The sequence below is a fragment of the Salvelinus namaycush genome, chromosome 9 (assembly GCF_016432855.1).
Source record: "Salvelinus namaycush isolate Seneca chromosome 9, SaNama_1.0, whole genome shotgun sequence".
NCBI lineage: Eukaryota > Metazoa > Chordata > Actinopteri > Salmoniformes > Salmonidae > Salvelinus > Salvelinus namaycush.
The window spans coordinates 12378925-12667282 of record NC_052315.1 but is presented as its reverse complement, the minus strand read 5'-3'; the positions used below and the strand labels follow the sequence as shown (position 1 = coordinate 12667282).

The following is a 288358-nucleotide window of genomic DNA, read 5'->3' as shown; positions in this document are numbered from 1 at the left end:
TTCCGAATGCACTATAAATTAACCCATCCCAACAATAAAGTACAATAGATGAGAGCCTAAAGGTAATGCTGCCTTTGCAGACTGTGATAGACGCACATCTGAAGTCAAAATGGTCTAATGAGTTTTGTGTACAACATGTTGGAAGGCAGTTCCTCTGTGATACTCAGTTGGACTAACAAACATAGCCTACCTTCTCTCCAGAGAAACCTCAAGTAGAGTCTATACAGTAAGGCAGTCTGGGATTGAATGCTTATTTTCCATCATCTCACAGAATAGAGCACTGAATTAGGCCATGAAAGGGATAACGAGAATCATGTTATACTTGTCAGTCATTCAAAATGGTAAGTCAATTTCACAATAACAATCTCAAAATGGTTAAACATCATAGGAAACATTATTTTGAAATAACCAGATTGAGTGTTTGTTGGTTGTGATCCGCAAGGCATTTAAACGCTTTACTGTCGGATACAGTACCCTACAACCATTTAGTAATTGTGACACTATGTCTCTGTGGAAGTTCAGTAGGCATATTATTAAAACATTATGAAATGTAATGCATTTTTTAAACAGAATTGATTACGGGTTGTTTCTAGACCGGGCCACTGTCTTTAGGCCTATATGACTTGCCTTCTTTGACATTCTGTTATGACTTCTACAGGTCTACGTTTGGGAGAATCCCTGGGTGTATCACTGAAGAGCTTATCAGTGAAAGTGGGGGAGGATGCCATTCTGGACTGCCTTCTGTCCAGTAACTGTAGGTTGGCCACTGTAAGCTGTTACAAGCAGAGTCCAGGAGAGAGGATTGAGATAGTACTGAGCTACCCCCTGACCATCACCTCCCATCTGCTCTACGGTCAAGGCTTCCATCCCAACATGTTCACTGTCCAGACCAACGATAGCAGCCCATTTCACCAGCAGCAGTTAGTGATCCATGGATCTAAAGAGAATGACATGGCAGTTTATTACTGTGGACCTACAGAAGGACTTGAGAGAAACAACAACTGATTTGTAGAGATGAATGTAAGGTATACTATGTAATAACATTGTACTGTATCTACAGATGTAGGATCTTAATTTGATAACTCTTTTGTTGCTGAGTATTTTCCTGCATAGCAGGAAATGCAAACTTCTAGTTTATTCAATGTTTAAAAAGGCTTCTAAGGCTTGTAATTTCCACTTTAACATTTCTGACTGATTTGCCGTAAAAAAAATAATTGTCAACCCCTACCAAAAATATCCATTAATTACGATCCACATAATAATTCAAATTTCCAGTTGCTGCAGGATTATTTTCCTGTTGTAGCAAACTGGCTCAAATTAAAATCCTGCATCTGTATAAGGTACTCTGTAATTGCCTTCCAAAGCAACTCCTAATAAACTCTCAGGTTGATGTTGTTGTTTTGTTATTGCCATGTTCTGAGAGTGAATATTTCTCGTGGGTTGACTAACAGTATAATGGCAAAAGGAGAAGTAAAGTTAAGCCGCTTGTGGTTTACCACAGACAATCCTCATTGTCAGAATCCCCCCAAATACTCCAGAGTGGGCAGAACTGGAGAAGTCGTACATGAGTCTACATTTGTTTCAGACACAACCACGCGTGCCAGTCCTTCTTGTTTTTCTATCCTCCTACAAACTGAATAAGTGATCTACTTGTTTTGAGCCTGCGATAGAAGGGGACAACACGTGCCTTGGGAAAAAACTCATGTTCCACCCAGATAGTTTTTCACAACATTTCCTCTTTGCACCGGTGTCGAGACCAACTTAGTTGTGAGAAAGTCTGTATCTTTAGAGGAGATAGCAATATGACTGTATCATTTATTGATATTCTCCTAATTAGTGATTAACTGACGGTTTTTAGCAGGATTGGGCTAAATGCTCAAATAAAAACCTGAGGTGAAGAACTATCATTCCCTGCAGTAGAAGTCCATGTGAGAGGAGAGAGCTGTATGATACTAGGAGGACAAGACACCAATAATCTCAAGGGACTCACAGCAGTTGGGCTTTTCTCCTCTCTAGAGCACCAACTGAAACAGACAGAATGAACAGAGCACGAGGACGGTGTTTCACTTTACTACTACTACTGGGGTAACTTTCAGCTCAACTTTCAATCCAGATTGCATTGTAGGTACTATGTGGACTTTTGCAAAAGTTCTGATGATAATTATGGTCATATTTTTCCTCAGGTGTGTACATGGGAGCAAGTCTCCTCAAAGGGAGGTGGTATTCAGTAGAGGGATCCAACTCTTTGTTGAAGGTAAGCTAGAATTAAATCCCTTTTGCATGAATAAAAAGGCTAATTGTTATGTACACATTCCCCCACAACGCAGGCCACAATTGGGTCATTCCACCAATTCGGTGCCTTTTGAGAAGTGTTCAAAAAAATGTTTGATTTCAAGTAATTTTAACATTCTGTCATAAAGAGCCACTCAAATCAATTGTCACATGCTTTGCAGACAACAGGTGTAGACTAACAGTGAAATGCTTACTTATGGGTCCATGTCCAACAATGCAGAGTTAAAGCTAAGATAAAACATTTAATAACAAATTGAAAAAGCGACACAAGGAATAAATATACAGTGATTAACAAATAACAGTGAGTAAAAAATAACATGGCTAAATACAGGAAGTAGAAAATACCATGGCTATGTATAGGGAGTAGAAAATAACATGTCTATCTACATACAGGGAGTAGAAAATAACATGGCCGTATACAGGAAGTAGAAAATAACACGGTTATATATATACAGGAAGTAGAAAATAACATGGCTACATGCAGGGAGTAGAAAATAACATGGCTATATATAGAGAGGAGAAAATAACATGGCTATCTATACAGGGAGTGGAAAATAACATGGCTGTCTATAGGAGTAGAAAATATAATGGCTCTATATAGGAAGTAGAAAATAACATGGCTATCTATATACAGGGTGTAAAAAAGCAGCATGGCTGTATACAGGAAGTAAAAAATAGCATGGCTATGTACAGGAAGTAGAAAATAGCATGGTTACATACAGGGAGTAGAAAATAACATGGCTATATACAGGGAGTACCAGTACCGAGTCGATGTGCAGGGGTACGAGGTAATTGAGGTAGCTATATACTGTACATATAGGTAGAGGTAAAGTGACTAGGCAACAGCACTTGTTCATTTTCATAAATGACTATAGTAAGTGCCAATAAAACTCGACAGCTTGAAGTCCTAGACTCTGGACATAATTTACCTCTGGTTAGTTCAGCCATTCCTATGGGGGCAATTCATGGGGAAAGTGCCTACAAAAATACGCCATTACTATTGCTCTCTATTAAGTGCCAAATAAAGTAACAACGTTAACTGTAACACGGTTGAGGATTTCATCTGAAATCAGCCATAAATCCCCTTGTACAGGTGGGATTGAAAGCTTGTTGTGTGAAACAGGGAGTGGCAATTGCATGCAAGCTTTACCATCAAAAATGTTTTTGTTAAAAAATGTCTAGCCCATCCATCTATGGGTAACAGGGTTGATGTGTTCTGCTCGACCCGCTCAGTTTTCCCCCACAACACCAGACAATTGCCAAAAAAGAGCAGAACCAGCTCACTAGCTTTTACACTATGATTGGAAAATTAGATGTTCAAAGTTTCTTATGAAAAAGGAATAGTTAAGGGAATAGTTTCACCATATTAAAACAAGAGTTCAGTTCACGTAACCGGGATGACCTTAAAATGAGGGATGGATGTAAATTAATCATAACAATAAATAAATTCTAATCTTCAGATATGGCTTTGTCAAAGCAATATAATAACTAGGAAACTTGGAGAAATTTTGGGGTGAAGTGGGTTAAAATATTCCAAGGTTACACAGGGTTGATGCTGAGTTTTGAAACTTTAGCAAATATTTATTCATATTGAAAATCTGATTTATTTATTTACTTAATTTACTATAATTTTAAGGACAGACGGAGGAGAAGAGAAGCAAGTACAGGGAGGGAACATTTAATAAAAACACAGACATGAAACAGAACACAGCGTCTGGACAGGGGAAACGTAAACGACAATAATGCTGACACAGGGAACCAACTGAGGAATAGACAGATATAGAGGGGCAATCAACAAATTTGAAGGAGTCCAGGTGAGTCCAATGAGCACTGATGATGGTGACAGGTGTGCATAATGAAGGGAAGCCTGGCGCCCTTGAGCGCCAGAGAGGGGGAGCGGGAGCAGGTGTGACAGTACCCCCCCCCCCTCTAGGGGTGCCAGCCGGCGTCCCAACTGGGCGAGCCTGACGGGCCGGCCGAGGCATGGGCGCTGGACTAGCCGACTGAGGCGTAGAAGCCCGACGAGCCGGCTGATGCATGGAAGGCGACGGGCCGGGTGAGCCGTGAAAGCCTGACGAACCGGCTGAGGCGTGGGAGCCCGACTAGCCGGCTGGGGCATGACGTGGGATGGACTGCCGAGCCAACCGAGGCAAGAAAACCTCTTGAGCCAGCTAAGGCGTGGAAGCCCGACGAGCTAGCTGAGGCATCCCCGGTTCCATCGGCGACGGCACACGGACCCGATGTTACCAACAAAAACAAAAAACAAAGACTCCCTGATGCCTCCAATAGTGGTGTCGGACACGGACAGCGTCTGGACACGGGAAAAGTAAACTACAATAATGCTGACACGGGGAACACAACTGAGGAACAGACAGATATAGAGGGGCAATCAACAAAATGAAGGAGTCCAGGTGAGTCCAATGAGCGCTGATGCGCGTAATGATGGTGACAGGTGTGCGTAATGAAGGGCAGCATGGCGCCCTCGAGCGCCAGAGAGGGGGAGTGGGAGCAAGCATGATAATAATATAACAGGCTTTAAAATTCAATATTGGTGCACAATTTCTACTTAAAATATCAAAAGGACACAAAAGGCTCTCATTTCGTGGAACGACCCAATTGTCTGTATTTCAATAACATTTGTTCAAGAGATATACTGTAGTAGTTCCAAATGTTTCTAAACGTCTTTGGTTCCAACACCTTTCACCCCGAGAGCTTCATGCATGTTGATGTTCTTTCTCTCCTCAGGTTTGAACCCTTCTAATCCCTCTGTGCTAATCCTCTCCTCATTTGGGCGCAACCCTGGTGCCTCACCTACACTGGTGTGTGTACTCAGTGGTTTAAAAACACGTCATTTGGTGGACATCATTTGGTGGATCAACGACACAGTGGTAACCCCTGAGAACAATGCTATTTGGAGTTCCAGGGGAAGCGATGGCACGTACACAACTACCGGACTGTGGACTATGTCTGGAAAGGACTGGAATCCCTATAGTAACTATGAGTGTGGAACCAGACATGAAGGAAAGCATTATAGAAATGGTACACAGCCCTCGCTTTGCATGGATTTTACTTGATTACAAATATTTGTTAACCTATCAAAAAGTATCTGTACTTTACAGCCTCCTTAGCAGTTCATGTACAATCTTTACTATTATTAAAGTATTAATGTCATGATGTTTCTTGAGTATTTTAGTGAAAGATTATCTTTCTGGTTGCCATTACCATATGTTGACACTAGAGGACGCTCACTGCCTGCAGTTGGAGGGGTTGTAGTGTTTGTGTTGAGTGATGGTAAAGTTCATATGCATGGCATCTCTGTTTCACATACTCACTGATTTCAACTGAGACAATGTTGCTCTTGTTCCTGGATGTATCTCTCAACAACAAGCTGTTATAGAAATGGTATAAAAAAGCTGCACTTCTTAATCATACCGTATGCACAAAGCTGAATACTCTTTAGTTTATGTTCCAAACAACAATTGTGTTTCTGTCAGCCCTCCTCTAAACATATTTTTGCATCATTTATAAGTTCATAATATCATCAATAAAATATAAAAAGAATGAACTAATCTGCATTGTACTTTCACATACAAACTCACAACCACTTCTTTATTTTGTCCTGGTCATGCGTTTGCTTATATTCTTGGGGCCACTGGTTGCTGTCTGATTCCTGTGAAGAATTAACCATAACACCCCAATTGCCATTATCAGCCAATGACCTTGCTGTTGGAGCTCAGCTAACTGCTTGCTGTGTCAGTAAATTCAGCAGATTTGGGCCACTTGTTGAAGAAACCTTGGAGATATGAGGATTTTCTGAATGGGAGATAGGATGGGAAAGCGTGTATGTCGCGTGTCGTGTGTGTCTGTGAGATGTTTACAGTTTGAAAGGCAACGTGTTTTGGCAGAACAGTCTTAGGAAAAAAAAGTTATATCTAGAACCTTAAAGGGTTCTTCGGCTGTCCCCATAGGATAACTCTTTGAAAAACCCTTTTTGGTTCCAGGTAGAAGAACCCTTTTGGGTTCCATAAAGAAACATTTTTACAGAGGGTTCTACATGGAACCCAAAATGGTTCTACCTTGAACCAAAAAAGGTTAATCTATAGGGACAATGAAGAACCCTTTTGGAACCCTTTTTTCTAATAGTGAAGAACCCTTTTGGAACCCATTTTTCTAAGAGTGTATGTACCCCGTCCGATTCATCTCACTGCCAAGTCTGCTGGTTTCAAAATAACTTGAACGTGACCACTGCTTGGGGTACTATCATGGAAAATGAACTCCATACTCACTGGGCACAGACGTCAACTCAATGTCTATTCCATGTTGGTTCAACCTTATTTCATTGAAATGACGTGGTGACAACATTGATGCAACCAGTGTGTGCCAAGTGGGTATCTGACTCCAAGTTAGTAAATTCTAATTGCAAATCTATGGCACGCATTTTCAAGATATAGCATGACGAGCATGGAGAGACAAGTCATTGAGTGATCGACAGTACCAGTCAAAAGTTTGGACACACCTACTCATTCAAGGGTTTTTCTTAATTTTTTACCTTGTGGAATAATAGTAAAGATATCAAAACTATGAAATAACACATATGGAATCATGTAGTAACCAAAAAACTGTTCCAGAAATCAAAATATATTTGAGATTCTTCAAAGTAGCCACCCTTTGCCTTGATGACAGCTTTGCACACTATTGGCATTCTCTCAACCAGCTACACCTTGACTGCTTTTCCAACAGTCTTGAAGGAGTTCCCACATATGCTGAGCACTTGTTGGCTGCTTTTCTTTCACTCTGCGGTCCAACTCATCCCTAACCATCTCAATTGGGTTGAGGCCAGGTCATCTGATGCAGCACTCCATCACTCTCCTTTTTGGTCAAATAGCCCTTACACAGCCTGGAGGTGTGTTGGGTCATTGTCCTGTTGAAAAACAAATCATAGTCCCACTAAGTGCAAGATGGGATGGCGTATCTTTGCAGAATGCTGTGGTAGCCATGCCGGTTAAGTGTGCCTTGAATTTTAAATAAATCACAGACAGTGTCACCAGCAAAGCACCCCCACACAATCACACTTCCTCCTCCATGCTTCACGGTGGGAACCACACATGCGGAGATCATCCGTTCTTCTACTCTGCATCTCACATAAACACGGCGCTTGGAAACAAAAATCTCAAATTTGGACTCATCAGACCAAAAGAGATTTCCACCGGTCTAATGTCTATTGCTCGTGTTTCTTGACCCAAGCAAGTCTCTTCTTCCTATTGGTGTCCTTTAGTAGTGGTTTCTTAGCAGCAATTCGACCATGAAGGCCTGATTCACTCAGTCTCCTCTGCACATTTGATGTTGAGATGTGTCTGTTACTTGAACTATGTGAAGCATTTATTTGGGCTGCAATTTCCGAGGCTTGTAACTCTAATTAACTTGTCTTCTGCAGTAGAGCTAACTCTGGGTCTTCCTTTCCTGTGGCGGTCCTCATGAGAGACAGTTTCATCATAGCGCTTGATGGTTTTTGTGACTGCACTTGAAGAAACTTTCAAAGTTCTTGACATTTTCCAGATTGACTGTCCTTTGTGTCTTAAAGTAATGATGGACTGTCGTTTCTCTTTGTGTATTTGAGCTGTTCTGGCCATAATATGGACTTGGTATTTTACCAAATAGTGCTTTCTTCTGTATAAAACCCCTACCTTCTCACAACACTACTGATTGGCTCAAACGCATTAAGGAGGATGTTATGGAACAGGGGAACCCAAGAGCAGACGAGGAAACTGGGATGAAGTAACCAAGGTATTAATTGAAACACAGGGGGAAGATGGAGTGCAGGCCAGGGGAAGCTTGGGTGGACTGCTGGAAACCAGGTGCGGAGGCTGAGGCTGGAGCGAGAGGGATTGGGACAGGGAAAGCAGGTCCGGAGGGGAATCCAAGGGAGTAGTAGAGTGGGGAATCCAGGACAGAGTAGCAGGATGACGAGATGTGGAACTGGAGACAGGGACCAGATTCAGAGCAAACGGAACTGTAGCGGAGAGGAAAACAGCGTCAGGCATCCGCCCACACAATCACACACAGAGAGAGAGAGAGAGGGAGAGGGAGAGAGAGAGAGAGAGAGAGTACTGGGGGAGGGGCGGCAGGTCAAGGAGACACAGGATGAGCAGTAGAGGGCGTGGCAGGAGTAGATGTAACAAAGGAAAGAAATTCCACTATTTAACTTTTAACAAGGCACACTTGTTAATTGAAATGCATTCCAGGTCACTAACTCATGAAGCTGGTTGAGAGAATGCCAAGAGTATGCAAAGCTGCCGTCAAGGCAAAGGGTGGCTACTTTGAAGAATCTGAAATATAACATATATTTTGATTTGTTTAACAGTAATAGTAAAAATAAAGAAAAATCCTAGAATGAGTCGGTGTGTCCAAACTTTTGACTGGTACTGTACTTGTGAAACATGTTGTTGCCCCCATGGATTGATCTCAGATTTGTATTTTACCTCCTAATGGTCTCGGTAAGGATACAGGGGTAATCTGATCCTAGATCTGCACATGGGACCAACCTGCATCTCTATAAGGACACCAGCGAATAAACAGTGTGCGTCACTGCATTTGGGCTGTTCTAGGGAAGAGGTCAGGAAGCATAGCCATTCATTTTGGTTTCTCTGACTAAGCAAGAAGTACCTTTGTGCTCAGCCCTCACTGATTGGCTGTGGTGATGAGAGACATGTACTGCATGGCTATTGGAGTTGTAGATAGAGAGGGGGAGGGGGGATAGGGGGAGGGATGGAGGGAGGGAACAGGGAGCTATGCCGACTATTTAGCCATGTGACATTGCAGTCTTTTACCATTGCCTCCTCACCGTACTCACACACACACACATGCTCAGCAGTCACACACACAAACACACACACAGGCTCTCTCCCTATCCCAAGACTTGCCAGCCCTATTGGAGGCAATGGCATTTTCACTATGGATGGAGTGGGTTGGCCAGTGGCCTTGTTAACCTGAAGTGCTGAGAGGATGAAAACCAGGAGATGATCTGGATGAAGCGGTTGCTTGGGGAGAAAATAGAAACAAAGGCCTCATTAAAGGATTTCAAATGTTGAAGAATTAGTTGGGTGGTGGTTTGACTAGATGTTTGTCGGCAGCTGTGACATTAATGTTCTGAAATTTCAAGCAAAACTTTGAGAGGATGAATACGCTTTTTCTGATGAAAGTTCCAGACAAAGTACAGTAGTTTGTTAAATAGCCCCTAAACCCCTAGCAACCTTATAACCCCCACTGAAGATAGGGACATATTCCCTTTCATAGCTTTAGATTATACGGTACAAACTCAGGCGTGTGTACATGAATAATGAGTAGAATGAATGAGTAGTGAGACATGCTTAGGGGTGGGTTCTTAGTCCCCTCCTGTACTCCCTGTTCACCCACGACTGGATGGCCACGCACGACTCCAATACCATCCCCCCCGGAGGGTGAAGTCTGGGACCAAAAGGCTCCTGAACAGCTTCTAAGCCATTAGACTTCTGAACAGTTAATCAAATGGTTACCTGGACTATTTACATTGACCCCGTTCTTTTGTACTGATTCTCTTGCATTGGCTTTATGTACACTCACCGGACACTACTCCAACATACGACACTGACACTCCAACACACACACACACACACGCTCCATATGCTCACACACATAAAACCCACACATACATGCATATTGACGCCACACACTCACACAGACACACTTTCACACTATTTCACACTCTTCACATACACCGATGCTACTCTGTTTATTGTCTATCCTGATTTGCCTAGTCACTTTTACCCCTTCCTACATGTACATATTACCTCAATTACCTCGTACCCCTACACATTGACTCGGTACCGGTACTTATTGTATATAGCCTCGTTGTTGTTATTTTATTGTGTTACTATTTCCTTTTTTGTGCAAATTTTTCATACTTTTTAACTCTGCAATGTTAGGAAAGGGCTCACAAGAAAGCATTTTACGGTAAAGTCTACACCTGTTGTATTTGGCATATGTGACAAATACATTTGATTTGATTTGCTGCAACTAAACATGTCAATATTTGACTGCTGACACTGGTTATTATCAGTACCCCTCAATAACAACAGTTGTCTGACGCAACTGGCCTGGCTGCCTGCAGGTCTGCTCTACCGGTTGGGCCCTGAGTGTTCGACAGCTGAACCCTGTCTGTCTGAAGCTGCAGACATGTTGTTCAGCTGCAGAAATAGTCCTGCCAGAGAAGAGGAATGTAGTAAACAGATACAAGTCATGTTTTAATCCTTAAAGTCTGTATAATTGGAATGAGTTTGCACTACAAAGTCTGTCAGCAAAGGAGAGAGGGGAGATGTTAGTTAGGACTATATAAACCCAGTTTTGGAGCTAGTTTATGCTCTATAACGTCTTGGCCTCAATTCAGTGAATCACCCTTTTGTTTTTTGGGACCAATTTATATTTTTCTTTTTACCCTTTAGGAGGTTAGAAGCTGACAATTGTTCAGTCTGTCCAATCTCCCCCAACTCCCCACTCCCCACCTCCACCACCCAACCCCAAGTATTTCAACAGCAGACAAGCAGGAAAGGTATTCTTTGTACAAAAACATGAAATAAATACATTTTCCATGCAAAACGGAGGAACTTGGCTGAATTGTGTAACATTGTGTAACTGAGCTGAGGCCACTTCACTGACAATGTTCCCTCTAGTCTAAACTGCCGCCCAGAAGAAATACCACGCCACGCAGAGACGCGTGATTGAACTTCACTGAGTTCACCCCATTTAATTTGCACTATATAGATCAATGTTTTTTCTGTGATCGAATCAACATTATATCAGCCCCTTTTCAATGCAACAAACCAAAACAAATCTATCTTTGCAAGATTTAGTCTATGATGAGCCAGAGCGCAGCAGAGTATAATTATATTGGCGGGGGTAGCCCATGAGCGGTCTTTCAATCACCCACGAGCGAATGCGCTTTTCAGATCAGTTCATATCAGAGTGCAGAACCGCGTGTATGCACATTTGTTGATATTCTTTGCTAGTTCGCGAGTTATTAGCCCAGTTATAGCTAAATATAGGTCAGCAATGGGGAGTTTCTGATTCATACAACAACACAAAACATGTATTCAGGTAAAAAGCTTATGTCTTAATTAAAATCAAATGTTATTTGCCACATGTGCCGAATACAATCATACAGTGAAATGCTTACTTACAAGCCCTTAACCAACAATGCAGTTTTAAGAAAAATACCTAAAAAAATAAGAAATATTAGTAACAAATAATTAAAGAGCAGGGGGTATTGGTATGGAGTCAATGTGCAGCACCAGTTAGTCAAGGTAGTTGAGGTAATATGTACATGTAGGTAGAGTTATTATAGTGACTATGCATAGATAATAAACAGAGAGTAGCAGCAGCGCAAAAGAGTTTGGGTAGCCATTTGATTAGATGTTCAGGAGTCTTATGGCTTGGGGGTAGAAGCTGTTTAGAAGCCTAGGACCAAGACTTGAAAAGAAGTTTAGGACCTAGACTTGGCGCTCCGGTACCGCTTGCCAAGCAGTAACAAAGAGAACAGTCTATGACTAGGGTGGCTGGAGTCTTTGACAATTTTTAGGGCATTCCTCTGACACCGCCTGGTATAGAGGTCATGGATGGCAGGAAGCTTGGCCCCAGTGATGTACTGGGCCGTACGCATTACACTTTGTAGTGCCTTGCGGTCCGAGGCCGAGCAGTTGCCATACCAGGCAGTGATGCAACCAGTCAGGATGCTCTCGATGGTGCAGCTGTAGAATATTTTGAGGATTTGAGGACCCATGCCAAATATTTTCAGTCTCCTGAGGGGAATAGGTTTTGTCGTACCCTCTTCACGACTGTCTTGGTGTGCTTGGACCATGTTTGTTTGTTGGTGATGTGGACACCAAGGAACTTGAAACTCTCACCATAATGATGGTGTTGGAGTCGTGTTTGGCCACACAGTCGTATTGTGTCATTGGCAAACTAAATGGGTAGTGTTGTATTTTGAGACAGGCTTGAATATGCAAATAAGCAAATAGGCAGAGCCTACATTGTCTAATTATCTTTAAGGTAATAATAGTACATTTTATTTTGTAAAGTGGTTTCTTGCATCATACACCACAATACAATGCAATTTACAGTCGCCTATTTGGCCAATGGTGTTACAGACCAAGTAAAAAATAATAAATTTATGTCAAGCCCTTCATAATTTAATAACGTTTTAAAAGTTTAATGCAATGTAGGCCTACATTGAACACCACAAATAGGCTACTGTAGGCTATATCATAGAAATCAAAAGCTATTTCTATGTGAAAATGTTATGGGATTTGGTCCATTAATTTCGTTGGTAGGCCTACATTATTTTCAAATAGCCACAATAGCCTATTGGCTACTGTCTAAAACTGTAAGGGTACAGCCTCAGTGTTCACTGTATACGAGCGCCTGAAGTTGCACAAAATTCTCACAATGCTCAAGTTTCCGCTCACAAGACCTAACATTTGCTCATCACAGAAGACTGAACTACACAGAAGACTGAACTATAACAAAACCGTTTCACATAAACACCAGATTTTCATTGGTAAAAATAAAAGAAAGTTATTAATTATGAAATTTTGAAAAATATTAATAACATTCCACCCATGAGACCACTAGAGGGTGCTTTGGTCATGTGACTGCAGGAGAGGGCTACTAACCCCAAAAGTAAAAAAATACAGAAAATAAGTTTAATTTAAACAGGATCATTATGAGATGATTCTAAGCCATTATAGGGGTGTGAACGTGTTTATGACGTGTTCATTAAGTCTTATTATGTGTTATAATAAGTATAATTATAATAAGTATCCTAAAACACTATAAACATTGAATATAGTCTGAGCGGAAGATTGATGCTTTCAGTTTAGGCCTGACATTAGCCAAAGTGGCATATATGCCACTAACCACATGTGAAGTGTCGACATTTGCATAGTTTGCAATTCTTACTTGGGAAGGCAAGTGTGATATATATGTGCATCACACAGGTCATCGGAGCTACTTTGGATTTTTTGTTGTTGTTGTTGTTGCTCAAGACATGTATAATCACCACGAGACCCTATCTATAAGACCCCAAATGACGCATGAAACATGAAGAGGGGGCAATATCAATATTTACATTCTAGGAGAGTTCTACTCTAGGAGAGCACATTCCTTTTATTGGTCATCTCACGTTAATTTCACAACAGTACAAAGTCATTTATTTGTTTTGGACAATAAGGGATGCTAGTCAAACTGGCTATAATTGCTCTAAAGTAGTAGTTTTTCCGAGGCGTCGGTCTGAAAAGCCCTTAATCCCTCCCAGACTAGGGAGGATGTGCAGCTTCAGGGTTTTCATCTAGAACTCCTGTCCTCTCTGCAAACAACCCCAGAAGCCCTGTGTGTGTGAAGCCTTACCGCTGCTGTCGGTGTCGAACCACCGACAGAGAGTAGTCTAGAGAGTTGTGAGCCTGAGTGGGTGTTGGCTTGCTCTCTCTCTCTCTCTCTCGCTCTCTCTCTTTCGCTCTCTCCCTTCATCCCTCTCTCACAAGACAGAATGGTGACTAATGCTGGCGGCAAGCAGGCCGTTATTTGCATGTCTGTGAAGGGAAAGGGGAAAACAGGAACTGGTCTGAACCAGCGCGCGCCGACTCTCAGGGGAAGTCCAACCCACTCATCTCTCTCTCTCTCTCTCTCTCTCTCTCTCTCTCTCTCTCTCTCTCTCTCTCTCTCTCTCTCTCTGTCTCTCTCTCTCTCTCTCACTCTCTCTCTCTCTCTCTCTCTCTCTCTCTCTCTCTCTCTCTCTCTCTCTCTCTCTCTCTCTCTCTCTCTCTCTCTCTCTCTCTCTCTCTGTCTCTCTCTCTGTCTCTCTTTCTGACTCAGACGAGGACTGGCTGAACTTTTCCTCAAGCACCCCGTCACATTCTGTCTCCTGTAAAAGGACCCGGGTACACATTCCTGAGAAGTGGAAGAGGACCCATCCTCCATCTTCTCCCAAGGCAGTTCAATGATGATGAAAATGCGTGCATGGGGATCGGTGCACCACAGGGCGTCCATGACAGGTGTTTTCACCACAGTTACATAAGGCGGTGAGGAGGTGTCATGGGCATGTCATATGTATTGATTGTCAAAAGGCATGCATACTTTTATTTTAATTTTATTTATTTCACCTTTATTTAACCAGGTAGGCTAGTTGAGAACAAGTTCTCATTTGCAACTGCGACCTGGCCAAGATAAAGCATAGCAATTCGACACATACAACAACACAGTTACACATGGAATAAACAAAACATACTGTCAATAATACAGTAGAAAAATAAGTCTATATACAATGTGAGCAAATGAGGTGAGATAAGGGAGGTAAAGGCAAAAAAAAGGCCATGGTGGCGAGGTAAATACAATATAGCAAGTAAAACACTGGAATGGTAGATTTGCAGTGGAAGAATGTGGAAAGTAGAAATATAAATAATGGGGTGCAAAGGAGCAAAAGAAATAAATAAATATAGTAGCACCTTGAGGTTGAGGTGCACCCATGACCAGCTCTGAAACCAGATTGCATAGCGGAGAAGGTACGGTGGGATTCGAAATGGTTGGTAATCTGTTTGTTAACTTGGCTTTCGAAGACCTTAGAAAGACAGGGTAGGACAGATTTAGGTCTGTAGCAGTTTGGGTCTATAGAGTAGCACAGAAGCACAAGCATTTTGCTACACTTGCATTAACATCTGCTAACCATGTGTATGTGACAAATAAAATTTGATTTGATTTGAGGTAGTTGTTTGGGCTAAATTATAGATAGGCTATGTACAGGTGCAGTACTATGTGAGCTGCTCTGACAGCTGGTGCTTAAAGCTAGTGAGGGAGATAAGTGTTTCCAGCTTCAGAGATTTTTGCAGTTCGTTCCAGTCATTGGCAGCAGAGAACTGGAAGGAAAGACGACCAAAGGAGGAATTGGCTTTGGGGGTGACCAGTGAGATATACCTGCTGGAGCGCGTGCTACGAGTGTGTGCTGCTATGGTGACCAGTGAGCTGAGAGAAGGCGGGGCTTTACCTAGCAGAGACTTGTAGATAACCTGTAGCCAGTGGGTTTGGCGACGAGTATGAAGCGAGGGCCAACCAACGAGAGCGTACAGGTCGCAATGGTGGGTAGTGTATGGGGCTTTGGTGACAAAACGGATGGCACTGTGATAGACTGCATCCAGTTTGTTGAGTAGAGTGTTGGAGGCTATTTTATAGATGACATCACCGAAGTCGAGGATCGGTAGGATGGTCAGTTTTACGAGGGTATGTTTGGCAGCATGAGTGAAGGATGCTTTGTTGCGATATAGGAAGCCGATTCTAGATTTAATTTTGGATTGGAGATGCTTAATGTGAGTCTGGAAGGAGAGTTTACAGTCTAACCAGACACCTAGGTATTTGTAGTTGTCCACGTATTCTAAGTCAGAGCGGTCCAGAGTAGTGATGCTGGACGGGCGAGCAGGTGCGGGCAGTGATCGGTTGAATAGCATGCATTTAGTTTTACTTGCGTTTAAGAGCAGTTGGAGGCCATGGAAGGAGAGTTGTATGGCATTGAAGCTCATCTGGAGGTTAGTTAACACAGTGTCCAAAGAAGGGCCAGAAGTATACAGAATGGTCGTCTGCGTAGAGGTGTATCAGAGAATCACCAGCAGCAAGAGCAACATCATTGATGTATACAGAAAAGAGAGTCGGCCCGAGGATTGAACCCTGTGGCACCCCCATAGAGACTGCCAGAGGTCCGGACAACAGGTCCTCCGATTTGACACACTGAACTCTATCAGAGAAGTAGTTAGTAAACCAGGCGAGGCAATCATTTGAGAAACCAAGGCTGTCGAGTCTGCCAATAAGAATGTGGTGATTGAGTCGAAAGCCTTGGCCAGGTCGATGAATACGGCTCCGCAGTAATGTCTCTTATCGATGGCGGTTATGATGTCGGTTAGGACCTTGAGCGTGGCTGGCTTTTTTGAGTACATGACATGAGTACATATCTACACATATCTACGCTGAGAAGAACCATATGTACTGGGTAGTGGATACACCCCATATGGGTCAGGGCACTGGCGTACCCGCCCTCCCCCTCCATGCAGCCGCAAGGTGGGGCCCACAGTCTCTGGGGGGGAATGTGTAGAATAGCAGGAAATTAGCTTTAACATGCTAAATTCTCTTAGCCTCATTGGAAAATGTGTAGAATAGCATGAGATTAGCTATACAATTGCACATTTTTCTCTGCCCAATGGCAATATGTGTAGAATTGCAGGATATTAGCTATAAAACTGCACATTTTTCTCTTTGTCCATGGCAAAATGTGTAGAACAGTTAGCTGTTTCCCTATAGAAAAAAATATATATATATATAAACTCAGCAAACAAAGAAATGTCCTCTCACTGTCAACTGTGTTTATTTTCAGCAAACTTAACATGTGTAAATATTTGTATGAACATAACAAGATTCAACAAGTGAGACATGAACTGAACAGGTTCCACAGACATGTGACTAAAATAAACTGATTAATGTGTCCCTGAAAAAAGGGGGGATCAAAATCAAAAGTAACAATCAGTATCTGGTGTGGCCACCAGCTGCATTACATACAGCAGTGCATCTCCTCCTCATGGACTGCACCAGATTTGCCAGTTCTTGCAGTGAGATGTTACCCCACTCTTCCACCAAGGCACCTGCAAGTTCCCGGACATTTCTGGGGGGAATGGCTCTAGCCCTCACCCTCCGATCCAACAGGTCCCAGACATGCTCAATGGGATTGAGATCCGGGCTCTTCGCTGGCTATGACAGAACACTGACATTCCTATCTTGCAGGAAATCACGCACAGAATGAGCAGTATGGCTGGTGCCATTGTCATGCTGGAGGGTCATGTCAGGATGAGCCTGCAGGAAGGGTACCACATGAGGGAGGAGGATGTCTTCCCTGTAACGCACAGCGTTGAGATTGCCTGCAATGAGAACAAGCTCAGTCCGATGATGCTGTGACATACCGCCCCAGACCATGACGGACCCTCCACTTCCAAATCGATCCCACTCCAGAGTACAGGCCTCGGTGTAACGCTCATTCCTTCGACGATAAACGCGAATCGGACCATCACCCCTGGTGAGACAAAACCGTAACTCGTCAGTGAAGAGCACTTTTTGCCAGTTCTGTCTGGTCCAGCGACGGTGGGTTTGTACCCATAGGCGACTTTGTTGCCAGTGATGTCTGGTGAGGACCTGCCTTACAACAGGCCTACAAGCCCTCAGTCCAGCCTCTCTCAGCCTATTGCGGACAGTCTGAGCACTGATGGAGGGATTGTGCGTTCCTGGTGTAACTCGTACAGCTGTTGTTGTCATCCTGTACCTGTCCCGCAGGGGTGATGTTCGGATGTACCGATCCTGTGCAGGTGTTGTTACACGGGTCTGCCAATGCGAGGACGATCAGCGGTCCGTCTTGTCTCCCTGTAGCACTGTCTTAGGCGTCTCACAGTACGGACATTGCAATTTATTGCCCTGGCCACATCTGTAGTCCTCATGCCTCTCTGCAGCATGCCTAAGGCTTGATCACGCAGATGAGCAGGGACCCTGGGCATCTTTCTTTTGGTGTTTTCCAGAGTCAGTAGAAAGGCCTCTTTAGTGTCCTAAGTTTTCATAACTGTGACCTTAATTGCCTACCGTCTGTAAGCTGTTAGTGTCTTAACGACCGTTCCACAGGTGCATGTACATTAATTGTTTATGGTTCATTGAACAAGCATGGGAAACAGTGTTTAAACCCTTTACAATGAAGATCTGTAAAGTTATTTGGATTTTTATGAATTATCTTTGAAAGACAGGGTCCTGAAAAAGGGACGTTTCTTTTTTTGCTGAGTTTATGTTCTGAACAAAAATATAAATGCAACATGCAGCAATTTCAAAGATTTTACTGTTACAGTTCATAGAAGGAAATCAGTCAATAGAATTAAATTCATTAGGCCCTAATCTATGGATTTCACATGAATGGGAAGGGACACAGCCATCCACTGGGATCTGACCGTTTCCGCATGTGATGGCTGAGGGAAAGGTGTCGTGTGTGTGTATGTATGTCTGCCTTTTTTATTACCCACTGGGGAGCCAGGCCCAGCCAATTGGAATTAGTTTTTCACCATAAAAGGGCTTTATTACAGACAGAAATACTCCTCAGCACTTTACGTGTTCAGTGTGTATATATATATATACAGTATATATATATATATATACAAATTGGAGGGGGGGCTTGCTCAGACCTTGCGGGGGGGGGGGGGCCAGCAAACTGCGGTACACGACTGGGGTGAGGGGGTTTAAACATCCGCCCATGACTGCTCATGATGTGGCTTCATTTGGTTTGGGAGTCATCTGCCGGCTATTTAGGGCCCATTTACGCTTAAGATCTATATCAGGACATCATGATCATCAGCACAGATATCACACTTGTCCAGTCCGGCAAATTGATTTCTCATCCTGACCATCTATGCATGTGTGGAGGGACTTCTCCTTTGGCCAGCTAGGATATGACACTAAATTATTTATTTCTGTCATACTGTATTTTGAAGGAAATAGGAGGAAAGGAAAAAATGAATAAGAGTTAGAACATCAATAGAGAAATTATTTGACATAGCATCAGAATAAATTACACTCAAATCAAAAGTTTACAGCCCATTACTGCCTAACACGCAATGACAGCAAGGTTGACGTTATGAAACCCATAGTCAGACTGAATAGAATCAGATGAAGTATCTATCTGCAAGTCAGGGGACAGGGTCAGGCTGGTGCAAGCTGCTTCACACTACAGACAGTCAGGCTACAGACACCCTCTACAGACACCCATCTCAGACAGTCATGCTACAAACATCCACTACAGACAGGCATGCACAGACACCAACTACAGACAGTCACGCTACAGACACCCACTACAGACAGTCATGCTACAGACAACCACTACAGACAGTCATGCTACAGGCAACCACTACAGACAGTCAAGCTACAGACACCCACTACAGACAGTCATGCTACAGACAACCACTACAGACAGGCATGCTACAGACAACCACTACAGACAGTCAAGCTACAGACACCCACTACAGAGAGTCACGCTACAGACACCCACCACAGACAGTCAGACTACAGACACCCACTACAGACAGACACCCACTACAGACAGTCACGCTACAGACACCCACTACAGACAGTCACGTTACATACACCCACTACAGACAGTCACGCTACAGACACACACTACAGACAGTCACGCTACAGACACCCACTACAGACAGTCACGCTACAGACACCCACTACAGACAGTCACGTTACATACACCCACTACAGACAGTCACGCTACATACAACCACTACAGACAGTCAAGCTACAGACACCCACTACAGACAGTTACGCTACAGACCCCCACCTGAAGTATGTGACATAGGCTTTGAAAAAGCACATGTGAATAGGCTACCAGTGTGGCAAGTGCCGCTGACTGCTGGTAAGCTTTCTTGACTTGGATATTCATTTTTGCCTACACTTGGCTAACCTTTGTTTAACCAGCTAAACAGCTGTTCTTAGCGTAGATGTGTTTAGAGTTACCTAGCTAATAGGTTATGTTAGCGTTTACACTTCCTCTTCCAATTATAATGTGGGGAGATCAAAATAATGAAAAACTATCTACCAAATCAATTGATTTTAAAATGTTGACTACTGTTCCGCCATTATCGTTCACCATCATACGATAAGACAAGACAGCACATTTTTTGCTAACGTATGATGGGTTCCCTGGGTCGCCGGTTTGCCTGAGAGGGGGTCCCTGTGCAAGAAAAGGTTGACAACCCCTGCACTAGGACCTTCATCAGGTCATTTAAACAATAAATTACCAGTCTGTAAATAGCTATACACCCGCTTGTGTCAACACATGCATGTAGATTTATGTACATCTGCATGTGGGTATTCTATGGAATAGAATACCCACATGCATGAATACCCACACCCACATAGTCTTGATAGAGAAGGCAAAGCTGTCTTACAAGGTAATGATAGCACAGTGGTGGAGGGGGGTAGAACACGTTGTATGCTACTTCTGTTTCTGGTTTATATGGCTGAAGGATCCAGGTTAAACGTTGTAATTGGATTTAGAATTAGGCCACTGGAGGAGGCTGTGTTAGGGGAGAGGTTACGACCTTTGCTCTCACCTCATAACTCAGGCGAAAGCTTCACCGTGGTGAGGGGCATTCATTACCCCACTGCACTGTGGGATAGACCCCAGTCCGGAGCCTCCACTCCATGCTGATTCAGAGTTTTTATAACCCGTGACCAAAGAGCCGTAAACTGCCAGTGTCACGAATTCCCCTGCAGAGCATGTTCCTCGTTGCACCAGGGACTGCCTTTAAGGGAACACAACACACGAAAATCTGATTTGGTGTGTTGTGATTTGGTGTTCGGACAGTGAAGGACGGCTACAGGTTTCACTTTCGGCCACTATAACTGTGTTCCCTTTTTGGTTTGAGACAGAAGACATAGGGGACACACTGTAACTGAGGATGTTCAAAATGTAGCATAGATTCCCAAAACAAACTCTCATGATCACGTAAGCTTCACTTATCATACATACAGTAGAATAGCATTTACCAAGAACATCCATTTCGACCAGTTTGAAGTGGATAAAATGAAATTCAAGCAAAACAGCATGGACTCTTCCTTTATCTCTAAAGTCTTTCCCAGCAAAGCAAAAACACAGAAAAACAATAGAGTATCCCTCCTTGCTGCTCCTTACAATGCTCTCTCCCAGCAAAACACACTAACTTCCAACAGGAGTCCCCAAACGACAGCAGGCACTATTTGAGCTGAACAGCTGTGTTAGTGACCATCCCCACCCCCCTCCTCGGTGGGGACCCTTCTCTCACAAGCTCCCCATTCACAGACCTCAAGACAATCCCACGTGCAAACACAGAGAGGGGAGTGACTGCCCTGGCAGACCAAACCATCCAAAGGTCCTCCACACTGTTTAACCCAGTCACAGCGGTAGAACTGGCTCCTGTTCAGTGGCATGCGTCTGACTGTTTTCTGATGTCTGACTGGTGTGTCTTCAAAGTACACAAATGACTGGGTCTGTTGTATATGCTGCCTCTGTGAGGCACTGTGTAGAGATGTGTTTGCCGAAGACTATTTGTATAGAGAGGTGGCACATATTCTGTGATTTGACACAGCACAGACTGGATCTTCTTTATGGGATATATCTTCATTGATTTGGACAAAGGATCTGATATAAAAAGCCTCTTGTTCACTCAACCATCTCATTGTTGTACATTGGAAGGGGCTCAAAACAAATACAGGAATATGTCAAAAGTCATACAAAAATTGGTTTGTGTACAACATTTAATTATGGTGTATTGAGTAACACTCTGGTTGTCCAATTCCTAGAATTTACTGTTGTTCTGCAAAACCAGACAAACTAATTAATTTGAGGGAACTCCAATATGTGAGAAACTACACTGAGTGTATAAAACAATATGAACACCTGCTCTTTCCATGACATAGACTGACCAGGTGAATCCAGTTGAAAGCTATGATCCCTTATTGATGTCACTCGTTAAATCCACTTCAATCGGTGTAGATGAAGGGGAGGAGACAAGTTAAAGAAGGATTTTAAAGCCTTTAGACAATTGAGACATGGATTGTGTATGTGTGCCATTCAGAGGGTGAATGGGCAAGGCAAACTATTTAAGTGTCTTTGAACAGGGTATGGCAGTAGGTGCCAGGCTCAGAACTGCAACGCTGCTGGGTTTTTCACACTCAACAGTGTGTATCAACAATGGTCCACCACCCAAAGGACATCCAGCCAACACAACTTTGTGAAGCACAACTTTGTGAAGCATTGGAGTCAACATGGACCAGCATCCCTGTGGAACGCATTTGACACCTTGTAGAGTCCATGCCCCAAAAAATAAGGCTGTTCTGAAGCGCAAAAGGGTGAGTGTTCTTAATATTTTGTACACTTGGTGTATTTATATAGGACAGCTTGTGTCTGTCTGTCTGTCTGTCTGTCTGTCTGTCTGTCTGTCTGTCTGTCTGTCTGTCTGTCTGTCTGTCTGTCTGTCTGTCTGTCTGTCTGTCTGTCTGTCTGTCTGTCTGTCTGCCTGCCTGCCTGCCTGCCTGCCTGCCTGCCTGCCTGCCTGCCTGCCTGCCTGCCTGCCTGCCTGCCTGCCTGCCTGCCTGCCTGCCTGTGGGACAGTGGGTTCCTCCATGCCGTGACACAGAAGAGTTCCCTACAGTACGGACACAGAGTACTCTGACACACACACACACACACACAGACACACACACACAGGCACACATACCGGCACACACACACCTGGTGCAGCTGTCAATGCTAGAGCCGAGTCCCTGCATCTTGTCTGACACGCAAATCGCAGACAAGGCGCTAAGTAACCCCGCCGCCACCCTTGCGCTAACCTCGCAACCTTGCCGTGGCACAGGGCCAGCTGAAAGCAGCTCAAACCGGAGTGAGCCAGTGCTGTGTAACACCGCCCACTCCACTGCCACCACCAACACCACCACCCTCCCCTTCTCTCAACAACCATGATGCACACAAACCCACATGCTTCCACTTCCTTCTCTCTCTCCTTCTCTGTTTGTGCTTTTGGCTTTCTTACCACAGGGATGGGTACAGGCATGCAAATTCTACTTTCAAGGTTCATTAGTTGTATCTATGGGATACACATGGTATACAACGTCCATCGAAATGCTTACTTGCAGGTTTCTTCTCGACAATGCAACAACAATAAGACATAATAAAAAATAAGAATAGGAACAAAGTAAATGGCTCAGTAGAATAGAATAAACATTTTAGCATAAGTATAATACAGGAAGGCATAATTTATATTCCAATATGTACACGTGTTTTGGGGATTGGGAGGCAATGTTTAAATTGTGCAGTATTTAGCAATCATAATGAGAGTCCAGTTGAAGTGTTAAGCAGTCAGCTTGTAGATAGAAACTGTAGAAACTGTTGGTGTCAAACCTCATGCTCCAATAATGTCTGCCCGACAGTAAGGGAGTGAACATCTTGTGGCTGGGGTGTGTGGGATCCTTCATGATGATGCGGGCCTTCCTCAGGCACTGTCCTGGATGGGTAGAAGCCCGGTCCAACCAGTCAGAACGCTCTCAGCGGTGCAGCGGTAGTATTTGGAGAGGACCCGTGGTGGCATGCCGACATTCTTCAGCCGCTTTAGGAAGTAGAGATGCTGTTGCGCCCTCTTGACAAGAGTGGTGGTGTTGTTGGTCCATGACAAGTCCTCAGTGATGTGGACGCAGAGGAACTTAAAACTGCTGACTCTGTCTACTGCAGTCCCGTTGATGTGGATCAGGGCATGTTCCCTCCTCTGCTTCCTGAAGTTAACATCCAACTCCTTTGTTTTGCTGACGTTGAGGAAGAGGTTGTTGTCTTGACACCACAATGCCAGCTCACTTACCTTCTCCCTATAGGATGACTCATCATTGTTGGTTATCAGGCCTACAACCTCGTATAAGGGCACAGGATGCAGACACGGGAGGCAGATGGTTCGAGTCTCTGATATTTATTATGATCCAAGGGGCAGGCAAGAGAATGGTTGTGGACAGGCAAAATATAATAAACTAGGTCAGAGTCCAGGAGGTACAGAGTGGCAGGCAGGCTTGAGGTCAGGGCAGGCAGTATGGTCAGGCAGGCAGGTTCAGAGTCAAGGCAGGCAAGGGTCAAAACCGGGAGGACTAGCAAAACAGAGATAAGGAAAAAGCAGGAGCATGGAAAAACACGCTGGTTGACTTGACAAGACAAGACAAGACAAACTGGCAACAGACAAACAGGGAACACAGGAATAAGTACCCAGGGACTAATGGGGAAAACAGGTGACACCTGAAGGTGGGTGGAGACAATCACAAAGGCAGGGGAAACAGATCAGGGCGTGACATCGCGGGGTCGTCAGAAAACTTGATGATGGAGTTGGTGTCGTGCAAAGCGACACTGTCGTGGGTGAACAGGGAGTACAGTGGGCCCCTGTGTTAAGAGTCAGTGTGGAGGAGGTGTTGTTGGCCATCCTTAGAGCCGTGGTCTGACCATCAGGAAGTCCAGGATCCAGTTGCAGAGGGTGGTGTCCAGACCCAGGGTCTGAGATTGGTATTGAGCTTGGAGGGAACAATATTATTGAATTCTGAATTGTAGCCAATGAACAGCATTCTCACACAGGTGTTCCTCTTGTCCAGATGTGTTACGGCCTCGTGAATATCGATGGAAATGGCATCTTCCATGGATCTGTTGGAGAATTAGGCAAATTGGAGTGGGTCCAATGTGAATGGCATGCTGGCCTTGATGTGGGCCATTACCAACCTCTCGAAACACTTCATGATGCCTGGGGTGAGTGCGACGGATGATAGTTATTTGGGCATGTCACCATGTTTTCTTAGGCACTGGGATGATGGTGATCTGTCTCTTTAAAGTAGGTGGGGACTACAGCAAGGGACTGGGACAGGGACAGGTTGAAGATTTGTGAGTATTCTCTCTTTTTAGAGTTTTTAGAGTTTTCCTCAGAGAGCAAAAGCAATTGGTCATCCAGAGCAGCGAGAGACTTCCTGGATGGCTCAGAATTGTCTGCCCCCCCACACACTTGTTTTTGTGCATCGCTTGGGAGAAACCATGACGTTTGACCTTAGAGGCAGAAGTTTACATGGGTCTTTCCTGTTATTGGAAATGTGTTAGTAGTGTGGTGTGGGTAACTTCCCATAAGATGGCTCAACTCACTCACCAGTCATTTGAGGACTCAACTCTGTTTTGTGTTTCATATGTGAATGGAGGATTATTTTCCAAAACAAACACAAAGACACGTAAACATGCAATTCTTCCTCCAATGGTACATTTGCACAATATTTAGCTTATGCATCCTCTCCTGAAAAGGATAAGTTTGTTTTGATGTGTTTATGTCCCAGCTTGGATAAACATTGATGAAAAACACTTGCTCATGCTGTTTTTCTGTTAGTGATTTTCAGGCATTGCCTCGCTCTGATTTTCACTGCAGCTCCAGCAGGTCTCAGTGGTATTGGAGCCCGGACCTGCTTTCAATCAGTTCCACAGTTGGAATGACTGGAAAGTGACCCTCATAATCGTTTCCCAGAACACAGAAAAGTTCATCGTGCTGGGATAGCAAGGCTAAGGAGTGTACATGGAACACATGAAAATACACATCCCTGCATGTACAGTACATGTCCTGTACGTCTTGTCCACAGACACCATGTGTACAGTCTAAGGCACTGCAACTCAGTGCAAGAGGCGTCACTACAGTCCCTGGTTCGTATACATGCTGTATCACATCCGGCCATGATTAGGAGGCCCAGTGTCGTCCAGGTTTGGCCGGGGTAGGCCGTCATTGTAAATAAGAATTTGTTCTTAACTGACTTGCCTAGTTAAATAAAGGTTAAATAAAAAATAAAAAAATGTGCACGTGCACGTGCACTTGTCAAACACACAACTTCTAACCAAAAACCAATGTCAGTTAAAGTAGTTTAGTATAAACGTTTTTATTTAATGAAATTCATACCTTTTGATTGGATCAGTGGAAGAAGATGGGAAACGTTTTCAGTAAAAAATTATGTTGATTTCCTAAATACTTCATCAGTCAACTGTTGTAAAGCCACAGCAAACAGACTACTGAAGAGGTGGATATGACACTGCAAGGGATTTTGTGTTTTGACTTTGCATGCAGTATGCCCGCCGTTTTTACAGGGACAGGTTGAAAATGTCAGAGAAGACACCAAGACGCTTTGTGAGTATTCACTCTTTTTAGAGTTTTCCTCAGAAAGTTTTCCTCAGTTTGCAATTGAAGTCATAATTTTCCTTCTGGGGTTTTTTGGGAATGCTGTGGTCATCTGGATCTCTGAGGGCAAGAGGAGGAAGCCAGTCACCTCCACCTAGTTTCTGAGTCTTTACATTGTTTCATGTCATTGATTTACGATTGGGGATGACTGGTTTATAGAAGTTGACGATTTTATTAACTTCCTATTCCTGTTTAACAGCATCTTTCTCTTGGTTGGTCATCATCAGTGCTGATTGCTGTTTGTCCATCATGTTTCCTATGTGGACATCGCACCCTAAGGAAGGCCTCTAATGGTCATTCTTGCCTGTGTCCCCCCTTCCAGGGCCGTAGCCAGGGTCTGAGTTTTAATGAGGTTTAGGGGGATTTCGGGTGGAAATGTTAAGAAAGTTGAAGCTCATCACCATCACATCTCCTCCTCCATGCTTCATGTTGGGAACCACACATGTGGAGATCATCCGTTCACCCACTCTTCGTCTCACAAAGACATGGCGGTTGCAACCAAAAATTGCAAATTTGGACTCATCAGACCAAAGGACAGATTTCCACCGGTCTAATGTCCATAGCTCGTGTTTCTTGACCCAAGCAAGTCTCTTCTTCTTATTGGTGTCCTTTAGTAGTGGTTTCTTTGCAGCAATTCAACCACGAAGGCCTGATTCACGCAGTCTCCTCTGAACAGTTGATGTTGAAATGTGTCTGTTACTTGAACTCTGTGAAGCATTTATTTGGGCTGCAAATATAGTCTGGTAACTCTAATGAACTTATCCTCTGCAGCAGAGGTAACTCTGGGTCTTCCTTTCCTGTCACCTCATGAGTGCCCGTTTCATCATAGAGCTTGATGGTTTTTGCAACTGCACTTGAAGAAACTTTAAAAGTTCTTCAAATGTTCATGTCTTAAAGTAATTATGGACTGTCATTTCTCTTTGCTTATTTGAGCTGTTCTTGCCATAATATACCACCCTTACCTTGTCACAACACAACTGATTGGCTCAAACTGTCATACGCATTAAGAAGGAAAGAAATTCCACAAATTAACTTTTAACAAGGCACACCTGTTAATTGAAATGCATTCCAGGTGACTACCTCATGCAGCTGTTTGAGAGAATGCCAAGAGTGTGCAAAGCTGTCATCAAGGCAAAGGGTGACTACTTTGAAGAATGTCAAATATAACATATATTTTGATTTGTTTAACACTTTTTTGGTTACTACATGATTCCATATGTCTTATTTCATAGTGTTGATGTCTTCACTATTATTCTACAATGTAGAAAATAGTAAAAAATAAAGATAAAGTAGGTGTGTTCAAACTTTTGACTGGAACTGTATATAATTTATACGGTATGTTCCCATCCATCCTATGACTGAAAGGGAAACAAAGTGGGAAAGGTCTATTTTTTTATCATAGTTCGTCCTTCACATGAGTCCAACTCTAAAAGACACAGGAAAACACTTTTCCCTTTTCACAGAGTGTGTGTGCGTTTTTGTATTTATTAGGGATCCTGATGCCAAGGCAGCAGCTACTCTTCCTGGGGTTCAAACACATTAATTAAGGCACTTACATCACACATATAACAAAAGATAAAACAGTACATCATATAACATTATTACACCACTACATATCTACAAAACAAAATATATAATAGGACTGTACAACCATATTAAAATGTACGAGTGTGTAGAGTGCTTGTGCTAACAAGTGTGTTTATGTGTGTGTCTGTACCTGCTTGTGTGTCTCTTCACAGTACCCGCTGTTCCATAAGGTGGATTTATTTCTGTTTTTTTCATCTGATTCTACTGCTTGCATCAGTTACCTGATGTGGAATAGAGTTCCATGTAGTCATGGCTCTATGTAGTACTGTGCGACTCCCATAGTCTGTTCTGGACTTGGGGATTGTGAAGAGACCTCTGGTGGCATGTATTGTGCTGTGGTGGAAAAAGTACACAATTGTCATACTTGAGTAAAAATAAAGATACCTTAATTGAAAATTACTCAAGTAAAAGTGAAAGTCACCCAGTAAAATACTACTTGAGTAAAAGTCTAAAAGTATTTGGTTTTAAATATACATAAGTATAAAAAGTAAATGTAATTGCTAAAATATACTTAAGTATCAAAAGTAAAAGAATAATACAAAATTCCTTATATTATGCAAACCTGACGCCACCATTTTCTTGTTTTTGTTAATAACGGATAACCAGGGGCACACTCCAACACTCAGACATCATTTAAAAACAAAGCATGTGTGTTTAGTGAGTCCGTCAGATCAGAAGCAGTAGGGATGACAAGGGATGTTCTCTTGATAAGTTTGTGAATTGGACAATTTTCCTGTCCTGCTAAGCATTCAAAATGTACAGTGCCTTGCAAAATGATTCACCCCCCTTGGCGCTTTTCCAATTTTGTTGCATTACAAACTGTAATTTAAATAGATTTTTATTTGGATTTCATGTAATGGACATACACAAAATAGTCCAAATTGGTGAAGTGAAATGAAAAAAATTACTTGTTTCAAAGAATTCTACAAAAAATTCAGCGGAAAAGTGGTGCGTGCATATGTATTCACCCCCTTTGCTATGAAGCCCCTAAATAAGATCTGGTGCAACCAATTACCTTCAGAAGTCACATAAATAATTAAATAAAGTCCACCTGTGTGCAATCTAAGTGTCACATGATCTGTCACATGATCTCAGTATATATTCACCTGTTCTGAAAGGCTCCAGATTCTGCAACACCACTAAGCAAGGGGCACCACCAAGCAAGGGGCACCACCAAGCAAGCGGCACCATGAAGACCAAGGAGCTCTCCAAACAGGTCAGGAACAAAGTTGTGGAGAAGTACAGATCAGGGTTGGTTTATAAAAAAATATCAGAAACTTTGAACATCCCACGGAGCACCATTAAATCCATTATTAAAAAATGGAAAGAATATGGCACCACAACAAACCTGCCAAGAGAGGGCCGCCCACCAAAACTCACGGACCAGGCAAGGAGGGCATTAATCAGAGAGGCAACAAAGGGACCAAAGATAACCCTGAAGGAGCTGCAAAGCTCCACAGCGGAGATTGGAGTATCTGTCAATTAAGCCGTACACTCCACAGAGCTGGGCTTTACGGAAGAGTGTCCAGAAAAAAGACATTGCTTAAAGAAAAAATAAGCAAACATGTTTGGTGTTTGCCAAAAGGCATGTGGGAGACTCCGCAAGCATATGGAAGAAGGGACTCTGGACAGATGAGACTACAATTGAGCTTTTTGGCCATCAAGGAAAACGTTATGTCTGGCACAAACCCAACAACTCTCATCACCCCGAGAACACCATGTTTTTCATCGGCAGGGACTGGGAAACTGGTCAGAATTGAAGGAATGATGGATGGCGCTAAATACAGGAAAATTCTTGAGGGAAACCTGTTTCAGTCTTCCAGAGATTTGAGACTGGGACAGAGGTTCACCTTCCAGCAGGGCAAGGACCCTAAGCATACTGCTAAACCAACACTCGAGTGGTTTAAGGGGAAACATTTAAATGTCTTGGAATGGCCTAGTCAAAGCCTAGACCTCAATCCAATTGAGAATCTGTGGTATGACTTAAAGATTGATTTACACCAGCAGGAACCCATCCAACTTGAAGGAGCTGGAGCAGGTTTGCCTTGGAGAATGGGCAAAAATCCCAGTGGCTAGATGTGCCAAGCTTATAGAGACATATCCCAAGAGACTTGCAGCTGTAATTGCTGCAAAAGGTGGCTTTACAAAGTATTGACTTTTGGGGGGTGAATAGTTATGCACGCTCCAGTTTTTTTGTCTTATTTCTTGTTTATTTCACAATAAAAAAATACTTTGCATCTTCAAAGTGGTAGGCATGTTGTGTAAATCAAATGATACAAGTCCCTCTTTGTGCCACCTGACCACACAACTGAACAGTAGTACAGGTGCGAAAAAACTAGGGCCTGTAGGACCTGCCTTGTTGATAGTGTTGTTAAGAAGGCAGAGCAGTGCTTTATTATTGGCAGACTTCTCCCCATCTTAGCTACTGTTGTATCAACATGTTTTGACCATGACAGGTTACAATCCAGGGTTACTCCAAGCAGTTTAGTCACATCAACTTACTCAATTTCCACATTATTCATTACAATATTTGGTTGTGGTTTAGGGTTTAGTGAATGATTTGTCCCAAATACAATGCTTTTAGTTTTTGAAATATTTAGAACTAACTTATTACTTGCCACCCATTCAGAAACTAACTGCAGCTCTTTGTTAAGTGTTGCAGTAATTTAACTTGCTGTTGTTGCTGACATTTATAGTGTTGAGTCATCTACATACATAGATACACTGGCTTTACTCAAAGGCATGTCATTAGTAAAGATTGAAAAAAGTAAGGGGCCTAGACAACAGCCCTGGGGAATTCCTGATTCTACCTGGATTATGTTGGAGAAAGTTCCATTGAAGAACACCCTCTGTGTTCTGTTACATAGGTCACTCATTGCCCACAATAGAGCAGGGGGTGTAAAGCCATAACACATACGTTTTTCCAGCAGCAGACAATGATCTATAATGTCAAAAGCCGCACTGAAGTCTAACAGAACAGCCCCAACAATTATTTTATCATCAATTTCTCTCAGCCAATCATTAGTAATTTGTGTAAGGGCTGTGCTTGTTGAATGCCATTCCCTATAATCGTGCTGAGTCTGTTGTGAATTTGTTTACTGTAAAATAGCATTGTATCTGGTCAAACACCATTTTTTCAAAATGTTTATTAAAGCAGATGAAATCACATTTTATTTGTCACATGCTCCAAATACAACAGGTGTAGTACCTTATGTGAAATGCTTACTTACAAGCCCTTAACCAACAATGCAGTTCAAGAAAGAGTTAAGAAATACAAAAGAAACTAAAGTAAAAAATAGTCAAATAAAAAAGAACAATAATGAGTTTATATACAGGGGGTACCGGTACCGAGTCAGTGTGCGGGGCTACAGGTTAGTCAAGTTATTTTGTACATGTACTGTAGGTAGGGATAATTGACTATGCATAGCCAGCAGCATACCACCCTGTATCCCACTGTTGGTTTTCTTCTGAAGCTAAGCAGGGTTGGTCCTGGTCAGTCCCTGGATGGGAGACCAGGTGGTGTTGGAGGGCCAGTAGGAAGCACCCTTTCCTCATGTCTTTTAAAAAATTAAAAAATATATATCCCAATCCCCCAGGGCAGTGATAAGGGACATTGCTCTGTGTAGGGTGTTGTCTTTTGGATGGGATGTTAAACAGGTGTATTGACTCTCTGTGGTCACAAAAGATCCCATGGCACTTATCGTAAGAGTAGGTGTGTTAACCCTGGTGTCCTGGCTAAATTCCCAATCTGGCCTTCATACCATCATGGCCACTTAATCTTCTCCAGTTTACAATTGGCTCATTGATCCCTCCTCTCTCCTGTAACTATTCCCCAGGTCGTTGCTGTAAATGAGAATGTGTTCTCAGTCAACTTACCTGGTTAAATAAATAGATAATAAACAACGAGAAGCAGCAATGTAAAAACAAAGGGAGCAGAGAGAACAGTCTGTGATAGCAGAGAGAACAGTCTGTGACTGGAGTCTTTGCCAATTTTTGGGGCCTTCCTCTGACACCGCCTAGTGTATAGGTCCTGGATGGTAGGAAGCTTGGCCCCAGTGATGTACTGGGCCGTACACACTACCCTCTGAAGGGCCTCATGGTCAGATGACGAGCAGTTGCCATACCAGGCGGTGATGCAACCGGTCAGGATGGTCTTGATGGATCTGGGGACCCATGCCAAATCTTTTCAGTCTCCTGAGGGGGGAAAGGTGTTGTCGTGCCCTCTTGGTGTGTTTGGACCATGGGGGCACGTTTGTTGTTGATGTGGACACCAAGGACCTGCACCACTACAGCCCCGTCGATGTTAATGGGGGCCTGTTCGGCCAGCCTTTTCCTGTTGTCCACGATCAGGTCCTTTGTCTTGCTCACATTGAGGGAGAGGTTGTTTTCCTGGCACCACACTGCCAGGTCTCTGACCTCCTCCCTATAGGCTGTCTCATCATTGTCAGTGATCAGCCCTACCACTGTTGTATCGTCAGCAAACTTAATGATGGTGTTGGAGTCGTGTTTGGCCACGCAGTCGTGGGTGAACGGGGAGCACCCCTGAGGGGTTGTTGAGGGTCAGCATGGCAGATGTGTTGTTTCCTACCCTTACCACAAGGGGTCGGCCCCTCAGGAAGTCCAGGATCAAATTGCAGAGGGAGGTGTTTAGTCCCAGGGTCCTTAGCTTATTGATGAGCTTTGAGGGCACTGTGGTGTTGAACGCTGAGCTGTAGTCAATGAATAGCATTCTCACATAGGTGTTCCTTTTGTCCAGGTGGGAAAGGGCAGTGTGGAGTGCAATAGAGATTGCATCATCTGTGGATCTGTTGGGGCCTAGGGTTTCTGGGATAATGGTGTTGATGTGAGCCAGGACCAGCCTTTCAAGGCACTTCATGGCTACAGGCGTGAGTGCTACGGGTCGGTAGTCATTTAGGCAGGTTACCTTAGTGTTCCTGGGCACAGGCACTATGGTGGTCTGCTTAAAACATATTGGTATTACAGACTCGAACAGGGAGAGGTTGAAAATGTTAGTAAAGACACTTGCCAGTTGGTCACCGCATGCTTGCAGTACACGTCCTGGTAATCCGTCTGGCCCTGCGGCCTTGTGAATGTTGACCTGTTTAAAGGTCTTACTCCTGGAACAGCTGGTGCTCTCATGCATGCTTCAGTGCCATTTGCCTCGAAGCGAGCATATTAGTAGTTTAGCTCATCTGGTAGGCTCGTGTCACTGGGCAGCTCTCGGCTGTGCTTCCCTTTGTAGTCTGTAATGGTTTGCAAGCCCTGCCACATCCGACGAGCATCAGAGTCGGTGTAGTACGATTCGATCTTAGTCCTGTATTGATGCTTTGCCTGTTTGATGGTTTGTCGCAGGGCATAGCGTAATTTCTTATAAGCTTCCGGGTTAGAGTCCCGCTCCTTGAAAGCGGCAGCTCTAGATGGTCTAGAGTTGTTTTCCCTCTGGTTGCACATCTGACATGCTGGTATAAATTTGGTCAAATAGATTTAAGTTTGCCTGCATTAAAGTCCCTGGCCACTAGGAGCGCCGCTTCTGGGTAAGGATTTTGTTGTTTGCTTACGGCCTTATACAGCTCGTTGAGTGTGGTCTTAGTGCCAACATTGGTTTGTGGTGGTAAATAGACAGCTACAAATAATATAGTTGAGAACTCTCTTGGTAGATAGTGTTGTCTACAGCTTAACATGAGGTACTCTACCTACGGCGAGCAATACCTTGAGACTTCTTTAATAATAGAAATCACGCACCAGCTTTTATTTACAAATAGACACACACCCCCGCCCCTCGTCTTACCAGTCGTAGCTTCTCTGTCCTGCCGATGCACGGAATACCCAGCCAGCTCTGTAGTATCCGTGTCGTCGTTAAGCCACAACTTGGTGAAACATAAGATATTACAGTTTTTAATGTACCGTTGGTAGGATAGTCTTAATCGTAGATCATCCATTTTATTTTTCAATGACTTCAGGTTTGCCAATAGTACAGATGGATGTGGAGGTTTACTCACTCGCCTACGAATTCTCAGAAGGCAGCCCGAGAAAGCAGTATATCCTTCGCGTCGGACTCGTTAAAGAAAAAATCTTCGTCCAGTTCGAGGTGAGTAATCGCTGTTCTGATGTCCAGAAGCTCATTTCTGTCATAGGAGATTGTAGCAGCAACGTTATATACAAAATAAGTAAAAAAAATAACTTCCAAACAACGCGAAAAAACAAACAAAATAGAACAGTTGGTTAGGAGCCCGTAAAACGGCAGCCATCCCCTCCGGCACCATTACTTTTGCTTCCTTCCAGGCCTGAGGGCACACACTTTCTAGTAGGCCTAGCTATCCTCCTCAGTAATTTTCCATTCAAGTTGTCATTGTAATTTTCCGGTGGCTTGTCATTGTTGATTGACAACAATATTTTTTTCACCTCTTCCATACTCAATATACGGAATTCAAAATTACAATACTTTTCTTTCATAATTTGGTCAGTTATACTTGGATGTTTAGTGTCGGCATTTGTTGCTGGCATGTCATGCCTAAGTTTGCTAATCTTGCCAATTAAAAAGTAATTCAAGTAGTTGGCAATATCAGTGGGTTTTGTGATGAATGAGCCATCTGATTCAATGAATGATGGAGCTGAGTTTGCCTTCTTGCCCAAAATTTCAGTTAAGGTTTTTGCTATCATTCTTTATATAATTTATCTTTGCTTCATAGTATAGTTTCTAGTGTGTGTGTGTGTGTGTGTGTGTGTGTGTGTGTGTGTGTGTGTGTGTGTGTGTGTGTGTGTGTGTGTGTGTGCGCACATGCGTAACGATGGGGTCAAGGGGAAGTTGTCAGTCCTCCCTTTCCTGACTGATTGCCAGTGTGGACAATTGTTTAGCTCCTCAAAACTGTTGCTGAGGGTGAACAAGCAGGCTAAGTGATTATTAGGGGAAATTATCTTAACTCCAGAAACTCCACCCTGTTCATTTTCCTTAGACATTGGCAAACACTGAACTCTCACCCAGTTACTGAGTTGTCCTCCAGTGTGCTATAAAGTTCATCATAGCGTCAAGTGCATGCCATCTACCATTGACCTGAATACTTCTATCCGCCCAGTGCTAGATTGATAATGGTGATTTTCATCTATCAAAATATCACCTACATTTCATATTACATTTACAATAGAGCACTCAAATATATATGATGGTAGAGTTATGGAGGAAACTGAAAATGTCTTATTTTAAGCAACAACAAAAAATGCTCCAATGTAAATATACTTTTTTCACAACTTGAATTCTTCAAATCATTTTCAGGTTTTGACTTCTCATCTGTGGAATGAATTGTGCTTCCCTTTCAATGTGTGATGTGGTTTAATCATTTGCTAAGGAAACTGGGTTTAACAGATTGTGCTGGTGTAAGAGACACTATTTTAAGACTTTATTAGTATTGGCATAGATCGAGGAGCGGTTGTATTCAGTCTGAGGGGGTGGGTTTATGATGTTCCCCACCCATCCCTGACAAGCACTTCTAAGCCATGTTGTTCACTCACCAGTGTCCTCGTAAACACCTGTTTAATAAGATGAACATTCTCAATGTTCAGTGTCCTCATAGTCTAATTAGTTGAACATTCACAATATGTTAAGTAACTAACTTTTTTCAGCTTCAGAAACATCATTTTAGACAGAATGATTTCTTCAATTTCAGGATGGGATGCATTATTGGACATAGGCATGGATCTACATCAGGGATGGGCAACTGGCGGCCCCTTTGTAGGCCCGCGGACCAATACAAAAAAATATAATAATAATACAAAATAATACAAATGGGGGAGGGGGAAATTCATTCGGGGTCTGAACTTACTGTTGAGAGTTAGAATAATAGAATACACAAGGTGCATTTTCGAAATGTGGTTGTGCATCAGCTGTCACTCAATTAACTCATGTCAGAAATTTAATCTAGCAGCCAGCTATCTACACTTGTAGTAAGCATGGTCAAATTACCGACCGGCCCCTCATGATAAGTTCAATTTTTTTGTGGTCCCCACCCCCATCAAAGTTGCCCATCCCTGATCTATATCAATAAAGCATCACTGATTGTGCCTCAGCCTGAGCCTGACGATGATGCCTGCAAGGTGAAAGACCACCCGGGGAAAGTTAACCACTTCCTCAGTCTTCCTCCTCCCAAAACCTTTTGGTGGATTTTTGTAAATGAAAAGTGGGGTCCACTTAATTGAGCAGTCATTTCAACTCATCAAAGTAATCAAATACTTAAAATGTCCACTTAAAGGGATAAGGCTAACATAGCATAGATTTTCTCAGTTGGCAGAATATAGGTGTTCTGAGAAATAATTTCCCTGTTGTTGTCTACTTCTAAAAGGCCCTAAACTAGGTCAGTTGTCACTCAACCACTGAACTGCTTCACACCATGTAGCAGCAACAGGTTAGTTTGGGGGAGTATGTCATCATTCACTGGGCCTTTTAAATTATTGTGGTTTTCAGTTTTAAAGCCCCATGATGTCACGCCAACACGCTCTACTTCAGCCTAAGATGAGATGTTGATAGAACAGGAAACTTCTTACTCTGCTCTGATTGGCTGGTGCAGGCTTTGTTCTCTCCTGAGCTGAGCCTGACAATAGCTGAGCCAATGGCAGCGGGCCGTGGGTGGGGCTTCTGTGGTGTTCTGACACAGAGAGCTGTTTCCTGTAAAACCACAAAGCCGCGCCTGTTGTTCCCAGTCACGTTGAGTGTTCTCAGAACATACAGTGCCTGCCCTCATGCTCACAGAGGTTTTGGTTTTGATTCCCTTTTGTTGTTGTCTCTAAACCTAAAACCAATTGACAATGGCTAACAATGTCTCTCTCTCTCTCTTATAGATTTTTCAGGGGGTGCTGCATCACCCTCAGCACCCCTACTTCCCATGGCTATGTCTCTTCACCTATTCAACATTTAGGAAGTGTGCATGTGCGAGTGTGTTCAAAAGAGCTGCCCTTGGAATGGCGATCCTTTGTTCCTACAGAGCTTGTCAAGTTGTGCGCTGGGGCAGCAAGGCCATCTGTCCGCCAGTCCATCCGGCCGTCCATCCGTCAGTCAGCCGCCCGGTCCCAGATAGACTCCTGATGTTGCCTTCACCGATACTGATGACAGGCAGATAAGCCACACAATGAGGCCTGTGTGAGTAAGGCATTCCAGAGCCCTCTGGCTCTAGGTGCACCATGCCCTCTCCCTACATAACCCCAGTCCTGGCTTTACCTGGCCTCTCTCTCACCAACCCTCCCTGATTATCTGATCCCAGACTCTATTGCTTATCTCCCCATGCCAGCTTCTGTTATCTGGACAGCGATAGGCGCTGCTGCGATAAACAACCAAATCTCTCTTTTTCCTTTCTCTCTGTGGCTCTGTCCTTGAGACCACCGTAACTAGTGGGGTGAGATAGTGTGTATGCAGCGTTGCACCATTATTTTGGTCAGATAACATCGGCTCATAATGATAAAGTGCTGCATGACTGTTGAGTCGGGTTTGTTATGCAATGGCATGAAAGCGGGGCTTTGTTTTCAGCGGGTTCTTGATATTATATTTTGGAAAGGTAATGGAGTGTGTCATAAAGAAATACTTTGACAAACGTCTAAGGATAACCCACCTATCATTTGTTTTCCACATTCTCTTAATGAATGATTGCCACCTCACAGCAATAAGTCCACATGATACCATTCAAGCATTATGCAGTCAACACAAGATTATAGACTGTACTGTACAAAATCAGCTTAATTTACCCATCCTTGTGTTTTGGATTTAGCCAGAGCCAACGCTCCAGCTTCATCTAGGCCTCTAGAACCCCTCCAGCCGCGTTTGTGGTATAGGGAAGAGAAGGGGAGAGGGGGATGGGGCAGTGGGGTGGGGTTATAGTGTCTCTACCTCTGTGCTGTCCTCAGAGGGACGTGGTGGCCCGGGGCGGACCGGAGACGAGCACACTGGAGAGCATGACGAACGTCAGCGTCTGTCTCTGGGCCAGTGCTGGGGCGACCTGACACTAAGACCGGGCCTTTGTTGCCCTGGTTTTGTTTCTAATCCCTGATAGGACCGGAACCAGATTTGAACCAAACTGGAACTGAAATTAAAGTATAATCTTCTTTTTGAATATACAGAGTGTGCAAAACTGTCACCAAGGCAAAGGGTGGCTGCTTTGAAGAATCTCAAATATAAAATATAGTTTGATTTGTTTAACTCTTTTTTGGTTACATCATGATTACATATGTGTTATTTCATAGTTTTGATGTCTTCACTATTATTCTACAATGTAGAAAATAGTGAAAATAAAGAAAAACCCTTGAATGAGTAGGTGTGTCCAAACTTTTGACTGGTACTGTATAAAACCACCTTGTATACATTACATGACAGTGTTGTATACAGACACTCAAACAGACAGCCAAACAGACAGCCAAACAGACAGCCAAACAGACAGCCAAACAGACAGCCAAACAGACAGCCATACAGACAGCTAAACAGACAGCCATACAGACAGCTAAACAGACAGCCATACAGACAGCCATACACAGCCATACAGACAGCTAAACAGACAGCCATACAGACAGCTGAACAGACAGCCATACAGACAGCCATACAGACAGCTAAACAGACAGCCATACAGACAGCCATACACAGCCATACAGACAGCCATACAGACAGCTAAACAGACAGCCATACAGACAGCTAAACATACAGACATACAGACAGCTAAACAGACAGCCATACAGATAGCCATACAGACAGATAAACAGACAGACATACAGACAGCTAAACAGACAGCCATACAGACAGCCATACAGACAGCTAAACAGACAGCCATACAGATAGCCATACAGACAGCTAAACAGACAGCCATACAGACAGCTAAACATACAGCCATACAGACAGCTAAACAGACAGCCATACAGATAGCCATACAGACAGCTAAACAGACAGCCATACAGACAGCCATACAGACAGCTAAACAGACAGCCATACAGACAGCTAAACAGACAGCCATACAGACAGCCATACAGACAGCTAAACAGACAGCCATACAGACAGCCATACACAGCCATACAGACAGCTAAACAAACAGCCATACAGACAGCTAAACAGACAGCCATACAGACAGCTAAACATACAGCCATACAGACAGCTAAACAGACAGCCATACAGACAGCCATACAGACAGCTAAACAGACAGCCATGAGGATATCATGCTCCCTCTTACACACACGTTTGTCTTATACTGCTTTGTTTCCAGTTATCTCCATGAGAACGTGACAGAAGCAGTGAAAGGTTTTGCCATGGAACTTGAGTAAACCGTAAACCCCACAACAAAGCTGATAGCAAATGCAACTATACTTTTGTTTTAGTTGGAAATGCCATAGGCTATATCATGTCATTTATTGGGTGTGTAGAGGACTATGGGAATAGAAGGGAAACTCCGGTGCATTTCACCTTATGTTGCAATAATAAGGTCATCTATTTATTCATGAGTCTAGCGAGCCACAGCCTGGATTCTGGGAAAAACCCATACCTGATTTGGCTGGCTGGTGATGGTAGCCTGACTGTTGTCTGTTAGGTTTGTCTCGTGTGCATTGGAATTATACCCAGAATCCCCTACCTTGTCAAGAGAAAGACAAACATGTCTGCATCCAGACAGAAAGACAGTATACTGGACTGTTGTCTGTTAGGTTTGTTTGAATGGGGACAAGGCTCAATGAACTGCCGAGCCAGTCTGTATAAAAATACATCTTAATCATCCATATCCTGAAATATAGGTTGTCAAAATACAGTAGGCTCTAACCCTCAGCAGTGTTCAACAAAGCTAGTATTTCAGTTTTTCTGATAGATGACTACTTTGTCACAAGCACTTGGGCTTTAACAACAAGCCACGTAGCCGTAAAAATGTGAAAAACAAACCTGACAGATTTCAGTTTCCTTTTAAAATTGAAGGTAAACAGAGTAGGGGGCGAGTAAGCAACATGATGGAGATTTGCAAAGGTCAATGCTCTTCAAGTTGGAGGGTCAGCAGAGGAGAGATAAATACCTGTTTTGTGACCAATCGCCACGAGACCAGCCTGTCACGTTCCTGACCTGTTTTCCCTTGTTTTGTATTTATTTAGTATGGTCAGGGCGTGAGTTGGGTGGGTTGTCGATGTGTGATTTTTATGTTGGGATTTTGTGTGTTCGGCCTGGTATGATTCTCAATCAGAGGCAGCTGTCAATCGTTGTCCCTGATTGAGAATCATACTTAGGCAGCCGGGGTTTCACGTGTGTTTTGTGGGTGTTTGTTTTCCGTGTCAGTGTTTGTACCACACGGGACTGTTTCGTTTGTTTAGTCTGATCCTGTTCGTGCGTTCTTCGTTATATGTAAGTTCACATGTTCAGGTCTGTTGACGTCGTTTGTTGTTTTATATAGTTTTTTCAGTGTTCTTCGTTTCGTCTTCTTTAAAAAATAAATCAAACATGTATTCTCCACAAGCTGCGTTTTGGTCCGATCCATGCTCCTCCTCAGACGAGGAGGAGAACAATCGTTACACAGCCAGACTTCCTCAGAACTAGCAGTCTGCTGTGAGCCAGAGGACAGAGATTTGGCATTCCTCCTCTGTCTCACCTCCTCTTCTGCCCGGTAACTGATTCTCCTAAATCACATCTTCCCTCTAAAATTGACAAAGTATACTTGTCGAGGGGGGTTCTTTTCCACCTATGCGTATGAATCAATACAGAGTTAAGATTTATGTTCCTTTACCCTTTCTGTTGTTTTGCTTTCGTATAAAATGTTGCCTTGCATTTTAAGGTCTATTTTCCCCTTTGCTCAGAGATCACTGACTGCTACATTAATTGCAGCTACACACAGCCTCATGTGCCTTTTATGTTCCAATAGCTTAAAAAACAGCCTGCCCCTGAAACAAACAGCTGACTTTGTATCTATCCCTGTAGGAGCTTTTGGCAAACCAGGCTGAAAATTCTTTAAACGTGACAAGATGGTCATTAAGTATACATACACCCTGCTAAGACTGATTAGGGAGAAGACAGGGAGTAGAGATGTCACTGATAGCCTTTGTTTTGGATCAACTGCCTTTGATGTTTTGTGTTATAAACTGAGCACCACGGCCTGGTCTTCTCCCAGTCAGTACGGTGTGGTGGAGAGTGGGGAATTGGGTTTTCACGGGTTGCATGTGATGAGCACACCACAATGACCTCAATAGTGAGAGGCTCCTGAGGGGCTTTTAAAAGCCTAATTTATACGAGCTGGGCTGTGGAGAGCTGGCTGTTTACAGCAGAGCCCTGGGCAGAGAGAGTGGGCAGAAACTCACAGCTGCCCACTCATTCACTCACTCACCCCCACGAGAAGCTCTCAGTGGTGCCCTAACGGAGTTCTAATACTAAGAACAACGCTAATACTAACTGGAATCTTGGATTATCCCCATCTGTGTGCTAAACTAGATACAAACCAACAGTAGAAAATGGAATCGTAGATGTTTTTAATGTTTTATTTCAGTCAATCTAAACTCGAAATAAGATGCAAGTTCTGCAAATGTGTTAAACTGTCTAGAGAGATAGAGATGAGTTGATGCCAAGTGATGCACGTATCTATGATAAAAGTGGAACATTAATAGTCTGGTTTATCAGTGATGTACAGTATGTGAACTTAGTGAACTGTAATTCTGTTGCCAGCTTGGTTTGACTCTTCCCACACTTCTGCCTGTGGACTGACTTCTCACTTATGTGTCATTCCTAGAGATGAGATCAGCAAACACCAATCATTTTAATGCTGGATGCATCATTGTAGCTATGATTGTGTCCAGGGCTTGGGAAAACAACCTGTTGTCTCAGCTGAAAACTAAATCTTTCCATTCCACGCTCAGTTGTTCTGGTTTACTTTCAAATTCTTTCAGGGCTAAAGAATATCTGCCCACCCCTCTATTTTCCTTTAATAATTTTCCTTTCGTCCCATGCTGAAAGCCAGCCAACATAACATATCACATATGGGCAGACTTAAAAGACAGTGTGTTGGGAAATATATAATCTGGGTTCAATTTCGTGCATATATTCTGTGTGATGAACATACGAGATCTTGAGACTCTACACTGATGTAACAGTCATAAAATTGTGTGTTCCTTAGAATATTTCTGTATTCACGCTATCCGCATCTGTCAACCATTTTGACCACTAGAAGTTGAAAGAACATCCTTTCTTCTTCTTCACTTTTACAATATGTCTTCCAACCCATGCCTTGGTTGCACATTTGGACAAAAGTGCTCAATTTCTCAAGTGCTCAAAGCTTGCTATTCTGTTCAGATGAACATTTAGCGGGTCCAAATGCTGTCAAGCATGATTACTTTTGGAGCTAGAGGAACTGACTTTGAACATTTGTCAAAATGTACCCTAAAATGTTATCCATGTCATGCACAGTGCATATAATCAAAACATGCCAGTAGGCCCTTGAAAAGAGGGGGGGGGGGGGGGGGGTGATGCACACTTCCTAAATGTTCAATAGGTGAAGAGACATAGCCACGGGAAGTAGGGGTGCTGAGGGTGCTGCAGCACCCCCTGAAAAATCTATAAATATTAATAAAATAAATAAAATCACAAAGGAGTGCACTGGGCCTTTACAACTCCTGTATTAGCGGACCATATAGCCATATATGCAGCTCAGGATATTTTTTTTATGTGAAGAGATATCATATTTAACTGCAATCTGAAATTGTAATTATCACTTATTATTATCCTTGTTATGATAGTTATGCTACCAAAGTTATCAGGACTGAGTGTTTCCCACAGGACTATATGACACAAGTTTTGATTATACTAGTATGGCAGCCTAATACAGCTTTACAACATGCTCTCTGAGTTAGATACAAGATCATGGTGCTGCTGTCACTTTCTGTTTCGTTTTGGAACTGTTTGTGATAAGGTGGAGGCATAGCACATATACACTTCCTCTAGCTGCCCCTCCACTTCCTGTAGCTGTCCCTATCAGAATCCAGAGGCTGTGTAAAAGTCAGAAGTACAGAACCAGTGGTTAAACCTGACCCTCCATCTGACTGAAACGTAATGGACAGAAACAAGTCTTTGTCCCGTCTGCTCACATGATAGGAGAGCCAATGGGAGTGAAGAGACACAGTCTGGTTTTGTGTTCATCCGGGTGAAAAATAGAAGCTGTGGTTTGAGATGAGACCACATTTTACCACAGGGTGTGTAGACTGATTTCTGAACTGTCTGAGGTGAAGCTCTCAGTTATTTTATCTCATAATCGACTGACTCTATTCTTCCACGGTGTCTCTGTTGAAAATTATGTCCTCAAGGAGTGAGGAGTAACTGAGGTAAAGTTAATGTGAAACCTAAGGATATTGTCAGCAAATACTTCTGTTGTATAATGTACTACACAGTTGTTTGAGATATGATGAAGAGTGAAATATAAAGGCCATCATTATCTTTAGGCTATATATCTGACATCTAAGCTATTTGTATCTAATGATGCTCCATTAATATGTAAGTAAAAATCAATTTTACACATAACAGGAGCAGACAAGCCATGATGATGGATCAACAGACAACCCATTGATCTGTGATTTACTGACCATGAGAGATTAGCTATGTCAGGGTAAACCGGCTGCACACTGTAGTAGCCATCCACAACTATGCCCTACTATTACCATACTGAACCATACACTCTTAGAAAAAAAGGTGCTATCTAGAACATGAAAGGGTTCTTCGGCTGTCCCCATAGGATAACCCTTTGAAGAACCCTTTTTGGTTCCAGGTATAACCCTTTTGGGATCAATGTAGAACCCTTTCCAAAAGGGTTCTACCTGGAACCAAAAAGGGTTCTCCTATGGGGACAACTGAAGAATCCTTTTGGAACCCTTTTTATAAAAGTGTAGGTGCTCTCTAAAGGCTTTGTATCTCATGTAAACAGTTTGGAAATGTTTAATTTTTTCAAGGGGTGAATCAGCATAATATTGCGGAAAGAATGTTGCTTCCATCAATGTAATTGTCTGCATCATTTCCAATCCCACATATATTTTGGGGGTAAATATATATAACCATACACGCATGCATACATATACACATATATACATACACATACCTATATAGACATTGTCATGCCCTGACCATAGTAAGCTGTTTTTTCTCTGTTGGTTGGGGCGTGATAGTGACTTGGGTGGGTCATCTAGGTGTTTTTTGTATTTCTATGGTGGCCTGATATGGTTCCCAATCAGAGGCAGCTGTTTATCGTTGTCTCTGATTGGGAATCATATTTAGGTAGCCATTTCCCCATTGGTATTCGTGGGATCTTGTCTACATTGAGTTGCCTGAGTGCACACCTGTAGCTTCACGTTTCGTTTATGCTTTATTGTTTTGGTGAGCTTCAGTTTATAAAAAAATATGTGGAACTCTATTCACGCTGTGCCTTGGTCGACTCATTTCAACGAGCGTGACAGACATACAGTATATCACAAATGTGAGTACACCCCTCACATTTTTGTAAATATTTGAGTATATCTTTTCATGTGACAACACTGAAGAAATGACACTTTGCTACAATGTAAAGTAGTGAGTGTACAGCTTGTATAACAGTGTAAATTTGCTGTCCCCTCAAAATAACTCAACACACAGCCATTAATGTCTAAACCGCTGGCAACAAAAGTGAGTACACCCCTAAGTGAAAATGTCCAAATTGGGCCCAATTAGCCATTTTCCCTCCCCGGTGTCATGTGACTCATTAGTGTTACAATGTCTCAGGTGTGAATGGGGAGCAGGTGTGTTAAATTTGTCATGTAAAATTTGCATTTTTTAGTGATCCAATACATAATATAGTACACTTATCATAATTTGGCTTTAATCCAGAGAGGATAGCAAAAGTATCTAGATCCTCTATGAGGCCGTGGAGAGACTCTAATTGTGGTTTTAAAAGAAAACATGAATCATCAGCGTACAATGACACCTTAGTTTTTAAGCCATGGATTTCTAATCCCTTAATATTATTGTTTGATCTAATCTTAACAGCTAACATTTCGATGGCAATAATAAATAGATATGCCGATAGTGGACAACCTTGTTTTACTCCTCTAGATAGTTTAATACTTTCTGAGATGTAGCCATTATTTACTATTTTACACCTAGCGTTACTATACATAACTTTAACCCATTTTATAAGAGATTCCCCAAAATTGAAATATTCTAGGCATTTATATATAAACTCCAGTCGTACTTTATCAAAAGCCTTTTCAAAATCAGCTATGAAAACCAGGCCTGGTGTCCCCGATATTTCAGTTTGGAACTTTGATGAGGAATGTGGTGAAGGAGAACTGCAGTGTTTTGATTGATGTGTAATATTATCTATCACTTTTGGATTTGATTTGTTCTCATGTATTGTAAATGTATGCTGATTTATTGTTCACAAGGAACCCTTGTAAATGAAACCCTGGTCTCAATAGGTTTCCCCTGGTTAAATAAAGTTTAAATATGACTGTAAGAGAGCCTGAGTCAGTTAAAGTCTCTGAGGTACCCAGCTGATCTAGTAGGATTTGGTGTAATGTACTTTGGCATATTTACGGCTGGACAGACAGAAAATGGTCCGAGGCGATTGTTGATCATTCTGCCTGTTTCCATAATCAAGAATGTATATTTTTTTTAATGAAGATTGATTAATCTTGGATTACAAATGTAGGCTATACATGGCAGAGTATGGCCTGTTTGACCTTTTTACATGGAGGTTGATTGAGAAATCATGTCCACGGAAACCCAATATCATTCGTTTTTATTAAAAATGAAATTCAATCCATCTGGGCCGGTGAATCCAGCTCAGAACAGATCTGTCTAAAGTATGTCTGGTCATTGTTTGCTAGCTGTGGTTAGAAAAATGGTAAACACTTTTCCTAATGTCCAATGAGAGTAAGTAGAGATTAGAACGTGTGAGTGAGAGGATCTGTTGCTGCGTCAGTCAGAGAGAGTTCAGATGGTGCAGCAGGCTCCAGTGCAGTGCATATCACTTATCAGCCCTGCACAGATAACACAGCTTCTTCCTGATGCATTTACAACCTCTCCTCCATCTAGTTTGTCAGAGGATAGTCAGTCTTATCATGTCAGCCAGTGAGTTCCCTTCTCAATAACTGAGTCCAGACCGTATTTCTAAAGAGATTTGAAATAGCACATGGTAAGGAAAATACAGCTGTTTGAGCTTATGTGAGAGACTATATGAGAGAAGGTGTGAGGGCTGGTGTGTGGAGTCTCTTGGGCCACAACATGTCTGTCAGCTGATGATAGAAAGGTCAGCGGTGAGTTGAACGATCATAGCATGTAGAGAACGCACTGACCCAGATATGCCCCTCCCCTTCCTCTTTAGTGCCCCCCCCCCCCCCCCCCCCCCAAAAAAAAAAACACACTCACCCCTACTCCCCCATTTGTCTGCCTCTCCCAAATGGAGATTGTGCACCTTTCATCATTTAGCCTAAGGTAGTGTTATTCGCTGGCATTTCTCCTTCTTCATTTAGCCTGAGGTTGTGTTATTCACCTGAGGTGGTGTTATTAGCCTGAGGTGGTGTTATTAGCCTGAGGTGGTGTTATTAGCCTGAGGTGGTGTTATTAGCCTGAGGTGGTGTTATTAGCCTGAGGTGGTGTTATTAGCCTGAGGGGGTGTTATTAGCCTGAGGGGGTGTTATTAGCCTGAGGGGGTGTTATTAGCCTGAGGGGGTGTTAATTAGCCTGAGGGGGTGTTATTAGCCTGAGGTGGTGTTATTAGAATGAGGTGGTGTTATTAGAATGAGGTGGTGTTATTATCCTGAGGTGGTGTTATTAGCCTGAGGGGGTGTTAATTAGCCTGAGGGGGTGTTATTAGCCTGAGGTGGTGTTATTAGAATGAGGTGGTGTTATTATCCTGAGGTGGTGTTATTATCCTGAGGTGGTGTTATTATCCTGAGGTGGTGTTATTATCCTGAGGTGGTGTTATTATCCTGAGGTGGTGTTATTATCCTGAGGTGGTGTTATTATCCTGAGGTGGTGTTATTATCCTGAGGTGGTGTTATTATCCTGAGGTGGTGCTATTAGCCTGACGTGGTGCTATTAGCCTGACGTGGTGTTATTATCCTGAGGTGGTGTTATTATCCTGAGGTGGTGTTATTATCCTGAGGTGGTGTTATTATCCTGAGGTGATGTTATTCACCTGAGGTGGTGTTATTCACCTGAGGTGGTGTTATTATCCTGAGGTGGTGTTATTATCCTGAGGTGGTGTTATTATCCTGAGGTGGTGTTATTATCCTGAGGTGGTGTTATTATCCTGAGGTGGTGTTATTAGCCTGAGGTGGTGTTATTAGCCTGAGGTGGTGTTATTAGCCTGAAGTGGTGTTATTAGCCTGAAGTGGTGTTATTAGCCTGACGTGGTGTTATTAGCCTGACGTGGTGTTATTAGCCTGACGTGGTGTTATATAATTTTGCAGTGTAACTGCAGTTAGAGTGCACTTACTGTGTCCAAAATACCACAGTTGACTGCAGTTACTGCACTTTTACTGCAGTTTCAAAACTGAAATATTTTTTGTAAGGGGGATCTAAATCTGAGGAGAAGCCCTCTCTGATAGCCTGAAACATCGGTCCCATGACTACTGTATCCTATAACCCCTCTCATCCAACTTCAACTCTGGCTTTTTCCATTCATACAGCCTGCTTGACCTCGCCCACGATCTTGTCAATTCTCTAAATCTTGTTGACATTGACAACAGCCTTGTTTGCACCGGGCTCTTCCCTCGGCTTGTCTTTGTTTACTTACCCATACAGACTGACGTCAGAGAGCGGGACAACCCTTCCTCCCCGGGGACTACAATAAAAGGATGAAGTTTCTGAGTTATAAAGGAGGAAACCCACAGACATGCTTTATTGACGGTTTTGTTCTCTTTCTCAGACAACGGCAAAAGAGAGTTCACCCCATACTGAACCTCGTGGGATACGCTAGTGACTCTGATTGTCAAAGATGATGTGACAGATCTTTCAGATTTTTCAGTGTCAGTGTGAGACAGCAGCAGACAGAGTGTGTGGTTCAATGGAATAGGTCAAATTACCGTTTTGATTCACATCTCCATTTAGCTTCATGTTCCTGTTTCTATTCGCAAATCCCTTTTCAGTTTCTTCTATGTCAATTCACTTGCCATTACACTTGAATTGAAATCCAGTCAAAGGACACAAGGACCAAGGCAGTGATGCTGTTACATTTATGCACAAGCAGTTACGTCAAACACATGTAAAGGCACTAATCAGTGGTTCTAAATTGAATCATATTAAAACTAAAACAATGGCAGGCAAGCTGATGAGACAAGTTAGTTTGACTTAAACGTAGGCTATTGCTCAATTGACGTGCTTTCCAGTGAAAAGGAACACCATGTCCCATGAAAACAAGGCAGAGGAAAACCACAACGTCAAACCATATCCTATTGTGTACTGCACCATAACATATTCTCAAATGTAATGTAGTTGAAATGTAAGTAAAGGGAATTTCTATTAGATTACAGGCATTTCAAAAGTATGCCTGTGTGGCCGATGTGAAATGGCTAGCTAGTTAGCGGTGGTGCGCGCTAATAGTGTTTCAATCGGTGACATCACTCGCTCTGAGACCTAGAAGTAGTTGTTCCCCTTGCTCTGCAAGGGCTGCGGCTTTTGTGGCGCGATGGGTAACGATGCTTCGTGAGTGACTGTGGTTGATGTGTGCAGAGGGTCCCTGGTTCGAGCCCAGGTTGGGGCGAGGAGAGGGACGGAAGCTATACTGTTACACCTGCGGTGATGAATACATCCTTTGACATTTGTTCTCAATTGCTGCATGTTGACATCAGCATACCATATATAGAATGAAACAAATTATGTCAAATAGAGCAAATTCACATCATAAATATATGCAGGGTCAAGCAAGCTGGCCTCCACCCAAGCAAATATAGGCCTGCCTAATGAATGATCAGTGGAGAATATCCATTCAAGCAAATATATTGAATGGTCAGTGCTACTATCACATACAGTTGTATGTCAGTGGATAAACATGCAATTGACCAAACAGCCTTGTGCTCTCATTATTGTGTCAGACTGGGGAGCCGATGTAATCTAATCCCTTGGGTGGCTGTGGCTGCCCTCCTGTGCAACAGACGCCTTGTTTGTGCCGGCCTCTGGATAAGCGATTCCATCTCTGACGTTGTGAGGTGTAGCGTTCCCCAGGGAAGCGGCTCAGGATTCCAACAGATGTTAGACCTGCACACTCAACCACAGTTAAATCACTAGAGTCTACTGTAGGCCATTTATGTAAAAGCACTGATATCCATTTACAATGTCATAATTACCATAATGAAAGACATCAACAGTCTCTTGGCATTCCAATTGGTTAAGTTTGACAATCAACAAAGCTCTTTAGACCTATCTGGACTATGCCTTGTTTTTCAGTGGGGTGTGGTGTTATTAACCCGGAGTTCTAAGCGAGTCAATATGGTATTATTAGACTATAAGAAATAGGATACTTGCCAAAACTCCAGTGTAAAAAATAATAATACAAAAAAAGGGTCATCAGACTTTCATTTTCAGCCAAGGCTCCAGTTGAAAAAAATATTTTGGGGTTCTTGTCATTCAGCTCAACACTCACAAAAAAAAATGTTTTGTCTTCGCTTGAAGCAATTAATTACAGCCATTCTAATTGAGTCCAGAATTGATGTCTGTCACACGTTGTTTTTGTAATTTTATTTTTAGTGTAACAATTTGATGCCGCTGTTAGAACTATGAGTTATGAGTGAACTGTCGACACCAAACATTCACATGTATCAATATGATAGCTTACCTGCCATTGTTTTAGTTTTCCAGCCTGAGAAAACTATGTGCTAATCTACCTTTCATTCGAAGAAAGTACATTCCTCTCTGCACTCCTTTCATGTGTTGGTCACATTATGTAGGTATAACTTCCCCTCTAGACCTGGCCTGCAGCCAGCCCGGGAAAAATAACACGGCCATGTGCATGCCTCACCGGCACACGGGAGGGAGGGAAAATCATTTGAATATGCCTTTGACGAATATAACATGAAGGGAATAAATTTGCACTATTTGGATGTGTCCGCTCTGCATCTTCACCCCACCAACTTCACGCTATGTTTGTGACTAAGCCTTAGCTCATTGACATGGCTACGATACATTGAAACATTGACTCAGAGTAGGCTTACAATTATATCATATTTCATTAATGACATAAGCATTGCAAAACCATCAAACAATGGCATTATGTAGCATGTAATGCTCTTATTCATATTCTTCAGCTGCTGTTAGAAATTAGAATTCATCATATGACATCGTCATTCTGTTTGGAGGCTGTGTGTGGACCTTTCAGTGTCATGCACACGAGCTGTGAACAAAGAGCACCGCAGTCACAGGAAACAATGAAAGACAGGGGCAATAAACAACAAGCCTAATCTGAGCCAAAGCACTCACATTTGTGGGGGGAGAGATTCCCCCCTCAAAATCCGCCAAGGGACGAGAGCAAATATTGGCATAAACAAGGGTCCTAAAGGTGGTCCAGAATGTTGTTTTTCTGTACCCCCAGGGAAAGTTCAACGAGTTGGGCACAGGACACAGCAACACTGCAGCTATAATGGACTGTTTTGGACACACCCTCCTCTGAAGTTACACTGATTTCCATGGGGGCTTGGTTTGCCCGCAAGCTGATCCCACCGTCGGTGGAGTCAACAAGGCACTCACACGCTCCACGCCCCTCATCCTCCAACGTCACGCCGCCTCTGCTGAGCAAAACCCGAGTGGCACCGCTGTCATACAGCATGATATCAAGAAGCTGCTAAAAACCTGTCTGGGCTGGCGGAGTATATGGAAGTCATGAATAGGGTTGCACAATTCCAGGAATTTTCAATACATTCCCTGGTTGTACTGAAATCCCAGTTGGATGATTCCCAGAATCAGAAGGAAATAAACAAGATATCCAGAATCCTCCAACCAGGATTTCTGGAAAACCAGGGAATTTATTGAAAGTTTCCGGATTTTTGGAATCCTAGTCATCAGTATGAGAGTAGTTAAGACAGCACTTCTCTACATTACAACATTCTATAGGCCTACCACTATTAATTTTTCTTGTTCCTCAACCTTGACTTACAGTAAAAGTATATTGAGCAAACATTGAGCAAATTAAAGGCTCGATATTATGATATTGTTGGTTCTCTATCTGGTGAATCTATAGTTCAATTGAAAGTCTTTCTACAACGTTTTCTCTTTGCTACAATACTGAATAAGTCTCCATTACTGCCTTATGTAAGTCTAATGCAGACATCTAGTCTGCTATGTACACTGAACAACATGTAAAGTGTTTAATGAGCTGAAATTAAAGATCCCACATATGTATGTATATATGTGTATATGTATGCATGTGTGTATGTATATGGATATATATATTTACCCAAAAAATATATGGGGGATTGGAAATGATGCAGACAATTACATTGATGGAAGCAACATTCTTTCTGTATATTTTTTTTTATAATAAAAAAAAAGATAATCCATCCACCTGACAGGTACGGCATATCAAGAAGCTGATTAAACAGCATGATCATTACACAGGTGCACCATGTGTTGTGTGACAAAACTGCACATTTTAGAGTGCCCTTTTATTGACCCCACCACAGAGCAATTGGCATGCTGACTGCAGGAATGTCCACCAGAGCTGTTGCCAGAGAATTTAATGTTAATTTCTCTACCATAAGTTGCCTCCAACATAATTTGGCAGTACGTCCAACCGGCCTCACAACCGCTGACCACGTGTATTGCGTTGTGTGGGCGAGCGGTTTGCTGATGTCAACGTTGTGAACAGAGTGCTCCATGGACAAGGAACACAATTGCATTTTATCGATGGAAATTTTAATGCACAGAGATACAGTGACGAGATCCCGAGGCACATTGTCGTGTCATTCATCCACCGCCATCACGTCATGTTTCAGCATGATAAATCACAGCCCCGTGTTGCAAGGATCTGTACACAATTCCTGGATGATAAAAATGTCCCAGGTCTTCCATGGCCTGCATGCTAACCAGACATGCCACCCTTTGAGCATATTTTGGATGCTCTGGATTGACGTGTACGACAGCTTGTTCCAGTTCCAAGACAATATCCAGTGACTTCACACAGCCATTGAAGAGGAGTGGGACAACATTCCACAAGCCACAATCAAAAGCCTGATCAACTCCATGCAAAAGAGATACTGACTGGTTTTCTGATCCACGCCCCTACCTTTTTTTAAGGTATTGTGTCATGTGAAATCGATAGATTAGGGCCTAATGAATGTATTTCAATCGACTGATTTCCTTATATGAACTGTAAAAAAATATGTGCATGTTGCGTTTATATTTTTGTTCAGTATATGTCAACCTGTGTGTGGTTACAATTGAGAACATCATTGCTACAACATACTGTCTTGGCACGTCTGCTGAACAGCCCCAGCGCCCTTTAAATAGAAAAGCCATTCACCTTTTTAAGACACAACCCATTGGGCACACACTGGTTGAATCAATGTTGTTTCCACCTCATTTCAATGACGTTGAACCAACGTGGGGTAGACGTTGAATTGACGTCTGTGCCCAGTGAGAATGCTTCTTTGTATCCAGTAGGTTGCATATTGCTCTGTTGCACGCAAGGCAAATTCTGAGATGCACACAGACACACATACACAAACACACAGACACAGATACACAAACACACAGACACAGACCAGATCCCCAAGTGTTGGGAAGGAATATCATGCTCTGTGGCTCGAGACAAAACATTTTGCTAACGCGGACAGTTCTATCTGCACACAGAGCCCGACATTCCCAACGAGATACAACGACAACAACAAAGGTGATGATATGTCTTCTAATGCCACTGTGGAGCTTCCAGAGCCAATTGTTTTGCAGCCTGGCACAGTATACCGTTCTGAGATGTTGTTGTGATCGCTTGGATACTAGCCATGAAAGTGTAAAAATACAAGAGGACGAGCAACTTCCTCCCGGCAACCTTGACAACCTGGCTTGGCGACGTCTTCTCTCGTGTGTACGTGTCAATTTGCTAAGTCTCCTGATTGTCCCTGTTGGCTACCTGTCTCGTTTAGAGCAGCTAGAGACAGAAGGAAAGTAATAACACTTATTTCTTTATTTTTTACTTTGTTTTGTTACTTTGTTTTGACGCTACAGCGTTGCAACCCAATGCTACATTGGATGCCCATAGGTTAGGTTAGGGAGTTCACCACAGGTGGGATGTACCAGCATTCAATAGATTTCTATTGGAAATTACCATGGAAAAGCAACCAGTTTTGGTGACAGTTCCACCACCTACAAGCATCCCAGTTGAACGCCAATGACTGTGGATGCCCTATTTCTCACACCTTACAACTATGCGTTCAAGTGAGATTATCACAATTTTACATGACCCAGGAAGACCCCTCCTCTGGCCTTGCATGGAGCTTCTAGGTTTTGGCCCAGAGGCACGGTGCCCACCCAATGCATGCTGCATAGGGATAGGGTCCTTTCTTATCAGTAAGAACATCAGGTTTAGCTCTGACATCACCCTCAGGAAGCCATCCACCACTGAGAGTCATCCTAACTGACTGTCAAAACAGACACTTCCCCATTCATTCTCAGTTCTTATGAAACCAACACTAATTCCTTTGCAGCATCATCATGTTCTAGTTTTCTTTGTTACATGTGACCGTGCATGTGACTCAGGGGCAGAGGCACAAGATTACCTTCTGGTCAGCCAGTAGTTCTGTAATGAACCCCCTGGCTGGATTTTTATAGGATGCTTTTAATGGGGGATACACAAGAGCATAAATCAATCTTAACTGGAGATGTTCATCTTGAGATTGTAGAAGCAGCCAAGAAGCACCACCACGCTCGTTTGGGAATAACTGGACCCGACTGGGTCACCTGAGTTATAGTGTCATATCGTAGGCTCACGCTAGGCCTGTTGCGGGCTAAAAGGTGTTGTTAATTTAGACCAGAACCTTGACCATGATGTTTGTTTGTCTGTCTGCTTGTCATTGATTTGTCGTTGATTTATGACAAACAAATCGGTACCAAAAACATCTGTGCGGCCCTCCGTTGAATTTCCGAAATCCCAATGTGGCCCTTCTCAGACAGACACCCAGTAAGAGGAGGCAATGCCCTGTTTGTGATATGTGCCATAACCACCTATTGCAATGTGTCAAGACATACTGTATATCAAATGTGTTTCCTTGTGTGCCAAGCTACCAAGCCAGGGCCTGCCCCCGGTAGGTTTGGTGAGAGATGGAAAGGTCTATTTTGGTCATGTTTTGAAACTGTTGGTAGTTTGAACTGACAGTTTTGTATGAATGTGTTATCCTCGATGGTCTGTCAAATCAATAATACCACCCTGGTATTCTGTTTCCTCGTTCACTACAGACAGCAGTGCCTACTAGGCCACAGACGTTTCCAGTGAAGGAGCTTATAATGCCTCTACCACACAGCCACCTCACTCACACAAGGCATTGGAGGTTTGGTCTCATAAACTAGTCCCAGATGGAGTTTTGATGAGATAAAAAAATGACATGGAATTAAGTCAGAAACACTGTAGCTTGTCATTGTTATCCTTCTATCCTGTTCTTGTATGTGTAAAACGTTTTGTAATGATTGTTTTCACTGCCTGCTGCCTCTGAGTAATAGAAGTGTTCTTTAGATGAACCATGCCGTGGGCAGTGCTGCCTGGGCACACATTCAAACAGCTATACATAATGTTCCAAAACAAGACAGTAGAATGTACCATAACAATATTTTTCAGGTTTCAGGTTACCTGAACCTTTCTGTTTGGTCACATAAATTAAATTCCCATTATGGTTCAAATATGTTTAAAAAGTGAAACTGTCAAATTTGGCATTGACTATGTCCACAGTCTTCTGACTGATGTGACTGAATGACTTTTCACCAGAATTCCCCTGCCCAGTCATGTTTCTTCAGTTTAGACCTAAACTGAACATGACACAATGCTTCACTCAAAGCATGTCGTAGAGTAGGTTTTGAAAAGGGTGCTTTTCCAGAAAACCTAGTGTATTATGCAGGTAATATCCTCTTCTTTGGGATGGTCTATTTGAGGAGAACAACATATATTCAATCTCTCTAGTCAATTCTAACCAATGCAACTTCCTGGGACATACACTACAAAAGTATGTGAACACGCCTTCAAATGAGTGGATTCGGCTATTTCAGCCACACCCATTGCTGAGAGGTGTATAAAACCGAGCACACAGCCATGCAATCTCTATTGACAAACATTGGCAGTAGAATGGCCCGTACTGAAGAGCTCAGTGACTTTCAACATGGCACCGTCATAGGATGCCCCCTTCCCAACAAGTCAGTTTTCTGCCCTGGTCAACTGTAAGAGCTGTTATTGTGAAGTGGAAACGTCTAGGAGCAACAACGGCTCAGCCGCAAAGCGATAGACCACACAAGCTCACAGAATGGGACTGCCAAGGGCTGAACCGCGTAGCGCACAAGAACTGTTCTTCGGGAGCTTCATGAAATGGGTTTCCATGGCCAAGCAGCCACACACAAGCCTAAGATCACCATGCGCAATTCCAAACGTTGGCTGGAATGACTGGGGCCACACTACATGCCCTCCAGGACACCTACAGCACCGATGTCACAGAAAGGCCAAAAATATCATCAAGGACATCAACCAACCGAGCCACGGCCTGTTGACCCCGCTATCATTCAGAAGGCGAGGTCAGTACAGGTGCATCAAAGCTGGGATCGAGAGACTGAAAAACAGCTTCTATCTCAAGGCCATCAGACTGTTAAATAGCCATCATTAGCCGGCTACTCAAGCCTGCACCTTGGAGGCTGAAACCCTATATACATAGAATTGTTAGATATTACTGCGCTGTTGGAGCTAGAAAAACAAGCATTTCGCTACACCCGCTAAATATGTGTATGTGACAAACAAAATATAATTTGATTTGTAAAGCTCACCGCCATTGGACTCTGGAACAATGGAATTCTTAACGCTACAGCATACAATGACAATATAGATGGTTGTGTACTTCCAACTTTTCCTGTTCCATCATGACAATGCCTCCATGCACAAAGCAAGGTCCATAAAGAAATGGTTTGTCAAAATCGGTGTGGAAGAACTTGACATAGCCCTGAGCTCAACCCATCAGACACCTTTGAGATTAATTGGAATGCAGACTGTGAGCCAGGACTAATCGCCAAACATCAGTGCCTGACCTCACTAATGTTCATGGCTGAATGGAAGCAAGTCCCTGCAGCAATGTTCCAACATCTAGCCGAAAGCCTTCCCAGAAGAGTGGAGGCTGTTATTGCAGCAAAAGGGGGGGGGGACCAACTCCATATTAATGCCATGATTGTAGAATGAAACAAGCAGGTGCCCATATACTTTTGGGCATGTAGTGTAGGAGACAAATTAAGATATGTTCAGCAAGCAACCGTGGGGACACACTGGTTTAATCAACGTCGTTTCCACATAATTTCAATAAAATGTTGTTAAACCAACGTGGAATAGACATCTGTGCCCAGTGGGAAGCTTCTCTTTCCTATTTGTCCTTCAAGATAGATGACCGCATGACACAGAGATCACAATTCCTTGACCGAAAACACAAAATACAAATATCTATTTCAGTGTTTTTATTAGAAAAGGGAATTACAAAAACTTTGGCAAGTTCTGTGAATCAACAACGGCATTTGTATAAAAAACATTCAATTTCAGGTGTGTGCTGCACTGCGCATGACACCTAAGCTGCATTGCTGACCTGAAGTCAGTTCTTTAGTGACATCTCCAACTTAAGGCTTAATGTAACGCTGAACAAACATTCTGCAGACATTTACAGACTGTTGGAAAACAAGGCATCTGGGTTGAATCAAACACATAGCTCTGATATTTCCTCCTTAGCCGTTTCTAAAGCTAATCATTTGAGCTTGCAGCAGCTACAAACACACTTTTCTTCCTCGTGTCACTGTTTCTAAATCAGTCCTAGACTCTATTTTCTGAGAAAGCGTTATGCCCAGGTTTGTGCTATAGAACTAGCTTTTACACAACACTAACTTTTCTCTTGAATTCTTCCACATGCAAAAAAACTAAACGGTTGAGTTTTCATCCATTACTGTCGTATTAACATTCAGAATACATTGAACATCCCCATACAGAGGACAGCTGCTTTATCAGAATCTCTCATGGAATCATTTCAGTACATTTTCAGATACTACAGGATTCGAGTTCCCTTTTGCATAGTATTACCCGGCTAAATGCCGAAACCTGCTGACTCAACTCCTCCTCACCAAACAGTCTCAGATAAGTGCTTACTTGAATAACAGTAGAATTATTCATCATGACTGAGTCATACTACATGTCACCAGGCAAGGGGGAGTTGGGTATTAAAAGATGAGTTACAGGTGCCTCAACACCAAGCCAGCTGATCATTTGCAGATGTTAACTGAAGATATACCATTGCATTCTTTGAGGCTTAGTTATCATCTGCAACTCGAACTCTCCCTCAAAAAAATCAAGTGATCCTCCCCCAATATTTCCCCAAACTCTGTAAAACACAAAACATTTATTGTGTGGGGGTTCATTGATTGGCAGGAGGGGTGACTCGATTTCGTCATCCTGAGCCAGAATCACTTGGGAGGACAGGAACCATGGGAGAAGTTATTTCCTTTTCTTGTTGAACGTAACATGCTCCCCTTTCTTTTTTAAAAAGGACTTCATCCACAAGCAGGTCCTGTCGCCTCCATCTTCTTTTCCAGCCTCTCAGTGGTACTCTAAGTCCCTTCGAACAACAGAAGCCACATCTTTGGACCGAGTTGCCAGTTTCGGAGAGTAATCCAGGGGAAGACAAATCTCTTCGCTCCGTATAATTAAATAGGGTCATCGTGTGACGCTCAAGTGGGGCTTATGGTTCAACACGTCATGCAGCGACGTCTCATGTTGAGGGGCTGAGGATTTGGGTCAATCTGCAGGAGCAAAACACAAAAGGTTTAAGATTCAATAAGTAGCCTAGCGGTTAAGAGCATTGGGCCAGTAACCGAAAGGTCGCTGGTTCAAATCCCCAAGCTGACGAGGGGGGAAAGAAAATTTAAAAATCTGTCGATGTGTCCTTGAGCAAGGCTAACTGCTTCTGTAAGTCGCTCCGGATAAGAGAGCTTGATAAATGACTAAAAATGTAAATTGAGTGATAGAAGTGTAGAGAGTTCAGTTAATCAAAGAAGTGCATCCCTATTGTCACGAGACTATTCCAAGGGGTGCTAGCTCACCTCGCAGTACACCGGAGGAGGTCGGAAGCGGAACTCCTGGACAAAGGCCCTGAGAGGGTGCTCCATAATCCCACTGAGGTCCTCCTCAGGATGGGGGGCTGTAATGTTCCGCTCAGCCTCCTCATCCGTCACCACAGAGCTGTAGTCAGGAGGAGCTGTGTGGGGAGGGAAAGAGGGTACAGATGAGTAAACAATTTTTCCTAAGGTAGGAGATTTTCAGGGGGACCTGGCATTGAGCTTTGGGGAACACTGCTAAGTCTTGTATTACAATGAGACTTACGCTCAGGCTGCTCGGGGATGGCCATGCGGAGCCATTCCAGGTTAACACTGTACTGGCTGCTGACGCTGGAGGTGCGGCTACCAAAGGGATGGAGGGGGATGGTGCCCATGACCAGGGGCAGCTCTAGGCACAGCTTGGAGGTCCCAGGAACATCCACACACACCTAGGTGGTGGAGAGGGGAGAAAGCTTTTAGAACTACAGTAACAGACACGTCAGTAGGGGTAAAACCACTACCGACTGATCTCTAATTAGCTTTTCATTATCAATCGGAGGCATATCCTCAACAAGGAAAATCTAATGAATATGAATGATGTACATTTCATTCTGTCTATTGCTTGAACTCACCCTGAGCATGTATTCCACTTTGATGATGCGGCACTGCAGGATGGAGGGCCCGACAGGAGGGATCTTGATGGCGCGGCCATGCCAGGTCTCCCTGCGCTGGGCGCCCACCACATCACCACTAAGCGTGGCCACCACGGCTTGCTTCTGCTTCATGGTGCCCCGGGCGATGAACGTCTGCGTCTGTGTGATGTAGGCCTTGGGCACCACAGAGCGTGAGGTGGCATTGTCAAACTCAGCAAATACAGGAATCACCTCACCTGGAAGATGAAGAATAGGTGAGGTGAGATTTGGTTCAGTTAAAATTAGTTATTTGCCTTAATGTTCCGTTTTCAGGGCCACTAGGATTAAAAGGTATGATTGGTTCTTACCTGGTGTGTAACCTTTACGATCGATCTTAGCGGTTATTGACACCTGTCCAAAATTGCGGTACCACACCCGTGCCATCTTGTCTTTAGTGCCAGCTTGGGGAGCCAATAAGGCTGGTGTGTTGATGTCAATGGGCTCGATGACTGTGAACTCCTTCTTAATCTTCCTCACTGTAGCCCAGGGCCTATGCAGCTTCACTTTCACCCAGTAGCGGATGCTGCCATGCTTGCCTTCGAAGGATGTCACCAGTGTCCTGTTGAAGCAAAAAAATAAAAAAATAAAAAATAAATAAACAGATTGTTTAGACATTAGTTGTTCTTTAATAAGATGCGAGGATTTCATAGGTCCAAATCAAATGCAAATTAACATTTGCCTCCAGCGTATCACTGTATAATAATTCCAAAACCATTAATTCCAGAAAGGGATACTTACTCTTCAGGCAACTGGAAACTAAATGGGAATTCATGTCTTCCAGCAGAGAGGAGGGTGTGCTCGCCATTATCTGAAGAAAAATGAATAAAATAAGCATTAATTATTTGAAACCACTTCTGATCCACATTGATTACTGAATGAGGGCCTTTTGCTTTCCAAAAGCAATGTACTAACTAAAATACATACAGGAGAAATCACTGAGTTTCTTTATTACAATGAACTGCAAATGCAGTTTTCCCTTTTCTTCTTAAACACAAGAGCACCATCACATGCCCTCTATACTGCTGGGTGCTCTTGAATGGGTATTTGCAGTCCCTTGTTTTTCTATATATTATAAAATGTAGGGCTGCATTGTCTGGGTTGGCGCCCCCCCTTGGGTTGTGCCGTGGCGGAGATCTTTGTGGGCTATACTCGGCCTTGTCTCAGGATGGTAAGTTGGTGGTTGAAGATATCCCTCTAGTGGTGTGGGGGCTGTGCTTTGGCAAAGTGGGTGGGGTTATATCCTGCCTGTTTGGCCCTGTCTGGGGGGTATCATCGGATGGGGCCACAGTGTCTCCTGACCCCTCCTGTCTCAGCCTCCAGTATTTATGCTGCAGTAGTTTACGTGTCGGGGGGCTAGGGTCAGTCTGTTATATCTGGAGTACTTCTCCTGTCTTATCCGGTGTCCTGTGTGAATTTAAATATGCTCTCTCTAATTTCTCTCTTTCTTTCTCTCTCTCGGAGGACCTGAGCCCTAGGACCATGCCTCAGGACTACCTGGCATGATGACTCCTTGCTGTCCCCAGTCCACCTGGCCGTGCTGCTGCTCCAGTTTCAACTGTTCTGCCTGCGGCTATGGAACCCTGACCTGTTCACCGGACGTGCTACCTGTCTCAGACCTGCTGTTTTCAACTCTCTAGAGACACCAGGAGCGGTAGAGATACTCTTAATGAGCGGCTATGAAAAGCCAACTGACATTTACTCCTGAGGTGCTGACTTGTTGCACCCTCGACAACTACTGCGATTATTATTATTTGACCATGCTGGTCATTTATGAACATTTGAACATCTTGGCCATGTTCTGTTATAATCTCCACCCGGCACAGCCAGAAGAGGAATGGCCACCCCTCATAGCCTGGTTCCTCTAGGTTTCTTCCTAGGTTTTGGCCTTTCTAGGGAGTTTTTCCTAGCCACCGTGCTTCTACACCTGCATTGCTTGCTGTCTGGGTTTTTAGGCTGGGTTTCTGTACAGCACTTTGAGATATCAGCTGATTTAAGAAAGGCTATATGAATAAATTTGATTTGCATTCAGACAGAGTAAACTCAGAGTGAATCCAAACTCAATCTAATATGCATAATACTGTCAAATCCTTTGACAGGGTCAAGTGCATTCAGTGGGGTAAAGTACTTTTACTTAAGTTTTTGGGGGTATCTGTACTTTACGATTTATATATTTTTTACTTCACTACATTCCTAAAGAAAATGTACTTTTTACTCCATACATTTTCCCTGACACCCAAAAGTACTAGATACATTTTGAATGCTTAGCAGGACAGGAAAAGGGTCCAATTCACACGCTTATTAAGAGAACATCCCTGGTCATCCCTACTGCCTCTGATCTGGCAGATTCACTAAATACAAATGCTTTGATAGTAAATGATGTCTGAGTGTTTAGTGACCATGGTTATCTGTAACTAGATTTTTTTTTTTATTATACAAAAAAATGTTTTTAAATTGTGCCATCTGGTTTGCTTAATATAAGGATCTTTTAAATGATTCGTACTTTTACTTTTGATACTTTGGAATATTTAAAACCAAATACTTCAAGACTGTTACTCAAGTAGTATTTTACTTGAGTCATTTTCTATTAAAAAGTTATCTTTACGTCTACTCAAGTATGAGCATTTTGTACTTTTTCCACCACTGAGTGCCACAATTATGTTTCTATGCTGCAAATTGAAACGTTAAAATAAAATTAATAAAATGTGTATATTTCACCTTTAATTAACCAGGTAGGCAGTTGAGAATTTACCATTGAGATCACCCAAATATGAAAAATATTACAGAATAACTAAGAAATAACAAAATACTTTCCCATGAGAGAAACCCTACACAAAACCCAGTTATGTACAATGAAAATACTTTTCTCGAGTAAAATTTGCCCAAGTGGTTTTGCCCATTGAGTTGCATAGCATGGAACACTTCATTGCTTTCATTCACCGATAGAGTGAATGACTAACCTGCTTGCAGAAGAACTTCTCTCCTGTTGAGATATTCCACTTCGTCGCTGTAGTTTTGAGTATAGGCAGTACTGGACCCAGCCGAACGAGACTCGGTCCAATGCACTTTCGCAAAACCTTCTGCGTGCAACTTCAACGACTGCACTTTACTTTCACCTGAAAGGTTCAAAACAACTTTTCCAGACACCACGTCCCCACTGCTGAAGACTGGATGGGAATCGATTTCTGGAGAGTCGAAGACGATGTACAACTTTTTCAATTTGTCGAAAATCATCGTGAGCGTTATTAGTTCCAAACAGTATACTTATGTTAAAATGTTATTGCTCCTTGTTCAAGTTGTCAAAGAACTCTGAAAGAATGTTTCGGTACTATCTTAATATTATTGTCGCTACACTTGCAAAACAAAACTGATTAAGTAGTCGCGGCCACAGCTCCCTGCACGATGTGGGCTGTCCTAATATATTATGTAAGGCCACATAGAGGGTAACGGGCTAATAAACATCTTCCCTGGGTGTGGAGCGCTCGAGTAAACGGGGAAAACCGTGCCTGGTGATTGATAGTTACAGGTTCTTAGACGAAAACAGGCTTACTGAGCATGCCCGAACGCTGCAAAGACCCTCCCATTTGACAAAATAGTTTCACATTGCATAATAGTACAAAAGGTATTTCAGCTTTTGCTCATGCCCATTTTTTGGTATTCTGTACATGTGGTCTATGCATTAATTTCTAGAAAGGGAACATGCACAACTTGCCAAATATATACATTTTAAAGTCTGTAAATGCCTATAATGAATTATATTGTCATTGTTATTATTCATTAATGCACTGCGTGTGTGCATTTTGCTGCACCTTTTATACCTGCTATAAACTGTGTATGTGACAAACATTTGATTTGATAATAACATTGATTTTTTTTGCCATTTCATATAGGATACCACTTCAAGAAACAGTAATAATAAGGGGAAAGTGCATGAAGATGAAAAGTACATTTTAAACAAATGTTTTATACACATACACAGAACATATATTGAAGAAGAATTAGTTACATGACCTCTAGATTGCAAAATCGGGTAACATCTTGTCCCAAAAAAACAGTTGTTTACCTTTGTTTCCTGAAAGCATGCGAGGGTTATATACTGCCACCTTGTGGTGTGAACATGACACATGCAACAGCAGGGTTTCCCAAACTCAGTCCTGGGGTCCCCCTGGGTGCACGTTTTGGTTCTTTCCCTAGGGCTACACAGCTGATTCAAATAATCAAAACGTGATGGTGAGTTGGTTATTTGAATCAGCTGTGTAATTCTAGGGCAAAAACCAAAACGTGCACCCAGGACCTGTACAGTACAACTTTATGATACCCTCCGCCTCCTGGTGGCTATATGAGATTTTTTTTAAGTGTCAGTCACGTAGGCCTCACTGTCTCTAATCAACTTCAGTCAGCTCTGACCATAGACTTCCTGTAGTGGCTGGGCAGATGAGATAAAAACACATACACAAGCATGATTTTGGATTTATACAGCCACGTAGTATCAAATAATCAATGGTATGCAGACAAACTAACAAGTTAATGCAGTGTAAATATTTGTGCTCAGATTGTACAGAAGGCCATAGCTACATGTTCAACAGTCTGGCTTGAATTTCTAAATATATGAAGGTGCACAAACAGCAGGACTTAATATTTAGCTAATTAAGCCAGAGTTTATTTAAGCTAAAAAAAAAGAACGTTTATTGCAATGAACACAGTATCCTTATCTATCAGACAACCAAAAACAGTTGTAGTATCAGTTCCAACATGAAGTTTCTCAAAACCAGACCAACCAAACTAAAGCATTGATCAAAGCTTGAAGGGAGCAAAACTATTTTGCAATTCCATCTGACCACAGGAAAAAAGGGTAAGTTTATATGATATATGAAATAAGATGTCCACAGAATGTTTGCCCCGGAAAGTTTTATTAGTCCTTTGAAGGTTATAAAATGGCCTAACCATAAAAAATACAATATTTTTTTCCTAATGAAATATCACTTCATACGCTATTTCCCAAAGGATTTAGCATGATTAAAGTTTACTTTTATACATGTCTGAACACTGAAGTCCCAGACTTCCAACTACAGTGTATTTGGAAAGTATTCAGACCCCTTGACCTTTTCCACTTTGTTACATTACAGCATCATTCTAAAATGGATTAAATGGTCCCCCCCAATAAATCTACAGACAATACCCCATAATAACAAAGCAAAAAAACAGATTTAGAAATTTTAGCAAATGTATAATTTTTTTTACTGAAATATCAAATTGACATAAGTATTCAGACCCTTTACTCAGTACTTTGTTGACGCACCTTTGGCAGAGATTACAGCCTCGAGTCTTCTTGGGTATGAAGCTACAAGCTTGGCACAGCTGTATTTGATGAGTTTCTCCCATTCTTCTCTGCAGATCCTCTCAAGCGCTGTCAGGCTAGATGGGGAGTGTCGCTGCACAGCTATTTTCAGGTCTCTCTAGAGATGTTCGAGCAGGTTCAAATTCAGGCTCTGGCTGGGCCACTCAAGGACATTCAGAGACTCATCCCGAAGCCACTCCTGTGTTGTCTTGTCTGTATGCGTCGGGTCTTTGCCCTGTTGGAAGGTGAACCACCTTCCCAGTCTGAGGTCCTGAGCGCTATGGTGCAGGTTTTCATCAAGTATCTCTCTGTACTTTGCTCCGTTCATCTTTCCCTCGATCCTGACTAGTCTCCCAGTCCATGGCGCTGAAAAACATTCCCACAGCATGATGATGCCACCACCATGCTTTTGAGAGTCCTTTAGGCAAGCTGCAAGCAGGTGGTCATGTGCCATTAAGAATGATGGAGGCCACTGTGTTCATGGGTACCTTCAATGCTGCAGATATTTTTTGGTACCCTTTTGCAGATCTGTGCCTCGACACAATCCTTTGTTGGAACTCTACGGACTATTCCTTCAAATCAAATTTTATTTGTCACATACGCTGAATACTTTACCGTGAAATGCTTACTTACAAGCCCTTAACCAACAATGCAGTTAAGAAAATATTTACTAAATAAAACTACATTTAAAAAAATGTAAAAAACAATAAAATAACAATAATGAGGCTATATACCGAGTCAATGTGTGGGGGGTACAGGTTAGTAGAGGTAATTTGTACATGTAGGTAAGGGTAAAGTGACTATGCATATATAATAAACAGCAAGTAGTGGCAGTGTAAAACCAAAAGGGGGAGGGTTGGGGTCAATGCAAATAGTCTGGGTGGCCATTAATTGTTCAGAAGTCTTATGGCTTGGAAGGGTAAAAGCTGTTAAGGAGCCTTTTGGTCCTAGTACCACTTGCCGTGCAGTAGCAGAGAGAACAGTCTATGACTTGGGTGACTGGAGTCTGACAATTGTTTGGGCCTTCCTCTGACACTGGCTAGTATATAGGTCCTGGACCTCATGGCATGGCTTTTGCTCTAACATGCACTGTCAACTGTGGGACCTTGTATAGACAAGTGTGTGCCTTTCCAAATCATATCCAATCAATTGAATTTACCACAGTTGTAGAAACATCAAGGATGATCAATATAGAAACAGGTTGCACCGGAGCTCAATTTCGAGTCTCATAGCAAAGGGTCTGAATACCTATGTAAATATGGTATTTTTTTATACATTTAAAAACATTTCTAAAAACCTGTTTTCACTTTGTCATTGAGGTATTGTGTGTAGATTAATAAGGATTTTTTTATTTAATCCATTTTAGCATAAGGCTAACAAAATGTGGAAAAGGGGAAGGGGTCTGAATACATTCCAAATGCACTGTATTAGTCAGGTAAAGGATTTTTAGGGGGTGTATTTCAACAGATTTCTGTAGAGGCTGTTTACCTAGCTGGGACTCCAGATACAATCTATAAGTTAATTGTTTTTCTATTCATGGAGATCTTCTTGATTTGAAATAACAAAACCTAATCAAAGTTAGTACTGTAGTAACTTACCTACGCATTAAATCTTGGAGTACTTTTGAAGGTTCTCTGGAATAACAAAAACCTTGCTTGACAAGTTTGCATGTAAAGAAATGAGGACTTAATTAATGTGCCGTATAGTGAAGACACAGGGTTGGGGGGTGTCCTGTCCCTCAAGCTCCCACGTGTTGTTTTCCCTGTTGCCTGAGAGACAGAGGCAGCATTTTTTTAAACCCCCAGCCCTTTTCAGACAAGCAACTGCCTCTGCCTCTTATTGGGCATCTCCACTCGCGCTTCCTTTTACGTAAGTTTATTCTTTCCAAAAGCACTATTCACAGTTGTCTATCAGTCATAATGAAAGAACATATAAAACCCCTAAATCAAGACTGTAAATTGCCATGACTTTCCAGTGACACGACTGATCTATTTAATTTACCCTGCAGTCTGATGTCCTACACTCAGAGAAAAAAAGGGGGGAAAAGTGCTATATAGAACCTACAAGGGTTTTTCAGCTGTCCCCATAGGAGAACCCTTTGAAGTACCCTTTTTGGTTCCAGGTAGAACCCTTTCCGAAGAACCCTTTTGGAACCCATTTTTCTAAGAGTAAATCCAATTCCTATAAGCATGTTGGTGCTACACGTGAGCTTCATTCACACACACAACCAAATTTTAAATATTAAGTTCATGCTGTAAAATATTTTCCAGAGTTTCGTGCCTCTAACAGGTGTGTATTTTTTTCGAGGGCCATAAGTAGGGCCTGTGTCTTTACTGTGTCCTACAGTAGACTTGGTGAAATCCAAGGTGCACTAGGCTACTTTTAGAGATAACTTTTTAAAACACGCAAACAATTAGTCCCATTCATTGGCTCAAAATTAAAAGGAAATCAATATATGCTACACCTTAGAAATAGTTTAACATTTTTGAGAAATAACAAAACAGTTGAACAATGACCAGAGTGCTTTTTCCATGAGAAGACTACTTACCTCGGATGAGATGTTGCCTCTTCCTGAAGTAACTGATCTTGGAGGTGTAGTCGTTGTAAACGGCATTCATGCCTCCACTGCGATTCTCAAGCCAGTGGGCAGTGGCAACCCCTCTTCCAAGGACCTTCATGGAATCCACTTTCGTATCCCTGTTGAGCTCCAAAACGACCTTTCCGGACAGTATCTCGCTGCTGGCATACACAGCATCGCCCGGCCCGTCGAACTCCAGCTTAAAACTTTTGATAGTATTGAAAGTCATTCCTTGGAGGGGAAAATAAAGATGTTTTACCACAACAAAATGTAACCTGAGACATAAATAACTGAAGGAGCCGTGCTGTTTGTCAATCACACGATTCTACAACTCAATATATATACACTAAATTAAATTACACTGTTTTAAAATAAAATATTTCACACCAGCAGATCAAAAGTCTGTCAAAGAATGCAAACCAAACCTACCTTAAAAAAAATGGGAGATGGTGAATTCGAGGTGCCAGGCTGACTGTTATATTTATATTGTACAATGTTCTACCACATAATATCGACGCACAGATACGACAGGTTCCGTTTACACGCCAATTAGAATAAAGCACATTTGAGTCACGTCGCCCACTCTTGTAGACCAGCGTGGACAGAAAGCGACGACTGCAGAGATATTAGAGAAAGGATGAGATAGGAATCCCATTGGCAATGGATGGAGTTACGAAAAATTCCTCATCAGCAGACTGTCGACCAACCGCGTTCACGTTGTCATGTTGCGTCACGCAGTTGATAAGTTCATCGTCACGCAACCCTTTCTCAAAGTCAGGGTATGAGTCGAGAAACCTGCCAATTTTCGTCAAAAGTACGTAATATCACGATTCCAATGCTATACGATATTAAAGAGAACAAGTTAATTATCTCACATATCGGATTGCAATGGTGTACTTCTTGTTGACGAAATTCATGCTTATGGTTTTTTTTTTAGCTAGAACCCAATTGACTTCCATTCACTCCATGAAGGAGAGCTCTTCTTGTCCCACAAATGCACCGCGCGCCCCATTGACGAAGCACGGGCAACGTACACAATGAGAGGTAAAACAATTCAAATGGAGTTTCCTATCTCCTCAAAAGTATCTGACTACTTTTTTCAGTACGTGCTTGAAATGTAATTGGTTTACGAGATGATTCGCTCATAGATTGCTGTCCAATCCTTCCCTCCCTCATACATGAGTGCACCATTTTATGTCTCATGTCTCCATACCTATGCAATACGCATCAACCGTATAAGAAAATAGATAATGCATTGGATGCATAAAATATCAATGCATGGAATAAATCAAATCAAATATTCATATTTAATAGGTTTAGGTATTAATTTATGAAAATATAGATTCAAATGGAAGAATATTCTCCCATATTCTATCGGATAGTATTTGGCCATTCCATAAAATGATTAAATAATCAGGGCTATCAGATTCACATAAATAAATCATGGGATCATATAACTATGAAATGTTTTAAAGAAATCTTACTGTACACACACAAACACCTCATTCCAATTTTAGAGGTCAATAATGGGTAGCATCAACATCACATGGATGAAAAGTGTTGTCAAACCAAGATTTAAATAAAACTGATGCTGAAATACAGATAGTCATAGACACACACACTATTGGATACACTACATCAATAACAGTGAAGGTGAACTAATTTAGCCTAATGTAGCCTATTACTTGTAGATTTTTCTGACTAGTGCAAAAAAGTTGCTATATAAATGTCCATCTTAAAAAATACATGTAAATTGATATCATCTGATATGTGTTGATGGATTAATGAACTTGGCTATGTTTCCCTTCATGATAACTGGGTCATTGTCCTTTCAGGTGTGTGAAATCAGGTTTGACATATTTACGTCTACCCACCAACTCACGGTTTTGCTCAACAAAGCAGCTGCCAAAACATGGCAATCAGCAGCTTGGGTTCAAGGTTATGTTGCTGTTTCGTCATTCTCCTATTTGTTTTTACACATATCATACTTAGTCAGGTGTAAAAAAGGGAGTAAATCCAATAACTAAATCTGTCATTGCCCAAACAGACACTAACCTTCACTAACCTCAGCAACACACTTATTGAATACCACATGTCTCATAATACCCATAAAACCTAGCGGTAAAACTCGGAAATGGTTCCAATCCTTTTTTCCACCATACATTTTTCTGTAGGGGATTTTAGAACTACTTCATATAAGGTCTGTGTTTCGTGTAGGCTTACCCTGGCGTGATGTTTTGATAACCGTGCAAATGTCTCTCAGACAAGATAACTTTTATCAATATATTCGCCTGTAATTACCCCCCCAAAATGAAATGCTAATTAGACGCTAATGTGGTTATCATTGGGGACTACACATCCTGTCGCAAGCTTTGACGTAATCACTCAAGGCCCAGGGTGGAAAAAAACTCAACATTTCTCCATGTGAACTCTCATCGACGAGTAGCAAGTAATCTAGCGAGTAGATATTATAGCCTTTTAAGTTTCTAGTTTGATATTGAAATTGTGTATTTCTCGTGTGTATTTTTGTTTAGCATTATTCCCTACAGGCGGTGACATGCTAGAGAAAGTGCCTAACATTAGCGGTCAGCGCTAACTAGCTAACATTAAATATCCCTGCCCTGGTGGACTAGCTAGCATGTCACCACTCGTGGGGTCTGGGGAAAAGTCTGACTACACGAACAATGAGCTAACGTAACTATTTAGCTAAACGTTAGATATATATCTCTGCCCTGGTGGGCCAATATTAACTAGCATGTCACCACGTTGAAAAGTGTGACTACACGGAAGGTGAACTAACGTTAACTAGCTGGCTAGCTAGCTCACAAAGGACTTGTGGGGCTCAATGTTTTCCCATGCAAAACCCTTTTAATACTCTTATGTTCATCCTTGAAAAATGCCATAAGGTCTGGAATAGACACCAAAGTCAACTGCTCTGCTAACTAGCTAGCTAAAGTGTAGTCAGGGCTCAGGTCTCTGATCGCACTGGTAAACGGTTGACAGTCGGCTAGAGATGGTGTGCAGGTGCTTCCTGCAGGAATTTGTAGTCTTGCTGGGGTCTTCTCTGTTGCTTTGTAGCATTTAAAAAAAAAATGTAAATGGAAGCGAATATATTGATCAAATTCAACTTGTCTGAGAGGGAATTACAGTTATCAAAACATCACAACAAGGTAAGCCTACACCAAACTAGGGCTGTTAAGGTAACCTTATTACTGCCACACCGGTTATGACAGTCAAATCCATATGACCATTTAGTCAGGGTAATTAGGGTTCTCCAAGCTCTGATGCTGCTGATGGTCATTAGTAGCCTATCAAAAAGCGAAGCTTTTATGTTTAGTGAGTCTGCCAGATCAGAGGAAGTAGGGATGACCAGGGATGTTCTCTTGATAAATGTGTGTGTATCATGACACAAGGCGAGACCCAGATGCAGACACAGGAGGCAGATGGTTGAAGTTTAAGATGTTTAATAATCTAAAAGGAGTAGGCAAGAGAATGGTCGTGGACAGGCAAACGGTCAAAACCAGTTCAGAGTCTAGGAGATACAGAGTGGCAGACAGGCTTGAGGTCAAGGCAGGCAGGTACAGAGTCCAGAAACAGGCAAGGGTCAAAACCGGGAGGACTAGAAAAAGGAGAATAGCAAAGGCAGGAGAACGGGAAAAACCGCTGGTTGACTTGGAAACATACAAGACGAACTTGCACAGAGAGACAGGAAACACAGGGATAAATACACTGTGGAAAACAAGCGACAGCTGGAGGGGTGGTGACAATAACAAGTGAAACAGATCATGGTGTGACAGATGTCCAAGATGTCTTTAGCAGGGACCCAGCACCTCTCCTCCGGGCCATAACCCTCCCAATCAACCAGGTACTGGAAACCCCTGCCCCGTGGTCGAACCCTCAGGAGGCTTCTCACTGTATACGCTGTCTGGCCATCGAGGACCCAGGGGGGAGAGATGGGCCTGGAAACAGAAGACAAAAGGACTGTGAGACACGGGCTTAATCTTAGACACATGGAAGGTAGGGTGAATACGGAGGGTACGGGGTAACACAAGACGGACAGCAGTGGAACTCAGGACTCTGGAGATGGGAAATGAAACAGGGAGACAGCTTGCGGGACTCTACCCGAAGGGGCAGATCCCAAGTGGAAAGCCATACCCTCTGCACAATGCGGTAGAGGGGAGCTGGGGTCCGGTGACGGTCTGCCTGTCCACGATACCTGGAGTTGGTCTTGAGAATAGCTGCCCTGGCTCTTCTCCAGGTACGTCGACAGCGGAGGACAAACATCTGGGCCGAGGGTACGCCGGACTGAGTTGGGGACAAACATCCAGTTAGCCGGGCCCTCTTCAGGTCCAGGCTGGGAGCGTTGTGCCCTGCGAACCAGGGTGTCAATACCCCAATCCACAGTGGCTGCTAGGCATATGGTAGGGAAAAGGGTCTCGGTGACCGAGGGTGTGGCAGAGGAACTGTATAGGCGAGAGAGAGCGTCAGGCTTCACATTTTTGGACCCTGGGCGGTAGGAAATGGTGAAGTTGAATCTGGTAAGCAGAGCCCCCTGGGCCTGCCTGGAGTTAAGGTGCTTGGCTGTACGGAGATATTCCAGATTTTTATGGTCGGTCCAGACCAGGGTGGCTGTTCTGCTCCTTCCAGCCAGTGCCTCCACTCTTCCAGCGCCATCTTGACCGCCAGGAGTTCTCGGTTGCCTACTTCTTAGTTCCTCTCTACAGAATTGAGACGATGGGACAGGAAGGCACAGGGATGAAGCTTTTGGTCCTGGGCAGATCGCTGGGACAGGATGGCCCCCACTCCAACATCAGATGCATCCACCTCAACCACAAATTGACGCGACGTGTCCGAATGGATGAGGATGGGTGCTGTTGTGAACCGATGCTTCAGGTCCACAAAGGCTTTGACAGCAGGAGACCATTTGAATGGTACTTTGAAAGAAGTGAGTGCCGAGAGGGGGGCTGCCAGGGTGCTGTAACCCCGAATGAAACGGCGGTAGACGTCTGCAAATCCTAGGAAACATTGCAACTGCACCCTGGACGTTGGGTTGAGGCCAATCCACCACTGCTTTCACCTTTCCAGGATCCATCTGGACATTACCCTCAGCAATGACATATCCCAGAAAAGCGATAGTAGAGCGGTGGAACGCACTTCTCGGCTTTCACGAACAGTTGGTTCTCCCGGAGGCGCTAGCAAAAGGGCAAAACCAGTTCAGAGTCCAGGAGGTACAGAGTGGCAGACAGGCTCGAGGTCAAGGCAGGCAGGTACAGAGTCCAGAAACAGGCAAGGGTCAAAACTGGGAAGACTTGAAAAGGAGAATAGCAAAGGCAGGAGAATGGGAAAACCGCTGGTTGACTTGGGAACATACAAGACGAACTGGCACAGAGAGACAGGAAACACAGGGATAAATACACTTGGGAAAACAAGCGACATCTGGAGAGGTGGAGACAATAACAAGAACAGGTGAACAGATCAGGGTGTGACAGCGTGAATTGGACCATTTTCCTGTCCTACTAAGCATTCAAAATGTTCCGAGTACTTTTGGGTGTCAGGGAAAATGTATGGAGTAAAAAGTACAGAATTTTATTTCGGAATGTAGTGAAGTAAAAGTAAACGTTGTCAAAAATATAAATAGTAAAGTACAGTTACCCCAAAAAACAACTTAAGTTCTACTTTAAAGTATTTTTACATAAGTATTTTACATCACTGGCTAAATGTGGACAGTTCTAACATCTTGTATTCTTCATACTATAAAATAGTTTAAATAATGCCACGGAATTCTAATGTCACGTTCCTGACCTTATTTTCCTTTGTTTAAACTTTGTTTAGTTGGTCAGGACGTGAGCTGGGTGGGTAGTCTATGTTATGTGTTTCTATGTTGGGTTAAATGTGTTGCCTGATATGGTTCTCAATTAGGGGCAGGTGTTTGACGTTTCCTCTGATTGAGAACCATATTAAGGTAGGCTGTTCTCACTGTTTGTTTGTGGGTGATTGTTCCTGTGTCTGTGTCTGTGTCTGTCGCACCACACGGGACTGTTTCGTTTTCGTTCGTTTGGTTAGTCTGTTCCTGTTCGTGCGTTCTTCGTGTTTTATTGTAAGTTCTCATGTTCAGGTCTGTCTACGTCGTTTTGTAATCTATTCTAGTGTTCTTCGTGTTTTCGTCTTGTCTTTAATAAATTCATTATGTCTGCATACAACGCTGCGTTTTGGTCCGATCCCTACTCCTCCTCTTCAGACGAAGAGGAGGAGAGAAACCGTTACATCTAAGCAGATCTTGTCTACTAAATGGACTAGTGTAGACCACAACCATATGGCATAGCCACATCAGGCCAAACATAACTCAGAGTATGCTATTCTGTTCTTCTGAAATAGACTACATTTTTTTCATATCATGTTTCTTTCGACAATGTCTAAAATAAATAATGGATTTATTGTGATGGTGTAGGCAATATTAGATTGATTTATTAGACTTTTTCAAAAGTAGATGTTCCAAAAGGTTTGCATCAGTGGCTTGTAGGCTATGCATGGAAGCCAGGAGATGCTTAACCTGTTTATGCTAATTACCGGGTCAACTACCATGAGACCGGCAGTTATTTGCTGACAATCACCGGCTGACAAAATTTCATTACCACCACAGCCCAACACCAAACACATACTTAGTTTGAAGTGTTTGTAAAATTCACAATGTGAAAAAGCGATTGTAACCATTTCTGTGTTTGACCCCTAGTTGTATGTGTGTTTGACCTACATTTTATGGGTATTATGACCCACTGTGCCTGATTATACTACAGTTATAAGGGGGTCATGACATGCTCAGTCTTACAATGTTTTATACATTTACCCTTACCAACAGCCACAGTTTCCAATGTAAACAAAGTAGAATTGTGAGTAACATTACATGGAATTAGAATAATTAGTGTGAGTAGTCCTATTAAGGTGAGTAGGCCTATTAGGGTGAGTAGGCCTATGGCAAAAGCAAAACACATTCTTCCTTTACCAATGCAAATTGAGAACCTCTGTTGAGGAATGTGATTGTTTTTCTTGAGGGTGCCTGTAGTATTGTATTTTCTATTCTCTGGTATTTTATATTTATATTTTGTAAAATATGTGAAATTGTGAAATGCAGGGCTCCCTTCCTCACGCCCTGACCTTAGTTATCTATGTTTTCTTTATTATTTTGGTTAGGTCAGGGTGTGACGAGGGTGGCTATGCTTGTTTTTGTATTGTCTAAGGTTTTTTGTATATCTAGGGGTTTTGGTATGTCTAGGTATATGTAGGTCTATGGTGGCCTGAATTGGTTCCCAATCAGAGGCAGCTGTTTATCGTAGTCTCTGATTGGGGATCATATTTAGGCTGCCATTTTCCCTTTTGGTTTTGTGGGTTCTTGTCTATGTGTAGTTGCCTGTTCAGCACTCATTTGTATAGCTTCACGGTTCGTTTTGTTCAGTGGTCATTCGTTTAAATAAATAGAATGTACGCATACCACGCTGCGCCTTGGTCTCCTCCTTACGACGGCCGTGACAGTCTCAATGGGACTCCCTGTGGAAATAAAGGTAACAATAAAAAATAAAAAATAAATGTACTCGCAGCAATCTGTAGCTGGCTTACCTTACATTATCCAGATGCCTTATACTGAGGCCCTGGTTTGTGTTTAACCACCTATATGCTAAAGTTAGTCTGACATACTGCTTCGACAGACACGTGTACAGACAGGGATCTACCTGTGCAGAGCACATGCCCCTTTGTGCTAACAGTCTCCAAAGTGCCCTTTTGGGTGGTGGTATAAATTCCCCCCCAATTGTTTTTTGTTTACATTTTTTGTCATTGTTGTTCGGATCCCACTGGCCGCATGTCTTCGTCAACTTCGCCACCCCACACCCCTTGCATTGGTTGCGCCTGTGATCTTCCATGTATGGACCTCGCGAGCCCGGTTGCGTCTTTTTTCCCCAAGTCTACCCTATAGAACCCCACAGTGGAGGTGTCATAATACTCATAAAATCTAGCGGTCAAATAGGGAAATGGTTCCAATAGTTTTCCACCATTCATTTTTCCCATAGGGGATTTTATAAACACTTAAAATAAGGGCTGTGTTTAGTGTAGATTTACCCTAGCGTGAAGTTTTGATAACCATGTAAATCTCATTCAAATATCGTGACCTATCAACACAGTATCCAGTAATTTTGAGCACCTGCCCCCTAAACAACCTGGTATCTGAGCATTATGTATTATTCTGTACATAAATTCAAGACACCCTATTTAGTATGACATCGTAAGTTTCATATGGTATGTATTAATTTGTGGATGTCCATCATCCATGTTACGGATTAGAATTTGTATTTATGTTACGAATTTGCAAAAACGTATGATATGTTACGAATTGTAGCTAGGTGGCTAACTTTAGCTAGCTCACTAACGTTAGCTAGGCTAGGGGTTAGGGTTAAGGTTAGGTGAGGGTTAGCTAAAATTGTTAGGGGAAGGGGAAGGGTTAGCTAACATGCTACGTAGTTGCAAAGTAGCTAAAAAGTAGTAAGTAGTTGTTAATTAGCTAAAATGCTAAAGTTGTCCATGATGGAATTCGAACACGCAACCTTTGGATGGCTAGATGTTTGCATTATACACCCACGTATCCACCCTCACCAACCACCCTCCTTTAATTTTCCCCTTAAGTATTCATCTGCCTTATGTAACCATACCAAAAGTAACATATCATACTGAATAGAGTGTCTCGGATTTACATAAAGAATAATATGAAATGCTCTGAGACCAGATTTCCCTGAAAGGACTGTGTAAGTCCCTGTGCTTTGATGTTTCATATTGGACCTGAGTGGGTTAATGTCTTTGTCTTATTGTGTCAGTGAAATGATCAGGCTTCTTGCACACTTCCTCTCGAGACATGCAAGTCACTTTGGGTGACGTCACAGCCAACACACCAAAAGATTAGCCCGGTCCCAGGTATAAGTACTGTGTATAGCCAACTCCTATTGTTGCTGTCATGCCTAAGACTTGTATGGTATGACAGATCTGGGAACAAGTTACCAAAATGTGACCCATGGGATTTTATTTCCACATTTATTGGATCATGTGTAGGCAGTCAAATGTACATGTTTAGTCAATAGAGGTAAGCAGTTGCTCCATATCACCAGGACATTTGCTCAATAAACAAACAAAGCATTGAATAAAGCATACATTTCAAGAGGAGTAGGCCTATCTCTTAAAATAAAGTTAGCAATTGTTTTGCACCAGAGCTTTTCCCTTGCATATCCCCAAAATGTCCCTTAAATATATAGAGTAAATGCTTTATTTGTGAAAGCGAGTTTTGATAAGGCAGCTCTTTGGTCTCTTTAGAAAGGCATGTGGCTAATGTGTTGTCTAGGTGGGTTGTCCGGGCAGGTCCTGGAGAGAGGCTTGAGCCCAAAAGCCTCCTTATGGGTTGTGGTGAAGTGTTGCTCATTGTAGGGAGCGGTGATGTGGCTGAATTTAATCTACAGACAGACAGTGAGAGAGAGAGAGAGAGAGAGAGGGGGGACACAGAGTGATAGAAAGGGAAAGGGAAGATTAAAAGACACTGGGATAGAACAACTTGCTGATTGGTGCACACAAAAGAGCTTGTGTGTGTACATGAACCAGTTTCTTGGTAACAACTGGTTCTCTGAGGACGTATTAGGTACTCTGAAATATTTGTATTGTTTGAGCACTGATAGCGGCAACAAATCTCCAGGCAGAATGTAAAAAAGATGACACATTACACATTATGCCATGTGTGTCTAGGGAACAAAGTGAAATGTGAACATAATAAGCCCGAAGAAAGGTCAGTTTCACCCTCAAAACTTGTTGGAAAAATGAATGAAATGTACATGTACATAATTAACAATACTGCCCTCTAGTGTTCATTTGTACAACCCTAATTGACTAGAAACTTTGCTGTTGTCTCTCATCAGTATTGGTTTTCAATTCCAATGGCACAGGAACTTCTGCACCAGTGAATAGTTTTTTTTACTTATTTAACCTTTATTTAACTAGGCAAGTCAGTTAAGAACAAATTCTTATTTACAATGACAGCCTACTCTGGCCAAACCCTAACCCTAGGCCAATTGTGTGCTGCCCTATGGGACTTCCAATCACGGCCGGTTGTGATACAGCCTGGAAACTAACCAGGGTCTGTAGTGACGCCTCTAACACTGAGATGCAGTGTCTTAGACCGTTGTGCCACTTGGCAGCTGACTATTACTTAAGTTATTTAACTACCTGTTGAAGTTGTTTTGGGCTAAGTCCCTGTCTCCTGGAGTTTAGTGGGAGGTAGTCCCTTTGAACAGTAGTCGAGGCTGTTCCAGGCTCTGGGGAGTATAACATAAATCTCATTGACAAAAAAAACTAAATTAATATGGAATGGAACCCAACTGACTGGGACATCTGAGAATGTTTTGGTTTCTCTCTCACCTTGGCCAGTCAGCACATGGCCAGAGGGATGGGTATGCGGCCTAGCTCGATTTATGTCCCTCTTGGGGTAGTCTTCCTGGGCTGCGGTGCTGTAGAACAGGCCTCCCAGACTGGGTCTGCCCAACTCCACATTGCTCCTGGTCCTCACGTTGGCTCCACTGAAATGCACCGGCCGCTCTCTGTGGTTCCGCTGCAGAGGGGAGGGAAATCCAACCAGGCTGATTAGGAAGACAGTAGCCAGAAATGCAAGTTGAAATAAAGGTTATGTTGGAATAATGAGGCTGCCCAATGTTGCAGGCCACTCCCATGCAAATACAAATTATTAATGTGGGAACACCCACAAAATATGAATGTTGGTTCAGCCTACTATCTTTTGCCCAAGAGTACATTTTACATCCTAGGTAGGAAGTGGGAGAACACAAGTAATGGAAAAGACATGGGAAATGCAAACAAGTACCGCAGGACAACAAGGCCGACATGTAATTAAACAATAATCACACCTACCATCGACTTATGTTTTAATTCCCGTAAAACCTGTGCTCTTTTGCATCATAACATTCCTGCATGGCAAGGTGCTATACGGATATCTTCGATACATTTAAAGGCCTGGAAGCCAGTGATACACTTTGCTCAAATCCGGCCTGTGATGGGTAAATTGGAGAATTTGGGTTTCACCTCAGAGAAGAAAAAGCTGTTGGTTGTGGCCATCCTCAGTCGGTTGCGCCCAGGATCAGTGTCCCCTCTGGGGACTGAGCTGAGAGTCTTGTTAATTTGCATCAGTAGAACAGGGCCTGGAAACAGGACCAATACAGGGAGTTAGCTAAGCAGGAGAATGAGAACACTGAAGCACATTCATAAGCTAAGCAATACATTTTTATGTCTAGTTGCAATCTAAAAGAAAAAATCCAATCCCGCAATTTGTTTTGCAATAGAATATATGAATACATTATATAAACAATAGTTAGCTGTTTTGAAGCAATTCAGTCAGAAAGATTGAAGTAAAAATAGATAATCAATAAAATCCATAGGGTTAACAGTGCAGTATGTTATATCATTGACGAACAGAGTATTAATTAATAACCTTGGCTTACACACCTGACTTGGCCTCGCGAAACGCGTCAGCCATTGTAGATGTCCATTTGTTTTCAGAGAAATCCCCAAGATTGATCTTCAAACGTTCCTTCACATTGACTGGACTGGGTCAGTGAAAGGTTGATATATTAGACAAATCATAAAAACATTGATTATTAGGATTTGGACAGGCATTTGCTTTTATAACAGGAAAACGTGGCACGTTTTCTAACTACAAGATGACGGAGGTGATGTGAATTTTGGCATGCATACAGTAAGTCACATACCTAGGATTGCCAGGGTGTCTAAAGGACACATCCTGGGTGGTTTCAGTTTCCAGAATCTTCTGTGGGTCTCCCATTGCCACTGATGAGTGGATTTGCTGAACCGGAGAAGGAAAAGTCAAGTACACCCTCAGCAAAATTTAATTAACATCTTATCAAAGGCCTTCTCAAAGACATGGTGTGGGTTTGTTGTGGCTTTGTACTCCGCAGGGATCAATAGTAAGTAAGATAATTATCAAAGGCCAGTTTAGCGCTCATAGCTAGTCTATTTAATGACCATTCATAGAAAATATTCACATGATTCCATTATTCACACACAGCTACTGTACAGAAAACACAGAATTTCCCAGTAGCCTAACTATTCCAGGATATCAATGTCAATCGATACCTTCTCCACAGGTTGAGGTGGGCTGTGCCATTGTCCCTGGAATGCATCGTTGTGGTGGGAGTCAAAGTGTTGGCCATCCCTGTCCCATTTAAAGGTGGGTTCTCGCCCTGAATCACAAAGGCATTGACAATGTCAAAATCCGACTCAAGGTTACACATTTACAAAAACAGAGCTACTCTTTTAAACATAGTCAGTGTAACGGTTCACTGAAGCAACACACCCGGCATAAAGGTTCATCCAAAACAAGTGTGTGCCCCCGTTCTGCAAAGCTTTATGCCAGGCTTCCATATGCCAGGCAGTGAATGACAAACATTGTAGATAGCATACATAGGCCTTACCTATTTCACTAATCCAAACAGAGAATGACATCACAGATATAGTATACATGCATCTACTTTTAGACAATAACCTAGATTTGAAAGAGCCACTGACCTAGGTGTTTGACCTTGGCCTTGACAATGTGCGACACATTGTATGGGGTGAATGAAGCTTTATGAGTGGTCATAGGAAGCTTCTCCTCCAGCTGTTTCTTCTTAATGGCCATGACTGGCCGGATGGGTTTGGTGTGGGTTGAGGCCAGGTGCTGAAAGCCCTCTGCCTGGGTGGTGAGGAAGTTGACCTGCCTGGGGTCTTTATGCATCTGGAAGTTGGTGCACAGCTTAGCCCAAGCTGGTGTGCGGCTGAGGGGGATCTGTGGGTGGTGGGGATATGACTTGACCGCTTCGGTCAGATACTCCTTGATCCGACGCAGGTCTTTGTGCTCAACCTGGGCAGGGATGGGGCGAGAGATGGCGAATCTCTTGGGAAGGGTGGCAAAGGAGTTGAAGTCCGTCTGGAAGGTGGTCTTAAATGCCTTGTCAAGGCCATCGCAACTGTCGCCGCCCCAAAATGGAATGTGTGAGGACTGAAGGAAGTCCTTTCCCATCAAGGGGGCTTGAATCAATGTGCTTACAGCCATAGCACTTCTTGGACTGTTATTACTTCTTCCTGTGTTGTCTTTTTCCTTACATCAATGTGCCTTTCCTGAAATGGTTCTCTCTTTTTTTAGAACTGTGGAAAGAAAATGCAGTGGTCTCACCATGGAAACCAAGATAACACAAGTAATGAAGATGTCACAATACAATGAGAACTGAGAGCAAAATTCCCCATTCTTTTCTTTATCATTCTATCTATTCTAGAAACTTTTGTGTGGATAATATGAATATCTGTCCTATGTAGCCAATTACATACATACCTTGACATGACCTATTCACCTATCACTGTACATGCACTATGACAGCCCTGAGTGACAAATTTGACATTTTCTGTTAATTAGGAATAAAATGAAGATCTGAATGAACGGAAATGACAATGAACAGGAATTAGAATGTTCGTTACCTGCTACTATGTGTTTATTTGTCTATAGCAAAGTGAAGCTTTAATCAGGCAATGAGAGTGACTTACCCATTCCAAAGTGAAGAGCATCACCTGAATAGTGGTAGCTGCACGTTTCCCTGCATCAAGTTTATTTTATGCATAATTTAGCATTTTGGTGGATAACCTTACAATATCAATTTGCCATGTCTCACGTTCACGTATAAACACTGTTTGCATGGCAATGCATGCAATTAGTAAGATTTTGTTTTTAAACTTATCACCATGGTGCCAAAATCACAAGCAAAGATTTGCTGGGGTAGAACCTTTAATAGTGTTAATGTTTCACTGTGGCATATTTTCAGCCATTACAGTGAACCTGTCCTCCCCATTTCTACCTTCACTGGTACATTCATGCATTTAGCCATAGGCTATCAATGGCAGTATTTGTAGCAGAAAATATACAAAACAGACATTGACGATAGATTGCTCTTATAAATACATCCTAAAATAATGCACACCTGAGACAGGTATGGTAATAGAAATGACCTCATCAGAACAGTTCACTCAGTCACACCAGCAGGTGGCAGTAAAATTCAATTATCTAAACGCCTGGTCCAAGTTAGTGATCGATTGTGTTCGTTTGAGAATACAATTGAGTAATTACAGTAGTATATTGCAACTTTCTATAATCTTAAATCTAATTTTGCAACTGTTAGTAGAGTCAGGATTGATGAAACAGATTTGTGCAAGAAAAAAAACTGGTGCGAAGCAGAGAAGGATATGATGTAATATAACTTCCGCCTTGTACAACCTCTTTTCGTTGAGGCTCAGCTATCAGCCGGGTGGGTGTATATATTTGTCCGTAACAATTTTTGCGAAATTGACTACAAGACGCATTTATTATGTAATAGAAATACACAAGTGTCCCTCCGCTAAAAGAAGTGTCTAAATATCCATTTGGTTATCATATGTGAGACGTGTAAAGTCTAAATATGAGTATTGAAATATAACGAGCTCCAGCATGTGGCAAAGAGGCCTTGCTGGAAGCAGCCGCTTGACCGCAGCTGTTGGCTAGTTAGTAAGATTGTTGGCCGCTCATTCTAAATGCCAATGGGATAGCTAACTATTCTTCAAAGACTTAATTCGTTTTTTTTTTTTTTTTTTGATGCGCCGGGGATTGGCTGACTTGGCTAGCTAACTAGTATGCTAAGTAGATAAAATAGATATGTATCTAGCTACTGCCATCAACTCGCACCATATTTTATCCCAACAGCCTGCCAAGATGCAGATCTTCGTGAAGACGTTGACGGGGAAAACAATCACCCTTGAGGTTGAGCCCAGCGATACTATTGAAAATGTCAAGGCTAAGATCCAGGATAAGGAAGGTATATAATATGGTTTTCTACGTTTCATTTTATCCGTAATATAGTATGACAAAATGGGCTGTTTTAAATACTTAGGGTAGGTGGCTTTTACACTGATACTAGGTGTGTGCTGTAGTGATTTCATTAAATCAATATGCTTTTTATTCTCAGGCATTCCTCCTGATCAGCAGCGTCTCATCTTCGCTGGCAAACAACTTGAGGATGGTCGCACCTTGTCAGACTACAACATCCAGAAAGGTATGGGATTACGAGTTGACAGTGGGCGCATGTAATACTGGTCATTATTTAAGAATCAGCCTTGTGTGAAAACATACCTGTGAACTTTGCATCATCTATCCACTATGATAATGTTCCCATCCAGAGTCCACCCTTCATCTTGTGCTGCGTCTTCGTGGAGGCATTATCGAGCCATCTTTGAGACAGCTGGCCCAGAAGTACAACTGTGACAAAATGATCTGCCGCAAGTAAGTAGAGCTGAGTACAGTTGCATTAATGGTGGTGAACTGTTTTTACAATTAAGGTTAAAGCCTAGCTTTACACTATTTTTAAGTTTCCCTTCTACAGTAAAAAAAACAACATTCATCCACATGATTGAGGTGACAAATGCAACATCTTTCAGAGCAACAGCAGTAATGTTGCTGTGTACAAAGGAAAACTATTTTTAGTAGACTGGATAGCGAGGAAGGAAAGTGCGCTAGGGCAGTGGCTTAGACCGCTGGACCAGTCTTGGCCATACATTTTGCACAGTTCTGAACTTGTTGCAGGTGCTACGCTCGCCTCCATCCTCGTGCTGTCAACTGCCGCAAGAAGAAGTGTGGACACACCAACAACCTGCGCCCCAAGAAGAAGCTGAAGTAAACAGTTGGCTTGGTGCTTTTTGTGGAACATAAGCACAACTGTTAAATAAACATACCAAAATGTACTTTGGCTGGCCTTATTTGTCTTGATAATCCAAAATAATTTGAATCCAGGCCCTTATCTTTAATCAGATCGAGCATTAACCAGCATCCACATTGCAGATGTTTGAGCTGCCATATCAGTGAGTGGCTCCTCTTGTGCGTCAAACCACTCCCCTATTATCCTTACTGCGTAAAGTTAAATGGCACTAGATAGTGTAGGCTCTATTGATGTCAGAACACTGATGGGCATAAATCCCTTGATCAAAATTAACATGCATCAGTCTAATTTGAGTGTTTGAACTTTAAATGCAGCTGCATGTGATTTTGTTGATAGTCAGGTCTGGTTTTGTTGCATCCAATGGCAGTGTCTGCAATAAGGTAACACGGAACCACTTGTGGATTTCAGCGGTGTAAAAGCCACTTTATGCTTGATCTGCAATGCAGTCCGGAAGGTGTGAAGAGCTTGTGGAGGCCAAATCGAGCTCCATTCTGCATCGCAGTGCGCCTCCCCAATTTTGTAACAATATGGAGGGCTCCATATAGCTCAGCATTGACAATGGTTGATGGGGGTGGTACATAACTTCCGTGACAACAAACATGGAGAACTTTGACAAAAGGCTATCGGAACAAGTTCATAAATAACATTTGTGATGCTTCATGTAGGGACTTAAAATTCCCAGGAGTTTGAACTCCTGGAAAGAGATTGGGGAGGTAATGGGGATAGATGCGGTAAAGAGATCAATGGAATGCACAGTGGGATAGGACACTGGATTGGCGCACATTCAACAAATCTAATCTAACAAAGTGGATATTTGTCATGTAACAGGCCTAGAATGTGGTTACTAAAATCACTGCAAACCATTTAGAAGTTGTCCTTTTCAGATTTAGAAAGACTGAGTGCTGAATGTTAACTCCCATTTGTATAAACTGGTAGCATACAGAAATCTAGTAGTCAAAAGTACAATTTTAAAGATTTTACTGAGTTACAGTTCATAAGGAAATCAGTCAGTTGAAATACTCATTAGGCCCTAATCTATGGATTTCACATAACTGGGAATACAGATACCAAAAAAAAAGAAAAGGCCATGGATTAGAAAGCCAGTCAGTATCTAGTGTAACCACCATTTGCCTCATGCAGCGTGACATCTTTTGCATAGAGTTGATCAGGCTGTTGTGGCCAGTGGAATGTTTTCTTACTCCTCTTTGACCGGACCTGGAACATGTCGTACAAATCGATCCAGAGCATCCCAAACATGCTCAATGAGTGACATGTCTGGTGAGTATGCAGGCCATGGAAGAACGGACATTTTCAGCAATTGTGTACAGATCCTTGAGGCATGGGGCCATGCATTATCGTGCGGAAACATGAAGTGATGGCTGCGGATTAATGGCGTGACAATGGGCCTCAGGATCAAGTCACGGTATCCCTGTGCATTTAAATCGCCATCGATAAAATGCAATTTTGTCAGTAGCTTATGGCTGCCCATACCAGAACCCCACCGCCACCATGGGTCGGTCATTCTGTTCACAATGTTGCCATCAGCAAATTTCTAGCCCACGCGACGCTGTCTGCCTGGTACAGTTGAAACCGGGATTCATCAGTCAAGAACACATGCTTCTCTAGCGTGACAGTGGCCATTGAAGGTGAGCATTTGCCCACTAATGTCGGTTACAATGCCGAACTGCAGTCCGGTCAAGACACTGGTGAGGACGACAAGCACGCAGATGAGCTTCCCTGAGACAGTATCTGACAGTTTGTGCAGACCCACAGTTTTATCAGCTGTCTGGGTGGCTGGTCCCCCTGGTGAACAAGCCTGTTATGGAGGTCCTGGGCTGAGGTGGTTACACGTGGTCTGTAGTTGTGAGACCGGTTGGACGTACTGCCAAATTCACTAAAACAACGTTGGAGGCGGCTTATGGTAGAGAAATTAACTTCTCTGGCAACAGCTCTGGTGGACATTCCTGCAGTCAGCATGCCAATTGCACGCTCCCTCCAAACTTGAGACATCTGTGGCATTGTGTTATGTGACCTTTTAAAACCCCTTAAGAGGCATTAGAAGACAAATGTATGTTACCGATTGAGCATCTATTTCTGGATAAATCAATGTTAGTTGACAGCCATATATGGAGGTAACATTTTACTTTATGGGTTGGTTACGTAGGCTTCTTCTAACCAATCGCTTTCTACTACATATAATATTATACAATTATATCTTTACATTAACTAGTCTATCAGAATTTCAGTCATTCCAATAAATATGGTATACCCCTTGATCTTCAATAATAGGACTTGGAAATATAGATTAGCCAAATTGTTTAACCTGAGCATAACCCCAAAACTAAGGATTTATTAGATTTGCACACACAATATAGACTTTTCTATTGTGTTGACTGTACGTTTGTTTATCCCATGTGTAACTCTGTGTTTGTGTCACACTGCTTTGCTCTATCTTGGCCAGGTCGCAGTTGTAAATGAGAACTTGTTCTCAACTGGCCTACCTGGTTGAATAAAGGTGAAGAGAAAAAAAATGCCAGCTCATGATTTTGTTGTCATGGATGACTGATTGGGGTATTGATAAGAGTTAAAAATAAATGCTGCGATCATGGAATGGCCTGCTTTGAGTACTACTGAAGTGCTATTTACATGTGAAAAATTAATACCATATGCTGGATTTGCTATAGGCCTATTGTTTACCTTTTTGTTGGTGACACTTTGATATCTTGATAATATGCAGATGTTTAAAGGGCAAATCTACAGATGAAACAATAACAAAACGGTCGCCTCGCCTCTGTTGGTAAAAAGCTGAGGGATGGGCCTGGAGAAATGTAACCACTCATAAATAATCAGAGCTATGGATGCAAGGACTGACCATCCATGATATCAAAATTATTGTTTTAACCATGTTATGAGGCTATACAGTGTTTGTTTACAAACAGCGAAAAACAAGTTTATAATTTGGGTTCTCATGCAGTGTGACTGTTGAACTAAGCTCGAGGCATTTATAAGTTATATTCTTCAAGAATCAATGGCTATACAGTACCAGTCAAAAGTTTGAACACTTACTCATTCAAGGGTTTTTCTTTATTTGTACTATTTTCTACATTGTAGAATAATAGTGAAGACATCAGAAACACATGAAATCATGTAGTAACCAAAAAGTGTTAAACAAATCCAAATATTTTATATTCTTCAAAGCAGCCACCCTTTGCCTTGATGACAGCTTTGCACACTCTTGGCATGATCTCATCCAGCTTCATGAGATAGTCACCTGGACTGCATTTCAATTAACAGATGTGCCTTGTTAAAAGTGAATGTGTTATTTCTTTCCTTCTTAATGCGTTTGAGCGAATCAGTTGTGTTGTGACAAGGTAGGGGTGGTATATAGAATATGTCCATATTATGGCAAGAACAGCTCACACTTAGGCTATTGTTTGTGTATTTTACACTATGTTGAGGTAAAAACCTGAGTATAATGCTTGTATGGATGTCAACCCCAATACATGTTAATTTCGTCATCAATCCGGTGGCTGTACAGCATTTAATGCGATGCGGCCTTTGCAGAAGTCAGAGCATTCATACTTCTTGTGCTTTGCAGAGCTGTTGTCAAGGAAGTGAGTATGTGTTTATACAGGATCTTCTGATGTGGCAGGGCTTGCAAACTATTATGGACTACAAAGGGAAGCACAGCCACGAGCTGCCCAGTGTCACGAGCATACCAGATGAGCTAAATGACTTCAATGCTCGCTTCGAGGAAAGTAACACTGAAGCATGCATGAGAGCATCAGCTGTTCTGGACAACTGTGTGATCACTGTCTCCGTAGCCAATGTGAGTAAGACCTTTAAACAGGTCAACATTCACAAGGCCGCAGGGTCAGACGGATTACCAGGACGTGTACTCCGAGCATGCGCTGACCAACTGGCTAGTGTCTTCACTGACATTTTCAACCTGTCCCTGACCGAGTCTGTAATACCAACATGTTTCGAGAAAACCAACAGTCTCTGTGCCCAAGAACACCAGAGTAACCTGCCTAAATGACTACCGACCTGTAGCACTCACATCTGGAGCCAGGAAGTGCTTTGAAAGACTGGTCATGGCTCATAACACCATTACCGCCTCAAAAGATCAGAAGATTATGCAATCTCTATTGCACTCCACACTGCCCTTTCCCACCTGGACAAAAGGAATACCTACGTGAGAATGCTATTCATTAACTACAGCTCAGCGTTCAACACCATAGTGCCCTCAAGCTCATCACTAAGCTAAAGACCCTTTGACTAAGCAACTGGATCCTGGACTTCCTGATGGGCCGCCCCCAGGTGGTAAGGGTAGATAACAACACATCTGCCACGCTGATCCTCAACACGGGGGCCACTCAGGGGTGCGTGCTCAGTCCTCTTCATGACTGCATGGCCAAGCATGACTCCAACACCATCAAGTTTGCCGACGACACAACAGTGGTAGGCCTGATCACCGACAACGATGAGACAGCCTATAGGGAAGAGGTGTGGTGCCAGGATAACAACCTCTCCCTCAACATGATCAAGACAAAGGAGATGATTGTGGACTACATGAAAAGGTGGACCGAGCACGCCCCCATTCTCATCGACGGGGCTGTAGTGGAGCAGGTTAAGAGCTTCAAGTTCCTTGGGGTCCACATCACTAAGGAACTATCATGGTCCAAACACATCAAGACAGTCATAAAGAGGGCACGACAAAGCCTATTCCCCCTCGGGAAACTGAAAAGATTTGGCATGGGTCCTCAGATCCTCAAAAAGTACAGCTGCACCATCAAGAGCATCCTGACTGGTTGCATCTCCGCCTAGTATGGTGTAACCGATGTGAAATGGCTAGCTAGTTAGCGGTGGTGCGTGCTAATAGCGTTTCAAATCGGTGACGTCACTCGCTTTGAGACCTTGAAGTAGTGGTTCCCCTTGCTCTGCAAGGGCCGCGGCTTTTGTGGAGCGATGGGTAACGATGCTTTGTGGGTGACTGTTGTTGTGTGCAGAGGGTCCCTGGTTCGCGCCCGGGTCGGGGCGAGGGGACAGACTAAAGTTATACTGTTACAATGGCAACTGCTCGGCCTCCAACCACAAGACACTACAGAGGGTAGTGTGTACGGCCCAGTACATAACTGGGGCCAGGCTTCCTGCCATCCAGGACCCCTATACCAGGCGGTGTCAGGAAGGCCCTAAAAATTGCCAAAGATTCCAGCCACCCTAGTCATAGACTGTTCTCTCTGCTACCGCATGGCAAGCGGTACCAGAGCGCCAAGTCTAGGTCTAAAAGGCTTCTTAACAGCTTCTACCCCCAAGCCATAAGACTCAGCTAATCAACATCTAATCAAATGGCTACACGGACTATTTGCATTGCCCCCCTCCATTATGTTATTGTTGCTCTTTAATTATTGTTGTTTTTATTTATTTTTTACTTCAGTTTATTTTAGTAAATACTTTAACACTTATTTGTAAGAAAGCATTTTACAAATATTTCACTGGATGTTTAAACGTGACGCATCCGCTTAGTTTCCACTCACTACCAGGCAGTGGGAGAAGATGGAACGAGATGAATTTTGGCCGACATTCTGCAAATGTTCTCATCGATTAAACATTTGATCTCAATACAGTTGTCTGTTCCCAAAACTAGACTCTGTTAAGAGTGGACTACGGTCTGTAGACTTTACCCTTTGTAAAATATTTTTTTTTTTATCGCGTTGTTTAGGAGTGCAAATGCGAATTGAGGTATTGCACACGCGCACTTGCAGATAATGCGAGAATGCACCAACAGGATCTCGCTAGCTCGTGCTTGTTCTGCCCACTATTGCTAATTTGTTCCCATTAGACCACAGCTTGTCGTTTCCATCTTGGTTTTGTTATAAAAAAATATTTGACTAAGCTATGCTAATGTCAATCTGATTAAATCTAGCCCAAAATGTTTTCTTGGGACAGTCTGTTGAATTGATGTTGACTAGAGAAACTTTTTGTTTACTCAAAATTCAGTCCTTCATCAGCGCATGGACAACTCCAAAAACAATTGATTAACAGACAAATCAAGGTACACTAGCATACATACTTGCATGAAACAATTCATGCAAAACAATCCATGCAAAGGAAACCAACAAGCTGACAAAAGCACAATGCTTTTGTGCTTGATGATCTTGAGTGCAGTAGACAGGATTTTTTATTAGAGATTGAAAAACAGGGCTCATGTTCAAAACTAAATGGAACATCTCTCCCAAATTACTGGCAAGTCAAATATTCAGACCCCTAAACTAAGGGGAATTCATAAAAAACAAATCTTTTAAATGACTGATGTGGCAGTCAGTGTTTGACTTGGACTGAAATAGGTTCTGGTACTCATTTTGGGTTCCGGTACTGTTTATATTTAGGTGCAGGAGCGCCACAATACTTTTGAGCTAATATTCTATAAGAGGTGCGGGAGCTCTAGCAGAAGAACATTTAGGTGCCGGTACTCAGCTCCGGTGTGCTCCTACCCAAGTCAAGCACTGGTGTCAGTTGATTATTTTCTCAAGATATCTGTAGTTCATTGTTAATTGGCTACTACAATCAATCAAATACATAGCATTGAAAAATAGAACCACATTTTTGCAAATGTTTAATGTTGAACTGTACACAAAGATTTTGGTTACACAATATTGTCAAATTCCACATAAAATAACTTCCATTTTCAATATTATAAACATGGGTTCCTCCTATGCTGAAAGTAAAGTAAAATCAGGCAAGTGTGTTGTTCAGTGTGATTAGTAAGGCCCTATTTTAATACTGGAAAAATGATTACTTTACTCCTTTGTGAAATTACAGGAAAATAAAACAAATATACACCAACTTCCACCTATCCAATAATGTTTTATGATTACTTCATGGGGGGGAAATGATAATTTTTACAGTATTTGAACACGCTCAAACACTGGATGAATTAAGAAATCAGTTTGCTGAGGTATTTTAAGTATTAGTGGTGGTCAAAAAAGCCCCATTTCCACTGGCCAAATTCAAGCTGAGTCAAGGGAAACTCGGGCTAGCGCAGCCCAGTTTCACAACTGGTGCCAGCCCGACTAGAATTCAGGCTGAACCCATTACTATGCAACCACCAGCTGATCACTGCTGGATGCTGACACCAAGTTTAGCTAGTCTGGGCTTGTTCCTGTTAGCTAGCACATGGAAAAGCAGTACTGCAGTAGTCAGACATGACACGAATTACCACCATATCTGTTTTTTTTGCACTACACTAAACTTTCATGAGAACAATCAGCCCTCAAACGCTAGCTAGCAAATCAGAGTTGAAACAAGCTAGCTAGAAACTTTAGCTGGCCAGGTCGTATTTAAAGCTACATTATATCAAACCTGACGTCTGGTTTGCTAGCTAGCTAATTGCCAATGCCATTGTAAGCGAGGTAGGAATTCAGCTAGCTAACGTTAGCCTGTTATGCTAGCGATGACACTAACCATTTAGCTAGCTAGCGTTAGGAAGCTAAATACAAGGCAGAGTCTGGCTGGTATGGTGTAACGTTAAATAATTCAAAACCTTGCTAGCATGGTGAGCATTAGTAAAATTATTCAACATCTTACTAAAGCTAGCAACATTAGCGAAGCCAGCTGCACAGTCATATATTGGCTACCTAGCAACATGGCATCATTTCGAATTTCTGGAGGCAGTGGAAACGCAATTCGAGCTAGACCCGTTGCCAATGGAAAACGGGGCTTAAATAACTTGTGAATATTAAGAGGATAAGAACACAACTACAGATCCTACGCTCAATTTTAATGACAGACGAATTCCATAGGCAATTCAAGTTATTTTAATTTTTTCATTATCTTAAATGTATTGTGCAGTCCAGTCAGTACAGAACGAGTGTGATACGTGGGTAAGAAAAGTAAGTGCATCTTTGGTACTGCATTTTCTATTGTTAAAAAACATTTTATGGCCACTGTTTTCTCCAGAAGGTTAGAGATGTGCTAGTAAAATGTAAAACGACCATGTTCCAAAAACGAAGAATATAGGCATCATGACGTACACAGAGCAGGTGAATCTTACCGATTATCCTCACATCAATTGTTCGATTAAAATTGATAGTAACACTTCTAGGTAGTCAATGTGCATTTGAAGCAAAATGAGAAACCACATTGTTCAACAGAATACAATTGCAGTTTGTATAAATTAACAAGAATATGCTTTGGTGATGCTACATTACCTACAGAGTACTTGCCAAAAAATACTATTGCTAATTCAACACCTTATTTGTACTTAATACCAAGAAAAAATGCCTCAAAGTCGAGGTCAGAAGAAAATCACCTGGTGTGCATCAGTGAAAGTTCAGATACCAAGTTAGCTATATATATTGAATCAAGTACAGGACATATTTACTAATAACACTACTTGTGCTTTTAATAAATCTATTTGTAAACGATTGCACATTGGATAATGCGCATAACTCACATTACTGTACTTGGCAAGGTTCTTTGCTGAGTTCATGCAGTTTTGGTGATAAGTCCTCTGCAGCTCATCATTCTGCAGTAACGTCTCTGTAGGATCACCAAATCATTATTAATGGCAACTGTTGATGTAATACAATACAGAAGACAATAGAAGTTAACTTATTAATCATTCATAATATTGACAAACGTAAACAATAATTAGGCACCTACATTTAAGTGCAACCCCAGATTCAATTCAACTACGTTTGAAGTTCAAGAACCTCTATAAAAGGAGGTTGACAGAAACATAACCTAACTACATTTACATGAAAATGGTGTAAAGGTCAACAGAACAACGTTTAAATAGAAAAACTGACCCTGTGGGTTATGCTCCCACCTAACAATATAACTGGTTCTTATGTACAGCTGCAACAGGTGAAGTCAAGGTGCTACTCTCATTCACTGCAGTTATGTGCTTAAGAAAACATTGTTCTGAAAGAGCTTAATTTTCCTTCCTTGTCCATCGCCCTCAAAACTTCTGTCATTGTGGTGCGCTATTTGCTGATGAGCTTGGCCAAGCTCTGTCGCAGGTCATTCAGGTCGTATATCTTGACTTCAAGGACGTCGACGACCCGCTGAACCTCACTCTCCGCCCGTTCCCGCTCCTCCAGAGTGGAAGCTAGAGTCTGCTCGGCGCTCTCCACCTGTTGCTCCAGTTCTGCGTTTCGTGTCTCCAGATCCTAGAAGGTCCACAAGTGACAGAGGACTACAGATCAATTCATGTTAAAATGGTCAATGTCATATCAATAGTTCCCCCCCCCCCCCCCCCCACACCCTGCTTTTTTGCATACCCTTTGAAAACTCAGAGCCCCTAAAGCGGTTGATAATCACTGGTGTTCAGTATTCACTAGTCTCTTTTATATTCACTAGTGTAGAGAAGCCAAAAATGCATGTTCTACCCCAATTCCCCAAACTCACCTGAAGTCTCTGAACAGCCTCTTCTCTCTCTTTCTCCAACTCATGGATATCTGATTTCCTGCTATGTAGATTGTGGATTATCTAAAAAAGAGACCACAAATACAGTAATCCTTTGTTTTTTTATTAGGATACCCATTAGCTGTTGAAAGCAGCAGCTACTCTTCCTGGGGTCCACAAAGGACTAGTGGTTAGAGCGTTGGGCCAGTAACCGAAAGATAGCTGGTTCAAATACCCAAGCCAACAAGGTGAAAAATCTGCTAATGTACCCTTGAGCAAGGCACTTAACCCTAGTTTGCTCCAGGGGTGCTGTAATACTATGGCTGCCCTTGTAAAACAACACCTTTCACTGCACCTATCTGGTCAGTGTGTGACAAAAAATAAACATCTAAATATATGTTCTCTCTGAACTCTATCAAATCAGTAAAAAAATTATCCACATATTTATTAATTTTTTTAAAAGAGATGTCAAATCATCTCTTGTGTAGCCTGGAAGATTGTCAAACTTTGGGACATCTTGCTGTTACTGAAATTTCCCCCATGGGCTCCAGTACAAAGTGACCTTGTATGAGTCATCCTTGCTGAAGTTTTGCTTCTTTAGACTGTAAAAGAATGTGGAGGTTTGAGATAGCACTACAATGCCACAAGGAAACGGATCCATTTAGATACAGTGCCTTCAGAAAGTATTCAACCACCTTGACTTTTTCAAAAGTTTGTTGTGTCATGTTCTTTCACACCGATCGACAAACCATTTCTGTATGGACCTCGCTTCGGGCACGGGGGCATTGTCATGCTGAAACAGGAAAGGGCCTTCCACAAACATTTGCCACAAAATTGGAAGCACAGAATCGTCAAGAATGAAGCGTGATTCATCACTCTAGAGAACGCGTCTCCACTGCTCCAGAGTCCAATGGCTTTGCACCACTCCAGCCGACGCTTGGCATTGCGCATGGTGATCTTAGGCTTGTGTGCAGCTGCTCAGCAATGGAAACCCATTTCATGAAGCTCCCGACAAACAGTTATTGTGCTGACGTTGCTTCCAGAGGCAGTTTGGAACGCAGTAGTGTGTTGCAACCGAGGACAGACAATTTTACGCGCTACGCGCTTCAGCACTCTGGGTTCCCATCCTGTGAGCTTGTGTGGTTTACCACTTTCCGGGTGAGCCGTTGTTGCTCCTAGATGTTTCCACTTCACAATAACAGCACTTACAGTTGACCGGGGCAGCTCTAGCAGGGCAGAAATTTGACTTGTTGGAAAGGTGGCATCCTATGACGGTGCCACGTTGAAAGTCACTGCGCTCTTCAGTAAGGCCATTCTAATGCCAATGTTTGTCTATGGAGATTGCATGGCGGTGTGCTTGATTTTATACACCTGCCAGCAACACGTGTGGCTGAAATAGCCCAAATCCACTAATTTGATGGTGTCCACATTCACTACATGGCCAAAAGTATGTTGAATAAACCAGGGAGGTTTTCCAATGCCTTGCAAAGAAGGGCACCTATTGGTAGATGGGTAAAAAAATAAAAAAAGACACTACATATCCCTTTAAGCAGGGTGAAATTATTAATTAGGCTTTGGATGGTGTATCAATACACCCAGTCAATACAAAGATACAGGCGTCATTCCTAACTTAGTTGCCGGAGTGGAGGGAAAACACTCAGGGATTTCACCATGAGGCCCATTGTAATTTTTTAACAGCTACAGAGTTTAATGGCTGTGATAGGAGAAACTTGCTAATGGATCAACAGCATGGTAGTTACTCCACAATACTAACCTAAATGACAGAGTGAAAAGAGGGAAGCCTGTACAGAATACAAATATTCCAAAACATGCATCCTGTTTGCATCAAGGCACAAAAGTAATATTGCAAAGAATGTGTCAAAGAGATTAACTTTTTTACCTGAATAAAAAGCATTATGTTTGGGGCAAATCCGACACATTACTGAGTACCATTCTTCATATTTTCAAGCATAGTGGTGGCTGCATCATGTTATGGGTATGCTTGTCATCAGCAAGGACGAGGGGATTTTTTTTAGGATAAATATAAATGAAATAGGGCTGAACATAGGCAAAATCTTAGAGGAAATTCCTGGTTCAGTCTGCTTTCCAACAAACACAGGGAGACAAATTCACCTTTCAGCAGGACAGTAACTTAAAACAAAAGACCAAATCTAAACTGTTCTTGAGTGGCCTAGTTACAGTTTTGACTTAAATTTTCTTGTAAATCTATGGCAAGACTTAAATTGTTGTCTAGCAACGATCAACAACCAACTTGACAGAGCTTGAAGATTAAAAAAAGGGGCAAATATTGTACAGTCCAGGTATGCAAAGCTCTTAGAGACTTACCCCAAAAGACTCACAGCTGTAATTGCTGCCAAATGTGTTTCTAACATGATTAAATCAAGATCAGGTTTTTATTTTTCATAAAGTTTTTTAAATTCTTCTTCCACTTTGACAGCGTATATATAGATCATCGACAAAAAAACAAACATTTAATGCAACAAAATGTGGAAAAGTCAACGGGGTTGAATACTTTCCAAAGGCACTGTAAATGTGATGCCCTATTTTCAGAATGTTTTGGGCGTTGTCATTACTCATAGCACTCTTGAGAAGTAGACCAAGTTTGTAGCTGCTCCAAAATAACTGTACTTTCTCAAAATCTAATAAATCAGATTGTTTGGATGACTGACAGGTTTTCCATAATACAGCTGGGATTCATTTAATCCATCCAATATAGATATACCTAAAGCAATTTCCTTTGAACAAGAGGTAGAATTTACAGTATGCAAAATACCTCTACCAAGGCTTTCTGCTTCCAGATGGGAAGTGCTTTAAAAAAAACTCAAGAACAACTAGTTTCTTTGGATTCTCAAGCAAAAACCTTTGTTTATACCTCACTAGTTTCTTTCAACGGCACTGTCTAGAGAGCCTAGAAGCCTGGCTCCTTGAGGCTAGCAGTACCTGGTTGCCTAGAAGAGGGTCAGAGCCCCAAGCCTTACCTCGTCTTTTGCTTTGAGCAAGGCTTCCAGCTCCTCCAATGACTGGGTCAGCTCATCCCTCGTCTCAGACCCACTGGGACCAGGCAGTCCACTCTGAGCCTCCAGCTCTGCCACCTGCAAACACACAACAACAGAGAGTGAGAGACGGAAGGAAAGGAAGAGAGAGAGAATAACACTAAATAAGGAGTTTTTCAATCCTAGTGTACATGCAATGACAATTCTAGTGTACATGCAATGGAACATCAGTTCCTCTCGGCGGTCAGCTATGACTTGTTAAAGGACCACAATAACACAGAATACATCACTATAGAGACATTTTACTAATTGCCAGAAGGGTTTTAAATTAAGGTTTGCAGATGTAGACATCAATTTGACCTACTTGTATGTGTTTAGCATAGAAATTGACTCAAAAGGTCTGAATTCCACATATACTCATGTGGTGAGTTATTGTGATTAAAAAGGAGGACAAACCATTTACCCCTTGAAGTCATAACTCCACAACCCCCCCCCCCCAATTATTTTCACTTTAACAGACAGGAACATGGTTAGAATCGTACAACAACAAACTGACTTGTTTAATGAAAACTGACTGGAATTTTCATGGGTTTGTGCTCAGCCTTCGCAATTACCATCTCTTAATTTGCATCTCCTCTGCATATTCATAATGGAACTTTAAGATTCCATATCATGCCATCCATCGGAGCTCAAGAATACTGCTGTAGGGGTATCTCGCGTTCCTATAGGACCCAACTCCATCCTATCAAATCCATGTGACAATAACTCAGAGGGAATGATGTTACTGCTTGCGCACAACTGCCCTCATACCACCGCTGACAATATAGAAAACAGACCTACTGATCAGATTTCTGAAACAACTATCAATTTGCCTTGCAGGAAAATTAATAGGAGCCTTTACCCACCTAGATAAGAGGAATACCTATGTAAGAGTGCTGTTCATTGACTACAGCTCAGCGTTCAACACCATTGTGCCCTCCAAGCTTGTCACCAAGCTTAGGACTCTGGGTCTGAACGTTGCCCACCCTCACCACCTGGGGTCGGCCCATCAGGAAGTCCAGGATCCAGGATCCCTCTGCAACTGGATCCTGGACTTCCTGATGGGCCGACCCCAGGTGGTGAGGGTGGGCAACGTCACCTCCGCCACGCTGACCCTCAACACAGGTGTTCCACAGGGGTGTGTTCTTAGTCCCCTCCTGTGCTCCCTGTTCACCCACAACTGTGTGGCCACGCACAACTCCTACACCATCAATAAGTTTGCTGATGATACAACGGTGGTAGGCCTGATCATCGGCGATGATGAGTCACCCTACAGGGAGGTCAGTGACATGGCAGTGTGGTGCCAGAACAACAACCTCCACCTCAACATCAGTAAGACCAAGGAGCTAATTGTGGACAACAGGAAACGGGAGGGGCAAGTACGCCCCCATCCACATTGACGGGCTGTAGTGGAGCAGGTCAATAGCTTCAAGTTCCTCGGTGTCCAAATTACTAAAGACTTAAAATGGTCCAAACACACGTGCATAGTCACGAAGAAGGCGTGACAGTGCCTCTTCCCCCTCAGGAGGTTGAAAAAGTTTGGCATGGGCCCTCAAATCCTCAAACAGTTCTACAGCTGTACCATTGAGAGCATTTTTACTGGCTGCATCAGTGCCTGTTATGGCAATAGCACCGCCCTCGATCGCATGACGCTACAGTTTGCCTTGCAGCATTGCCTTGCAGAGGCAGTTGCAGTGCGTTCGGTGTGGTGCTTTTGTTGGATTTATCGAATGTGTGTGTCAAACTGTATGCGTAGGCAGCTTGACAGAAATGGTGAATGTTGAACTTTTGTTGCATACATATCCAGATGATGCTGCGTACTATTTTGCGCAATAATGCTGTCGGTGTGTTCGAAGCATCACTAGGGCCAAGCTCCCTGCCATCCAGGACATCTATATCAGGCGGTGTGGTAGGAAGGCCCGGAAAATCGTTAAAAATATAAGGATAAGGTGGCAGGTACCAACCAGAATCAAACCACCCAAGCCATAGACTATTCTCTCTGCTTCTGCACGGAAAGCAGTACCGGTGAATCAAGTCTGGCACCAAACAGGCTCTTGAACAGCTTCTGATCCCAAGCAATAAGACTGATAACTAGCTAACAAAATAGCTACACAGACTGAGTTAACCTTGTATCTTTATTGACATTTTATTTTTTGCACTGTCTTTACGCACACTCCCTGGGCCCTACACACTCACTCCATCATCTGCTCACTCTCATACATTTATAATGACTCTACACTCACGCACACCCACTCACATACAAGCTGCTGCTACTCTGTTTATTTTATATCCTGTTGCCTAGTCACCTTACCCCTATACATACTATATCTACCTCCATCAATCCAGTATTCCTGTACATTGTAAATATGGTACTGGAACTGACCCTGTACATAGATAGTATGCTTACTTACTTATTGTGATCTTAATATTTATTGTGTGTTATTGCATTGTTGGGTTTTGAGTTTGCAAGAAAGGGATTTCACTGTACTTGTGCATGTGACATTGAAACAAGTAACAAATACAATATGGTAAAATGAGCAGAAAAGAGCTTGTATGGCCATTGTTAGCATTGTGAGAGAACCAACAGATGGGCTTTTAAAGCATTGTGTGCTCTACCATCTCTTGAGATCGTTTGTCTTTACAGAGGACGTACGCCTTCGCTCCTACCGCGTCTCAGCTACAGAAGTGCAAGGCAAGAGATGAGAGAGCAGGCTGGGGACCAGAGCATCCCTGCAGTGTCAGAGATAACCCCGAAAACAAATCACCAGAGCCCTCATTTAACAAAACTAGTCTACTGCTTCGAGAGCTTGGAGAGGAAAGAGCTTACTAGCCAATGGCTTCCATAGCCAATGGCTTCTCTGTTCTTCCTCTCTGGTGTTTTGTCTTTTCCTCCCTAACTAAGGCAAGGGAGAAGTAGGGTTTCCTGTCCTAAAACTGCCGTCCAGCCCTGCCAAGCCCTGGAGAAATGGTCTAATTCCAACCACCTGGTTGACTTTGTTACAAAAGGCGATAACCTTCACTTTGTTGGACTGAGATGGATGTTGTTCCCCTCAGTGCCTGGAGCTAAAATATGACTGTGGACAGCCATTTTTCCCAGGCAGATTTGTTTCTGTGGTACTTTAATCTGCCACATGAAAGAACCTCATTAAGCTTGACCAAGGGCACATTTCTATTTTTTGAATTAAATTATGCAAAACACATTTCACCCTCTAATTATCGAGCCACGTCAACAGTAATATCCCCGAAAGGAATAAACATTGTATCAAACCAGTGGTGTCCACAGCTCTGATAGGAAAAAATTGGATGCCACGGAATGAAGGGTACCGTAACAGTTTTTCTTGGGTTGGGTTCATTTCAATCCTGCCCACATGCCCAGAGCTGGCAGCACCCAAGTGATCATCAATTCACCCATAGTCAATTTGGTTTGACATTCGATATCCCTATGGGACTAGTTAGGGACCATCAGTAAATTACACAATGTGCATGGGACAATATTTTAAAATGTCAATACAAACTATAAATTGTAAATAAATAAAAATATATACAAATATTGAAAGCATTTCATGAAACTACTAAAAGTTGTGCAACATGAAAATATTGGCCCCTAACTAGCCTTAGAGATAGGCTATCTAATGTTAAACAAATTTTGCCATGGTCCCACACACCAGCCTGCTGAAGCTAATTGGTGAAAGAAGTTGGCTAGCATTAGCTAGCCTAGGCAACTCCAAGACCAGATGGGTACTATAAGCTTGTATCCTCATTGACCTTTTTATTTTTTGTCTCTATGCACACTCACAGGGCCCTACACACACACACTCACTCCATCATCTGCTCACTCACACAACATGCACATACATTTATACTGACGCTACAAACATGCACACCCACCCACTCACTCACATACAAGCTGCTGCTACTCTGTTTATCTTGTATCATGATGCCTAGTCACCTTACCCCTACTTATATCTCCCTCCATCACTCCAGTATCCCTGTCACCTTACCCCTATACATATCTACCTCCATCACTCCAGTATCCCTGTCACCTTACCCCTATACATATCTGCCTCCATCACTCCAGTATCCCTGCCACCTTACCCCTACTTATATATCCCTCCATCACTCCAGTATCCCTGCACATTGTAAATATGGTATTGGAACTGACCCTGTATATAGTATGCTTAGTTACTTGTTGTGTTCTTCATATTTCTTATTTTTCTAGTATTGCAATGTTATTGATTATTACATTGTTGGGTTTTGAGTTTGCAAGAAAAGCATTTCACTGTACTTGTGCATGTGACATTAAAACTTGAAGTTGATTTCCTTGGTCCTTTACTGTGATGTCTTACGAGATCAGCTTCAATATTGACGATTGTGGGCTCTATCAATCAATGTAATTTTTTACCATCATTTTTAATCCCCTTTATTTATTTTATCCCCCCCCCCCCCCCCCCCACCTGACATGTAGTTAAATAATTATACATACATTCCTAATTTCCTCTTTCTGCAAGAGTTGGATTTTCCCCCACAGTGGCCAAACCACCATTTGTTGTGATCTTAACTCCAATGAACCCATCTTTCCCAGAATAATGCCATTTTGTTATTTCCTTTTGCAATACATTCCTCCATTTTACTATGTCTTACGAGGGTCCTGAACCTCCCTATGTAAAATTTCTACTGATATTACCCTAAAAATAAATACATTACCCAAGAGTATAATGATATTTCCCGTTGACTGATCGTGGTTTTTCAGATCCCCTAACAATACAGTTTGCAGGTCCATCTGAACCCTGACATAATGACATAACAACCATTCAGGGACCAGACTCCAAAAGTGATTCACCGATGGACAGTACCAGAAAATATGTTCTATTGATTCTGTTTCCTTGTAGCAGAGTCTGCACAAGGCTGACTGTTCAATGCCCCATATATTGAACGTTCTTTTTGTAGCAAGTATTGGTTATAATAGCTTAAATTGAAAGGAACGGGTTGATGTGCAAATTGTTGTTTGATATTGTCTCTTCCAATTTTGTGGCAGAGCCACGATGAGTTGGATATAATTTTATATTGAGCATATGTAACAGTATAACTTTACGTCGTCCCCTCGCCCCGACACGGGCGCGAACCAGGGACCCTCTGCACACATCAACAACGGTCGCCCACGAAGCATCGTTACCCATCGCTCCACAAAGGCCACGGCCCTTGCAGAGCAAGGGGCAACACTACATCTAGGTTTCAGAGCAAGTGACGTAACTGATTGAAACGCTACTAGCGCGTACCCGCTAACTAGCTAGCCATTTCACATCCGTTACACATACACCTCCATACACTATTAGTTGCTTGTGTGACAATTATACTATCCTTGTTTACAATGTCCTTTATAAATATTATACCCTTCTAGTACATGTTTTTCTATCAGTACATTGGAGTTTAGCCAGTGGGCTGTAATATTAGATATCCCTTTTCTGGAGGATGAAATTGCATTTTTTTGCCGACTCTGTATGACTTTAAAAAAGGAGGATACTTTAAACATTGGCAATCTACCGAAAATGTAAAAGTTTTAAATCTGCAAAAAGGCAAAGAGCCCACTCTTAAACATAGGACGGGCCTCTCTTAGTCCCTCTTTCTGTGTGTCCGACAGTTTGCCATTTATATATGAGTAATTAAAGCATGATTGTAATGGATCTTTCAGTAGTTAATCAAAAGTTTGATACATCTCTATTGGAATGCCATTAAAACAAGGGGTTTCCCCCTTCTAGATCTGAAGGATTCGTTGCCATAGAAATGTAACTGGCTAAAAGATGAGCCACATTTGTGGTACCGGTTATCTCAGATTTGAGTTAGTTATCTTGTTAACTCCTCAAACTACATTCATAGCAGTTGCGGTCGGTACCGTTTAAGATTAGAGGACACTTTATGGAGGACCATCCTACCCAGTGAATAAAAAAATATATATATATTGTTTAAACGAAACAAAAAAAGTTTGCCTTTTTAGATAAAACTATACTAAATACACTGAGCATACCAAACATTAGGAACTCCTTCCTAATATTGAGTTGCGCACACCATCGCCTTTCTCTCTCTTTGAGTCAACATTTTACGCAGTGCTAGCTAGCTGTAGCTTATCCTTTCAGTACTAGATTAATTCTCTGATTCTTTGATTGGATTGACAACATGTCAGTTCATGCTGCAAGAGCTTGATAGGTTGGAGAATTGTTCCGGAAGTCGTCATAATTACTGTGTAAGTCTATGGAAAGGGGTGAGAACCGTGAGGCTCCTAGGTTTTGTATTGAAGTCAATGTACCCAGAGAAGAACGGAAAATAGCTGTCCTCCGGCTACACCATGGTGCTACCCTACAGAGTGCTGTTGAGGCTACTGTAGACCTTCATTGCAAAACAGTGTTTTAATCAGTTATTTGGTGGTGTGATTATATTTAGTATAGTTTTATCTAAAAAGGCAAACATATTTTCCACTATTTAAAAAAAAATTAACTGAGAAGGACACCCACATTAATCCCCCCAATCAGGAAATCTAGCCCCTTTAACTGCCACGGGACCACTGATCTTAAGTAGATCATCTGCTGTTGCTTTGAGATCTCTCTCATGGTCAGGATATCTCTCATGGTCAGGATCCTACTTCTAACACCAACGTGGCAAAGGGTTACCCATTCTTAAACCTAATAATCAACCATTATGCATCTAGATCTTTTGTAGCTGGGACGCAGACAGCCAGAATAGCAGTGGTCTGTCGCCATAGCACTTACCTGATCTCGGAGCCTCTCAGTCTCTTCCTGATACTCAGCCAGCTGTTTCTTCCACTCCACCACACCAGTGTTAGCCTCGTGAAGCGCCGCCACTAGCTTAGCGTTGCTATCCTGCAGGGTGAACAGCTCTGCCTCCAGGTTAATCTCACATATGGACCTGGTGGAAAAAAATCAGAAGATAAGTGTACCATGATTAGACAAATCAGGTCATATTCAGGTTTAAAGTATTGCTCACCAAGTGATATACAGAGCTATTCAGGGGCTTTAGCATGCCTGAATGTGGGACTATTAGATTCAACGGACAAGAGCTTTTAAATAACATGAGGGAGATGGGAAAGTTACACCAGTCTTCTAAGACCACCATCTATGGCCACAGGAAAAAACACCCTCCATACCGTTTCTAACCGCCTGCCAACTACCAACCAACTCACCATAGCAACAGGCACTAAAAAACATTCACTCATTACATGCAAGAAAACGACAAGGAGGGGCTGCCAGAGAACATGGGGTGTCAAATTGTGTTTTTGTGTGCTTGTGCGGGATGGAGGGCAGACTGGTGTCTGAAAGGCTCTGTGGTAGAGCCTCATTAATGACCTTGTTTTAAGTACACATGACTCAGCCTCATTCAGTAGTCAGTGGGATCCTGTCAGTGGGTTCAACCTCCCACTGACAACAACCTCCACAATAGGAGAAACCGTACCGGCTTGAGCCATGACTTGATTTAGCTAGTACATTTCCACAGCTAAAACACAGCCCATTCTGTACATCCTATATTGAAGTTATTATCTAATGGTTTGCTTAAAGCAGTAATGTGCTTTTCTCCTGCCATGCATGCTCCAGCAGCATGTGTGTGGAGTTCCAGCCACTTAGGCCTCATATACTGTATATATCCAATGTTCTTAAAAAGGCTTTGCATCTGCCATTGTGATCACATTTATGCTTTCGCATCACAAGTCACTGAACTTTAATCATCATTTGACACGTTAGCGCAAACGCTGCCCTAGAAATCAGATGGGGAATGCACACTATGCCTGGCGACACAATGTGATATCTGCTCAGTGACTCACTAGGCAACGCAACAGTTGCATGACAACACAAGACAGTGTGTTACAATAGGCTACATTAAAATGTTACATTTAATAAAATGTCACACTATGCCACATTCTGGCACCAGCTAATATGGGTTTAAAGGTGATTTGAAGACACCAATGTGACTTCACAGAGATAGTGGCACATTAATAACATTTGTAGAAATATAGTGTGTACAGTATTCTTTTCTCATTCATATACAAGACATGGGAAGTCTACAGTATATTTATTTTACCTTTATTTATCCAGGAAGTCAAATTGAGGTCAGAAGACCTCTTTCCCAAGGGGGACCTGGGGAAAATCTCAATTGCATACTCATGTCCTCTCTCCTGGGTTTTGAGAAGGAAGTGAGGAGAGAGGACACGAAGAGTATGCAATTGAGATTCTCCTCTGGCCATCGTATAGAATGAGTACGGTGGCACAATGGAAGTAGACCTGACTAAGAGCTGTTTGGATCTCATTGAGCCTTGTTCCATAACATTACCCTTCAGACAGCATCTTCTTGATGCGCTCCTTCTCTGACGTCAGCTGCTCCATGTCGGTGCTCTTGCTGCGGAACAGCTTGTCCTCGGGCCCATTGACAGTCAGCAGCGGCGGCGAGTGGCGGTCCTCTGACAGCTCCTGATGACATGACGGATGTGTCATCGAAATGGGTTACCTGTCAACTCCAATCCTACTGCATGTCCAACTCTTCTTTGTTGAAGCTGCTATTCTGAAGCTGACCACAAGTACTCTACATTATGAAGGGTAGGGGTGGCCAATCAGCCTCCTGGAGAGCTACTGGGAATGCAGGTTTTTGCTCAAGCCCTACCATCTAACACACCTGCTTCTACTAATCAGTGGCTCATTAAGACCCTGATTAGCTTAATCGGGTGTGTTACAGCAGGGCCAGAGAAAAAGCCAGTGTACCTCAGGAGGATCCTGTGTGACTCAGTTGGTAAAGCATGGCGCTTGCAATGCCAGTACTGTGAGTTCGATTCCCATGGGGGACTAGTACGAAAAAAACAGTATGAAAATGTATACACTCACTTCTGTAAGTCGCTCTGGATAAGAGCGTCCGCTAAATGACTCAAATGTAAATGTAAGGAGGGTTGGTCACCCCTGATACAGGGCATCACCGAGTTAACAGCCTAAGGATTGGTTTAGACAAACCAGGTCTCACTTGAATATGTTTTAAATAAAACTAACTGCTCTATTAAAGTAGTGAATGAACAAGTAATGTGTCCATCATGTGTCTTTCTGAACTAACACAGACAACACATAAATAAAGAGAGAGAGAGAGAGATCTCCCTATCTGGTAAATTGGTGCACCTGTTAGGGTAATTAAGAAGCCATAAATGCTTAAAATAAAGATGGAGCATATCCTAGTGTTCCCATTAAAATCTAATAATTTGTTGTGATCTGAAATGGGAGAGAAATGACTTAATGTATATTTGTCATAGCTACTTCCCTGCCAGTTGGGGTATGACTGGTTCTTAAATATGACAGATACAGGGTAGCTCAGCGTTTGTGATGTGAGCAGACATGTATTGTTCTTGAGGGACATTGAAACCTAACCCCTCTTGTTAGCACAATAAAATGACAGCAAGAAGATGAAAGGCTGTCGCTATACTGTACATTCAAACACCTCATCCAAACGACAGGGTGGCAGCAGAACTCCATCTGCCAAAATTAATTAGGTCATTCTCAGCCACCATATCCGTGGCACAGGTTCAAAGTTGAACAGCCAACCACGTGGAGCCACACAGCTGCTAAACGCCTTACTTTGTAGAGCATGGAGCAGCATATGGCTCTTTCCTTTTAAAGTGATTTAAATTCAAAGGAACATTCACTGAGTTACAATGATTCCTTTCATTTGCTTGCCAGTGTATATTGGAAGACAATTCTATGTACTGTACATGAACAAAGCAGTTTACATAAGGATTGCTTTGTTCTACTACAGATCTCACAATTTGCAACAGAAGAGCTAAATGTGATATGACTAAACAGACTGAGAAACTTCTAGCCTATTGTGAAGTTAGCTTTTTTTCTTGGTAGACCAGCTCTCATGTCTCATTTTGTGTTGGCAAAAATTAGCTATGGCTCAATTACACTCAAGTTTGTGAAACCATTTTCCTCCACATAGGCTGAGGAACAAAATCCAAACAGCTCCAAGCTCCCCCCAACAAAAAAACAGAGATAAATTGGTTCAAGTCCATCTCTCTCTGTTTTTTTCTCTGTGGCCAGATAGAAAACCAAACCTGCCCTCGACAAGTGCGGAGTGCCTCTGTGAGGCATTGCACCCCTACACTCAGAAAAGCTTGTATTATTAATTTGTCTCAGAGTTGGCCTGTCTGTATTCCCCCACAGTGTTCTATTTTTACGGCCTAGCCACTCTCTCGCTATCCTTACAGTATCCAGTATATGGATAACAAAATGCACAAGGCCAGCATTCAAACGGAGCTGGCGCTAGCTAGGTCCAGAAGAGAAGAGCAAGAAATCAAAGCTAAGACAAGTCCACACACCAAAGTATATGGCTAGGGAGCACAGGTCTCTAAATTATTCATACTGTGGATCATGTTTCGGTAATAATGGATTACGCATTTCCAATACTTTCCCCTCATCATTGACTAACGCAATTCAATTGGAGCAAGCGCAAACATAAGACAGTGATACATCCTTATTTTTAAAAAGGTCCAATGTTTTTATCTCAATACCAAATAACTTTTGGGTAACAATGAAGTACCTTACTGTATTGTTTTCAATTAAAATGTTCATTAAGAAACAAAAATAACTTCTTAGAAAATAGCAATTCTTCAGACAAGAATTTTGCTAGGACTGTCTGGGAGTGGTCTGAGTGGGGAGGGGAAGACTGAAAACGATCTGTTATTGGCAGAGAGGTTTGGAACCCTCTTTCTTATTGGTCTATTAACTAATGGTGATGTCACCAGGCAGGACAAAACTACATCCCACCACAACAGGCTGAAATTTCAGGCAGTATTTCCAGCTCTTAAACTAAAATGGCATTATCATAATTTTCACAATATCACATTATTATTCCAACCTCATAGTGTGAAATATAGCTATATAAAAACACAGGAAAATCACAGTTTCGACTTCACTAGAATTGTTTATTTTTAATGCTTTAAAAGCAGGATAGCTAATTAGGGTTGGTGTTCAAAGGATGATATCTCAAGTGGAATATTTTCCCTTTAACTGTACAGACAGATCATATTTGACCATGGGAATATATCCTTTCTTCTGTTTCCCTATGCTCTCCAAATCTGCCCTCACCATACTGTAACTGCATTATTGAGAACAATGGCTCATTGAAACACTTCGAGGTTTTCTAGGACAAGAGGCTCTGAACTCCCAAGTCCCATTGAAAATGCATCATGAAGTAGGCCATCTGGGGGACGTGATGGGGACAATGCCTTTGGAATAAAGAGCAGTGAGTGTGCTGTCTCTGTCTCTGTCAGTCGGCAGCAGATAGAAGAGCGGTGTAATAGACATGACACTCACCTGAGAGATCTGTGAGATCAGCAATCCCATGGTGCATCAGTGGCAGCGTGGCAGAAAGGGGGGGGGGGGGGGGGGGGGGTCAGAGAGTTGAGAAGAGAGAGATGTGTGTTTTCATGAACAGAGATTTTTTTTTTTTTAAATCTACCAATCAGCAATATTTCAGTGTAAAGCTTGGTTTGCTCCACTGCATACCATTTTATACAAATAAAAACAACAAAGATAGAGTTGCTGGTTATGCTTTATTTCAGTCTGCTATTCACTTGATATGTAAAATGGTAGTTACTTTATATACTGTGAGATTCCTTGAAATAAACACTGCTATATTTAAGCAATAAGGCCCGAGGGGTGTGGTAAAGTATATGGCCAATATACCACAGCTAAGGGCTGTTCTTAAAAATGTAGTATGCTTTCTCTTGCACACTCATCTTCTCCACATCTATCACCCCAGTGTTTAATTTGCCATGCTGTAATAATTTCGCCACTATGGCCTATTTATTGCCTCGCCCTCTTATCCTACCTCATTTGCACACACTGTATATAGACTTTCTCTATTGTATTACTGTATGTTTGTTTATTCCATGTTTATTCCATGTGACTGTATATTTGTTTATTCCATGTGTAACTGCGTTGTTTGTGTCGCACTGCTTTGCTTTATCTTGGCCAGGTCGCAGTTGTAAATGAGAACTTGTTCTCAACTAGCCTACCTGGTTAAATTAAAAAATTGGCAATTCCGCCACTTTTCAACCTAATATTCATTATCTCCAGCACCAAACCAGTGTACATACAGTATGTGAAAACAGCGTGTTTCTATGATCTGTCATTAAAAAGATAAGCTCCAAGAAAATGCTTCTCTGTGACATCACAGGTTAGGATTAAAAATGTTTAAAAAAAAACAAACAGTGATTTTCTAAACCCGCCAATGAGATTCTAGCCAGAGGGATGGTATTTTCTTGCTTCCCACACTGTTTTTAAAATGTAACTTTTGATGATGTCATATGATAGACGTTTTTAACCTAATATTTCTTTCTACAAAATTTTGTAATGCGCCATTTTCACATACTGTACACTTCATGGCCAAAGTACGTGGTCACCTGCTCGTCGAACATATCATTCCAAAATATCAAATCAAATTTTATTGGTCACATACACATGGTTAGCAGATGTTAATGCGAGTGTAGCAAAATGCTTGTGCTTCTAGTTCCGACCGTGCAGTAATATATAACAAGTAATCTAACAATTTCACAACAACTACCTTATACACACAAGTGTAAAGGAATGAATAAGAATATGTACATATCAATACATGGATGAGCGATGGCCGAACGGCATAGGCAAGATGCAGTAGATAGAGTACAGTATATACATATGAGATGAGTAATGTAGTAATGAAGGGTATGTAATCATTATATAAAGTGGCAGTGTTTAAAAGGACTAGTGATACATTTATTACATCCAATTTTGTATTATTAAGTGGCTAGAGATTTGAGTCAGTATGTTGGCAGCAGCCACTCAATGTTAGTGATGGCTGCTTAACAGTCTGATGGCCTTGAGATAGAAGCTGTTTTTCAGTCTCTCGGTCCCAGCTTTGATGCACCTGATAGCGGGGTGAAAAGGCAGTGGCTCCTTGATGATCTTTTTGACCTTCCTGTGACATCGGGTGGTGTAGGTGTCCTGGAGTGCAGGTAGTTTGCCCCCGGTGATGCGTTGTGCTACCCTCTGGAGAGCCTTACGGTTGTGGGCGGAGCAGTTGCCGTACCAGGCAGGTGATACAGCCCGACAGGATGCTCTCGATTGTGCATCTGTAAAAGTTTGTGAGTGTTTCTGGTGACAAGCCAAATTTCTTCAGCCTCCTGAGGTTGAAGAGGCGCTGTTGTGCCTTCTTCACAACGCTGTCTGTGTGGGTGGACCAATTCAGTTTGTCCGTGATGTGTACACCGAGGAACTTAAAACTTTCCACCTTCTCCACTACTGTCCCGTCGATGTGGATAGGGGCCTGCTCCCTCTGCTATTTCCTGAAGTTCACGATCATCTCCTTTGTTTTGTTGACATTGAGTGTGAGATTATTTTCCTGACACCACACTCCGAGGGCCCCACCTCCACCCTGTAGGCCGTCTCGTCGTTGTTGGTAATCAAGCCTACCACTGTAGTGTCGTCTGCAAACTTGATGATTGAGTTGGAGGCGTGCATGGCCACGCAGTCATGGGTGAACAGGGAGTACAGGAGAGGGCTGAGAACGCACCCTTGTGGGTTCCCACTGTTGAGGATCAGCGGGGTGGAGATGTTTCCTACCCTCACCACCGTCAGAAAGTCCAGGACCCAGTTGCACAGGGCGGGGTCGAGACCCAGGGTCTCTCAAAGCACTTCATGATGGCGGAAGTGAGCGCTACGGGGCGATAGTCGTTTAGCTCAGTTACCTTAGGTTTCTTGAGAACAGGAACAAATAATGGCTAATAATATGGAGTTGGTCCCCCTTTGCTGCTATAACAGCCTCCATTCTTCTGGGAAGGCTTTCCCCTAGATGTTGGAACATTGCTACGGGGACTTGCTTCCATTCAGCCACAAGAGCATTAGTGAGGTCGGGCACGGATGTTGGGCAATTAGGCCTGGGTCGTAGTCGGCGTTCCAATTCATCCCACAGGTGTTCGATGGGGTTGAGGTCCTTCCACACCAATCTCGACAAAACCATTTCTGTTTCGCTTTGTGCACGGGGGCATTGTCCTGCTGAAACAGGAAAGGGCCTTCCCCAAACTGTTGCCACAAAGTTGGAACCACAGAATCCTCTAGAATGTCATTGAATGCTCTAGCGTTAAGATTTCCCTTCACTGGAATTGGAAGCCTGAGACCATTATTTATCCTCCACCAAACTTTACAGTTGTCCCGATTCATTCGGACAGGATATCGTTCTCCTGGCATCCACCAAACCCAGATTCGTCCGTCGGACTACCAGATGATGAAGTGTGATTCATCACTCCAGAGAACACGTTTCCACTGCTCCAGAGTCCAACGGCAGCGAACTTTACACCAGTCCAGCCGACGCTTGGCATTGCTCATGGTGATCTTAGGCTTATGTGCGGCTGCTTGGCCATGGAAACCCATTTCATGAAGGTCCCTGACGAACAGTTCTTGTCCTGATGTTGCTTCCAGAGGCAGTTTGGAACTCGGGAGTGAGTGTTGCAACCAAGGACAGACAATGTTTATGCGATACGCACTTCAGCACTCTGCAGTCCCGTTCTGTGAGCTTGCTTGTGTGGCCTACCACTTCGCGGCTGAGCCGTTGTTCCTCCTAAATGTTTCCACTTCACAATAACAGCACTTACAGTTGACCGGGGAAGCTGTAACAGGGCAGAATTTTGACGAACTGACATCCTATGACGGTGCCACGTTTGTGCCACATTAAAAGTCACTTAGCTCTTCGGTATGGACCATTCTACTGCCAATGTTTATCTATGGAGATTGCGTTGCTGTGTGCTCGATTTTATACACCTGTCAGCAATGCGTGTGGCTGAACTAGCCTAATCCACTGATTTGAAGAGGTGTCCACATACTTTTGGCCATGTAGACAACAGTATTGTGCTGGAGATAATGAAAATTAAGTTGATAAGTGGTGGAGTTGCCCTTTAAATGCCAGGATGTCATAATCAATTCGACTTCATTTAGTAGAATTCGCTGCACACTATTGAGGAAGAGACTCGTCTTTCGAGACCCACGTGTATTTGACAAACAGCTGATAAATCAGCTGAGGGGACACACTGTACCAAAATGAACGAATGGCAGGAATCAACACAATAACGTATTAAATGACACACTCTCAGTAGAATGAGCATAGTATGTTGATATTTTTTGCTTACGGCATTCTTTTTTATAGAACAGTACATTCTAAATAGTATGTAGTATGATTAGTACACAGTATGTAGTAGTAGTAGTAGTAGTAGTAGTAGTAGTAGGTAAAAACAGATTTCGGACACATCTATAAAGCTTTCATAGTTATGCCACAGACGTGACAGAACATCTGCCATAACCTTAATGACTGTCAAGTCAATTACCATCATCCTTTCATGATGTGGTAACATATTAGGACCGCCGTGTCCATGCTTAATGTTAGCAGATATTTCTATCATTAACGGGCACCACTTGTGTTTAATTCATAGAACACAAATCAATACACACTGTCTTATCTACAAATCAATGCAAGAGGTGCTGGAGTGGATTCATTCTGCCTCTGGCTAGTCAGCCATAGCCAGGCTCTGTGTGCGTATGGCTCAAAGTATAGGGATGAGTGCACTCTAGATGGAGGAGAGGAATGGGTCAGTGGACTGTACTGTACAAAGACATGCGCGGCACTCCAGACAGTTTCCTAGGTGACCCCATTGCAATTACATTAATCATTCCCACAGGAGCCAAAGGAATGTTCCTCCTGGTCACAAAGGACACAGGGGCATAGTTTGTGGAACTAATGTGATAAAACAGGGTGAAATCAGATCACATCCAAATAAGCACGGCTGTAAATAAGCACAGCTGTAAATAAGCACCGCTGTCAGACGTGCAGTTATAAAACGTGACCCGAGAATATCACAAACAGGTGTGGACCAGGAAAGCTATGAGGAAGAATGCATAATTTTTTCGGTTGTATTGTTGTAGTTATGTCACATTTATGAATACCCCTACAATGTCGTCTCTGGGCTATTTATTCTATACTGACCATTGTTTATAGCACATACAAATTATTTGTCAATAAAATACCTTTAAATCCCTTACACTCGTGGGAATTGGCCTATATGGATAGGGCTGAATTGAAATCTTTCTTACAGAAGACATATGGAAAGCATATACATAACCATGGTAGCAATTAAAAGGAAACCGTTTGGAGGTTATGGGAAAATTATTAGACTAAAGGTGAGAACACAACAATTCACCTGACAAGACTGAATGCAAACATTTTTTGTGCATTTTACATTTACTGTCCTTTTCGCAGCATTTGTTGATAACGAACTCTGGATACATTCAGTAACATGAGAAGAATATTCTTGGAAGATTTGGGGTATGTGCAACATAACACAAAAACGTGAGTGAGAGGTCTAGCTGGTGTTTCCAAGTGGCTACACACCTCTCCAAAGTCTGCACAGTTACTAAGTAATTTCAATGCACTTCTATGACTCAAAAGAGTGTCTTCAACTGTAAAGTGCTTTTTTTGTTGTCCTAGCTGTGCAGTTGAGGAACTAGAGCAAGCACACTTGTAGTTGTTTTGAACACTGCCCTACATCTCCACCTATACACCTTTACTCTATGTAAAAATGGCCCATTTTAAATCGCAATCTGTGTCACGTAGGTATAATTTGAAAGCTTGTTCTATTGCCAACATGACTAGCTAAATTATCAAATACGTTCTTATAGTGTTAGGCTTTCACAAGACAATTCAGAGAAGCAGATGGTCATTTTTCCACGCATAGAATGGAGTCATGAGTGCATTCAGATGGTCCGCGGCAAATATCCTTCACAATACAACAAGCATAGGCTCATTCTGTTCAGGACAACCCAGGGTATAACGCCATGTCATCTTGTAGCTGTACATCAAACATAGTGATCATAAAGGACTGTAGACAGTATGGACACAGCTTCCCGTTGACTAGTTCTTTTCTGATGGAAAAAAATGGCCTACTCTTGGCAGCTACTCATGTTCAATGGCTTCACACACACCCTCCCTGCTCTCATGAAATGCATGTTGCTACAACAACGAATAATCAAAATGGCCCTAACAAGTTTATCAAACAATGGATTCCAATTTGCTGAAATTAATTGGACGAGCGATTGAGTCAGGTCGGCTCTGTAACAATGCGCTGTATAACAATGTGATTTCCAAATGCAATTAGTTTGTATTTACATAGATTGCATGGTGTATAAATTGTATCTCCCACCCACACTAGCTCAAGCTGTCATTATTGATACAGCAAATCCCTCAAATGTTATCCAGTGATAATATATCCCATATTAATTCCCCATTCCCAAGAAACAAACACCATAGTTCCTTTCAGCACACAAGAAAATCTTTTGAGGAGTTGGAAATTATTTTGGAAGGTGTCCATTAATGAACTTAAAAGTTATTACACTCAAAATGATATCACCCAAAGGAGGCTATCTGGTCATTTCAACAGTTAGTGCCGTAGATATCCTAGAAAAAAATCCCTTTATATATGACTCCGCCCCTCTCACACTTCCCCATGAGGCGGCGGCATTACAGTCACTCCGTTTAAATTGAAACCAGCCCATTTCCGCCTACCATCCCCATTTTTCATGCATGAAATCCTTTAATAGGGTTAACCAAATGGGGAAATAATAGAATGGTCAGACAGAGCATCTATCTAATCCCAAGAGAATCCAATTTGTCTAAAATAGATAGTGTGTGAGTGTGTGTGTGTTAACATTCATTTGGTCCTGAGGGTAGCACTGCTAAGCCCTGTGCTTATCTGTCATGCCTCAGCAGTTAGTTTTAGAGGTCGACCGATTATGATTTTTTAACGCCGATACCGATTATTGGAGGACCAAAAAAGCCGATACCGATTAAATCGGCCGATTTAAAAAAAAAATGTATTTGTAATAATGACAATTACAACAATACTGAATGAACACTTATTTTGACTTAATATAATACATGAATAAAATCAATTTAGCCTCAAATAAAATGAAACATGTTCAATTTGGTTTAAATAATGAAAAAACAAAGTGTTGGAGAAGAAAGTAAAAGTGCAATATGTGCCATGTAAAAAAGCTAACGTTTAAGTTCCTTGCTCAGAACATATGAACGCTGGTGGTTCCTTTTAACATGAGTCTTCAATATTCCCAGGTAAGAAGTTTTAGGTTGTAGTTATTATAGGAATTATAGGACAATTTCTCTCTATACGATTTGTATTTCATATACCTTTGACTATTGGATGTTCTTATAGGCACTTTAGTATTGCCAGTGTAACAGTATAGCTTCTGTCCCTCTCCTCGCCCCTACCTGGGCTCGAACCAGGAACACATCGACAACAGCCACCCTCGAAGCAGCGTTACCCATCGCTCCACAAAAGCCGCAGAGCAAGGGGAACAACCACTCCAAGTCTCAGAGCGAGTGACGTTTGAAACGCTATTAGCGCACACCCCGCTAACTAGCTAGCCATTTCACATCAGTTACACCAGCCTAATCTCGGGAGTTGATAGGCTTGAAGTCATAAACAGCTCAATGCTTGAAGCACAGCGACGAGCTGCTGGCAAAACACACGAAAGTGCTGTTTGAATGAATGCTTACGAGCCTGCTGGTGTCTACCATCGCTCAGTCAGACTGCTCTATCAAATATCAAATCATAGACTTAGTTATAACATAATAACACACAGAAATACGAGCCTTAGGTCTTTAATATGGTCGAATCCGGAAACTATCATCTCGAAAACAAGACGTTTATTCTTTCAGTGAAACACGGAGCCGTTCCGTATTTTATCTAACGGGTGGCATCCATAAGTCTAAATATTCCTGTTACATTGCGTAATCAGGTGGTTAGAGCGTTGGACTAGTTAACTGTAAGGTTGCAAGATTGAATCCCCGAGCTGACAAGGTAAAAATCTGTCATTCTACCCCTGAACAAGGCAGTTAACCCACCGTTCCTAGGCCGTCATTGAAAATAAGAATGTGTTCTTAACTGACTTGCCTAGTTAAATAAAGGATAAATAAAGGTGTAAAAAAATATATATTAAAAATTAAATAAAATAAAAAAAAAATCGGCCAAATCGGTGTCCAAAAATACAGATTTCCGATTGTTATGAAAACTTGAAATCGGCCCTAATTAAATCGGCCATTCCGATTAATCGGTCGACCTCTAGTTAGTTTATGGGGCTAATTGAGCAGCTGCAGTTCCAGACCTCACCTGAGGGGCAGCGATATTTAGCGTAGGGTTGATCAGTTCAAATTTCTCCTGGAATTTCTCCCTGGCAAGACGTGCTGCCTCCTTCACTTCCTTGAACTGGTCTGAAAACTACAGATAAAAGGAAATAAAATTTGCAGAACGATTAGTCAACAAGTACATTAGAAATGTGTTCCTTTTGAATTTTCAACAAATCTAAAACATTGGCGGTGACTAACCTGCTGAAGCTGTTGCTCGGTGGCAAAGCCCAGTCCGTACACGGTGTTGGCACGGCTGTCAGCCCACTGGCCAAACTTCTGGGATGTTTTGGTGAATGTCATGTTGGGGGTGATGGTGCTATTGATGATGGCCTGTGATGTATGTCAGAGACCGAGGCATAAATCAACTGTTTATTTCTAATCAGCAAAGCAAAACTTCACCATCACTGTATGATTCTGCCACCTTGCCTGGGGCCTACTGATAAGGAATCCACAGAGAAAACAAAAACCATTACCAACAGATCAGACAAAGGCATTATTGTGCAAAATGCACTGAATTGCAGACGCATCAAAAGTTCAGTTTCCCTCTATAACCAGGTCAACCCTTTCAGTGAGCGAGAACATAAGACGTTTTGAATTCTCATTGAATATTCAAAGAAAAGACAGAAAGAATACATCCACTCGCTCCAGAATTGTCAGAAACCTTAGCAAAAGACTAATAATGTGGTTTTTCTCACTACCATTGAAGCATCCTTTGTAGGACAAGTTATCAGGGGGGGCATGGCTATAAATGTTACATGCTCATTAGTCAAAATCAGCCTAGCTACCATATAATGAGTGTGTGTGTGTGTGTGTGTGTGTGTGTGTGTGTGTGTGTGTGTGTGTGTGTGTGTGTGTGTGTGTGTGTGTGTTGGGAAGCAGCCACTGCCCCCAAGTCATCAAGTTCAATACCCTACCCCATCCTGTCAGTCTGCCCTGTATGGAGCTCATGTGCGCCCGGTTGTGTCTTTTACCCACTCTGTCATGTATGGATATTGCACGCGCCATGTATCCAAACATGCATGGCGAGAAGCGGTCACCGGTCGGTGGGTGTAGCAAGCTACTTGGTTTAAATATCAACAGCACTACTAGTGCCACAGCAGCATAACATTTGATTAACATCATCAATTTTCGGTCTTGTTGGCTGATGGCCTAAACACAGCAGCACTTCATTTATTTCCTTACAGAATCATAGCGGTGGGAATACATTTGTCAAAGTTATAGAATTACTGCCGTCTGTTCGAAAAGAAATGAAATAATTCAGAATAGGCTACTACATCATGAATAGGCCTATTATTTAGCCACAGAGGATCAATAGCTTCTTTAAAAAAATTGCCCAGCTGTGGATTGTTTGTAGACCAATAATAAAGGCACGTACAGCAAATCTGTCAGTGAACAGTATGAAGACAAAACAGGCCTTTCGCAATATTTCAAATACAATCGCAGGAAGGTTGGAAAATAAATGTCTCCTTCTGAAAAGACTCTTATTTGTCTGCTGTAGACTACCAAAATATTTTATCAATAGGCCTATTGAGCGAACATTGCTTTACAAAGTAAAACAAGATAGGTTTTTGGTACAAGCGCATCGGCCATCTCCGGCGAGTGATCAGCGCATCCTTGGGTGAGTCATTGAAATTGGAAAGCATTTTTAGGATTATAATTTCCTCCTCATATTGTAGCCTACAATGTGTCTCCGCACACTTAGGACATTGATGGATTCAAGACAAGGTCGTTTTTATTGATCTCAGATTCCCAGTTTGAAAAAGCCTTCCATTTCGATCATTTGTGCGGCATTAAAAATATTCTCCAGTCATTTGTGCGGCATTAAAAAAAGAAGTCTCCAGTCATGTAAAATGACGTAGAATTGCATGAAATATGTTCATAAAAAAGCCACATTTTTCCCAGACCCTAGGCTATAAAAATATTTCCCCATGTGTGCAACTTCTGTAAGCGCCTCTGCTCTACTGCTCTGTCACACAATTATGTTTATTATAAAAAGGTCAATTTTTTCTGTCTCATGTGAACAGGTGTTCTGCAGATAAGCTCCCGCTTGACAGAATTCCCCCCTTCGCGTGAACACGCACGCACTCAATTCTTCATTGCTGCGGCTTGCTTGCTAGTTGAGATTTCTGATCACGTTAGGCCGCGTTTCATTACATTTTTAATGTAATTTTGATCGCGGGGGAGGCACTAGTAATGTCTGCAGTTTTCGATTTGGCTATTTGTTTCAAGTGTATTAGTCTAGAAATAAATCTCTTTGCCAAAATTCGTCGACTTATTCGACTAGAGTTGTTCTGAAATGTTTATTTCTTGCCTACATTTTACCACCTCCTCTATGTTTAATATAACACACATTAATTATAAATTTCGGTTGCCTATCCTGACGTGAATTAAGGAAATTAGAAGGAGGGGGGGGGGGGGGGGGGGGGGGGTCGGCAGGGCTATTTTCTTGCCTGCCGAAATAGTTCAGAGCCCTCTACTGTTCTCTCTACCCATCCCTCAATCCCCCATCCCATCGTGCTTGTCCCTCTTATGGCGTTTCTTTAAAAACAAAATTACATTTTTTTTTATTTTTTTTAAGAATGTAGGTACAGTAGTAATAAAATAATAATAATATATTTTAAAAAATTGGGCGAAAAATAAATATATAAGTCAACATGAGTGCATATCCAAAATCACAGTAAAATTATAATAATAGAAAAAAATAAGAAAATAAATATATTATTATACATTTATTTAAACAAAACTATGACTGAATGTGCCTCCATGAATAATCCCCTTCCCAATAGGACACCACCAGCACCTCCACCATCCCCATCAACCTCCCCCCACAAAACACAATAATGATAATAATATAAAAATAAATAAATAAAAATAAATATATATATATATATATATATATATATACTGCTCAAAAAAATAAAGGGAACACTTAAACAACACAATGTAACTCCAAGTCAATCACACTTCTGTGAAATCAAACTGTCCACTTAGGAAGCAACACTGATTGACAATACATTTCACATGCTGTTGTGCAAATGGAATAGACAAAAGGTGGAAATTATAGGCAATTAGCAAGACACCCCCAATAAAGGAGTGATTCTGCAGGTGGTGACCACAGACCACTTCTCAGTTCCTATGCTTCCTGGCTGATGTTTTGTTCACTTTTGAATGCTGGCGGTGCTTTCACTCTAGTGGTAGCATGAGACGGAGTCTACAACCCACACAAGTGGCTCAGGTAGTGCAGCTCATCCAGGATGGCACATCAATGCGAGCTGTGGCAAGAAGGTTTGCTGTGTCTGTCAGCGTAGTGTCCAGAGCATGGAGGCGCTACCAGGAGACAGGCCAATACATCAGGAGACGTGGAGGAGGCCGTAGGAGGGCAACAACCCAGCAGCAGGACCGCTACCTCCGCCTTTGAGCAGGAGGAGCACTGCCAGATTCCTGCAAAATGACCTCCAGCAGGCCACAAATGTGCATGTGTCAGCATATGGTCTCACAAGGGCTCTGAGGATCTCATCTCGGTACCTAATGGCAGTCAGGCTACCTCTGGCGAGCACATGGAGGGCTGTGCGGCCCCACAAAGAAATGCCACCCCACACCATGACTGACCCACCGCCAAACCGGTCATGCTGGAGGATGTTGCAGGCAGCAGAACGTTCTCCACGGCGTCTCCAGACTCTGTCACATGTGCTCATGTGCTCAGTGTGAACCTGCTTTCATCTGTGAAGAGCACAGGGCGCCAGTGGCGAATTTGCCAATCTTGGTGTTCTCTGGCAAATGCCAAACGTCCTGCACGGTGTTGGGCTGTAAGCACAACCCCCACCTGTGGACGTCGGGCCCTCATATCAACCTCATGGAGTCTGTTTCTGACCGTTTGAGCAAACACATGCACATTTGTGGCCTGCTGGAGGTCATTTTGCAGGGCTCTGGCAGTGCTCCTCCTGCTCAAAGGCGGAGGTAGCGGTCCTGCTGCTGGGTTGTTGCCCTCCTACGGCCTCCTCCACGTCTCCTGATGTACTGGCCTGTCTCCTGGTAGCGCCTCCATGCTCTGGACACTACGCTGACAGACACAGCAAACCTTCTTGCCACAGCTCGCATTGATGTGCCATCCTGGATGAGCTGCACTACCTGAGCCACTTGTGTGGGTTGTAGACTCCGTCTCATGCTACCACTAGAGTGAAAGCACCGCCAGCATTCAAAAGTGACCAAAACATCAGCCAGGAAGCATAGGAACTGAGAAGTGGTCTGTGGTCACCACCTGCAGAATCACTCCTTTATTGGGGGTGTCTTGCTAATTGCCTATAATTTCCACCTTTTGTCTATTCCATTTGCACAACAGCATGTGAAATTTATTGTCAATCAGTGTTGCTTCCTAAGTGGACAGTTTGATTTCACAGAAGTGTGATTGACCTGGAGTTACATTGTTGTTTAAGTGTTCCCTTTATTTTTTTGAGCAGTGTATATATATATATATATATATATATATATATATATATATATATATATATATATATATATACATACATACATACATACATACATACATACATACATACATACATACATACATACATACATACATACAAGCACATAAATGTACAGTACATAAACAGATTCACAGGACACTCAACTTATCTCTTTTCCTACATCAGATATGCAGGTGACATTTCCACCTGGATGACAGCACATAATCAGCAAGATGGAGATGCTCTTCATCCGGGGGAATGCCTGCCCATTCTCAGATGTTAGATAATCCAAGATGATGAAACCCTGCATTCTCAGATTCACCTCTGTTATTAATCTCTATATTGTAATCAATAAAGTTTCAAAATGCTGTACTTTTATTAACATATATGTTCAGATCATTCCTGAGAGAGAAGGGGTGTAATATCTCCAGAAGGGCGTGTGGTACCCTTCCTCACCCATGCCAACAAGATGTTACTTCTTGTGGGGCTTTGCCTTGAAAGTAAGTATGAGAGTATAAGTAATGTGCAATTAACCTACTGAAAGTATACTGACTAAAAGGCAAAACAGAACTGTCAAATTATATTATAGCTGTAGAAAAAAAAGAGGAAGGAAAGCACTGCTAAGAATATTATAGCTGTGTTGTTGTATACTTGCGAATTAGAATCTTAAGTGTAACATCATTTTGTTGGGGAAAACTGAAATGCCCATCAAATGTTTGCTGAATGTGTTCTGAAGGAGGAGTCGATTTGTCTTTTCAAATACGGACAAAGATGTTAACATCATGAGAGAAGAAATAGCAGTCACTCTCCTCAAACACTGGTATGTTCAATTTCTAATTTAATATAATTGTAGATAAAAACATTTGTGGATCTTTCAAGGTTATCTTTGATCCAACTTCTGACTAGATGGCCACTAAAACACATGTATTTAAATAATTATGTTACAAGAAACCTGTACTATTCCCTTGTTCACTCAGAAAAATACTTGTAAAGACGTATAGACTACTTGACATTATGTTTTGCTAGATGACCTGAGCCAAATGTGCCTCTTCTGTGGGAAGGTGGACAATAATGAGGAAGACACTAACTGGGTAATTGCTTGTTCACTACTAAAAGCAAATTTTTAGGAGTACGAATTTGTATAAGCAGTAATATTTCTAGAGGTAGTGTCATCCTCTTTGTCTGATAATGAAATAATTGTAATTCAAGAAAATGTATTTAATGTTTTAAATATGTTAACATTTAAGTGTGCCAGGCCTTGCAGTGCCAAGATAGATGGGAGGGGAGAATTTCAGCAGGCAAGAAAATAGCCTTGACGAAACCCCCTTCTAATTTCGCTAATTTTGTGGCTAGAGTCAAATACTTTCTATAGAACAAACTTCAAGTCAGGATAGGCAACCAAAATGAATAATTAATCTATGTGTGTTATATTAAACAGAGGGAGTAATATGTTGGCAAGCAATAAACATTTCAGAACAACTACTAGTCGAATAAGACATGGGAGAGATGACGAATTTTGGCAAAGATATTTATTTATAGACTAATACACTTGAAACAAATAGCCAAACCGAAAACTGCAGACATTACTACTGCCTCCCCCGCGATAAAACCGACAAAAATTAAACGCAGCCTAACGTGATCAGAAATCCCAACTAGCAAGCAAGTCGCAGAAATGAAGAATTGAGTGCGTGCGCGTTCACGCAAAGGGGCGGGAGAATTCTGTCAGGAGGGAGCTTTTCGGCACAACACCGGCTACCACAGAACTCCCCAAGTCACCCCCCTCTCGTGCTCACTTTTTGTTCCGGCACCTCCCAATTTACAAATTAAGCACTGAAAACTGGTAGTCTAGACTTAAACTAACCACCATATACTAAAATATCCACACAAGTCACTAGCCAGATACCATGAGTTAGAAGATTAGGAATATTAGGCTATATTATGAAGTTATTATTTAAGAGCATTGAAGATCAATATATATTTTTTACTGATTTAACTAGCGTAAACTCGTACATCGCCTTGGTCCGTACAATTGCCCTTTTTTTAGCGCCCCAAAAACGCAATACTTCCAGATCAACTGTAGTGTCAATACCATTGTAAAGCACAATTTCTCCCCTTTCCAACAGAATCAATTACATGACCTAAACGCTGCCCGTTTCTGCATAATTCAAGCAGGCAATGAGCCCCGTCGGGTCTTTTTAAAAATGGCGGGTGGGAAAGCGAAACTAATGCGTGATAGTGAGAAGGAGAGATGTTGTGGGAAAATTGCTTTTTTTCACTCGATCTGTCCAACTTATCACCTTACCGCCTCTAAAATGTAAATAAAACACTATAAAGAGTTTATATAATGTGTCATTACATACCTATTTGAAGGTTTGTGTCGAATTTGAATCGGGTTTTTAGGGCGGTGCTAAAGTGATCTTAGAAGTAAACAGCGGCTTTGAGAATGATGATCGCGTGCAATGATGATGCAAAAAATGACTAGGTATCCCCCCTTACCCCTGTCACTGTCCATTTCTTGTTTTTAAATGATGAGAGAAGTGCTACACCTGGTGGAGAGAGATTGTAAGACAGAAATAGTTGCTTTATGCGTGCTGTACGTTACGACATGACACGATGTAACGGAGGGTCCGTTTTTTTCAACTTTTCTCCAATACTATAGAGCCATTACCATGTCGATCAACGCTTGAATAGAAACCTAGTTCAGACCCCCGATTTTGAAGTCAACACAGTCGCTACAGTCCCATTAGTTTTCTTTGCAGCCTCGTTTGAATGTTGCGGTTGCGCACATTTGTACGGAATGGGGTGAGTTTACGTTAGCCAACTAACAGATTTACATCAATCATCAACATTAATGATCAATTTGTGATGAGTAAGTGTGTTAACAATTGTTGCAGAAATAAATAGTCTTATGCTCCAAAATGTTAATGTTCGCTACATTAGGAATTTTGAGATATGAATTCTGAAAGTTGTTTTAATTTTTTTTAGAAGGGGGCAGAGGTGCCTTTTTTTATTTTGAGCACCTTAAAAAGGTCTGTGCACAGCACTGGTACTACTCAGCTGTTCAATCATACTGCAATAAGGACATGTTGCTAAGAGTGAGCCAGCAGGGTTCATCTCTCACCTTGGTGCCCCCCACACTGATGATGCGATACACAGTCCGGTTGGCATCGTAGAAGAAGGAGACGGTGACTGCATGCTTGCTGGCAGGGAGCCAGTTCCTCTTGGTGGCCGGGTCTATCTGGAAGACGTGTGCTCTGGCACTGAAGATGGGTTGTTCCCTTCGGGGGAGACACACAACGGTATTTAGCATTAGCAACACAGGACTGTCACTCACTGTCATTCCCTTCCAAGACAAGTAGGTGAAATGGAGGATGTACGCCAGAGGGGTATACTACAACCAGAAATAACTATTGATTTTCTGGCTCATTAAGAAATCTAAGTTCAGATATGTGTTTTTGGTTGTTGAGTCAATTAGACCATGCCCATTTCAAGCTCTCTCAGACGTTCCAAAATGGATGATATTTCATTATTTTTGGCAAGCCTCTGGGTATTGTTGTGGGTTTAGGTTAGGAGAGAGTCCATCTGTTAAATGAACCATCAATGGATTGTGGTTGGATATTACAATGAGATGTTGTGGGTAGATTCAAACACATTAAAAGAGAACGCAACATTACACAACTAATAGAGTTTATACAATGCTATTATATGTAATGTACTGTTCTCCCAACAGTTCAATTAGCTAGCTATATTGACTTTAATGAGCACAATGTCCAAAATAATCTTTGTACTTTGTGAAAGGAGAAGGGAAAACAAGAGAAAATATAATAAATGAACAGTTCAGTGCCTTGTTCCCCTTCACTTGGATTCCATTGAAACCAGGAGATAGGCATAGTAATGAAGTCAGGATGTAGCTGGTGTTTTCACCGATGACCCCAAATACAACAACCCGTATGCTTAGCAAGAAGAGCCCTTTGTAAAACTATGGTCAGATCTAATTCGATTTTGTGTTCAAAATATCTGAGGAATGGTTCCGACAACAACAAAAACATTTTAAAATTGAAACAAATCAAAGATGAATGACAAACCAATCTTGATTTCAATCGAGGTTCTCACTTGGCTACTTCTTATTTGTTTTTGACAAGGAGGAATAACTGTTTGGATGATTATCACAACATGGAATCATTACAGAATTGATCTCCTACTAGGCCTTTCATCATATCACTTTTAGTCTGTTTGAGAAAATGACAACTGTCATTGGATCTCAGGAGGGAAATGTGTATCAGTCATGTTGCATCAGGTTGAGACTTGATGATATGCATAGATTAACATGGAGCCCAAACCGAGGCCTCGGAAGGCAAAGGACCGTGGAGAGTAGGAGGCAGGGGGAGGAGGAGGGGTGACAGTGATACACATTGTGGGGCACATTCTGTGCAGCCCTGCAAGGTCAAGGAAGAACCTGGGTGGAAGTGGGAACCTCAACCCACCACAATATATTCTACGGAGACATTTACATTATGTTTGTATTCTTATCTTGTTCTATTTCTTATTGTTGTTGCATTGTCGAGAAGGAACCTGCAAGTAAGCACTTCATTGGACGGTATATACCATGTGTATCCTGTACATATGAATAATAAAACTTGAAAACATCCTTTCCATGCTCCGCCAGTGTTCTACAACGCTCTATTAGCCTCTGCGCTGCCATGTCGATCCAGCCTTACAGTGTTGTGCACAAGTATCCTAAAGACGAGGTAAATATCACAATGACATTTTCAATGCAACATGGCTCCGCAAAGGTCTTAATACCATCCAGGGTTGTCTGGATAGATTATAAACCTACTCCAGATCATATTCACCCCCCTCCCCTTTTACACATAGAAACATACCCTCACTCAAACATGAACTGAATGGCATGTGTGTACAGTATTACATGAAACTGATTAATGGAAAAACAAGTGTGTACTGTATAGCTAGATACAATACATTCCAGAAGCATGTTGGCATTGACTAGCCTATACATAGTGTAGTCTATTACTATGAAACATACAGGGAATGATTGAAACAAACAAGTTGGAGCTGTATGATCAGCAGGGACAGTGAGGAGTGGATGGCTAGCAAGGTGAGTGGGACAGCAGCTGCTGGCAGACAGCTGGATGAGTGAGGGAACTGCAGGAAAATACTATTCTCTTGGCTTGCATCCCAGGCTGACATCCCCACTTATCTATATTTCATCACCTTTCCCGTGCTGTACACATGCCTATATCCTATAAATTAATCTAAATGTTTCACAACAATTAATTAATCATGGGTGTTGTATCCGGCCAAATCACTTCTGTGGGAATCAGTGACGTTTCGGGCAAATGGAAAAAAGGTCCATCATGAGCTGAGGGTTAATGCTGGCATCGGTCCAGACCATCAGCTTTCAAACAGTGTTTTTACCTCAGGTGTACTTGACAAAATAATGTAAAATTCTATATAAAAAGCCAAACACCCTCTCAGCGAAAAACAAGTGCATGAAACAAAGAGCATTGTGGTAAAATGATCCAACTCTCAATCAATAATACACTTCATTATTACACTGACTGTTCAAATGTAGACGTCAAACGTGTCACCTTGTTAACAAGCCTGTGCAACAACAAACCAAGTAGATTTCAAATATAATAAGTAATGCAATTGCATGTTCTCTGGTGCATATTGAAGACTTGTGTGTAAAGAAGTCCAACTCTGAACCTTTCGCAGTGAAGGCAAGTGATATCGATTGTTTCTTTCTGGAGTCAGTTTCTGCATTTACATTTGACATCAGCTTCTTGCTCAAATTCTGAGTTCACCTTTAAAACGCACTTTCCCAGTGACCCCTGGGTGTGTGGGTTCACCCAGAGACACGGTGTCATCACTGGCTAATCCCCCTCACTTGTCTCTTCATCTCACGCTTAAACTCTCTCAGTAGTTCATCTTCCAAAGCCACTGATCTGAAAACAACCCCCTATGTGAATCAGTACAAATTCTATAGTCTTTGAAAGCTTCAAACGGTAAAAAAAAGCTCTCTGTATGCAATACCTAAGAAATATAAAACCAACATGTTCCAAACTACACTCTATGTGGTATGGAGATCTACTTAATGAAACAAAGGACATCTTCCATGGGGAAAATAGATTGCAGAATACTACAGGTAAACCATTTTAAACAATGGTTTTATAAGAATCGAAATTACCTTCATGCCAAACATATAAAATGTCCCCAATATACTACCTCTGATTGTTTGAAAATATCTGATGATTGGGAAAACACTACGTATTAGAGAGAAACTAATTTTGACTGTCTTTCTCCTTTAAGTGTTGGGCAATTCCACACTAACAGAATGATGCTGAGATTCCAATATTTCACTTTATGCCAAACAAAAAACAATAATTGCAAAGTTAAACAAATCATACAACTCCATGCACAAGGATGACTTTAAAACATGTCTACTGAAAATTGTACAAAAACACATTTACGTGTTTTTCAAGTATTATTATATATTTTTTTACTTTGCAATCATTTGACATACATTTTAAAGTGACAAATCTGAGTCTTGGCATCATTCTGTTACAGTGGAGTAGCCCAGTTTCATTCCCATGACCCCCGTAGAGTCGAGTGAGCCTCATGTCGACATGCCTGAGCCAGCGAAAGTGTCGGGCCCAGTTCAGCAACATGACACTGCACAACTAAATACCAAAATAGCACAGTGGAAACACTAACTCATAACTACTCATCAAGAAGTCGACATCTCAGCTCACATAGTCTTCTATCAAGGTGCTGAAGTTTCTCATTCTTTAATTCACACATTCTTCTCCTGGGACCAAACTATGGGTTCTCATCAAATGGAATTCTCAACAACTCACAAAAATGTTAACAATACAACATTGCCTTTCGCTAAAGAACCAGGAAACTTGCCAAAACTTTCTTAGCATAATCTTCCCTTGTATTAACTTCAGGCTCTTAACTTGAAAGTCATTAGGCTCTAGGATTACATGAATGTCTGACTGATAAATTGCTGTAGTCAAGAAATAAAGGTGATTGGGAGAGTGAATATTGCATACATAAGCAATAGCAAAAACAGCAATTAGGCAGCACGTAATTCTCCTTGAGCATTAGGCTATAGGCCACAATAGACTACTTCATGGCATATACAGTGGATCATCTTTTTCTAATTTTACTCAAGGTTGCACAATACAAAACAGCTCATATTTTTGGTACAATTGGTTTTGGCACAATGCCTTAGACACAATGCAATAATTTATGAGGACAATGTCAAGGTAAATGCATCCTAGTGCAAAAACCAAACCTGCAGATTACAACAGACAAGACAAATCCAGTTTGAACTTCATTATGTACTGTAGGTGTTCTAATACCAATGTTTAGCAATGGATTATAATATCACAAGATAATTAATGTGACAAAATGGGGGAATTGGGGGGAGGGTTGTCGATGAAGGGGTACTTTTTGGGGACAGAGTAAATGGACAATGAATAAGCACGATAATACCTTTCTCTGTGTGATGGATACATTTTTACAGTTCAGGGAAGGCTCCTTTTTCTGTGATGGAAATAAAAGAAAACACATCAAATTAGACTTTTTGTTGAAGTGGAATGAACTTCAAGACTGCTGTTGTTTTCAGGACAAATGAAAACAGAATGAGTTAGTAAGTGTTTGACAGTGTGGAACAATGTGGCCATAGTCAAGGTGAACCTTTATATGGTCATGAGTGTAGGCTGAGGGCTGTTATCAAGGTTGATGACATTGAAATTAGGTCAATTGAAAATAAATAAGATTAAACTTATCTTTTAAATAAGATCATTAAGAAAATAATGTAGGTATTTTATGAACAAAATACTTAGGAAATATTTGTGGGTCAATGCATACATACATTACACCCTAGCTTGAGTTTAGATCCATGTAATATGAATATAGTCAGCTAATTACGTCCATACATTAGGGCGATAACATGCCCAAATTTACAGCATATTTCAAATCAAATTCATGCATTTAGGTAATTTACATATACCACCTTTAACTCATCCCAAACTTCACTTTTCGTCCTGGCCTTTTCAAAAGATTGTAGAGAAAACGCAACTTGGTTTGAGAAACTAGAAAGCTACACTCACCCCATATTGTTAAAATCTTCCTGTCTCCTTGCAGGATATTCATTCCAGTTTTATCTCAATCGATAGGTAATGTCTTTTTCTATTATTTTCTCTTTCTTTTGACTCCGAATAGAATAACAAATCGTCTCGGATGTCACTGTAAAGTGAATTCCTTTATAATTGTAGAGTAGGCTACGTTGCATTACATTTCTGGAACACGGAAACCAATAAACGCTCTGAAGGAAAAATAACTTGAAACCATTTCAAATGTTCCCAATTGTAGTAGTTCGGTTGTTTACAATCAATTGTTAGAATACAGCTTTCCTTTGTCCGTATAATATATCCAGCGAATCCCGTTCTTTGTCACACTTTCTTTGTGGTTGCACAATAATCTTGTGATTTAACGCCTCTCAAAATGCGAGGGAACTATTCGAAATTCTACAAAAGTACAAATACGTAGGCTGCTCCCCCTGATGAGTGTCAGCCCACAGTAATTACATTCCTTCTGCAATCTGCATTTTGTTGTTCTGCCTGCTCTGTCCATTCTGATCTGGATTAACGTTCAACACTTCCATGCTCAATTTGAATTTGAAACCCTCTCTAACACCACCTGCTGGTTGCTATTTGGCGAATCAAATTACATTGCCTAACCCACTTCACACCATTTGAAACGTGAAATATAATATTCCAATGGCTTGCAGGCTGACTTGAAAGCACACTCTCCATTTGTAATGAGGTTTGATTGAAATAATGGCATTAAAATAAGTATATTTCAAACGATTGATGGCTGAAATCAGGAATACATTCACATTATGGGTGTAATAGATCATTGCAATTGCTGCTTGGAATAAAAATGCTCTGGCTTTAAAGGTAGACTTCAATGAGAAGGAAATCAATTGCTGTACTAGGTATGGGTTTTTTATTTTACTGTATTTACAAGAACTCTCCCTGAGCTGTCACTGTAGGAAGGTTTCTGAAGCATTTGTTTGTTTTTATCTTTTTATTCTGCTGGAGAACAGTGTCTTTCTTCAATCTTTTTAAGCTCAAAATATGCTCAAAATAAAAAGGCATTAATACAATACGTCAGTTTGTAGAAATACTTCTCAGACAGAAAACAATGCACAGTGGTGAGGCTTGGCATTGGAGCTTGTGCACACTAATTATGTTGTGCACTGGCCTGTTAGAGACAATATTCAGCTGACTGACTGACTGACTTGCAGAAGGCTCCATGTTCATTTTAGATGACACTTCTCGCCTGTTCCAGTGCAATTTGCAGGAGAGAAGGCCATATTGTAGTTGCACAATCTGCACATGCATAATTTTCCAGCCCTTATCATAGAGACATAAATCAAATATGGCATACAGGCAGAGATACATAACCAAAACACAGATGGTTCATCTAGAAATGTCTCTCGAGTCAAGGATCTCTGACCTCAATGTGCAATGCAAGACCATCAGCTGAAATGCTCCCAGATGGGGCATCTACAGTATTTATGGAAAAACAATATGGCAGGCCTTCACTTTATATGACTATTTTACCTACAAGAACATTATGCCACCATGGATGTTAAAGGTAAAATACAACACAGCCTACCCTGTTGCAGACACCTGCTGCCAGTGGGAAATGTCATAATGTCCTAGAAATTTAAAAGAGAATTGGAACAAGAAAATGCAATGTATGAAACCTAGTAGACCACCGCAGTCAAATTAAACTATGGCAAAGCTTGAATCTAGCCATTAGATCAGTGTACAGAGAATAGAACAACAGGAAAGAAAGGAAAGAAATTAGTGCCATAGTGCCCTCAAAGCTCATCACTAAGCTAAGGACTCTGGGACTAAACACCTCCCTCTGCAACTGGATCCTGGACTTCCTGATGTGCCGCCCACAGGTGCTAAGTTTAGGTAACAACACATCCGCCACGCTGATCCTCAACACGGGAGCTCCTCAGGGTGTGTGCTCAGTCCCCTCCGTACTCCCTGTTCATTCATGACTGCATGGCCAGGCATGACTCCAACACCATCGTTAAGTTTGCCAATGACACAACAGTGGTAGGCCTGATCACCGACAACAATGAGACAGCCTATAGGGAAGAGGTCAGAAACCTGGCCGTGTGGTGCCTGGATAATAACCTCTCCCTCAACGTGATCAAGACAAAGGAGATCAAATCAAATGTATTTATATAGCCCTTCTTACATCAGCTGATATCTCAGTGCTGTACAGAAACCCAGTCTAAAACCCCAAACAGCAAGCAATGCAGGTGTAGAAGCACGGTGGCTAGGAAAAACTCCCTAGAAAGGCCAAAACCTAGGAAGAAACCTAGAGAGGAACCAGGCTATGAGGGGTGGCCAGTCCTCTTCTGGCTGTGCCGGGTGGAGATTATAACAGAACATGATTGTGGACTACAGTAAAAGGAGGACCGAGCACGCCCCCATTCTCGTCGACGGGGCTGTAGTGGAGCAGGTTGACAGCTTCAAGTTCCTTGGTGTCCACATCACCAACAACCTATCATGGTCCAAACACACCAAGACAGTCGTGAAGAGTGCACGACTAAGCCTATTCCCCCTCAGGAGACTGAAAAGATTTGGCATGGATCCTCAAAATAATTCTACAGCTGCACCATCGAGAGTATCCTGACTGGTTGCATCACTGCTTGGTGTGGAAACTGCTCGGCCTCCGACCGCAAGGCACTACAGAGGGTAGTGCATACGGCCCAGTACATAACTGGGGCCAAGCTTCCTGCCATCCAGGAACTCTATACCAGGCGGTGTCAGAGGAAACAAATTGTCAAAGACTCCAGCCACACTAGTCATAGACTGTTCTCTCTGCTGCCACATGGGAAACGGTAGCAGAGCACCAAGTCTAGGTCCAAAAGACTTCTTAACAGCTTCTACCACCAAGCCATAAGACTCCTCAACAGCTAATCAAATGGCTACCCAGACTATTTGCATTGACCCCACCCCCTTTTACGCTGCTGCTACAGTACTCTCTGTTTATTATCTATACATAGTCACTTTAACTCTACCTACATGTACATATTACCTAAATTACCTTGACTAACCATTGCCACTGCACAATGACTCTGTACCGGTACGCCCTGTATATAGCCTCGCTTTTGTTATTTTACTGCTGCCCTTTAATTATTTGTTACTTTTATTTTTTACTTATCTATTTTTTAGTTAACACTTATTTTTCTTAAAACTGCACTGTTGGTTAAGGGCTTGTAAGTAAGCATTTCACGGTAAGGTCTACACCTGTTGTATTCAGCGCATGTGACAAATACAATTTGATTTGAAGAGTAGTTGGCAGTGGGACATGTCATTTAAAATAAATAGCTGTTAAGGGGTGGGCGATGCACCATATGAATCAAAAGGCTTACACAACAATGAGTAACATTAAAAGTTTGAAAACAAACTTGCGTTCTACAACACAAACATTTTAACACATTATCACAAATCTATTTTAAGCCTGTGCATTGATTAGCTCAGTTACGTTTCACCTGTGTCCATTTGCTAGACCACTTATGCTTAGCCAATGGAAGACAATAAAACATTAAACACAATTGGCTACAAAGTCTGGGATGGAAAATGTACAATGAATATGGAGAGTTTACTTTGAAATAAAGACCGATTTTTCTATTGAGTACACACGTACCAGCCCACTTCTATATTTTGCCTGTTTGGTCGGTCAAAAGACAAATTTATGAACAAAACTATCAGAATCGGGCTGCTTGCGTAAACGCAGCCATAATGACTTCAGTAAAGTTGTTATTGAGTAGGAGTGTATTTTCTATACCAAACAGTCACGCCCGATGTCCACCAGATGCATATGCCTTCTCCCACCTCATGACTATAGCAAGGACATATTGAAAAAAATGATTATGCTCACAATGAGATCATGATAACATTATTTGTATGATATAGTTGCCTCAGCCTCTGTACACATACATTTGCATGATTGTTTTACCAGTAAATCAGATCATAAATTCGTTCGTATCATTATTTTTAACTGTTATGTAAAAACTAATACAAAATAAGCTGAATTCCTGATTGTGAGTTTCCAGATCATGGACTTTTTAAAATGACATCCTTGCTTGCGGCAAACTTGTTTCCTGGGACATACTTTACCATTATTTGTGAGGCAATATCTTCTGTTAATGAAGTTTAATATTTTTATCCAAAATACATTTGTACTGCAATGATGATAGACTGCCTGCAGAGAGGAAGAGGCGAAGATATGTCCAAAATAATAAACCCAGTGCGTTTCTATGGGCTTATTTTGGACCTAAACTTGTCGCTTGTTGCTTTCCCGGCTTTGGGACAACGACTCCCATTTTTAGGCCGGAGACATGAGCATCTTGTCATTCATTATACAGACATATACTGGCTACTGTGTTGAAAATATGATCAATTGCGTCATCCATAGGAGGAGCCAATATTGACGTCACCAAAATGCGACAGACGTAAAATAACACGAGGAGGATTTTCTGGGATTTCAGAGGATAATTTTGAACACGTTGGCTCACAAAACCAAGTATAATATATACTTTTCAATCTGTAATTTTGGAGAACTGCAAAATGTCGGATTTTTCATCTCTCGGTCTGTCAGATTGGCTGATTCAACAATGTAAACAAATGGGGATCAGTAAACCAACTCAAGTCCAGGAAAACTGTATGCCACCGATTCTGGAAGGTAACACTTAACGTTTGCTAACAAACTATGTATTATTTCTTGTAATGTATATATATTTTTTTAAATATAAGGTTTAACCTTTATTTACCCAGGTAGCAGTTTAATGAGAACACATAACTTCTAGCTACAATAACGACCTGATCAAGAGAGTAAACAAACTAGCTATCAACATACTTTTTTTTAGATATGATTTTGCCCCTCTGTTGTCTAGGTCGGGATTGTATGGGTTGTGCCAAGACTGGCAGTGGAAAGACAGCTGCCTTTGTGCTACCAGTGCTACAGAAATTATCTGAGGACCCATATGGAATCTTCTGTTTAGTTCTCACACCTACCAGGTTGGTGAATCTTTTGATAATTGTGAACTATCTTCTAGAAAAGGCAAGTATATAATGTTGAATGTTGTGTAATGTTTAAACTTGTGTCTTTTGCAGGGAATTGGCTTACCAGATTGCCGAACAGTTTAGAGTCCTGGGAAAACCAATGGGCTTGCGGGACTGCATCATTGTTGGTGGAATGGGTAATGTTGATTACCAACAACACTGCCTCTCATTGCATTCTTATTCAGTCATCCAGTATGTTCTAATGTTCTGGTGATGTTCCCAACAGATATGATCACACAGGCCTTGGAGCTCTCTAAGAAGCCCCACGTCGTTGTTGCCACTCCAGGAAGACTGGCAGACCACATTCGGAGCTCCGACACATTCAGCATCAAGAAGATCCAGTTTCTGGTGAGTTTGTTGGAGAAGAAATTAATTGATGTGTCCACAACGGCAACTATGTTTGAGGTTGTCTAGGTGAGGATGTCTCACTGTCAACCAAAACAGTGAGACTGTTATGAACTACCTTTATTATATTAACTACCTTATGTGTTGAGAATGTTTTCCCCCCATTACAGGCAGACCACACCGTTCACTTCGCGTGCGTTGCAAAATAAATTTAGAAATCTATGTTCAATTATTGCACCCACACTGCTCACGCGCGCCAACAAGTGTCTGCGTTGCCAAGGGCTAAAATAGAAATCAGTTATATTTATGACGCAGATGACGCTGCAAGTCCTGCCTCTCCCATCTCCTCATTGGTTTATAGAAGCGGGTACCCACGTGCCATCTCCTCATTGGTTATACCCACGTGGGTGACTGAAAGACGAACGATGTCAGTGTCGGTAATGCACCTAATTTATGAAAGTTGCCAATCGCAATATAAAGTCAAGAGAAGAAAAAGCCTGGAAGGAAGAGAGATGACTAGAAACGATTCGGTTGACCGTTTTATGTGTGGATTGATTGGCGGAGTAGAGGACCTTGTGCATTTCAGGTTAAATAACAACTCAATGTTTATATCCCAGGACACATTTGCTAGCAACAGCAAGTGCAAGCTAACTAGCTAAATTTCCATAAATGTTTAATGCTTTTCGACCTGTCCCCAAATTAATATAAATGATTCAGAGTTTGTTTTGATATTTTAACCTGCGTATCGTGATCGCGTTTGGTGTGGGGGGACAAAATAAATGTATGCATGATGGCGCACGCGCGCAGCCAGTTTGGGTTCCGTGTTAGTGTTGTTGTTTTTTTATAGCCTATTCTTGATTTATCATCGTACTTGTTAGGATGCACGGTCGTCTGCATGCCTTCTATTAGGAAGTAAAAATCAATTTAGTTAAATATTATCTGCAAAATGTGACAAGTTATAGAGCCTAACGGTGACATTTTATTTTGTGACATAATGCTAATTGTAATGCACGGGCCAAATTAATTGTCTCTGGTAGATCCTTGATGAGGCCGACCGCCTGCTTGAGCAAGGCTGCACAGACTTCACCAAAGACTTGGAGGTGATCCTGGCCGCGGTGCCTGTCAAACGCCAGACGCTGCTGTTCAGTGCCACCCTCACAGACACACTACAGGAACTCAAGGGCATCGCCATGAACAAGCCCTTCTTCTGGGAAAGCAAGTCCGAGTAAGCTCTTAGCATGACTGACAACATGATGCACTACATTGGTACATTACATGATTAGTTGCTTAAATATGCATGTAGAGGTAAACCTCATTCTTCAAAACAGGACATGTCTGTCTTATGTTCTATTCCATAATTGTATATCATTTGTGTGCCCATGTGTATTTTAAACATTTTGACATGTAAATTGTACACTAAACTGAGTGGGAAAAGATTCTCAATTTAATTGACTGGTTAAATGAAGGTTATTTTCTCTCTTGATTATCAACAAATGGAGTAGCTCTTTCCTCTTTTTTAAAAACAAAATGTGCTATATTGGTTCAACATAATTCAATTTTAAGTGTATTTTTCTCATAGGGTCCGCACGGTAGAGGAGTTGGATCAAAGGTACATCCTGACACCAGAGAAAGTGAAAGATGCCTACCTAGTGCACCTGATCCAGAAGTTTCAAGATGAGCACGACGACTGGTCGATCATGATCTTCACCAACACCTGCAAGTAAGAATGCCTTTGATCCCAATTGGTCCGGGAAGTCGCTCTGGATAAGAGTGTCTGCTAAATTACCCAAAAAATTGATTCAGACACTCAACAAGAAAGTCTGATTTCATTATTACTGAAACAGGATCCAAGTGGTAAACATAAAGATCCAGTCAATTAAAACAATTGGAGGCCTCTTACACTTCAGTGTTGTGATGCAAAATGCATACAATTTAAAAAGGTATTATTGGATATTATTCATCCTAATCAGACAGATTTTTTACATGGACGATACATTGGAGATAATATAAGAGAAGTACTGGAAACAATAGAACACTATGAAAAATCTGGGAAACCAGGCCTGGTATTTATAGCTGATTTTGAAAAGGCTTTTGATAATGTATGACCTGTGTTTATATATAAATGCCTGTAATATTTCGATTTTGGAGAATCTCTTCTAAAATGGGTTGAAGTTATGTATAGTAACCCTAGGTGTAAAATAGTAAATAATGGCTACGTCTCAAAAAGTTTTAAACTGTTTTGCAGAGTAAACCAAGGTTGTCCACTATTGACATATCTGTTTATTGCCATAGAAATGTTAGCTGTTAAAATCAGATCCAACAATAATATCAAGGGGTTAGAAATCCAGGGCTTAAACACAAAGGTGTCATTGTACGCTGATTATTCATGTTTTCTTTTAAATACACAATTTGGATCCCTCCACAGTCTCATAGAGGATCTAGGTACTTTTTCTAACCTCTGGATTACAACAAAATTATGATCAGTTTACTATTACGTATTGGATTACTAAAAATACAGCTTTTACATTACCGTGTAGTTTACCAATAAAATTATTTGACGGTGATGTGGACATACTCTGTATACATATCCCAAAAGAAAGAAATTAATTCACGCCAATAAATTTGAATAGAAAGTTAGCAAAAATAGATAAGATCTAGCTACAATGGAAAGGATAATACCTGTCTATTCGTGGGAAAATCTATCTGATTAACTCATTAGTCATATCCCAGTTTACCTATTTGCTTATGGTCTTCCCTACAACCTGTTTTTTAAATTATATGAGCAAAAAATATTCCCTTTTATTTGGAAGGGCAAGCCAGACAAAATTAAACAGGCCTATGAATATGAATTCGGAGGGCAGAAATGATGAAATATTAAAGCATTAGGCCTCTCACTAAAGACGTCAGTCATACAAAAGTTATATTTAAATCCAAACTGGTTCTCTAGCAGATTAGTAAGAATGTCTCACCCCATGTTCAAGAATGGCCTTTTTCCCTTTATTCAGATTACAACCTCTCAATTTCGGTTATTTGAAAATGAAATAATCTCCAAATATCGTTATTTAAAAAGTCATAGAAATTTGGTTGCTATTTCAGTTTAATCCACCAGAAAAAAGAATGCAACATATTGTGGATAAACTCAAATATACTAATTTAATTAAAAAAAACATTATTACATTTATTTATTTTTTGTTTAAAAAAGGTATAATTTACAAAGATAGATATCATAAACAGGACTGGTGGAGTTATGTCACACATGCAGCTAACAAAAATATATGGGAATGTCTGCTCTACCCAAAACTACAACCAAATAATTGCAGCATTACTGCAAAAAAATGGAAGAGGTAAGTGAAAGGGGGAAAAGGTAAGGAACTTGTCTGCTGGCCCTGCATAAAAGACCAAAATTGGTTAAAGAAAATTGTGATAAAAAAAGGATAACAGTTTCATTTAATGACCAAAAAATGTACAGCTGTGCCGTATAGATTGCAAAATAGTTGGGAAGAGATTTTCAATGTACCGATTCCATGGCACATGGTTTATGAACTGATACGCAAAACAATGCCGGATTCAAAACACAGAATTTTTCAATTGAAATTTCATGCAAAATTCTTGCAACCAATAGAATGTTATATATGGGAGATATAACCATCCCAGTTCTGCAGAATTTGCTGCGAAGTGACTGAATCATTAGGTCATTTGTTTTGGTACTGTATATACAGTATGTAGCTTGCTTTTGGTCGCAGGTCCAGGAATGGTTGAAGAAGTGCAACATTAACCTGGAGCTAACTCTGCAGATAGCAATACTGTGTGATTTGGAAAGTCATAGTCAATCGATCAATAATATAATACTTTTAGCAAAAAGATTATCTTTAATGTACAATCTGTAGAAACTATGAGAATAGAGGTTCAGAACTTTTGTGAAACATCACAGCACAGTTTAAAAATATATGTCAAATGGAAATAAAAAATGGTTGGTGTTAAGAGATGGATGGGAGGGGCTGAGTGGATCTGAAGGGTGGGAATAAAAACAATAAGATAACTAATGTAAAATACAGTGCCTTGCAAAAGTATTCACCCCCTTGGTGTTTTTCCTATTTTGTTGAATTACAACCTGTAATATAAATTGATTTTGATTTCATGTAATGGACATATACAAAATAGTCAAAATTTGTGAAGTGAAATTTAAAAAATAACTTGTTTCAACAAAAAAAACTGGAAAGTGGTGCGTGCATATGTATTCACCCCCTTTGCTATGAAGCCCCTAAATAAGATCTGGTGCAACCAATTACCTTCAGAAGTCACATAATTAGTTAAATAAAGTCTACCTGTGTGCAATCTGTGTCACATGATCTGTCACGTGATCTCAGTATATATACACCTGTTCTGAAAGGCCCCAGAGTCTGCAACACCACTAATTAAGGGGCACCACCAAGCAAGCGGCACTATGAAGACCAAGGAGCTCTCCAAACAGGTCATGGACAAAGTTGTGGAGAAGTACAGATCAGGGTTGGGTTATAAAAAAAATATCTGAAACTTTGAAAATCCCGCGGAGCACCATTAAATCCATTATTAAAAAATGGAAAGAATATGGCACCACAACAAACCTGCCAAGAGAAGGCCGCCCACCAAAACTCACAGACCAGGCAAGGAGGGCATTAACCAGAGAGGCAACAAAGAGACCAAAGATAACCCTGAAGGAGCTGCAATGCTCCACAGCGGAGATCGGAGTATCTGTCAATAGGACCACTTTAAGCCGTACACTCCACAGAGCTGGGTTTTACGGAAGAGTTGCCAGAAAAAAATAAGCAAACATGTTTGGTGTTTGCCAATCGGCATGTGGGATACTCCCCAAACATATGGAAGAAGGTACTCTGGTCAGATAAGACTAAAATTAAGCTTTTTTGGCCATCAAGGAAAACGCTATGTCTGGCACAAACCCAACACCTCGTCACCTCGAGAACACCATCCCCACAGTGAAGCATGGTGGTGGCAGCATCATGCTGTGGGGATGTTTTTCATCGGCAGGGACTGGGAAACTGGTCAGAATTGAAGGAATGATGGATGGTGCTAAATAGAGGGAAATTCTTGCGGGAAACCTGTTTCAGTCTTCCAGAGATTTGAGACTGGGACGGAGGTTCACCTTCCAGCAGGACAATGACCCTAAGCATACTGCTAAACCAACACTCGAGTGGTTTAAGGGGAAACATTTGAATGTCTTGGAATGGCCTAGTCAAAGCCCAGACCTCAATCCAATTGTGAATCTGTGGTATGACTTAAAGATTGATGTACACCAGCAAAACCCATCCAACTTGAAGGAGCTGGAGCAGTTTTGCCTTGAAGAATGGGCAAAAATCCCAGTGGCTAGATGTGCCAAGCTTATAGAGACATACCCAAAGAGACTTGCAGCTGTAATTGTTGCAAAAGGTGGCTCTACAAAGTATTGACTTTTGGGGGGGTGAATAGTTATGCACGCTCAAGGTTTCTGTTTTTTTTTGTCTTATTTCTTGTTTGTTTCACAAAAAAATACATTTTGCATCTTCAAAGTGGTAGGCATGTTGTGTAAATCAAATGATACAACCCCCCCAAAATCCGTTGTAATTCCAGGTTGTAAGGCAACAAAATAGGAAAAATGCCAAGGGGGGTGAATACTTTCGCAAGCCACTGTATGCTGTGTTCATAAAATGTATTTAGGTCCAGAATATTTGTGGAACAGAACAGTTAAAAATATTTCTCAAAATAGAAATCAAATTGATGAGTTTCAGAGATAGATGGGATGGGTTGACGTCCCATACATTGTGTCCGTAAAATGTGTATATATACAACACAGTACCAGTCAAAAGTTTGGACACACCTACTCATTTAAGGGTTTTTCTTTACTTTTACTATGTTCTACATTGTAGAAGAATAATGAAGACATCAAAACTATGAAATAATACATACAGTGCCCTCCACTAATATTGGCACCCCAATTGAAAGTTTTTTTTTTAATGTATCAAAACAAATGTTTTTCTCATATGTGCCACAATTATTGGCACCCCTTCAGCACTTTGTGCAACCTCCCTTTGCCAAGATAACAGCTCTGAGTATTCTCCTATAATGTGTAATGTGGTTGGAGAACACATGGCAAGGGATCTGAGACCATTCCTCCATACATAATCTCTCCAGATTCCAAGGTCCACACTTGTAGACTCTTCTCTTCAGCTCATCCCACATGTTTTCTATGGGGTTTAGGTCAGGGGACTGGGATGGCCATGGCAAAACCCTGATTCTGTGGTCAGCAAACCATTTTTGTGTTGATTTTGAGATGTGCTTTGGCTCATTGTCCTGCTGGAAGATCTAACCACAGCCCAGTTTAAGCTTCCTAGCAAAGGCAGTCAGGTTTGGATTTAATATCTGCTGGTACTTGGAGTCCATGATACCATGTATCCAAAGAAGTTGTCCAGGGCCTTTGGAAGAAAAACAGCCCCACAACATCAGAGATCCACCACCATACTTCACAGTGGGGCTGAGGTACTTCTCTGCATGGCTATCTTTCTGTCTACACCAAACCCACCTCTGGTGTTTGTTTCCAAAAAGCTCTATTTTGGTCTCATCTGACCATAGAACCCAGTCCCATTGAAAGTTCCAGTAACATTTGGTAAACTGTAGGTGCTTGAGTTTGTTGTTTAATGACAGCAAATGCTTTTTTTTATGGCAACCCTCCCAAACAACTTTTGGTTATGTAGGTGGTGTCTGATTGTGGTTTTAGAGACTTTCTGACCCCAAGACCCAACTAACGTCTGCAATTCTCCAGCTGTGATGCTTAAAAAAAAATGGCCACTCTTAACCATCCTCCTCACTGTGCGCAGGGTCAATATAGACACACGTCCTCTTCCAGGCCGATTGTTAACATCTCCAGTTGCTTTAAACTTCATAATTATTGCCCTGATGGTGGAAATGGGCATTTTCAACCGTTGAGCTATTTTCTTAGAGCCATTTGCTGATTTGTACAGCTCGACAACCTTTTGTCACACATCATTGCTGTATTCTTGGGTCTTTCCCATAGTGATGGATGACTATGGGAACTTGGCCTGTGTCACCTCATATTTATACCCCAGTGAAACAGGAAGTCATGGCTTACCACTTAAGTGTTCCTAATCACTCAGGTGAACTTAAATATTAAATATGAATGGGAAGATACTTCAGATAGATTTTACTCATAAGAATTCATAAGGGTGCCAATAATTGTGGCACACATGTTTCAGAGAAATATTTCACAATTTTTCTTTCCAATAAATTTTACTAAAATTAAAGGTTTGTGAATTTTAGATATTTTTGTGAATAATTTGAATTAAATACCAAAAGGATGAACAGCAAAGAAAATATTTTCACAGCCCATCTTGCACATATTTATCAAGGATGCCAATATTAGTGGAGTGCACTGTATGGAACCATGTATTAACCAAAAAAATGTTAAACAAATCAAAATGAGATTCATCAAAGTAGCCACCCAGTCTTGGCATTCTCTAAACCAGCTTCATGAGGTAGTCACCTAGAATGCATTTAAATTAACAGGTGTGCCTTGTTAATTTGTGGAATTTCTTTCCTTAATGCATTTGAGCAAATCAGTTGTTGTGACAAGGTAGGGGTGGTATACAGAAGATAGCCCTATTTGGTAAAAGACCAAGTCCATATTATGGCAAGAACAGCTCAAATAAGCAAAGAGAAACGACAGTCCATAATTACTTTAAGACATGAAGGTCAGTCAATCTGGAAAATGTCAAGAACTTTGAATTTTTTTTCAAGTGCAGTTGCAAAATCCATCAAGCACTATGTTGAAACTGGCTCTCCTGAGGACCGCCACAGGAAAGGAAGACCCAGAGTTACCTCTGCTGCAGAGGATAGTTTTATTAGTTACCAGCCCAAATAAATGCTTCAGAGTTCAAGTAACACACACACCTCAACATCAACTGTTCAGAGGACACTGCATGAATCAGGCCTTAATGGTCAAATTGCTGCAAAGAAACCAATACTAAAAGGACACCGATAAGAAGACTTGCTTGGGCCAAGAAACATGAGCAATGGACATGAGACCGGTGGAAATCTGTCCTTTGGTCTGAGTCCAAATTTGAGATTTTTGGTTCCAACTGCCGTGTCTTTGTGAGACGCAGAGGAAGTGAACGGATGATCTCCGCATGTTTGGTTCCCACCGTGAAGCATGGAGGAGGTATGACGGTGTGGGGGTGCTTTGCTGGTGACACTGTGATTTATTTATAATTCAAGGCACATTTAACCAGCATGGCTACCACAGCATTCTGCAAAGATACACCATCCCATCTGGTTTGTTCTTAGTGGGACTATCATTTGTTATTGAACAGGACAATGACCCAAAACACACCTCCAGGCTGTGTAAGGGCTATTTGACCAAGAAGGAGAGTAATGAAGTGCTGCATCAAATGACCTGGCCTCAACCCAATTGAGATGGTTTAGGATGAGTTGGATTGCAGAGTGAAGGAAAAGCAGCCAACAAGTGCTCAGCATATGTGGGAACTCCTTCAAGACTGTTGGAAAAGCATTCCTTATGAAGCTGGTTGAGAGAATGCCAAGATTGTTCAAAGCTGTCAAGGCAAAGGGTGGCTACTTTGAAGAATCTCAAATATATTCTGATTTGTTTAACACTTTTTGTGGTTATTACATGATTTCATAGTTTAATAGTGAAGACATGTTGAAAATAGTAAAAATAAAGAAAATCCCTTGAATGAGTAGGAGTCAATTTTTGACTGGTACTGTATATATATTTACAAAAATATATGGTGGATTGGAAATGATGCCGACAATTACATAGATTCCATCAATCTGCACTATTAAAGCTGATCTAACTCCTAGAAATAAAAATGTAAATGGCTGAAGAGCCTGGAAAAATATGAAGATAAGAAAATAACCAGTAGAACATGCTGCTGTATCGGCCTTTTGACATACTTTGCCAATATAGAATTACTGTTAGACATTGAATCATTAATGCATTGCATTCTTCCTACAGGAATTGCCAAATCCTCACAATGATGATGCAGAAATTCAACTTTCCAACCATCTCCTTGCATTCAATGATGAAGCAGGTAAACAACCCCAGCTCCTGGGGTGTAGCTCTATATTCATTGATGGGTTACATGACAAGTTGAAACCCATTTAACATGTGCTTCATAATAATAACTCATGTTTATTTGGACATTGGCTTTGTCTTTTTCATAGAAACAACGTTTCGCCAACCTCGCAAAGTTCAAGTCCAGTGTCTTTAAAATCCTGATTGCAACTGATGTGGCTTCCAGGTAAGAAAGCTGTATTCAACATCTGTGTGTATAATCTTCACAAAACATTATCAATATATGGACAGGTTACAAACCATTGTGAATCTCATCTATTTTCATGTCCACATTGTCAGAGGTCTGGATATTCCAACAGTCCAGGTTGTCATCAACCACAACACGCCAGGTCTGCCCAAGATCTACATTCACAGAGTTGGCCGAACTGCCAGAGCAGGTAACATTCCTCCTTCACTATCTCTGCCTGTTATAACATTACATTTTTACATTTTAGTCATTTAGCAGACGCTCTTATCCAGAGCGACTTACAGTAGAGTGCATACATTTTATTACATTTACATACTGAGACAAGGATATCCCTACCGGCCAAACCCTCCCTAACCCGGACGACGCTATGCCAATAACATAGACTGCTACTGTACAGACTTAGATGTATAAACAACTTTTCTCTGATTTGTCTAAAGGAAGGCATGGTGTCTCGATCACACTGGTGACACAGTATGACATCCACTTGGTTCATTCCATCGAGGGGCAGATCCGTAAGTGTCAAACATGCATTGAAATGTAGAGTCAACAGTTGTTTTAGTATTGCTTGCTACCCTTCAGACATGCCTGTTAGCCATTTGTGAGTATCACAACATAGAATATGATCACAGGGCAGAAAGCTCAAATTAATTTGTTTTGCTTTCCCCTTTGTCCAGAGGCCAAACTGAAGGAATATCCAGTGGAGGAGAAAGAGGTTCTGAATATCCTCACTCAAGTCAACGTGGCCAGACGGGAGTGTGAAATTGTACAAATACCTATTCTATTTATACACAGACATTTCCGTTGTGAACATGTGGCTGTTGGATAACAGGGCTCATATTTCTGCTGTGACTTGTCTCACCATTCCTTTTGTTTGCAGAAACTTGAGTCAACAGATTTTGATGAGAAAAAGGAGATCAACAAGAGAAAACAGATGATTCTGGAGGGGAAAGTATGTTCACCATGAGCCACACCTCCATGGTCCGAGTTAGTTTTGCTGTGATGAGGGTTTTAGTCGATTTGTTCTGATATTCCAACTACTTGCCTGTCACAGGATCCAGACGTGGAGGCAAAGAGAAAGGCTGAACTGAAGAAGATAAGGAGTGAGAAGAAGTTGTTCAAGGAGAGGATACAGGAAACCATTCAGAAGAAACAACATGGGATGCAGAAGAAACTGATGAAGCAAAAACACATTCAAAAGAAAAAGGCAGTTAAGTCCACATGAATCAACACTGTACATTTATGAATTGTGTATTTAACAAGGCCAGTTGCCCATTATTGTGCAACATGTTTTATCTGTACGTTTCCAAATAAATGGCAGTGCATCAACATTTTACTTTCATAAAAATCAAAACCTTTGACAGAAGCAAACTTTATTGATGTTTTACAAGAAAGGACTCAAGGCGAAATGTCTTGAATTAATCTTCACTGCAAATCCATGAAGTGAACAGATTTTCAAATGCTGGGAAGGAAGGCAGAGATTACCGTACTAAAATATGTCAGGAATCAATAGATAATGTCTATCAAACGACTAAGCATGTTTCAACCGCGACTAGCTATTTGACAGCATGATTGTCATACAATGTCTTTTGGATTGACAAATTCAAAGTCAAGTGATGACAAACAAAAAGTAATGGACATCGGAAGACAAAGCAGGTTGTGAGCTAAAATGAATATTCTCAATTTGGTGCTAAGCACCCAAACATTTCTAAAAACTGATAGACGAGGATTTCTAAATACAAAAGTCCCATGGATAGTTAATTTAAAGGAAAAATCCACAAAAACTATTAGTCCACTGTTGATACAGTCCCAAAATGTTTTGCATGTCATAATGTGGCCGGTGACACTGATTAAGTCCAATATCTTAACTTTTGGGACTATCAAGTTGGACTAATTTAAAAAAATACCCAAATATAGTTTGTGGCTCTTCCCTTTATGGATTGTGTTAAAACTTAAAAATAAAACCATTATTTCACCACCCTTTGTCATCAGATAACTACTTAGGTCAAACGTTGCTGTCTACAACCCCCCCCTCTCAAAAAAGGTGCACAAGCAAATCGGCCAAAAAAGGAAATGCTAGGGGGCAGATAGATTACATTAGAATTCACATAGGGGAAAGAATGGAGGGTTTGGAGCCATAGGAATCTGGAGTAAACAGCTACAATGGGCAAACTACAGGGAAGCCAAAAATGTAAAACGCACATAAAATCGAAGTTACAAAAGGAAAGCCCTTCTCCTGGTTTGGTGGGAACTTATTTTACATTTTTGTCATTTAGCAGACATTCTTATCCAGAGCGACTTACAGGAGCAATTAGGGTTAAGAGCCTTGCTTCGGGGCACAGATAGATTTTCCCCCCTAGTCAGCTCAGGGATTCGAACCAGCAACCTTTTGGTTACTGGCCCAATGTTCTTAACCGCCAGGCAACCTCCTAAGAGAAGGTGGCTTGTATCAGTTAGTCCTTTGAGAAACCAGTATTGCGTGGTTTCAAGGTCACAACATACTGGCCATGTTCACTGATTCTTTCTAATAAATTGGTATATGCTGGCTAAGGTTGCTTTCACTTAAAAGTGCCAACCATGCTTTGACCTACATTCATGTTTTGTGCTGCTTTGTACCTGCAAATAATCAAAGGAAGTTATGGCCACTGATTCAGATGTACACATTCTTTCATGTGAGAAATCACTGTCACCTCTGAAAATCAGTACCAGTTCGTCATTTTACGGATGGTGTGAAATGGTTTCAAATGCTTTGGATTTGACAACTTAATTCTAGTCATGTAGCTAACATTCTTTATGGGCGACTGCATTTCATTCAAACTTGAACCCCAATTCACTATTCCATATTAAATAAAAGAACTAGAATCAAAGGATTTGTATCCATTCAAGGAGTTCACAAGCCTTCTCTTTCTACCTTGGCTATACCTTACCTGTTCTTTGTTTCACACCTAGCCACCTACCTCTTGCAACTTCAATAGTGACACAAAATTGTGTGTAGACTATAGAGGAAATCAGTTTTCCTTAATATCCGTCTTCACTTTGCATGGGAATTTGTTTCATGCAGACGGATCTTACATCAACAAGGAATTCCCCCGAGTAAAGCGTTACTTCAAAGCCGCTGCCAATCTAAGCATACAAAGCATTTAAAAAATTGAAAATGATCCGCCCAGTAGCATAGTGGGCGACATCTCACGTCACCCCCACTTTCAAAAGATCAAAAAGGCCTTTGCCGCAACTTCAAATAACATTGAGTTAATATACTTCAATGCTGGTCATTATGATATAGGATTACTCTCAGGTCCAGAGCTCACATCTTGAGAAACTTTCCTCTGAAATCCCCATGCCACTCAACTCCCCCGGATTTCTAGTTAACCACCTATTTCTGAAAAGACCTATTGAATAAGCCAATGGTTCCCAAGGCAATCAAAGGCATTTCAATTAAAAGTTCTTTAATATCAGACTTTAGCGCAGAAACCTTTTCAACTCAAAATTGAACAACGACGTGAAGTGTTCCTCTTGCTGTCATTTGATGAGATTTCAGGTCTACGAGTCGGGATCGACACCGCCACTCTTCCTCCACATCAATCTAATCAAATGAGTCTGGGTATCAAACGGGTGTGACAACCGATCAACTTTGAGGTGAGGATTTCCTATGTTGCCTGCTTGAAGCGTTCCGTACCCCCCCACTTTCTTGTTATCTGCTTTTGAGAGTTAGCGGAATGCGCTCCCCCAGCCAAGTTGCTTGAGAACTTGTCTTTCCCTGTTCGCTGCTCAAAGAGAGAGGTCCTCTGGACAACTGGTCATGCCCTCAGACAGAGGCGTGAGGTTTGAAGGGAAGGTGGGGAAGGGGTTGAGAGGGGGTGGGTGGGCATCTTTCATTGGGAGTTGTGCCTCATTTTGTTTCTTTGTTCTCGTTTCGTCTTCCTCACGACAGCTCGACCGCCTGCCGTCGCCTTCCTCTCGTTCTCGTCCCCATGTGCCGGCAGTGGTCCCTCACTCCCACTCGTTCGCTCTTCCTGGCCGTCCGTTCTTCCTTTATCGCTTTCTTTCTCTCTCGTGATTGGTTGGTTTCTCTCTCCCGTTGATTTCACACGGTGGTGCTTCAGTTGTAGCAGAGGAAAACAGGTATCCATTTTTTTTATTTATTATTACCCAGATTAAAATGCTGATGAACTAAGCTCAGCTCAAGCCTAGCTCCTCTTCCAACAACCTGAGAAAAGGAAATGAGAAGGATATTCAAAATGCCTTCCACCAACAATTTTCTGAAGCTCATTGTAGACTGCAGTAGAGGACAAATCAATAACAGTTCTTGATTCAACTCTAGTACTGTGAGGAATGGGAATAGTTATCTTACACTTTAGTACTGTGACAGTCCAGTCACCCCACCATGTTGGTATGCACGTTCACCCTGGTAAGTTGAGTCCTGCGACAGAGCCACGTCGATCTGGGACTTGAACTCATCACCTAGATAACTGTCCTGTTACAACAGAATGAGAAACACCCAATAACATCCAAGATAAAACAAAACACAAATTCTTCCAACATTTCCCTGAGAGGATCAGATGATATCAGCAAAATGAACCTTCACCCAGACAATCACTGGTGGCGCCATAATCATATTGGATACTTTATTATTACCATACTGGCTTCTTGCTTAGTGTAAAGAATATGACAAACATTACATAGAGCCGGTGAAGGTGAAGATATTGAAATTGTTATTTATACCCATCTAATCCTCTCAGATCTCCACAATTGGAGTGTGGGGACAATTTGGGATTGGGTATAGGAGTACGAGGCCAGAGTCTAATTTGGTATAGCTGAGGTAGTAGAGAGTGGAGTTTAAGCCAGTATTGTTACCTGGGACAGTTCAGGCTGGGAGAGGCCAGGTTGGCTCATCTGTGAGGGCTGGCTCATGGTGATGTAGCCCTGGGTGAGTGGCCCCTGGGAGAAGGGCTGGGAAGACACGTCCTGGCTGTTTGGCCCATTGCTTTGTCCACTGCCACTGTGGTTCCCCATGCCGCGGGTCCTCTGGCGCCCGCCACGTCCCGCTTTGCCCTTCAGCACCCCACCACGACCTGTGTGGCAGAGAGAGAGACTAATGTCAGCTCACTTATCAAACAGAATAACCAACAGTAAACATGCATTGCAGAGGAGAAATAGTAGGGGTACGAGGACATCTCCAAAGCTTTGTAACATACCATCACCACAACAGTGACACATACACTGTCAAGCAACTCCGAGGTCCAAGTAGAACACAGAGACTGGATATTATTTGGATACTGTCCAACTTCACAGGGCCAAATAAATATTCCACCAGTCAATATATGCACAACTAATGAATAATGGCCGTTTGCTTCCTGCTCACCTGCAGCAGGGCCGTTAGCCTGGGCCAGGTAGCCTGGTGGAGGCATGGGAGGTATCACCAAGTTGAATGGAATAGGCATGTTCATGGCTGCCATGTGGGCTGGCCCGGCCCCAATCATGCCGATCTGGTCGTGGGTTTGGAAGTACATGTTGGATGGACGCCCTGTTGAAAGAAACATGTCACAGTAGTCATGCATGTGTGAGTGGTCACATCACTGGAGAATGTATTTGTTCCATGTAGTTATTTTTTTTTAAATGTAACCTTTATTTAACTAGGCAAGTCAGTTAAGAACAAATTCTTATTTACAATGACGGCCTACACTGGCCAAACCCGGGTGACGCTGGGCCAATTGTGCTCCGCCTTATGGGACTCCCAATCACGGCCGGTTGTGATACAGCCTGGACTCGAACCAGGGTGTCTGTAGTGACGCCTCAAGCACTGAGATGCAGTGCCCTAGACCGCCGCGCCACTCGGGAGCCCAAATGATAGGACTTTTCATTGTATCTGTCCCATTATGGTGTCTGTGAGAGCATGAGCAGCGCCATTGAGGCCATCTCCATTCTGAAGTAGGGTCAGTATTCTTCTTCTATGAGTTGGTAAAACTGAAAGGGTGCACACTGCCACCTGGAGTGTGTTGTTTGAACAGGTAAAAAGCCAAGGTTGGCGATTTACTGTCACCTGCAGTTATGGAACATTTACTCAAAACATAATTCATTGTCTGATCCCTCCTGAAGACCCTTCCTTAACCCATAGGAAGTCCCACCCAGTTGACTACTTCAAAAGGAAAGTCCTCAATGGCACTGCCCATGCATTAGCCTATATGAAGAGGATGTCTAGGTGTGAAAATGTTAGCAGCTATTGAAGGAGGTACAGAACAAAATTAACACATTATAAAACAATGATTAAAGAGGTATTTTTCCACTGACCTGCGCTGCTGCGATCGTAGGCAGACCCAGGGATGAGAGCCTCGCGGGCGTCATACATGGCAGTGCTCATGAACCGGGCTCCCTGGAACACAGACATGGGTTCAATACCCAGGAAAACGCAGAAGCACTGCTGTTCTGTTGTCGTAACATATTGGCCAACAAAAGTGTAACTGTTCAGAGTGTAACTGAGAAAAAGTGTTACAAATGTTACTGGGGAAGAAGTGTTAAAAGTATGACTAAATAACATGTATATGGGACTAGACTCTACATGGGATAAATAACCACACTGAAAACATGTGCCAACTGTACACTCCTGTGATAACTCACAGGGTTAATGGCGTTGACCAGCTTGCGGGGCTTGCTGAACTGCATCAGGCTCTCTCGCAGGTTGTTGAGGGGTCCCTCCACCAGAACCTTCTGCTCCTTGTAGTAGTTGAGCAGGTGGTTCCACAGAGGCTGCTTGGACAGGGCCTTGGGGTTGCCCACAATGATCACCCCATACCTGAAAACATACGTTACACAATATACAACACTGGTCAGTGGGAGATTGCCTTTAATCTGCCATCATAGAATGAACCATTAAGTGTTGCAGGCATTTCTACTTCGATGACAAGATCTTTGACCAATGCGTTTGCATTGTCTACATTCACATTGACGGGAAGGGTAAACATTCTAATGGGGTCACGGGTCAAATTGATTCATACATGATATAAAATGGATTTACACATGAATCGCTTCTAAATTAATCACGTATTCCTGCTGAACCACTATTACGATTTCCAGCCGGACTGGAACAATCCTTCCAGAGAAGCTGTGGTGAGAATGAAGACTAATGGTCCAGATGCTTACTTGGCTCTGGTGAGGGCCACGTTGAGACGGCGTGGGTCGTTGAGGAAGCCGATGCCCTGGTGCTCGTTGGCTCGGACGCATGACAGGATGATGAAGTCTTTCTCCCTACCCTGGAACGCATCCACGCTGGCTATCTCAACCTCCTGACAGCAGAGAAAAGAGGACATACCAGTTTTGTAAAGCATGCATTGGTCAAATGCAACAGGTTGCGACATATTAGTAGTAACGTAATACTGATTTAAGTTTTTATAAATCTGCTACCACCTGCAGAACAATAAAGCAAATCAATATGACAAATTATGTTCTTGAGAAGACAGTGACAACAAAAATAAATCAAATTGTATATATTTTTTACAATGTAAGTTAAGCTATACTGCTGTACCTGGTAGAGCTTGGTGTGGAGGGAGCCGCTAAACTGCATGTACTGCACCAGGTAGGACCTCTGGCCCTCGTAGGGGGTGATGATGCCTATCTGGTCAGGCTTGGCTCCAGCCTTCAGCAGCCTGGTGGTGATCTTCTCCACATTAGCTGCCTCAGTTCTGGGGAGAAGGGGATGGTAGTTCAAATAGTTCCAAACAAACAAAATAAAGACACGCTAGTTGCATTCCAAAATAGCAATCTTTTTTTATTTCACCTTTATTTAACCAGGTAGGCCAGTTAAGAACAAGTTCTCATTTACAACTGCGACCTGGCCAAGATAAAGCAAAGCAGTGCGACACAAACACAGAGTTACACATGGAATAAACAAACGTACAGTCAATAACACAATAGAAAAGTCTATATACAGTGTGTGCAAATGAAGTAAGATTAGGGAGCTAAGGCAATAAATAGGCCATAATGGCGAAATAATTACAATTTAGCAATTAAACACTGGAGTGATAGATGAGCAGAAGATGAACATGCAAGTAGAGATACTGGGGTGCAAAGGAGCAAAAAAATAAAAATAATATGGGGATGAGGTAGTTGGGTGTGCTATTTACAATTGGGCTGTGTACAGGTACCGTGATCGGTAAGCTGCTCTTGACAGCTGATGCTTAAAGTTAGAGAGGGAGATAATAGTCTCCAGCTTCAGTGTTTTTTGCAATTCGTTCCAGTCATTGGCAGCAGAGAACTGGAAGGAAGGTTGGTCAAAGGAGGTGTTGGCATTGGGGATGACCAGTGAGATATACCTTCTGGAGCGAGTGCTACAGATGGGTGTTGCTATGGTGACCAGTAAGCTGAGATAAGGCAGGGCTTTACCTAGCAAAGACTTATAGATGACCTGGAGCCAGTGGGTTTGGCAATGAATATGCATACAGGTCGCAGTGGTGGGTAGTATATGGGGCCTTGGTGACAAAACGGAAGGCACTGTGATAGACTGCATCCACTTTGCTGAGTAGAGTTTTGGAGACTATTTTGTAAATGACATCTGCGAAGTCAAGGTTCGGTAGGATAGTCAGTTTTACGAGGGTATGTTTGGCAGCATGAGTGAAGGAGGCTTGTTGCGAAATAGGAAGCTGATTCTAGATTTAATTTTGGATTGGAGATGCTTAATGTGAGTCTGGAAAGAGAGTTTACAGTCTAACCAGACACCTAGGTATTTGTAGTTGTCCACATATTCTAAGTCAGAACCGTCCAGAGTAGTAATGCTAGTCGGGCGGGCAGGTGCGGGCAGTGATCTGTTGAAGAGCATGCATTTAGTTTTACTAGCATTTAAAAGCAGTTGGACGCCACGGAAGGAGTGTTGTATGGCATTGAAGCTCATTCGGAGGTTTGTTAACACAGTGTACAAAGAAGGGCCAGAAGTATACAGAATGGTGTTGTCTGCGTAGAGGTGGATCAAAGAATCACCAGCAGCGAGAACGACATCATTGATGTATACAGAGAAGAGAGTCGGCCTGAGAATTGAACCCTGTGGCACCCCATAGAGACTGCCAGAGGTCCGGACAACAGGCCCTCCGATTTGACACACTGATCTCTATCTGAGAAGTAGTTAGTGAACCAGGCGAGGCAATAATTTGAGAACACAAGGCTATTGAGTCTGCTGATAAGAATGTGGTGATCGACCTGGCTAAGGCTTTCGACTCTTGTCAATGAAGATGGCTGCACAGTACTGTCTTGTATCGATGGCGGTTATGATATCGTTTAGGACCTTGAGCGTGGCTGAGGTGCACCCATGACGAGCTCTGAAACCATATTTTATAGTGGAGAATGTACGCTGGGATTCGAAATGGTCGGCGATCTGTTTGTTAACTTGGCTTTCGAAGATTTTAGAAAGGCAGGGCAGGATGGATATAGGTCTATAACCGTTTGGGTCTAGAGTGTCTCCCCCTTAGAAGAGGGGGATGACTGCGGCAGCTTTCCGATCTTCAGGTATCTCAGACGATACGAAAGAGGTTGAACAGGCTAGCAATAGGGGTTGCAACAATGGAGGCAGATCATTTCAGAAAGAGAGGATCCAGATTGTCTAGCCCAGCTGATTTGTAGGGATCCTGATTTTGCAGTTCTTTCAGAACATCAGCTGTCTGGATTTGGGTGAAGGAGAAGCAGGGGGGGGGGCTTGGGCAAGTTTCTGCGGGAGGTGCAGAGCTGTTGGCCGGTGTAGGAGTAGCCAGGTGGAAAGCATGGCCAGCCGTAGAAAAATGCGTATTAAATCTACAATAATCGATCATTTCATCGGTGGTGCCAGTGTTTCCTAGCCTCAGTGCAGTGGGCAGCTGGGAGGAGGTGCTCTTACTCTCCATGGACTTTACAATGCTGTTGATACTTTGAGATTAACCTTGACTGGACTGTGATCCGTACCTGTTCAGGTAGGATGTTCCAGAGCTAGCGATTTCCTCCTGGCCTTGAGTCACATAGAAGAACATGGGTTTGTCTGGCTGTGGCCACTGGAAGTCAAAGCCTTTCTTGATGCGGTCAGCTGCCCAGAAAAAAAAAATGCATTGTCAACATGGTTAGTATGGCACTTCGTCTTCAATAAGCCAGTGAGATTGTGAACAAACCTAAATTGCCAGCAAATATGTGCACAAAAGCAATACACTTCGAGTTAGAGTAGAGTTACAGAAGATTTCAGAGTGGCCTAATTTTAAACTTCCGCAGTAGAGTAAGTGTTTGACACGCAGTGTTTGAACACAAACCCATTGGAATCTGAAACACTGCTTGAATCAATACACTGCTACTTCTAGATTGCAAACAAACATGGTTTCTACAGAAACGTTTCTAGTTGCTCTTCTGTATATTTTGTGGGGAAATGTTAGTAGGCACTAGGCACCAGTACATTGCTAATAATAAGTTAATTATTGTTGTACACATTACCAATTCAAAAGCTATAATATGAGCAAGAAGCCTGGTAAAAACATTAACTCACCAGCAGTGACTCCGTTCTGCAGGGAGCCCTCGTAGAAGATGTTGGAGGGGAAAGCGCTGAGGGCCGGGTGCATGCGGTACTGCACCTGCAGACGGATGGGCCTGATGCCCAGCACCACCAGACGCTCAAACAAAGACTGGGACAGGCCTGCTTTGGCTGCCTTCTTACACATCACTACTGGGCCCAGCTGGCAGTGGTCTCCCACCAGAATGAGCTGTGGAGGGGGAGTTCACAATTAAATGACAATTAACCAGAAATGTTTAGCCTCTCTCGAGCTGTAGTGAAATCAACAGTGGGAAATTACATTGTCTGGTATAGTCTTTTAAACAGACCATGTCCATTTCTTTGGCAGAATTTTTTTTTTAAGTCTGGATTGAGTAGGTCTCACTGACTGTGTTGAACCATTGACACTTTTTGTCAAAACATGTCCATGCAAAGAACATTGGGATTGAACCAATCTTAAGCATAAATAGTTGTTTTTGTGTGTTTGTGTACATGTGTGTACCTGCTTGGCACCCAGGACCACGGGCACCATGCACTCTGGCTCGGTGGCCTGGGTGCTCTCATCGATTAGGATGGAGCGGAACTGCATCTTGGCCAGACGGGGGTCTCCTGCCCCCACACAGGTACAGCAGATCACATCTGCATTCTAATGAGGGACAGTGGCAAACAGGTTATGAGTTGGTTTAAAATTAGAGGAATGGGGAACCCATATCGTCACTAGGTCAAAAAACATTCTACATCACAGGACTTGCCGTACTGTTCTCATAAGACTGTTGTAACTGCTGTGACTTATTGGGCAACAAAAGTGGTAGTGTTAAGTGTCCTCCTCACCATGAGCAGCTCTCTCTCAGCGGTGCGCTTCAGGGCCCGGTAGCGCTTCTCGTCAGCGGACGACAGCTCCCCGGTCTCATCCTTCAGCTGCTGCAGCTTTTGGAGCTCTGGCATACTGGGGGTCACAGCATGTTGAGTCATTAGCAACACAGAATTAGTTATATTAAAAAGTAACACTTGGCAAGGACAGAAAACTAAGCATGACCCCTGTTAGCAAATCTGGCAGAACTATTCAATGGTTCTATTGAAGCAGTTAACAAATGCATTCTTCCCTTTTCTTCATTATTTGATATTTAAACAAGGCTAATACATTGCTAAAGGTATTAACAGGTGTGATTATGACAGCACCACTACAATTCAAGTTCAGACCGTGCAACAAAAAAAAAGGGGGACTTCATTTCCCAGCATGCCCCACCTGTCCATGTTGCGGATCTGGTTGTGCAGGGCCAGGAAGGAGACAGGGGAGTCGATGGCTTCTCTGCTTTTAGCACACAGCCTGACCACCTTCAGGCCCGACATGTGGATCTTCTCAGTCAGCTGGTCCACTGCGATGTTACTGGGAGCACACACCAGCACGGGCCTGCAGAACCAAACACACAACAGATGAATGCAGAATGCAATGACAACGAGCAGATGCTATAGCATACTTTCAGTTTGCTTTGATGTTTAGCCTTCCTTTAAGTTGCTCTGGATAAGAGCTTCCGCTAAAATGACTTGCTTTTAACAAATACATAATGAAGAGTGTGAACTGCCTTACCCATTGCCCTGCCTGGCGAGGTGGTACACGATGGTGGCAGAGGTGACCGTTTTCCCAGTGCCGGGGGGGCCTTGGATAAGACTGAGGGGTCTCTGCAGCACAGTCTTAACAGCATACACCTATTTTAAACACACAAATCAAAGCCAAAACACTTGTGAACGTTGCGCATAAAGACAAGCACATGGAAGTACGGGAAATTAACATTTAACTCCAGATGAAGTTCCTCTTGATTATAAGACGGCATTACTATCATGAGGAAATGTCTTCCTTTTCTAATCATTAATTCACTAAAACTAATTGGTTAGAAATTCAAGTGTCAGGCCCCATGGTCAGGTGGGTCAGTGAGGTGTTTGGAGTGGGGGTCAGACCTGAGAGTGATTGAGGTCAGGCAGGCCCTGTGCAGTGAAGCGTTTGGGCAACTGACACTTGATGATGACATCTTCCACCTCGTGGCCCAGCAGCTTGTGGTAGATGTAGCCTGACACGGATGTCTCGTCCACAGCAAAGGTCTTCAGGGCACTCTGCATTCTGAAACCAATGGGTTATAGTGGAAATAAAGAGTGGTGTGGTTAACAATGATAATACAAGCTAGTACCTTCATATCATGTCTTATTCATTAAATTCTTTAATGTATAACTAACAGAATTTATGTTAATGATAATTTGTGTGAAATGCAGCTTTAGCTGTGCAATCAGTACTCTCTGGAAATCGAGTCACGTTAAAAACATCAGAGCATCAAAAACCAAAGTAGAACTGATTAAATATTCTGATCTGCTTGTCGTACCTGTCAAAGGAAGTGGACTTCCACACAAAATCCACCTGGAAGTTGTGGGGTATTTCCACAGGAGCTCCGACACTGCTGCGCAATTCTATAGCAATCTCATCTCCATAGTCTTTCACAAAGGGTGCTAAGGAAATAAGTACAGCAAAATAGCCTTTCTTTGTGGAATGTTAGAAAGAAAAAGATGTGGTTTTTTTCTCTCCCCTTGAACGGGGTTAATAGTAGGGATGAAAGGTCTACAAAACTGTAGATTTTCCCAACATTAGCATACATCAGATACACTAGCGGGAGTGCAATCTAGAGGGGTGATAACACCTGGATGGTCCTCTCCGAAGGGAGTGCTACGGTAGACTAGCTCTTTAACTATCTCCCAATAAAATATGATTTCTTTATGCAAGGCTTTAAACGTTACAACCCAATAACGTGGCTAGCATCAGACTGCTTACCTCACGTTTTGCAATGGCGACAAAAAACGAGTTATCGTTTGAGACATTGAGATTGTTCAGATTTGTTTTGCGTCTCAACTCGTCAGCCACTTTTCCCCCTGACCCCATCATGGAAAAGGAAAGATGGAGAGGTGGATCCTATTTGCTAAAAAAGGGAACACTGAGATCAAAAAGGTAGCAACCACTGAAGAAAATGTGTTTTTCTTCAGAATGATCTTTCAGTTAAAGGATACTGTCTGGGACTTTGATGACATGGCCGATGCCCTTCCAGAGTGGGGCCAGCTCTCCTTTGTAGCGCAGACATATTTCATCTCCTTGCATCAGCCGCATGTCTGTGCAAACAACCACAACAGAGACGTTAGAAACACTTTGCTCAAACCTACAGTACATCCAAAAATATATGAATGGAGGAGGTGGACAAAATTCAAACCGTACACAAAACGGCCAGCACAAAAACACACACACACCACTGGGGATGCAGGTATGGGATGTGTGGGTTCTCTATGCACAACAGAACCACTGGTAGACAGAGAAAAGTCCATTGAAATAATTACCACCTGAATCCGTCTTGGGCAAGGAGAAATAGGCAATCCGCTTTTTATTTAGCCCCAGGTCCCACCTGACCGTTATATTATCTTGGGTCTGTGAAGAGTTACAGATGAGAACAAAGGGGAAAAAATTTATAACAAATTAGTCATACTGTCATTAGCTACATAAAAAAACAACTCAGCCACCCTGCTATGTTCAAGTACAATTTATGTTTCTTTGAACTTGCATCCTTCCCTGAACATTTTCACTGATTTCATAAATTTGGCAGGGTTACAGCAAGGTTTCCACCATTATAATTTCACCTCACACAAGACATAAGTAAACTTATACTGCATAGAATGTGTACGTTATAGTAGAACGTGGCACAGTAGATGCATTTGTGACTGCCCTTATGTTGATTTAAAGGGGAGTTAATGGATTATCTAAGGGGGATGTGGAGGCTGTACCTGGGACTCTTTAAGCTTTTTGTCGTAGTCAGCCTCCAGCTTGACGAGGGGGCCGAAGATGTTCTGGTACTGGTAGGCATCCTCGTAGCGCAGCAGCACATGCTGGGGCTCCTCGTCTACGCCGGGCTTCTCCAGGTCCTCCAGAGTGGCCGTGGGATTATCCTGAGACGAGAGGATGATGAACATGTTCATGATTTCATTCACGTCCATATATGGGAACACAGCCTGCTTCCTCCTACAGCTACTGATAGGTGGGGGATTCCCCTGCCTAATTTGGTTGCCCCCTGCCCAGTATGTCAGATGCTGTGGTGTTTTATGATTATTTCTGAGGTTAAGCTATGTCTACTTCATGGCTCTGGATAGGTTAAGACAGCCTAGTACCTTCCAGAGCTCCTCCAGCTTGTTGATCTGCTGGGCGGTGATCTGGCGGGCCCGGAGCTGCTCCTGCTCCGAGGGGATCTTCACCAGCCAGGACAGGAAGCAGCGGTCCTGGATCAGCGGCTGCCACTGGGAGCTGTCCCAGTTGATGTCCTTCAGGCTGCTCTGACTGGCACATGGCTGCCTAGTAGCACAAACATATGGATACTGTCAACATATATTTGCGTTATCGAAAGTCTGTTCATGGACAGATGGTTGTGTTGCTCTCTTGCCATAATATGACATACTTACGTTTAAATCATGGTATCTATGGCAATACACATACTGTCAAATCTATGGTAATCACACATGCAGAATCAGTCCATCACATCACACCCACTGTTAGCCACCATTCCCCCCTTTTCATCTGATTGTACACACCTGCACAGCAGCACCACCACCGAGTCGGCCTTGGCGGGAATGAAGCCAAGGAGGAAGACGTTGCGACAGCCACAGTTGTAGCACTCCAGCACCGTCTCGCCCAGTGGCCCATCTTTGTGCAGAGTCACCTCTTTGCATTTGGCTCTCACCAAGTGGTTCACTATGTGGCTGAATGAGAGCATGGGAGAGCATCAACTTACTTGCACACGCATGTAAGCTGAGTGCTCAAAATAGGCCACATTAACATACGTAGCTTAAGAAACAAGGTTCATGAAATCAATAACATGCTAGTAAAAGATGATATTCATATTCTGTCTCTGAACCTCACTTAGATAATAGATTTGATGATACAGTGATAGCAATACATGGTTATAACATTCACAAAAAAAGACAGAAATGCCAATGGTGGCGGTGTTGCTGGTTATATTCAGAACCACATTCCTGTAAAGATTAGAGAGGATATCATGCTAAATACTGTTGAACTAATACTGCTACAGGTTCATCTGCCTCACCTAAAGTCCATTCTTGTGGGAAGCTGCTATAGACCACCAAGTGCTAACAGTTAGTATCTGGATAACATGTGTGAAATGCTTGATAATGTATGTGACATCAACCGAGAGGTACGGTATATTTTCTAGGTGATTTAAATATTGACTGGCTTTCATCAAGCCACCCACTCAAGAAAAAGCTTCAAACTGTAACCAGTGACTGCAACCTGGTTCAGGTTATCAGTTAACCTACCAGGGTAGTTACAAACAGCACACGAATGAATGAAATCATCAACATGTATTGATCACACCTTTACTAATGCTGCAGAAATTAGCTTGAAAGCAGTATCCAGATCCATCGGATGTAGTGATCACAATATAATAGCCATATCTAGGAAAACCAAAGTTCTGAAGGCTGGGCCTAATATAGTGTATAAGACGTCATACAATACATTTTGTAGTGATTCCTATGTTGTTGAAGCAAAGAATATTTGTTGGTCTGTGGTGTGTAATGAGGAGCAATCAGACATTGCACTTATGAAATTGCTTATTCCAGATACCAATAAACATGCAACTATTAAGAAAATGACTAAAATCGCTGTGTATTGATAAGGAATTGAAAAATGGTATGGTTGAGAGGGATGAGGCAAAAGGAATGGCTACACAATCGATTGGCAAACGTACTGCAAATTGAGAAATCTTGTGACTAAACTGAATAAAAAGACGAAGTAACTACACTATGAAATAAACATAAATGACCAAGAATGATGTTAAAAAGCTTTGGATCACCTTAAATAATATTTTGGGAGAAGAAAAAGCTAACTAAGCTCCATCATTCATTGAATCAGATGACTCATTCATCACAAAACCAACTGATATTGCCAACTACTTTAAAACCAACTGATATTGCCAACTACTTTAATGATTTTTTTCATTGGCAAGATTAGCAAAGTTAGGCATGACATGCCAGCAACAAAACACTGACACTACACATCCAAGTATATCTGACCAAATTATGAAAAGACAAGCATTGTAATTTTGAATTCAGTAAAGTGAGCGTGGAAGAGGTGAAAAATTGTTGTCTATCAACAAGGACAAGCCACCGGGGTCTGACAACTTGGATGGAAAATTACTGAGGATAACAGCAGACGATATTGCCACTCCTATTTGCCATATTTTCAATGTAAGCCTACTAAAAAGTATGTGCCACCAGGCATGGAGGGAAGCAAAAGTCATTCCGCTAACTAAGAATAGTAAAGCCCCCTGCACTGGCTCAAATAGCCGACCAACCAGCCTGTTACCAACCCTTAAACTTCTGGGAAAAATTGTTTTTGACCAGATACAATGCTATTTTACAGAAAACAAATTCACAACAGACTCAGCATGCTTATAGGGAAGGACATTCAACAAGCACAGCACGTACACAAATGATTGATGATTGGCTGAGAGAAATTGATGATAAAAAGATTGTGGGGGCTGTTTTGTTAGACTTCAGTGGGCTTTTGACATCATCGATCATATTCTGCTGCTGGAAAAACATATGTGTTATGACTTTACACCCCCTGCTATATTGTGATCAATAATTACCTGTCTAACAGAACACAGAGGGTGTTCTTTAATGGAAGCCTCTCCAACATAATCCAGGTAGAGTCAGGAATTCCCCAGGGCAGCTGTCTAGGCCCCTTACTTTTTTCAAACTTTACTAATGACATGAGTAAAGCAAGTGTGTCTATGTATGCGGATGTCTCAACACTATAAATGTCAGCTACTACAGCAACTGAAATTACTGCAACACTTAACAAAGAGTTGCAGTTAGTTTTAGAGTGGTTGGCAAGGAATAAGTTATATATTTCTAAAACTAAAAGCATTATATTTGGGACAAACCATTCACTAAACCCTAAACCTCAACTAAATCTTGTAATAAATAATGTGGATACTGAGCAAGTTGAGGTGACTAACGTGCTTGGAGTAACCCTGGATTGTAAACTGTCATGGTCAAAACAGATTGATACAACAGTAGCTAAGATGGGGAGAAGTATGTCCATAATACAGCGCTGCTCTACCTTCTTAACAGCACTATCAACAAGGCAGATCCTACAGGCCCTAGTTTTGTTGCACCTGGACTACTATTCAGTCGTGTGGTCAGGTGCCACAAAAAGGGACATAAGAAAATTGCAATTGGCTCAGAACAGGGCAGCATGGCTGGCCCTTGGATGAAGAACATATAGCTAATATGAATAATATACATGTCAATCTCTCCTGGCTCAAAGTGGAGGAGAGATTGACTTTATCACTACTTGTATTTATGAGACGTATTGACATGTTGAATGCACCGAGCTGTCTGTTTGAACTACTGGCGCACAGCTCGGACACCCATGCATAACCCACAAGAGGTCTCTTCACAGTCCCCAAGGCCAGAACAGACTATGGGAGGCGCACTATATTACATAGAGCCATGACTACATGGATCTCTATTCCACATCAAGTAACTGATGCAAGTGGTAAAATTAGATTTAAAAGAAAACAGATAAAAATACACCTTAAGGAACAGCGGGACTGAAGCAACAAACATAGGCAGACACATGCATACACACTACACACACGTACACAGGGATTTTGTACTGTAGATATGTGGTAATGATGGAGTATGGGCCTGAGGGCACACAGTGTGCTGTGAAATCTGTGAATGTATTGTAATGCTTTCAAAATTGTATAAACTGCCTTAATTTAGCTGGACCCCGGAAGAGTAGATGCTGCCTTGGCAGCAGCTAATGAGGATCTATAATAAATACAAATGCATGTTATGAATACACATTTTTAGTGTATGAGACACTGGAGTGCTGCATACCTGCCAGATGTATTGCCACGTCCATTGCAGAACCACTTCTTGCTTGTGTTGCAGTACACCACAGATGCAGGATCATGGATGCCACAGTAACTGAAAAAATAAACATAGCAAAAGGCCCTTATATGACATATGCAGGGCACAGAAAACAATAACAGAGATGAAATATTTGTATATTACAAAAAGGAAATATGTTACCTTATTAGCAAACTCTAAATCTTAGTTAGTAGGGTGTTGCATGTATAAAAGTGTGTGTCCATATGTTCCTCTAACAATTCAACCAATCAAATCTTATTGGTCACATACACATGGTTAGCAGATGTTAATGTGAGTGTGGCGAAATGCTTGTGCATCTAGTTCCGACCGTGCAGTAATATTTAACAAGTAATCTAACAATTTCACAACAACTACCTTATACACACAAGTATAAAGGAATGAATAAGAATATGCACATATAAATATATGGATGAGCGATGGCAGAACGGCATATGCAAGATGCAGTAGGTGGTATAGAGAACAGTATATACATATGAGATGAGTAATGTAGGGTATGTAAACATTATATAAAGTGGCATAGTTTAAAGTGACACATTTATTAATCCAATTTTTTATTATTAAAGTGGCTAGAGATTTGAGTCAGTATGTTGGCAGCTGTTAGCTGTTTAACAGTCTGATACTGTGGGACAATCGTATAAATTAGTAATCAAGTGTTTGGCTCGCTCTCCTACCTGCAGGCATGCAGTGGGAGGTCTTTGATGTAATAGGTGTCTTCTTCATCTTCCTCGAAGTTCAACTCAGCAAGGAGTTGGCTCGCCTTGGCCACATCATCGACTCCTCCATTGTGAAGCCCTTCATCAGGACCATTCACCTACAGATGGAACATGGTTGAATTAGGACTGCAACAATGCCAAAAACATGGAGGCATCGCTATGGCACTAGGTAGAGACATATTTCCTTTGCCACTACTATGAACTTTGAAGTTTCTTACGGTGGGTGTAACAACATAACCTAACTTTTAATTTGTATGTTACCAGTCAATTACTTGAGGAAGACTAGGAATTACTGCAGAACCTCGTTACCCACACATTCATTGGTACTGTTGTTGTTGGATAACAAACTAGTTAGCACTTAAAGCATTACCAACATTTATCACATGTTTTTGGCCTCATTTGAGAGGATGAAGTCAATGGTTGTGGATTTCTAACGTTACGCGTTGGCAGACAAGGTGGTTTGATAGCTAAATAATACTGCTGAAGTTAGCTAGTTATAGCTCATTTTGTAATACTAGTCAGCCAGCAGTGATTGCTACATAGTCATAGTTGACAATTTACCAGTGTATGTTAGCAAACAAGAGTTAACTAGTTAGCCAGTGCGCGAACATGGCTAGTAGTAGCTAGCTGGCTAACAGTAACGTTAGCTAGCTAGCGTTAGCAGTTGTAGGAATTGATGGAGGGCAAGCATGCAAGTTTGGCTAGCTTCACATGAAGAATACAAACCTGATTGTCCAGCTGACTCTGGGTTTGGCCTTGAGTTTGCGTCTGGCTGGGGAGGGTAAAATCGGTAAACTCGTACTCCGAGCCCTGGGTATCAGCCCCAAGTAGCTCCGCTTCCTCCGTGTCCAGGAAGGTGAGCGTTTGAGAACTCGGCCCGTACGCCTCCACACTCATCTCGACACAAGTTGCGCTGACTAAATGGACTCCGGTGCAGTGATGAATATGATCAAGATCCTCAGTGATATGTTTATCCAAGCGGATATTTGTGATTACAGTTTCTGCTTCGAGTCAGATTTGAACCTAAACAAAATTCGAACCGCACCTGAAATTAAACAGAAAACACAGCTCGAGACGCGCCTGAACTCCAAACAGTGACGAACTTCCTAGCGCCACACAACGTAAGTGCGTTGAGCACGAAAGATTGACGTTTACACAATTACAAAGGAAGGAGGATGGATCTATTGATTGATATTAATGACAAAAATCTACTTTCATTGTTGATAAATAAAATCAGTTGCTATCAACTAGAAGAGTTTACTATCAATATAATTATGATTGGAAGATAATGAACACACGTCTGAAAAGTATTGTGTGTGGGTTATTCTCAACGAGATTGTAACACAGGAAACCAACATTATTTTTCCTTGAATTTATTCAAATGTGAATGAGGATAATCCTTTTCACAATGTTTCTTTCTGTCTCAAAACCATTCTTCAGCTCAAAGCCAAATAGCAATCTGGGAAAATACAGAGGAATTGGATTTAAATCTAGATGCCATAATAAAATATGATATACCTCCAAGAACAATAGGCATACACATTGAGACAGCAGATAATTTATAGGCTGGTTTAGGTGTTGGGCATACTGGGATCGATGTATGTACTATGTTTATTTCTAAATAGTAACCTAGTGGATATTCTGTGTTCCCTTTCCATAACACAACAAGGCACAGGTCAGAAGAGAATCTTAAAGGAAATTGCCCACCTCAACAAGCACTTAGGGACATAAATGCTTTCACATCTTTGAGTAAAGTCATTACAGTTGGTAAGCTCTCTCACAATGACAATTCCCTGATGACTCGTGCTTTTTATCATACACATTTTACTCATATGTAATAACCAGGTAATTACTGGTATGTGACAGTGTGGAGGAACAGGTAAACAAAAACACAAAGATGAATCTCCATAGAGTCCATGAATGCTCCAATACCCACTACCACTTAGTCTATAAAACATACTGTATTTTGGGCAACAACAAAATATTGTGTATGACAGTTGTTCTGAGAAGAAGATACTATTAATCTGGATCAGCTACATGTTATTATGTGGCTGTACCACTAGAGGATTACATGGCTTTTCCTTCACTCTGCGGTCCAACTCAGCCCAGACCATCTCAATTGGGTTGAGATCAGGTGATTGCAGAAGCCAGGTCAGCAAGTCTTCTTCTTATTGGTGTCCTTTAGTAGTGGTTTCTTAGCAGCAATTCAACCATGAAGGCCTGATTCACACAGTCTCCTCTGAACAGTTGTGTCTGTTACTTGACACAACTGTGAAGCATTTATTTGGGCTGCAGATTCTGAGGCTGGTAACTCTAATGAACTTATCCTCTGCAGCAGAGGTAACTCTGGGTCTTCCTTTCCTGTGGCGGTCCTCATGAGAGCCAGTTTCATCATAGTGCTTGATGGTTTTCGCGACTGCACTTGAAGAATTTTCAAAGTTCTTGACATTTTCCGGATTGACTGACCTTCATGTCTTAATGTAATGATGGAATTCTCTTTGCTTATTTGAGCTGTTCTTGCCTTAATATGGACTTGGTATTTTTCCAAATATGGCTATTGTCACGCTCTGACCTTAGTTCTTTTGTATTTTTTTGTATTGTTTTAGTATGGTCAGGGCGTGAGTTGGGTGGGTTATCTATGTTTGTGTTTCTATGTTGCGCTGCGCTTTGGTCCTCCTCTTTTTCTCCCAACGAAGATCGTTACAGAACCACCCACCACAACCGGACCAAGCAGCGTGGTAACGGGCAGCAGCAGCAGCGGCAGCGATATCTGGAAAAATGGACTTGGGAGGAGATTCTGGACGGTAAGGGACCCTGGGCACAGGCTGGTGAATATCGCCGCCCAGAGGCTGAGCTGGAGGCAGCGAAAGCGGAGGTATGAGGAGGCTGCACGAAAGCGCGGCTGGAAGCCAGAGAGGCAGCTCCAAAAATGTATTGGGGGGGGGGGGGGGGGCACACGGGGAGTGTGGCTAAGCCAGGTAGGAGACCTGAGCCAACTCCCCGTGCTTACCGTGGAGAGCGAGCGTCCGGGCAGACATCGTGTTATGCGGAAGAGCGCACGGTGTCTCCAGTACGTGTGCATAGCCCGGTGCGGTACATAGCAACGCCTCGTATCGGCCGGGCTAGAGTGGGCATCGAGCCAGGTGCCATGAAGCCGGCTCTACGCATCTGGTCTCCAGTGCGTCTCCTCAGGCCCGGGGTACATGGCACCAGCCCTACGCATGGTGTCTCCTGTACGTGTGCATAGCCCAGTGCGGCCTATTCCACCTCGCCGCACTGGCATGGCTACGGTGAGCATTCAGCCAGCTAGGGTTGGGCAGGCTCGGTGCTCGAGACGTGTAGTGCGCCTCCACGGTCCGGTCTATCCGGTGCCTTCTCCACGCACCAGCCCTCCTGTGGCAGGCCCACGTACCAGCTCTCCTGTGGCAGCCCCTCGCACCAGCCCTCCGGTGCCGGCACCACGTACCAGGCCTCCAGTTCCAGCACCCCGCACTCGCCCTGAGGTGCGTGTTCCCAGCCCGGTACCACCAGTTCCGGCGCCACGCACCAGGCCTACTGTGCGCCTCCCGGGTCCAGTATGCCCTGTTCCTGCTCCCCGCACTCGCCCAGAGGTGCGTGTCCCCAGCCCGGTACCTCCAGTTCCGGCACCATGCACCAGGCCTACTGTGCGCCTCGGCAGGCCTGAGTCTCCCGTCTGTCCAGCGCCGCCTGAGTCGTCTTCCTGTCCAGCGCCGCCTGAGTCGTCTTCCTGTCCAGCGCCGCCAGAGCCGCCCGTCTGTCCTGAGCCGCCAGAGCCGCCCGTCTGTCCTGAGCCGCCAGAGCCGCCCGTCTGTCCTGAGCCGCCAGAGCCGCCCGTCTGTCCTGAGCCGCCCGTCTGTCCTGAGCCGCCCGTCTGTCCTGAGCCGCCAGAGCCGCCCGTCTGTCCTGAGTCGCCAGAGCCGCCCGTCTGTCTTGAGTCGCCCGTCTGTCCTGAGCCGCCAGAGCCGCCCGTCTGTCCTGAGCCGCCCGTCTGTCCTGAGCCGCCAGAGCCGCCCGTCTGTCTTGAGCCGCCCGTCTGTCTTGAGCCGCCCGTCTGTCCTGAGCCGCCCGTCTGTCCTGAGCCGCCAGTCAGTCAGGAGCCGCCCGTCAGTCAGGAGCCGCCCGTCAGTCAGGAGCCACCAGAGCCGCCCGTCAGTCAGGAGCCACCAGAGCCGCCCCTCAGTCAGGAGCCGCCCGTCAGTCAGGAGCCGCCAGAGCCGTCCTTCAGTCCGGAGCTGCACCTCAGTCCAGAGGCGCTCCTCAGTCCAGTGGGGCCCTTTAGTAGGGTTGCCAGTCCTAGGTCGGCGGCGAGGGTCACCGCTCTAAAGACGCTACTGAAGTGGACTAAGACTATGGTGGAGTGGGGTCCACGTCCAGCGCCAGAGCCGCCACCGCGGACAGATGCCCACCCAGACCCTCCCCTATAGGTTCAGGTTTTGCGGCCGGAGTCCGCACCTTGGGGGGGGGGGGGGGGGGGGGGGTACTGTCACGTTCTGACCTTAGTTCTTTTGTATTTTCTTTGTTTTAGTATGGTCAGGGCGTGAGTTGGGTGGGTTATCTATGTTTGGGTTTTTATGTTGGGTTTTTTCAGTTTGGCCTGATATGGTTCCCAAACAGAGGCAGGTGTTGGTCATTGTCTCTGATTGGGAACCATATTTAGGGAGCCTGTTTTCTGTTGTGTTTTGTGGGTGGTTGTCTTCCGTGTCTGTGTGTTCCACACGGAACTGTTTCGGTTTTAGTTCGTTCACTTTATTGTTTTGTATTTCAGTGTTCAGTTTTGTTCCATTAAATATTCATCATGAACACTTACCACGCTGCACTTTGGTCCTCCTCTCTTTCTCCCAACGAAGATCGTTAAAGCTATCTTCTGGATACTACCCCTACCTTGTCACAACACAACTGATTGACTCAAACGCACTAAGCAAAGAAATTCCACAAATTAACTTTTAACAAGGCACACCTGTAAATTGAAATACAGTCCAGGTGACTACTTCATGAAGCTGGTTGAGAGAATGACAACTGTGCAAAGCTGTCATCAAGGCAAAGGGTGGCTACTTTGAATCTCAAATATAAAATATATTTTGATTTGTTTAACACTTTTTTAGTTACTACATGATTCCATATGTGTTATTTCATAGTTTTGATGTCTTCACTATTATTCTACAATGTAGAAAAGAGTAAAAATAAAGAAACCATGGAATGAGTAGGTGTGTCCAAACTTTTGACTGGTCCTGCATATACACAACACTGGAATAACCCATAATGGGAGATAACCCACTGGCTCCAGGTCATCTACAAGACCCTGCTAGGTAAAGTCCCGCCTTATCTCTGCTCGCTGGTCACCATAGCTGCACCCACACGTAGCACGCGTTCCAGCAGGTATATCTCACTTGTCACCCCCAAAGCCAATTCCTCCTTGGCCGCCTCTCCTTCCAGTTCTCTGCTGCCAATGACTGGAACGAATTACAAAAATCTCTGAAACTGGAAACACTCATCTCCCTCACTAGCTTTAAGCACCAGCTGTCAGAGCAGATCACAGATCTCTGCACCTGTACATAGCCCATCTATAAATAGCCCAAACAACTACCTCTTCCCCTACTGTATTTATTTGTTTATTTTGCTCCTTTGCATCCCAGTATTTCTACTTTGCACACTCATCTACTGTCAAATCTACCATTCCAGTGTTTTAATTGCTATATTGTATTTACTTCGCCACCGTGGCCTATTTATTGCCTTTACCTCCCTTATCTCACCTCATTTGCTCACATTGTATATAGACTTATTTTTCTACTGTATTATTGACTGTATGTTTGTTTTACTCCATGTGTCCTTTGTGTTACTGTCACGTTCTGACCCTTATTTTCCTTTGTTTTTGTCCTTAGTTAGTATGGTCAGGGCGTGAGTTGGAGTGGGCAGTCTATGTTATGTGTTTCTATGTTGAGGTTTGTCATTTGGCCTGATATGGTTCTCAATCAGAGGCAGGTGTTTTGCATTGTCTCTGATTGGGAACCATATTAAGGTAGCCTGTTTTCACTGTTGGTTTGTGGGTGATTGTTCCTGTTCGTGTGTTCCTGTTTTTTTCTGTGTTCTCTAGTTCGGGACTGTAGCTACGTTGGTTTTTCGTCTGTTTATTGTTTTTGTTCATATTGAGAAGTATTCTAATAAATTATGGATACGCACCACGCTGCGCTTTGGTCCTCCTCTCCTTCTACCGACGAAAGCCATTACAGTTATACTGTATGTGTCGAACTGCTTTGCTTTATCTTGGCCAGGTCGCAGTTGTAAATGAGAACTTGTTCTCAACTTGCCGACCTGGTTAAATAAAGGTGAAATAAAAATAAATAAAAAAATTACAGAAAACAAAGTGTTATTTATGACAAATAAAAACATGAGCAAAATTAAACCTACTCACCGATGTTCATAAAGTTGAAACATCCAAAACAATTTGATTAAGTAAAAATGAAAGTGCTATAGAAATGCAAGTACAGGGTCTAATTCTCACCTGGCTGCCTACATCCTGTGCACTAGTACAGTAAAAGGCATTTCACTGTGATAAGCATACTGATCTGATGAAGTTCATTGAACGAATGCTGTATCTGTCAAACAATACCAAACAGCTACCAGTCAAAATTGGGCAAACAGACAAAAAAATAATTGATACAACCAACCCATTCCTTGATACCTTAGTAAAAGAAGGCAAATTTACAACTTCTTATAAAGAAAAAAGACTCAAGAAACAATAAGTTATCAATGTAAAAGAGCAACATTTTGCATTTGAAAGTTTTGCAAAAAAACAACAAACAAAAATGTTCAGATAACTAACGGGGGACATATGCAAAAACAATGTGAGTTTCTCTTTAAATAATGCTTTACAGAAAATGTTTCAGGTACATTCAGAACATATAAATCCAACTAAACACATTATGAAAGCACCATTTCATAATATACATCAATCCAGGAAGTACTAGCATGACTTAAGTAGTACCAACAAGTGGATGCCTCAGACTTCAATGAAAAAGCTGGTAAGAAAAACAACTCTTCAAGATGATGATTAACAACCAAAGGCAGAAATTCCCCTTAAAATAACTGAAAGGGAAAAGGAAAGACCCCAATAAATAATGTGGAACTTGTACAGTGAGTTGATGTAGAAAAGGGCTTTTCCATACACTGTTTCTGAGATTACAGTGAAAGTATGGATAAAGAGCCAAAACCATGAAAACAGATTCAAAAAGAATAGCACTTAACGCAAGCAGGTGGCTCCCTTCTGTCAATTCCAGTAATTCCAGTTCAATTCCCCAGAACACGGAAGCAACTCTTGCTATCTAGAGAGGATGTGGAGAAAGCTCAAGTTACACCTAAACACTAGACCTGGATCAGCTTTACTCACCTCACCTCTATCCATAACCACTAAGATAAAAAAAAACTGCTGGGCCAGGTAAAGTGCTTGAGGCAACATCAACGAAGAACGTGAAAACATTTCTCTGGAATAAGTCAACTGGAAGTGTCTGTTTCATTGCCATTTCCTAATTTGCACCAGAAGAGGTAATAAAACAAAACCGTTATTGGGCTATTTGTGGTTAACTGCATAATATCTCCTGTGTGTAAGGGGTAAAGGCAGTTGGCTTTCGCCGGTCACTTAGTGCACGTGCTGGCAGTGGATCTTCTCTTCAGCTCTGTCTAGCATGTCACTTAGTGCACGTGCTGGCAGTGGATCTTCTCTTCAGCTCTGTCTAGCATGTCACTTAGTGCACGTGCTGGCAGTGGATCTTCTCTTCGGCTCTGTCTAGCATGTCACTTAGTGCACGTGCTGGCAGTGGATCTTCTCTTCGGCTCTGTCTAGCATGTCCAGCATCTCTTGTATGATGGCTTGAAGGGCTCTACCCAAGTCCTCTCCACTATAAGGCTTTGCTATGGGAGGCACGTGGACAAACGCTGAGCGCCCATGGCTCAGGTACAGAGAGGTGTAGTAGGTGAAGTCACAGAGGTATCTGTCAGGAAAGACAGGAATGAAGATAATGGTTCTAATAATAATAATACTTTGGTGGGTGCTTATATTTATCCTATGCATGTGTGAATTGAAAATGTGTTTTTTGCATATCCCAACTCTTCCTGAGACACCCATTAAGCCAGCGGCATTCAAATTCGGCCAAAACTTAAATAAAATAAAACATGTATTTTTTATTTTTTGGTGAACAAAAAAATCAAGAGTACAGATTATTGTAGTACAGATTATCCATGGCCTCCAACTGCTCTTAAATGCATGTAAAACTAAATGCATGCTCTTCAACCGATCGCTGCCCACACCTGCCTGCCCGTCCAGCATCACTACTCTGGACAGTTGTGACTTAGAATATGTGGACAACTACAAATACCTATGTGTCTGGTTAGACTGTAAACTCTCCTTCCAGACTCACATTAAGCATCTCCAATCCAAAATTAAATCTAGAATCAGCTTCCTATTTTGCAACAAAGCATCCTTCACTCATGCTGCCAAACATACCATCGTAAAACTGACTATCCTACCGATCCTTGACTTCGGTGATGTCATTTACAAAATAGCCTCCAACTTTCTACTCAGCAAATTGGATGCAGTCTATCACAGTGCCATCCATTTTGTCACCAAAGCCCCATATACTACCCACCACTGCGACCTGTATGCTCTCGTTGGCTGCCCCTCACTTCATATTCGTCGCCAAACCCACTGGCTCCAGGTCATCTATAAGTCTTTGCTAGGTAAAGCCCTGCCTTATCTCAGCTCACTGATCACCATAGCAGCACCCACCCGTAGCATGCGCTCCAGCAGGTATAATTCACTAGTCACCCCCAAAGCCTATTCCTCGTTTGGCCGCCTTTCCTTCCACTTCTCTGCTGCCAATGACTGGAACAAAATGCAAATATCACTGAAGCTGGAGACTCCTATCTCCCTCACTAACTTTAAGCACCAGCTGTCAGAGCAGCTCACAGATCACTGCACCTGTACATAGCTCATCTGTAAATAGCCCATCCAACTACCTCATCCCCATACTGTTATTTATTTGATTTATTTTGCTCCTTTGCACCCCAGTATCTCTACTTGCACACTCATCTTCTGCTCATCTATCACTCCAGTGTTTAATTGCTATATTGTAATTATTTCGCCACTATGGCCTATTTATTGCCTTACCTCCCCTGTCCTACCTCATTTGCACACATTGTATATAGACTTTTTCTATTGTATTATTGACTGTATGTTTGTTTAGTCCAGGTGTAACTCTGTGTTGTTGTTTGTGTCGCACTGCTTTGCTTTATCTTGGCCAGGTCACAGTTGTAAATGAGAACTTTCCTACCTGGTTAAATAAAGGTGAAATAAAAATAAATGTAAAAATTGTATGGGACAATATACAAATGTTTTTGAGAAAGATAATTAGACATTTTTATTTTATTGACTAAATGTATTTATTGGTTTATTTTTAAGATTTTAAGTTTGTCATTCGATTTGGGATGGGGTCGCAAGAAATTCTTGAGGAAAAAAATGGGGTCCCAGGAATTCTGGTGGAAAAAGTTTGAATACCACTGCTCTAAGCGGTGGTTCTACAGTAAGAGTTGGGAAAACATAGACCTAAAATATTATTTGAACTACAGGTGTATGCATGCACATTGCTAAAAAAAATAATGTCGCAAACACAAAGACACACAGCAAGAGGATGTTTACCTGCCAGCATCTTTTGAGACGGACACTGCTACACCTAGGCCAGAGGCTGTCACTCTCTTGCAGACCAATTCCATGTCAATAACAGAGTCAATGTAGTCAGGACCCCCCTCAATGCAACACTGAGAATGGGGACAGAAGCGGCTGTTGTCCAGACCCTTGTAGCCATGGTTACGGCCACATTTCTCCAAGGTAACGGTGGTGGCCATACCTGAGACTCCAACATGGACCACTAACTAATTCCCCATGCAGAGAAGGACACAAAACAAACTAATTCAAAAATGGTGCATATCATTTTAATATTGAATATATTACCAGCAGGAAAGGAGACAGGATAGTCCATTTGTTGCTTTCTTACCTGGGGATGATACTGCTTCCATAATGACGGAACCAAACTCTGGACTGCCTGGTACTCGACAGGCACCTCATACACATGCAGGTCTACGTCCTTTCCCAAGCCCAGCCTTTTCAGTTCCTTATGACAAAGAAGACAGGTGATTCATATTCATAAAAGATCATAGAAATGTCTTCACATTATTTCGACACTCATTGCTTTTCAAATAAATAGACGTCATCTTTACTTTATCTATTCAGTCCATTTAAAAACGAACACAACAGAAATATGATTGGACGATATCATAAAAATAAAAATTGGGAAAGGACAAAGAGGAAAAGATGGAAATATCTAGAATCTGGAGGAGAGAACATTTCTAATTTTAGCGCTGACTAAGGTTTGTTTGACCACAGCCTGACCCTGCGACAAAGCAGCCCTTTGTTTGCTTTTAATATCCTTATCAAGTACGTCTAGACACCCTGAAAACCATTGTCCCTATCCAATAGCCCCACACCACCACTTCAGCCATATAATGCTTCGCTCACACTATATAGCTAACATATGGCGAATATGTAGCAAGAAATTTGCTGAGTGAGATGTACTTGTCATCCCATGACAACAAATGTGTTCTACCAAACAGGCATGAACAAGGTAGGCGGTTTTTAGTTATTGTCAGGAAAATAAACGAATTCTTAACGAATCCTTATAGTTATAGAGACTGTTTTCAGGCAGAATACATAATTAATTCATTAAATATAGCCTATGTAAAATATGCAATATATACATACCTGGACTGCTACCCAACTGGCATTAATGGTGTGCGCTCCAAATGGCTCAAACCCTAAAAAATATGGCAGCGTTTAAAAAAAAAAATAATTGTTTGCAGATTTTTGTGTGTAATGTGTTCAATGTCAGGTTGGCTTCTCTCAAAGTTCAATTAACTTGAGATTGTTGCTTACTTATAGGTCTACATCTACACATTTATAAAAACATTTTATACAAACATTTGCCAGGTTTGATTGGCAATACATTTGCTTGAAGGGGAAAAAAACAACTCTCCTAAGAACCTATGCTAGAAGAGCCACTCAAAAAAAAGCTAAATCCCATAAAAAGCTAGCTTTATAATGCGTTTATACACTACATGACCAAAAGTTTGCGGACACCTGCTCGTCGAAAATGTCATTCCAAAAACAGTGGCATTAATATGAAGTTGGTCCCCCCTTTGCTGCTATAACAGTCTTGAATCTTCTGGGAAGGCTTTCCACTAGATGTTAGAACATTGCTGTGGGGACTTGCTTCCATTCAGCCACAAGAGCATTAGTGAGGTCACTGATGTTGGCCTGGCTCGCAGACAGCGTTCCAATTCATCCCAAAGGTGTTCGATGGGGTTGAGGTTAGGGCTCTGTGCAGGCCAATCAAGTTCTTCCATACTGATCTTAACAAACCATTTCTGTATGGACCTTGCTTTGTGCACGGGGGCATTTTCATGCTGAAAGAGGAAAGGGCCTTCCCCAAACTGTTGCCACAAAGTTGGAAGCACAGAATCGTCGAGAATGTCATTGTATGCTGTAGCATTAAGACTTCCGTTCACTGGAACTAAGAGACCTAGCCCGAACCATGAATCACAGCTCCAGACTTCCTCCTCCACCAAACTTTACAGTTGGCACTATGCATTGGAGCAGGTAGCATTCTCCTGGCATCTGCCAAACCCAGATTTGTCCGTCGGACTGCCCGATGATAAAGCATGATTCATCACTCCGGAGAAGGCGTTTCCACTGCTCTAGAGTTCAATTGCGGCGAGCTTTACACCAGTCCAGCCGATGCTTTGCATTGTGTGTGGCTGCTGTGTGGCTGCTCGGCCATGGAAACCCATTTCATGAAGCTCCTAACGAACAGTTCTTGTGCTGACGTTGCTTCCAGAGGCCGTTTGGAACTCGTAGTGAAAGTTGCAACCGAGGACAGACGATTTTTACACGCTATGCACATCAGCACTCAGCGGTCCCATTCTGTGAGCTTGAATGGCCTACCACTTCACGTCTGAGCCATTGTTGCTCCTCAATGTTTCCATTTCACAATAACAGCACTTACAGTTGACCGGGGCAGCTCTAGCATGGCAGAAATTTGACGAACTGACTTGTTGGAAAGGTGGCATCCTATGACAGTGCCACGTTGAAATTCACTGAGCTCATCATTCTACAGCCAATGTTTGTTTATGGAGATTGCATTGTGTGGCTGAAATAGCCAGATCAACTAATTTAAGGGGGAGTCCACATACTTTTGTATACACAGTATAGTGTAAGCAGTGGTGTAAAGTACTGAAGTAAAAATACTTTAAAGTACTACCTAAGTAGTTTTTTGGGGTATCTTTACTTTACTATTTATATTTTTTAACAACTTTTACTTGACTACATTTCCCCCAAAATATTGTACTTTTTACTCCATACATTTTCCCTGACAAACAAAAGTACTTGTTACATTGTGAATGCTTAGCGGTACAGGAAAATGGTCAAATTCACACACTTAACAAGAGAACACTTGGTTATTCCTACTGCCTCTGCATATTTTGTAAATAATGTTCAAGTGTTGGAGTGTGCCCCTGGCTATCGGTAAATTAAAGACAAGAAAATGGTGCCGTCTGCTTCGCTTAATATAAGGAATTTTAAATGATTTATACTATATATTTTAGCAATTACATTTAATTTTGATACTTAGGTATATTTAAAACCAAATACTTTTAGACTTTTACTGGCTGACTTTCACTTTTACTTGAGTAACTTTCTATTAAGGTTTCTATACTTTTAATCAAGTATGACAATTGGGTACTTTTTCCACCACTGAGTGTATGTGTGATTGTGGCTGCAGTAACGTTGAGACACCACTCTGAATCCCTATGGGATTAATGGGCTGGTCTGTTGTTCCCTTGGAGACCAAGGGATCTGTCTGTCTGACAGGGAGGTGAAAAGGAGCAAGCGAGGGTCGGCAGCTGGCCAATTCTCTTTTGTGAAGCCCTCTGTTCCCAGGCAATCTACATATATTTTATCGGGCTATCCCGTCTTCAACTGCCCTTTGTCTCTGGGACACAGAAGAAATACAGTATGACTATAAAGCTTTACTAGTTTCAAAATTCTGTTTAAGACTGCAACAGTATGTAAAACAAATGTTTTTTGAAACTAGAATTTGATTTAGTAAAACACTAGGAACACATGCAAAATGGGCCAAATAGCCTCATTACTGGAGGTCTGAAATATTACAACTTTCATATTATTCTGCAACATAGTAGGTCAGGGTATACCTTGACACGTTCCTAACATTATACAATAGTGCAATTATGTCTAGTATGTTCAGTTATTCATAGGCCTGTTTTTATTTTCGAATACAAGAAACACATTATTAATGTGTCGAGCTTGACTGAAAAGACCAACTAGAAACTACGTAGTCGAGCAAGTAGAGGAAAACCCACTAACCTGTTACAACAACATTCCGTTTACTATTATCCATATTCTTCGTATCTGTAGAGAATGTTTTCGGTTGTTATTCTAAATTGAACAAGGAACGCAGCTTTCCTGTCTCCGATTTTGCTGTCCTTCCAAAGCAGTCATATATTTCTCGAGCTGCTTTTTGCGTCTCGTTTTTCTCGCTGAGTCTGACGTATTGACTTATGGTACACTTGTGGCGACAACTTCCGTTAAACTTCCGCACGTTAAACGTTAGCAAAGAATTAATGCCCAAAAGATTCAGTTAAATTGACCGGATAGTTTGTTATATAATCTGTTATAATGGTAAGTATATATTTTACAGTTACAGTAATATGACGACTGTTATTTGCTTGTGTGGGACCCGTGGAATGGGTCGAGCACAAACGCACGGCTGTTGTTTACCATGCAGCTAACGTTAGCTATGTGCTAATGTAACGTGAACGTAGTTAAATTGCTAATTCATTGTATTAACGCTAATAGCTAACACAAAATATAAAATAGCTACTATAAGAATAAACATAGATTTATATTTTGTATTTAAACACGGTTTGCATTTCAAGTCAAATGTGACCTAGCGTGCTAGGTAACTGGTTAGTATACCAGCTAACGTTAGTTGGCAAAAATGTGCATGGCTAACTTTACACGTGTTCTGAACATGTACTGGTATAATTAAGCAATAAGGCACGAGGGGGTGTGATATATGTCCAATATACCACGACTAAGGGCTATTCTTAACACGACGCATCGTGGAGTGTCTGGACATATACCACAAACCCCCGAGGTGCCATATTGCTATTATAAACTGGTTACCAACTTAATTAGAGCAGTACAACTAAATGTTTTGTCATACACCATGGCTTTCAGCCAATCAGATCTCAGGGCTCAAACCACCCAGTTTATAATGACTTTTTCACTCTATATTTGAAATTCACAGCTACCTCTATCTTTGCTGAAGACTGCACAGAACCACCCTATGGTAAGGACGGATTAAATTAGTAAATTTTTTGTCAGTGGTATTTTACTCCTAATAGTTTTGAATCATGTGAGTTCAAATATCTCTCTGTTTATTCATATCGATTTGGTCCTTAGTTTTTGTGGTACAAACATTTCTAACCCCAATTCTTCTTCCCTATACTCCTCAGTTGGTGGAGTTGAAGAATGGAGAGACGTATAATGGACACTTGGTCAGTTGTGACAACTGGATGAATATAAATTTACGAGAAGTCATCTGCACCTCAAGGGTAAAGGGTTTGTCTGAGTACTTGTCGAGACTCAATAGTTGTGACCACTGATCTGAAATATGTACATGGTTGCTTGCAGTGGTGTAAAAATACTTTAAAGTACTACTTAAGTAGTTTTTTTGGGTATCTGTACCTTACTTTTTATATTTGACAACTTTTACTTCACTACATTCCTGAAGAAAATAATGTACTTTCTAGTCCATTCATTTTCTCTGACACCCAAAAATACATGTTACATTTTGACAGGAAAATGGTCCAATTCACACACTTAACAAGAGAACATCCCTGGTCATCCCTACTGCCTCTGATCTGGCGGACTCACTAAACACAAATGCTTTGTTTGTAAATTAATGTCAGTGTTGTAGTGTGCCCCTGGCTATCTGTAAAAAAAAAAAAAAAAAAATAGAAAATTGTGCTGTCCGGTTTGCATAATATAAGGAATTTGACATTTTTAATACTTTTACTTTTGATACTTAAGTATAATTTTATCAATTCCATTTACTTTTGATACTTAAGTATATTTCAAACCAAATACTTGTAGACTTTTACTCAGTGGGTGTTTTATTGGGAGACTTTTACTTGAGTCATTTTCTATTAAGGTATCTTTACTTCTACTCAAGTATGACTTTTGACTACTTTTTCCACCACTGGTTGCTTGTGAGTGACAACCACAAATGAATAGGCTAGATTGTTGCCTAAACATCAGACTGTTACCATGGTTACTCCATGGATTATCAGTCTGCCGGAAGTCGCCCTAAAAAAGATGCAATAGTCTCTACAAGACAGAATGTTGAATAAAATTATATTTACACTTACTTTACCGATTGAACATGCAGTTGGTCCTTTTGGCAGCAGGTGGAGATAGGTTATCCACAGGAAAGGGTTGGTTACCTGACTTTTTGCGGCGCCGGTAGGTTCTCTCACTGTGTGTTTTATATCTCTTGATGCATTGCACGCAAAGCACAATATGTTAACAATAGCCGAATGTGACCGAACGTAGTCGACCGAAGCACTTTTCCTCGCAATCAGCAGGAAGTGTTTGCCATTCGGTTAGGTTCGGCTATATTGTGCAAATTGCATCAGTATTGGAAGTAAAAACCGTAAATACAGACCAGCGAACTGCAGATCGGGTTGATAACACTTCCTTGTGGATATTTTATGTTAGATTACCTTTGACATAGGGACAACAGGTAAAGTAAGTTGAAATTAAGTTCAACATTTTGACTTGTAATGGGACTGTTCGGGAATGCTGAGCCTACATGTTAGAGATGAGTGTGCAAGTATTTTGCTCTCCGATTCTAAAAGAGGCTTGCTACATGGCCAAGTCTTATTTCCGAATCAACGATCAGAAAAATGACCATGTATAACCACAAGATGGCATTATTGACAGTCAAAAGATTCAGTTTGTAGGAATTGTACTAAGACTAAGTTAATGCTGAAACTCTCCTTATCCAATTCGCTCCCATCATTTAGGATGGAGATAAATTTTGGAGGATGCCTGAGTGTTACATCAGAGGAAGCACCATAAAGTACCTGCGTATCCCTGATGAGATCATCGACATGGTGAAGGAAGAGGTGGTGTCCAAGGGCCGCGGGCGAGGGGGCATGCAGCAGAACAAACAGCAGGGCAAGGGTCGAGGGGGAGGAGCAGGCAGAGGTAAGATGGAACCCCTCTCTCTGGAGTGGCAAATGGGGAAAATTTGTTTGGGGTGCTTGTAGTGTGAAGCAATTGAGGCCTATATGACAGTATCATTTTCTAAATGTTTCCTTGTTGAAATGGTTTGTGTCATGCTGTATATGCATGCTCTATGTTTAGGTGTGTTTGGAGGCCGTGGTCGGGGCATGCCAGGAGTGGGCATGCCAGGAGTGGGCAGAGGCCAGCAGCAGCAGCAGGAGAAGAAGCCTGCTGGTGGCAAACCTCAGGGAGTCAAGAACCAGCACTGAGGAGAGGAACAGACAGGTCAAATGTAAGGAACGAGTGTAGTTTTCACAGAATGACAACGCTATCAGTCAGTGGAGGTCACCTTACACAATGGCTGGTGTAATGGCCATTACTGCTCCCTCACTGCCATTTTTTTGCCATGTGTGTTTGACCTCCACCAATTGTGAAATCACAATGTGAGAACTATGAATATTCTGTGCAGTTCAGAAAAGGCAGGGTTTTGTAGACAGATTTTTGCCTTAAAGTTTTTGTTTTGTTATCAATTTGGGCCACCATCAGAAACATGTAATTATCATCCTCAAGAACTCAACAGTAACCGAAATTTGAGAAGTTCAATGTTATTGTTTTATTGTCTCCAGAGCAATCTACTACGTTGATTGTACCCAATTGTCTTCAGTGTAATGTAAGCTATGTAAAGCACCCATTTTTGGCATCCATTTTATGCCTTGGAATTTGAAGACTTAAGTTGATTGTGTTATATGAGGAACAATACCTAGTTGGTTAAAGAAATGTCAAGAAGTCTTGACAGTTTATTTTCAGAGTCCCAATTGGGGGTTTCTAAATGTTTTACTTTTGTGGAGTTTATTTGCATATTGTAACATGAGACAATAATGTTGTAATTTAGCCTATACAAAAGAACATGAGAATACATTTTTTGTTAAATATACTGTACTTGAATGTATGAAAGAACAAAAACTATCGGATTTGTTTTGAATGGGTCTACATACAGAATGAAAAGTTATTTTGCTACGATCATGTTACCTTACCTCTAAAATGACAAAACACAATTTGCATAGTATGTTTATGTTCTTTAACTAACCAGCTATAAAAAGTCAACATAAACAATCAAGCATGCATATAACAAAGCTGGTGTAACCCTTTCTCTAGCCCCCTAAAGCACAACCGCAATCACACAGCTGCTGAATCAGCAATAATGCAGCCCTGATTAACATGACGCTATAATTCATGGAGTTAAATATCACGTGAGATGGTGACTGATTTATGATGCTGTTCTATGAGTTTTATTACTGTGGTGTTGCATGTCTTGTGGCTGTTTTGAAATGAATCGGAATGGAACATAATCGCTGTTAGTTTCAGTTAAAAAATGAAGCTCTGGAAAAAACATTCTCACTTTCATTTGCATGAAAAGCTAGCTTCAATTGAAAATGTAAAAGGCATGGTAGTTCTTTGACAAGGGGTTGGTGGAAATTATGAGGAGATGGTTTCTCTATTACCTCTGAAATATTTGTATCAGGCAAAAAAGTGTTTTTCAATACCAAACTCCCTAAGCACTGGTTTAGTGTCCCATAAATGTTATGAGACCAATGTACCACATCTCTTTCTTGAAGAATATGACCCTGGATATCAAAGTTATGTAGCACTTCGATGAACAAATTAGCAGAATTTTGTTCTCCAAGTTTGGCGCTCAGCCATAAAAACGCTCGTTTGCCTTTTCCTGCCTGTGGTGAATGTATTTTGTTTCTAACTGCACTTTCAGGACGTTGTGAAAGATTCCATTAACAGAAGTTTCAAGCTAATAGGCTTTCTTTTTCCGACTTTGCTGGCATTTCTTTTAGTTTGTAGAGACCTCGATTATGAGAGATACTTTAATGAATGTTGAAGTTACTCTATACCCAAATCCATGGCTATAGCATTACTCCTAAGTATTAGATATCCCTGTAAGCCACAATTTCGAACCATTGTGGGGAACTACTATGAGAGAGAATAGGGTATTGATGTGTGTGTGAATGAGGGAGAGAGATGGTTAATGGTCTCCAGTATAAGGTTTTCTTCTGCCAAGATATGCCACAGATAAAGACCCCTGAGATAATGACAAACGGCTCTCTCCAAGATAAAGCTTTCAAGCTTTTGACTAATAAACATTTTCTGTCTTTCCATTTTAAAATTATAACCATAGAGTTAATGCCAATCCAGGAACTACTAGCCTATTTCTTTGCTCATAGTTTAAAACGTTGTAGACGGCAAAACGTGTCAAACAACAAATACTATAGATTGCAATTATTTTGTCCCCATACTAATTAACTGGACTAGTACAGTTAGCTAGTAGACAATGGACATCAGAGGGCCTGTGACTCATGATGATAATAGCCCTGTATGAATGTAGGCGTACATTAGTGGTGCACAGGTCAGCTGTTCACCCGCACCCACCCGCAATTGATGCTAACACATCCGCAACCACCCGACTATACACTGAGTGTACAAAACATTAGGAGGAACATCTTCCTAATATTGAGTTGCACCCCATTTTGCCCTCAGAACAGCCTCAATTTGTCAGGGTATGGACTCTACAAGGTGTCGAAAGCATTTTACAGGGATGCTGGCCCATGTTGACTCCAATGCTTCTCACAGTTGTGTCCAGTTGGCTTGATGTCCTTTAGGTGGTGGACCATTCTCAAACCAGTGTGCCTGGCACATACTACCATACCCTGTTCAAAGGCACTTAAATCTTTTGTCTTGCCCATTCACCCTCTGAAGGGCACATACACAATCCATGTCTTAATTGTCTCAAAGCTTAAAACCTGTCTCCTACTGTTCATCTACACTGATTGAAGTGGATTTAACAAGTGACATCAATAAGGGATCATAGCTTTCAACTTGATTAATCTGGTCAATCTGTCATGGAAAGAGAAGTTGTTCGTAATGTTTTATACACTCAGTGTACGTGATGAAGAGAAAATCTGAAGCCCGCACCTGAACCTAACCCCCAAATACAGCAAATGCGCTATTCGGCTACAGTCAAAGTGCGTAACGATTTTTTGACAGGCATTTTTTGTTGCCCGATTTAGATATGTTTCTGCTTATAATTTCAGACATTTTGGTTGGCTATTTTTTAGTCAACTTGTCTATAATTAGATACATGCAACTTCTCTTCTGTAATTATATGTTGCCCGAGAAGACTAAATAAACCCTTGATCACCAGAATAATGTCATCATTCGATAGAATGAATGCTTCACTCTAGTTGACATCGGTAAATTTTCTCTGTCATCTTTTGCAGAGAAAGACTTTAGGGACTGGGGAGAAAATGGAGAAAAAAAATATATATATATATCATATTTTCAAAATAAAATCTGTTTGACTGGTTGTAAGGTAATAGAAAGCTGTGAAAACCAAACATGTTTCTCATAAGATTTTAGTTCAGCTTGGATACATATTTTATGTGGTTGAAATACTATCAGCATTCTCTCAAGATGCTGAAAGAAAGAAATCATATTTCTTCACTCCTGTTCCCGGATAAAACATTTTGCCTGCATTTGGTGTAACCTGGCATCAAGAAATGCTAAATTCTGCAGGAGTTAATATTATGGCTATGTGAGCAGTTATAGACCTACAGTCTGTGTCCAGACCTCAATGTAGCCTATAGATATGAATTGCACAATAATTATACATTTATCGATTTTTTAAGGTATTTTCTCTTTATTCAACCTGTGGTGGATATAACCGCGGGGACTGTGGGTTATGAGTCAACCCGCACATCACTAACGTACATACACTAAATGTCCAAAAGTATGTGGACACCCCATCAAATTAATGGATTCTACTATTTCAGCCACACCCGTTGCTGACACATGTATTAAATCGAGCACACAGCCATGCAATCTCCATAGAGAAACATTGGCAGTAGAATGTCACGTACTGAAGAGCTCAGTGACTTTCAACGTAGCACCATCATAGGATGCCACCTTTCCAACAAGTCAGTTCATCAAATTTCTGGACTTCTAGAGATGCCGCAGTCAACTAAGTGCTGTTATTGTGAATTGAAACGTCTAAGAGCAACAACGGCTCAGTCACGAAGTGGTAGGCCACTCAAGCTCACAGGACTGCCGAGTGCTGAAGCGAGTAAAAATCGTCTGTCCTCGGTTGCAACACTCACTACTGAGTTCCAAACTGCCTCTGGAAGCAAAGTCAGCACAAGAACTGTTCGTCGGGAGCTTCATGAAAGGGGTTTCCATGGCAGAGCACACAAGCCTAAGATCACCATGCACAATGCCAATTGTCGGCTGGAGTGGCGTAATGCTCGCCGCCATTGGACTCTGGAGTGATGTATCACGCTTCACCATCTGGCAGTCCAACGGACAAATCTGGGTTTGGCGGATGCCAGGAGAACGCTACCTGCCCAAATGCATAGTGCCAACTGTAAAGTTTGGTGGAGGAGGAATAATGATCTGGGGCTGTTATTCATGGTTTGGGCTAGGCCCCTTAGTTTCAGTGAAGGGAATCTTAACGCTACAGCATACAATGACATTCTAGACGATTCTGTGCTTCCAACTTTGTGGCAATAGTTTGGGGAAGGCCTTTTCCTATTTCAGCATGACAGTGTCCCCATGCACAAAGCGAGGTCCATACAGAAATGGTTAGTCAAGATCGGTGTGGAAGAATTTGACTGGCCTGCACAGAGCCCTACCTCAACCTCCTTGAACATCATTAGTTGGGCAAAACCGACCGCACTAATGCTCTTGTGGCTAAATGGTCCCCACAGCAATGTTCCAACATCTAGTGGAAAGCCTTCCCAGAAGATTGGAGGCTGTTATAGGATCAAAGGGGGGACCAACTCCATATTAATGTCCATGATTTTGGAATGAGATGTTCAACCAGCAGGTGTCCACATATTTCACGCAAATCACACAAGGGAAGTAGTCCCCAAGGAGTTGAAGATTGGAAGGATATACATTTTACCATCAGCTTTCATGTGGTTGATCAATCTGTGTCATGTCAGATGCATTAGAAAACACATTCCCACTATCCCTACAATACCATATATGTGGCTGTACTAAAGAAAAGGAAACCTCTTTAAAAAAAAAAAAAAAAAGGATTCGGCATCTCTGAATCACTAGTATGCCTAGTGTTAACTGTGTTGCTAAAAGCTTTTTTCTTGCTGCATTGGAATTCATTTGCTGTCAGTTTCCCTTTCATTCTGAGACAGAATTTCACCACAAATGCAGAACGACGTAAAAAGATGAGTTGCTGAGGGAGGAAAACCCATTTGCTCTGCTTCTCAGTCATTGCTCAAGGGGTGTGCGGATCAGATCTGCGTGCGGATCAGATCTGCTGTAATTTATTTCCTGAAATGTTAGCTGTGATAACTGGCTTTGACCAGGGGGGTGGAAGGAGGAGGTAATTTCAGAGTTAGTCTTTGTGTCTTCCTCTCCTCCGCTCCTTCTCTCCCATCCTCCCACGCATTGTTTGCCAATACACCACTGCACCAGCCCACCCAAACGCAGCCTTGCTCTAATCTGCCACTCTCTCACCTGCGTCACATTGCTTTACAGTGTTGCCGTGGCGACGGCCCCCTCCTTGCTACCTGAGGAAGATGACGGCTGCTGATGCAGGCAGGCTGCTGATGTCATCACTTCCCTTGGGAAACTGGGTTATTTTTACTGCAGGGCACAAATATACCAGCCTGTCCATGTATTTATGGAAACCCAACATCTAATGCAGGCTGCCAGGAAACATTATTACAGTTTCTCTCACCATTCCCATTAAAGAGAAGCTTTTCCTTTCCTCTATTTAATTTCAGTGGTGAAATGAGAATTTCAGTGCTGCTGTTTTGAAAGGCCTCGTATTACTTTGGAGATTGTCTCCCCAGTAGTTGTCTGAGTTTGCCTAGTCTCCTGTCAATGCATTTAACACTGACTGTGAGACATGACGTTACAGGGTTATTTCCTTGAACTAACGCTGACTAGATTAATCTGAGACATCGAAGGCCTACAGCATGCTCTCTTGTAAGGACATCTGTCAACATTTTGAGCCCCTCTAGGCTGTTTACTTTGATTCCATTATGCTTCCACTTTATTGCATTATACTGACTCAACCCTTTTTTTAGGCAAACACAAGTGCTAAAAGCCTTGGCATATTTGTGTGGCTGAGTGGCATATATCTTCTTTTTTTTTGCCATTGTGAAATGTCTTAAATGCATTCCCATATCTTTGTGCTTTCATCAAGTGGGTGTCACTGTCAAAGTGATTACTTTTTCATTGTGACTTGATATGAGAAGGGCATGTTGAAAAAGGCATTGTTTTTGGCACTGAGGGCAGGTCAACTTTTTGTCTGAACCACAGAATTCCTTCCAGGCTTTAGTTCACTGCAGTGATTTATGGTTCCTTTGACTATCAGGAAAAATCAACAAAGAATATCGTTTAATATGTCATTCCCTCTCTGTAGTAGTCAATTCACACACAGAACCGCTGATCCCACTAAACAAACTTTTTTCGCTCATACACCAATATTAATCATATGGTTTCCATGAAAATATTGTTCAATTATTGATGTGTTGTTGACTGTCCCCCCCCCCTCCAAACATCATTAATATGCATGCCTCTATTTTCTTTTCAAAAGTGAGATGAGAATTAATGGAAAAACTCTTGACATTTCAAAAACGTTTTTTTTTCTTATTCAGAAGGACATATGATGATTAATCAACTAATTGCTAAATGTCAGTCAACACATCAGCATCGAAATCACTGCATAATACCACTGCTGTGATGCGTGGGCTTACTGTGGCTTTGTGGCTTTGAGTGTGTGTGCGTGTGCGTGTGGGTCTGTGTGTGACAGGTATTATAGTGTCCCTCTAACCACCGTAGGCTCTAACCTCACATGAAACTAGTCCTCTACCTCCTTGCACACAGGGTTTCCCCACATAGTCGTGAGTGTGGAGCCTCACCTACACGTTGAAACTGCGTCATGGGCCAAGAGGAGTGCACATGATGGGAACAGAGGTGAAGACAGGCCATGTACCATGAAACTGCTGCCCCTGCTCATTTTAACGGTAAAAACACTGCAAAACTGAACTGTGGTGAAGCCAGAAAACACACTCACATCAAAGCAATCATGCCGTGATAACATGCACCGAAACCTGGCATCAGGTTTGCTTGTTACTTAAGTGTTCTGTTAAGTGTTACACTGTTAAGTGTTCTGTAACAACGAGGCTACAGCATGCATCTAAAAAAATAATTTGATTTGATGAAGACAGATGCTCTCACCAAATACCTTAAACAACGCTAAACCGCTCCAATCGTGGACATAAATATTGGGTGATTCCTCAGATACAACAGCTCAGCAAGTGACATGTTGCTCAACACTAGCACACACTAGACCTATTCATTACCTGGGCCTGGCCACGGCTTAAAGGTGTTCCATTCCCAGCATGCATTAGTGATGCCAAACATTCCTGATGTGTTATCACACTGTGCCTTGACTTGTAGCACTGAAATATGTGTACTCTAAATTCACCATATGTCTGTACAGGCTTGATTCTCCTATCCTGCTTTGTTATAATGAACCTGCTATTGCAGTATCAATTATAGTTAAGGTTTGTGTTCATTAGGGTACACTAGCGAATCTGTTAAAAACAGAATACAAACATTTCTTATTGCACAAGTTCAGGTAATATGTCCCTGTTTCACTCCCTTTTGGGCTGTTTTCTTTGATTTCGTGCTTACTAAACATGACCCAGGTTCTCATAGTTACATGTGTATCTGCTCAATAGCAATGTATTACTTTGCCTCCAAATGTTAGATGCATTCAAGAGGTTTAACTGCAGGTGGAATGCTCTTATATAGGAGTTGATGTATACTTGGAGAAAAAAACATCTAATAGAACATATATTAAACAGACTTTACAAACATGGGTCTGTTGTAGACCCATTTCCTCTCCGCTTACCTCAAGTAAACGTCCTGTACGTGTGCCATAGCTGCAACAACAAAAAAAGCACAAACAAAAAAAGCTCTATTGTCGAGAACTGTTTTATAATTGAATGTGTTTATTGTTTGTCTATCTTTTTTATGTATTTGTCTACAAGTTTATATATGTTTACAACAAGCAAGGGGAAGATATCAAAATAGGGGCATTGGGGAATAATAACATATTGTACGGAATACATTTGTACTGTAGTGAAGCCTTCTCTAGAGTAATGCAAGGTCTCTTTCATGATCATGTGAAACGTCAATTGCTATGGAAATGCTGGGATGTGTTTTTCAATTATGTTAAAGGTAATTATGATGGTGATACGATATTGATTACAATTATGAATATTAAGACTATACGCACTACATAGATACTCAAACATGCAAATTGGCAGAGTTATTATTTTATTCACACATTATAGTCTTACTCTTATACAGACATCATACACAATGTCATTATATCATATCCAATATCATACACATCAACCTACTCGGATTTGTTACACACATAATTTGTCTCGATTTTCTAACATCTGTGGCATTGGCTCACAGGCAAACAGGCAAGGGAATTAAAAAAATATTGCTAGAACCTATTTCTTGAATTCTAAATATCCGACATTTGAAAGCTCTAGTTTTGACCTTCATAATACCTCTGATGGCAGTAACTTTACAAGCACTAATTATGGTCAATTTAGCCTGAGAATATTATCTAGTTATGGTAAGGGGGGAAATAAGTATAGCTAGTTATAATTGTAACGGTTTGGCAGATTTTTTTTTTTTAAGATCAGTCTTTACATGGCTAAAAGAAAGGGAATATAACATATACTGTTTACAGGAAACTCACTCTACATCCTTAGATGATGTTGCGTGGAAAAATGAATGGGGTGGTGAAATAATTTTCTGTCGTGGACAAAGGAACTCAAAGGGTGTGATGATATTAATTAACAAAAATTTTGATCTGAATGTGCAAATAATCAGGATTGATTCGCAAGGAAGGTGGACCCTTTTGAATATGAAAGTGGATGAAAAAGAGATTTGGCTCATTAATCTATATGGTCCAAATCAGGATGATCCACACTTCTTCGAAAACATTTATACCAATTTATTGAGCTTACAGGCAACAAATGATCTAATCATTATGGTAGGAGACTATAACACAGTGTTAAGTACCTCAATGGACCGTAAAGGTAATCACTCTACAAACTATCATCACCGTGCCCTCAAGGAAATAACAAATATTATGGACACATTAGAAATAGTGGATATTTGGAGACTAAAAAACCCCGACCTAGTGAGATATACATGGAGGAGACTTAATCAAGCTAGTCGTCTTGACTACTTTCTTGTCTCTTTCTCTCTTGCATCAAAGGTTCAAAAAGTTTTAATAGGAGACAGAATGCAATCGGATCATCATCTAATTGGCATTCACATAACTCTTATATATTTTCCACGTGGACGGGGATATTGGAAATTTAATCAAAGTTTACTGGAGGACAATTTATTTTTAACTAAGACAAAATAGTTTATAACTGAATTTTTCCAGTATAATATAGGTTCAGCAAATCCCTTATTGTTTGGGATACCTTTAAATGTACCTTCAGGGGTCATTCAATTCAATTTTCATCAATAATAAAAAAGCAGTTTCTGGCTAAAGAAACAAGACTAACAAGGGAAATCCATGAACTAATAGTACAGGTAGATAGCAATAAAAACGATACTATAGAGATACAAAATAAGTTAGAGGAAAAACAAAAAGAACTTGAGGAACTTATTCAAGAACGATCTAATGTAATCTATTACAAAAATAAAGCTAACAGGATGGAATATGGAGAACAATGCACAAAATTCTTTCTGAATCTCCAATACAGGAACGCTAACAAAAAGAATTTGCAAAAACTCGTTACTGAAGACGGAGTCATCTATGATTCTCCGAATGATATTTTAAAAGAGGAAGCTAATTATTTTAGGAAGATATTCTCTTTTCCATCTCATCCTCTCCCACTGAATGAAGATTACGGTAAGGAATTCCTTCCAAATAATATAAAAAATGGAAAATTAACAAATGTACAGAAAGATCAGTGCGAATGCCAAATTACAGAGAAATTACTTTGAGGCTATTAAGTCCTTTCAGTCTGGAAAAACCCCAGGGCTTGATGGCATACCCGTAGAGGTATATCAAGTATTTTTTGATATACTAAAAGCTCCATTGTTAGATTGTTTTAACTACTCCTATAGAAATGGTAGTATGTCAGGTACTCAGCAGGAAGGTCTGATTTCTCTATTATTAAAACAAGACCCAGATGGCAAATATAAAGACCCAGTCTATCTAAAAAAAACTGGAGGCCCCTTACACTTCAATGTTGTGATGCAAAAATACTAGCAAAATGCATAGCACTCAGAATTCAAAGGGTTTTACCAGGTATTGTTCATCCTGATCAGACAGGTTTTTTACATGGACAATACATTGGAGATAATATACGACAACTACTAGAAATCATAGAACATCATGAAACATATAAGAAGCCAGGAATGGTATTTATAGCGGATTTTGAAAAGGCATTTGATAAAGTAAGACTCGATTTTATTTTTTCAATTTCGGTAATTCTCTTATAAAATGGGTAAAAATAATGTATAGCAACCCCAGGTGTAAAATAGTAAATAATGGCTACTTCTCAGAGAGTTTTGAATTGTCAAGAGGAGTTAAACAAGGGTGTCCGCTGTCACCATATCTATTCGTTATGGCCATCGAAATGCTAGCTATTAATATCAGATCCAATAACAACATTAGAGGATTAGAAATCCAAGGCTTAAATATAAAGGTGTCCATGTACGCCGATGACTAAAGTTTTATGTTAAGTCCGCAAACTAGATCCCTGCAATGTCTCATTAAAGATCTAGATAACTTCTCTGTACTCTCTGGACTAAAACCTAATTATGACAAGTGTACAATATTACGTATTGGATCCTTAAGAAATACGTTTACATTACCCTGCAGCTTACCTATAAAATGGGCTGATGGTGAAGTAGACATACTCGGTATTCATATCACAAAAGATATAAATAAGCTCTCCACAATGAATTTCAATAGAAAACTTGTAAAAATAGACAAGATCCTGCAACCATGGAGAGGTAAATACCTGTCTATTTATGGAAAAATTGCCCTGATTAACTCCTTAGTCATATCTCAGTTTACTCACTTACTTATGGCGCTGCCTACTCCTGATGATTCATTTTTCAAATCATATGAGCAAAAAATATTTAGCTTTATCTGGGACGCTAAATCAGACAAAATAAAACGAGCCTGTCCATATAATGAATAGGGTGGGTTGAGATGATTAAATATAAAGCACTAAACCTCTCTCTAAAAGCTTCACTCATTCAAAAGTTTTATTTGAACCCTAAATGGTTCTCAAGTAGATGAATAAGGAAAGCTCATCCTATCACGACCGTCGAAAGAAGTGGACCAAAGTGCAGCGTGGTAAGCGTACATTTCTCTTTTATTTTTAGAATGTCGCCAACAAAACAAGAAACAAAATAAACGACCGTGAAGCTTCCGAGGGCTATAGTGCCACTAACAAAGTCAACTACCCACACTGAAAGGAGGGAGAAAGGGCTACCTAAGTATGATTCCCAATCAGAGACAACGATAGACAGCTGTCCCTGATTGAGAACCATACCCGGCCAAAACATAGAAATAAAGAAACATAGAAAACAAAGCATAGAATGCCCACCCCACATCACACCCTGACCTAACCAAATAGAGAAATAAAACGGCTCTCTAAGGTCAGGGCGTGACACATCCATTGTTTAAAAATTGCCTTTTTGCCTTTGTGCAGATTGCCATGTCTCATTTTTGATTAATTGAAAATGATACTTTTTTCAAAGTATCTGTCTTTTTCAAACAAGCATTGCAGAGCTGGCTAAAATTTCAATTTCATCCCCCTGAAAAGATAGAACAAATATTACAACAAATATTATGGCTGAACTCAAATGTGCTGGTTGATAAAATACCTGTATTTATGGGAAAGATGTTTGAAAGGGGTATTTTGTTCTTAAATTATATTGTAAATTGTAATGGTAGAGTTATGTCCTTCATGGAGTTATCAGAATTGTACGGGAAGGTCTGCTCAATCCAAGAGTACAACCAATTGATTACAGCATTGCCCCAAAAATGGAGGAGGCGGGTGGCAGCGGGAGGAGGTAGGGAACTGGTCTGTCTGCCCAATATAAAGGATCAAAACTGGCGGAGGAATAAAAATAGCATAAATAGGAAAGTATACCAGTTTCATTTGAGGACCAGGATGTTGACAACTGTGCTATACAGATTGCAAAATAGTTGGGAAGAGATTTTTGATGTACCGATTCCATGGTACGAGTTGATATATAAAACAACGCAAGATTCAAGACTTCGTGCTTTTCAGCTAAAATTATTATATATAATTCTTGCCACCAACAAAATGTTGAATATTTGGGGCATAAAATCATCGAAGCTCTGCAGATTTTGTTGTGAGGATGCAGAATCAATAGTCCATTTATTTTGGTATTGCCCTCAGGTAGCCTGTTTCTGGTCTCAGGTTCAGGAATGGCTGAAAATGCATAGCATTGATCTAAAATTGACCCTAGAAATAGTACTGCTAGGAGATCTGGAGAGATCGGGTCAGTCAATTACTAATATACTAATACTCTTAGTAAAAGTATTTATCTTCAATATGCAATCTGTAGATTCTATTCGATTAGATAGATTGAAATTGTACGTTAAACATCATAGCATAGTTGAAAGATATGTGTTGCGTAGAAACACGAAGTGGGTGGCCAGCAGAGATAGATGGGATGGGCTGAGGGAAGCTGAGGGTTGGTATGTGAAATTGGAGACAAGTGGGAGTGGAGTTGCTGTGTGAGATAGAGAATGATGGTCAAAGATAAAAGGGGGAAAAAAAACATTAAAAAAGTACATTTGAATGACACTAAGTGGCAATGTTTTTACAACTAATGCCGGTTTGCCCGAGGCTGATGCCGTGCAGGTGTTTGTACACATACATATACACACACACTCTCATTCAAATAAACACATACAAGAACACACACATACATGTAATAGTGCCAGACATGCACACAAACATATACAGTTCGCATTGCTGTTATGATTTCAGTTGTTCTTGATGTCCTTTGTTTTAAATGTATAATTTTTTAATATATTTTTTTCATTGTTTGCTGTTTCTTCTGTCTTTTCCTTTTTTCTCTTTAGTTCATTCTCTTGGTTGTTGGTGCATTGGGGGGGTTCTTGGGGGTGGGGAATGGAATTAATTTTATTTTTTTTATTCCGGGGGGGGACTGTGGGAGGGGTCTCGAATGGTTGAGGGACAGCTATTGGGGAACTGTAGGGGGATCTTGGAGGGTTTGGGTTTCACAAGATTGTGATCATGAAAAAGGAAACTATGACATATATTTTATATCACTATCATGCACACGCACCCTCACACATAAGGATGTCTCTGTTTGCGGAAAGACTGATACATGTTTGATAGTGTCTTGATGCTGTATTGTTTGTCCTTCATGTTCGAATACTTTAATGTTACCCCTTCCTTGTATTTTTTGTAATACATTTTTTTTTAATGTAAGTATATATATATATATATTTTTAAAGCAAGAACATGTCGGGACTTTTATTTTGACATGAAGTAAGCAGAGAGGAACTGACCTCGCTAAGGAAATGGGCCTACAGCAGACCCACGTTTGGAAATTTTGTTTAATTATACGTTTTTTTTTGTCAAATTCCCTCCTGCATAAGGACCAAGCCTACAGACAAATCAAAATGTATTTAACTTCTGGCTTCCAGTGGACTATTCAGTTTTTTTTTAAAGTTAATTCCTAGTCACGCTAGTGTGTAAATACTAGCATTGCTAAAAGCAGTTACCATGAAGCCTTTTCAGGCTTTGAATTAAGTTAGAGTAGCTAGCTTGTCTAACTATCTTAGCTGGCATGCCTGCTGGCAAGGTTGGTAGACTTTAGAAAACCAAAAAATAACTAAATATACTGAATAAGACTCACATTCTTTTCAATCTTTAATTTAAACAGAGATACAGAGAAGGATTTAGTTTATAAAAAAATATTTTAAAAACAGTTTAACTCAATGCTTAGATATGCAGCAAAATATACAGTTGAAGTCGGAAGATTACATACACCTTAGCCAAATACATTTAAACACAGTTTTTCACAATTCCTGACATTTAATCCTAGTAAAAATTCCCTGTCTTAGGTCAGTTAGGATCACCACTTTATTTTAAGAATGTGAAATGTCAGAATAATAGTAGAGAGAATGATTTATTTCAGCTTTTATTTATTTCATCACATTCCCAGTGGGTCAGAAGTTTACATTCACTCAATTAGTATTTGGTAGCATTGCCTTTAAAATGTTTAACTTGGGTTAAACGTTTCGGGTAGCCTTCCACACGCTTCCCATTATAAGTTGTGTGAATTTTGGCCCATTCCTCCTGACAGAGCTGGTGTAACTGAGGTTTGCCGGTGTCCTTGCTCACACACGCTTTTTCAGTTCTGCCCACAAATGTTCTATAGGATTGAGGTCAGGGCTTTGTGAGGGGCACTCCAATAACTTGACTTTGTTGTCCTTAAGCCATTTTGCCACAACTTTGGAAGTATGCTTGGGGTCATTGTCCATTTGGAAGACACATTTGTGACCAAGCTTTAACTCCCTGACTGTTGTCTTGAGATGTTGCTTAAATATATCCACATCATTTTCCCTCCTCATGAAGCCATCTATTTTGTGAAGTGCACCAATCCCTCCTGCAGCAAAGCACCCCCACAACATGATGCTTCCACCCCCATGCTTCACGGTTGGGATGGTGTTCTTCGGCTTGCAAGCCTCCCCCTTATTCCTCCAAACATAACGTTGGTCATTATGGCCAAACAGTTTATATTTTTGTTTCATCAGACCAAAGTACGATCTTTGTCCCCATGTGCAGTTGCAAACCGTAGTCTGGCTTTTTTATGCCGGTTTTGGAAGTGGCTTCTTCCTTGCTGAGTGGGTTTTCAGGTTATGTCGATATAGGACTCGTTTTACTGTGGATATAGATATTTTTGTACCTGTTTCCTCCAGCATCTTTACAAGGTCCTTTGCTGTTGTTCTGGGATTGATTTGCACTTTTCGCACCAAAGTACGTTCATATCTAGGAGACAGAACGCGTCTCCTTCCTGAGCGGTATGACGGCTGCGTGGTCCCATGGTGTTTATACTTGCGTACTATTGTTTGTACAGATTAACGTGGTACATTCAGGCATTTGTAAATTGCTCCCAAGGATGAACCAGACTTGTGGAGGTCTACAATTCTTTTCTGAGGTCGTTGCGGATTTCTTTTGATTTTCCTATGATGTCAAGCAAAGAGGCACTGAGTTTGAGGGTAGGCCTTGAAATACATCCACAGGTACAGCTCCAATTGACTCAAATTATGTCAATTAGCCTATCAGAAGCTTCTAAAGCCATTTCTGGAATTTTCCAAGCTGTTTAAAGGTACAGTCAACTTATTGTATGTAAACTTCTGACCCACTGGAATTGTGATACAGTGAATTATAAGTGAAATAATCTGTCTGGTAACAATTGTTTGAAAAAGTACTTGTGTCATGCACAAAGTAGATGTCCTAACCGACTTGCCAAAACTATAGTTTGTTAACAAGAAATTTGAGTTTTAATGACTCCAACCTAAGTGTATGTAAACTTCCGATTTCAACTGTACATACTTTTGACATAGAATTAAGCATATTGAGCTATTTCACGTGTTTGAAAAATGCGAAATTCTCAAATTTATGGTCGGAGGACTTAGCCCCTCTCCGGACCACACGCCAGTCATCCTCATGTACTTTGTGCTCCCTCAGATTTTCGGGGTGCATGACACCCCTCTTTACATCTCTCCTGTCTTCCTTTTGTACTCTTCTGTACATTGGTGATGTCATTCTTCCTTGACAGTAACAAATATAGGGTCTTGCCCTGTACATAATATACTTTCTCAGCAACTGATATAACCACCTTGTCGTATTCATTAAATCTATGACTTGTTGGGTTATTCACTGAAAATAGATCCTCATTAGAGCATTCAGCCTTGAAATTATGTCATAAAACAATGTAAATGATCTGAATACATACAACTGCATGGCCTTTTTCGTCATGCCCGAATACCATGTATAGCAACAGCATGTGTATTATAGAATGAGCAGGCTACAACAGCCCTGATCACATTGCAACAAAAAAATACTAGGAGATGTTACTGCCTCTTTTTATCCTCAACTGACAGTTTTTTTTCTCACAGGACCACCCCCGCACGCTTTGCACTGTTGATTCAGCTCTTTCTAACATAAATATCTTGCCTGTTCAGTGAACAGCGTTCACCCCCTCCCCCTTTTCACCCCTTACTTCCGCCACTGAGAGTTCCATCGCTGCTCTCTCTCTCTGACATCACAGACAGACGTGGTCCGCCCACTGAGCGGGTCCGCCCCCACGATGCCTTGCAGAGATGGGCCTACCTATGACGCACACACGCCTCCTCGGTGTAACCCTTACCATGCCAGTATGAAGACTGGGGGAGCCGGATAAGGCTCAGTTTCAAAGTGCATGCACTTCAATGTTTTGTTCTAGAAATTGAGCAGCTCCATTCACAGGAGACAAATCGGATTGTGTCTGCGTGTAGAAACAATATGTTGTTACATCTGCGCGTAGAAACAATATGTTGATTTAGTATGGCCTTTGGGACAGGTATTTAAAGGAATAGTTCAAGATGTTGGCAATGAAGCTACTTCTCCAGAGTCAGATAAACTGGTGGATACTATTTTTATGTCTCTGCATCCAGTATGAAGGAAGTTAAATGTAGTTTCGCAAACTAATGCAAACTAGCATTAGCACAATGACTAGACATCTACATGAACAGTTTAGCATGCTGGGGAAGTAGACAGCCTTATTCTAAAATGTATTAAATCGTTTTTTCCCCTCATCAATCTACACACAATACCCCATAATGACAAAGCAAAAACAGTTTTTTAGAAATGTTTTGCACATTTATTAAAAATAAAAACAGAAATACCTTATTTACATAAGTATTGAGCAGGGTGCCTGTGGATCAGTTGTTGTGGGGGGTTAAGTGCCTTGCTAAAGGGCACAAAGGCAGGCAATGGCAGCAGGAACTGTATCTCCCCTTACAGTGACAACACAGATATACACCAGTGAGGCTGATTGAGGGTAATTTGATATCTGATGTTTCTGTAGTAGTAATGGGATTCTGGCAAATCAAGCACTTTACATGTGAGTGTGCCTTCTTGTGTTAATCAGTTGTAGTGTGACCTTGAATCCACTGACAGTCATTTTATGTATGTTTTCATGAAACTAATTATAAAAACACATAAAAACCATACTCATTGTGACAGTTTAGCAGACAGCGACATGTGGGTTAAGTACACATTGACAGATTTGTCACCCAGTCGGTTTGGGTTTGTTTACTTTTCAGTTACTGGCCCAACACTTTTTCTCCATTTGTTTTTTTCTTTATTTGATTTTCACCACACTTTTTATTTAAATGTTGTATTATTTTTTTTAAATATTAAAACATACAATCTACCTGCAGTGAAGCTGCTCAACATTTACATTACATTGTCATCTAACAGACTCCCATCCAGAGCAACCCACAGAAGTAACCAGGGTAAACGCCCTGCCCAAGAGCATGTCGACAGGTCAAAACCAGGTCAAAACGGGGACCCGAACCAGTGACCTATTGGCCACTGGCCCAAGCTCCCAACCGCCAGGCCACCAACCCTCCAAGATCCCCTCACAGTTCCACGAGAGCTGCCCCTCAACCATCTGAGACCCCTGCCGAAAAATCATAATAATAATACTAAAAATACCTCTTGAATCTTGCATCGTACACCAAAAATCTGTTCCCAGCTATTTTGCAATCTGTATGGCACAGCAGTAACATCCTGGTCCTCAAATGAAACTGGTATACTTTCCTATTTATGGTATTTTTATTCCTCCAACAGTTTTGATCATTTATATTGGGCAGACAGACCAGTTCGCTACATCATCACGGTGCCACCTGTCTTTTATCAACCAGCACATTTGAGTTCTACCATAATATTTGTTGTAATATTTGTTATATATTTTCAGGGGGATGACATTGGAATTATAACCAGCTCTGCACCACACTTCTTAGATAAAGTCAAAAGAATGTTATGGGACACTTAATAGTGCAAACATATTTGTCTAACCGATCTAAATGACTTGTTTTACTGTACAAAATGCAAAAGAAATAGAATAGGGAAGGAAACAAGCACTGACCAACCCACTGACCACAATGCACCGCACTGTTTGCAGTTTACCCGCCTTTTCCATGGTAATATGAATGGTACGTCCCCTTATTCAAATAAATTCTGGAAAAACGTAATTTCTGTCCAATCTGCGCGCTCTGAAGTGACACAATGGAACCTACGAGGATAGAAAAGATGGAGGCAGCGCGCGAGCGCACGCATAGAAACTTCTACCTCTAGCTGGAGGCTGGTCATCTTTCTTATTAATTGTTTCTTATTAAGGAAAAACAAAAAGGACATCATTAGTGAAGGAAAATGCGATCAATACACTGAACGTGGACAAGGGTAGGAAAACTTTAAACGCGGATTTGATTTGATTGTGCGCAAATTACGCATCGTTTCCTCTTCAACAACTGAGCTGTTATGGGAACCCCTCTTTCTGTTGTGAGGGTGTGCTGAATTTTTACAGTTGCTGTCATCTAAGATTTTGTATTTTTTGTAAAATATGATGAAGGACATGAGTTTAAACCTGGCAAATTCCACAAATTTAAAGCCCAATCTCCGCGACACCGAGAGCATCCTCATCTCCCCGGACCTTGGCCTGCTGAAACTGGCCACCCCGGAGCTAGAGAGACTCATCATTCAGTCCAACGGAATGGTCACAACAACACCAACCTCTCAGTTTCTCTACCCCAAGTCGGTAACCGACGAACAGGAGTTTGCGGAGGGATTCGTCAAGGCGCTCGAGGACTTACACAAACAGAACCAGCTGAACGGCGGAACGTGCGCTCAAACGAACAGTATGGACTTAAGCACCAATGTTGCTCCTGTCACCATACACCTGGACCTACCCGTCTATACGAACTTGAACAGTTATGGCAATGGGCCTTTGGGCACCACTGTCAATTACTCCACAGACACTGTCCCCTTCCCACCACCTCCCTCTCATCATTTAGGCTCCACACAACAGCAAGCGCATTCCCGGCTGCAATCTTTGAAGGATGAGCCGCAGACAGTCCCTGACGTGCACAGCTTCGGCGACAGTCCGCCACTGTCGCCTATCAACATGGACACGCAGGAGCGCATTAAAGCCGAGAGGAAAAAGCTGCGGAATAGAATTGCTGCGTCCAAGTGTAGAAAGAGGAAACTGGAGAGGATATCCAGACTCGAGGACAAAGTTAAGAACCTAAAAACTCAAAACACTGACCTGGCCTCAACGGCAAGTGTACTCCGGGAACAAGTGGCTCAGCTAAAACAAAAGGTTTTTAATCATGTGAACAGCGGATGCCAGTTATCACCACATCAAGTTCAAGTGTACTAGTAGCAGGATGACATTTGTCAACCAGCATAAATAAGCTCATTAACCTTTTCTTGATGGCTCTCAAATATGTCCACTATGAGCATGGAGCCAACGACGTTACAGACTGAAAGGACTTCACTAATGTACGTTTTTGTATACTGTTTACACATTATTTCTCATGGGTGTACTTTACATAGACAGTCCCAAGACTTGACCAAACCAGCATATCGTCATTGTATTACTATATCATAGCATTATACTGAAAGTAAAAAGTATTTGCATGTTTATTGACACACTCGAATGTTACCTAACAGGTTTGGGCACATGTAATTTCTTACGCATTTTAACGTTTACAAGCAAGCATTTATGAACAGATTACATGTACATTTTATATTCAATGCTCCACAGTGTCTTATTTCAGTGTTTTCTTATATTAATGTGAAGCTGTCATCTTTTGTTGCACTGAATAGTTTATTTCACATTCCTATTTTTACTTGGATTCTGATATCAAATAAACTTTGCTTGATAATACAAGTTACATGTTTTGCAGTCTGTTGTGTTAATTTTCGGATTAATTTTGATGCAACAACAGAGCAAGATCCTATATTCAATGTCTCCACTGTAGGCCTTTATACCAGTTGCGTTTGCACAATAGACTAAATTAATGGGTGGGGCACAGTAAGATATTGCTCAATACATATTTGGGAAATCCAATAAGTTAAAACTTGTGTCCAACCCAACATTAAAATCCAATGATGTACCTACATTTGTAGCTTATTCAAATCATATATGATTTAATATGAATACAAACATTCTTTTTTAGTACAACAGTTTGTTTATGGAGTTGCACAACACATACAGTACACCTACTCATTCCAGGGTTTTTCTTTATTTTTACTATTTTCTACATTGTAGAATAATAGTGAAGACATCAAAACTATGACATAACACATTGAATCATGTAGTAACTAAAAAAGTGTTAAACAAATCAAAATATATTTTGTATTTGAGATTCTAGTAGCCACCCTTTGCCTTGATGACAGCTTTGCTCACTTGGCATTTTCTCAACCAGCTTCATGAAGTAGTCACCTGGAATGCATTTCAATTTACAGGTGTGCCTTGTTAAAAAATTATTTGTGGAATTTATTTCCTTCTTAATGCGTTTGAGCCAATCAGTTGTGTTGTGACAATGTAGAGGTGCTATACAGAAGATAGCACTATTTGGTAAAAGACCAAGTCCATATTATGGCAAGAACAGCTCAAATAAGCAAAGAGAATTACAGTCCTTTAAGACATGAAGGTCGGTCAATTTGGAAAATGTCAAGAACTTTGAACGTTTTTTCAAGTGCATTCGCAAAAACCATCAAGCGCTATGATGAAACTGGCGCTCATAAGGACGGTCACAGGAAAGGAAGACCTAGAGTTACCTCTGCTGCAGAGGATAGATTTATTAGAGTTACCAGCCTCAGAAATTGCAGCCCAAATAAATGCTTCACAGAGTTCAAGTGTCACGCCCTGACCTTAGAGATCCTTTTTATGTCTCTATTTTGGTTTGGTCAGGGCGTGAGTTGGGGTGGGCATTCTATGTTTTGTGTTTCTATGATTTTCTATTTCTATGTTTTGGCCGGGTATCTCTTTTTTTCTTTTTTATATATTATTATTATTTATTTTTTCTTCTCTTTTAAAAAAAAATATATATTATTATATATATATATATATATATATATATTTTTTTTTTAAATTTCTCCCTTTTCTCCCCAATTTCGTGGTATCCAATTGTTAGTAATTACTATCTTGTCTCATCGCTACAACTCCCGTACGGGCTCGGGAGAGACGAAGGTCGAAAGCCATGCGTCCTCCGAAACACAACCCAATCAAGCCGCACTGCTTCTTAACACAGCGCGCCTCCAACCCGGAAGCCAGCCGCACCAATGTGTCGGAGGAAACACCGTGCCCCTGGCTACCTTGGTTAGCGCGCACTGCGCCCGGCCCGCCACAGGAGTCGCTGGTGCGCGATGAGACAAGGATATCCCTACCTGCCAAACCCTCCCTAACCCGGACGACGCTAGGCCAATTGTGCGTTGCCCCACGGACCTCCCGGTCGCGGCCGGCTGCGACAGAGCCTGGGCGCGAACCCAGAGTCTCTGGTGGCACAGCTAGCGCTGCGATGCAGTGCCCTAGACCACTGCGCCACCCGGGAGGCCCTGGGTATGGTTCTCAATCAGGGACAGCTGTCTATCGTTGTCTCTGATTGGGAACCATACTTAGGTAGCTTTTTTCCCCACCGTTTTTTGTGGGAAATTGACTTTGTTTAGGGCACATAGCCTTTGAGCTTCACAGTTTGGTTTTGTAGTGTTTATTGTTTTGTTTGGCGTCATTTTGAGTTAATAAAGAAAATGTATGCTCACCACGCTGCACCTTGGTCCTCATCCTTCAACAGCCGTGACATCAAGTAACATCAACATCAACTGTTATCTCAACATCAACTGTTCAGAGGAGACAGCGTGATTCAGGCCTTCAGGGTCGAATTGACACCACTACTAAAGAACACCAATAATAAGAAGAGACTTGCTTGGGCCAAGAAATAAGAGCAGTGGACCAGGCTGGAGACACGCACCACAGGGCGAGTGCGTGGAGGAGGAACAGGGCTCTGGAGACGCACAGGAAGCCTGGTGCGTGGTGTTGGCACTGGTGATACTGGGCTGGTGCGAGGCGGTGGCACCGGATATACCGGACCGTGAAGGCGTACTGGAGCTCTTGAGCACCGACCCTGCCCAACCTTACCTGGCTTAATACTCCCCTTAGCCCGGCCAGTGCGGCGAGGTGGAATAACCCGCACTGGGCTGTGCTGGCGAACGGGGGACACCATGCGTAAGGCTGGTGCCATGTACACCGGCCCAAGGAGACGCACTGGAGACCAGATGCGTTGAGCCGGCTTCATGGCACCTGGCTCGATGCCCACTCTAGCCCGGCCGATACGAGGAGCTGCTATGTACCGCACCGGGCTATGCACACGTACAAGAGACACCGTGCGCTCTTCCGCATAACACGGTGTCTGCCCATACTCTCGCTCTCCACGGTAAGCACGGGAAGTTGGCGCAGGTCTCCTACCTGACTTCGCCACACTCCCCGTGTGCCCCCCCCAATACATTTTTGGGGCTGCCTCTCTGGCTTCCAGCCACGCTTCCGTGCTGCCTCCTCATACCACCGCCTCTCGGCTTTAGCTGCCTCCAGCTCTTCACAAGGGCGGCGATATTCTCCAGCTTGAACCCAGGGTCCCTTACCGTCCAGAATTTCCTCCCATGTCCAGGAGTCCTGTGTACTTGGCCGCTGCTGCTGCTGTCACTTACCACGCTGCTTGTTCCGGTTTTGGTGGGTGGTTCTGTAACGGCAGATTTCCTCCTCTTCGTCTGAAGAGGTGTAGCAGGGATCGGACCAAGACGCAGCGTAGTTAGTGTTCATCATGTTTAATAACGACAAAACCGTGAACACTACAAAATACAAAATAACAAATGTGGCAAAACCGAAACAGTCCTATCTGGTGCATAGAACACAAAGATAGAAGATGAATATGTATGAACTTTCCAATTTGTAAGTCGCTCTGGATAAGAGCGTCTGCTAAATGACTTAAATGTAATGTTAAATGTAAGACAACCACCCACAAACCCCAACACAAAACAGGCTACCTAAATATGGTTCCCAATCAGAGACAATGACTAACACCTGCCTCTGATTGAGAACCATATCAGGCCAAACATGGAAACGTGAAAACTAGACACACAACATAGAATGCCCACTCAGCTCACGTCCTGACCAACACTAAAACAAAGAAAACACAAAAGAACTATGGTCAGAACGTGACAATGGCACACTTTTCCACTAATTTATGTGAATTTTTAAAGTTGGCATTTTAGCCAACATTATTGGGTCTTTGCTGACTCAGTAGTGTAAATCGTTTGATAACATGCTTTGTTATTCTTATTCATGGCATCGCATCCGGAGAATGCATTCCATCGTGAAATTGTAGCATTTAGCATCAACATATTGGATACAAATCTGTCATTCATCACAGGAAGTCTGTTGACTGTGATGTCAGTCAGTAACATTTGTATCATCATGGGGTCTTGTGCCCTCTGCTGGTATAATATGATTGCATGAACTCTGAGTATAGGAATTCAACACAATTAATTGTATCAACACAATTGTTTGCTCTGATGTCTTAAGTTCAACTGAGTGCTGGCTATGCTGCCTTATCAGGCTATTTGGTAAGTCTACATATTATAATTAAGTCCAAAACATGAAAAACAAGACTACTTTTAGTTACTTTGTACAGTATAGAAGTGTTTGCATAGGACCAAGTTATTTAAATCAAGCCTGGATGCTTCATGGATAATTTTATGACAAGGTAATCTCAGGTGTAGACACCATAGTGTAGACAGCTACTATCTCATAAGTGTCTGGCTATCAGAAGGTCCGAGCTTGCTACGAATGCAGCATCAGAGACCACTCTATAGATAGTATAGGGTAGCGTAGGCGCCTATGAGCCAGACACCTATGAGATAGTGAATAGCAGATGGTCCCAACGTGCTTCAAATGCAGCATCATAGACAGGGGCTATCAAAGATGTGATGTTGCAGCGAGTGGCAGGCTCCTGGCAGCAAAGTTTACGAGCCAAATGAGATGGTGCAACTGCTGTGTGTGTCTTCTGTGTTTGTATATGAGATGCACACTACATTACGGTAGTCATGAAATAAAGAAGACTTCAATATTGTAACAGCACAAACTTGTATTTTTGTCATTGAATTCCACATGTTCAGTAGATTTGGTAATGTTCACAATTTAACATTTTGACACCATATTCCCTTTTTGTTATATTACACAAACTACTGCATAATAGTTGTTGTATTCTCACAATTGAAAAACAAAGTAAAAATCAATGTAAACCAAGTCAACAGTACTTTGCAGAACAGTGTTTGGTGGATGCATAATAAAAAAAAGAACAAAAATAAAACGATTAAATAAATTCCAAAAACAAGCAACACTTGGGGTCTTTTTCTAAAATTACAATACCTTCATGACAACGCAAACCTTATTGGTCGGTTTGGAAACACTAGGTTGCCATCTAAGCAAAGAATAAAAACATCAGCTCAAAAATACTCTTATAGTACTTCTGGTCCCGTATGGCTCAGTTGGTAGAGCATGGCGCTTGCAACGCCAGGGTTCAATTCCCACGGGGGGACCAGGATGAATATGTATGAACTTTCCAATTTGTAAGTCGCTCTGGATAAGAGCGTCTGCTAAATGACTTAAATGTAAATGTTCTCAAAATTTACACTCAAGTCAAATGTTTGTAGTTGTTTTTTTTAATTTTTACTTTGGTGCCATCTCTGATACAAGATTTCTCACCACAAATGCAATAAATCCACTAATTCAGTTCCATACTACCTAGAAATAGCAGTGAGGACAAACTGACCCGACACTTTCCAAATGAACCTGAGGTACTAAACCTTTAAAAATAATAAATATATTAATCATCAAGTACGGAATTTCTATTTGTATTGTATTGCTTTATAATAAAGAAAGTTACAGCTTTTTTTCCTTTTTGTTTTGCAAGCCTGGAGTCAATACAACGCAATCCACACATTAAACATATATAACTAAAATGTATTTACAGTTTGTTTCATAGAAAGGAAGACCGCATTGGAAAGGAGGAGGACAGTTTACAGAGGGGGATCTCTGGATGCTACTGAGAACTCACAGCCATGTGGTATAGAAAATTATATTGAAAATGTATGCTGAACTGCAAGGTACTCAAGTTTACGATGATCCGATACTGTTGTTATTGTAATTGTTACTACAGTAGTATTATTCTATTATTAGTGTTACACAATTATCATTATCGTCCTACATTAGCTGCTACATTAGCTGCCACATTAGCTGACTCAGTGAAGTATAAATTTGACCTCTTCATCTATTGAGGATGATTGAAAGACTGATCTACCTGTATGACTGTTTCGCACTCATCCGTGCTCTAGTAAAGGCCATTGAAACAACCATTGGTCAACAACATAGGAAAGTCGACTCATAAATATAATGAAAGGCTTAAGGAAGATAGTGGTTTCGATCACATACAATTAGTAATATATTCTCTCATTTAGATGGAAACGTGCTATGTATAACCTATGTTATTGTACAGGATGTGTGATAGTATGATTTCTCTTTTTAATCTTATCTCACTTGTGCAGTCTCATTTAGCCTATTTCAAGTCATATGGAGACAAGTATTGCCTCTGATGTAACATGCACACTGCAATTCATTATTTCTCCCAAATATTTGAAACAAGATAATTGAAACGGATGTAAACGGTGAGCGATGCTGACACACTGCAGCTATAGTATGCTCTGCTTTTGTGGCTTCAGCCTTTTTCCATGCAAACTAGCATTCATCTTAACTGCTATTAGTGAGTGTATTTGTACGTATCTGAGGGGCTAGTAGGAGCTGAGAAGTTCTGTCTAAATGGGCTAAAGGGGGGTGACAATGAAATTAATTAAACGATAAATAAATGGATCCAGAGAAAATATACAACATTGATCTTTCATTTTTGATACATCTTCATTTATACTAAAAGAAAAATACATTTTTTTAAATGTATACCATAAATATCTTGTACTGCACATTATTTACATAAACATTTAAAACAAAAATAAATAAAGAGGTGTCTCTGTGTTTTTTCTTACTTATCTATAATTTGTTCGTTATTCCCTTACAGGGTTTTTTTATGTACGAAAAGCTTTAAAAAAGAAAGAGGTACCAGTATACAAAAATAAAGGCTGATTGGACAAAAATTTGAGACTGGAATAAGGAATGGTGTTAAAACGTCTATGTTGTTTCCTTTTTGGAGGCCAGGAAGAGTAGCCTCTGCCTCAGCAGCAGCTATTTGGGGATTCTAATAAATACACACAACAACAAAAAACAATGACTGATGTAAATGAAATATGTTTACCTATATTTCACACAGAGAGGAGGGAAAAGACCAGTATATATGTACTAGGCTTCAATATCAACACCATTTTTTCCAAATTATTGACCTTTTTATGACAACACATAGTTTAATATGGCATTCCCATCAGTCCCCAACAAAGGCTGATATCAGAAAAGCATTAATCTGAGAGAAAAAAAGATAAACAATGATAAGGATTTGGGACACAATCTGGATAGAGAACTCCATCATGACCACAGTCAGGAGAAGAGTAAAGAGTTACTAGTTGTCACTGTCATCCGTTCTATTGGCCAACATGCAATCATTGGAAAATAAAATCGATGACCTACGAGCAAGATTAAACTACCAACGGGACATTAAAAATGGTAATATCTTATGTTTCACCGAGTCGTGGCTGAACGACGACATAAATAACATACAGCTGGCGGGTTTTACACTGTATCGGCAGGATAGAACAGCAGCCTCTGGTAAGACAAGGGGTGGCGAACTATGTATATTTGTAAACAACAGCTGGTGCACAATATCTAAGGAAGACTTAAGGTTTTGCTCACCTGAGGTAGAGTATCTCATGATAAGCTGTAGACCACACTATCTACCTAGAGAGTTTTCATCTGAATTTTTCATAGCTGTCTACATACCACCACAGACAAATGCTGGCACTAAGACCGCACTCAATGAGCTGTATACCGTCATAAGCAAACAGGAAAACGCTCATCCAGAGGCGGCGCTGCTAGTAGCCGGGGATTTTAATGCAGTGAAACTTAAATCCGTTTGACCAAATTTCTACCAGCATGTTAAATGTGCGAGTACACCACATCAGTCACTGGCTTCATCAATAAGTGCATCGATGACGTCGTCCCCACAGTGACTGTGCGTACATACCCCAACCAGAAGCCATGGATTACAGGCAACGTCCGCACTGAGCTGCCGCTTTCAAGGAGCGGGAAGCTTATAAGAAATCCCGCTATGCCCTCCGACGAACCATCAATCAGGCAAAGCGTCAATACAGGACTAAGATCGAATCGTACTACACCGGCTCCGACGCTCATCGAATGTGGCAGGGCTTGCAAACTATTACAGACTACAAAGGGAAGCACAGCCGAGAGCTGCCCAGTGACATGAGCCTACCAGACAAGCTAAATAACTTCTATGCTCGCTTCGAGGCAAGTACCACTGAAACATGCATGAGAGCATCAGCTGTTCCGGACGACTGTCTGATCACGCTCTCCGCAGCCGATGTGAGTAAGACCTTTAAACAGGTTAACATTCACAAGCCCGCAGGGCCAGGCGGATTACAAAGACATGTACTCAGAGCATGCGCTGACCAACTGGCAAGTGTCTTCACTGACATTTTCAACCTCTCCCTGTCGGAGTCTGTAATACCAACATGTTTCAAGCAGACCACCATAGTCCCTGTGCCCAAGAACACTAAGGTAACCTGCCTAAATGACAACCGACCCGTAGTGCTCACGTCTGTAGCCATGAAGTGCTTTGAAAGGCTGGTCATGGCTCACATCAACACCATTATCCCAGAAACCCTAGACCCACTCCAATTTGCATACCGCCCCAACAGATCCACAGATGATGCAATCTCTATTGCACTCAACACTGCCCTTTCCCACCTGGACAAAAGGAACACCTATGTGAGAATGCTATTCATTGACTATAGCTCAGCGTTCAACACCATAGTGCTCTCAAAGCTCAACACTAAGCTAAGGGCCCTGGGACTAAACACCTCCCTCTGCAACTGGATCCTGGACTTCCTGATGGACCGCCCCCAGGTGGTAAGGGTAGGTAACAACACATCTGCCACGCTGATCCTCAACACGGGAGCCTCTCAGGGGTGCGTGCTCAATCCCCTCCTGTACTCCCTTTTCACTCATGACTGCACGGCCAGGCACAACTCCAACACTATCATTAAGTTTGCCGATGACACAACAGTGGTAGGCCTGATCACTGACAACAACGAGACAGCCTATAGGGAGGAGGTCAGAGACCTGGCCGTGTGGTGCCAGGACAACAACCTCTCCCTCAACGTGATCAAGACAAAGGAGATGATTGTGGACTACAGGAAAATGAGGACTGAGCACACCCCTATTCTCAGGGGCTGTAGTGGAGCAGGTTGAGATTTTCAAGTTCCTTGGTGTCCACATCACCAACAAACTAACATGGTCCAAGCATACAGTCGTGAACAAGCAAGACAGTCGTGAACAGGGCATGACAAAACCTATTCCCCTTGGGAGACTGAAAAGATTTGGCATGGGTCCTCAGATCCTCAAAAGGTTCTACAGCTGCACCATTGAGAGCATCCTGACTGATTGCATCACTGCCTGGTATGGCAACTGCTCGGCCTGCGACTGCAAGGCACTACAGAGGGTAGTGCGTACGGCCCAGTACATCACTGGGGCCAAGCTTCCTGCCATCCAGGACCTCTATACCAGGCGGTGTCAGAGGCAGGCCTTAAAAATTGTCAAAGACTCCAGCCACCCTACTCATAGACTGTTCTCTCTGCTACCGCATAGCAAGCGGTACTGGAGTGTCAAGTCTAGTCTAGGTCCAAGAGGCTTCTAAACAGCTTCTACCCCAAAGCCATAATACCCCAGAACATCTAATCAAATGGCTATCCAGACTATTTGCATTGCCCCTCCCCCCCCCCCTTTACCCTTTACGCTGCTGCTACTCTCTGTTATTATCTATACATATTCACTTTAATAACTCTACCTACATGTACATATTACCTTAATTACCTCGACATTGACTCTGTACCGGTACCCCCTGTATACAGCCTCGCTATTGTTATTTTACTGCTGCTCTTTAATTATTTGTTACTTTTATTTCTTATTCTTTTTTTTAAAGTTGTTTTTTTTACTGCATTGTTGGTTAAGGGCTTGTAAGTAAGCATTTACTATAAGGTCTTCACCCGTTTTCGGCGCATGTGACAAATACAATTTTATTTGATTTAGTTACCACAGCCACAAAGACAAAATTGGCTAATAAAATGTATGATTAAAAAAAAAGCTTTTTGCTCTTAATTTAAGGTTAGGGTTAAGCATAAGGTTAGCAGTGTGGTTAAGGTTAGGTTAAAAATCAGATTTGAAGAATTTACATTGTAGAAATAAGTGGGGTTTAGCCATAATTATGACTTTGTGTCTGTGGTAACTAGTGACAACCAGAGTAAAGGGTGCAGAGGGCACAAGAGGATCATGGGAAAAACAGAGTGAACTTCACCTGTATGGAGTGATAGGTTCATTCGGGGGGAGAAGGGTGAGTGGGGGTTGTGAGGGTGAGGGGACCTGAGGATGGGTTGATGTGGGGGGTGTTAAGCTTTAGCATGCACAGTCCTGTTGGGGGGCTGCGGGCTGCTCGGTAAGCTGGGGGCCTTGTTTGGCCCCTGTGATGGCCGGGTCGGCGGCGTCCAAGCTCTCAGACATCTTTTCGCAGATGATGTCCACCAACCGCTCGAACGTCTGCTTCACATTGATGTTGTCCTTGGCACTGGCCTCAAAGAACTCGAACCCTGGAACATGGTGTCAGAATTTGGATCATAATGTGGTGGAGGTAGTTTATCAAGCTAGCCTCATGTTTTATGTAATCTTGCCCATTGGCTTCTAAAGCTAATGTCTGGGATTAAGCTAAACAAGCTAACTTTGTATTGCCATTGTGTCATCCCTGTATGACATTTGGTGTCAGCGGTGAGATCTGTGTTCAACAGACAATTAGGCACAATTAGTTTTGTATGTTTGCTTATGCCGCTGTTCCGGCATGCACTCTGGATAAAAGCAACTTCTACTAAGCGATTGCAACCAAATTATACATGTTATTGTTTAGCTGACAACTCAGACGATATAATCAAATCATCAGATAAGTAGCAGCATTAACATCACCAGTATCATTGAATGTACCTCATGTAATATCCATACATAGCTAAAGTAGTTGTGGTGAGACCTGTGAGTTGGTGTTCTGTGATGTAAACTCACCCAAGTGTTCAGAGAGCTGCCTACCCCGGTCTGCTGCCACCACCCTCTCGTCCTCCATGTCACACTTGTTTCCCACCAGCAGGACCTGCGCGTTGTCCCAAGAGTACGTCTTGATCTGGGTTGACCTGTGGCAGCCATACAAAATGGTTCACTATAAGAAAAGATAACACACACACACTGATCCAGTGGTTTTGAGCAGGTGCGTGAGGGGCAAAGAGACCCGATGAAGACCTCAGGGTCTCAACATTGTTTTTAATAAACTACTATTAAGAGCATAGATCCAGTATGCAGTCTTCTTTTGTTTTCAGCAAACACACAGAAACAGAGATATGGTCCACTGTGGAGCCATAGATAACTTGGTGCACTGATTCACCTTTCAAGGGTTATCCAAAATGAGTTTGGAATACTGCAGCTTGCGATGCGTTCATTTTGGGTTATTGTGAGTAATAGTGTTTTTGCATAGGATTGGGGATAGTGATTAGGAGTGGAAAATGCCGCTTGGTGTCAACAGGGTCCCTGTTACAATCATGAATCTTAAACAAACTAGAAATATCTATGTGGCTCAAGTTCACTTGTTTTTATCTAGAAAAGGTCAACAAACTGTTATCACTCCATTGGTCTTTCTGAAGAAAAGGTTGACAAACCAATTGGACCTCCTAGAGTCAGGCCTGTACTGTATCAAGGAATACTGATCTATTTTTGTCCACCACTGTTTGTAGGCTACTATTAATTTGCCATATGGTCACATGACCACATTCCTGCGCAATCACTTACCAGTCCTGCACAGCGTTAAAGGACTCCTCATTCGTGATGTCATACATGAGGATGAAGCCCATGGCTCCGCGGTAGTAAGCGGTGGTGATAGTCCTGTACCTCTCCTGCCCTGCCGTATCCTAGAAACATGACACGCACACACACACACAGGTTGCATTACAATGAACACCACAGTTAAATTGACATGCACACCAATCATCTTGCACACCGATAACGACAGAACATTAAAACCCTCCGGTGATATCAAACAGTCTAGCGGCAGACTACTTTGCTGCCAATTGATGATGATTGCACATCAGTAGCTTTTAGAGACCCTTTCGCATTTCCGCTGTGACTTGCCAAATTTCTATTCCCCTCCTTGGTTGGCGCGTCAGAAGGGGCAGATTGAGTTACGACCTAAGCTCTAATGAATGCTCATGGAATGAATTAGGCCTCCCTGATACCCAATACTACACCTCTCTGAGCTGTGGCGCAACATCAGCCTCTATCCGCATTACAGATGACAAAACTCGGTTGGTTAGGCTGTATGTTAGGTTTAGGCTGCACATTATCTGTTAAAATAGTCACATTTCTGCTTTGTTTATTTCTAGCGTGCATAATGAATCGGAATACACATGTAAATATGTAAATTGGGTTAAATATGCACAGTATATTGTGTGAAACTAATGTTTTTATGTTTTAGGTCAGCCGTACTCTATAGGCGAATCGCGGTCTGGATCCGCACCCAGAATGGGGTCAATATTGACCACGGGTCCCAGCAACGTCAGCATAACCAACTTTTTCAATTTTACTACACTTGTGTGTGTGCTGAGCTGACTGTATGCTGTACTGTGAGGAAGGGGATGGGGAGCAGTGTGTGTGTATATGTAGGAGGTGAGGGTTTTGCACTCAAGGGGAATGTGTAGTAATGGGAAAGGGTGCACAATCAGTCATCGCCCTCTGTGTTTTGATTGGCCAGCAGCCTTTCTCACTGAAGGCCTGGGAAAGGCTGACAACAGAACAAGCCTTCCCTCGTCACAGACACACACACCAACCCACTATAGCACTGTCTGATGTACAGTAGAGACTGTTCATGTTGACGTAAATGCAAACTCTACTGTACTGTACATGCCCACAATGATGTACTCCAACACATACACTGAATGCACACAACATTAGGAACATTTTCCCAATATTGAGTAGGCCAGCATTCCACAGGGGTGCTGGCCCATGTTGGAATGCTGGCCTATGTTGACTCCAATGCTTCCCACATTCGTGTCAGGTTGGCTGGATGTCCTTTGGGTGGCGGACCATTCTTAATACACATGGGAAACTGTTGAGCGTGAAAAACCCAGCAGCATTGCAGGTCTTGACACACTCATTGGATTTAACACGTGACATCAATAAGGGATCATAGCTTTCACCTGGATTCACCTGGTCAGTCTGTGTCATGGAAAGAGCAGGTGTTCCTAATGTTTTGTCCACTCAAGGTAGAGTAAGAGATCATAGCAATGATGCATTTCATCCTCATGCCTCTCGGAATGTACTATATTCAAGCTCTGTGGAACTGGAACTATGCCTTTTATTACACCTAGAGCAGTGATGGGCAACTCCAGTCCTCGGTGGCCGGAGTGATGTCACACTTTTTCCCCATCCCTAGAGATACACAGCTGATTAAACTAATTGCATTCTAAACTGAAGATCATGATTAGTTGACTATTGGAGTCAGGTGTGTTAGCTGGGGCTGGGGCAAAAGTGTTACACTAAACAGGCCCTCAAGGAATGGAGTTGCCCATCCCTGACCTAGGGGTATAATTACCAGGTGAGCCTTGCCATGGTTTTGGTAATGGTTACCAAAAGTGTCGTTTTTGGCAGGGGTCTTGTTACACGGACATATCAACCATATGAAAGGAGCCATCTCCAAATCTCACCCAGATCTGTAGCTTGATCCTCTTGTCGTTCCTGTAGATTGTCTTCACCTTGAAGTCGATACCCACCGTGCTGACGAAGGCCGGCGTGAAGGAGTCGTCAGCGTAGCGGAACAGAAAGCTGGTCTTGCCCACGCTGCTGTTTCCAATGATGAGGATCTTGAACATGTAGTCAAAGTTCTGGTCTGAGGACTCCTTCTGTCCATAGGTAGCTGTAGCTGAAGCCATCTGAAAGAGTAGAGAGAGTTTGTCAAACAACTGAAATTATCCCTTGTAATTGGAAATATCATGTTAACAGTTCCGATACTGATTCTTGGGGGATCACAGAGCAGTACTATTATTACATTGTGTTTCTATCAGTGGAGGCTGCTGAGGGGAAAACGGCTCATAATAATTGCCAGAATGTAGCAAATGGAATGGCATCATACACTTGGAAACCATGTGTTTGTATTTGATACCATTCCACTGATTCCGCTCCAGTCATTACCACGAGCCTGTTCTCCACAATGAAAGTGCCACCATCCTTTGGTTTCTATAAATGGCCTCTGACACATCAAAAAGGCCTACTTCAAAAGTTATAACCTAGGATAAGCAGTGAAGGCCATGTTAGAAGTACAGATGAAATGATACAGAATGCCAAATATCCACCCAATTGATTTAGCACCATCAAGGCCTGCTTAAGCCCTTGCCAAACACAACTATCATTAGTGGGAGAAGTACCTAATCGTCGTACTTCAGCAAAAGTAAAGGTATATTAATAGAAAAAGACTCAAGTAAAAGTGAAAGTCACCCAGTAAAATACTACTTGAGTAAAAGTCTAAAAGTATTTAGTTTTAAATATACTTAAGTATCAAAAGTAAATATCATTATTAAAATATTCTTAAAGTAAAGTAAATGTATAAATCATTTAAAATTCCTTATATTAAGCAAACCAGACGGCACATTTTTTTTTACTGGGCAGACTCCAACACTTTACAAACTAAGCATTTTTGTTTCGTGAGTCTGCCTGACCAGAGGCAGTAGGGATGACCAGGGATGATCTCTTGATTGGTGCATGAGTTTAACAATTTTACTGTCCTGCTAAGCATTCAAAATGTAACGAGTACTTTTGGGTGTCAGAGAATACGTATGGAGTAAAAAATACATAATTTTCTTTAGGAATGTAGTGAAGTAAAAGTTGTCAAAAATTTAAATAGTAAATGAAAGTCCAGATACCCCCAAAAACTACTTATGTAGTACTTTAAAGTATTTTTACTTAAGTACTTTACACCACTGACAACTAGTACAAAAAAGGGAGCAACCTCATCCATCACCAAGTGCAATTGGATTAGTATTAATCGATGAGAAACTAAACTCTGGAACATCGATAAACCAGAGGCACAAGAAGACTGCATTGCATCAAGAACCATTTCATCAGTTCCCATCAAATCAAATGTTATTTTTCACATGCTTCGTAAACAACAGGTGTAGACTAACTAACTTACTTACGGGGCCTTCCCAACAATGCAGAGAATAATTTTTTTTTTGTCTAATAATAACACAAGGAATAAATACACAATGAGTAACGATAACTTGGCTATATACACAGCATACCAGTACCGAGCTGATGTGCAGGGGTACGAGGTAATTGAGGTAGATATGTACATATAGGTAGGGATAAAGGGACTAAGCAAAAGGGAGAGATAATAAACAGTAACAGCAGCGTATGTGATTAGTCAAAAGAGTTAGTGCAAAAAGGCTCAATGCAGCAATTCCGGGTAGCTATCAGTTAACTATTTAACAAACTATTTAGCAGTATTATAGCTTGGGGGTAGAAGCTGTTCAGGGTCTTGTTTGTTCTAGCCTTGGTGCATCAGTACCGCTTGCTGTGCGGTAGCAGAGAGAACAGTCTATGACTTGGGTGGCTGGAGTCTTTGACAATTTTTAGAACTTTCCTCTGATACTGCCTGGTATAGAGGTCCTGGATGGCAGGGAGCTAGGCCCCAATGATGTACCGGCCAGTACGCAAAACCCTCTGTAGCGCCTTGAGGTCGGACGCCATGCAGTTGCCATAGCAAGCGATGATGCAGCCAGTCAAGATGCTCTCAATAGTGCAGCTGTATAACTTTTTGAGGTTCTGAGGGCCCATGTCGAATCTTTCCGGCCAACTGAGGGGAAAGAGGTGTTGTTGTGCCCTCTTCACGATTGTGTTGATGTGTGTGGACCATAATAGTTCCTTAGTGATGTGGACACAGAGGAACTTGAACCTCTCGACCTGCTCCACAACAGCCCCGTCGATATGGATGCTGGCGTGCTCAGCCCTCCTTTTCCTGTAGTCCACGATCAGCTCCTTTGTCTTGCTGAAGTTGAGAGAGAGGTTGTTGTCCTGGCACCACACTGCCAAGTCTCTGACCACCTCCCCATAGGCTGTCTCATCATCGTCGGTGGTCAGGCCTACCACCGTCATGTCATCTACAAACTTAATGATGGTGTTGGAGTTGTGCACGGCCACGCAGTTGTGGGTGAACAGGGAGTACAGGAGGGGACTAAGCATGCACCCCTGAGGGGCCCACATGGGTGCGGAGCGTCAGGAAGTCCAGGATCCAGTTGCAGAGGGAGGTGTTTAATCCCAGGGTCCTTAGCTTAGTGATGAGTTTGGAGGGCACAATGGTGTTGAACGCTGAGCTGTAGTCAATGAACAGCATTCTAACGGAGGTGTTCCTTTTGTCTTGGTGGGAAAGGGAAGTGTGGTGTGGAATAGAGATTGCATCATCTGTGGATCTGTTGGGGTGGTATGCAAATTGGAGTGGATCCAGGGTGTCTGGGATGATGGTGTTGATGTGAGCCATAAACAGCCTTTCAAAGCATTTCATGGCTACAGATGTGAGGGCTGTGGGGCGATATTAATTTAGACAGGTTACCTTGGTGTTCTTGGGCACAGGGACTATGGTCGTCTGCTTGAAACATACAGGTATTACAGACTGGGTCAGGGAGACGTTGAAAATGTTCAGTGTAGCTATCCTCGATGCGTGCATACAAGGTATTTAGCTCGTCTGGTTGGCTCACGTCACTGAACAGCTCGTAGCTGGGTTTCTCTTTGTAATCTGTGATAGTTTGCAAGCCCTGCCACATCCGAGGTGCGTCAGAGCTGGTGTAGTAGAATTACATCTTGTTCCTGTAGTTACGCTTTGCCTGTTTGATGGTTTGTCGGAGGGCGTGGTGGAATTTCTTATAAGCGTCTGGATTAGTGTCCCGCTCCTTGAAAGCGGCAGCGCTAGCCTTTAGCTCAGTGCAGATGTTGTCTATAATCCATGGCTTCTGGTTGGGACATGTACGTACGTAGGTTACTGTGGGGACAATGTCATTGATGCATTTATTAATGAAGCCAGTGACTGATGTGGTAAACTCCTCAATGCCATTGGATGAATCCCGGAACATATTCCAGTCTGTGCTAGCGAAACAGTCCTGTAGCGTCATTCCGCTTCATCGAACCACTTCCGTATTGAGCGCGTCACTGGTACCTCCTGTTTTTGCTTGTAAGCAGGAATCAGGAGGATAGAGTTATGTGTGTGGAGTGAAGGTGATCTAGAGTTTTTCCCCCTCTAGTTGCACAGGTGACATACTGGTAGAAACAGATTTCAGTTTTCCTGCATTAAAGTCACTGGCCACTAGGAGCGCTGCCTCTGGGTGAGCATTTTCTTGTTTGCTTATGGCCCTATACAGTTTGTGCCAGCATCGGTTCAATGTGACAACAAGATATTCCTTGGCGAGGAAATAGTCTACTGACGATTCTCTGGCACCTGACAGGTATCAAAGCTTTTTACACAAAGTGGAACATTCGGAACTCCCTGATACTTACAACACCTATTTAATGATGGGTTGCTGGTTTTACATACCAATCATTCTGTCTCTCAAAAGATGTGAGCCATTGTCTATAATTTAGTCAGCTCTCAACAGTGCATTCTAGAAAGATAGAGAAGCCTGTGCCACATGCAACAAAAATGACTTCAAATTAATGTGACTGGGGCAGACGGATTGACTGACAGGTCACTCGTCCTCTCAGGACATCTTCCCCTGTGGTAGAACAGTAGTGGGACTGTGATTGGTCATATCTGAGCAGAAGGTTACTCTGTAAGAACTTTTGGCGGGGTCACTTCTAATCTTTAGGGCAGCCCATCAGGAGTCGAGGTCCCTAAGGCTCTGTCTATATTTGGACTGCTATCTCTACTTGGCTGCTGCATTGGAGCACTAAAACTCCCTGGGATAACGTGTAAACAAGACATGCCCAGTATAATAGGTGGTCCGACAGATCGGTTTACAGAAAACACAGGGATGCTCTCTTTAATAATGGAACATGTTATTTTTCATGAGTCATGATTCTATTTTTTACACAAGACCCTTGAGCTGCTGGTAATAGTACTCGATTTGGATCTAAGTACCTAATAAAGACTTCACATTCATCATACTTGCCATGTGTTGAATTTGATACAAGTTACAGGGAAACAGGCAAAGGACAAGAAGAACGTCCTGCACATTCTTCTTCCCTGTTTCGCTGTATCAGGGCGAGCACACTGCACATTTTTAACCTTAGTGCACCTGTCCCCATAATGTCATTAAAACAAAAAGGCAATAATACTCTTGTTTTGAAGATCTACTGAGGCACTGTTCATATTCAACAAGGGTCTCATGGAAAACGGATTCAGCTTTTCAACACAGGATTCTTGTAATGAAAAAAGAAGGAAGCACAAATAAGGTCAATAGCAAAAGCATGCCAGGTATTTATATGCAACCTGATCAATACTGCCAACACAAAATACATTCTAAATAAGTATTGATAAATAAACTGACAAAATGGACTATCCAACCTTCAGTATAATACATCAAATGGCCGGAACCTGACAGGTTCTGGTTTAAATGTAATCCCTGACAGGTTCTGGTTTAAGTGTAATCCCTGACAGGTTCTGGTTTAAGTGTAATCCCTGACAGGTTCTGGTTTAAGTGTAACCCCTGACAGGTTCTGGTTTAAGTGTAACCCCTGACAGGTTCTGGTTTAAGTGTAACCCCTGACAGGTTCTGGTTTAAGTGTAACCCCTGACAGGTTCTGGTTCAAGTGTAATCCCTGACAGGTTCTGGTTCAAGTTTAATCCCTGACAGGTTCTGGTTCAAGTGTAATCCCTGACAGGTTCTGGTTTAAATGTAATCCCTGACAGGTTCTGGTTCAAGTGTAATCCCTGAAGGTTCTGGTTTAAATGTAATCCCTGAAGGTTCTGGTTTAAATGTAATCCCTGACAGGTTCTGGTTCAAGTGTAATCCCTGACAGGTTCTGGTTGAAGTATATCAGTAAAATTCAATGTCTGCTTACATTTTAGTCATTTAGCAGACGCTCATATCCAGAGCGATTTACACGTACAATTAAGGTTAAGTGCCTTGCTCAAGGGCATATCGACAGATTTTTCACCTCGTCGGTTTAGGGATTAGGACCAGTAACCTTTCGGTTACTGGCCCAACGCTCTTAGGCTACCTGCTTCTAGTCGTGATGACTAAGGTTTCTCTAAGCTTTCTCTGATGATAGATGGCTGTGTGCCTCTGCCTTACTTGAAGTCCAGTGTGACTTTATATACAAATACTGTTTGTCTCAAAGAACACTTTTAGCTTTGAACACCTTGGTTATGAGTGAAACAAGCTTGTGTTTGGACTTGTAGACTGAACACTAGTGTCCCCAACATTCAAGCCATGTGGTTTTTACTTTTATTTCTGAGAAACATGATTTGGATGACAGGATGATAGGCCTAGACCTACCAGTAGGCCATAATTTCTCGATCTTACAAAGGCCTTATTGGAGGTGTGTAAACCCAATCATCGTTATTGAAGCCTCTCTTTCAAGAGATTGAGCAATTAGTCTAAATGTAATTAACAAATGCTTTCTAAACAACTATTGACTGAAATATGCTTCTTGCAATGTCATGCCAGGACGTAATGCTCCCTAGACTCCCTATGCCTTTCTAAGGACACAAGTCTGGCTGGCCAGAAGAACTAATCACACAACTTGGACACAAAAAGATGATATTCATCATGATGATCGTACTGTATGTTAGATGAGAGATGCAGATTCAAAATAACTCCAACCAACACCATTAACCATATACTTTTCAACCTCTACCAACTGAGGACAGGAAGAGGAGTAGCTGTCCGACCAAAGACGATCATGTTTGTTCCTACATGGTTTGTTCCCTTGTCTTTGAGAACACAGAGCGACCCGTGTCCGACGGGAAGAGGAGTATCTGTGGCATCAACTTGTGTCACTTGTCTTATCAGCCTAAAGAGATTGACAACATAACAACAGATGTGTACAACTGGGATGATGCTCTGTGGCTACTCTGTGCTGTACTCCACTCAATATTTATTTTTGTTTGAACTACATTGCTTGTAATGACTATACGCTGTCTTCTTATAATATGTACCATATTATATTTATTCATTTTTGTATATGCGAGTTAAGTTGTTTTTTGTCCTCTAAATTTGGGATTCCATTAAACACTACAATGAATGTTAATGTTTGTCTCTGTCTTTTCGTATTGGAAAATAATAAACAGATTATAAAAAATAAAAAACAGTTGTGTAATGTCAGCCGTGCCTAGACTGTGTCGGTGCACTGAGTCAAACACCATTGATTAGTCTTTTGGATAGGTTCCCGGTGGCAGCTTGTTAATCCCGTTTTATTCCAGGATGATCCCAGAAAACCTGAGAGTCAGACCTGAGCCTGTATTCATATACCGTCTCAGAGTAGGTGTGCTGATCTATGATCAGGTCCTCCTTGTCCATGTAATCTTATTCATTACTCTTACTCTGAGACTCTTTATGAATACAGGCCCTGATCCAAACACCTTGAGATTAGGCAAGCTAATGAGAAAGGCAGCTGCAGTTTACATCAACTTAATCTGGCCCAAACTAAACAAAACAAGATTTTAGTGAAAGAAAATTGGGCAGCGCTATACATTACATGGGCATTATTCCAGGGTAACTATAAGGGAATAACTTCTGTGAGTTAGTCACGTTAAGTACAGGCTGTTAGCACTTATTTTCTTACATTAAAATAAAGCACCTAGCGTGTAAAAATCCTCTATCATCGGTTGCAACACTCACTACCGAGTTCCAAACTGCCTCTGGAAGCAAAGGAAATGGGTTCCCATGGCTGAACAGTCACACACAAGCCTAAGATCACCATGTGCAATGCCAAGCGTCGGCTGGAGTGGTGTAAAACTCGCCACCATTGGACTCTGGATTAGTGGAAACGGGTTCTCTGGAGTGATGAATCACACTTCACTATCTGGCAGTCCAATGGACAAATCTGGGTCTGGTAGGTGCCAGGAGAACGCTACCTGCCCGAATGCATAGTGCCAACTGTAAAGTTTGGTGGAGGAGGAATAATGGTCTGGGGCTGTTTTTCATGGTTCAGGCTCGGTCCCTTAGTTCTAATGAAGGGAAATCTTAATGCTACAGCACACAATGACATGCTACACGATTCTGTGCTTCCAACTTTGTGGCAATAGTTTGGCGAAGGCCCTTTCCTGTTTCAGCATGACAATGGCCATGTGCACAAAGCAAGGTCTATACAGAAATATTTTGTCGAGATCGTGTGTAAGAACTTGACTAGCCTGCACAGAGCCCTGACATCAACCCCATCGAACACCTTTGGGATGAATTGGAATGCCTACTGCGAGCTAAGCTTAATCGCCCAACATCAGTGCCCGACCTCATTAATGCTCTTGTGGCTGAATGGAAGCAAGTGTCGCTCAGAAATGTTCCAACTTCTGGGACTGCTTTCCACTAGATGAGTGGAGGCTGTTATAGCAGCATATTAATGCCCATGATTTTGGAATGAGATGTCGACGAGCAGGTGTACACATACTTTTGGTCATGTAGTGTTTATATAAAAAAGTGGTTCTGATGAGGCCTATGTAATGTGAGGCAATACATAATCGACTTAAATGTTAGGACTTTAGAATGTCCATAATATTTTTATAACCCGTCTACTAAAAACACTTAATCCATTGAAGTGAGATACTTTAATTGATTTTCCCAGCTAGGCAGCCTGAAGAAGAAGCCATTGTGCTTAAGCGGCATTAAACATTTATTTTCCAAACGTGTATCATACCCCAGGTGACCCAATTTTACAAGAGCTATAAAGAGTTGCTTGGTTGATCTAATTGGTAACACACTGTAGCTATCCCCCTAATTTGCAGGTGGTCTGCAAATTATTTTGGATTTATTTTATTTTGATTACATTTATTTTCTTCCAAAATGAATAACATTTGGGAGTATTAATGGTATTATAAGCAATTTAACATTACTTTTCATGATACAAATTGTTCATAATTATAAACCTTTAATTTGTTACATTCACTGCAAAAATGTTCTACATTTAATCTCCATGTAACGGCAGTCTAGCTCTTCCTCCTCCTCAGACGAGGAGAGGCGAGAAGGATCTGAGGACCAATGTGCAGCGTGGTAATTTTCCATGATGAATTTAATAGACGAAACACGAAAAACACTTGAATAGATTACAAAACAACAAACGACGTTAAACAGACCTGAACATGAGAACTACATAAACACGAAGAACGCATGAACAGGAAAAGAACGAACGAGACAGCGCATTGGTGCAACTAACACAGACACAGCGACAATCACCCACAAACAAACAGTGAGAACAGCCTACCTTAATATGGTTCTCAATCAGAGGAAACGTCAAACACCTGCCTCTAATTGAGAACCATATCAGGCAACACATTAACCCAACATAGAAACACATAACATAGACTACCCACCCCAACTCACGCCCTGACCAACTAAACACATACAAAAACAACAGAAAACAGGTCAGGAACGTGACAGAACCCCCCCCCCTCAAGGTGCGAACTCCGGGCGCACCCCTAAAACTCAAGGGGAGGGTCTGGGTGGGCATCTGTCTGCGGTGGCGGCTCCGGCGCAGGACGAGGACACCACTCCACCATTGTCTTTGTCCCCCTCCTTAGCGTCCCTTGAGTGGCGACCCTCGCCCCCGACCCTGGTCCAGGAACCTTCACCAAGGCCCCTCCTAAATAGAGACAACTCAGGACAGAGAGGTAGCTCAGCACAGAGAGGTAGCCCAGGACAGAGAGGTAGCCCAGGACAGAGAGGTAGCCCAGGACATAGGGGCAACTCCGGACTGAAGGGCAGCTCCGGACAGAGAGGCAGCTCCGGACTGAATGGTTGCTTCGGACTAGATGCAGCTCCGGACTATATGGCAGCTCATGGCTGGAGGGCAGCTCATGACTGGAGGGCAGCTCATGACTGGAGGGCAGCTCATGACTGGAGGGCGGCTCATGACTGGAGGGCGGCTCATGACTGGAGGGCGGCTCCTGACTGGCTGGCGGCTCTGGCAGCTCCTGACTGGGTGGCGGCTCTGGCAGCTCCTGACTGGCTGGCGGCTCTGGCAGCTCCTGACTGGCTGGCGGCTCTGGCAGCTCCTGACTGGCTGGCGGCTCTGGCAGCTCCTGACTGACGGACGGCTCTGGCAGCTCCTGACTGACGGACGGCTCTAATGGCTCGGGACAGACGGGCGGCTCTGAAGGCGCTGGGCAGACGGATGGCTCAGATGGCGCTGGGCAGACGGATGGCTCAGACGGCGCTGGGCAGACGGATGGCTCAGACGGCGCTGGGCAGACGGATGGCTCAGACGGCGCTGGGCAGACGGATGGCTCAGACGGCGCTGGGCAGACGGATGGCTCAGACGGCGCTGGGCAGACGGATGGCTCAGACGGCGCTGGGCAGACGGATGGCTCAGACGGCGCTGGGCAGACGGATGGCTCAGACGGCGCTGGGAAGACGAGCAGTGCAGGCGCCGTTGAGCAGACGAGCAGTGCAGGCGGCGTTGGGCAGACGAGCAGTGCAGGCGGCGTTGGGCAGACGAGCAGTGCAGGCGGCGTTGGGCAGAAGGCCGACTCTGACCTGCTGAGGCACACAGTAGGCCTGGTGCGTGGTGCCGGAACTGGTGGTACCGGACTGGAGACACGCACCTCAAGGCTAGTGCGGGGAGCAGGAACAGGGCACACTGGTTTCTCAAAGCGCACTATAGGCCTGGTGCGTAGTGTCGGCACTGATGGTACTGGACTGGAGACACGCACCTCAAGGCTAGTGCGGGGAGCAGGAACAGGGCACACTGGTTTCTCAAAGCGCACTATAGGCCTGGTGCCGGAACTGGTGGTACCGGACTGAGGGCACGCACCTCAGGGCGAGTGCGGGGAGAAGGAACAATGCGTACAGGGCTCTGGAGACGCACAGGAGGCTTGGTGCGTGGTGCCGGAACTGGTGGTACTGGGCTGGAGACACGCACCATAGGGAGAGTGTGTGGAGGAGGAACAGGGCTCTGGAGACGTACTGGAGGTCTTGAGAGCAGGGCTGGCACCATCCGCCCTGGCTGGATCTTCACCCTAGCCAAGCAGATGTGGGGAGCTGAGATGTTGCGCACCGGGCTAAGCACACGCACCGGGGACACCGTGCGCTCCACCGCATAACACGGTGCCTGCCCGGGACGACGCCCTCTCTCTCCACTGGAAGCACGGCTGGGAGAGCTGTAGCGGCGAGCTGGCAGAGGACGTGCAGGGCTAGGAAGGCGCACAGGAGGCCTGGTGCGTGAGGCTGGCACAGTCTTAACCAGACGGCTAGCACGCACCTCAGGACGAGTATGGAGAGCTGTTCCCGGTGACATCAACTCCCCGACACGTTCAGTCGGGCGGATGTCGTGCCTCATGCACCAAACCAGCACCTCCCTCATAACTCTCTCCTCCAATTTCCCCATTAACTCCTTCACTGTCTCTGCGTCGCTCACCTCCAATTCCGCCCTGACCGGCTCCTTACGGTAAGCAAGGGGAGTTGGCTCAAGTCTCCTACTTGACCCAGCTACACTCCCTTTTAGCCCCCGCCCAAGAAATTTTGGGGTGAGCCTCTCGGGCTTCCAGCCGCTCTGCCTTGCTAGCGCCTCATAATGCCGCCTCTCCGCTTTCGCTGCCTCCAGCTCTGCTTTGGGGCGGCGACACTCCTCTGGCTCTGCCCAGGGTCCTTCTCCGTCTAGGATTTCCTCCCATGTCCATTCCTCCTTGTACCGCTGCTGCTGTCGCTGCTGCCCGTTACCCCGCTGCTTGATCCTTTGTTGGTGGGTGATTCTGTAACGGCAGTCTAGCTCTTCCTCCTCCTCAGACAAGGAGAGGCGAGAAGGATCTGAGGACCAATGTGCAGCGTGGTAATTTTCCATGATGAATTTAATAGACAAGACGAAACACGAAAAACACTTGAATAGATTACAAAACAACAAACGACGTTAAACAGACCTGAACATGAGAACTACATAAACACGAAGAACGTGTAACAGTATAACTTTACGGCGTCCCCTCGCCCCGACACGGGCGCGAACCAGGGACCCTCTGCACACATCAACAACAGTCACCCACGAAGCGTCGTTACCCATCGCTCCACAAAAGCCGCGGCTCTTGCAGAGCAAGGGGAACCACTACTTCTAGGTTTCAGAGCAAGTGACGTAACTGATTGAAACGCTACTAGCGCGTACCCGCTAACTAGCTAGCCATTTCACATCCGTTACAAACGCATGAACAGGAAAAGAACGAACGAGACAGTACCGTGTGGTGCAACTAACACAGACACAGCGACAATCACCCACAAACAAACAGTGAGAACAGCCTACCTTAATATGGTTCTCAATCAGAGGAAACGTCAAACACCTGCCTCTAATTGAGAACCATATCAGGCAACACATTAACCCAACATAGAAACACATAACATAGACTACCCACCCCAACTCACGCCCTGACCAACTAAACACATACAAAAACAACAGAAAACAGGTCAGGAACGTGACACTCCAAGATAATGCGAATGGTGGTCCTCGGGACGGAAAAGGTTGGGGACCACTGCTCTACAGTCAACATATTGCTCAAACTAAGAAATTATACTCCACAACAGACACACACAGCAGACATTTCCAAGCCAACTCCCTGCATTCTGCTTCAAGGATGAGTTGAATTAATGAAACAAAAAGTGATGCTTCATTACTTGGGTATTGGAAAACTAAGCATAAAAGGGAAATAAACTTTAAATTGACAGTGGACTGAATCATATCAAATGATAATTCATAGTGAGACACAAACCAGGGTACCAAAACATACTGATAGAAGATTGTCTAAGATGGCATTTTCCCCCATCCAATATAGCATACGCTCCCTCTTTTTAGAGCAGAAGATATTATGAACCTGCCAGAATCACAATGTAAGCCTGCAATTAAAAGAGTGGAACTGGGAGTTGTTTTTCTTTTCATGGGATGGGAGGAAACAAAAATGGATGCAATGTAATCTAATGGATATTGTAGGACAGGCAATTGCGGCCACTTAAAACATTAAAGATTCCTTAAGACTTTTTCTGGGATGCCTTTCCCACAGAGAGTCCAGCAATAACATTGGAGTATAATCTATTTAAAGAATATACAAGGGAAATGCTCACACCAATTTAGACATGCCTGTATATAATATTGCCATGGGACTCAATAAATCATATTTGCAATAATATAGCCCTCCTGAAACATTGAATAGGCCAGCCACATCATATCTGTCATACAATCTGTATAGTAGGCCTAGTAGCCTAAATGCTCACAGTTTTCTTATCATATAGTGTAGTATATCTACTTTCTGGCATTCAATTTATGATTATTTAAAATGGTCCCAATCTAACATGCAAAATGCTCAAGTAGCCTGTTTTAAATCAGTATTTCTTATTAACTGTCAAATTTAACATAGGACTGCAGGCTATGTTGACAATTCATATAAAATGTAGAAAAAATATATACATTTCATCATCATCATCATCCGAAAGCTCAACAACGGTGACTTGGGTGAGTGAGCTGTCCTAAGATAACATTCAATAGGTAACTGACAAAGAGGCCATCACCGCTGCTTGCTGATGTGGTCTCATTCACACACACAGCATTATGATTCTCTCTATAGGTTTTGTGCTGTCAAAGCCGTGGTTATATGAAGACATCAAGGATTTAAATAGTCTACAGAAAGAACATCGTAATGCCATTAAGCCTGTACGATCAAAGACAACCATGTTCGTTCCTGCATGGTTCGTTCCCTTTCTGAGCACAGAGCGACCCGTGTCCTACCTATCTACATCGAATTGGATTTTCCATATGGCATGCTTGATATCAATTCACGTAAATTATACATTGTTTCCTTGATGTAAGAATTCTCTCGCACTACAAATTAAGGATACAGATACAATATCGAGAACCAGACATGGTACTGTAACCGCTGGGCTTTTTAGGAATTTCGACAGGTCGTCTTGTCCTACGGATGCTTTTATTTTCTAGGCTTGAAGTGTCATGCATTACGGCATAATTGTAAGCAACCCATATGGAATATTATATTTCTATGCTACTGCAATTAACGTTACATTTCTCTCTAAAGCAAGCATATTATGTCACATTAAGGAAATAGTTCCTCCTTTATTCTATTTTGTCAGGTATTTCCACATGAAATCCTTAACACACGTAACTCTACACCAGGTATGATGATATAATGTTAACGGAGAATAACATAATTTCCTTACCTTTAAATATTTATTTTAGACTCTTATTACACCAATGCACCACCGCGTCTAGCACCTGCAGAAACACCGACGTTATATGACTGACTGACAGTTGACGACTGAGGTGGGCCGGACCTCAATTTTGGTGTGGGTTGATTGATATTTCAAGCCACTAATCCTGGACCACGTTCACCGAAACGTCCTAAAATATTCAAGATACGTTAAACCCAGACCTATTTATTATTTATCCTCCTAGCTTGACCTTCTCTATAATTTATTTCAAAAGAGTGTCAGGAAATCATCAATCGAATGACTTTACATAGCCATGATCTTCAACAACAGTAGTTGATAATAACGAAAGCGTTTTGTTATCTCTCTTTCAATTTATTTGAATAATGATGTCTCTGGTGTAAATAACTTTAGATGTCGGTTTGGACTTATTATTACTTATTATGTATTTGGATCATGTAGAGTCTACCACAGATTGCAATAATTGATTGTAGCCTACACTGTTTATTGTGTTGTAATGGCTATGGATTGGATAGGGCTGCAGGTAGAGTAGTGGTTAAGAGCATTGGGCCAGTAACTGAATTGTCGCTGTTTTGAATCCCTGAGCCAACTAAGTGAAAAATCTGTGTATATGCACTTGAACAAGGCACTTAACCCTAATTGCTCCTGTAAATTCCTCTGGATAAGAGTGTCTACTAAAATGTAAAACATTTATAATTATTCTGAGCGGTGATGAGGAGAGAAACCAGTGGTGCTGTATCTCTGATTCCATAACTCCTCTGAACAATGATAGCAGGGATTTGATTTGGGACTGGGAGAGTGTCTGCCTCTCTGAATGGATGAGGAGCAGAGTGAAGGACAGCTGTGGCTTTGCAAACCCAATCTGGGAACAAATTGGCAATGTAATTGCTGAATTGTAGATATGTTTGACCCCAAACCCTTCCAGCCTGTGGTTAAACCATTGGATTAAACCCAAGGATGGTAGGTAATGGATTAATTTGCTTTACTACATTGCAGAATGTTACCCTTTACTATTAAACTAGGGCTCACGTCAAATAGAACCCAATAGAATAGGTTCATTCGATTTTCTCTTGTGATCTCATTTTTCAATACGATATCCCATAAGGAGATATCACATATCCCAAAAGGGCCTGTTACATTTCAGACATGATTGATTACCTCACTGGTGACAGCCCCTGGCTGCCACAGCCTACAGTAGAGGTGCCAATAGAGTAGTTGATTTGTAGCTTCCCATGGTGACATATCGGAGAACACTCTATGCCCACTATCATAGAGGTCCAGGAGCAGTCTGGCTCATCTGCCGTCTGTATTAAACTCTTCGGAGAGACGGAACAAGGCCTTTGACAGTTAAAATTGTTTTTTGCCACATGATGATGCTATACTTAATTTAACACCACAACACATTCAAATGTGCTCTCAAAACACGTTTTACATATAAAAATGATTTTACTTTAGGCACTCTGTCCCACCCCAACCTATATAAAGAGTGTTATTCAATAGACCTCAGTGCACAGTAAGTCAAGCTAATTCACAGATTTAAAATATTATTGTATCGTTGAGCTGGCCACTAGCTAGCTGCAAGTGCAGTAGGGCCTGAAAACAACAAATGTAACTGTCAACACTAGGTGGCAGTAGCGGTGGCAGTGTGTGATTTCAGGACTTCAAATCTGCCTGGAACACAGCAAAACTCTGTGGTAGTTACATCACTGAGGTATAAAGTTACATGTGCTGATGCGGAAGTGAGTCAGTTCTCATTCACGTTATGTTTTACTTACTATTTTAACTCAACTAATGTGTCAGCTAAACTGCCACATCAGATGGGTTCGACTTCGATACTTTCAAAAGTAGATATTGATTAGCGTGGGGTCAACATTTGCCAGGCATGCACGAGCCAGAGTTAGCTAGTTAATGCGTTGCAGATGACTGGTCTCCTGTATATTAATCATGGTATTTCTTCGAGGTAAAAATGTTCTTGTGCGTTTTTCATTCTATTTGAAACCACTGTTACAAGGAAGATTGCTCATATTAACAAACACCCTCAGTGGAGGTGTTATGTTGTCTCTGGGAGATATCATACAGCAAACCAGGGAGAAAATGAAAAATCCTCAGACAATTCGTGACTGGAGGCGCACAGGTGAGAATATCCAATTGTGTACAGTTGCGGTCAAATATATTGGCACCATTCACTGTTTATTATAAAGAAAGTTGAAATTGAAAACTTTTGGTGTTCACACGTGTATTTGTTTTGAAAATAAATAAAATAGCAATTCAACCCCCAAAAAACAGCGTTCTTCTCCCTTGCATTATGAAATGCAAGTGGTGCCAATATATTTGGCTGCATCAGTAGGCCGAGTGCAGCTACCACCTGTGCCATTATAGCATTGGGCTCTTGGCACAATGTTTATTTATTTTTATATTAGAGCTGACATCATACCCAATCCTTGATAGAGATGTAGGTACAAAATAATTTGAGGTACTTCTGTCAATAGTTTATTTTCTATTTTCCCTAGGGCACATGTTTGGAGTGGGTTGCTCCATGGGACCTGTTCTCCACTACTGGTATTCATGGCTGGATAAAATCTACATTGGCAAAGCCTTGCACACTGTAGGCAAGAAAGTCCTAGTGGACCAGCTAGTTTGCTCACCAATCCTTGGAGCTTGGTACTTTTTAGGTGAGAATGAAATGCAAAAGCTCTTTTGGTTTCCATTTATACAAGGTATAATTTATTTTTGCATTAAAATATCTGCAAATAACATTCTTATATGCAATATTTGATTGTCTTAGTGCAAGAACAAATAGGCCTTCAGCCTTCCCTAGTCTTGTGTATCTATAGGACTTTTCACATTAGGATTAGGATGGGCTCGGGGGTGAAATGTTCTGAATGTGAATGTCTTGTGTGCGTTTACCTTAAGTGTGTGTGGAGTCAGTTTAATTGCATCAATCCACTAGTGAGGTAAAAGGGTTTGTGTACCGTACGTCAATACTAGATGTTAAAGAGTGGGTCAAAGTTTTCCAAGAATATGACAAACGGCATTAAGGTAACAAACAACTGATATGGGTACCAAACCCTTACTATTGTGATTGGATGTTATCTGTAGCCTATGTGTTTCCATTTTTATACTGACTAAATACTGTTTAATCATTTGGTAGATATCCCAGACTTTCATACAGTCAATGCACCCATCCTTCACCTTTGTTTATTGCAGGCATGGGAGTAATGGAGGGACACGGTCTATCCAAAGGTGCGCTGGAATTCAAAGACAAGTTCTGGGAGTTCTATAAGGTAAGTACTACAGTCCTGTATGATGTAGAATGTATTCCTTGTTCAATTTTACCATCTTATATGTTATGCTGATGTATATATGATGACACTAGAGAATAGAGGGTTGATTTGACTGAGGTTATGATATTTTTAATTGTTACTGTGTTTCTTACCGTAGGCTGATTGGTGTGTCTGGCCTGCTGCACAGCTGATCAACTTCTATTTCCTTTCACCCCAATACCGGGTCCTTTATGTAAACACAATAACCCTGGGTTGGGACACCTACCTGTCTTACCTCAAACACAGAGTAAGTTGGACTGTAGTCGGAGAGATATTGGAATCAATAGGGAAACATAACTCCCTTTTGCCTGGCTACCCAAACTCCTTGCTCCGGGCCTCCAGCCAAACGGTATGCCATGCCCACGGAATACCCGGAAGGTAGTTTCTTCTCTGCATTGAGTCTAGATCTGAGTACCTCCCAGACGATTTCTATAATGGAAATCCATTCTAGACCATCTGATTGGTCCCATAAACCGATGGGTTGGACCAGAGCCAGAACACACGTAAAGCAGCATTTCGAAAATGTGTTTTTGGCTTTGACACACTGATTGGTTAGAGATTATCTAATCGCTGATGACTTTCTTTTGTACAACCCCCCTCCCCCTCATTTTGACGTCACTACAAATTACGTTTTGCGTATATATTTTTAATCCATTCTATTGGTCTTTTGACAGGAAGATGATCAACCAGGAGAGCTTGTTCTTCACAGTGGTGTCATAGAGGTGACCCAGGAGGCTGTTGGGCCCATCGCTCCAGCTAAACGGTTTGAGGAGTAGGTTTAGCCCTAGCACTGAACTCAATACTGAACTCCAAATAGTTGAAGATCAATGTTTCATTCTTGGAACAGTTGTCTCTTGCACACTGGAAGGTGTATAATTTCATGCGTGTATAATTAGTTATATGTGTCATGTAACTTTTCTGGTTTAATTATTTCCAGCCACAGTAACTATAATCAAATATTGTTATCCTACTGTTTAAGATGCCAATCTTGCCTTAAAAGTGATTCACGACTGCCTAATATTTGTCTCAGAATTTCAAATGGACCAATACGTTTATCTGAATAATGAAAGACATCAATTCCTCCAGTATTCAATGTTTTACTGTAAGATGATTGTTCTAGTGACCTCAATGGTTAGTCACAGTGATGTAGATGTTTTCACAACAATTTAAAACTTGAAGCAATGATGGTTAAATACATGTTCTATTACTTTTGAAAGGATTTACAGATTCAGCAGTTAAATGAAGAATGCTATGTATTTATTTACATAGTTGGTAAGTTATGGCAAATGTGTTGAATGGAAATGATAGATTATGCACAGTCCGTTCATAATACATATCAATCTATGATCTTCTATTTGCATAGGTGGATGGGAAAACATCTGTAAAATGCTGTGATTAACATGTTCAATGTTTTGTTTTTTTTAAATACATTTTTTAAAAATGTTTGTAGTTGTCTGACCTGATTACTCTTACATGTACCTTAATAATACATTACAACTGCTTCTGATTTTTTAAATGAAAGGGATCAAAGGATATGTGACACAGGTTTTTTTTAAATGACATTTTTGCAGTAGTGCAAAGTACTTAAGTTGTACTTGAAAGTATTTTTACTCAAGGAGTTTTTTGGGTCTCTACTATACTATTTATATTTTTGACAACTTTTACTTTTCCTTCACTACATTCCTAAAGAAAATAATCTTATTTTTTGCTCCATACATTTTCCCTGACATGCAAAAGTACTTGTTACATTTTGAATGCTTAGCAGGACAGAAAATGGTCCAATTCACACTTATCCAGAGAACATCCTGGTCTTACCTACTGTCTCTGATCTAGTGGACTCACTAAACACAAATGCCTCATTTGTAAATGTCTGAGTTTTGGAATATAAGAACGTTGTGGCTACTGGTTTGCTTAATATAAGGAATTGAAAATTATTATTTTAGTTTTGATACTTAAGTATATTTTAGCAATTACATTTACTTTTGATACATAAGTATTTTTAAACCAAATGCTTTTAGACGTTTCACTTTTACTTGAGTCATTTTCTATAAAGGTATCTTTACTTTTAGTCAAGTATGACCTTGGGGTACTTTTCCTCCCACTGTTGATTTAAGAATCGCGAAAGAGGAGGCTTAACTTTCCATCCAATTTGCAACAGATTTTCATACGAATATTTTAAAATCTGCATAAAACAATATGGACATTTTCCCAACAGCGATGTTTCCATCAAACGGACTTATTGTGAATGAAAGGCTGCGCGTGTTGAAGTGTAAAGAACAGTAAGGCCCGCACACTGATTATGCACATTAAACGTTAAAATATTTCACATCACATGACTATTATGCACATGACGCATGGTTGGTGTGGAAACAATTCAATTCACTTTTGCACAGTCAGTCATAATTAATCACAGAGGTACATATGGTCATAAAGGGTTATATACATACAAATAGTCCAAGTTAACCTAGGTAACAGTTTAAAAAAAGATTACGTTGGAAACTGTTGGAATACCCGTCCAAAAGACAATTACGCGCGGTGGCCGTAGATACAATTACTGTGACCTATTACAAAAACAACTTGTAATTGATATCAATGAGATGGACACATGTGGGGGCTAGTAGTTACATAAAATCTTATATGTACAACATGACAAAGTGGAGACCTGGATGGAAGGACAAATCAACTTAACATATGAATGTAAGATATGGTCTGATATCAAACTCTTGGTTCAGACCTTTAGGAAACACTGTGGACAAACGGTGAATCCAATACAATTCTATGCTCAGTAGAATGTATCTCAGAAAGTTGATGTTGTGACGAGCCGCCATGACATGCGCAGCCACAGGTTTTCTATGGTCAAGAGTCCTGATATTACTCCTGTGTTCTGCTATCCTTGTTTTCAGAGCTCGTTTCGTTTTTCCTACATAGCGTAGACCACAAATACAATTGATCAGGAATACTATTTTTTTTTGTGGGACACACAATGGTGGCCTTAATCTTAATGGCCTTGCCCGTGATAGGGTGATTGGACATTGTGCATTTGTTCGTAAAGTGACACTGGATACATCGGCCACATCTGTAATTACCGTAGGACACATTGTCTAGAAAGGTGCTATGTGGCACCGCTGGAAGATCAGACCTCACCACCATTTGACTGATGTTGGGGGGCGTCTGAAGACTTCCCGCGGGCTTCTTTAAACGTATTTTCCAGTTGTGGATCAGTGCTCAAGATGTGCCAGTGTTTTTTAATGATGTGGTCGAACTGTTTGCCAAGTGGGGAGTATTGAAGGAAACATTGAACTCGTTGGTCAGGGGGGCGGGGTGATTTGGGCGTGAGGCTGTCATCCTGGTTCATATTCTTGTAACGGTCCCTTGCGTCATGAAGCCATTCCTCTGGGTAACCACGCTGTCTGAAACGCCCATCCAGACAGTCGGCTTGTTTGTCATAGTCACTGTGTACTAAAGATATTGCGTCCGCGGATGTATTGGCTGACAGGGAGGGGTTCTTTTTCAGGGATGTAGGGTGGAAGCTATATCTGCTTAACAGGGAATTCCTGTCGGCTACGTGCATATGTCCGTGCTAAAGCCCCCCCCCCCCACCTTTATGAAAATGTCCAGAATACCTGTTGCATGCGCATCAAAGGTGAGCGTGAATTTCAGATGGTCACTTCTTGTATTGATGAAGGAGGGGAATTGGCGAAGTTCCTCTGCTGTGCCCTGGAATAGAAGGAACATTTCCTCACTGAAGCGTTTCCAGAACTTGATATGGCGCAACAATAGATTGACTTAGTGCACATACAAATTACTTTTGCAATGAAATTTCCATGTGCCGAATGAAAAATAAAAGTTAAATGGGTTTCCATCGCAGGACGTTTATGTACAATTTGACAAATGCCGACAGAACATTTGTTTGTTCAACATGGTGGGATATTTTTTGTGTCGGTAAAATGTTTTATGCGAGAAATGGCCGTGGAAACGCCTTTATGTGCAAATATTGATATATACAGTTGAAGTCAGAAGTTTACATACACCTTAGCCAAATATATTTAAACTCAGTTTTTCACAATTCCTGATATTTAATCCTAGTAAAAATTCCCTGTTTTAGGTCAGTTAGGATCACCACTTTATTTTAAGAACGTGAAATGTCAGAATAATAGTTGATAGAATGATTTATTTCAGTTTTTATTTCTTTCATCACATTCCCAGTGGGACAGAAGTTTACATACACTCAATTAGTATTTGGTAGCATTGCCTTTAAATTGTTTTAACTTGGGTCAAATGTTTCGGGTAGCCTTCCACAAGCTTCCCATAATAAGTTGGGTGAATTTTGGCCCATTCCTCCTGACAGAGCTGGTGTAACTGAGTCAGGGTTGTAGGCCTCCTTGCTCGCACACACTTTTTCAGTTCTGCCCACAAATTTTCTATATGATTGAGGTCAGGGCTTTGTGAGGGCCACTCCAATACCTTGACTTTGTTGTCCTTAAGCCATTTTGCCACAACTTTGGAAGTATGCTTTGGGTCATTGCCCATTTGCGACCAAGCTTTAACTTCCTGACTGATGTCTTGAGATGTTGCTTCAATATATCCACATAATTTCCCTTCCTCATGATGCCTTCTATTTTGTGAAGCACCCCCACAACATTATGCTGCCATGGTTGGGATGGTGTTTTTCGGCTTGCAAGCCTCCCCCTTTTTCCTCCAAACATAACAATGGTCATTATGGCCAAACAGTTCTATTTTTGTTTCATCAGACCAGAGGACATTTCTCCAAAAAGTATGATCTTTGTCCCCATGTGCAGTTGCCAACTGTAGTCTGGCTTTTTTATGGCGGTTTTGGAGCAGTGGCTTCTTCCTTACTGAGCGGCCTTTCAGGTTATGTCGATATAGGACTCGTTTTACTGTGGATATAGATACTTTTTTGTTGTTGTATTTTTCACCCCTTTTTTCTCCCCAATTTCGTGGTATCCAATTGGTAGTAGTTACAGTCTTGTCTCATCACTGCAACTCCCGTATGGACTCGGGAGAGGCGAAGGTCGAGAGCCATGCGTCCCCCGAAACACAACCCAACTAAGCCACACTGCTTCTTGACACATTGCCCATCCAACCCGGAAGCCAACCGCACCAATGTGTTGGAGGAAACACCGTACACCTGGCGACCATGTCAGAGTGCACTGCGCCCGGCCCGCCAAAGGAGTCGCTAGTGCGCGATGAGACATGGATATCCCTACCGGCCAAACTCTCCCTAACCCAGACGACACTGGGCCAATTGTGCGCCGCCCCATGGGCCTCCCAGTCGCGGCCGGCTGCGACAGAGCCTGGACTCCCAGAATCTCTAGTGGCACAGCTAGCACTGCGATGCAGTGCCTTAGACCACTGCGCCACTCGGGAGGCCCGGATATAGATACTTTTGTACCTTTTTCCTCCAGCATCTTCACAAGGTCCTTTGCTGTTTTTCTGGTATTGATTTGCACTTTTCGCACCAAAGTACGTTCATCTCTAGGAGACAGAACGCGTCTCCTTCCTGAGCGGTATAACGGCTGCGTGGTCCCATGGTGTTTACACTTGCTTACTATTGTTTGCACAGATGAACGTGGTACCTTCAGGTGTTTGGAAATTGCTCCCAAGGATGAACCAGACTTGTGGAGGTCTACAATATCTTTCTGAGGTCTTGGCGGATTTCTTTTGATTTTTCCATGATGTCAAGCGAAGAGGCACTGAGTTTGAAGGTAGGCCTTGAAATACATCCACAGGTACACCTCCAATTGACTCAAATAATGTCAATTCGCCTACCAGAAGCTTCTAAAGCCATGACATCATTTTCTGAAAATTTCCAAACTGTTTAAAGGCACAGTCAACTTCGTATATGTAAACTTCTGATCCACTGGAATTGTGATACAGTGAATTATAAATGAAATAATCTGTCTGTAAACAATTGTTGGAAAAATTACTTGTGTCATGCACAAAGTAGATGTCCTAACCGACTTGCCAGAACTATAGTTTGTTAACAAGAAATGTGTGGAGAGGTTGAAATACGTGTTTAAATGACTCCAACCTAAGTGTATGGAAACTTCCGACTTCAACTGTACCTAATAACCATCATATCGAAGTAAATTTGGAGTCACACGATGATATGGTGTGTGGTCCTCCCACGATGACTTGTTAAACCATACAGTTTATTAGGCTACAGATGAAATAAATCATGATGAACTTCACAGGGTGTTGGAAGTGCACTGTGATCTTGATGCACCTTTTCAATATCTATCAACGGTCTTATTCTGGTGACATGATGATCAATGCTTGAATGTCGATTGACAAATAAACCTATTATTTTAAACTCGCATCCATAATAATCTCATCATAGACTAGCCTACCCTACAACCTACCTGCACTGTATCTGCCACCTGTTAGCTTTAGAGCGTACATGCCAGGACCAGATATGTAGGCACATTCATTGGCGATTTTAGCATGTAAATCTTGGTGGGGCAAAAAAAAATACAAGTGGGATGCATGCCAGCAAAGCCACTACACAACACAACACAACACAAAGCAATACATTAATTGCACTATAACGGTGACAAACCGTGCCCACAAACTGTCAGAGCTACATACATTTCTCCCAACATCTTACCACTGCTACACCTGGCTATCAGCGGTTCTGACTTGGTGTACAAGGAGAACACTGTAAGAACAGCACATGTTCTGAAGTCTGTAGATCTCAAAAGTGCAGCAAAACAGTCTGGAAGCAAAACAGTTCATTCAACCTTATTTTACTGCCTTTTAAAAAAACATAGCTGATATGGCTGACTTGCTTCAACATATGTGGTTTCTAATGACAATTGAGATGTACAAACTATGGCATAAGGGGACGATAAACGGATAAGAGGCAATCCGTAATTTCTTTTAAGACATTAATGAGCCAGCTAGGACGGACGTAGTCAATATAACTATTTGTTTAGCACTTTTGTATTCGGCGCATGTGACAAATACAATTTGATTTGATTTGAGCATACAATACATTTTTGGACTCACTTCAACAGGAAGGTGGTGCAGCGGTCCTTCGTGGGCAAATTTTGTCATCAAAGTCTGGCATTCTCTGGATTTATGGTACTTTCAAAACAACTGGGAACTCGGAAAGCATCAAGGTCAAACCATGATGACATCATTGATCTTCAGGTCGTACCTCGTTTATTCCCGACTTCCCAGTTGTCTTGAACTCACTGAAGACAAGTTTTCGCAGTTCCGAGTTAACAGTTGTTTTGAGTGCGGCACAAATCATGCTTCATTGACAGCATGGCCAATGTTGAATGTTTATAATTTTAAACTTGGAAAAGAGCCTCTTAATCCCAGTTTTGGGACCACACAGCCATTGTCACTGATTCCTTCCAAACCACTCATTGTTGAATTTCCGATTTCCAACTTGAGCACGGATATGTTTTATCTATAATTTCTCTTCATTATTTATCTTCATATGACAAGGATTTAAAAGGATTTGCCAGAGATGCAACCTCTCTTATCATCACTCAGTGCCTGGGCTTACCTCCACTGTAGCCGCACCGCACCATACCCCTGTCTGCACATTATGCCCTGAATCTATTCTACCACACCCAGAAATCTGCTCCTTTTATTCTCTGTCCCCAACGCACTAGACAACCAGTTTTGCTAGCCTTTAGCCGTACCCTCATCCTACTCCTCCTCTGTTCCTCGGGTGATGTGGAGGCTAACCCAGGCACTGTGTGTCCCCAGGCACTCTCATTTGTTGACTTTTGTAATCGAAAAAGCCTTGGTTTCATGCATGTTAATATCAGAAGCCTCCTCCCTAAGTTTGTTTTACTCACTACTTTAGCACACTCCGCCGACCCTGATGTCCTTGCCGTGTCTGAATCCTGGCTTAGGAAGGCCACCAAAAATTTGGAGATTTCCATACCCAATTACAACATTTTCCATCAAGATAGAACTGCCAAAGGGGGAGGAGTTGCAATCTACTGCCCAAACAGTTCGAGCTTCTAATTTAAAAAAATGAATCTCTCCAGAAATAAGTTTCTCACTGTTGCCACCTGTTATAGACCCCCCTCAGCTCCCAGCTGTGCCCTGGACACCATATGTGAATTGATTGCCCCCCATCTATCTTCAGAGTTCGTTCTGTTAGGTGACCTAAACTGGGATATGCTTAACACCCCAGCAGTACTGCAATCTAAGCTAGATGCCCTCAATCTCACACAAATTATCAAAGAAACCACCAGTTACAACCCTAAATCCGTAAACATGGGCACCCTCATAGATATTATCCTGACCAACTTGCCCTCCAAATACACCTCTGCTGTTTTCAATCAGGATCTCAGCGATCACTGCCTCATTGCCTGCATCCGCTATGGGTCCGCGGTCAAACGACTACCCCTCATCACTGTCAAACGCTCCCTAAAACACTTCTGCGAGCAGACCTTTCTAATCGACCTGGCCCGGGTATCCTGGAAGGATATTGACCTCATCCCGTCAGTCGAGGATGCCTGGTTGTTCTTTAAAAGTAATTTCCTCACCATCTTAAATAAGCATGCCCCTTTCAAAAAAATTAGAACTAAGAACAGATATAGCCCTTGGTTCACTCCAGACCTGACTGCCCTTGACCAGCACAAAAACATCCTGTGGCAGACTGCAATAGCATCGAATAGTCCCCGCGATATGCAACTGTTCAGGGAAGTCAGGAACCAATACACACAGTCAGTCAGGAAAGCAAAGGCTAGCTTTTTCAAACAGAAATTTGCTTCCTATAGCTCTAACTCCAAAAAGTTTTGGGACACTGTAAAGTCCATGGAGAACAAGAGCACCTCCTCCCAGCTGCCCACTGCACTGAGGCTAGGTAACACGGTCACCACTGATAAATCCATGATAATCGAAAATTTCAATAAGCATTTCTCTACGACTGGCCATGCTTTCCTCCTGGCTACCCCAACCCCGGCCAACAGCTCCGCACCCCCCGCAGCTACTTGCCCGAGCCTCCCCAGCTTCTCCTTCACCCAAATCCAGATAGCAGATGTTCTGAAAGAGCTGTAAAACCTGGACCCGTACAAATCGGCTGGGCTAGACAATCTGGACCCTCTCTTTCTAAAATTATCCGCCGCCATTGTTGCAACCCCTATTACCAGTCTGTTCAACCGCTCTTTCATATTGTCCGAGATCCCTAAAGATTGGAAAGCTGCCGCGGTCATCCCCCTCTTCAAAGGGGGTGACACTCTAGACCCAAACTGTTATAGACCTATATCCATCCTGCCCTGCCTTTCTAAAGTCTTCGAAAGCCAAGTTAATAAACAGATCACTGACCATTTAGAATCCCACTGTACCTTCTCCGCTGTGCAATCCGGTTTCCGAGCTGGTCATGGGTGCACCTCAGCCACACTCAAGGTACTAAACAATATCATAACCGCCATCGATAAAAGACAGTACTGTGCAGCAGTCTTCATCGACCTGGCCAAGGCTTTCGACTCTGTCCAATCACCGTATTCGTATCGGCAGACTCAATAGCCTTGGTTTCTCAAATGACTGCCTAGCCTGGTTCACCAACTACTTCGCAGACAGAGTTCAGTGTGTCAAATCGGAGGGCCTGTTATCCGGACCTCTGGCAGTCTCTATGGGGGTACCACAGGGTTCAATTCTCGGGCCGACTCTTTTCTCTGTATATATCAACGATGTCGCTCTTGCTGCGGGTGATTCCCTGATCCACCTCTACGCAGATGACACCATTCTGTATACATCTGGCCCTTCTTTGGACACTGTGTTAACTAACCTCCAAACGATCTTCAATGCCATACAACACTCCTTCCGTGGCCTCCAACTGCTCTTAAACGCTAGTAAAACTAAATGCATGCTTTTCAACCGTTCGCTGCCCGCACCCGCCCGCCCGTCCAGCATCACTACTCTGGACGGTTCTGACCTAGAATACGTGGACAACTACAAATAACTAGGTGTCTGGCTAGAATGTAAACTCTCCTTCCAGAATCATATCAAACATCTCCAATCCAAAATCAAATCTAAAATCGGCTTTCTATTTCGCACTAAAGCCTCTTTCACTCACGCCGCCAAACTTACCCTAGTAAAACTGACTATCCTACCGATCCTCGACTTCGGCGATGTCATCTACAAAATAGCTTCCAACACTCTACTCAGCAAATTGGATGTAGTCTATCACAGTGCCATCTGTTTTGTTACCAAAGCGCCTTATACCACCCACCACTGTGACCTGTATGCTCTAGTCAGCTGGCCCTCGCTACATATTCATCGCCAGACCCACTGGCTCCAGGTCATCTATAAGTCTATGCTAGGTAAAGCTCCACCTTATCTCAGCTCACTGTTCACGATAACAACACCCAACCGTAGCACACGCTCCAGCAGGTATATCTCACTGGTCATCCCCAAAGCCAACACCTGTTTGGCCGCCTTTCCTTCTAGTTCTCTGCTGCCAGTGACTGGAACGAATTGCAAAAATCGCTGAAGCTGGAGACTTACATTTCCCTCACTAACTTTAAACATCAGCTATCTGAGAAGCTAACCGATCGCTGCAGCTGTACACAGTCTATCTGTAAATAGCCCACCCAATCTACCTACCTCATCCCCCATATTGTTTTCATTTACTTTGCTGCTCTTTTGCACACCAGTATCACTACTCACACACCATCATCTGCTCATCATCATCTGCTCATCTATCACTCCAGTGTTAATCTGCTAAAATGTAATTACTTTGCTACTATGGCCTATTTATTGCCTTACCTCCTCATGCCATTTGCACACAATGTATATAGACTTTCTTTTTTTTCTATTGTGTTATTGACTGTACGCTTGCTTATTCCATGTGTAACTCTGTGTTGTTGTTTCTGTCTGCACTGCTTTGCTTTATCTTGGCCAGGTCGCAGTTGTAAATGAGAACTTGTTCTCAACTAGCTTACCTGGTTAAATAAAGGTGAAATACATTTTAAAAAACAATAAAAAAAGATTGTCGATTTGATTCATGATGATGACTGCTAGCTAATATTTAGAAAGTAGGATGTTGACATGATCAGTCCAATCAAAGCTACTGTACATATAATGTATTTGATGCCATTTTATCTGTGGCCAATGACCTTGATCCTTCTTGGAAGGGCACTTCTAATGTAACTCTATGGAAGCACCCAAGGGGTGAGAATTTTCGAGGTCCAGTGGTGACCCGTCATTCATGGCAGGTGGGGGGGGGGGGAATATGTTGTTTTTTTTGGGGGGGGGGCTTGCCTGTTTACATGTTATTTTGGCATTAATACGTGTCACATATGAGTTTGCAAACAATGTAAAAAAGATATATATCATTGAGTTAATAAAGCCGCATACAAACAGGCACCTCCAGAATGCAGGTGTTTCAGCCTAGCTCAGTGCTTTCTGTGGTAGTGGGGCAGGCCAGCAGAAAATAGGAGCATTGCACCATGATTGGCTCAGCATTGCACCGTGATTGGCTCAGTGTTCTGTCACTCATGGGGACACTACATCACCCGCCTTTAGTAAGGATAGACATCAAGAATATGAGCCCTTTGGGTGCTGCCATAGAGTTACATTAGAAGTGCCCTTCCAAGAAGGCTCAAGGTCATTGGCCACAGATAAAATGACGTCAAATCACATTATATCTACAGTAGCTTTGATTGGACTGATCATGTCAACATCTTACTTTCAAAATCTTAGCTAGCAGTCATCATGATAAACCAAGTAGACAATCTACGGGCAAATCCTTTTTAATCCTTGTCATGTGAAGAGAAATAATGATGATAAATAATATATAAAACGTATCAGTGCTCAACCGCAATTGGACATAAACATTACACAACAAGTTGGAAATCGCAAATTCAACAATGAGTTGTTAGGAAGGAATCGGTGACAATGGCTAACCGCAAGCATTGCAACTGGGAAGTCAGACTTGTAAAATACGTTTTGAACAGTCATCCAACTCGGAATTGTAAATATTTTTCTTTGATGACAAAATCTGCCAACTGAAGGACCGCCGCACACAACAAGGTGAGTCCAAAAATGTCTTATATGCTGCTGTCGAGGTCTAACTCATGGGAACGTAGTGTCCCCATGAGTGACAAAACACTGAGCCAATCACGGCCAAACGCTCCGTAGTTTCTGCTGGCTTGCCCCACCACCACAGAGAGCACTGAGCCAGGCTGAAACACCTGCATTTTGGAGCTGCCTTACTCAAGAAAACAAAAATGTTTGTATGCGGCTTTATAAACTCAATTATATATTTTTTTACATTGTTTCCAAACTGATTTGTGACATGTATTAATGTCAAAATAACATGCAAAACAGGCATACCCCCACCCAAAACAATAACATTATACATCTATTTTATTTTCTGTTAAAAATATGGGGCTCAAAACAGGTGGGGCCCTGAATGACGGTTCGCCACTGGGCACGTTTGCTATTTAACTCAACAGTTTTTGTAGAGTTCGGTAGAGTTGAAAATACACTGAACTGTTGATTTTTATTCGGTACATGAAAACTTAAGCGAAAAAGTACATTTGGTTGGTTTGGTGGAAACACCACTGGTGGGAAAATGTATTTCTTTATGCAGATTTTTTTATATTCGCATGAGAATCTGTCACCAATTGGATGGAAACCTAGCTAGTGATTATTTTCTCAGACAATGCTGCTTTATTTAGGTATGTTGTTTGTATTTTTAGGAATTCAATTGATATTTTTAAAATCATTTTAAACAGTAGATATTAAACAATAGCTGACGCATTAAGAAAGTTATGTGAATGGATGTTTGAAGGATTTTAATTGTTTTGTAGAATAATTAATCCCACCGTAAAGCCTCGAGACTGTTGCCTGCCATTCAAATCCCGACACTTTGAGGGTGGTAAATTTGAGCAGCGCATTTTATTATTGAGCTAACATACTTGTTCAAACAATGACTCGCCAGCCCCAGCCATTGAATATGCACTGAAAAATAAGCACACCTCCCTGGCCATTTACCAACATCCTGCTTTCAAGGATGTAATAATGTGGATGTGCTGTTGAGTTGAGTGTCTTTACCTCTAGAGCAACATGGCAGGTGTAATGGGTGTCACTATATTTATATCATTTGTTTCGGTAGCCGTCGCTCTTGGTAAGTCAATATTTAACATTTTCTTCGTGAAACCTGTTTACTTGTAGAATAATTTACCTAAACTGGATGGAGGGCTCATTGTATATGCAAATTATGCAACAATTGAGGTTAGGGTCATACCGTAAAAATAAAACATGACTAGGAAATACTTGTTTTAACACAATACAGGACATGGTGGTTTCAGGTCAAGTGATATAGGTTTATTTTTGTATAATACATACAAGCAGCTACAAAGTATTCTATAAAAGGTCTGAATTTAATCCAGGGTTTTCTAAGGTCATAGAGCATTAGGTTACTAATGAAGAAAGTTCCAGTGAAACCTAAAAGGCCAGGGGCATGCCTCCAACCAAATATGAGTTTGGGATGAGTTGAATCTGTAGTTGTCTGTTAATATAATGGCACCATCTGGGTTATTTACATCTACCATTTTAGATATTGCAAAATGTAGTATTACTTACATAATATGCAAATCATGTGAAGTCTTGTTCTTCATTAGCAAAACAGACATTACATTTATTTTTTACACTCCAGCTCTACATGTAACCTTGTCAATCGACCCAGTTGTGCTACCCAAATGCTAATCTCAGCACCCAGTACAGAACCAAATGTTGCTTGTGCACTGGCCAGTAACAGTGTATCACAGGGATGGGCAACTTTGATGGGGGTGGGGGGCCACAAAAAATCTGAACTCATCATGAGCGCCCCCCTCACCACCACATTGCAAGCAAAATGTTTTATTGGCCCCCCTCTTGACAATAAAAAAAAGGGTTAATTTTGTGCAATTCTACACATTTGGGGTGTAGAGAAAATGTCACAGTTTTAAACAAGTTTGCTATGGAAGGGAGATAAATGTTTGCAGTTTTTAATATGATACACTATATATACAAAAGTATGTGGACACCGCTTCAAATTAGTGGATACGGCTATTTCAGCCACACCCGTTGCTGACAGGTGTATGAAATCGAGCACACAGCCGGTCAACTGTAAGTACTGTTATTGTGAAGTGGAAACATCTAGGAGCAACAACGGCTCAGCAGCGAAGTGGTAGGCCACACAAGCTCACTGAACGGGACCGCCGAGTGCTGTCCTTGTCTGTCCTCGGTTGCAACACTCACTACTGCGTTCCAAACTGCCTCTCGAAGCAACGTCAGCACAATAACTGTTTGTTGGGAGCTTCATGAAGTAGATCACCATGCGCAATGCCAAGCGTCGGCTGGAATGGTGTAAAGCTCGCCGCAATTGGACTCCGGAGCAGTGGAAATGCGTTATCTGGAGTGATGAATCACTCTTCACCATCTGGTAGTCCAACGGACGAATCTGAGTTTGGCGGATGACAATGCCCCCGTGCACAAAACGAGGTCCATACAGAAATGGTTTGTCGAGATTGGTGTGGAAGAAATTGACTGGCCTCCACAGAGCCTTGAACTCAACTACATTGAACACCATTGGGATTAATTGGAAGGCCGACTGCGGGCCAGGCCTAATCGCCTAACATCAGTGCCCGACCTCAATAATGCTCTTGTGGCTGAATGGAAGCAAGTCCCTGCAGCAATGTTCCAACATCTAGTGGAAAGCCTTCCCAGAAGAGTGGAGGCTGTTACAGCAGCAATGTGGGGACCAACTCCATATTTATGCCCATGATTTTGGAATGAGATGTTTCACGAGCAAGTGTACACATACTTTTGGTCATTTAGTATATCAGAGTGAGACTGATAACAAGCTTAGATAGTTTAGCGGCGAGCTAACTTATCGATCTAAAATATATTGACTGACATAAAAAGAGAAACCGCTGATGCACAACCAAATTTCTAAATTGCACCTTGTGTATTCTACTATTCTAACTCTCAACAGTAAGTTGAGACCCCCCTTCCCATCCCTGGTTTATCACAAGAGACTACCCAAATGCATACCAGGTTTTGGCTCAATTTGTTTTACAATAAACAAATTGTCTCAAAACATTGGACTCGGATGCAGATTTGTTATCAGGGATGACCCAGTTACAGAGCATAACAAAATATGATTATGCCTGTATGTAAATATGAAATGATCCAATACTAACACTCCTTTAATGCAGGGTCCTCTGGAGCCCCATCATCAACCTTGACAGTGACTCCAACGAAGGGAACCACCAGGAATACCCCAACATTGTCTGTCACCATCCCCACAGTGGTCCCTGCTATGCCAACCAGTAGAACAAGTTCATCAGTCAGTGAAGCACCTAATACAGATCCTACTGGTGACACTAGAGTCCCAATGGAATCATCCCCTTCATCACCTACAACTGAGCCTTCCCAATCCTCTCAGCCACTGACTCCATCACAAGCATCCAATGGCAGCACCACCACACAGACCTCTACAGGTTTTACAGCTAACACTACTATGAATCAGACCCTAACTGGAACAGTTGGTCATGACTCAACATCCTCAATCTTCTCATCAACTTTGTCGCCAAGCTCTGATTTTACGACAGGGAACATGAGCTCAAGCACAGGTGTGTTTTTCAGATGAAAATAATTAATATATTATTGAATTAATCAAATGTAATAATCCTTGCAGACAGTGAGTATTAGTGGTAAAGCAAACTGTTACCAGTGGACACATAGGTTCTGTTATAATTAAGCTTTCAAGAGAACAGCATGTTCATGTTTCGGAAATGCCACCTGATTAATAGATTCAATTTACTTTTAAGAGAACTGATTTATATATTTTTGTAACCATACTTTATCACTGTTATTCATTCTTTAGCCTTAGAAAGTGATGGGAGACATGTCATGTCAAGGAGTCCGGGCCTCGTAGCAGTCCTCTGCATATTCTGCATCTGTCTGGGTCTTCTGCTGGCTGTTGGAATTGCAAAGCTCATTACTTCCAGAGGTTCCACATTTCAGAGGCTTGAAGATGTGCCATTGGTGAATTGATTTTGTATTGGTGAATTGTAGATATTGCATGCAAAAGAGCTTCCTGTTCAATGAACAGGACATTCGGATATAGAAGTGACAGAAGAAAAGCTGTTTAACGCACAGGATACCAATGTCATGTAAACCAAAATGGATTCTTTAACACATGAGAATTAGGCCAGTTTATCAGATAATTGATGTTGATGATCAATTCTATGCAAAGATGGTTTCTTTTTTAAATCATGTGCTTTACACACTTTGTGCTCCAGTCTTTTGTCTCTAATGCAATGCATTCAAAAGGTACAAATCTTTGAATCCAAATTCATTCTAAATCTTTCTTTTTATTCCTATTTTCAGGGCAAAATAAATGAAGAGTCTCCATTTGCCCGTTACCCTACAAAACAATTCTGAAAGAAAACACATCATGAGAGAAGGTATTCTATTTGGGGTTCAGACAATGTTGTTCATGAGGACGTGTCACCCACCATCGTGTTTTTGTTCCTGTTTTTGTTTGTTTGTTTATTTTGTCTGGCTGCTGGAAAGTGACGTGTGTTTGAAGGAAGTCAGTATAGGCACTAAAAGCAATCCTGTGATGCGGTAAAGAATATCTCCACCCAGGTTGGTCAGCAGCATACTGAAGTCGATCGTTTGTACTCTTCATTCACAGGTGGATGGATGCATCAAGGAACTGAATACAGAAGATGCACAGACAATGTCTGCGTTTACACAGGTAGCCCAATTCTGATCTTTTGGCAAATTGTTAGCGAAATATCTGATTTGTCAAAAAGACCAATTATTGGCACAATATCAGAATTGGGCTGCCTTTATAAACACTGCCAATGTGTCAGGTATCACTAGAAATAAAGCTATGAAAAAAGCTATAATAAAGACAAATTCTCTGTTTCTTGAAAAGACTATGACAAACAGGCCTAATTTTTGTATGGGTTGAAATAAATAAATCATTGCATTGAATTATGTTATCTTTTTCTCCAGATGAGATGTGTTATATATTGCATCAAGATACACTGAGTATAAAAACATTAAGAACACCTGCTCTTTCCATGACAGACTGACCAGGTGAATCCAGGTGAAAGCTATTATTGATGTCACTTGTCAGTGTAGATGAAGGGGAGGAGACAAGTTAGAGAAGGATTTTTAAGTCTTGAGACACTAGAGACATGGATTGTGTATGTGTGCCATTCAGAGGGTGAATGGGGAAGACAAAAGATTTGTGTCTGAATGGGGCACGGTAGAAGCTGCCAGGCTCACCGGTTTGTGTCAAGAACTGCAATGTTGCTGGGTTTTTCATGCTCAACAGTTTCCCGTGTGTATCAAGAAAGGTCCACCACCCAAAGAACACCCAGCCAAATTGACAACTGTGGGAAGCATTGGAGTAAACATGGGCCAGCATCCCTGTGGAACGCTTTCGACACCTTGTGGAGTCCATGCTGTTCTGAGGGCAAAAAGTGTGTTCATAATGTTTGGTATACTCAGTGTATGTCAATTCAGCTAGTAAATTAGTTCTCCCGATTGTCACAGCGGTCTAAGGCACTGCATCTCAGTACAAGAGGCGTCAGTATAGTACCTGGTTCGAATCCAGGCTGTATCACATCTGGCCGTGATTGGGAGTTCCATAGGGCAGCGCACAATTGGCCCAGCGTCGTCCGGGTTTGGCCTGAGTAGGCCGTCATAGTAAATAAGGATTTGTTCTTAACTGACTTGCCTAGTTAAATAAAGGTAGAAATATCAATCAAATGTATTTATAAAGGCCTTTTTACATCAGCTGATGTCACAAAGTGCTATATATATTATATTATGATTAGTGGTAGGGTTATATTATTTTAAGATCATTTTTAGTGAACCACATAAACAGCCAGGCAGTAGGCTTATTTTTAGACTTGTTTACCTGTAAACTAAAGTAGGTCGGATGCCAGCCGGGAAAATTGACAATAATAGACCACTTTCTCAGTAAACTCCAGGCTTGTCATTGACAAGACAGTGAAGTTAAAGCGAAAAAAGCATTAGTTGAACTCGTCACTACGCAACAAAGTTCTCACTTTTCAGCTACTGTACATCATTTGCAACAATGTTGCCCTCCCAGCCTCCCATCATTTGGCTGAACAGCGTGTCCCGCTTGGTTGCACGCAATGATGTATAAACCCTGCCTTGCTTATGATATGTGTTGGCCATTGAGAGACTTTGAAGCCACCAGTCGGCCATATTGACACTCCCCAGTAGGAGCAGTCCTCCATAGGAATGACTGGAATTCTACAGTATTTCAATTAAATGTTTCAAGGACAAAATTACATGTATTTAAGTGACTATCTTTTTTGTTGTAGTGGGGACAGTAACATTAGTAATGTACATAAAATTATACTTTAAGGATTTTTTTTATTTGTTACGTTTAGCTCACATAATTTAAAAGTATGCATTAAGTTGTCTGTAATATGATACATGTGTAAAAAACGAATGTAGACATTAATACGTGCATTTCTGTAGCTTCAAACATATGTTTTTTAGAACGGTGGGGGAGTGCCAAGATGGAGGTGCAGTTGCTTCAACACAGCGCCCCAAAAAGTTATCTAGTATATATATAAATTATTGGTTGCACGCTTACATTGTTTACATCTACAAACATTTCCTGGCATGTGACTAAATCAACGTCATTCGCAACGAAAGCAGCATTCACGGAGTTTGAAGTCTAAGTAAAAGCAATAAAATGTATGATAAAGACAACGACCTTCAATGAAGAGACCAGAACTAAATATTCCTTCATAACCTGCAATTGTCGTGGGTTTCTTCTCTAAATACTCAAGAAGTCGAGCGAACAAAGGTAAGAAAGTGAAACTTTTCAAAGATGTTTCTCGACGGCGCGAGACTTTAAAAAGTAACACCTACATTTCGAAAACAGGCAGTGAAATGTGTGACTTGTATTCGATAAGGAACTAAATCAAATGGGTATTGATTATACTTTATTTTTATATATTTTTTTAACTTCAAGTGTATGGGGAATTAGCTCCACAATGGCTGTTTTTAAACGCTTCTCATTTAAAAATATGTCTTCCACTAACTGAAGATTAGCCTACTTGCCCTAATCAATTCTGGCAGGTGAAGTCACTTGTGTGTCATGTTTTCTTTATCCAGTTGTTTATATTTGTCAACATTCTCATGGTATTTTAATAAGGTTGTAATATAGATCTATAGGTCCAATAATTAATCCGTATCTTTATTTATTTATATATATTCGATTATTTATTGGTGTACGGCTAGTTATACTTTAATTAGGCATCAGTGTAACTGATCGTATATTTATAGTAGCCTAGTGAAATCTAACTTATTTCGAAACTGGTCTTCAGAAAACTTATCCTTTCATATCGGTTCCTTCCATGTAACTTGGGCCACATTATTGGTCAGGCTACTTTAATTTAAGAGATTCTGTTAAATTCAGAGACTTAAGATTGTGCTAGCATAACATGGATGATTATATTTGAAGACTGTATACAGTTTGAAGACTGTTTAGATTGTGTACTGAACGTAATACATTTGTATGAACAGCTCTTAAGTGCTTTTTTGAATTCATACATTACCATATGAATTTGGAATGCATTTCTCAAACACATTTATACATCCCCTCTCTCCCCCTCTTTATCTTCCCGTCTTTCTGTTCAACTGTCTGCTTCCTTTTGATCTCTTTCCCTCTGTCGTTCTCTCGCTCCACCTTGTCCTCACTCACTCACTCACTCACTCACTCACTCACTCACTCACTCACTCACTCACATTGTAGTAATCTTATCGAGAGTGACTTACAGTTAGTGCTGCATTCATCTTAAGATAGGTAGGTGGGAGACCACAAATCATAGATACTTTGAGGAAAAATGTACTTACCACCAGAAAAGTCAGCGCTAGGGGGCGAGTGTTAGTTCACAAAATTTCTGCGGATTGAGTATAAATAGAAGGTCCTCAGCCTCTGCTGGAGTTTGTATGCAGTGCAAAGAAACTAAAGCCAACATTTGTAACCTATTGTAACCCTGTGTCCCATTCAGGATATTTTATTGTAGCTATTCTGATCATTTTGAGATGGGTATGCAGTGTGGGCAGCATGGTCTGTGGTATGTCCCTGTGCATCCTGTAAAAACATTTCACATTGGGTCACATACAGTTGAAGTTGGAAGTTTACATACATCTTAGGCAAATACATTTAAACTCAGTTTTTCACAATTCCTGAATTTTTACAATCCTTGTAAAAAATTCCCTGTCTTAGGTCAGTTAGGATCACCACTTTATTTTAAGAATGTGAAATGTCAGAATAATAGAGAGAATTATTTATTTCAGCTTTTATTTCTTTCATCACATTCCCAGTGGGTCAGAAGTTTACATACACTCAATTAGTATTTGGTAGTATTGCCTTTAAATTGTTTAACTTGGGTCAAACGTTTCTGGTAGCCTTCCACAAGCTTCCCACAATAAGTTGGGTGAATTTTGGCCATTCCTCCTGACAGAGCTGGTGTAACTGAGGTTTGCAGGTTTCCTTGCTCACACACGCTTTTTCAGTTCTGCCCACAAATGTTCTATAGGATTGAGGTCAGGGCTTTGGCAGGGCCACTCCAAAACCCTGACTTTATTGTCCTTAAGCCATTTTGCCACAACTTTGGAAGTATGCTTTGGGTCATTGTCCATTTGGAAGACCCATTTGCGACCAAGCTTTAACTTCCTGACTGATGTCTGGAGATGTTGCTTCAATATATCCACATAATTTCCCTTCCTCATGATGCCATCTATTTGGTGAAGTGCACCAGTCCCTCCTGCAGCAAAGCATCCCCACAACATGATGCTGCCACCCCTGTGCTTCACGGTTGTGATGGTGTTCTTCGGCTTGCAAGCATCCCCCTTTTTCCTCCAAACATAACGATGGTCATTATGGCCAAACAGTTCTATTTTTGTTTAATCAGACCAGAGGACATTTCTCCAAAAAGTACGATCTTTGTCCCCATGTGCAGTTGTAAACCATAGTCTGGCTTTTTTATGGCGGTTTTGGAGCAGTGGCTTCTTCTTTGCTGAGCGGCCTTTCAGGTTATGTCGATATAGGACTCGTTTTACTTTGGATATAGATACTTTTGTACCCGTTTCCTCCAGCATCTTCACAAGGTCCTTTGCTGTTGTTCTGGGATTGATTTGCACTTTTCGCACCAAAGTGCGTTCATCTCTAGGAGACAGAACGCGTCTCCTTTCTGAGCGGTATGACGGCTGCGTGGTCCCATGGTGTTTACACTTGCGTACTATTATTTGTACAGATTAACGTGGTACCTTCAGGCATTTGGAAATTGCTCCCAAGGATGAACCAGACTTGTGGAGGTCTACAATTTTTTCTGATGTCTTGGCTGATTTCTTTTGAATTTCCCATGATGTCAAGCAAAGTTTGACTGAGTTTGAAGGTAGGCCTTGAAATACATCCACAGGTACACCTCCAGTTGACTCAGGCTAATTGACATAATTTATCAGAAGCTTCTAAAGCCATAACATAATTTTCTGTAATTTTCCAAGCTGTTTAAAGGCCCAGTCAACTTAGTGTATGTAAACCTCTGAGCCACTGGAATTGTGATTAAGTGAAATAATCTGTCTGTCAACAATTGTTGGAAAAATTACTTGTCATGCACAAAGTAGATGTCCTAACCGACTTGCCAGAACTATAGTTTGTTCACAAGAAATGTGTGGAGTGGTTGAAAAATGAGTTTTAATGACTAACCTAAGTGTATGTAAACTTCCGACTTCAACTGTACGTACGTAGTTAACAACAATTTACTGTTTTAGAGACTGATCTGTCTACATTATTGTAGTACCTCTTGAATGGGAAAGCATTTAACATGTTGACAAGAATGCTATGCACAAGGACAATTTCCACTTATAATTTTACAAAGTGTGGTAACAGAGTTATGGTAAAATCTCCCTCAGTTTTATTCTGAGGGAGATTTTACCATATTTCTGTTACCAAACTTTGCATCTGCACAGTTTTTCCAGTAGATGTTTTTTTAATTTACTGTGTAAACTGTTCAAAGTAGTCTTTGTGCATAGAGTTGTATGTTTTGTTACATTTTTTTAATCAGGGGTTTATGTTTGGCATACATTTTCAAATAAAAAATCAGTCCCGGCATAATTCCGTTATCGTGGAATTTCCCAGTACTCAATTACTGTGAGGGGCAGTAACTACGCAGAACAAAAATATAAACGCAACATGTAAAGTGTTGGTCCCATGTTCCATGAGCTGGAAAAAAACATCCCAGAAATGTTCCATATGCACAAAAAGCTTAGTTCTCTTAAATTTTGTGCACAGATGCACCTTGTGCTCAATACAAAAGGCCACTAAACTGTGCAGTTTTGTCACACAGTACAATGCCACAAATGTCTCAAGTTCTGATGGAGCGTGCAATTGGCATGCTGACTGCAGGAATGTCCACCAGAGCTGTTGCCAGAGAATTGAATGTTCATTTCTCCACCATAAGCCACCTCCAATGTCATTTTAGAGAATTTGGCAATATGTCCAACCAGCCTCACAACCGCTGACCACATGTAACCACGCCAGCCCAGGACCTCCACATCTGTCTTCTTCACCTGTGGGATCGTCTGAGGGGGGTTGGTATTTCTGTCTAATAAATCCCTTTTGTGGGAAAAAAACTAATTCTGATTGGCTGCGACTGGCTCCCCAGTGTGTGGTCCTGGCTGCTACGTGGGTGCCCCTATGCCCTCCCAGGACCACCCATGGCTGCACCCCTGCCCAGTCATGTGAAATCCATAGATTAGGGCCTAATCAATTTATTTCAATTGACTGATTTCATTATATGAACTGTAACTAAAATCTTTGAAATTGTTGCATGTTTGTTTTATATTTTTGTTCAGTATAGGATGCACAGTATATGGTAGTCTTCTGAGAAAGTCTACTGACATTGACTCGGTACCAGCACTCCTTGATTTGAAAGATTACCTTGTGTGTCCTTTAGATGGGGGGCTACTACTACTTTTCAACAGATTTTCCCATTTAACCTTCAAACAAAAGATGCAGTCTGAGCTTAACTGCTTGCTTAGTGGATATTTGCAAAACTGATGCCCAAATATGCGGTGTTTGTAGTTTGGCAGCCTGTGTGACAGTCTAGATGCTTAATGAAGATAGAAATGTATTTGATTTCACCATCATTGGAGCTACAGTATCAGATGACGTTAGTAGACAGACACTACTTGGAAATTGATGTCAAACACAAAACTGCAGGCTTTAATTCGATACAGAGATGTAATGCGGGAAACTAAACAATTTACAGTGACTACAGAAAGTATTCACACCCCTTTTTCAACATTCAGTTGTATTACAGCCTGAATTGAAAATGTATTACATTTAGATTTTGTCACTGGCCTACACACAGTACCCCATAATTACAGTGGAATTATGTTTTTAGAAACTTTTATAAATGAGTAAATGAAAAGCTGAAATGTCTTAGGTCAATAAATATTCAAACCCCTATGTTATGGCACGCCTAAATAAGTTCAGGAGAAAACATTTGCTTAACAAGTCACATAATAAGTTGCATAGAGTCTCTGTGCAATAATATTGTGTAACATTGTTTTTTTGAATCACTACCTAATCTCTGTACCCACACATACAATTATCTGTAAACTCCCTCAGTCAAGTAGTGAATTTCAAACACAGATTCAACCACGAAGACCAGGGAGGTTTTCCAATGCCTCGCAAAGGCACCAATTGGTAGATGGATAAAAAAAACAGACATTGAATATCTATTTGAGCATGGTGAAGTTATTAATTACACTTTGGATGGTGTATCAATACATCCATTCACAACAAAGAAACAGGCGTCCTTCCTAACTCAGTTGCCAGAAATTAAGTAAACCGCTCAGGGATTACACCATGAGGCCAATGGTGACTATAAAACATTTATAGAGTTTAATGGTTGTGATCGGAGTAAACAACATTGTAGTTACTCCACAATACTAACCTAAATGAGAGAGTGAAAAGAAGGAAGCCTGTACAGAATACAAATATTCCAAAACATCCATCCTGTTTGCAACGAGGCACTAAAGTAAAACTGCCCAAAAAATGTGGCAAATTCATTTTATGTCCTGAATACTAAGTGTTACGTTTGGGGCAAATCCAAAACAACACATCACTTCATGTTATGGGTATGCTTGTCATCGGCAAGGACTAGGGAGTTTTTTATTAGGATAAAAATAAACGAAATGGAGCTAAACACAGGCAAAATCCTAGAGGAAACCCTAGTTGTCTGCTATCCAACATACTGGGAGACAAATTAACTTCTCACAGGACAATAACCTAAAACACAAAGACAAATATACACTGGAGTTGCTTACCAAGACGCTATTGAATACAGTTTTGACCTAAATCGGCTTTAAAATCTATGGCTGTCTAGCAATGATCAACATCCAACTTGACAGAGCTTGACATTTAAAAAAAAAGAAGAAAAATGTGCAAACCCAGGTGTGCAAAGCTCTTAGACTTACCCAGAAAGACTCACAGCTGTAGTTGCTGCCAAGGGTGTGAGTACTTATGTAAATGAGGTATTTTGGTATTTATTTTTCTATAAATTACAAAAATTCCTAAAAACATGTTTTCACTGTCACACTACACACACTGTATTGTGTGTGTAGATGATAGGAGAGGGGGGAAAAAAACTATTTTTGAATTCAGGCTGTAACACAACAAATGTGGAATAAGTCAAGGGGTATGAATACTTTCTGAAGGCACTATAAATGCTTGGTATGATAAAACTGTATTTTACATAACTTGCGTTACTTAGCGTGGCGTAGTATGGAGGTTGTGTTGCTGCTTATGTTGTCTTATCACTATCTTTCACAGCCCAAACTTTATGATATACATGCATCTTTTGCTTAGGGACAATTCTATTTGACTTTAAACCTTAATGATATTGGGATTGGCTTGGCTAACTTAGTTCAACCAACATTTGTATCTATCCTTAGTAGTTGTACAGTATCCAAAAATGATGTGAATGTTTGTCCTGCTTATAAGTCAAGACATTGTTGCATGTTTTGCAGTTCTTATCACCTTCTTCTTAAGGTTTGACATGCTGAGGTTAGCTCTGTCAGGAATTAACAAGCATATCTGCTATGAAATAGTGGTGTGCGTCACTACGCAGAGAACTTCAAAAGAGTTCCTTTGTGGATTTTTATGACACCTGATTGTGGATGTTAATATGGGGCCTGTGCAGTTGTTATAAGGGTTAAAGAGAGAGCATGGTTAATATTTAAGAGTGCGTTCAGTGAAGGGATGGGCACGAGTACTCGAATGGACGTCAAAGCTCGATCTTTAACCATCTTTAATACTGTACAACTATTTGGTGAAATGTGCTTTGTGGCTGCCTGACCTGGCAAGTGAAATTTTGTCTTGAAGACAAAATTTATTTGCTTTGACTCTAGTGTTCCATTTGTATTTGTGTGGCACAGCAAAAGAAGCCAAGCATCACACAGTTCCTCTCCCTAAAATCCCTTTCCCCTCCATGTCTCATTTACTCAATTGTGTTCCGACTGCGCACACACAAGCTCCTGTTAGGCCTACAGAAATAAATGTCTATAAAAACATATCAAACTGATGGGAGACACAAGCTACATTCTTTGCTAAATGACAACAGTTTTATCAGAAATTCAAAATGGACTGGTTGATTGAAGTAGGAAAATATCTCTTCCAACAACGAACTGCAGTTTTTGAATAATTGCGGCAAGTCTATTTTTCGATGTCATGGCCGTAATTCAGCACCATGCAGTGTACAATGTGGAATTGTTAATCCATTTAGAAAATTCCAAAGAACCGGCAGAATAAACTAAATTCAATGTCTCTATATCGAAAAGAAGGATTTTAGTTTGAAACCCTGAATTTTTTTCTTTTTTTCTTTCTTTCAACTCGCCAAATTGAGCCCCGTTTCAAGTGATCACTCTTTGAGAATAACTGTTCCAGACTCGAGATGCGCATCACTTCGCACTGGCAACTTTTTTCATTTGGAAAAATATTTTGTTCTTTTTTATTCTGATACATTACATAATGTTTTTTTACTATAAAATAGATGTCTTGACTATGATAAGGGCTCCGGAAATAAGAGCGTCTTGTCTGCTAAATTAATAAAACAAGACTATGCCATTGTACAGCCAAAGGCTTCTACAAGCAAGCGCCACAGCTGAGGTTACTGCCTTTTTGAAGGCGGTCCCGTGTGGCTCAGTTGGTAGAGCATGGCGCTTGCAACGCCAGGGTTGTGGGTTCGATTCCCACGGGGGGCCAGTACAAAAAAAGTATGAATGTATGTACTTGTAAGTCGCTCTGGATAAGAGCGTCTGCTAAATGACTTAAATGTAAATGTAAGATTGGGTTCCACGACATAACCAGTTGATATTAAGATTTCAATAAATGAATCTTAAGTGGAACGCAACAGGAACCGAGAATCGTCTGACCAGGCAATCATTTTCCACTCCTCAATTGTCCAGTGTTGGTGATCGCGTGCCGACTAGAGCCACTTTTCTTGTTTTTAGCTGATAGGGGTGGAACCTGGTGTGGCCGTCTGATGCAATAGCCCATCTGTGACAAGGACCGCCGAGTTGTGGGTTCCGAGATGTCATTCTGCACACCACTGTCATACTGCGCCGTTAATTTCCTGTTGTGGCCCGCCTGTTAGCTTGCACGATTCTTGCCATTCTCCTTTGAGTTCTCTCTTGAACGAGCTGTTTTCGCCAAAAGGACTGCTGCTGACTGGATCTTTTTTGTTTGTACCACCATTCTCTAGACACTGTTGTGTGTGTAAAAAAGACCAGGAGGCTGGCCGTCTCTGATACTAGAACCGGCGTGCCTGGCACTGACGATCATACCATGATCCGAGTTGCTTAGGTAATTAGTTTTGCCCATTCTAATGTTCAATCGAACAGTAACTGAAGTATGGAGCCGGAGGTCATGGCTGCCGTTTTTACATGCTCCTATTTTGTACATAATGTTTCTGCTACCGGCTCTTATGACCGAAAAGAGCTTCTGGATATCAGAAAAGCAATTACTCACCTCGGACGAGTTTAAGATTTTTTCTTTATTGAGTCTGGCGCTATAGATTTACTGCTGCTCCTGGACCAGGCTCAAATCCCTGTCCTTTGCATGAAGAGGAGACTCGCTCAATATGGAAGTGGTCAGATGATGCGGATGCTAAGCTACAGGACTGTTTTGCTAGCACAGACTGGAATATGTTCTGGGATTCATCCAATGGCATTGAGGAGTATACCACATCAGTCACCGGCTTCATTAATAAGTGCATCGATGACGTCATCCCCATAGTGGCCATACGTACATACCCCAACCAGAAGTCATGAATGTCAGGCAAGAGGCGACTCAGGGATGCTGGCCTAATAGGCAGGGTTGCAAAGAAAAAGCCATATCTCAGACTGGCCAATAAAAATTAAATATTAAGATGGGTAAAAGAGCACAGACACTGGACAGGGGAACTCTGCCTAGAAGGCCAGTATCCCGGAGTCGCCTCTTCACTGTTGATGTTGAGACTGGTGTTTTGCGGGTACTATTTAATGAAGCTGCCAGTTGAGGACTTGTGAGGAATCTGTTTCTCAAACTAGACACTCTAATGTACTTGTCCTCTTGCTCAGTTGTGCACTGGGGCCTCCCACTCCTCTTTCTATTCTGGTTAGTGCCAGTTTGCGCTGTTCTGTGAAGGGAGTAGTACACAGCATTGTACGTGATCTTCAGTTTCTTGGCAATTTCTCACATGGAATAGCCTTCATATCTCAGAACAAGAATAGACTAACGAGTTTCTTAAGAAAGATCTTTGTTTCTGTCTATTTTGAGCCTGTAATCGAACTCACAAATGCTGATGCTCCAGATACTCAACTAGTGTAAAAAAGGACAGTTGTATTACTTCTTTAATCAGAACAACAGTTTTCAGCTGTGCTAACATAATTTCTAATTGGTTTTCTAATGATCAATTAGCCTTTTAAAATTATAAACTAGGATTAGCTAACACAACGTGCCATTGGAACACAGGAGAGATGGTTGCTGATAATAGGCCTCTGTACGTCTATGAAGATATTCCATAAAGAATCAGCCATTTCCAGCTACAGTAGTCATTTACAACATTAACAGTGTCTACGCTGTATTTCTGATGAATTTTATGCTATTTTAATGGACAAAAAATGATATTTTCTTTCAAAAACAAGGACATTTCTAAGGACCCCAAACATTTGAACAGTAGTGTACGTTACAAGCAAACCACCACAGTTCCTGTGCCCAAGAACGCCAAGGTAACCTGCCTAAATGACTCCTGCCACGTCTATAGCCATGAAGTGCTTTGAAAGGCTGGTCATGGCTCACATCAACACCATCATCCCGGAAACCCTAGACCCATTCCAATTCGCATATTGCCCCGACACAATCTGTCGCACTCAACACTGCCCTTTCCCACCTGGGCAAAAGGAACACCTATGTGAGAATGCTATTAATTTACTAAAGCGCAGCATTCAGCACCATAGTGCCTACAAAGCTCATCACTAAGCTAAGGACCTTGGGCCTAAATACCTCCCTCTGCAACTGGATCTTTGACTTCCTGACGGGCCGCCCCCAGGTGGTAAGGGTAGGCAACAACACATCTGCCACGCTGATCCTCAACACTGGTGCCCCTCAGGGATGTGTGCTTAGTCCTCTCCTGTACTCCCTGTTCAGCCACGACTGTGTGGCCAAGCATGACTCCAGCACCACCATTAAATGTGCCAACGACACAACAGTGGTAGGCCTGATCACCGACAACGATGAGACAGCCTATAGGGAGGTCGGAGACCTGGCCGTGTGGATCCAGGACAAAAACCTCTCCCTCAATGTGTGCAAGATAAAGGAGCTGATCGTGGACTACAGGAAAAGGAGGGCCAAACACGCCCCCATTCACATCGACAGGGCTGTAGTGGAACAGATTGAGAGCTTCAAGTTCCTTGGTGTCCACATCACCAACAAACTATCATGGTCCGAAAACACCAAGACAGTTGTGAAGAGGGCACGACAATGCCTATTTCCCTCTCAGGAGACTGAAAAGATTTTGCATGGGTCCCATGGGTGCATGGGTCCTCAAAGTTATACAGCTGCACCATCAAGGGCATCCTGACTTCTTGCATAACCTCCTGGTATGGCAACTGCTCGAAATTTGACCATATTGTGCTACAGAGGGTAGTGCGTACGGCCCAGTACATCACTGGGGCCAAACTTCCTGCCTTCCAGGACCTGTGTACTATGCGGTGTCAGAGGAAGGCCCTAAAAATTGGCACTCCAGCCACCCAAGTCATAGACTGTTCCCTCTGCTACCACACGGAAGGCGGTACCGGAGCGCCAAGTCTAGGTCCAAAAGGCTCCTTAACAGCTTCCACCCCAAGTCATTAGACTGCTGAACAATTAATCAAACCCCTACTATTGGCTTAAAAAAAAAAAGAAATCTTCCCGCAGTTGCTACTTGCTGTTTTTTATTTTTTTTATCTATGCATAGTCACTTTCCCCCTACCAACATGTACATATGACCTTAACTAACCTGTACCCCCGCACATTGACCAGGCACTGGTACCCCCTTTTATATAGCCTCGTTATTGTAACTTTTTTTTACTTGAGTTTTTATTTAGTAAATATTTTCTTAACCAACACAGTTAAGAAAAATAACAGTTAAGGGCTTGTAAGTAAGCATTTCACGGTAACACCTGTTGTATGTGGCGCATTGTTTTTTTTTTTATAGCAAGCCTCAGCTATGTGACTTACTGTCTGGAGGAGCAAACCATTTTCGTGAACGGGATTGTGTACCTAACAAATCCTAATTGCTAAATTTCCCCATATACACTCAATGGGCAGTTTGTTATCTCTAATGCTATGATAAATTAGGCATTGTTGCTCACGGTTGGTATAGGCCTATAGATAAATGTGCACTTGTTTTTTTTCCAGTGCGTGTGGACCTTTTTGTGTTGTAAAAAAAAAAAAAAAGTCTTTTTTTTTTAGTACTCAAAAATACACTGCTCAAAAAAATAAAGGGAACACTAAAATAACACATCCTAGATCTGAATGAATGAAATATTCTTATTAAATACTTTTTTCTTTACAGTTGAATGTGCTGACAACAAAATCACACACAAATTATCAATGGAAATCAAATTTATCAACCCATGGAGGTCTGGATTTGGAGTCACACTCAAAATTAAAGTGGAAAACCACACTACAGGCTGATCCAACTTTGATGTAATGTCCTTAGAACAAGTCAAAATGAGGCTCAGTAGTGTGTGTGGCCTCCACGTGCCTGTATGACCTCCCTACAACGCCTGGGCATGCTCCTGATGAGGTGGCGGATGGTCTCCTGAGGGATCTCCTCCCAGACCTGGACTAAAGCATCCGCCAACTCCTGGACAGTCTGTGGTGCAACGTGGCGTTGGTGGATGAAGCGAGACATGATGTCCCAGATGTGCTCAATTGGATTCAGGTCTGGGGAACGGGCGGGCCAGTCCATAGCATCAATGCCTTCCTCTTGCAGGAACTGCTGACACACTCCAGCCACATGAGGTCTAGCATTGTCTTGCATTAGGAGGAACCCAGGGCCAACCGCACCAGCATATGGTCTCACAAGGGGTCTGAGGATCTCATCTCGGTACCTAATGGCAGTCAGGCTACCTCTGGCGAGCACATAGAGGGCTGTGCGGCCCCACAAAGAAATGCCACCCCACACCATGACTGACCCACCGCCAAACCGGTCATGCTGGAGGATGTTGCAGGCAGCAGAACGTTCTCCACGGCGTCTCCAGACTCTGTCACGTCTGTCACATGTGCGTGTGAACCTGCTTTCATCTGTGAAGAGCACAGATGGCGAATTTGCCAATCTTGGTGTTCTCTGGCAAATGCCAAACGTCCTGCACGGTGTTGGGCTGTAAGCACAACCCCCACCTGTGGACGTCGGGCCCTCATACCACCCTCATGGAGTCTGTTTCTGACCGTTTGAGCAGACACATGCACATTTGTGGCCTGCTGGAGGTCATTTTGCAGGGCTCTGGCAGTGCTCCTCCTTGCACAAAGGCGGAGGTAGCGGTCCTGCTGCTGGGTTGTTGCCCTCTTACGGCCTCCTCCACGTCTCCTGATGTACTGGCCTGTCTCCTGGTAGCGCCTCCATGCTCTGGACACTACGCTGACAGACACAGCAAACCTTCTTGCCACAGCTCGCATTGATGTGCCATCCTGGATGAGCTGCACTACCTGAGCCACTTGTGTGGGTTGTAGACTCCGTCTCATGCTACCACTAGAGTGAAAGCACCGCCAGCATTCAAAAGTGACCAAAACATCAGCCAGGAAGCATAGGAACTGAGAATTGGTCTGTGGTCACCACCTGCAGAACCACTCCTTTATTGGGGGTGTCTTGCTAATTGCCTATAATTTCCATCTTTTGTCTATTCCATTTGCACAACAGCATGTGAAATTTATTGTCAATCAGTGTTGCTTCCTAAGTGGACAGTTTGATTTCACAGAAGTGTGATTGACTTGGAGTTACATTGTGTTGTTTAAGTGTTCCCTTTATTTTTTTGAGCAGTGTATATCATGCGTGTACTGGAACAGTCAAAAAATGTAAAATGCCCTTCCCTAGTTCAGTATTAGGCATTAACTGTATTGTATTATTTAAAAGACAAAGACAGACCTTCAAAATAGATAGGCCTAGATGTCTTGTAATAAGTTGGTCTGCTTTTTGAATTCACAGTATATACAGTGGGGCAAAAAAGTATTTAGTCAGCCACCAATTGTGCAACTTCTCCCACTTATAAAGATGAGAGAGGCCTGTAATTTTCATCATAGGTACACTTCAACTATGACAGACAAAATGAGAAAAGAAAATCCAGAAAATCACATTGTAGGATTTTTTATGAATTTATTAGCAAATTATGGTGGAAAATAAGTATTTGGTCAATAACAAAAGTTTATCTCAATACTTTGTTATATACCCTTTGTTGGCAATGACTTTTTTGCCCCACTGTATGTATTTTTTTAAGGAGTGGGGGAGTCCCATTTTTTTGGTACTTTTTTTTGCTTTATTGAAGAGATAATAAAATGTTGGAAAGACTTGGGAGGGTGAGTCAAAGGTCAGTGGGCTGGATTTGAACCCATACCGAACTCTGGCATACATGTGTTCCGGGGTCAGCGGCTGTAACCGCCGAACCACACAAGCCACATGGGATTTGCAGGTTGTCATATTGACTCACATTCCAAGGAGCAATCAAATCAATGCATATTATGAATCATGGACAATATTTACAGGATAACATATTGACTCACATTCCAAGGAGCAATCAAATCAATGCATATTATGAATCATGGACAATATTTACAGGATAACATATTGACTCACATTCCAAGGAGCAATCAAATCAATGCATATCATGAATCATAGACGTTATTATTATTATCATTCACTGCTATGGAAACAAGCCACATAGGCCCTATTGAAAGAGTATTCAACTTTTATTCATGAGGTATGTTGAGGTTCTTGAGGAATAAAGATATTCTGCGCTTTTATAAAATATGGATTTTATAACAGCATTTCTTGCTGTTCGGGGTTTTAGGCTGAGTTTCTGTACAGCACTTTGAGATATCAGCTGATGTACGAAGGGCTATATAAATACATTTGATTTGATTTTGTTGCTGTATAAGTAAAGCATGAAAGATGGGACTAGAAAATGTATCGCAACCCAACTCTGTTTGCCTCCCTCAGCTGCAGTCCTACCACACCGGGTGAAGGTGTCCCAGAGCTTCTGCGTCAATGGCTCGGCTGTCGACAGAGGTAATTATGAGTCAAAGCTGCATCCCCTCCCATCACCCCCCCCCCCCCCCTTTTTTCCCTACCTTATCGCCCTGAGAGGCTCCTTGTGCGATAATCTTGGGCGATAAGCATAAAGCATGAATCACAGCCGATTGTGCTGTTTGCTCTTTATTGCATCACTGGCTGTGAATTGTCTATGTGTTAATGCATTACTATCTCCGTCAAAAGTCTTGCTCAAGTATGTGTGCGATTTGTGATTGTGGGTGGACATGAAAGGCCACTCTGTCATAAAGCCTTATCTGTGCCTCCAGGGCATTCCTCACTCGTGACACAGGGCTCTGCGGTCCCAAACCACGCGCACACACAGCCCTCTGAACCTCTGGGGTGCAGGGTGAAATTATTTCATGAGACTCAAAGGCTCTTATGTCATCTTTGAGGTGTCAAGGAGGATTGTGTCCTCCCATGGAAGAAAATTAAGTTATTCTATTCATGCTCACATAATTGAATGGAAAAGAGAGGATGAGAGCTGTGAATTAATTGGGTGGAATTCATTAAGAGTTGAATTTCCATAAGTAAATAATGGTGTTTGCACATGTAACACTGAGACCTCTTGACGCCACAGCTCATGTTCTCATTCTGTCGGGTTCTTCCATTTCCGCTAATGGAATCAATTATTTTGATTATGACATTTAGTCAAGGGACCACCTGCTGATTTCCCCAGGAGGTGGAGGTGTAAGAAAGAGTGATACAAACACACACTTAAAATAGCAACAGTATATGATCATTTACAGTGCCTTTAGAAAATATTCACACCCTTTGACTTATTTTACCTATTTTGTTGTTACAGCCTGAATTTAAAATGGATTAAATTGAAGAAAAAAAATTGGCACTGACCTACACGCTATCCCATAATGTCAAAGTGGTATTATGTTTTGGGGAATTTTTACAAATTAATAAAAATGAGAAGCTGTAATGTCTTGAGTCAGTCTGTATTCAAAACCTTTGTTATGGCAAGCCTAAATAAGTTCAGGAATATAGATTTCCTTAATAAGTTGCATGGACTCACTGTTTGTAATAATAGTGTTTAATATATTTTTTTATGAGTAACTCATCTCTGTACCCCACATATACAATTATCTGTAAGGTCCTTTAGTCGAGCAGTGAATTTCAAACACAACTTCAACCACAAAGACCAGGGAGGTTTTCCAATGCCTCGCAAAGAAGGGCACCTATTGGTAGATGTGGAAAATTTACAAAAAAGCAGACCTTGAATATCCCTTTGAGCATGGTGAAGTTATCAATTACACTTTGGATGGTGTATCAATACCCCCAGTCACAACAAAGATACAGGCGTCCTCCTAACTCAGTTGCCGGAGAGGAAGGAAACCGCTCAGGGATTTTACCTAGAGACCAATCGTGACTTAAAAAGAGTTTAATGGCTGTGATAGGAGTTTTTATTTCACCTTTATTTAACCAGGTAGGCTAGTTGAGAACAAGTTCTCATTTGCAACTGCGACCTGGCCAAGATAAAGCATAGCAATTCGACACATACAACAATATTGTAAACTGAGGATCGATCAACAACATTGTCGTTACTGCACAATACTAGCCTAATTGACAGAGTGAAAGGAAAGCCTGTATAGTTAAAATATTCCAAAACATGCATCCAGTTTGCAACAAGGCACTAAAGTAATAATGTGACAAAGCAATTAACTTTTTGTCCTGAATACAAAGTGTTATGTTTGGGGCAAATCCAATACAGAGTTCCATTTTTTTTCCCTTAAATCTACTTGAAAATCCAGAACATGGTTGTCTAGCAAAGATCAACAACCAAATTGACAGAGCTTGAAGAATTTTGAAAATAATTATGGACAAATGTTGCACAATCCAGTTGTGGAAAGCTCTTAGAGACTTAGCCAGCAATTACGGATGTGAGTCTTTCTGGGTAAGGTGCTAATACAAATATTGACTCGGGTGTGAGTACTTATTTCTGTATTACATTTTCTAAATTTCAATAGTTTAGCATTTTTTTTATATACATTTTCGCTTTGTTATTATGGGGTATTGTGTGTAGATGGGTGAGAGAAAATCAATTGAATACATTTAGAATTTAGGCTGTAACACAACAAAATGTGGAATAAGTGAAGAGGTATGAATACTTTCTCAAGGCACTGTATGTAAATCCTGCAAAACATAGCTACCCTCAGAATGCAGCAGTGGTTACAAATGCAGATGAAGGTGCTTGCATTCTTCTGATCATTATGGTAAGCAAATGGTTCTTATAAACCTCCCTAGTGGCTGTAGGTAATTATTGTGGAGCCCACAGGTGATCTTATCTCTCGTAACGTGTGATGACTTTATGAATCAATATTTATTTTCTGAATAAAAAGTCAGTTTCACACTCGATTACTCCCTGTGGTAATGTCATCAGTCATCAGAAATTCAGCTGGGGGTAAACAACCTAATAAAGTCAACGACTTTGCTTTAAGGGGGTGCAATGTTTGGTTTTGATAATAAATGGCGTGGGTTATTTGACTCTCAGCCTATCTCGGTCTCAACCTCTCTCTTTTTGCATGTGGGGGGCCGTAGTGTTGTCACGATACCAGTATCACAATACCATATTTTACTAGTAAAACAAAACTACAAAGCAGACTAAACTCTATAGTCCTTTTAAAACCTACTTTGTAAAATATTGTTTGCTATAGCTTGCAAAATAAACATGTGACTCTGGGTGAAATTCAGTCCGCTTCATGTTTTGTTTCCTGTGCTTCCTTACTTCCTAAGTGACAACACTATGTGTGGGTGTGCATGTGTGTCTTATTGAGGGTGTGTATTGTTTGTACATTACAGGGCAGATGGGTGCACAGTCAGTCCTCAGTGCCACTCTGTGCATAGCACTTCCCAGTGGGCCCACATGGTTTAAAGTCTCTCTGCTGTCAAAAAGCCACGGCACATCAAGGGAAGTCTCACTCTCTGTAATTCCCTATCAGAGCCAAAAACATGCACTGTACCAAGAACAGACAGAATGGCATACCGTGAAGCATCTGGTGTCCTCCATTACCCTGAACCATGATCTTATTATTGCCCCCACAATATATATGCATTGATTGAAGCTCAATGTTACATTCAAATCTCCCTACCATCATATCTAAGCCAATATGACACCAATCTCTATGAAAATTTGCAAATTAACTTGATTGGAGGTGAACAACACACTCCCCGCCTCATCATGAGCCGTCCGGCCGATACCGACAACCACATACCAGATTTTTTTTAACAGGGTCATTAGCAATTTATGTTTTAAGAGTATTTATTGTGCTGACCTACCTGAATCTAGACGTCAGGTTAAAAAGAGACTATAGCGTCCATAAAGTGCCCATTGGACTTTAAAAAAATGCCGGATTGACAAAATTTGTAGGTGCAACAGATTTTATAAAATGTATATTTTATCGCTCTCACATGGTAATTTATGTCCGTTAAGTACCAACAATGTGATTCCTTTTTGTAGCATTTCTGACCATGCGAACGTAGTTTTTAACCGAAACTCAGTTATAACATGGGGTTGATTGCTCGGCAACAACACAGCTGCTTGCACCATGCTGCCACTGCCAGTCATAAGAAGTGTATGCGAACAAACCTAGGCTACTGTATATAGCTAGCAATATGGTGTTATTCATGCTGAGGTAATCAATAATGCAAACAGATATTTTGATTAGCTAGCTAATGTAACGTTATACCAGTCACATGAGAGTTAACGTTGGCTAGGTAGTAGAGGTTGACCGATTTTTATGATTTTTCAACGCCGATACCGATTGATTGGAGGACCAAAAAAGCCCATGCCGATTTAAAAATAAAAAAATAAAAAAATAAAAAAAATAAAAAAAAATAATTTTATTTTTGATATATATTTTTTCAATGTATTTGTAATAATGACAATTACAACAATACTGAATGAACACTTATTTTAATTTAATATAATACATCAATTAAATCAATTTAGCCTCAAATAAAATGAAACATGTTCAATTTTGTTTAAATAATGCAAAAACAAAGTGTTGGAGAAGAAAGTAAAAGTGCAATATGTGCCATGTAAAAAAGCTAACGTTTAAGTTCCTTGCTCAGAACATGAGAACATATGAAAGCTGGTGGTTCCTTTTTAACAGGAGTCTTCAATATTCCCAGGTAAGAAGTTTTAGGTTGTATTTATTATAGGACAATTTCTCTCTACGATTTGTATTTCATATACCTTTGACTATTGGATGTTCTTATTGGCACTTTATCAAATCAAATCAAGTTTATTTTATATAGCCCTTCGTACATCAGCTGATATCTCAAAGTGCTGTACAGAAACCCAGCCTAAAACCAAACAGCAAGCAATGCAGGTGTAGAAGCACGGTGGCTAGGAAAAACTCCCTAGAAAGGCCAAAACCTAGGAAGAAACCTAGAGAGGAACCAGGCTATGAGGGGTGGCCAGTCCTCTTCTGGCTGTGCCGGGTGGAGATTATAACAGAACATGGCCAAGATGTTCAAAATGTTCATAAGTGACAAGCATGGTCAAATAATAATCAGGAATAAATGTCAGTCATCATGCCCGGTAGTCCTGACGTATGGTCCTAGGGCTCAGGTTCTCCGAGAGAGAGAAAGAAAGAGAGAAGGAGAGAATTAGAGAGAGCATACTTAAATTCACACAGGACACTGGATAAGACAGGAGAAGTACTCCAGATATAACCAACTGACCCTAGCCCCCCGACACATAAACTACTGCAGCATAAATACTGGAGGCTGAGACAGGAGGAGTCAGGAGACACTGTGGCCCCATCCGATGATACCCCCGGACAGGGCCAAACAGGAAGGATATAACCCCACCCACTTTGCCAAAGCACAACCCCCGCACCACTAGAGGGATATCTTCAACCACCAACTTACAATCCTGAGACAAGGCCGAGTATAGCCCACAAAGATCTCCACCACAGCACAAACCAAGGGGGGGCGCCAACCCAGACAGGAAGATCACGTCAGTAACTCAACCCACTCAAGTGACGCACCCCTCCTAGGGACGGCATGAAAGAGCACCAGTAAGCCAGTGACTCAGCCCCTGTGTACTTTAGTATACTTTAGTATTGCCAGTGTAACAGTATAGCTTCCGTCCCTCTCCTCGCCCCTACCTGGGCTCGAATCAGGAACACATCGACAACAGCCACCCTCGAAGCAGCGTCACCCATGCAGAGCAAGCGGAACAACCACTCCAAGTCTCAGAGCGAGTGACGTTTGAAACGCTATTAGCGCGCACCCCGCTAACTAGCTAGCCATTTCACATCAGTTACACCAGCCTAATCTCGGGAGTAGATAGGCTTGAAGTAATAAACAGCTCAATGCTTGAAGCACAGCGCCGAGCTGCTGGCAAAACGCACGAAAGTGCTGTTTGAATGAATGCTTACGAGCCTGCTGGTGCCTACCATCGCTCAGTCAGACTGCTCTATCAAATATCAAATCATAGACTTAATTATAACATAATAACACACAGAAATACGAGCCTTATGTCATTAATATGGTCGAATCCGGAAACTATCATCTCGAAAACAAGACGTTTATTCTTTCAGTGAAATACGGAACCGTCCCGTGTTTTATATAACGGGAGGCATCCATAAGTCTAAATATTCCTGTTACATTGCACAACCTTCAATGTTATGTCATAATTACGTAAAATTCTGGCAATTTAGGCGGCCCAAACTGTTGCATATACACTGACTCTGCGTGCAATGAACGCAAGAGAAGTCACACAATTTCACCTGGTTAATATTGCCTGCTCAGCTGGATTTCTTTCAGCAAAATATGCATGTTTAAAAATATATACTTCTGTGTATTGATTTTAAGAAAGGCATTGATGTTTATGGTTAGGTACAGTCGTGCAACGATTGTGTTTTTTTCGCAAATGCGCTTTTGATAAATCATTCCCGTTTGGCGACGCTGGCTGTCTTTGTTTAGAAGAAATAGTCTTCACAGAGTTCGCAACGAGCCAGGTTAGCAGGCAATATTAACTAAATATGCAGGTTTAAAAATATATACTTGTATTGATTTTAAGAAAAGCATTGATGTTTATGGTTAGGTACACATTGCAGCAAGACAGTCCTTTTTCGCGTATACGCACCGCATCGATTATATGCAACGCAGGACTTGCTAGATAAACTAGTAATATCATCAACCATGTGTAGTTAACTAGTGATTATGATTGATTGATAGTTTTTTTTATAAGATAAGTTTAATGCTAGCTAGCAACTTACCTTGACTTCTTACTGCATTCGCGTAACAGGCAGTCTTCTCGTGGAGTGCAATGTAATCAGGTGGTTAGAGCGTTGGACTAGTTAACTGTAAGGTTGCAAGATTGAATCCCCGAGCTGACAAGGTAAAAATATGTCATTCTGCCCCTGAACAAGGCAGTTAGCCCACCGTTCCTAGGCCGTCATTGAAAATATGAATGTGTTCTTAAAACTGACTTGCCGAGTTAAATAAAGGATAAATAAAGATGTAAAAAAACAAAAAACGGCCAAGTCGGTGTCCAAAAATACCGATTTCCGATTGTTATGAAAACTTGAAATCGGCCATTCCCATTAATTGGTCGACCTCTACTAGGTAGCAAACCAACAAGCGAGGAAAGCTAGCTGTGTGTGTGTGTGTGTGTGTGTGTGTGTGTGCTTGCTACCGGTCAAAAGTTTTAGAACACCTACTCATTCAAGGGTTTTTCTTTATTTTTACAAATTTCTACATTGTAGAATAATAGGGAAGACATCAAAACAATGAAATAACACATATGGAATCATGTAGTAACCAAAAAAGTGTTTTATATTTGAGATTCTTCAAATAGCCTTGATGACAGCTTTGCACACTCTTAGCATTCTCTCAACCAGCATCACCTGAAATGCTTTTCCAACAGTCTTGAAGGAGTTCCCACATATGCTGAGCACTTGTTGGCCGCTTTTTCTTCACTCTGCGGTCCAACTCATCCCAAACCATCTCAATTGGGTTGAGGTTGGGTGATTGTGGAGGTCAGGTCATCTGATGCAGCACTCCATCACTCTCCTTTTTGGTCATAGCCCTTACACAGCCTGGAGGTGTGTTGGGTCATTGCCATGTTGAAAAACAAATGATAGTCCCACTCAGCGCAAACCAGATGGGATGGCGTATCACTCAAGGGACACACCGGTCTAATGTTCATTGCTCATGTTTCTTAGCCCAAGCAAGTCTCTTCTTCTTATTTGTCTCCTTTAGTAATGGTTTCTTTGCAGCAATTCGACCATGAAGGCCTGATTTCATGCAGTCTCCTCTGAATAGTTGATGTTGAGATGTGTCTGCTACTTGAACTCTGTGAAGCATTTATTTGGGCTGCAATCTGAGGCTGGTAAATCTAATGAACTTATCCTCTGCAGCAGAGGTAACTCTGGGTCTTCCTTTCCTGTGGTGGTCCTCATGAGAGACAGTTTCATCATAGCGCTTGATGGTTTTTGTGACTGCACTTGAAGAAACTTTCAAAGTTCTTGACATTTCCGGATTGACTGACCTTCATGTCTTAGTAATAATGCACTGTCAGTTCTCTTTGCTTATTTGAGCTGTTCTTGCCATAATATGGACTTGGTCTTTTACCAGATAGGGCTATCTTCTCTATAACACCCCTACCTTGTCTTTACACAACTGATTTGCTCAAACGCATTAAAAAGGAAAGAAATTCCATAAATGAACTTCTTCTAAAAAGGCACACCTGTTAATTTAATTGCGTTCCAGGTGACTTCCTCATGAAGCTGGTTGAGAAAATGCCAAGAGTGTGCAAAGATGTTATTAAGGTAAGGGGTGGCTACTTTGAAGAATCTCAAATATAAATTATATTTTGCTTTGTTTTGAATACTTTTTTTTGGTTACTACATGTTTCCATATGTGTTATTTCATAGTTTTGATGTCTTCACTATTATTCTACAATGTAGAAAATAGTAAAAATAAAGAAAACCCTGGAATGAGTAGGTGTCAACTGTTGACTGGTACTGTATATATGTAATGGGATGTATAGACATTATGGACATTATGTGGATAGAATATGTAGTATATCTGAAGAATATGTAGGATATAATAGAATATGTACAGCAATAGTTGAATAGGATGGCCTTAACTAGAATACAGTAAGTAAACATTATTCAAGTGACCAGTGTTCCATTATTAATGTGACTAGTGTTCCATGTCTATGTAAATAGGGCAGCAGGCTCTAAGCTGCATGGTTGAGTAACGGGGTGGTAGCCGGCTAGTGACAGTGACTAAGTTCAGGGCAGGGTACGTGTCAACACACACAAATCATATGGTCCAGACAGCGTCAGCAGCAAGGCACTTCAGGCATGCGCATACCAGCTCGCATTACCGTTCCAGAAGCTGTTCCAGCTATCACTGAACTGTGGGATAGTTCCAGACTTATGGAAGAAGTGGCTGAATGTCCCAGTACCTAAAAACAACAGGCCAAAAGAAAATAACGACGTACGCCCTGTAGCCCTGACATCTGTACTTAATGAAATGTTTTTGAAAAGATTATTAAACATTCTCTCTGGTCTCTCATCCCAATTAGCTCCAAACCAATTGGCCTACCATGCCTCCAGGGCTGTTGTATATTGAGTTACTGGTCATTCTGAACAACATCTACGAACATTTAGAAAAGGCAAATAGCCTAGTGAAAATTGTATTAATTGATTTCAGTAGCGAGTTTAACATCATCCTACCCATCTACTGGTGGATAAGCTGGTGAATTTGGATGTCAACTCTCTACTGGTCATGTGGATTAATAGTTTCCTTGTGAACCGTACTCAACAAGTGAAGTTTAACTCCACCATCTCTACATCTGGAATGGTGAATACAAGAGCCCCTCAAGGTTGCGTACTTTCACTGATACTGTACACACTGTACACAAACAATTGTCAAGCCTCTGAATCAGCCCACAAATTCTTTAAATATGCATATGACACTGCTGTTTTGGGTTTCCTTCACCCAGACCAAGCCTCTCTTCAAGGTTTTGACAGAGAAACTTTCAGCAAATAAATGTTAAGAAATCAAAAGCGATGGAAATGTATGTTTTTTTTAAAAACACAAACTGAACCATTTTTTTATTTTTTTTATCCCCTTTTCTCCCAATTTTCGTGGTATCCAATCGCTAGTAATTACTATCTTGTCTCATCGCTACAACTCCCGTACGGGCTCGGGAGAGACGAAGGTCGAAAGCCACGCGTCCTCCGAAGCACAACCCAACCAAGCCGCACTGCTTCTTAACACAGCGCGCCTCCAACCCGGAAGCCAGCCGCACCAATGTGTCGGAGGAAACACCGTGCACCTGGCCCCCTTGGTTAGCGCGCACTGTGCCCGGCCCGCCACAGGAGTCGCTGGAGCGCGATGAGACAAGGATATCCCTACCGGCCAAACCCTCCCTAACCCGGACGACGCTAGCCCAATTGTGCGTCGCCCCACGGACCTCCCGGTCGCGGCCGGCTGCGACAGAGCCTGGGCGCGAACCCAGAGACTCTGGTGGCGCAGCTAGCACTGCGATGCAGTGCCCTAGACCACTGCGCCACCCGGGAGGCCCCAAACTGAACCATTTTAATGTCCACCACCATATCTTACAAATGTTCTATAAATCTGCTCTGCAGAGTGTGCTGTCCTTTGGTCTGATATTCATGTTTGGAAACATGCGAGTGCAAGACCAAGTCAAACTTCAGCGCTTAATTAAGACGGCGGGAAGGATAACTGGTATAGATCAAGAATCAGCCACCAACCTGTGTACACAACTCATCTTCCTAAAACTTGAAAGCATTTTTACAGGACAGTACTCATCCCCTTAACTCAAAACTCAGTCGCAGCAGCTGGACAAAGGGAAAGAGACTTATTCAAAAGAACATCAAAACAGATAGTCTGTTTGTCCGTCGAGTATACAGCATATTGCACTTACACTTTAAATGTGTAGCTATAGCACTTTTAATTAATTATTTGATGTAGTTTCTGAATCTGGAGGCCGCTAGTGATTGCTATTTAACAGTCTGCCTTGAGATAGAAACTGTTTTTCAGTCTCTCGGTCCAAGCTTTGATGCACCTGTACTGACCTCACCTTCTGGACCTCACTTTCTGGCTCGGGTGGCTTAGATCATACGGATTGCAATTTGTAACATGATCAACTGTTTTAGACTATTATATTTTCGCCAAGCAAGATAAATAAATGTGCAATCACTCTTGAGTGACTGAAACCTCTTAGATGTAGAGTCCCCTGTTTAGGGGACCTGCATGGTGCTGGTATCGGTTCCGACCGACCGACACTTGGACACCGTACAGTCGTGGCCAAAAGTTTTGAGAATGATACAAATATTAATTTTCAAAGTCTGCTGCCTCAATTTGTATGATGGCAATTTGCATATACTCCAGAATGTTATGAAGAGTGATCAGATGAATTGCAATTAATTGCAAAGTCCCTCTTTTCCATGCAAATTAACTGAATCCCAAAAAAACAGCCCTGCCACAAAAGGATCAGCTGACATCATGTCAGTGATTCTCTCGTTAACACAGGTGTGAGTGTTGACAAGGACACGGCTGGAGATCACTCTGTCATGCTGATTGAGTTCGAATAACAGACTGGAAGCTTCAAAAGGAGGGTGGTGCTTGGAGTCATTGTTCTTCCTCTGTCAATCACGGTTACCTGCAAGGAAACACGTGCCGTCCTCATTGCTTTGCACAATAAGGGCTTCACAGGCAAGGATATTGCTGCCAGTAAGATTGCACCTAAATCAACCATTTATCAGATCATCAAGAACTTCAAGGAGAGCGGTTCAATTGTTGTGAAGAAGGCTTCAGGGCACCCAAGTCCAGCAAGCGCCAGGACCGTCTCCTAAAGTTGATTCAGCTGCGGGATCGGGGCCCCACCAGTACAGAGCTTGCTCAGGAATGGCTGCAGGCAGGTGTGCGTGCAGATGCACTCACACCTGCCTGCAGCCATTCCTGGCGAATACTTTTGGAGGATGGCCTGGTGTGAAGAAGGGCAGCAAAGAAGCCACTTTTCTCCAGGAAAACATCAGGGACAGACTGATATTCTGCAAACGGTACAGGGATTGGACTGCTGAGGACTGGGGTAAAGTCATTTTCTCTGAATCCCCTTTCCGATTGTTTGAGCCATCCGGAAAAAATCTTGTCCGGAGAAGACAAGGTGAGTGCTACCATCAGTCTTGTGTCATGCCAACAGTAAAGCATCCTGATATTATTCATGTGTGGGGTTGCTTCTCAGCCAAGGGAGTGGGCTTACTCACAATTGTGCTTAATAACACAGCCATGAATAAAGAATGGTACCAACACATCTTCCGAGAGCAACTTCTCCCAACCATCCAGGAACAGTTTGGTGACGAACAATGCCTTTTTCAGCATGATTGAGCACCTTGCCATAAGGCAAAAGTGAAAGCTAAGTGGCTTGGGGAACAAAACATCGATATTTTGGGTCCATGTCCATTAAACTCCCCAGACCTTAATCCCATTGAGAACTTGTGGTCAATCCTCAAGATGCGGGTGGACAAACAAAAACCCACAAATTCTGTCAAACTCCAAGCGTTGATTATGCAAGAATGGGCTGCCGTCAGTCAGGATGTGGCCCAGAAGTTAATTGACAGCATGCCAGTGCGGATTGCAGAGGTCTTGAAAAAGAGGGGTCAACACTGCAAATATTGACTCTTTGCGTCAACTTCATGTAATTGTCAATAAAAGCCTTTGACCCTTATGAAATGCTTGTAATTATACTTCAGTATTCCATAGTAACATCTGACAAAAATATCTAAAGACACTGAAGCAGCAAACTTTGTGGAAATTATTTGTGTCATTCTCAAAACTTTTGGCCACGACTGTACATGTGGACACGGTATCTTACTTCCGGCGCCGACCGAGATGGCCGCCTCGCTTCGCGTTCCTAGGAAACTATGCAGTATATTGTTGTTTTATATGTTATTCCTTACATTGGTACCCCAGGTAATCTTAGGTTTCATTACATACAGTCGGGAGGAACTACTGAATATAAGAGTAACGTCAACTCACCATCGTTACAACCAGGAATATGACTCTCCCTAAGCGGATCTGGTGTTTTGCCTTCCACCCAATACAATGGATCTGATCCCAGCTGGTGACCCTAAACAACGACGCCGAAAAAGGGTCAAACGAGGCGGTCTCCTGGTCAGGCTTCGGAGACGGGCACATCGCGCTCCACTCCCTAGCATACTACTCGCCAATGTCCAGTCTCTTGACAATAAGGTTGATGAAATCCGAGCACGGGTAACATTCCAGAGAGACATCAGGGATTGTAATATTCTTTGCTTCACGGAAACATGGCTCACTCGAGAGACGCTAACGGAGTCGGTGCAGCCAGCTGGTTTCTTCACGCATCGCGCCGACAGAAACAAACATCTTTCTGGTAAGAAGAGGGGCGGGGGTGTATGCCTTATGATCAACGAGACGTGGTGTGATCATAACAACATACAGGAACTCAAGTCATTCTGTTCACCAGATTTAGAATTCCTCACAATCAAATGTCGACCGCATTATCTACCAAGGGAATTCTCTTTGATTATAATCACAGCCGTATATATTCCCCCCCAAGCAGACACATCGATGGCCCTGAACAAACTTTATCTGACTCTTTGTAAACTGGAAACCACACACCCTGAGGCTGCATTCATCGTAGCTGGGGATTTTAACAAGGCTAATCTGAAAACAAAACTCCCTAAATTCTATCAGCATATCGATTGTGCTACCAGGGCTGGTAAAACCTTGGATCATTGTTATACTAACTTCCGCGACGCATATAAGGCCCTCCCCCGCCCTCCTTTCGGAAAAGCTGACCACGACTCCATTTTGTTGCTTCCAGCCTACAAACAGAAACTAAAACAGCAAGCTCCCGCGCTCAGGTCTGTTCAACGCTGGTCCGACCAATCTGATTCCACGCTTCAAGACTGCTTCGATCACGTGGATTGGGATATGTTCCGCATTGCGTCCAACAACAACATTGACGAATATGCTGATTCGGTGAGCGAGTTCATTAGAAAGTGCATTGACGATGTTGTACCCACAGCAACGATTAAAACATTCCCAAACCAGAAACCGTGGATTGATGGCAGCATTCGCGTGAAACTGAAAGCGCGAACCACTGCTTTTAACCAGGGCAAGGTGACCGGAAACATGATCGAATACAAACAGTGTAGCTATTCTCTCCGCAAGGCAATCAAACAAGCTAAGTCCCAGTATAGAGACAAAGTAGAGTCGCAATTCAACAGCTCAGACACAAGAGGTATGTGGCAGGGTCTACAGTCAATCACGGATTACAAAAAGAAAACCAGCCCCGTCGCGGACCAGGATGTCTTGCTCCCAGACAGACTAAATAACTTTTTTGCTCGCTTTGAGGACAATACAGTGCCACTGACACGGCCCGCTACCAAAATCTGCGGGCTCTCCTTCACTGCAGCCGAGGTGAGTAAAACATTTAAACGTGTTAACCCTCGCAAGGCTGCAGGCCCAGACGGCATTCCCAGCCGCGTCCTCAGAGCATGCGCAGACCAGCTGGCTGGTGTGTTTAAGGACATATTCAATCAATCCTTATCCCAGTCTGCTGTTCCCACATGCTTCAAGAGGGCCACCATTGTTCCTGTTCCCAAGAAAGCTAAGGTAACTGAGCTAAACGACTTCTGCCCCGTAGCACTCACTTCCGTCATCATGAAGTGCTTTGAGAGACTAGTCAAGGACCATATCACCTCCACCCTACCTGACACCCTAGACCCACTCCAATTTGCCTACCGACCCAACAGGTCCACAGACGACGCAATCGCAACCACACTGCCCTAACCCATCTGGACAAGAGGAATACCTATGTGAGAATGCTGTTCATCGACTACAGCTCAGCATTTAACACCATAGTACCCTCCAAACTCGTCATCAAGCTCGAGACCCTGGGTCTCGACCCCGCCCTGTGCAACTGGGTCCTGGACTTCCTGACGGGCCGCCCCCAGGTGGTGAGGGTAGGTAACAACATCTCCACCCCGCTGATCCTCAACACTGGGGCCCCACAAGGGTGCGTTCTGAGCCCTCTCCTGTACTCCCTGTTCACCCACGACTGCGTGGCCATGCACGCCTCCAACTCAATCATCAAGTTTGCGGACGACACTACAGTGGTAGGCTTGATTACCAACAACGACGAGACGGCCTACAGGGAGGAGGTGAGGGCCCTCGGAGTGTGGTGTCAGGAAAATAACCTCACACTCAATGTCAACAAAACAAAGGAGATGATTGTGGACTTCAGGAAACAGCAGAGGGAGCACCCCCTATCCACATCGACGGGGCAGTAGTGGAGAAGGTGGAAAGTTGTAAGTTCCTCGGTGTACACATCACGGACAAACTGAATTGGTCCACCCACACAGACAGCGTTGTGAAGAAGGCGCAGCAGCGCCTCTTCAACCTCAGGAGGCTGAAGAAATTCGGCTTGTCACCAAAAGCACTCACAAACTTCTACAGATGCACAATCGAGAGCATCCTGTCAGGCTGTATCACCGCCTGGTACGGCAACTGCTCCGCCCACAACCGTAAGGCTCTCCAGAGGGTAGTGAGGTCTGCACAACGCATCACCGGGGGCAAACTACCTGCCCTCCAGGACACCTACACCACCCGATGTCACAGGAAGGCCATAAAGATCATCAAGACAATAACCACCCGAGCCACTGCCTGTTCACCCAGCTATCATCCAGAAGGCCAGGTCAGTACAGGTGCATCAAAGCAGGGACCGAGAAGCTGTTTTTCAGTCTCTATCTCAAGACCATCAGACTGTTAAACAGCCACCACTAACATTTAGTGGCCGCTGCCAACATACTGACTCAACTCCAGCCACTTTAATAATGGGAATTGATGGAAATTATGTAAAAATGTATCACTAGCCACTTTAAACAATGCCACTTAATATAATGTTTACATACCCAACATTACTCATCTCATATGTATATGTATATACTGTACTGTATATCATCCACTGCATCTTGCCATCTTTATGTAATACATGTATCACTAGCCACTTTAAACTATGCCACTTTATGTTTACATACCCTACATTACTCATCTCATATGTATAGACTGTACACTATACCATCTACTGCATCTTGCCTATGGCGTTCTGTACCATCACTCATTCATATATCTTTATGTACATATTCTTTATCCCTTTACACTTGTGTGTATAAGGTAGTAGTTGTGGAATTGTTAGGTTAGATTACTTGTTGGTTATTACTGCATTGTCGGAACTAGAAGCACAAGCATTTCGCTACACTCACATTAACATCTGCTAACCATGTGTATGTGACAAATAAAATTTGATTTGATTTGTTCCTTCTCCTGTTTTGTCATTTTAGTCCACGTGTGCTGATAAACAGTGCCAAACTAACAACTCTGCCATCCACACCTGTGCGGCGCTAGCCACAATAACGATTAAAATAAAAGGTTATTAGTCACATGAGCCAAATTCAACTTACAGTGAAATGCTTACTTACGAGCCCCTAAGCAACAATGCAGTTTAAATAAAAAAATATGAATAAGAAATAAAAGTAAGGAGTAAATAAAGTGCAGCAGTAAAATAACAATAGCGAGACTATATATTGGGGGGGGGGTACCGGTATTGAGTCAATGAGTGGGGGCACCGGTTAGTTGAGGTAATATGTACACGTAGGTAGAGTTATTAACTTCTTTGGGACTGGGGGGCAGTATTGAGTAACTTGGATGAATAAGGTGCCCAGAGTAATCTGCCTGCTACTCAGGCCCAAAAGCTAGAATATGCATATAATTAGTAGGTTTGGATAGAAAACACTCAGACGTTTCTTAAACTGTTTGAATGATGTCTGTGAGTATAACAGAACTCATATGGCAGGCAAAAACCTGAGAAAAAATCCAACCAGGAAGTGGGAAATCTGAGGTTTGTAGGTTTTCAAGTCTTTGCCTATCCAATATAGTGTCTATGGGGTCATATTGCACTTCCTAAGGCTTCCACTAGATGTCAACAGTCTTTAAGAACCTTGTTTCAGGCTTCTACTGTGAAGGGGGAGCGAATAAGAGCTGTTTGAAACAGGTGTCTGGCAGAATGCCATGCGCTAAGTCAGGCGCACGACCGTGAGAGTTAGCTGCGTTCCTTTTAATTTCTAAAGACAAAGGAATTGTCCGGTTGAAACATTATTGAAGATTTATGATAAAAACATCCTAAAGATTGATTCTATACATCGTTTGACATGTTTCTACGAACTGTAATAGAACTTTTTTGACTTTTCGTCTGAACTATGTGATCGCACATTGAGCATTTGGATTGCTGGGCTAAACGCGTGAACAAAAAGGAGGTATTTGGACATCAATGATGGACTTTATCGAACAAAACAAATATTTATTGTTGAACTGGGATTCCTGGGAGTGCATTCTGATGAAGATCATCAAAGGTAAGTGAATATTTAAGGTGTGCTTTCGCCCTAAAGCCTTTTCAAAATCTGACACAGCGGTTGCATTAAGGAGAAGTTTATCTATAATTCCATGCATAACACTTGTATCTTTTATCAATGTTTATTATGAGTATTTCTGTACTTTGATGTGGCTCTCTGCACTTTCACCGGATGTTTGTTTGAGACAATGCATTTCTGAACATAACACACCAATTTCAAATTAGGTTTTTGGACATAAAGATGACCTTTATCGAACAAAACACACATTTATTGTCTAACAGGGAGTCCTGGGAGTGCCATCCGGTGAAGATCATCAAAGGTTAGTGATTAATTTTAACGCTATTTCTGTCTGTGACACCTCTCCTTTGGAAAATGGCTGTATGTTTTTCTGTGGCTAGGTGCTGACCTAACATAATCGCAAGGTGTGCTTTCGCCGTAAAGCCTTTTTGAAATCAGACAGTGTGGCTGGATTAATGAGAAGTTTATCTTTAAAATGGTGTATAATACTTGTATGTTTGAGGAATTTTAATTATGAGATTTCTGTTTTGAATTTGGCGCCCTGCAATTTCACTGGCTTTTGGCGAGGTGGGATGCTAGCTTCCCACATCCCAGAGAAGTTAATGTGACTGTGCATAGATGATAACAGAGTAGCAGCAGTGTAAAATATTGATGTCATTTGATGTAGCCATTTGATTAGATGTTCAGGAGTCTTATGGCTTGGGGGTAGAAGCTGTTTAGAAGCCTCTTGGACCTAGACTTGGCGCTCCGGTACCGCTTGCTGTGTGGTAGCAGAGAGAACAAAATATGATTAGGGTGGCTGGAGTCTTTGACCATTTTTAGGGCCTTCCTCTGACACCGCCTGGTAAAGAGGTCCTGGATGGCAGGAAGCTTGGCCCCGGTGATGCACTGCTCGGCCTCCGACCACAAGGCACTACAGTTGCCATACCAGGCAGTGATGCAACCCATCAGGATGCTCTCGATGGTGCAGCTGTAGAACCTTTTGAGGACCCATGCCAAATCTTTTCAGTCTCCTGAGGGGGAATAGGTTTTGTCGTGCCCTCTTCATGACTGTCTTGGTGTGCTTTGACCATGTTAGTTTGTTGGTGATGTGGACACCAAGGAACTTGAAGCTCTCAACCTGCTCCACTACAGCCCCGTCGATGAGAATGGGGGCGTGCTCGGTCCTCGTTTTCCTGTAGTCCACAATCATCTCTTTTGTCTTGATCACGTTGAGGGATAGATTGTTGTCCTAACACCACACGATTAGCCACAATAGTGGAATTTGGGGTTCGCCTTAAAAATAAAAGTTCCCCATTTTTTGAAGGTGATTCAAACTGATACAAATATGGAATCATGTCATATTTGGAGTGGTTAATGCTGAACAAGATCAAAATGTTAAACAGCCCTTAGATGTGGTATATTGGCCATATACCACACCCCCTCGGGCCTTTTGCTTAAATATCAAATCAAATGTATTTATATAGCCCTTCGTACATCAGCTGATATCTCAAAGTGCTGTACAGAAACCCAGCCTAAAACCCCAAACAGCAAGCAATGCAGGTGTAGAAGCAATGTTGGATAATCACCTCCCGGTGTAAAAAAACAGGCCTATTGTAAATGTGTATTACTGTTGCGTTGCCATCTTTATTGCAAAAAGTAATACAAGTACAAACAACTTTAAGCTACATATTATTTTGTCAGAGGTAATGAACTGTCCATCTATCAGCACAGCAATTGATAAAACATGACCATGTTTGAAACACAAGTGGTTCTGAGCTTTATTCAATATTACACAGGTAAACTAACAGTAACAGAAATCAGGAATGCAGACAGGCTCTATCTATCTGAGCTGCTGTGTCCAACAAACCACCACTTGTTGTTATGTGGGCACCTACTTACCAAAAAAGGCTGTTTATTATGATTTTAAAAAATGCAATTACATATTTTGCTAAAATAAATGTTTAAAGAAATACAGGCATGCACCACATTATTACAAGACAAAACCGCTCAATCAAACCTGATGGTCTTGTAAGTATAAAAGAAAACGCTTGCATTCATTTAATTTGAAAAAAGTATGAAAAGGTGGCCTGATATCTTACTGTGGTGTGTGAAGAATCCAATACTTTACCTTCTATGCGGTACACATCACATTTATTGTGCAAGCACCTCATCTAAGAGTATTAATTAGGCTGTTTGAGAAAGTTTGAATCATAAGCCACCTGCCTACACATAGTTTGAAGTACAATACCAACACAGCAACTGTATTAGGTCAAAGCTGTGTGCTGGAAACCCTTAGGCATTGTGGTGCTTGTGAATTTTCTTAATTTTTTGGGTTCAGACCAATGCCTATTCTCACTTAAAACACAGTTTTTTGTTTTGAATAAAAACCCAGTCACTCCTCATCAGTAGTGTTAAGTTGAGAGGGTTGAAGTGTGCCGCTGTATTCTTGTTTACAACTGGAAAAGTACAAGAGATTATTTCTGCTTTATTTGTACTTATTATTGCCTCGAACTCATAAGGAAGGGGCGTGCAAGACAAATGTTTAAGATGGATGAAGGATAGAAGATAATTATTTTTGGTTTAATGTAATAGGACTTTCAATCTCAAGAACTCTAATTATAATAAAACAGCAATCTGGATTTTGTACAGCCAAAAGCTTTTGTTCTCCTCAGACAGGGTAGTTGATGATTAGTCTAATTAAATATTAATTACCATAACTGGAATCCCAATCCCTCAGTACAATTTACAGAATTTTGTATGTACTCCAGTATATGCCAATTACCCATTACTTCTAATCAAATTATTTTTGGAAAGCTTTGTATTCACAACATTCTCTTTCTCTCACTAACACAACAACTGTTATTAATTTGAATTGCAATCAAACTCAAATCTGTCCATAACAAGAATATACTGAGTTAGATTTATATATGCATTATCTACTCATATACAGTGAATTCGGAAAGTATTCAGACCCCTTGACTTTTTCCACATTTTGTTACGTTTACAGCCTTATTCTAAAATGGATTCAATCGTTTTCCCCCCTCATCAATCTACACACAATACCCCATAATGACAAAGCAAAAACAGGTTTTTAGAAATGTTTGCAAATGTATTAAAAATAAGCTGAAATATAACATTTACATAAGTATTCAGACCCTTTACTCAGTACTTTGGCAGCGATTACAGCCTTGTCTTCTTGGGTATGACGTGACAAGCTTGTCACACCTGTATTTGAGTAGTTTCTCCCATTTCCTCTTTGCAGATCCTCTCAAGGTCTGTGAGGTTGGATGGGGAGCGTCGCTGCACAGCTATTTTCAGGTCTCTCCAGAGATGTTCGATCAGGTTCAAGTCTGGGCTCTGGCGGGGCTACTCAAGGACATTCAGATACTTGTCCCAAAGCCACAGTCTGAGGTCCTGAGCGCTCTGGAGTAGGTTTTCATCAAGGATCTCTATGTACTTTGCTCCATTCAGGTTTCCCTCGAACCTGACTAATCTCCCAGTCCCTGCCGCTGAAAAACATCCCCACAGCAGAGTTCAATCTTGGTTTCATCAGACCAGAGAATCTTGTTTCTCATGGTCTGAGAGTCTGGCCACTCTACCATAAAGGCCTGATTGGTGGAGTGCTGCAGAGATGGTTGTCCATCTGGAAGGTTCTCCCATCTCCACAGAGGAACTCTGGAGCTCTGTCAGAGTGACCATCGGGTTCTTTGTCACGTCCCTGACCAAGGCCCTTCTCCCCCGATTGCTCTGTTTAGCCGGGCGGCCAGATCTAGGAAGAGTCTTGGTGGTTCCAAACTTCTTCCATTTAAGAATGATGCAGGCCACTGTGTTCATGGGGACCTTCAATGCTGCAGATATTTTTTGGTACCCTTCCCCAGATCTGTGACTCGACACATCTTCAGGGGCTCCCGAGTGGCGCAGCGGTCTAAGGCACTGCATCTCAGTGCTAGAGACGTCACTACAGACCCTGGTTCGATTCCAGGCTGTATCACAACATGCCGTGATTGGGAGTCCCATAGGGTGGTGCACAATTGGCCCAGCGTCGTCCAGGTTAGGGTTTGGCCGGGGTAGGCCGTCATTGTAAATAAGAATTTGTTCTTAACTGACTTGCCTAGTCCAAATAAAGGTTACTTTAAAAAAAATCCTGTCTCAGAGCTCTACGGACAATTCCTTTGACATCATGGCTTGGTTTTTGCTCAGACATGCAGTGTCAACTGTGGGACCGTTATATAGACAGGTGTGTGTGCTTTTCCAAATCATGTCCAATCAATTGAATTTACCACAGGTGGACTCCAAGTTGTAGAAACATCTTAAGGATGATCAATGGAAACAGGATGCACTTGAGCTCAGTTTCGAGTCTCATAGCGAAATGTCTTATTACTTATGGAAAAAGGAAAACACTAATTTTTAAAACCTTATACAAACCTGTTTTCACTTTTTCATTATGGGGTATTATGTGTAGATTGATAAGGAATATGTTTTTATTTAATCCATTTAAGAATAAGGGGTCTGAATACTTTCCGAAGGCACTGTATCTACACATTTTGCCACCACGGTACCCAGGCTCAAAATAATCCCAGGTAGAACTATATCCAGACCAATCCTTAGGAGCAAATATAAATTGAATAGTATACTCTGGCAGACCACTTCACTTCAGTCAAATCCGGTGACCTGGGAACTGTCAAGTCATTTGGGTTTCACAAGAGATTCTGAAGCTCACAACTTGTTTGGTATTGCAAACTGGCGATACCCACTCGATGGAATGTAAAGAGGATTGGCAATCAATCTCTCTGCATGACACAGGACTTCCTTACTCTGAGCTCTACTATACTGTGGTGCGCTGGCTGGCAATATGAAAAAACATGGACAGCAATCTGAAACAACATCTATGGAAATATGAAACAACATGGATGGTGATATGAAAAAACATGGACGACTATATGAAACGTGGATGTCAATACGAAACAACATGAAACAGCCAGGCCTGAATGATGGCCACAAAGCAAAAGCACAGTCAGCCTCAATTGCATATTTAGCTTCTGACCCGCCAGTGTCTTAGTGTGGAACATTCAACAGACTGCTTTATATGCTGCCTAAGAGGGCAATATAATGAAACTATGTTTGACTGGTTGTTTTTGTAGCTTTTTTCCAACCCATTTTGTTGAGCCATTAAAATGCAGTTAGTTGATATTACAGAACTGATCTATTGCACATTGGGTAACATTTGCTTCTAAATGGGTACACTACAAACTCACACAGATGGCAGGCCACAGGTGTAAACAACAAGGCAGCAATCAATACTTTTCAGGTTGCTCAATTCTCACTCCTTAGGGTGCGTTTGTAAATTCACATTGGAGTGCCAGAGAGCGCTCAGAGTGTGCTCTGGACATTCGTAAATTCAGAGTACTGTCAGATTGTCCATTCGTAAATTCATAGCGCTTCGCTCTCGGAGCGTTCAGACGGCACACTGGATGCTCTGGCTGAGGAGTAGGGTTGATCCAAGCAGTCTGACCTCACAACGGCAGTCAGGCACCCAAGCTAACTGGCGAAAGTTATCTAGCTTGCTAGTTACTTCCAGACATAAATGAGAGAACACCTCTCTGACCATTTTTCTCGTCCTAGCAGAGCTGGTTAGGCTGTTTTCATGTTATCCAGAGCGTTGGTGCCTGTAACTGTGCTGCTGGCAACTTAATTGAATTACCTTTTTTGCCGACATTTACTGACACCGGCCATATTCAATGAGTGTTGAGCGTTCGTAAATTCATCAGTTATTCTGCTCTGTGGCACACTCAGACGAGAGTGCTCTGAAATCTGAGTAGATAGCCAGAGGTAATTTACGAATACACCCTTGGAACACAAGGAGACCAGTCAAGCATGGTTTGGGTTGGTGGCTTGGTGCACTAAATAACATTTAGAAAAAAGATGTCTGGAGCTGAGTCCACTTTGTCAATCTGGTAATTGTGTTTTTGGCAGTGGGTGTTTGTGTGAGGCTTTTTGTAGAGAACTTATTTCACCCTTTCCAAATGGTCTGACATTGTTTTCAACCATGTATACACAGTTACATATTACAGTCACTGGTTCCTGTTGAGGTGATACCTTGAACCCTTGCAGTTATTGCCCTGTTGTGAGAATCCATTCTAACTGCTCAGTGACTGAATGTCTTCATACTATTTGTCAAAAGGCTGTAACTACACTGAACAGAAATATAAACGCAACATGCAACAATTTGAAATATTTTACCAAGTTAAAGTTCATATAAGGAAATCAGCAAATTCATTAGGCCATAATCTATGGATTTAACATGACTGGGAATACAGATATGCATCTGCTGTTCACAGATACCTTTAAAAAAGGTAGGGGCGTGGATCAGAAAACCAGTCAGTATCTAGTGTGACCACCATTTGCCTCTTGCAGCGTGACTTCTCCTTCGCATAGAGTTGATCAGCCGGTTGATTGTGGCCTGTGGAATATTGTCCCGCTTAGGGCTGTGGCGGTCACGAAATTGTTAGCCGGTGATTGTCAAGCAAATAACTTTCGGTCTCACGGTAATTTACTGTTAATTAACAAACAATTTAAGCAGCTCCTGGCTTCCACACACAGCCTACAAGCCACTGATGCAGACCTTTGGAACATCTACATTTTAAAAAGTCTAATACATCCATGTAATATAGTCTACACCTTCACAATAAATATGTTGTTTATTTTAGACAGGTTTAAAGATTTTTAATACATTGTAAGGCTGAATGATGAGGCGAAGTCGCTTGAAAGTCATGAGCTCTGCATTGTTTTTTGTGCAGGCTGTACACAATTCATCAGTCACTCATTCACAATTTGACAAGCACTTGATATGCCTTGAATTTGACGGCGGCATCCCCTTTGGCCATAATGCACCTTAAAAAAATCCTTGCCTTTTGCGGTTATTTGGCCTCTAGTTGTGATACAAACCTTACTAAAACACATAGGCCTATGGGCTAGGCTACATGAGGTGTGCAACAATGATTAGGAAAAGTAGCCAAAAAAAAGGCATTGTCTCTTGCCTTACGCTGGGCATCATTTACAAGTGATAATATATTATTCACAAGTGATAGGCTAATATTGTCACCCATCAGACTATTCTGATTTAATCATATACAGTGGGGAGAACAAGTATTTGATACACTGCCGATTTTGCAGGTTTTCCTACTTACAAAGCATGTAGAGGTCTGTAATTTTTATCATAGGTACACTTCAACTGTGAGAGACGGAATCTAAAACAAAAATCCAGACAATCACATTGTATGATTTTTAAGTAATTAATTTGCATTTTATTGCATGACATAAGTATTTGATCACCTACCAACCAGTAAGAATTCCGGCTCTCACAGACCTGTTAGTTTTTCTTTAAGAAGCCCTCCTGTTCTCCACTCATTACCTGTATTAACTGCACCTGTTTGAACTCGTTACCTGTATAAAAGACACCTGTCCACACACTCAATCAAACAGACTCCAACCTCTCCACAATGGCCAAGACCAGAGAGCTGTGTAAGGACATCAGGGATAAAATTGTAGTCCTGCACAAGGCTGGGATGGGCTACAGGACACTAAGCAAGCAGCTTGGTGAGAAGGCAACAACTGTTGGCGCAATTATTAGAAAATGGAAGAAGTTCAAGATGACGGTCAATCACCCTCGGTCTGGGGTTCCATGCAAGATCTCACCTCGTGGGGCATCAATGATCATGAGGAAGGTGAGGGATCAGCCCAGAACTACACGGCAGGACCTGGTCAATGACCTGAAGAGAGCTGGGACCACAGTCTCAAAGAAAACCATTAGTAACACACTATGCCGTCATGGATTAAAATCCTGCAGCGCACGCAAGGTCCCCCTGCTCAAGCCAGCGCATGTCCAGGCCCGTCTGAAGTTTGCCAATGACCATCTGGATGATCCAGAGGAGGAATGGGAGAAGGTCATGTGGTCTGATGAGACAAAAATAGAGCTTTTTGGTCTAAACTCCACTCGCCGTGTTTGGAGGAAGAAGAAGGATGAGTACAACCCCAAGAACACCATCCCAACCGTGAAGCATGGAGGTGGAAACATCATTCTTTGGGGATGCTTTTCTGTAAAGGGGACAGGACAACTGCACCGTATTGAGGGGAGGATGGATGGGGCCATGTATCGCGAGATCTTGGCCAACAACCTCCTTCCCTCAGTAAGAGCATTGAAGATGGGTCGTGGCTGGGTCTTCCAGCATGACAACGACCTGAAACACACAGCCAGGGCAACTAAGGAGTGGCTCCGTAAGAAGCATCTCAAGGTCCTGGACTGGCCTAGCCAGTCTCCAGACCTGAACCCAATAGAAAATCGTTGGAGGGAGCTGAAAGTCCGTATTGCCCAGCGACAGTCCCGAAACCTGAAGGATCTGGAGAAGGTCTGTATGGAGGAGTGGGCCAAAATCCCTGCTGCAGTGTGTGCAAACCTGGTCAAGAACTACAGGAAACGTATGATCTCTGTAATTGCAAACAAAGGTTTCTGTACCAAATATTAAGTTCTGCTTTTCTGATGTATCAAATACTTATGTCATGCAATAAAATGCTAATGAATTACTTAAAAATCATACAATGTGATTGTCTGGATTTTTGTTTTAGATTCCGTCTCTCACAGTTGAAGTGTACCCATGATAAAAATTACAGACCTCTACATGCTTTGTAAGTAGGAAAACCTGCAAAATCGGCAGTGTATCCAATACTTGTTCTCCCCACTATGTTTATATGTAATATATGTGACATTTGTTTTGATTTAGAATGGGACGTTTTGATTTAGAATGGACCATTATTGCACCTGTATCGGGGCAGGGGAAAAAATACTTGTCATCTATGTACTTAAATAGCGAATGGAGAACTGCTTTTCCCTTTTAATTTTCATGCCAGCCAGGTAGGCTATACTCCTGTTGTAAAGAGAAGCAATGTGCTTAATATTAGGAAAGTTGAGAAATAAATATAGTAGGCCTAGCCTATAGAAAGCTGATGGGATCCTCTTTTAAATAGAGGCCATCACTCTGTTTTCTCCAGCAGTTGCATAGCCTATAGAAATGTTGCGCAACATGAGCTCATGGGCTCTCATTAAGTGTTTGATTTAGATTTTCGATTACATTTGCATTACATTTGCATTGATGTCAGAGTGATTTGAGGGACAAGAGAGTGCTGAGTACCAGGCAGTTAGCAAGTTTGGTAGGGCATCAGCAGCATCAGAGCTTGGAGAAGCCTAATTACCGTGACTAAACGGTCACGTGAAATTTGACTGCCGCCTTGACTCGTGTCTACCAGGTGTGGCGGTAATACAATCACCGCAACAGCCATAATCCCACTGCTCTTCAATGGTTGTGAGAAGTTGCTGGATGTAGGCGGCAACTGGAACACGTTGTCGTACATGTCGATCCAGAGCATCCCAAATGTCTGAGTATGCAGACCATGGAAGAAGCCACAGTGGGGGACTCGGTTCACAATGTTGACATCAGCAAACCGTTCGCCCACACGACGCCCTCTACCTGGTACAGTTGAAACCCGGGATTCATCCGTGAAGAGCACTCTTCTCCAGTGTGCCAGTGGCCATCTAAGGTGAGCATTTGCCCCCTGAAATGAGTTACGACACTGAACTGCAGTCAGGTCAAGACCCTGGTGAGGACGATGAGCACACCGATGAGCTTCCCTGAGACGGTTTCTGACAATTTGTGAATAAATTCTTTGGTTGTGCAAACCCACAGTTTCATTAGCTGTCCAGGTGGCTGGTCTCAGACAATCCCGCAGGTGAAGAAGCTGGATCTGGAGTTCCTGGGCTGGCATGGTAACACGTGGTCTGCGGTTGTGAGGGCAGTTGGATGTATTGCCAAATTCTCTAGAATGACGTTGGGGGCGGTTTATGGTAGGGAAATGAACATAAAATTATCTGACAACAGGCCTGGTGCACATTTCTGCAGTCAGTATGCCAATTTGGAAGCTCCCTCAACTTGAGACATCTGTGGCATTGTCTTGTGTGACAAAACTGCACATTTTAGAGTGGCCTTTTATTGTCCCCAGCACAAGGTGCCCCTGTGTAATGATCATACTGTTTAATCAGCGTCTTGTTATGCGACACCTGTCAGATGGCTGTATTATCTTGACAAAGGTGAAATGCTCACTAACAGGGATGTAAACACATTTGTCCACAGAATTTGAGATACATAAGATTTTTGTGCATATGGAACATTTCTGGGATCTTTTATTTCAGCTCACGGGACCAAAACTTTACATCTTGTGTTTTAAATTTTGTGTCAGTGTATATATAATTAATTGATCATAATACCTGTCCTCTGATTAGTAGCATTTTGTTTCCTCCACAGAGTCGACGGGACTCTCTCCCCCTGGCCAATCACAGCTATGCATTGTGTCGGCGTTTCTCAGGGACGGTGCTGCTGCCCCCGCTGTCCCGGCGCCACTCCACCTACGCCCAGGACAACCGCAGGCTTCTACACCTGGAAGCTCTCTATAGGAAGGCCCTGGCTGGCGTAGAGGCCACGAGCCTGGAAACCATCGACGACTGCAAGTCAGTGGAGCAGCTTGCTAATCTTTCAACTCACTCTAATGCTCTCTCTCTCTCACTTTGTTTTTTGTCTCATTTACTGTCAACACTCACTCTCAAGTGAGCTGCCTCTCTTTATTTCTCACTCTGTCCCTCGAGTACTCACAATCTCTCGTTTCTCTCCCTCTTTTTCTCCCCTCCATGTGCTCAACAAGCCATGAGAGGTCCACAGTGTGATTCATTGAGAAGGCTACTGTGTGATATTGATGTCTTATGCTGGGGTTTGAATTTACTCCACACTTCAGGAAAATATTATGTAATCTCAGAAGGACAGATTGTCAACTGACTTTTTGTCAAATTGCACCTGTGACATTTGGTTTTCGAATCCATCTATTCTTGCAGCCAAGCCTGAGGGAGCAGAGACTGAATAACTTTTGTGGATGTGTGTGAGCGTGGCCGGTGTCTGTTTGTCCCCAGATGTCTGTGTGTTTATGCACTCACTCACACAGCGTCTTCCCATCACGCCTGCCTACCCCTACTTCTCTAAGTACGTGCTCATCGACCTTCATGTTCTTGGCTGCGCTTAATCTCTCTGAATCCCGTATCTCTCTAGGCCCAGAGGGGGTTAAGAAAAGCCTTCTCTCTGACGGCTGCTACCTAACTCGCTCTCTCCCAGCCTCGGGTCAGTGGAGGTCACTGCTTTAGTGTGTCTGTGTTCGTGTATCCACATTTTGTTTCGGCCGGGCGCTACATCTAGCCTCTCCACCCACACACTGTGTCTGTGCTTGAGCTGATGGCTCTACAGTCTGCTTCTCGGCATCACAGAGGCCAGACAGCAGGAAAAGATGCAGGATTCTGTATGGCGGGCTGTTTTTGAAATGACGGGTAATTACTGGAATGGTGGGAAGAGGCAAGTGGGAAGAAATGGGGGAGGGGGAGAGTCTTGGATGGTTGTCTCTCTCTCCATGTCCATTTATGTCTCATGTCTTTCTCTCTTTCTCCCTTTCTCTGTTTACGTCTTTGACATTTTTCTTTCTTCCTCTCAGTCCTCTGTTCTCTTTTTTTAGTTGTCTCATCTCTCTACCTCTCTTTTATATCGCTCGCTCGCTCTCTTTCGGCATGTTTTGCGGTTGGCATTCCATGGAAAGGACCCGAATTTGGTGTCAAATGAAAGCTACGAGTCTATATTTTTGAGATATTAAGGCATATATAA

General features: G+C 42.1%; 10 protein-coding genes and 2 long non-coding RNA genes across 17 annotated transcripts; 7 read left to right on the top strand and 5 right to left on the bottom strand.

Moving 5' to 3' along the window:
- Window positions 1–56340: 56340 nt before the first annotated feature.
- On the bottom strand, window positions 56341–67172 carry LOC120053688 (arrestin domain-containing protein 2-like). 2 transcript variants are annotated; one of them, XM_039000871.1, is made up of 8 exons: window positions 67010–67172; window positions 66551–66811; window positions 59406–59475; window positions 58976–59226; window positions 58608–58864; window positions 58262–58424; window positions 57982–58136; window positions 56341–57681 (listed from the first exon to the last, which is right to left on the bottom strand). In XM_039000871.1, exons 2-8 carry the CDS (start codon window positions 66807–66809, stop codon window positions 57628–57630), a joined length of 1209 nt encoding a protein of 402 aa, XP_038856799.1. In that variant the 5' UTR covers window positions 66810–66811; window positions 67010–67172; the 3' UTR covers window positions 56341–57627. The 2 variants fall into 2 exon arrangements, with proteins under 2 accessions (XP_038856799.1, XP_038856798.1); XM_039000870.1 differs by lacking the exons at window positions 66551–66811; window positions 67010–67172 and adding an exon at window positions 61625–62182.
- A 13673-nt stretch (window positions 67173–80845) lies between these two features.
- Window positions 80846–82426, top strand: LOC120053687 (ubiquitin-60S ribosomal protein L40). The gene is made up of 5 exons (XM_039000869.1): window positions 80846–80961; window positions 81393–81504; window positions 81655–81741; window positions 81866–81968; window positions 82269–82426. Exons 2-5 carry the CDS (start codon window positions 81402–81404, stop codon window positions 82360–82362), a joined length of 387 nt encoding a protein of 128 aa, XP_038856797.1. The 5' UTR covers window positions 80846–80961; window positions 81393–81401; the 3' UTR covers window positions 82363–82426.
- Window positions 82427–89002: 6576 nt separating this feature from the next.
- Window positions 89003–127273, bottom strand: LOC120053685 (homer protein homolog 3-like). Its single transcript, XM_039000866.1, has 11 exons — window positions 126733–127273; window positions 126113–126163; window positions 121713–121869; window positions 114324–114455; window positions 114109–114216; window positions 106214–106222; window positions 103197–103333; window positions 101624–101780; window positions 94809–94922; window positions 91813–91893; window positions 89003–91574 (listed from the first exon to the last, which is right to left on the bottom strand). The coding sequence occupies exons 2-11, from the start codon at window positions 126133–126135 to the stop codon at window positions 91389–91391; spliced, it is 1104 nt and encodes a 367-aa protein (XP_038856794.1). The 5' UTR covers window positions 126136–126163; window positions 126733–127273; the 3' UTR covers window positions 89003–91388.
- A 3880-nt stretch (window positions 127274–131153) lies between these two features.
- ddx49 (DEAD (Asp-Glu-Ala-Asp) box polypeptide 49) lies at window positions 131154–142780 on the top strand. Its single transcript, XM_039000865.1, has 13 exons — window positions 131154–131401; window positions 131613–131736; window positions 131833–131918; window positions 132008–132129; window positions 133164–133351; window positions 133706–133846; window positions 141146–141221; window positions 141355–141431; window positions 141545–141642; window positions 141890–141964; window positions 142127–142215; window positions 142330–142401; window positions 142504–142780. Exons 1-13 carry the CDS (start codon window positions 131287–131289, stop codon window positions 142672–142674), a joined length of 1434 nt encoding a protein of 477 aa, XP_038856793.1. The 5' UTR covers window positions 131154–131286; the 3' UTR covers window positions 142675–142780.
- Window positions 142781–144882: 2102 nt separating this feature from the next.
- On the bottom strand, window positions 144883–161733 carry LOC120053683 (regulator of nonsense transcripts 1). Of its 2 annotated transcripts, none has more exons than XM_039000863.1 (24): window positions 161373–161733; window positions 160605–160744; window positions 159880–159969; window positions 156544–156711; window positions 156127–156307; window positions 155746–155907; window positions 155305–155392; window positions 154984–155082; window positions 154308–154431; window positions 153892–154051; window positions 153524–153642; window positions 153182–153346; window positions 152767–152881; window positions 152438–152581; window positions 151933–152146; window positions 151368–151485; window positions 148969–149125; window positions 148587–148729; window positions 148065–148239; window positions 147738–147819; window positions 146812–146973; window positions 146304–146521; window positions 145801–145923; window positions 144883–145656 (listed from the first exon to the last, which is right to left on the bottom strand). In XM_039000863.1, the coding sequence occupies exons 1-23, from the start codon at window positions 161541–161543 to the stop codon at window positions 145804–145806; spliced, it is 3315 nt and encodes a 1104-aa protein (XP_038856791.1). In that variant the 5' UTR covers window positions 161544–161733; the 3' UTR covers window positions 144883–145656; window positions 145801–145803. The 2 variants fall into 2 exon arrangements, with proteins under 2 accessions (XP_038856791.1, XP_038856792.1); XM_039000864.1 differs by having other exon boundaries at window positions 154308–154416.
- Window positions 161734–167014: 5281 nt separating this feature from the next.
- On the bottom strand, window positions 167015–174392 carry LOC120053681 (pyroglutamyl-peptidase 1-like). Of its 3 annotated transcripts, XR_005477531.1 has the most exons (7): window positions 174151–174392; window positions 171475–171527; window positions 170711–170827; window positions 170356–170588; window positions 168508–168652; window positions 168349–168454; window positions 167015–168295 (listed from the first exon to the last, which is right to left on the bottom strand). XR_005477531.1 is itself a non-coding variant. In XM_039000859.1 (6 exons), exons 1-6 carry the CDS (start codon window positions 174182–174184, stop codon window positions 168407–168409), a joined length of 630 nt encoding a protein of 209 aa, XP_038856787.1. In that variant the 5' UTR covers window positions 174185–174391; the 3' UTR covers window positions 167015–168406. The 3 variants fall into 3 exon arrangements, 2 of the variants coding, with proteins under 2 accessions (XP_038856787.1, XP_038856786.1); XM_039000859.1 differs by having other exon boundaries at window positions 167015–168454; window positions 174151–174391; XM_039000858.1 differs by having other exon boundaries at window positions 167015–168652; window positions 174151–174376.
- LOC120053682 (U6 snRNA-associated Sm-like protein LSm4) lies at window positions 174333–178799 on the top strand. 2 transcript variants are annotated; one of them, XM_039000862.1, is made up of 5 exons: window positions 174333–174465; window positions 175097–175138; window positions 175305–175346; window positions 176877–177060; window positions 177220–178799. In XM_039000862.1, the coding sequence occupies exons 1-5, from the start codon at window positions 174463–174465 to the stop codon at window positions 177345–177347; spliced, it is 399 nt and encodes a 132-aa protein (XP_038856790.1). In that variant the 5' UTR covers window positions 174333–174462; the 3' UTR covers window positions 177348–178799. The 2 variants fall into 2 exon arrangements, with proteins under 2 accessions (XP_038856790.1, XP_038856789.1); XM_039000861.1 differs by having other exon boundaries at window positions 174336–174465; window positions 175305–175403.
- Window positions 178800–195520: 16721 nt separating this feature from the next.
- On the top strand, window positions 195521–197185 carry LOC120053368 (transcription factor jun-D-like). The gene has a single exon (XM_039000491.1). It carries the CDS (start codon window positions 195853–195855, stop codon window positions 196666–196668), a length of 816 nt encoding a protein of 271 aa, XP_038856419.1. The 5' UTR covers window positions 195521–195852; the 3' UTR covers window positions 196669–197185.
- Window positions 197186–206973: 9788 nt separating this feature from the next.
- LOC120053367 (ras-related protein Rab-3A-like) lies at window positions 206974–210545 on the bottom strand. Its single transcript, XM_039000489.1, has 4 exons — window positions 210309–210545; window positions 208399–208517; window positions 207625–207749; window positions 206974–207164 (listed from the first exon to the last, which is right to left on the bottom strand). The coding sequence occupies exons 1-4, from the start codon at window positions 210531–210533 to the stop codon at window positions 206974–206976; spliced, it is 660 nt and encodes a 219-aa protein (XP_038856417.1). The 5' UTR covers window positions 210534–210545.
- A 15135-nt stretch (window positions 210546–225680) lies between these two features.
- On the top strand, window positions 225681–228720 carry LOC120053366 (mpv17-like protein 2). Its single transcript, XM_039000488.1, has 5 exons — window positions 225681–226086; window positions 226463–226624; window positions 227160–227236; window positions 227394–227522; window positions 227950–228720. Exons 1-5 carry the CDS (start codon window positions 225897–225899, stop codon window positions 228049–228051), a joined length of 660 nt encoding a protein of 219 aa, XP_038856416.1. The 5' UTR covers window positions 225681–225896; the 3' UTR covers window positions 228052–228720.
- Window positions 228721–243171: 14451 nt separating this feature from the next.
- Window positions 243172–244169, top strand: LOC120053557. Its single transcript, XR_005477521.1, has 3 exons — window positions 243172–243304; window positions 243650–243726; window positions 243960–244169. It is a non-coding gene; the product is annotated as an uncharacterized LOC120053557 (long non-coding RNA).
- Window positions 244170–245964: 1795 nt separating this feature from the next.
- LOC120053679 lies at window positions 245965–288142 on the top strand. The gene is made up of 3 exons (XR_005477530.1): window positions 245965–246125; window positions 260071–260139; window positions 286967–288142. It is a non-coding gene; the product is annotated as an uncharacterized LOC120053679 (long non-coding RNA).
- The last annotated feature ends 216 nt before the right edge of the window (window positions 288143–288358 follow it).

What these genes read in the sequence shown, in the direction of transcription:
- LOC120053688 (XM_039000870.1), bottom strand. Translation starts at nt 61,898, where the DNA reads ATGATTTTCGACAAATTGAAAAAGTTGTACATCGTCTTCGACTCTCCA. An exon ending in AGTTTCCAGTTGCCTGAAGA is followed by an intron (nt 59,227 to 59,405) that starts GTAAGTATCCCT and finishes TTGCTTCAACAG; the next exon opens with GACACTGGTGACATCCTTCG. An exon ending in CATCCCCGAGCAGCCTGAGC is followed by an intron (nt 58,137 to 58,261) that starts GTAAGTCTCATT and finishes CTCCCCACACAG; the next exon opens with CTCCTCCTGACTACAGCTCT.
- LOC120053685 (XM_039000866.1), bottom strand. Translation starts at nt 126,135, where the DNA reads ATGTATCCATCACACAGAGAAAG. An exon ending in CCGAGCAACAGCTTCAGCAG is followed by an intron (nt 114,217 to 114,323) that starts GTTAGTCACCGC and finishes TTTTATCTGTAG; the next exon opens with TTTTCAGACCAGTTCAAGGA. An exon ending in CTGAGAGGCTCCGAGATCAG is followed by an intron (nt 94,923 to 101,623) that starts GTAAGTGCTATG and finishes GTGTGTTTGCAG; the next exon opens with GTGGCAGAGCTGGAGGCTCA.
- LOC120053682 (XM_039000861.1), top strand. An exon ending in CTGCACAGAACCACCCTATG is followed by an intron (nt 175,139 to 175,304) that starts GTAAGGACGGAT and finishes TATACTCCTCAG; the next exon opens with TTGGTGGAGTTGAAGAATGG. An exon ending in AGGGGGAGGAGCAGGCAGAG is followed by an intron (nt 177,061 to 177,219) that starts GTAAGATGGAAC and finishes CTCTATGTTTAG; the next exon opens with GTGTGTTTGGAGGCCGTGGT.
- LOC120053366 (XM_039000488.1), top strand. Translation starts at nt 225,897, where the DNA reads ATGGTATTTCTTCGAGGTAAAAATGTTCTTGTGCGTTTTTCATTCTAT. An exon ending in TCGTGACTGGAGGCGCACAG is followed by an intron (nt 226,087 to 226,462) that starts GTGAGAATATCC and finishes TATTTTCCCTAG; the next exon opens with GGCACATGTTTGGAGTGGGT. An exon ending in AGTTCTGGGAGTTCTATAAG is followed by an intron (nt 227,237 to 227,393) that starts GTAAGTACTACA and finishes TTCTTACCGTAG; the next exon opens with GCTGATTGGTGTGTCTGGCC.
- LOC120053681 (XM_039000859.1), bottom strand. Translation starts at nt 174,184, where the DNA reads ATGGATAATAGTAAACGGAATGTTGTTGTAACAG. An exon ending in CCAGTTGGGTAGCAGTCCAG is followed by an intron (nt 170,828 to 171,474) that starts GTATGTATATAT and finishes CTTTGTCATAAG; the next exon opens with GAACTGAAAAGGCTGGGCTT. An exon ending in GGAAGCAGTATCATCCCCAG is followed by an intron (nt 170,589 to 170,710) that starts GTAAGAAAGCAA and finishes ATGGGGAATTAG; the next exon opens with TTAGTGGTCCATGTTGGAGT.
- LOC120053367 (XM_039000489.1), bottom strand. Translation starts at nt 210,533, where the DNA reads ATGGCTTCAGCTACAGCTACCTATGGACAGAAGGAGTCCTCAGACCAG. An exon ending in GGATCAAGCTACAGATCTGG is followed by an intron (nt 208,518 to 210,308) that starts GTGAGATTTGGA and finishes TCATGTTTCTAG; the next exon opens with GATACGGCAGGGCAGGAGAG. An exon ending in GCAGCTCTCTGAACACTTGG is followed by an intron (nt 207,165 to 207,624) that starts GTGAGTTTACAT and finishes ACCATGTTCCAG; the next exon opens with GGTTCGAGTTCTTTGAGGCC.
- LOC120053368 (XM_039000491.1), top strand. Translation starts at nt 195,853, where the DNA reads ATGATGAAGGACATGAGTTTAAACCTGGCAAATTCCACAAATTTAAAG.
- ddx49 (XM_039000865.1), top strand. Translation starts at nt 131,287, where the DNA reads ATGTCGGATTTTTCATCTCTCGGTCTGTCAGATTGGCTGATTCAACAA. An exon ending in TATGCCACCGATTCTGGAAG is followed by an intron (nt 131,402 to 131,612) that starts GTAACACTTAAC and finishes TCTGTTGTCTAG; the next exon opens with GTCGGGATTGTATGGGTTGT. An exon ending in TGGCCGAACTGCCAGAGCAG is followed by an intron (nt 141,643 to 141,889) that starts GTAACATTCCTC and finishes ATTTGTCTAAAG; the next exon opens with GAAGGCATGGTGTCTCGATC.
- LOC120053683 (XM_039000863.1), bottom strand. Translation starts at nt 161,543, where the DNA reads ATGAGTGTGGAGGCGTACGGGCCGAGTTCTCAAACGCTCACCTTCCTG. An exon ending in AGAGTCAGCTGGACAATCAG is followed by an intron (nt 160,745 to 161,372) that starts GTTTGTATTCTT and finishes TTCCATCTGTAG; the next exon opens with GTGAATGGTCCTGATGAAGG. An exon ending in TGTCATCAAAGTCCCAGACA is followed by an intron (nt 154,432 to 154,983) that starts GTATCCTTTAAC and finishes TTATTTCCTTAG; the next exon opens with CACCCTTTGTGAAAGACTAT.
- LOC120053687 (XM_039000869.1), top strand. Translation starts at nt 81,402, where the DNA reads ATGCAGATCTTCGTGAAGACGTTGACGGGGAAAACAATCACCCTTGAG. An exon ending in AGACTACAACATCCAGAAAG is followed by an intron (nt 81,742 to 81,865) that starts GTATGGGATTAC and finishes GTTCCCATCCAG; the next exon opens with AGTCCACCCTTCATCTTGTG. An exon ending in GACAAAATGATCTGCCGCAA is followed by an intron (nt 81,969 to 82,268) that starts GTAAGTAGAGCT and finishes AACTTGTTGCAG; the next exon opens with GTGCTACGCTCGCCTCCATC.